A 288,358-nucleotide genomic window follows, 5' to 3' on the forward strand; every position below is an offset into this window, starting at 1 on the left:
TCCATGACAAAACCAAATTTATACAATATCTTTCTACAAATCCAGCACTACAAAGGATAACAAATGGTAAAGCCCAACATAAGGAGGCAAGCTATACCCTAGAAGAAGCAAGAAACTAATCGTCTTGGCAACAAAACAAAGAGAATGAAAGCACACAAACATAACCTCACTTCCAAATATAAATATAACGGTAAGCAATAATCACTATTCCTTAATATCTCTCAATATCAATGGCCTCAACTCCCCAATAAAAAGACGTAGATTAACAAACTGGATACACAACGAGGACCCTGCATTCTGCTGCCTACAGGAAACACACCTCAGAGACAAAGACAGACACTACCTCAGAGTGAAAGGCTGGAAAACAACTTTCCAAGCAAATGGTCAGAAGAAGCAAGCTGGAGTAGCCATTCTAATATCAAATAAAATCAATTTCCAACTAAAAGTCATCAAAAAAGATAAGGAAGGACACTTCATATTCATCAAAGGAAAAATCCACCAAGATGAACTCTCAATCCTAAATATCTATGCCCCAAATACAAGGGCACCTACATATGTAAAAGAAACCTTACTAAAGCTCAAAACACACATTGCACCTCACACAATAATAGTGGGAGATTTCAACACCCCACTCTCATCAATGGACAGATCATGGAAACAGAAATTAAACAGAGATGTAGACAGACTCAGAGAAGTCATGAGCCAAATGGACTTAACGGATATTTATAGAACATTCTATCCTAAAGCAAAAGGATATACCTTCTTCTCAGCTCCTCATGGTACTTTCTCCAAAATTGACCATATAATTGGTCAAAAAACGGGCCTCAACAGGTACAGAAAGAGAGAAATAATCCCATGCGTGCTATCAGACCACCACGGCCTAAAACTGGTCTTCAATAACAATAAGGGAAGAATGCCCACATATACGTGGAAATTGAACAATGCTCTACTCAATGATAACCTGGTCAAGGAAGAAATAAAGAAAGAAATTAAAAAACTTTTTAGAATTTAATGAAAATGAAGGTACAACATACCCAAACTTATGGGACACAATGAAAGCTGTGCTAAGAGGAAAACTCATAGCGCTGAGTGCCTGCAGAAAGAAACAGGAAAGAGTATATGTCAGCAGCTTGACAGCACACCTAAAAGCTCTAGAACAAAAAGAAGCAAATACACCCAGCAGGAGTAGAAGGCAGGAAATAATCAAACTCAGACCTGAAATCAACCAAGTAGAAACAAAAAGGACCATAGAAAGAATCAACAGAACCAAAAGTTGGTTCTTTGAGAAAATCAACAAGATAGATAAACCCTTAGCCAGACTAATGAGAGGACACAGAGAGTGCGTCCAAATTAACAAAATCAGAAATGAAAAGGGAGACATAACTACAGATTCAGAGGAAATTCAAAAAATCATCAGATCTTACTATAAAAACCTATATTCAACAAAACTTGAAAATCTTCAGGAAATGGACAATTTCCTAGACAGATACCAGGTATCGAAGTTAAATCAGGAACAGATAAACCAATTAAACAACCCCATAACTCCTAAGGAAATAGAACCAGTCATTAAAGGTCTCCCAACCAAAAAGAGCCCAGGTCCAGACGGGTTTAGTGCAGAATTCTATCAAACCTTCATAGAAGACCTCATACCAATATTATCCAAACTATTCCACAAAATTGAAACAGATGGAGCCCTACCGAATTCCTTCTACGAAGCCACAATTACTCTTATACCTAAACCACAAAAAGACACAACAAAGAAAGAGAACTTCAGACCAATTTCCCTTATGAATATCGACGCAAAAATACTCAATAAAATTCTGGCAAACCGAATTCAAGAGCACATCAAAACAATCATCCACCATGATCAAGTAGGCTTCATCCCAGGCATGCAGGGATGGTTTAATATACGGAAAACCAGCAACGTGATCCATCATATAAACAAACTGAAAGAACAGAACCACATGATCATTTCATTAGATGCTGAGAAAGCATTTGACAAAATTCAACACCCCTTCATGATAAAAGTCCTGGAAAGAATAGGAATTCAAGGCCCATACCTAAACATAGTAAAAGCCATATACAGCAAACCAGTTGCTAACATTAAACTAAATGGAGAGAAACTTGAAGCAATCCCACTAAAATCAGGGACTAGACAAGGCTGCCCACTCTCTCCCTACTTATTCAATATAGTTCTTGAAGTTCTAGCCAGAGCAATCAGACAACAAAAGGAGGTCATGGGGATACAGATCGGAAAAGAAGAAGTCAAAATATCACTATTTGCAGATGATATGATAGTATATTTAAGTGATCCCAAAAGTTCCACCAGAGAACTACTAAAGCTGATAAACAACTTCAGCAAAGTGGCTGGGTATAAAATTAACTCAAATAAATGAGTAGCCTTCCTCTACACAAAAGAGAAACAAGCCGAGAAAGAAATTAGGGAAACGACACCCTTCATAATAGACCCAAATAATATAAAGTACCTCGGTGTGACTTTAACCAAGCAAGTAAAAGATCTGTACAATAAGAACTACAAGACACTGAGGAAAGAAATTGAAGAAGACCTCAGAAGATGGAAAGATCTCCCATGCTCATGGATTGGCAGGATTAATATAGTAAAAATGGCCATTTTACCAAAAGCGATCTACAGATTCAATGCAATCCCCATCAAAATACCAATCCAATTCTTCAAATAGTTAGACAGAACAATTTGCAAATTCATCTGGAATAACAAAAAACCCAGGATAGCTAAAGCTATCCTCAACAATAAAAGGACTTCAGGGGGAATCACTATCCCTGAACTCAAGCAGTATTACAGAGCAATAGTGATAAAAACTGCATGGTATTGGTACAGAGACAGACAGATAGACCAATGGAATAGAATTGAAGACCCAGAAATGAACCCACACACCTATGGTCACTTGATTTTTGACAAAGGAGCCAAAACCATCCAATGGAAAAAAGATAGCATTTTCAGCAAATGGTGCTGGTTCAACTGGAGGGCAACATGTAGAAGAATGCAGATCGATCCATCCTTATCACCCTGTACAAAGCTTAAGTCCAAGTGGATCAAGGACCTCCACATCAAACCAGACACACTCAAACTAATAGAAGAAAAACTAGGGAAGCATCTGGAACACATGGGCACTGGAAAAAATTTCCTGAACAAAACACCAATGGCTTATGCTCTAAGATCAAGAATCGACAAATGGGATCTCATAAAACTGCAAAGCTTCTGTAAGGCAAAGGACACTGTGGTTAGGACAAAACGGCAACCAACAGATTGGGAAAAGATCTTTACCAATCCTACAACAGATAGAGGCCTTATTTCCAAAATATACAAAGAACTCAAGAAGTTAGACCGCAGGGAAACAAATAACCCTATTAAAAAATGGGGTTCAGAGCTAAACAAAGAATTCACAGCTGAGGAATGCCGAATGGCTGAGAAACACCTAAAGAAATGTTCAACATCTTTAGTCATGAGGGAAATGCAAATCCAAACAACCCTGAGATTTCACCTCACACCAGTGAGAATGGCTAAGATCAAAAACTCAGGTGACAGCAGATGCTGGCGAGGATGTGGAGAAAGAGGAACAGTCCTCCATTGTTGGTGGGATTGCAGACTGGTAAAACCATTCTGGAAATCAGTCTGGAGGTTCCTCAGAAAATTGGACATTGAAATGCCTGAGGATCCAGCTATACCTCTCTTGGGCATATACCCAAAAGATGCCTCAACATATAAAAGAGACACGTGCTCCACTATGTTCATCGCAGCCTTATTTATAATAGCCAGAAACTGGAAAGAACCCAGATGCCCTTCAACAGAGGAATGGATACAGAAAATGTGGTACATCTACACAATGGAATATTACTCAGCTATCAAAAACAACGAGTTTATGAAATTCGTAGGCAAATGGTTGGAACTGGAAAACATCATCCTGAGTGAGCTAACCCAATCACAGAAAGACATACATGGTATGCACTCATTGATAAGTGGCTATTAGCCCAAATGCTTGAATTACCCTAGATCCCTAGAACAAACGAAACTCAAGACGGATGATCAAAATGTGAATGCTTCACTCCTTCTTTAAATGAGGAAACAGAATACCCTTGGCAGGGAAGGGAGAGGCAAAGATTAAAACAGAGACTGAAGGAACACCCATTCAGACCCTGCCCCACATGTGGCCCATACATATACAGCCACCCTATTAGACAAGATGGATGAAGCAAAGAAGTGCAGACCGACAGGAGCCGGATGTAGATCGCTCCTGAGAGACACAGCCAGAATACAGCAAATACAGAGGCGAATACCAGCAGCAAACCACTGAACTGAGAATAGGTCCCCTGTTGAAGGAATCAGAGAAAGAACTGGAAGAGCTTGAAGGGGCTCGAGACCCCAAAAGTACAACAATGTCAGGCAACCAGAGCTTCCAGGGACTAAGCCACTACCTAAAGACTATACATGGACTGACCCTGGACTCTGACCCCATAGGTAGCAATGAATATCCTAGTAAGAGCACCAGTGGAAGGGGAAGCTCTGGGTCCTGCTAAGACTGAAGCCCCAGTGAACTAGACTATGGGGGGAGGGCGGCAATGGGGGGAGGGTTGGGAGGGGAACACCCATAAGGAAGGGGAGGTGGGAGGGGGATGTTTGTCCGGAAACCGGGAAAGGGAATAACACTTGAAATGTATATAAGAAATACTCAAGTTAATAAAAAAAAAAAGAAATAATTTCATTGATTTTTCTATTTTAACCAGTCATATTTGGCTCTATCTTAGGTCTCTGGACTATAGTCTCCAGCAGCCAGACAATGTTGAATGAACATGGACTCCCTCTCATGGGTGAGGGTCTCAAGTTAAACCAAACATTGATAGGTCACTCCCACAAGTTCTACCTCACCATTGACCTAGCACACCTTGCTAGGATTTGTGGCTGGGATGGTGTTCATGTTTCTTTTTCCATAGCCTGCAGAGAACGTTCCCTCACCAAAGAGACTAGAACATAGGGGTAAAGTTCCATACAGACACCTGTTTGACCACTCTGTATTCTATGAAGTGGGTAAATGTTGCCCTCAGCAATGTAGACTGTTGTAGTTAGCATCGACTTGGGTTGTTTGAGGGATCTCCAAGGGACTGCTTGGCCAACAACTCAACCAAATACAACCCTGCCTGGCCATTGGAAGCCTTGCTGGGTTACAAGAAATGGCCAGTTGAGACTCAGTTTCCCCATTACTTGGAGTCCTCACTAAGATCATCCTCATAGATTCTAAGAGGCTTCCACTGCACTACATTCCCACACAGCCCCACAAATGTCCACCAATTCCACAGTCTCTCCCCATACTTTCCATCTATCCCATCTCCACCACACCTGATACTTCCCCTTCTTGTTCCCATCTCCACCTACTCCAGAATCCACCCATAAAATCTATTCTAATTCCCCTTCCCCAGGATATGTCCCTCACAGCTATTTCTTTACCAAACCTCCATGAGTCAATAGTTTACAGTTTGGTTCTCATTTACTTAGCTGCTAATATACACTTATAAGTGAATACTTAACCATATTTATTTTTCTGGGTTACTTACTTGGGATTTTTTTTTCTAGTTCCATCCATTTCTTTTTAGGTTTTCCCAAATGGTAGAGCACAGGTGTTTAAAGTTTGTTGTTGTGATTACCTGAATTTCCTTGGTATCTGCTGTTATACTCCACTTTAAATCTTATTTATTAATTTGGATATTCTCTCTGTGTCTTTTGGCTAGTATAGATAAGTGTTTGTCTATCTTGTCGACTTTCTCACAGAACCAACTCTTCCTTTCATTGATTCTATTTTACTCTTCTTTCTCTTTGTTCTATTTTATTAATTTCAGTGCAAATTTTATTATTTCTCCCCATCTACTTCTCTTGGGTTTGTTTACTTCTTTTTGTTCTAGAGACTTTGCTGGGTTGTTAAGCCGCTATTATGAGATAGCTCCATTTTTTATGTATGCATTTAATGCTATGGATGCTCCTGTTTTCATTGTGTCCCATAAGTCTGAATATACTGTATATTCATCTTCATTTAATTCTACAAAGTCTTCCATTTCCTTCTTTATTTCTGCTTGACCCATTTTTCATTCAGTAGAGATTTGTTTGGTTTCTATGAATTTGTAAGATTTGACCCATTTTTCATTCAGTAGAGACTTATTTGTTTTTATCAGTTTGTAAGATTTCTGTTGTTGTTGATGTAATCTTATGTCATGCTGAGATTTATTTCAATTTTCTGTATCTTTTTATACTTGTTTTGTGTCCAAATATATAGTCAATTTTGGAGCAAGTTTCATGAGGTATAAAGAAGGTATATTCTTTGTGCTTGGGTAAAGTATTCTGTAACTATCTGTAAGATCCATTTGGTTTATAATGTTAGCTCCAGTATTTCTTTGTTTAGAAATACCCTGGTCATTGGTGAGAGTGGAATATTGAAGTATCCCACTATCAGTGTGCTTGAGTCAATATGTAATTTAATGAGTAGAAGTGTTTCTTTTAAAAATAAGTGAATGCCCTTGTGTTTGGGCATAGATATTGTGAATTGAAATGTGTCTTGGTGGATCTTTCCTTGAAGAAATATGAGTTTTCCTTCATCAAATCTTTTGATTAGGTTTGGCTTGAAATCTATTTTGTTAGATATTAAAATGGCTACACCAGCTTACTTCTTAGGTCTGTTTGCTTGGAATATCTTTTCCCAACATTTTATGCTAAGGTAATATCTATGCTTGATGTTGAGGTATATTTCTGTGTGTGTGTGTGTGTGTGTGTGTGTGTGTGTGTGTGTGTGTGTGTTTGTGAGAGAGAGAGGGAGGGGAGAGTGTGTGTGTTTTCCTTCTTTTGGCTTTACTGGTCTGAGATTATTTATTTCTTATGTTAGTTAGCCTCCTTGGGTTGTAGTTTTCCTTCTAGTTCCTTCTGTAGGTTGTAGACATATATTGTACAAATTTAACTTGTAATATCTTGTTTTCTACATCTATGATGATTGAAAATTTTGCTGGGTATAGTAATCTCAACTGGCATCTGTGGTGTCTTAGTCTGTGGCACATTTTTCCAGACCTTCTGACTTTTAAGAGTTTTCTTTAAGAAGTTAGGTGTGATTCTAATAGGTCTGCATTTATATGTTACTTAGTCTGTTTCCTTTGCAGCTTTTACTATTCTTAGTTCTGTAGATTTAGTGTTTTGGTTACTATATGGTGAGGGAACTTTTTTTCTGTTCGAATCTATTTGGTGTTCTATAAACTTCTTGTATCTTTACAGGCATCTCCTTCTTGAGGTTAGGAAATTTTTCTTCTATAATTTTGTTTAAAATATTTTCTGGGTCTTTGAAGTGGGATTCTTCTCCTTCCTCTATTCCTATTATTCTTTTCATAGTGCCCTGGATTTCTTGGGTTTTTGTGTCAGGAATTTTAAAGTCTTAATTTTTTTTAACCAATGTATCCATTTCCTCTATTCTACTTTCAGTGCTTAAAATCCTCTCTTCTCTTTCTTGTAGTCTGCTGGTAAAGCTTGCCTCTTTAGTTCCTGGTCAAATTCCTAATTTTTAAATTTCTGGAATTCCCCTAGTTTGTGTCTTTTTTATTGCTTCTATTTCAATCTGAGGTCTTGAACAGTTTTATTCATTTCCTTCAAGAATTCCTTTGTTTATTTTCTTCTTGGTTTTCTTAAAGGGATTTATTCATTTTTGTCCAAGTATCTGTCTGTTTTTTCATGATTTTCTTCAAAAGATTTGTTTCTTTTCTCCAGTTTGTGTGTGTGTGTGTGTGTGTGTGTGTGTGTGTGTGTGTGTGTGTGTGTGTACGCGCGCGCACCTCAGGATTTTTTAAATACTCGACCTCCTGTGATAGACTAATTGGGCACATGTTGCTCTGGTTATTATTTATTTGTGTTTTGACTTTAGCATCTAGGCATCTAAGTTTGGGATGATTAAAGGTCTAGATGCTGACTTATGGAAGATCATAGGGTATGGTCTCTGGGATCCACTAGAGGAGAGGAGGGGGAGAAAGGGAGTCTATAGCTGGGACAAACATGAGAAATTGGGTCTTCTCGGGAAACAATGAGATCAGAAAAGGTCTGTGGGCATCCTACTTGCCTAAGACTTCTTAAAGGACTATGAACATCCTAAGAATTAATTTTTTAATTTACCAAAAAGTCTACACCTGAACTGAGAACAAACTGAGGATGTGTTAGATACGATTTTTCCCCTTAGCAAAGTTATTGCCCAATACTACATTTCTATTTTCCATCCTTTGGTTCTGTCTTCTTTCCCCTGCCTTCCCTAACAGTCAAGTTGAAAGGTATAGTACCACAGTTCCAATATGTGAGAGCTCAGATATCTCAGAGCCTGCTAAATATCTCTGCTAAATTAGATTCGGCTGGGCATAATTTAATATTGTGCTGGTAAATTTAGGAGGAAAATCACTTATTCCTCAAATTTATAGGATATTTGGGACCAATCAATACACTCTATTGGTTGATTGTTCAACTAAGACTTTTAAAACAATAATTCTTTATCAACTGTCCCACAATCTTTCAGGAATCAGGGCAATATATTCTATTAGCTGCAATGATAATGAAGAATAACACAGGTGTTTAAGACAAATCCTTAAAGAGATGGTTGCTCACCACTTTACTTCGTCTTCAAAGCATCCTAGCAGACATAAAGGAGCTAAGATCATCTAGACAGAAAATATGCATATTAAGAAGAAAGAGTGTGGGCTGGAGAGATGGCTCAGCGGTTAAGAGCACCCGACTGCTCTTCCAGAGGTTATGAGTTCAATTCCCAGCAACCACATGGTGGCTCACAACCATCTGTAAAGAGTTCCAATGCCCTCTTCTGGTGTATCTGAAGACAGCTACAGTGTACTTATATATAATAAATAAATAAATCTTTAAAAAAAAAGAAGAAGAAGAAAGAGTGTGTTTCAGAGATGTTCAGAGTGAGTAAAGCAAGGAGAAAGAAACAGGAAAGAGGCAATATGGCAATAATATAAATCAGGCTATATTGTATACAAATCCCCATTTGTACTAATGTCATCATTTGGGAGGTTTTACCCTTTCTTGACTGAGGTTATTATGAGAATGAAATGAGATAATGAATGAATGATGTAAACCTTAAATCCTGACATGCAACAAATAATACTTAGAATTGAAGGAAACATCAACATGGAATACTCTGTCCCCATAACAACTCTCATCCATCTTGTCTACCTACGGCCATCACCGTGGCCCCACTAGTAATGTCTATTGCTCTTGGATGCTGCAGATTTCTTACCTTGATAAACTGTTTTCCAAAGTCTCTTTTTCTCCTGAAATTACTTTCAAGGATGCATAAGATTACTTGTGAAAAGAGTCTATTTGTGCTCAAATTTAAATGGGAATTCATTAAGTTAGTATTGCTTCTATTTTCGAAGCATGTTTCTTAGTGTAGTGAAGTCTTAGATAAAGAATTTACTGTAATGGCAAGGGTTTCAAACACAATGGCAGCCTTATAATGAAGTTGACATGCATTCATCTTCAGACCCCTCTAATGAACTCTAAGTAGGTGGCTTACTCTTCCAATAAGAGGAGTCATCCCTACAGCCAACACTAGAGCAGAGATCCAGTTTTGCATTCCATGCATTTTTGATCAGTGTGGGTGGAAAATTTATGCCATCATCCAATTTATTCCTGGCATATGTGGGTCATGTGTTATTCAGCATTTTGAGATGTCTACATAAATAATAAGGTTAACTTCGTGTTTAAGGTCATGGAGCTAACCAAGCTGTAGATGTTGTTCAAAGACAGAGTCAATGAAGTTATGAGTTCTTACAAGACACAAGCAATAAAGTCGAGCAATTTTTATAAGGAAGTTAAGAGGAATCCAACTGGTTTCTTCCAACATGGGAAACTCCAACCGTCACAATGCCTGAAGGCCTTGAAGGGCCCCACAGTTGCCAACTCATTCTTCCGTAAGAGATGTGACTATCCTTGTTGCCCACAGTGCATTCTTCAACAGCAACATTTCCAAAAACCTATGAGTTTTCTAGGATCAGATAAAGGAAGTTACAAGAGTCTATAAATAAGAACATCTTAATATGGTTATGTGTCTTGCCCACTTGTAATGTGAAAAGGATGCTGTGTAGTGGTCCTTGCCCTGGGTCATCAATTTGTCAGAGCTCACCTATACAATGTTTGAACTGTGGAGCCTTTTACTCCACAGTTTCTGAGAGAAATAAAAAATTACCTGGGGAGCTATAGAACTTGGTTGATTAATACAGTGATAGGTGTGGCTGGCTGCTGTTTCTAGGTGCTTTGATTTTCTTTTTTAAAAAAGTGCTCACGCTAAAGACACTATCCATTATACGCAGGACAGGGTGTGGTACTCCGGTGTTTCCATGTTTAGCAATTACAGGCAGAAACTATTAAGTCCTTTGAAACCAAGTCAAAAAGCAAGCCTAAAATAAGAAGGGCCACACCCCTCTCTGTGGACTTCCTTCCCCTCCCATCTTGATTTATAGCAAAATGTTTTCAATCTTCCTTACCGGAGATTTGTTAAAATCTCAGCCCTGAAACCCTGAATGAAAATAAATGCTAACTTGATAACATCTTCTTCAAACAAAATAAAAGTAGCATTAAAGTAAAATAAGTAAATTGTCAACATAAGTAGAATTAAATCTGCCCAGAAACCTTTATTTTAAAGGTTGGTATTCAAATTTTGATTCTTCATGTTGAAACAGATGGGCAAAACAGGAATAATTCTTACAGTATATCACTTACAAACTCATTATTCATACAAAAGATTTATGCCTATAAAGTATCAGCAAAATGACTTTGCTCCTCATTTTCCAAATATATATGAACATAAAACTCCACCTGAGGATCCAGCTATCATCCCGAGGTAAATAACCTCTGTTTTCCTCTCCCTCTGACTAGAGCTGACAACAATCTTCTGATTCTGCCCTCTGAATCTCACATTTATCTCAGGCTGGAACTGGGGGAAATGACTCATTCCTTCATCCTATGCTTCCGCAGAACTTTTGGACTTTTGGTTCACACTAAAATCTCTATGTCTGGACTCAGACTCCAAATCCTAAAGGTACTCTTCTCTTTCTTGTCCTGTTTCTCTACAGCAGACATTCTTAACCCCTACCCTACCTTGACACACACAGCCTAAAAGTCGTTTGTCCTGAGTTATAGCGCTACAGTTGCTCTGGGTACTCTATAGTGCTTGGCAGCATCGCCAGCCTTATCCTACTGGTTGCCTGAAGCAGTAGCCACTCCCCAAGTTGAAACAAAGATACCTGTAGACCTCAGTTAATTCCTATGAATAAAATCTCTCGGCACTGCCAGAAAAAATCGGCTGCCAATTGCATCCTACCTGTTATTCTTTTACAGCTCCCTAAAACTGTCCCTTGCTAATGTTCTTCCTCTTTCATTACTGTGCAACCAACCCCAGACAGTCAGAGAACACAGAGTATACTTTATCTTTCTTGAATACATTTTTGAGATTCGATATGTTAAGATATGTCAAACTCAACCACCCACACCCAATACAGAGGAAGAGAAATTTTTAAAAAGAAATCTAAAAAATAGTTCTGGTGCCTCAAAGTCCTAAGTGGCTTAGGTAAAATGTTTGTAATCTGGGAACTTTAATATTGACTTTATCTCTAGGAGCTCAACACTGTGAGTTTAGAATAGAAATAATCACATTATCATTTAGCCGTTAGATAATCTCGAAGTGTGGTGTTAGGAAGGATATTGTGTTACACTAAGGAATGACCAGTTGAATGAGCACAAATGTATGATCTTACATACACTCAGACGAAATCTCACCTTAGCTAGTGTGAAATTGGGAAATAATTATGTCTAATGAATGAATATTTCTATATTCTAACTTTTTCCAAAGTGACATTTGAAAGATTCAAGTGGCGAAATGCACAGCAATAACCAGTGCTTGGTAAATGTGCTCATAAGAACATGAATGTTTCTTAGCAATGACATGAAGCTCCCTGCTCTCAGAGGCCAAGCCAGTACCTTGAACCCTATGTAAGACCATGCCTATAACACCCCAACACTCCTTGGAGCCTGCCCAGCTTCCTGCAAAAAGCACCCTCTCCTCATCTCCACATCCTAACCCAGGACTACTGCAAAAGCCCCCCTGCTCTACCAGAGGCCACACTGGAACCTGTAACCCTCAGGTCATGTTCCCAGAACCACAAAGGCAATGCTTGTACCCAGGATCCCAAAGGTCATACAGACCACCAAAACAGCAGTGGAGGGACCCTACTAGACCAGAGGACTCAATGTCACTACAAGAACAGGCTACTCAGACCAGAAGACCAGAGAGGAAATAGAAACCAAAGAACAATGCACTCATCAAACAAAGACCAACTCAGAAATCAGCACCTAAACCTACCCCAAACCCAGATGCTTAGAGGACAGTGTAAAAACTCAATCAACAGCATCCAGTACAATATGGTGCAGCCAGATCCCAGCTATCCTTCCGCAACAGCACCTGAATATTCCAATACACATTTAGTACAAGAAAACAACCTTCAAATCAACTTTATGAAGATAATAAAGGTCCATAAAGAAGAAATGAATAAATTCCATAGAGAAATCCAGGAGAAGACATTCAATGAGAGGGAATGAATAAATCCCTTAAAGAAAGCCAAGTAAAATAAACAGATGAGAAAAAAAAGTTCAAGATCTGAAAGTGGAAATAGGAACAATAAAGAAAACACAAACTGAGGTAATCCTGGAGATGGGAAATCTAGGTAAGTGAACCGGAACTACAGAGGCAAGCATCGCCAACAGAATACAAGAGTTGGAAAAAAAGAATCTCAGGTGTAGAAGATACAACATAAGAAATTGATACATCCATAAAATAAAAGGCTAAATCTAAAAAATTCCTGACACAAAAATCTAGAAAATATGGAGCAGCATAAAAGACAATACCTAAGAACAATAGGAATAGAAGGAGAAGAATCCCAGTTCAAAGGCCCAGAAAATATTTTTAATAAAATCATAGAAGAAAATGTTCCTAACCTGAAGAAGAGCCTGCCTATAAAGGTAAAAGAAGCTTACAGAACACCAAATAGATTGAACCAGAAAAGAAAGTCCTCCTGCCACATAATAAAATGCTAAACATACAGAACAAAGAAAGAATATTAAAAGTTGCAAGGGGAAAAGGCCAAGTAACATATAAAGGCAAACTTATTAGAATTACACCTGACGGGTTGGGGATTTAGCTCAGCGGTAGAGCGCTTGCCTAGCGAGCGCAAGGCCCTGGGTTCGGTCCCCAGTTCCGGAAAAAAAAAAGAAAAAAAAAAAGGAATTACACCTGACTTCTCAATGGAGACTCTAAATGTCAGAAGGGCCAAGGTGTCTGAGATCACAGATGCCAGCCAAGAAAAAGTTATACCCTGCAGAATTTTCAGTCACCATAGATGGAGAAAACATGACCAAGTCAAATTTAAGCAATATCTATCCACAAATCTAGTCCTAGAGAAGATACTAGAAAGAAAACTCCAAAACCCAAGGAGGCTAACTATACCATGAAAACAAGGGAAATATATAATCTCCTAGCAGCAAAACATTTTTATAGGAAAAATGTGGACCAAGAACAGTCTTGAAGAGAAGCAGCGAACTTCCATAGGTCCAAACACCATATAAAAATAGAATGGCTTTAAAGTTACATATTCAAAAGTTTACTGGTGTCCTATTAATATTCACAGATACATGTTTTAAGCTTCTGCTATTAAAGTAATTTAAATCATTTCAGCATTCACCTGAGTCACCTTTCTATGAGCAATAAGGATCAAAGAAGAAATGGTGAGAGTGGCAAAAAACAACCCCTCACCTCCCAAGAAAGTGACATTATAGAATCTAAGAAAAGTTTGTCACATAGGGTCAATAGGCAAAATGTGAGATACCTAGCTGAACTGAGAACCATAGGACCCATTGGTAAGAGGAAGTCAGTTGTTGGAATAATTTCAGATGATACAAGATGGAAAGGAATGTGGTGGAAGAAAGCTCTTGCAAAGGTGAGATTGAATGCCAAGAAGATCTAAGATGTTAGGCTGAGAAAGTTGACCCATCTACCAGTGAAAGGGAAGGGAAATGACGAAAAGATGGGTAGCCAGGTAATGACTCATTCCTGAGACATCGAAGGTGTTCTTGTTTAAGAAGTTAGTATATCATGGACTATTCTACCTCTTTCGAAAACTGCCACTTTTTAAAACCCATTTTTTTCATGTAGAGAAATAGACAAAAATTGATATGCTTTGTAAAGCATGGTATGGTACGGTGGGGGTGGGGGTGGTGCCTCAGTGGGCCCATGCTGAGGCATCCACCGCCATGAGATACCGGCAATATGACAGGTCTAGTACAGAATGAAGTTTATTTGGGGGCATGGGAAGGAGGGGTTGAGAGGGAGTAGATGCAGAGAAAGAGAGGAGACAAGAGGACAATGAGCCAAGGCAAGAGCGAGAGCAAGAGAGATAGATAGATAGAGAGAGGGATAGAGAGGGAGAGAGAAGAAAGACAGGAAAGAGGTAGGGAAGAAGAGAGGGGAAGAAAGGGGTTAGAGAGAGAGAAAAAAGTCAGAGAGAGCTAAGAGAGGCCAAACAGTCCTTTTATAGCAAGCCAGGCCTACCTGGCTCTTGCTAGGTAGGTGTTGGGCAGGGCCTAGGAGGGATGTTAACATAGTTAACAAAAATGATTAAAGAACTGTGATTCTTTGTATTCCTCCGTATTGTTTTGCTAATGCATGATTCTTTTTATGCTCTATGAACCCACAGACACTGTGAGAGCATGCATACACACATAAGAACACCCGGAAGGAGATTTTCTAATGTTCTCTGGTTCTCTGCTCTCTGGTTCCTTAGCATTTTCTTGTGCTGATAACATTTATATTTGTAGTAAAAATCAATACAGAATGCATTCAACGAATACAAGACTTTAGTGAGAAAACTTTGAAGTAATTGTGTCATTTACAGAATTAGGGATTTTTCCTTTTTAGCATGATACTATCTGAGAATCTCCTGCTCAAACGGTGGTGTCTCTCTGTCTCTCTCTCTCTGTCTCTCTCTCTCTCTGTCTCTCTCTCTGTGTCTGTCTCTGTGTCTGTCTCTGTGTCTGTCTCTGTGTCTGTCTCTGTCTCTCTCTCTCTCTCTCTCTCTCTCTCTCTCTCTCTCTCTCTCTCTCTCTCTCTCTCTCTCTCTCTCTCTCTCTCCTGTGCGTGTACCTGTGCCCCAAATGGTAAAAGTAGTTGATACTGCACCTGGGTGAGACTGCCTAGCCACCTGCTAGGTTACACAGCCCAGTTGTTTCCCAGGCCTATGGCAGACTTCAGAGGTGGAGAGACCAAGCCTGACAGACCAGTTGCAAAGTGCAGAACATGCCTCAGGGCCTCCATTCACCATACAATTTGCCTTTAGTCCTGTGCCCAGCCTAAGCACTGTGAGACTGACCTTTCCATAAGGTGAGTTCAGCAACAATCATTTGGCCCAAGCCATTGATTCTGCCTGGTGCCAAATTCTACAGTCACTTGGTTGACAGCCACTTGGCATGAGTTTTTAGGATCTCTGAATAAGTGTGTGTGGGGGGGGGGTCTGTGTTTCCCCATGCTCTCCTTAGTCGCTATGCAAAGCTTACTAGAATGGAGAATAATTTACAAGTGTGCCCCTTTTCTCTCCTCTTAGCCATTGATATAACACCCCAGCTGCACTGGAACTTCAGCAGTGGCCTCTAAAGATGGGGAAAGGGAGAAAGAAAAACAAAGACTGTATAAACTAGAGGAAAATGAGGGCAAAAATAGATAGAGTATTCTGAGTTAAGATATGAAATGAGGTCAATATGCCGCACAGTTGATGTCATTTCTTTTCTTCTGCCTCCATTTTTTCTTTTCTACTTCAAATGACAGAGGCACCAAAGTGAAGAAAAAGAAAACCTTCTTTTTATTATAATTTTCAGACATCCCTAATTTTGGGGTTTTTTTAGATTAATTTCTTCATATCAGTTAGAGTAGCAAAAGTTCATTGTAGAACTCTTTGAAGTATTTTATTTCAGACTTACACTATACAGAGATAAGATTTGAGCTAATATTGCCAGATAGACAGCTAAATGAATGCCTTTACCGTGTGACCAAGGGTCCATTTCCCACTGCTTTGAGAAGAAAACAGAGATTAAAATTATAATCAAGTTATTATAAACATGCTTATCTATCCTTATAAACATGTTCTTTCCTTGTCTTCCTAACTTCCAAGTCTAACGTCCTTCTGCAGTGAGTAATATACGCAAACTATTTCATCAGAATAATTTTATTTGTGAAAAGAAGCATTCGTTTCTCTTTTTTATGTCACAGAACTACTCCTAGAGTTGGCTTTACAAGAAAGTGATTATAGCTACTGTGCTAACCCAATCTTGGAGCACCCCTTGCTCTAATGAAAGCCACCTAAACATATCCAAAACGATGTTTCAAGGACTATTTTTAGGCACACGCTATAAACTCTACAAATATTTGTTGTTTTCTCCAATAAAGAAAAAAATCAATCTGTACAGTTAGTTTCTTACCACTGCCATAAGTACTTAAGATTAGTTAATTTAAAAAAGAAAAAGTTCATGAGAACCCATTTAATATAATTTTTCACTTATAGTAGGTTGCCACTGGTGCTTTGATCTGGTGTTGACACCATGTATATCATGGTAAAAATTGAAAGAAAAAAACAAAAGAGATCCAGGACCTCACTAACCCTTGAAGTGGAAGATTCTGGATGTGTCATGTGATGCAGACTCACATGGTGAGTCATAAGACAGATCCACATGATGTTTGCTGAGGGAAGACACGTGGGAGGACAGGTGATGTTTGGAGAGAGTATAGAAAGGATTCAATGGGCAGTCATGGAGCATTTGCATAGCTAGCCTTACAATGTTTCGTTGGCCTGAGTCTTCGTCTTTGCTGATTTTCACTTCATTGAGAGAAGCACTGCAAAGAACTTCTCCCGCCATCCCAGCTGGACCTGGTCACTCCTGTTGACTTGTGCAGATTTGGTGGTAGCTTAGCTATTTCTGCTAGATTGTGCCATCACTGCTGACTCGTGTTATCTTGACACTACTGATCTGGACTACTGGTATCCTGATGAACAAAGATTGGAATCAGCCCCAAGGAACTACTAAACATGTCCAAATCACCTTACCATCTTTTCTGCCCTACCTTTGGACGTAAAGTGAGGTCGAAGCATTTAAAAACTCTTATTAAAAATAGTTTTTTTTTTAAAAATCTAAGCCTACAAACCTTTAAGGAAACATTCACAAAAACCTAATTTACATGCACTATGAACTTCCCACTAAAGTTTCTACCATATTCCAAGAGTGTCACAAGGTAGGAACCAAGCTTTTAAGACATGAGCCTTGGGGAGTAGGGGCACTTTCAATAGCAATATTAAATAAGACCTAAGTTTTATGCACATAAGAAAATAAACAATAGAAACAAAGTAAACATTGGTGAATCTTTGTAAATAGCCGGCAACTATAAAAACATTAATTAAATGAAGAATAAAAAACCCAACTTCCACAAACACAGTAAAACTGACATGACATAAGTAACCTGAGATGCTTAGGTACGACTCCTGAATTTGACAGCACAGATGGAGAACACCATGGGAGAGGAACCAGAAGGAGTGTAAGAGCAGAGGACCAGGAAGGATTATGTCTTCCAGATACAACAGGAAAACCACTTTTATAAAATATCAACAATATGGCTGCCTCAACAAAACTCCAACTGTGACAATGCCAGTTGACATGTCAAGGTGTTTAGGAGAAATCTCAGAGACCCTACTCCTAAATGAAGAGCAATTTGTAATTAATGATGGTGGAAAGTGGGACAATTCATCTTCCTCATGGATGAAACCCCAGTACCAAACAGTCAGTTCTGATAGCACACATGCATTGATATGAAACTAAGAATCAGTGGGTTTTATTTAAATATTTATTTGTATGTATGCATGTACATGTATATGAGTGTGTATAATAATTCTTAAGAATAAAAAATCATGAATTTGAGAGGGAGCAGGAAGGACAAAGGAGGTGTGAAAGCAGAAGGGGGATATAACTTATTTTAACTTTAAATTTTTAATATAAAAAAGAAAATCACAATGTGACAACAATCATGAAATCAGGGTTTAGAGTCTATTAGATGATTAAATGATAAGTCAGCTAAGCATTCTACTTCGATAAACACTTTCTTCTATTTGCACACACACATAAGCATGTTTGTTTTATTTATTAATGAACGAAGCTCCTATGGTACACAGGTACAATTCCATAACAAGTAAGCTATAACATGGTGTCAGAAGTATTTTTTGATGCTTTTTGTATCTGCATCTTTTGCAGCCATTTGTTTTATGTATTTTTCCAAGGTTAACTCAAGATAGCTTATTATCTTCTGGGTATGATGCCTTTTCCAAATAAATCATTGTGGGAGTATCAATATTCAATTTCAAAGGGGACACAACTTAAACTCAATATTTTATAATGTGTTTGCATATCTTTCTATCTTCCTTTCTTTGAATAGACTCTGCTTAGTAAAGTTTCTTGAGATAACTCTGGCTCTGACCTGAAACCCCTGTGTGCTGTTAACCTGTCTTGCTCTTCAAAATTCACAGACGATGCCTGCACTGGCTAGGTTTATGTCAACTTGACATACGTAATGAGAAAGGAGAGAGCCTCATTTGAGAAATGCCTCCATAAGTGCACACTGTAGGCAGGACCATGGGGCAGTTTCTCAATTAGTGATCAATAGGGAGATGGCCCAGCCCATTGTGGGTAGGGACAGCCCTGAGCTAGTACTATAAAAAAGCAAGCTGAGCAAGTCATAAGGAGCAAGCCAGCAAGCAGCACCCCTCCATGGCCTCTGCATCAACTCCTGCCTCTAGGTTCCTGCCCTGCCTGAGTTCCTGCCCTTACTTCTTTTGATGATGAACTGTTAATTGAAACTGTAAGTAAAATAAACTTTTTTCCTCTGCAAGTTGCATTTGCTCATGATGTTTTGTCACAGCAATAGTAACACTAAGTAAGACAAGGTTTTAAGAACTGACAAAGAGAAAGGTGATTCCGGTAATGTACTTTCCCTCATCTTTCCAATTGTCATGTTGCTAGGTTAGGTGGTCATGGTGGTTGTTTTTCCTTATCTTCCACAATATTTTAGTAGGTTTGTTTTTGTTGTCCTAGTTGTTATAATCTCATCACTTTATTCCTCACCAAATTTTAGCCATCTAGATCAAATTTTATGGTCATCAAGGTGTCTCCTCTACTCACTGGCATACCATAGAAATGTTCTTCTCATACTTAGCATATATCTCCATCCACTACCACACTATTCAACTTCTGACTTTGTTCTTCTCTCCTCATTCTATAGTTTCTCCAGAAATAACTTCTCAACATGGATTAAAGGATGAGGTTACCATATGCATTAAAAGAATAATTACAAACGATAACAAATACAAAAGTCACACCCTCTCAACAAATAGCTTCCTTGTTTTCTTGTAGAGAATACTTTTCAGTTAGCCATAACATTGTTTCGAATATTTCTTACATAAGCATGTGTGCATATAATTAAGAAACAATAAATAGTAACAATAATTAACAAGCGTAATACAATACTCAGAGTTTTCTATTGTTTTACTCTATATAATGTAAGATTTTCATGATATGGGAGATACAGATTTTCCCCTGAAATTTGTACCATTTTTCTAAGATAATGTGTCAAAAATGCAATTAGTCAATTGAAGACCTCTTTCCAAAGCATGCTTCAAAAGTCATATGATTGGATTTCTATTATGGCAATAGCTATTCTGCTATAATTCATGGTTATAATGACTTCATTTCTAATGTTTTTTACCTTAACTAGTATTTGAATTATGTCAATATTGTACCCTAATGATGGTTATTAATATGGTATAATTTCAAACTTTAACCATTCTAAATTCTCTACTCCACAAATTCCAGAATTTTTCATACACTAATAAAGTAATTTGAGCCAAAGAGAGAAAAATAAGAGCAAATAAAGTCCTGCGATTATACTACTGTTTTTAATTATAAAGATGAGCTACCTATTGTCTGCCTATCATCCTGTGGTCTTGTGATTCCTGTGTTCTTTCCCACCTGCCTACTATGGATTGTAAAGCTCCATTAGGTCACTATTTCACATTTAAATATCTGACTAATTAAAGCTTATCAAGGAGAGATGACCGATGTGGTATGTTTTGTATAAAGAAGCTATAAAATCCAATATCCTTCAGTCTGTCATAATGTTTTATTGCATGAAAAGTCTAGATGGATCTCTTAATTGTTCTGCAGGCATTTAAAGGTCATTAAACCTCCTAAGTATGATCTTTCAAATTGTGGCCATACATTAACCCAGTGGTTCTCAACGGTCCTAATGCTGCAGCCCTTTAATTCAGTTCCTCGTGTTGTAGTGACCCCTAACAGTAAAATTATTTTCATTGCTATTTCATAACTATAATTTTGCTACTGTTATAAATCTTAATGTGAATATCTGTGTTTTCTAATGGTCTTAGGAGACCTTCATGGAAGGGTCATTCCAATCCCAAAGGGAGTTACAAAGGGGTTGCAACCAACTAGCAGCACAGTCACTGTTAGGTGCTGTAATAGTGACTGTAATAGCATTCGCATTATATATTTAATCTCACAACAGTATCTGAATCAAGGTTCAAAAATTCATTTCTATATCTCCTTATATCCACCCTTTGAAATGAAGGAGACAGTGTGGCCTGGCGACTGAAAATACACATTGGGAAATTCCTTTGAAAAATGGCCGACATGTGGAGAGATTTTATCTTGAGTATTAACAAACTCAACTACTTCCTATGAATTGTGTCAAGGATATTTAAGGAAACAACTGGAAATCCTACTTTGCTCACAGGGTTGATAAACTTTTAGGAATGTGTTAATATGATTCATCTGAAGATATACATAATTGGTCAAATTATGAGCATCAGCTAGTCTGCCCTGGCACCAGAAAAAAAAAACAAAAAAACAAAAAACAAAACAAAAAAAAAAACTCAAAGGAGTGAGCTACCTCTTGTTTTTCCAAGAGACTAAAAACTATTACTCCTCAGACTTGAACAGATCTTTCTCTCCTTGTAGAGTTAAGTTTGGATTTGTTACATCTCCTTCATGACCAGCATCACATCTTAGACTTTAATTTTTTATCCTTTAGAACACTCTTATTGACACTTACCAGACAAATATAAAGTACTCACACATTTCTGACATTAAACACAGAAGACTTTCTCTGGACAGCTACAAATATATATACCTGATGCTACAAAATGTCTCTGCGTGTGTTTTAATATGTGCTGATTTCATCTTTTAACATCTGTCAACCATGTTTCAGGGACCACCAAGGAGACTGCCTCAGAGTAAGCAGTAAGCTACACATTAAATCACTAAGACACAACTTCTGCAGGACTCTGGAAGAGGACAACAAAATCTGCTTCTATACTTAGGACTGCATTGCCAGCACAAAGAGCATGCTGGGAAAAAATTTGTTCCTTCATCTTTGAGATAGAGGGAGTATATTCAGGATTCGTGTTTCTGTATTTATCACTGCCTATAGGTCATCAAAAGATATCTGATTTTTAAATACATGCAGCTGTAGTCTGCTTACAGATCACAATGTAAGAGCGCATGCACTACTTTACACAAAGGTCAAGCACAAGCTGATTTTTTTTTAAGTTTATAGGATTTTTTTTTATTCTTCTCTCAGATATTACATACCCTGTACAGTGTCCCCTCCCCCCAAACCTCTCCTCTCTACCTCCTTTATCCCACAAGTTACCTGCCTTGTCTTTCTTCAGAAAAGAGATCTCCCAGGGATATCAACTAAACATGGTCTAGCCATGTTTATATAAGCTACAGTAACACACGATATCTCTTATAACTATACACCATCATATCAAGGCTGGGCAAGGCAAGCCAGTAGCAAAAGTGTCCCTGAAGCAGGCAAAAGGGTCAGAGACGGCCCCAGCTCCCACGTTTAGGAATCCCCGAAGGACAGCAAACTACTCAGCCACAAGCTGATTTTTAACAAACAAACAAACAAGGACATCAGAATTGTTTGATACACACGTTTTTCATTTTTTGTGGATGGAAAATGATGGGGACCAGTTCTGCACAGCCCTTTTGTGCCAGCATTATGCTAACACTGGTTGATTGACTCATGAGACTAGCCCAATAATTTCAGGGTAGGATTCGTGTGTAGGATTCGTGTGAATAGATACCCTGTTTCAAGGAGCCTGTTTTAAAAACATCTTGTCTGGAACTAACTTTTAAAGTATTTTGTAACTAATTTCCAAAACTTGGATCCATTGGATCATAAGCAATTAAAATGTTATGAAGGGTAAAGATGTAACTTGGTGACGGAGGATTGTCTAAGATGTTTGAGACCCTAGCTCATTCTCAGTACTGGAGAAGAAAAAAATTTTTTTAAATATATGTGAGATTTTATGAAGAGATTTGAGTCTTTCAGTTTCTTGCAACAATAGATTTGAAAAACATAAGTTACTAAATAGTGACTAACTCTAGCCCATTTTATTTTTTCTCCATCTTTATTAAATTGGATATTTCTTATTTACATTTCTTTTTTTTCTTTTTTCTTTTTTTATCTTTATTAAGTTGAGTATTTCTTATTTACATTTCTATTATTATTCCCCTTCCCAGGAATACATCCCCCTAGCCCCTCCCCTTCTATATGGGTGTTTCCCTCCCCATCCTTCCCCCATTACCGCCCTCCCCCCAACAATCACGTTCACTGAGGTTCAGTCTTAGCAGGACCAAGGGCTTCCCCTTCCACTGGTGCTCTTACTAGGCTATTCATTGCTACCTATGAGGTTGGAGCCCAGGGTCAGTCCATGTATAGTCTTTGGATAGTTAGCCCATTTTAAAAATACAGAATCTTTGGATATTTTCAAGAATCCTGAAGTCTATGTAATTTTTTAAAAGGTCAATATAATTTCTCTTATGGAGCTACTAGAAAAGACTTTTAAAACAGAAAATGGGACTCTACAGTTTGGGATAAAAAGCCAAAGATGCTGAGAATCACTATAATTTAAGCACTGATTTGAGACAGTTTTTATAAGAGAAGCTACTCGTCATAGACTTCTCCTGTAGCATCCCCAACAATGTAGGACATGGGGACCCGTCATCATGTAAAACATCACATGACTACCATTTGCTACAGAACTTGGTAGACCGCATTGAAGATTTCCATTTGCTAGGTTTGCAATACAAAGTGTAGCATTTTCAAAGAGTTTCTGTTTTTAACACTGCTGACAGGACACTTGTTTCAACCCATCACACAAGTGAATGATGCATTAGTGAAGGGATAGCACCAGGAAGACTGCTCCTGTCTTTCACTAGACTGGGTTAGTAAGAAAGGTGCATCAAGTTGCTCTTCCCCACTGTCACAGATGAAAAATTAAGTTTTGTCCTTTTAGCCACTGCTTAAAGTTCCCTTAGTAAAACTTGTGCCCGTGGTTTAGCACACATTCTTCTTGTTTTACTTGAAAATCTCATGGCTCATCTCACAAGAATTTGTGTCTAGTGCAAATTGGCATCTTCCTTTCTCAGGACTTGAATTTAGATGATAGTCTAACACTTACCAAGAAAGGAGTATGTATAAGGATGTTTTATCTACATATATGTCTTGTACCACATACATCGCTGGTGCCTATAAGTACCAAAGAGATGATTTGATCCCCTGCACCCAGAATTGCACAGAGTTTTGAGGTGTCATGTGGTTGTGTTTCTTCTGGAAGAGCAGTCAACATTTATGTGCTGCTAATCTATCTTTCCAACCCTCATATATTTTTCATCAATTATTCTGCATCTTGGACTTCATCAAAACAGCAAATCTATGAATAATAAAGATAGACCAGAAATCAGTAGTTAGCTGCAGACCTATTGTTAAATCATGTCATGTAATACTCTAGTGGATCACGTCTACATTAGATCATGAAATAGCTGTTACAGTCATTACTTGTCCTTTTCCAGTGAGGTACTTTCCAAGTAAAGAGGCTGTTAGGTTTCTGGTATAGCAATTCCTCCAAAGGACATTTTAAATATTTCTTGTTTATTTTCTGTTTAGATTCTGAAAGTCAATATTGAAGATTCTCTGAAGATGTGAAGTTGTCACAAAAACAATATATCATACATATCTACCACTCATCTATGATAGTTTCCCCTAGGTATCTCAGAAACAAAGGCTCAAGGGTGCTTTCTGATCAATTAGTTTCCTTTCCTTTGAAAACATAATCTACTCTTAAACCATTCTTGGAATAGTTGTCTTTTACTCTCTGGAATTAAACACTGTGTGATCCTCTCATGTAAGTAATAAAATTGATTTTTGAAAGACCATCTTGGGCATATGAAATCTCTGACAAGTTTTAAAGTTTAGTAATTTTAGAAAAGCAATCTAAGTGAATCTACTGGCATTGCCATTTTGAAGCACCTACAAAATTTTAACATCTGAGTAACAGCTAAACTCCCATGAGATTCTTGTAGTTATTAGAAAGTGATAAGTATTTTAACTCATTAACCTTGATTTATTTACACATGTAACAATCTTCAGAGTGAACAGTATGTTGCTTAGAAAATTCATTCAAATATTGTTCCACTTCTTATGTAATATTGAGGCTTTTTTCTTTTTTCCTTTTGCAACTCACATTTTTATGGGATATGTTATGTATTTACATTTCAAATGTTATCCCTTTCTCCTTCCCCCATCCCTCCTCTCCCCTCCTCTGCATCTATGAAAATGCTCCCACTCCCTCCTCAATTCCCTGGCACCAGGGAAAGGAGCCTTCACAGGACCAAGGGCTTCTTCTCCTATTGATGCCAGACAAGGCCATCCTTGCTACATATATGGCTGGAACCATGAGTCCCTCCACGTGTACCCTTTGGTTGGTGGTTTAGTACCTGGGAGTTCTTGGGGCAGAGGGTCTAGTTGGTTGATATCATTGTTCTTCTTATGAGGTCCTTGGAGTGACGAATTCTTGGCAGTACATGAGGCCTACTTTATACCTGAATTTGTCACCTTGTTTGTCATGGCTACCCATGGTATTAGGAAAGTTGTGTGTGTGTGTGTGTGTGTGTGTGTGTGTGTGTGTTTGTGTGTGTGTGTTCACATGCCAAAAAACATGTAGCAATACTATTCTTTATTTAGCTGTCATCAACATTCAAGCTCTGCCATTGGCTGTGCAGCATTTAGTTTTGAAATGAGACAATAGATATGTGTCGAACCTTAGAAATAGAATCTCAGGCAAATACAGAAAAAAGCTCCATTGATATTATCAGACAATTTGTTTTACAGCAAAGCCATCACCCATAACCTTAAAATACTTAGCATATATTTTCACAAATGGACAAGTGGTGAAGTGAGGGGAATTCAAATCCCTTACACTGTTGTTCCTGTCACATTAGCCCATAACATTCCTTAGTGGTCAGAAAAGAACAATAGTCCATAATTCCTCCATGGAGAAGGATTTGGCTACAATGTGCATATTCACTATTCTCTCAAATCTTATCAGAAAGCCAAGAATATTCCCATTGTAAGGACTATAAATTGAAGCTCAAAGAGATAAACCTTCGTAGTCCAATAGAAAACCTTCCAAAGGGGCTTAAGGACCATATTTCTTATTTTGTCAGGCACGAGATCATTTCCCTTCCCATATGGTTGGCTTGGTTGCTATCCAAGTGAAGCAGGATCTCTTACCTAAAAACATCATTTTCCAATTAACCATATTTATAGTAAAGGAAAGAGAATCTTCAAGGAGTCAGGTCTGATCTCTCCTGGAGGCAAGCTACTGGGTTTGATGGAGCAGAGGCCAAATGGGTAGTGACAAATCCCAAGTTTTTATGCCTGGGTTCTTTGAGCGCCTAAAAGCATATGGAATGAGATTCTTTCCCAAGACATCAGAGTGATGACAGAGAGAACATGAGTTTCAGACTCCCAGGATTTGAAGGAATGAAATGTAAGGGATCTTTGGGGAGGAAACAGTAGAAAGAAAAAATAAGAACGCAAGGTCTGTCAAAAGATAACTTCAACTTCCATGTAAGCTGCCTTTTTCAGAGAAGCAAACTTGATTCACAGAAGATGAGTCATGGGAAACAGTAGCTTGAAGGTGGCACCAAAACAATAGATAAATTATAAACCTATAAAAGTAGAGGGAGACACTGAAAGGAATAGAAAAAACATAGTTTAAAAGAAAATTTAGTTTTCACTGTAGACAGACCTTTGTGGACAAGAGGTTTTTTAGGACAAGAGGTTTTGTCTGTATAGATTTTTGCACAAATTCTTCATCCTCATCTTAACTTCTTCCCTAGTTTGAAAGTTGGGCTATTTGGCAGATAATTGTGAAGTATATTAGTCAAGAACTTAGCATGCTACCTGCCATGCTACATATTGGCCAACAAATATTAATTTTTGTACAAAACAAGTCTAACCTAGAATGTCACCTAAAGAAGTATACCTCAAGTTATGCACATTTTCAACTACTGCGTGCCTGAGTATATATTGCATAATAAAACTACATTAAGATATTTAGTCTGCTAGGCATACAATAATCTGACTCCAAGTTTGACTTCTTAACCTTATAATTTCTGACACATAGTAGAATATAACTTTATATTTAATAAGAAAGCAGTTTGAGATGAAAACATCTGGACCCCTTTTAGCATATTTGCTTCATATACTCTCTGTCTACAAGAAGGGATCTACTTCATAGGCATTTTGCAAAATGTTATTTAGAATAGACATGTAAGCATAAATGAGTAAGACTGTTTTGTTTTAACCAGACCTCAACTCAACCTGCTCAAAGGAAGGAAATGGAGGTTAGTTGCTACTATACCATTCTATTTTTTCCCCAATAAAATAGAAACTTTTAGTACTATTATCTACTGGATTAAATATTACTTCAAAAACTTTCCATGGTAATAATGAGATCAGACACTCACTCATCTGTAACCTCTGGCTTGACATTATTTAAGGAACAATGGTATCCCTGATGTTGGGTAGACATTCAAGATTATGTATCATTATTGTAGACAGGCCGTGGAGTAGCAGTGGCCTTTGAAAATGAAAGGTCAATAAGTGAAAACTGTTGATTGCTCCCAAAAGCCTCAGTAATTCATTTTGCTTGTAACTCAGCATTCATTAATTATAAGAATTCTTAGCACGAAGATCTGCCTAGCAGTCTTTGGCTTGTCTTAATTAGCCACTGTTAAAACTGTCAAACTATGTGCTATCATTACTGCTTACCAAGAAATGCCTACTGTATTCATATGGTATTTAAGAAAGCAACCATAATTGCTATAAACATTAAGTATTGTTATTATTTGCACTTGTCTATGGTCACTCCAAAATGTCCCTAAGAATATCAATGAACATCTCCTTTATGTTCACAAATTCTTCTAAACAGTCTTCCATACTAGTTGCTTATATCTATTAATATTACAGCTCAAAATCAACTCCCAAAAATTTGAATCGACAAGTGAGCTGTTCATCAAGAGTCAACTGCTTGAATGCACAACTGGCTGGATTTTATGTCTTTCCAACAGTTGTTAGCATCGAATGGAGAAAAACCATTGCTTCCAAAATGATGAATGAATAGATTTTCCCCCAATTTTCTCATCACTACAAGTAACAGCCGTGAATATTATGTATAAAAATCAACACAGGTTGGGGCATGGTGACACACACCTTTAATCCCAGTATTCAGGAGGCAGAGGAAAATGAATCTGAATTAAAGGCCAGCCTAGACTACAGCGAGATTTCCAGGACAGCCAAACCTACACAAAGAAACCCTCTCTTGGAAAAAAAGGAAAGAAATAAAAAAGAAAATCAACACAAGGAGGTATTGAGAAGTAGAAAAATGAAGGCAGGTTGTCTAAGACTTTAGCATGGTGATGAGGTAGCAATACTTCCTTTGCACGTGATGTATTATAGAATGGAAGCTAAAGCAATAGCATAAATGGGAGCAGACAGCAGGGAAAAGCCCAAGAAAGTTTATTCTCTCAGGCAAAGGACCAGGAAGGAAAAGAGCATCCTAGAAAAACAGAAAGCTTTGACATTGTACCAACACCACAGAAAAACATGTGGTTATACCTGTATTTGTGCCACCAAAGGCCAAGCAAAGGAAGTGCCCTCAATGGAAAGGGTCAAGGGAGGACAAGTAGAAGGCTGCAGGGGATGCTTCTAAAGGAAACCATGGTGTGAGTGGAAACCATTTGGCTAAATCTCCTTCTCTAATCCCTTATAAGTATGCAAATCTTCAGGCATCTCAAAATATAAGAAGGAAAAGCTCTCTTCTTTTTAAAATTCCTTTCCTTACTAGCCAGAGAGTTTTTGGATGAAGCAGCTTGACACAGTTCTCTCATTATGCACGGGGAAGCTGGTGTTCACATCTCCTAGACAACAGCAGCCAAGAGGACTCACTGAAGTGTTCAGCAGACAGCAGTTGGAGAAAGACCACAGTAGGACATGAGAAAAAATATAGAGAGTCCTATGTTAACTGTGCTTTGCTGAGAGTATATAGGAGTATATGGACCAATCCTTTGGCAACTGTCCCCAAAAAGCTAGGGAACATTCTAGCCATACCCATTTTGAACTAATAAAAGTTTATTCAATCAATAAAAGCATTTGGGAGGATCGGCAGGACCCCTGCGCCTGAGACACCGCCGGACCCTGAAGGAAACAGACCGGATAAACAGGTCTCTGCACCCAAATCCCGTGGGAGGGAGAGCTAAACCTTCAGAGAGGCAGACAGGCCTGGGAAACCAGAAGAGACTGCTCCCTGCACACACATCTCGGACGCCAGAGGAAAAAGCCAAAGACCATCTGGAACCCTGGTGCACTGAAGCTCCCGGAAGGGGCGGCACAGGTCTTCCTGGTTGCTGCCGCTGCAGAGAGCCCCTGGGCAGCACCCCACGAGCGAACTTGAGCCTCGGGACCACAGGTAAGACCAAATTTTCTGCTGCAAGAAAGCTGCCTGGTGAGCTTGGGACACACGGAAGCAGAATTTCTCTAGAACCGGGCACGTTCTGTGTTTACCGGAAGTCCCACACCCGCGGATCCCGGCCCGCAGCAGCTCTCTGCTCCCAGACCCGGTGAGAGAGAGACCCAACCGCCTGGTCAGGTGGGCACTCCTGAGGCTGCAGAGCGGAAGAGACCACCAACACTGCTCACCCCTGCCCACATCCCTGGCCCAAGAGGAAACTGTATAAGGCCTCTGGGCTCCCGTGGGGGAGGGCCCAGGAGCGGCAGGACCCCTGCCAGAGACACCGCTGGACCCTGAAGGAAACAGACCAGATAAACAGTTCTCTGCACCCAAATCCCGTGGGAGGGAGAGCTAAACCTTCAGAGAGGCAGACAGGCCTGGGAAACCAGAAGAGACTGCTCCCTGCACACACATCTCGGACGCCAGAGGAAAAAGCCAAAGACCATCTGGAACCCTGGTGCACTGAAGCTCCCGGAAGGGGCGGCACAGGTCTTCCTGGTTGCTGCCGCTGCAGAGAGCCCCTGGACAGCACCCCACGAGCAAACCTGAACCTCGGGACCACAGGTAAGACCAAATTTTCTGCTGCAAGAAAGCTGCCTGGTGAACTCAAGACACAGGCCCACAGGAACAGCTGAAGACCTGTAGAGAGGAAAAACTACACGCCCGAAAGCAGAACACTCTGTCCCCATAACTGACTGAAAGAGAGGAAAAGAGGTCTACAGCACTCCTGACACACAGGCTTATAGGACAGTCTAGCCACTGTCAGAAATAGCAAAACAAAGTAACACTAGAGATAATCTGATGGCGAGAGGCAAGCGCAGGAACCCAAGCAACAGAAACCAAGACTACATGCCATCATCGGAGCCCAATTCTCCCACCAAAACAAACATGGAATATCCAAACACACCAGAAAAGCAAGATCTAGTTTCAAAATCATATTTGATCATGATGCTGGAGGACTTCAAGAAAGACTTGAACACACTTAGGGAAGCACAGGAAAACATTAATAAACAAGTAAAAGCCTACAGAGAGGAATCGCAAAAATCCCTGAAAGAATTCCAGGAAAACACAATAAAACAGTTGAAGGAATTAAAAATGGAAATAGAAGCAATCAAGAAAGAACACATGGAAACAACCCTGGATATAGAAAACCAAAAGAAGAGACAAGGAGCTGTAGATACAAGCTTCACCAACAGAATACAAGAGATGGAAGAGAGAATCTCAGGAGCAGAAGATTCCATAGAAATCATTGACTCAACTGTCAAAGATAATGTAAAGCGGAAAAAGCTACTGGTCCAAAACATACAGGAAATCCAGGACTCAATGAGAAGATCAAACCTAAGGATAATAGGTATAGAAGAGAGTGAAGACTCCCAGCTCAAAGGACCAGTAAATATCTTCAACAAAATCATAGAAGAAAACTTCCCTAACCTAAAAAAAGAGATACCCATAGACATACAAGAAGCCTACAGAACTCCAAATAGATTGGACCAGAAAAGAAACACCTCCCGTCACATAATTGTCAAAACACCAAACGCACAAAATAAAGAAAGAATATTAAAAGCAGTAAGGGAAAAAGGTCAAGTAACATATAAAGGGAGACCTATCAGAATCACACCAGACTTCTCGCCAGAAACTATGAAGGCCAGAAGATCCTGGACTGATGTTATACAGACCCTAAGAGAACATAAATGCCAGCCCAGATTACTGTATCCAGCAAAACTCTCAATTAACATTGATGGAGAAACCAAGATATTCCATGACAAAACCAAATTTACACAATATCTTTCTACAAATCCAGCACTACAAAGGATAATAAATGGTAAAGCCCAACATAAGGAGGCAAGCTATACCCTAGAAGAAGCAAGAAACTAATCGTCTTGGCAACAAAACAAAGAGAATGAAAGCACACAAACATAACCTCACATCCAAATATGAATATAACGGGAAGCAATAATCACTATTCCTTAATATCTCTCAATATCAATGGCCTCAACTCCCCAATAAAAAGACATAGATTAACAAACTGGATACGCAACGAGGACCCTGCATTCTGCTGCCTACAGGAAACACACCTCAGAGACAAAGACAGACACTACCTCAGAGTGAAAGGCTGGAAAACAACTTTCCAAGCAAATGGTCAGAAGAAGCAAGCTGGAGTAGCCATTCTAATATCAAATAAAATCAATTTCCAACTAAAAGTCATCAAAAAAGATAAGGAAGGACACTTCATATTCATCAAAGGAAAAATCAACCAAGATGAACTCTCAATCCTAAATATCTATGCCCCAAATACAAGGGCACCTACATACGTAAAAGAAACCTTACTAAAGCTCAAAACACACATTGCACCTCACACAATAATAGTGGGAGATTTCAACACCCCACTCTCATCAATGGACAGATCATGGAAACAGAAATTAAACAGTGATGTAGACAGACTAAGAGAAGTCATGAGCCAAATGGACTTAACGGATATTTATAGAACATTCTATCCTAAAGCAAAAGGATATACCTTCTTCTCAGCTCCTCATGGTACTTTCTCCAAAATTGACCATATAATTGGTCAAAAAACGGGCCTCAACAGGTACAGAAAGATAGAAATAATCCCATGCGTGCTATCGGACCACCACGGCCTAAAACTGGTCTTCAATAACAATAAGGGAAGAATGCCCACATATACGTGGAAATTGAACAATGCTCTACTCAATGATAACCTGGTCAAGGAAGAAATAAAGAAAGAAATTAAAAACTTTTAGAATTATTGAAAATGAAGGTACAACATACCCAAACTTATGGGACACAATGAAAGCTATGCTAAGAGGAAAACTCATAGCGCTGAGTGCCTGCAGAAAGAAACAGGAAAGAGCATATGTCAGCAGCTTGACAGCACACCTAAAAGCTCTAGAACAAAAAGAAGCAAATACACCCAGGAGGAGTAGAAGGCAGGAAATAATCAAACTCAGAGCTGAAATCAACCAAGTAGAAACAAAAAGGACCATAGAAAGAATCAACAGAACCAAAAGTTGGTTCTTTGAGAAAATCAACAAGATAGATAAACCCTTAGCCAGACTAACGAGAGGACACAGAGAGTGTGTCCAAATTAACAAAATCAGAAATGAAAAGGGAGACATAACTACAGATTCGGAGGAAATTCAAAAAATCATCAGATCTTACTATAAAAACCTATATTCAACAAAATTTGAAAATCTTCAGGAAATGGACAATTTCCTAGACAGATACCAGGTATCAAAGTTAAATCAGGAACAGATAAACCAGTTAAACAACCCCATAACTCCTAAGGAAATAGAAGCAGTCATTAAAGGTCTCCCAACCAAAAAGAGCCCAGGTCCAGACGGGTTTAGTGCAGAATTCTATCAAACCTTCATAGAAGACCTCATACCAATATTATCCAAACTATTCCACAAAATTGAAACAGATGGAGCCCTACCGAATTCCTTCTACGAAGCCACAATTACTCTTATACCTAAACCACACAAAGACACAACAAAGAAAGAGAACTTCAGACCAATTTCCCTTATGAATATCGACGCAAAAATACTCAATAAAATTCTGGCAAACCGAATTCAAGAGCACATCAAAACAATCATCCACCATGATCAAGTAGGCTTCATCCCAGGCATGCAGGGATGGTTTAATATACGGAAAACCATCAACGTGATCCATTATATAAACAAACTGAAAGAACAGAACCACATGATCATTTCATTAGATGCTGAGAAAGCATTTGACAAAATTCAACACCCCTTCATGATAAAAGTCCTGGAAAGAATAGGAATTCAAGGCCCATACCTAAACATAGTAAAAGCCATATACAGCAAACCAGTTGCTAACATTAAACTAAATGGAGAGAAACTTGAAGCAATCCCACTAAAATCAGGGACTAGACAAGGCTGCCCACTCTCTCCCTACTTATTCAATATAGTTCTTGAAGTTCTAGCCAGAGCAATCAGACAACAAAAGGAGATCAAAGGGATACAGATCGGAAAAGAAGAGGTCAAAATATCACTATTTGCAGATGACATGATAGTATATTTAAGTGATCCCAAAAGTTCCACCAGAGAACTACTAAAGCTGATAAACAACTTCAGCAAAGTGGCTGGGTATAAAATTAACTCAAATAAATCAGTTGCCTTCCTCTATACAAAAGAGAAACAAGCCGAGAAAGAAATTAGGGAAACGACACCCTTCATAATAGACCCAAATAATATAAAGTACCTCGGTGTGACTTTAACCAAGCAAGTAAAAGATCTGTACAATAAGAACTTCAAGACACTGAGGAAAGAAATTGAAGAAGACCTCAGAAGATGGAAAGATCTCCCATGCTCATGGATTAGCAGGATTAATATGGTAAAAATGGCCATTTTACCAAAAGCAATCTACAGATTCAATGCAATCCCCATCAAAATACCAATCCAATTCTTCAAAGAGTTAGACAGAACAATTTGCAAATTCATCTGGAATAACAAAAAACCCAGATTAGCTAAAGCTATCCTCAACAATAAAAGGACTTCAGGGGGAATCACTATCCCTGAACTCAAGCAGTATTACAGAGCAATAGTGATAAAAACTGCATGGTATTGGTACAGAGACAGACAGATAGACCAATGGAATAGAATTGAAGACCCAGAAATGAACACACACACCTATGGTCACTTGATTTTTGACAAAGGAGCCAAAACCATCCAATGGAAAAAAGATAGCATTTTCAGCAAATGGTGCTGGTTCAACTGGAGGTCAACATGTAGAAGAATGCAGATCGATCCATCCTTATCACCCTGTACAAAGCTTAAGTCCAAGTGGATCAAGGACCTCCACATCAAACCAGACACACTCAAACTAATAGAAGAAAAACTAGGGAAGCATCTGGAACACATGGGCACTGGAAAAAATTTCCTGAACAAAACACCAATGGCTTATGCTCTAAGATCAAGAATCGACAAATGGGATCTCATAAAACTGCAAAGCTTCTGTAAGGCAAAGGACACTGTGGTTAGGACAAAACGGCAACCAACAGATTGGGAAAAGATCTTTACCAATCCTACAACAGATAGAGGCCTTATTTCCAAAATATACAAAGAACTCAAGAAGTTAGACCGCAGGGAAACAAATAACCCTATTAAAAAATGGGGTTCAGAGCTAAACAAAGAATTCACAGCTGAGGAATGCCGAATGGCTGAGAAACACCTAAAGAAATGTTCAACATCTTTAGTCATAAGGGAAATGCAAATCAAAACAACCCTGAGATTTCACCTCACACCAGTGCGATTGGCTAAGATCAAAAACTCAGGTGACAGCAGATGCTGGCGAGGATGTGGAGAAAGAGGAACACTCCTCCATTGTTGGTGGGATTGCAGACTGGTAAAACCATTCTGGAAATCAGTCTGGAGGTTCCTCAGAAAATTGGACATTGAACTGCCTGAGGATCCAGCTATACCTCTCTTGGGCATATACCCAAAAGATGCCTCAACATATAAAAGAGACACGTGCTCCACTATGTTCATTCCAGCCTTATTTATAATAGCCAGAAAATGGAAAGAACCCAGATGCCCTTCAACAGAGGAATGGATACAGAAAATGTGGTACATCTACACAATGGAATATTACTCAGCTATCAAAAACAACGAGTTTATGAAATTCGTAGGCAAATGGTTGGAACTGGAAAATATCATCCTGAGTGAGCTAACCCAATCACAGAAAGACATACATGGTATGCACTCATTGATAAGTGGCTATTAGCCCAAATGCTTGAATTACCCTAGATCCCTAGAACAAACGAAACTCAAGACGGATGATCAAAATGTGAATGCTTCACTCCTTCTTTAAATGAGGAAAAAGAATACTCTTGGCAGGGAAGGGAGAGGCAAAGATTAAAACAGAGACTGAAGGAACACCCATTCAGAGCCTGCCCCACATGTGGCCCATACATATACAGCCACCCAATTAGACAAGATGGATGAAGCAAAGAAGTGCAGACCGACAGGAGCCGGATGTAGATCGCTCCTGAGAGACACAGCCAGAATACAGCAAATATAGAGGCGAATGCCAGCAGCAAACCACTGAACTGAGAATAGGTCCCCTATTGAAGGAATCAGAGAAAGAACCGGAAGAGCTTGAAGGGGCTCGAGACCCCAAAAGTACAACAATGCCAAGCAACCAGAGCTTCCAGGGACTAAGCCACTACCCAAAGACTATACATGGACTGACCCTGGACTCTGACCCCATAGGTAGCAATGAATATCCTAGTAAGAGCACCAGTGGAAGGGGAAGCCCTGGGTCCTGCTAAGACTGAACCCCCAGTGAACTAGTCTATGGGGGGAGGGCGGCAATGGGGGGAGGGTTGGGAGGGGAACACCCATAAGGAAGGGGAGGGGGGAGGGGGATGTTTGCCCGGAAACCGGGAAAGGGAATAACACTCGAAATGTATATAAGAAATACTCAAGTTAATAAAAAATTATAAGCCCGTGGGGAAAAAAAATAAAAGCATTTGGGATTTAATCTTAAAATTATGGACTAGTTAGAATGATGTTTTATACCTGTCCATTGCTTTTCATCTAGAACATACACACAACTTTTTGCATACACAAAATCATTCACAAAAAACATTTCAAGACAAATAGAGACTGAACTATCCACAATGATTGGGACCAGAGATGTATGAAAATATGGATATTATTTTTTGCAAATATAAAATAGGATGTTATAAGCTATGGCCCCATGTCTAAACTCAAAAGTCATTTGTCAGAAATAGTTCATTCACACTGAGAATTATCCGATATACTCTTGTTAACACACCTGCACTTTGATTGATAGCAGTGTGTCCCATGAAGTCAGGTGTGGCATTTTTCACATGCGGTGTCATGTTAGTGCCCAAAATGTTTCAGATTTCAAATTCGCGCATTTCTAGTCTTCAGATCAAGGATGTTTAACCTGTGTAGAAATAGACAATGGCCTAAACACTGAGTTGTGCCCTGACTTTTACCGATCTACATCAACACGCTCAGTGTTCCACCAAGTCTAGTCCTTATCTCTGCATGTTTACCTTGGGTCTCATGTCCTCCGTTGCTGCTCAAACCTTCTGACCCTCAATGAGGAGGCTCAAAGGGTATTCCCCAAAAGCTAATTATACTTCAACCTCTGTGTCCACATCTCCAGTCTTGGTGTGCAACCATGTTGTCAATAAACAGCATGGATTAGAGTAACGAGTTCAACAAGGCATACCCAGAACTGTCAAGGCTAAGGTGAGGCTTAGAAAGAAAGCACACATCCATGTGCATGAGCACCTGTGACACACATGGAAATACCAACACAAACAAGTATGTGTGCACTATATACATGGTCATACAAGTATAAAAGAGCAATTCTACCATACAAGGAACATCTAATTTATGGGCATTACTAGCAAACTGTAGTAGCACGTTTCTTTGAAATAACATGATGAAATGGGACTATCACGGTTATGGCAATCACCCAACGCTGCCTATTCTTCATGGAAGATACAAGAGCTAAATGTGCAAACTCCATTACCAATTTATTGGCATCGCCATTGATTCATCTGTAGTGTGAGCAAGGCCCACAGGTGTTTTAGTTCTCCTTTCCTTCACATGAAGAACAATTAGCATACAGATCTCTAAAAGTTCCTCCAACCGCAAACCTATCACTTAATAGCCTTATAAAAGCATCTAAAAGAATCCCAGCTCCTTGATTTTTAGCCCTGCAGATAAGGGCAAGGGACTCCCCTCTATTCCTCAGTTTTCCTCGTTTGGCCTAGTAACAATAAGGCATTCCATAAGTGCCCACAAAGATTCAAAGGATATTAAATATAAAGTGTCCTGAGAGTATGGTTACACAAGTGCCAGCAATGACTACTTTTTATTAATTAATTTTAGGGATACATAAGTATTCTCCTCATGTATTCTCTCTCCTTAAGGTCAATGCAGATGCACAGTACAACGCATTTATATAATCTTTCTGATAATTCTCTTTGTGTTCTCTTCATAAATTATAAAGCTACTTGCTGTAGTACGTGCTTTTAATAACGGCAATGAGGAGGCAAATATGTAAGATTATAAATTTGAGATCAGCCTGAGCTCTATAGTGAGTTCCAGGTCAACTTAATCTGTATTGCAAGACATAATAATAATGATGACGATGATGATAGTGATGGTGATGGTGATGATGATGTCAGACTGTCCCCAAAGCATACTCCTCAGAAGTAAGGAGTCCAAGAGAAATACATTATGACTCCCAAGATATTGCTACATTATATAATTCTCCCCTGACCATGAAAAATGTATAAGTATTTTCAAAGCTTTCTAACATGAAAATTACCTACACAATTTAGGAGCTGCCAAGAAGGCTGTTGGTCCTTGCTGTTCAAATATACTGGGAGATCATGAACACAGGCACTTGATTCATGATGTCTTTTGTGAGACCAAGTTTCTGCATTTCTAGAAGCCTTCGGGTGCTGCCTGTTTGTCCATGAGCAGTACTTTTAGGAACAGAACACTAGGCTGTGACAATGAAAAACAGACTTCTAAGTCACTAAGGTGATTGAATTCTTTGGACCAAACTCTTGTTAATTGACCAAATCTGGAAAATATCTTACTCAACACAGGATACAATGACAATCCTGTGTATAAAGTCCTTTAGAACTTAGGTGGAATTCTAAGACGAGTAAATCTAGGCACACAGAAGGCTCCATATTGACAGACGTGTTTCTTATGATTGAACAAATCATATATGGTATTCATGGTTTCATACGATTGAATAAATTATATAATAAAATTTGCACAACGACAGAGATGGACTGACATGGTCATCATAAATGAACATGTATAACTGGAAATACCTCCTGATTTTACCTTGGACAACTGCCAAAATACCTGTGTTCAAAGATGTTTCACTCTCGTTGGGTTAAAATTATGAGATTGCAATATTGGTGTGGGAGGGAAAAAAATGATGTGCCGTACATTTTCTAGGTTATAAGCTTTTAGTGGTGCCTGTGGTCTGCCATGATGTATGTGACTCTGCCCCAAAGAGCCGGTTCTACCATAATCTCACAACTTAACTGTACAATGTCTAAGGACTCAAGGCTGAGATTCTAAAAAGGCGGTTCAGGAAAGCCGTCAAATCTCAGAAGCTGGATGGAACACAATCCTAAGGGATCCCACTTTATGTGTGGACTTGTTATAGAAAATAAAACCTATCCCTTTTTTATCGAATATTCTATGTATTTACATTTCAAATGTTATCCCCTTTCCCCCTCTCCCCTCCCCCCTCGCCCTGCTTCTATGAAGATGCTCCCATAAAACTATGAAGAATAGCACTGTTTGCAGGGAAGCACCATAGTAGAGAACAAATGAGAAGTATAGAAAGGAAAGCAAATGATTCCAGGACTGAGTGTTTCATAAAGGACTCCAGAAAAAAAGAGCGTACAGCACCTCCCTGAAGATGCAGCCGACTTAAGAGCTCTCAGAGCAGCTGGGTGCCTGTGATGCCTGAGGAAACCTTCCTCCAGGCCTGGAAGATGTATGACTTCAGGATTTCAGAGCTTTCCAAAAATACTCAAAACACAGAAAACACTTCTCCGCTTTGCCAAAACACACCAGGCCTTTGTTTATGCTACATTTTCCCCCGTCTATATGTTAGAAATAATAAGGTCTTCTTACAGCATTGATAAGACTGAACATGGGGCGAGGGAAACGGGAGGCAGCTCAGTCGATGCTGTCTTGGAATCCTCCTTCACACCTCTTTCTGAAATGTAAGTATGGACGGGGTCCGGCTTTTCCAGTCCAAATGATTATGGCTGAGGGCGGTTGGTATGGAAGTCATTTCCCTTCTAGGTGCAGTAGCTGCTTTCCACAGACTCAACAAAGACATGAAATATCATTAACATCTGATTCTGAAAAGGTTGACAACCACTTCTTTGTTTGAGCCAGCAGTCTGGGGAAAGCTGCTACACATTACTTGATCATGAGCAAAATTATACCTATTAGGCCCTGATATGAGTATTGGAATATTTCTCTCATTTGTGCACAGTGTTGGAGCCTGAATATGCCTATTGTTTTCACAGTATCCATTACATATTTTAAATGGCATGGAAAGATCATATATGTAAACATGACTTCAGCTGAAGCTGAGTGGTACTTGGCACAGCAAGAGAGGCTGTCGGACCTCCTTGGGCTCTGGTTTCAAGGCAAAAGGTGCCAAGAGATTTGGGGGGATGGCTGATGGTTACAAAAAGAGTGAGTGGGATTGATCAATAGGTGCCCCTGCATTAAGAAGTCTGGATTCCTTCCTCTGACACAGGGTGCACACAAAGCTACAGGGCTCACAAGCTCCTCTACTTTGCAGCATGCAGAAAGGATGAAAAGACTTGCCTAAGGGTCTGAAACAGCAAGAGGGAAGGATCTGGAAAAAGGAGAGAAGGCAGGCTGGGTGCAGCTCCAGGATTTATGAATAAAAATAGAAGGGGGCAGGGAAATGCCTTCAAATTTTAAAAGTGTTTCTAAAATAGCCATTAATAATCACATTCGGGAAGATAAAAGCAAGAATTCGAGCCCCCCCCCCCTTGTTTCTCCGATGTTTTTCTTTCAGTCTTCAGACTAGGAAATGGAATTAGCCTAAGAACATGAAATCAACTGATTGGGAACTCTTGAAGCTTCCCGGGGTCAGGAGGCACACTTCATGCAGCACCTCCTCTCTGTGCTGTCACAGGCCTTGCAAGCTGAGACATTTCTGCACACAGGAGGGGGATGTTTCCAGCAACCTGTAATCTTAATCACTTGCAGAGCTAAGTACAAGCCTCCACCCCAAGATCTAAGTCCCTGGAGCCCCGGGTCGCATGTTGGAATGTTTATTGACATTTTTCTAAGAGCCACTCTCGAATTATCCCTGCATTTCACTCACCATTAGACCATATTTAGAGTGCATTTTCTGCCTTTTTAGATTAGACTTAGATTTCCCTGATAACCAGGAACATAAACATAAGGAATAAGTCGTTATTTGAAGAATCTGGGCCATAGAGAAAGACAAAAAAAAATTTCCTCTAGGCCAAAAGTACACTAAAATGTTTATTGTGTTAAATAATTCTGTTTTCTTAATAGATGGCTGACACTCATTTTATTCTGAAAACCTGGCCTTAGGCAACCTTAAAATAACAAACTAATGGCTGTTTATTGCTGGGGAAGGGAGCAAAGTTACTTCTTTAACTCTACTGAAGTTATTCAGTAACAAATCAAATCAAAAGACGTATTTTTGAAGCATCACCAAAGTCCCTGTGTTCAGACAAAGCAAGGCACATAAGAGAGGGATTCCCTTCCAGGAAAATTGTGATCTTCTTACAATGTAAAACTGCAGGAAAAATTTAAATGATGAAAAAAAGCACATATGGAAACACTATGAGAGGCATTGACACATGCGTTGCACTGGATATCAGAGCAGAAGAGAGCCTGCCTGACATCTCTAGCAAGGAACAGAGACCTGCCTTACCGCAAAATCATCATTATTTACTAGAATTCAAACTTGGACAATGGGTGGAGATCTTTCCAAATCAATATTGTAAATAGTTTTCTTTCAATCCATCTTCTTTGCTTATGAAGAAATTTTCTTCTGAAGTATGAATTCTGTTTGTCAATAGGAATCTCTTTTCGAGGACATTAGCAGACATTTTAAAAATCTATCAATCCCATGACATTGAAAAGAATACCATATGGTACTAGACATTTAGGGAAAACCAGCTGCCCTTACTCCAGCCTGTTATGTGCACAAGGTTTGCACTGTGTTCTGGATTCTAGGCCCCTGGAACATGACTGTTTTTCTTTATAGGACTGTGTATCTGCACACCTCTACCAACACAGATGTGAACACATACACACAAACACATGCATGCACATATACACGTGCAGCCATACACACACACGCACACACACACACACACAAACACACATCATAACTAACACACATCATAACTTTACAAAAAAAGTGTAAATAACTTTTTCCCGTTAGTAGTAGAAGACAGCTATTATTTTTCCTCCCTCTAACACAGAAATGACTTAGAATATGCAAGAGTCCAGTGGGTAAACACCATACTTTCCACTGGGGTTATGGTTTTATTAGATCCAAATAAAAGGTTATTGCACAGTAACTCTTCAATTAGCTCACACCACCACTGGACAATGGTGGCAGTGTTTTCTAAGGTTTGATGAGGATTCCAGGTGTTCAGAGCTCCTGTGATTATTCTTACAACCCCAGTCACTAGCCAAGCTGCTATTTTAAGTCCTAAGCACAAGGAATTTGTTTATAATATTTAAGGCAGAACAATATCTAAGCTATTTGAAAAAATACTTTCTTGTACAAAGAAAAGAGCTACCCTGTACAAGCATTCAACAAGTGCGAGACAAAAAAGTTCACAAGCACCTATCTGAGGCATTGCTCAACCCATCGTGCCAAGCACAGCGAGAACTGTGTAAAAACTGACTACAACTCAGAGGAAATAACCCAAGGAGTTTGTAAATCTTCACTAGTTCTTAAGCAATCTAGTTGTATTTAGTAGTTCATAACATCGGCTGATCTCTTTTCCATGAAATGAAACCCGACCTAAATTCCATTAACACCTCCTCCTTAAGTCACTGTTTCTGCAGCCACTTGGGTCTCCTCTCATTTGAGTTCTTTCTATAGCCTCAAGTAGAAGAATGACAACCTGGGGAGTAGCCATGTTCAAAATTCACTTTGGAACAAAGTCTTTGCCCAACTTCAGCTCTGCTGGTGATGCAGATTCATTCCTGTGTCACTAGATTGAGTGATCACTTCAATTCTTTGTAACCCAAATCTGTGCTTCTGTCCTTTTCTGAGAAGCATGCTTTCTCCTCTCACTGACTTCCTCTTCTTCTTGGGATCTCCAGACACCAGAATACAGCTGTCTTAGTAATCATCTTTTACACCTGGAAAGCCAACATGTTTTTTGCTTGACTGAAATAAAATGCCTGGATTCAGGACATCGAGCAGCGTCAGAACTATAAACTCACCCATCACTAGCATATACAATAAGTATATAAAAATAATTAAATATAAAAGGTAAGTTATGTTTTATACTGACTAAAGAGGGAAAGCATGCAAATTGTATGCATTCAAATTGTAACAAGGATTTGATTTATTACATTAGAATCAAGTAGAGTCTCATGTATTAAGCAGCCAGTGGTTATATATCAGAAAGGAAGTCAGAATCCAAAGCCATGTAACACAGGAGGGGGTACATACTTAGTTTATTTTCTCAGATTAAATATCCAACTTTCCAATTGATGCAATCATAATTGACATTTTAATAACAATCCAGACAGAGAACCCTTTGCACACTGGATAATATACAGTCATTTGACACCGTGGGTGATAAAATGGTATTTAAATACCATAGATGCCAAAGAAAAAGCAAGCTCCCACTTAAAAGTCAGTCTAAGCCAGAAAATAGAAGAAGAAGGAAACTAATTTCTCTCAACAAAGTTACTTGCATCTTAAACTTAATAGGATAAATGATAAAACTTTCATTTATGCACACTACTATTTTCTATTTGCCTTATATTAGTTAAGAATAAACATTTTTAAATTTCCTATATACAGTAGAAGAAAGCAGATGCAAGGAATATTATCTACCCTCACACCCAAAATTTATCTATTTTACCAGTTTCTAAAAAGCCAAACCAAAATGTTCCTCTTACATGCAGAGAAAAGGGAAAAGTCAGCCTCAACCTGGTATATTGAACACTTTCATGGAAAGTTACAGAATTCTGATCTCAATGCAGTGGCAAGTGTATTCATGGAAATTCCCATTTACATGTGTTGACTCTTTACCATGTGTTAACCAATCATCAAAATACTACAGATATGTCAGTGATATTTTATGGGTGCAGTATCTGACATTCTTAGGAAATACAGTCTCATAGCAAACTCCTGGATCCGCTGGCTCTGACAATCTTCCCCACACCTCTTCCACACGATCTTTGATTCTTAGGTGTGGGAGTCTGCTGTAGATGTATCCACTGGGACTGAGTTCCCTCACTCTTCATTTTGGCTGATCGCTGTTTTCTGTCATTACAGAATGGTCTCCATCTGTTTGAAAGAGAAGTGTCCTTGAAGAGGCATGAGAACTACATTTTTCTGTGGTCAGAAGGACAAATATTAAAAATGTAGTTAAAGACTGGGTTCAGTTAGCAAAGTGGAAGTTGTAGGTCCTCCTCCATGACTTCACTAGCACTGGGGTAGTTGTTTATGTTTCTAGTAGCGGGCATAATTTCCCTCTTGTTGAACAGGTCTTAGAGAGTTGTTGATTATTGCCGAAGTACAGATGTCACTACTGTACTCTTGTGGCTATTGTGGCAAACTAGTCATTATTATAGTTCATCAATGTCATTATTAGGTAGGACTGTTGATTGCTTCCCACCACTGAAAGCTGGCATGGCACCTTCTGGTTCCATGAAAGCTAAGCCTTAGACAGGGGCTTTCAGTCAGTTCCAGTTCAGGGGCCTCTGGACTGTGTCTGAAGTGAATGGAGTCTCTGGCAATAGGGACTTACCTTCCTCCTCTAGAGGTAAGCAAGGACAACAGCAATATCATGTAAAGTTTTGGTAGTCTCTTGGTCAACACTGACCAACAACTCAAAAGAGAGATGCCTCATGCCTGGTGTTGGGAGTTATTGTTAGATGGCCCTTGACTTTTGGAGAAAGCATATCAACCTAGATAGAAACTTTTTTATTGAAATGATATACACATATTTATATAATAACTCATGTATATTATAGGTATTTTAGGTAGACAGGTAATACTATGACACCCTATTACTTTCTCAGACTCCCTTACTGCTATTTTGCCCTCTTCCCTACTGTTCCCCATTCTACTGCTATCTCATCCCCCATCCTCATAGAATCTCACCGATATGACTGGCTAAACATGAGCTGAATAAGAACAACAGTAGGCATGCATATGTTGGGCATGGAGCACAGAAAGCATCAACATTATACCAAGACCTACAAGCAACTGAAGAATGCTGAGAACCTTAGAGATCATCTCCCTCAGGGAAGAGCACACTAATTGCTTATCTAATGCCAACTGGCCAATCCTGAAAACATACATACTAGTAGGATTATATAGACTGAGAAGGCTACACTTATGTACTTAGGAATATATATGTACACATACACGAATATATATATGCATATATATGTATGTATATATATAAACATAAATATGTATAGAACAACAATTAATGGAAAAAGGAGACCATGAATTTGAAAAAGAGTGAAGAGGGTGACTGGCAGGATAGGAAGGGAGCAAAAGGAAGGGAAAAATGATGTAATTACTGTATAATCTCAAAAAAAGACATAACTAAAACATGTGTGCGCACACACACACACATATACATGCACACACATGTACACTGTAGAGTTTTTGTCTCATATTAAAGAAGAATGAGAAGCCTAGTCATATCTTGGGATCCTTAACTAGACAACTACAAAGCTACACTGTCCTGTGCCCTTCTCACTTGTAATCCAGAGCACTTTCTACCACACATTGCAGTACCTGCTTCATAGATGTGAGCAGTGACTGTGGATTCCTAGCCCCTCCACTCCAGAAAAGAGAACAGCTCTTGGGCAGCCCTGATGGGTCAGTTAAATCATACTCCATCATTTGATTTCTCACATCTTTAGAGTGTGCCAGATCTGCTTTGCAGGAATGAGAGCTGAGATGAAACGGTGGCAGTTTGGGGATGGAAGATGTTATAGGACTTCTACTCTAGGCAAGTTCCTGTTCTCCTTGAAGGCCAGTTACGGACATCACTTGGCTCTTCCTTTGCACTGAGATCCCATGGACCTTATTAAGAGAAAGATGTCTACACTACATGTGGAATTTTGGCTCCTTTTGCCTCTCATTTCTTATATAAACTAGAAAAGATGGGCACTTAGAGAAATGAAAAGTAGCTTCAGGTAGTTAATCTTGTGCAAATAAACCTTTAAGGTGGGACTCACTCTGGACCCAAATCCCACCACCATCACCAAAATTATCAGTAAGTAAAGACGCTTCTCTTCCCAGCGATCTAGCTCTATCAAGTTTAAAACATCATTCATGAATGAGGCTCCCTTACTGTCTTCTCCATCTAACCCACTTTCAAGTTTTTCCACCACCCTTCAGGCAGATGTTGTGGTTGTTGTTGCTGTTGCTGCTGCTGTTGTTTTGTAAATTTCAGTTATTTCACTTTAATTCCTCCTCTATTTTTATATTAGAAAATAATACTGTGTATATTTTTCATAATCCCCACAGTCTACCTGGTGAATGAAAGACTTATTTAAACGGAAAAATAGAACTACTACTCCAGACAGATTTAAAAGTGGACACCCCAGGAATACTGAATCATCTCCCCAAATAAACCTAGAGAGGAATTATCCTGATAGGAAATGAAGTTGTTTATAATCAAGGTGACTCCCCCCCCTCTCTGGATGAGGATGATGGGAGCATATGACCAACAAACATTGAAGTATTTTTCTGTGCTGTCATCAAACCGTCATTTAATCACCCTGTCCCCATTAGATATGTAGAACTGGTATAAATTGCTCTTGTGATGGTTTTTTTTTAATGTAATAACCTACCCACGAATCTACCACAAAACTGTTATAAATTCTGTCAGTATTTGTATGTATATCTAGAACAGACTGGCTTGGAATTCTTGCAAAATCTTGGATACTTATCAGCATTAGATGGAATTCCACTGCCATCCCTTCCGCACAGATAAGTGCAATCCTTATGCCTCACTGAGGAAACTCTATAACAGATGGAGACCATTCTGTCTTAGATTTGATAGAATGATCTTCTCACCTGCTTTAAGTCTTTTTTAGAGTTTCCTCAGCCACATTCTTCTCTTACCTTCCTTTGAACATTCGCCATCCCATAATTTGAGTCATTTCCCAATAGTCCTAACGCTCTTTCCTGCCTCAATTCTTCTAGAGGAGCAGACCTGGCTTTAGGAAAAATTGTTAAACCTTACATGGCTTTGAAGGATTTGAGAATATCTTGGCATTATTTCAAACCCTGAACACTCTTTTCCATTTTTATCAGTTCTATCTTCTCTCTCAAAAATATCTAGAATAAGGACAGCATCTGTCATCCAAACCCATCACCATTTGTATACCACAAGCATGTATGGGTATTCCACTACACAAGTAAAGTGACACTTCCTCTAGGAAGCCTTTCTAGCCACACCAGAGACTAAACTGCTGTATTTTTTTCTACAAAGAAGTAAATGTTTCTAGAAAACTGTCTTTACATTTCATGTGGCATAATCAAAAATTTTAGCCCCCAAAAGTTTGTCTGAAATAATAGATTTTGAGCTATCTTGTTTGTGGAAGGATTGCCCTGTGAATTACAGAGGATGACTTCAGTTGACATTTGTTGAGTAAAATGAAAGGGTAAAAGGATGGAAATTAAAGGGTTTCAAAAAAGACGTTGATTCTCATCTTTTTGCTCATCTTCATGAACCTCTATCAACAACAAATCTTGAGATGATTTCTGAAAACTTTGTGTTCAAAGGTTCATCAGAGCCACATGGAAAAGTATGGCAAGCAAAGCTCCTGTGCTTTCCCTGAAAATGGATGATTCCTCTCACACACCTTTGCCACCACATCGCCCACAGGCAACCTCTATCAAAGCAAGAGGAAGCTCACTGAGGTAAGAAACACCTCAGTGAATAACAGCATAGACAAGTGAGTTGTGCGGAAAGGGTCAGACCTCTGTTTCTTAACATCTCATTGACAAAGACTCTTAATGATGCCCTATTCTAAGTAGGCAGGGAGGCAGGGAGGGGGGAAATGGAGTGTTTCTATTCAGAAACTTAATCTCCGAATTTGAAATGGCAGCAAGTTGAGTAAGCTGAAGTCACAGGCAAGAGAGCTAACAGGCATTTGCTCTGTTGCCATAACAAGACTAATTTCTCTGAGAGGATGCTAAGCAAGGCCCCCAATCCCGAAGGTAAAAAAGTGAAACCAAGATTGAAAGTAGTAGAAGATGGGTATCAGGTAACATCTTCATTTGTACTGAAACTTTAATTAGGAGGGTAAATGCTCATTGCAGGCTTCGTCCTTGTGTTTCTTTGGCTACAGGATTCCAGTGAGTGTTAAAATCATTACCGAATGGCCTCAATCTAAACAAGCACCCACCTTTTCCATTTTGCACTGAGATGAAATTACTTTGCTATATACAATTAAAAAGAGAGAGAGAGAAAAAGAAAGAAAGAAAGAGAAAGGCCTGTTGTCAGTTTCTCTTTTCCCAGGGGTCTTATAAAACCTCACACTCCCTACTCTCTGCTTTTCAAATTTGGATTGTAGACTTCTTGGAAGAGTTTTACATTAAGAACTTGGGCTCGAGCCTGACTTAAGTGACAGCAGCATGCCTGCCCAGTGCAAAGCTGATTTTCCATGTGAGCACACACAGGGCCATCCCATCTCAGCACAGCAGCTCTGACAAGCATCTGAGTGAGGGGAACTGAGACCCCAGGGCTGTTTATAACAAGAGTCATCAAGGAACTGAAGCTGGTTTAGCTGAGGGAACAAAGCTGTAAGAATTGACAAAGAAAATGATGCCCAGAATGTAAGGAAGAAGTATTTTCCTTGGGAGGAATGTCTCTCCTATATTTTCAATTTCTCGGGATGTCTGGGGCTCACTTCTAATTGACATACCAGGAAATGCAAAGTTTTTCCAGGCAGCTAGGATCATTAGTATGCAGGAACCCAAGGCTTTGTGCCTAGAGCAACTTTTTATTATGAAGAAGATAAAAATGATGTATTGTATATTATATTCCATAAGCCGAGATCATGAGTAGCATAATACATGAAATGCAGCCTCGTCCCACCAACACCATCTATCAACAGGTTTCTTGGTGTCATCTGAGGGCACCAACGTCTTTTCTTCTCACTTTCTTTCTTTTTCTTTTCTTTTCTTTTCTTTTCTTTTTTTCCATTCTGTTTTTCTTTCAGGAAGTGCACACAATGAAACCTGTTAAGCAAATAACTCTAAAGAATGGTGGGAAACAAATTAAAATGAATAGTGTTTAAATAATTAGCACCTGCCAAAGGAAAAAGAGGGACCTTACTGCTGAAATTAAATCAGACCCTCTAACATCCAAAACAGATGACAGTAAGCCATTTCAAGCAGTCAAGACAGGAAGCTGTATTTTAGTTCTTGGAAAGCTGAACAACTTTCTGAAAAGTTGACCAAAAACGAGTCCTGTTTTGATTTAGTTAATTCCACTACAGAAAGCTGGGTTGTCATTAAACCTTTGCTCCAGTTTACTAATACTGCAAATGAACGGCTTAGGACATAGTTCAAAATATATTCCTTTTTCGGTAACCTATCGATATATGCTCCACCTGGTTGCTGTGAGGCCTTCTAAGTAACAACTGAAGGTAGTGTCTTGTTACTGAAAAAAAAAATATTATCTTTGCCAAGATTCTAGTCAATAAATACAACTCCCAGAACTAATGCCAAATGGAGAAATAAGGACGCTTTTGCTTGCCCACCCAGGAGCTGTAGAAGGACTATTGTAACCTGGACAAAGATTGAAGTCTTCACACACAAAGCAAATAATCCATAATTCTGTAAACACACGAAGAAATCAGGGTCTAAAGGAACTAATAAAAGTTCTAGCAGCTTTCTGCATTCCTATCCCACCTGGAGTTTTATGCCCAGTACTTGAACCACCATTGAGTGGCAGTCCTCATGGCTGTGGCTTGCTTCCAGCTCACCCCCTGAACTGCACAAGAGCTGAGAATTCCAGCAGAGTCCTCAGCTCAAAGTACCCCCACCTTGTCACAGCTTGTCTGCACAAGGAAAGGCCGACTGTGGGGGGCTGTAGTTGAGGAATGCAGGCAACAGTGAGGATGTTCTCCCCTCCTTGTATTAATGGGACCATTTGTTTCAATCAGAGTTAATATCATAAGCTCATTCCTATAAAGAAGAAAAGTTCATTGACAACCAAGATACTTAACATTAAAACATGTTTAGCAATTAACCACTTTCACTGAAAACAGTCTATTTTAGGTTTCCCCGCCTTATTATTTAACAGGCTTTTTTTTCCTTCCTAAATGATACAGAGACATCGTTTCCAGCAAGGCCTAACTGCTTACCAAGAGTTCAGTTTTGTTAGAATCAAGACAATGGCGATGTTTATACCATGAGAAGCAACAAAATTCATTGTGGAAACATTTTCTGGAAGAAATTATCAACAGATCTAATAGTATGTTATTCAAAAATTGAGTTGGTGCTGGCTATCATAGATCAGAAATAATCTAGTCACTACAAGGATGACGTGACAGAAGATCTTCAATCTTCTTTCCTAAGAACAAAACTTTCCCATACATTGAATTTTAACCTTATTAGAGGGTGTGCTAATAGTGATCAAGGAAGTCAAAGGTATAATCCTTGGAGACAGGAGTTTAATAAGCTATTTTCTCAGGCCAAAGCAATCCATATATACCCTTCCCAAACAAAGTGGGTTTACAAATACAGTGCAGGTTTCTAGTTGTTGTGGTAAATATTAAAAACATCTGAACCTTTTCTCCCGCGCCAGCAACAGCACTGCAGGGCCACATGACACTGTAGGGTATCTTTATCTGAGCCGCCAGTCCCAAGTACTCTCTGAACCAGGTGATCTGAGAGACTTTCCAGCATGACACCCTGCCGTGCTGCTCCCCAAAGTTAGTTCCGGCACTGCAGGGTCATATGGAACCAACCTAAAATCATGGTTCTAGAAGTCCAGCAGAGTCTGGTCTATCACGACTCCCTGCCATGGATTCTGCTCACACTCCCCGAAACTGCCCCCTGGTAGTTAAAGTATAAACTTTCAACTACCCAGTAAAATCAAGACTCAATAAGCTGTAATTTAACAATCAGATTTATATGTTAAATTCTCAATTCACAATACAGCCACACAATAAACTCACAACCAAATGATAAAGATATAAACAACCCACATAGATAAGATAAATCGACCTATAGAAATCCATCCCTTAAAAAATACTCATAACAACCTGTATCTATGTAGAGATGCACGGCAAGGATCATTTACATCTGTCTCCATGTTGCCTCTATCGTTTCTGCTTCTCCCTCTCCTTTAAAACTTTGTTCTCTCGTACCCTTCCTTCTCGCCCAATGACAGGCCTTATTCTATCTTGTGTCTGCCTTCACCTACATAACGACATCAACCTACATCTAGTGCCATCTACTGCCAAAGATATAGCCCCAGCCTCATTACACTGGACTAGGCAGGAAGCACTAGGACCACAAAGAGCTCCTGAATCATGTCTTGAATGACAACTGCAGAAACCCAAGCCCATCTAATACCAAATAGGTATTTTTTTCTAATCCCACCTTTAGAAAAAGCTTTTAAAACTCTGATATAGATTCCCTGAGAACCCGCAGGCCACTCCTACCATGGAAGCAGGCAGGCCATCTGCAGATATTCACCTCTCAGTCAGTTCTTCCAAGTCCAACCCCCAGCTCTGCAGCAGACCACCTGCTGTGACTTTTCTTTTCTCCCCTCCATCTCCAATGGATCACACAGATCTTCCCCTCCTAAGTTGTTGTTATGCCCAGATAAAGAGGGCCCCACACACCACCAGGGACCACCAGGAATCCAACTTGTATGCAAAAGCAAAGAGTAGCAGGGTGAGGGACTTTCCAACTTCATAGCTACATGACTGGTTGACATTTACGTAGCACACTTCTATTGGCTAGTTATGATTTCGGTTTGATATGTCAATGGTTGTTAGCTTAATCAATCTACTTTCCTCTGAAGAACTGATTGATTGTTGCATGGCTATTTACCCAGGGGAATTGTGATTGTTACCAGAATGGCATGGCTCCTGGAACATGTTGGAGTTTTTCTAGTAGCTGAGTTCATTCAGAGGGCAAGTTAATTATAAAATGGAGTGTTACAGCAAAATGGAGTTTATAATGTTAAGCTGGGCCCTTCATTCTTTCCTCTTACTCATTGCTTTATCCCACTGCCAACTCCAGCAGTCATTTCTGTGAACCCACAGTTCATCCATGTCATAGAAGCAATTAGGTTAACTACAGATCTTCACCTATCCCCAGCTCTTCTGAAACCAATCAATCAGTCATGTCCTACTCTGTAGCAGATCATCTGCTGAGACCTCCTCACTCACTGACTCTACTCATACAGGACTAACAATATCCTGGTGGAATATCCTGCTTTCCTTCCTCCTTTGGATCCCCTCTGTACCTACTCCCCACCATAGTCCATCCACATCCCTAAGAGTCAGCTCCTAATAGCTAGGAACACATTTTACCTGTATACACACACACACACACACACACACACACACACACACACACACACACACACACACTTCTTCAGTCAGTCACTGAAAAAACAGTAGGAGAAATAAATGTCATGGTCAAAGAAATTGTTAAGTCTAAACACTTCCTGGCACAAAACATGCAGGAAATCTAGGATACTATGAAGCGAGAAAATCTAAGAATAATAGGAATAGAAAGAGGTGAAAAAAAACAGATCAAAGGCACAAAAAAATTTTCAACAAAATCATAAAAGAAAATTTTCCTAACCTAAAGTAGGAGATGCCTATCAAGGTACAAAAAGGCATACGGAACACCAAATAGACCAGAAAAGAAAAGAGAATCCATTTGGCATATAATCAAATCACCAATAAGATCATCATGTGGCTTTTGTCTTTCGGTTTGTTTATGTGGTGGATTATATATACTGATTTTCATATATTGAACCTTTACTACATTTCTGGGGTGAGGCCTACTCCATCACAGCCGCACAACTCATTGAACATGGAAAGGTCAAGCTGGTGCACCTACATAGAGCCATCATCCCATGTTATAGTAACTCTGGTATGGGAAAGTACTCTTCAGGCTACTGAAAGAGAAACGTTATAACAGTCCAACCACAAAACTTTTGATAGTGTCCTGCCTGCAAGAAATACTAGTGCAATGGTGGAACAAAATTTGTGGGAGAAAATAACCAACATCAGATTTGACTCAAGGCCCACTCCAGGAGATGAAAGCCATAACTGACACTGTTTGAGTGACCAAGACTTTGAGACTAGCTAGCCCAGGACCCTAAAGTAAAGCCAAATATTACTGTTCTTTTTTTTAAAAAAAGTAGCAATAACATGACTCCTAATTGCATTCTGCTATATTCATAGATCAGTGCTGAGCTCAGCTATCAGCAGAGAAGTGTCTTTCTGTGGGAAATGGGAACAAATACACAGATCAAGTGAGAAGCTTGGGAACGCTCATCCCTAAATGCAATGTCTTCATCGAAACCCTCTCCTCAAAGATCAGGGAACCTTATGGAAGAGCAGGAAGAGTGTAAGGGACAGAGAAATGGGCACCATCATGGAAATAGGGCCCTCTAAATCAACATGATCCGCATACATGTGAACTCACAGAGACTGAGGCAGCATGCACAGGGCCTGAACTGGTCTACACTAGGTCCTTTGAGTATATGTTATGGGCTTCCAGTTTAGTGTTTCTATGAGATTCCTGAAGATCTGAACAAGGTGGTCTCCATTCTTTGTTCCTTTTCTTTGGCTCTTTTCCTTCTGTCTGTTTGTTTCTTGTTTGTTTGTTTGTTTATTCCAATGTGTTAGTTTTGTTTTGTTTTAATATATTTTATTTTAATCCTCTAGAAGCCTGTTTGTTGTCTAGTGAGAGAGAGAGAGAGAGAGAGAGAGAGGGAATAGATCTGGATGGGAGGAGAGATGGAAAAGAACTAGGAGGAGCAGAGGATGAGGAAACTACTCAAAAGATTATATTATGAATGAAAAAATACCTATGTTCAATACAAGGAAAAATAAATAAATAAAACTCTGTTATATGGTGTCAGCGCCAGCACCGACACGGTACCGAGAATCGGGCGAAAGCCTGTGGGATGAAAGAAGCACACACACACAGGTTATTCGTGTCAAGTCAGAAGAGGAAGAGAGCTTCTGGTTTCTTTATTGACCAAACTATATATCCAAAGAACACCACTTAGCAGGTATCTGTCAAGCACAGTGGGGAACCCTGGCTGAGACTTCCGTAACAAAGGACCGACTATGTGGCCTGAATAAATTAGGGAAATAACCAGGAAGGCCAGCCTAATTCTGACTCAGGTGAGAAGTACCTGGCCAGACTGCTCCCAGTTGGGGACAAAAGGCTTCCACATGCAAGGGCAGGGCTCAGCAGGGGTCAAACCTTGTTGGAGACCCAGAAGGGTCTTGTTTAGGCTGACAACATTCTGTGAATGTAAACTTCTTGTGCCACACAGTGACAAAGCAACCAGGCCCAAATCCAATATGGCTCCCACAATATGGGGAATCAATTGTAGTAGTGAATCGGTTAGTCTGTTCTATGCTTCCAGCAGATCATGCTTCTAGCCATCCACCATTACCTCTGGATTCATGAGTGAAAGACATACATACACCAGCTAATTTTGATATGCCTTGACTAGCTCAATAGTTGGGCCTTTCTAATCCTCCCCACAGCTAACAAACATCTTCCTTTGCTATTCCTGAGTTAATATCTTTTAAAATCTGTATTTTATCTTTGCTTCCCTGGCTTCTTCTGGGGGGCCCTCTATCTTTCCTGCCCAGTGCTTCTTGGCAGCCCTTCCATGGGATGCTTACCTACATTTTGGCCATGATATTCTTTCCTGATGAGGTCTGCCTATCTGGCAGCCCTCTATTTTTTCCCTGCATTCATCCCCTGGGAACCTAGAAGTCCCACCTCTTTTATCCTGCCCAGCCACTGGCTGTTTATTGATCAATCAAAAACCACTTGGGGACAGGAACCTTCAGCATTTGGACATGCAGATTCCAGATTTGAGGGGCCGAATTAATAAAAGCATTGAAACCAATTCCTAACAATCAATTATTAGTCTTATATAAATTTAAAGTTCAGTGAAACCACATAGGTTAAAATGTCAGTATAGCCTTCCAAACAAGCCTATAGTCTCTTTCATCTTTAATGAATGTAATTCTGGTCATACTATGTGGTAAAGCAATTCCTAAGGCTTAGTCATAATTTGTTTTGGAACTTGAGGACAAGCCTTAAGGCACAGATACTCGATATGAGAAAATGTAGGTGTCTTTCCATCTGTAGCACAAATTCACAAGATGTGTATAAAGTCACCAATGAGTTAGTTTTTCATATGAGAAATATATATTCATGTAAACAAAAGCCACCAAAAGCATTTAAAGCTATAATCACATGCATGGAAATTAAAAAAATGAATAAACTTTAATTAAGACAGTGGAAAATGGAGAGAAAAAACAAAAGGGATGGGAAAGGGATGGAATGTAGGGAGGGAAAGTGAAGTAAGATAAGGGGGGAGAAGGGAGGGATGTGGGGAGGATGGAAAGAAGAAAGGAGAGGGGAGAGAGAAGGAATGAAAGATGGCTCTTGCAAAGCAGCTCATTGTATTGTACAGTGTATATAAACGATTAGAAAAGCTGGGGATTTCGAGTAGGCAAAACTAGCTAATGCTAGCTTGGGGGTCATGCTCATGCTGCTATAGTTTTCTGACATAGAACTCATGTCTGATCTTCCAAAGATGTGAGTGACCTGATCTGCCCCCACCCTCCCCATTACTTGTCTTTCATCACTAGCATAGGACCAGAGATGTCTTTTTACTCTTTTTCTTAGGCCCAGCTTTCATCTTCCATCGTCCTTCTTCATTCACTTCCAGATCAACTCTGAATGCATCACAGTGTTTCCCACCGCAAAGCTACTTAGACTGGACTTCAATGCTGGTGTTCTGACCTCTGAGCTATATAGCTTACAGAAGAGCTTCATGTCTTCATTTTGTATCTATCATTGACTAGAACTTTACTGTCTGCCTACTGTGACCTAATCATTACTCCAGTGGCATTCAAGAATAGAAATATGATTAACTTACTTTCCTTAAGAAGTTCATTCCTCATCTTGCAGCACACTCTTGGGGATATAACCCAAGACCTACTGTTCTCTAAGCAAGGTTTCTACCACCTAGCTACATTCTCAGCTGCAATGTTACTTTTAACGTCCAGAGCAGTTCCCACTAACTTTCTTGAGCTGGCCTTAAATTCTCTGTACCCAAGGGCAGTCTTGAACTATCCTACTTCTGACTCCAGTTTAACTAGGACTCAAGGCATATACAGCCAGGCATGCCTTAAACTCATGCTCTAGTATAGTCCAAATGAGCATTTTGAAAGGATAAAATATGCTTGATTTCCTTAGCTCAAAGCTGAACTTGACAAGTATCCAGTCAGCTGCAGTGTAAAAGGACATCACCAAAAACAGCTGCATAAAGAGGGAAGCTCTGGCTCTTCCCTCAGAAAAACAGGAGAAGTCACATAACTGTCATTTTTATAGAATACGCCTGTGTCAATCATAGTCCCAAAAGGGCAACCACAGACAGTCACCTCCACCACAAGTCCAGGCAGAGTTACCATAGAGTGGCATTGCAACTGAGTGCACAAGAGGCCACAGACTTTGACAATAAGTAGACCCAAATCTTTTTGGTAACTCTCCTCCAGGTGGATCTAATAAGAGGGAAAAGAGAGCAAGATCAGTGAAGTCAGTGTAGACTCCATGGTAAGTTCGTGACATCGCCCACGTTTTTCACTCTTCTGTTTATCGACACAGCTCTTACATTCCATTTCTTTCTTTTACACCTAAAATGCTTTCCCTCCTTTGCCTCAGATATCTGCCTTTGATTTCTTTGCTTTTCCTCACACCATTTAAATGTTGCTCATCCAAGAGAACATTTAAGATGGACTGCATAAAATAACAGAGCTTTACCTTCTAGCATATTCTACCTACATCATAACTTCCACTACTCTATCTTCAGGGCACATAATTCCACACCAGGATGTGGACTTCTTTTTTCTTTGCCAAGTGACACTGAATCCTAGAACAGTAGTAGCAATTTTGACTTTGTGATCACCAAAGGGACTCTGTTATCTACAAGATTTTTACCCAACATGCTACTCTGTGAGACTTAAAGCAAGCACTCGGTGGTAGAGTTTTTATGTAGCACACAGAAGGTCTTGGGTTGGATCCCCATCACCCCAGAAGTAAACAACAAAGACATTCTGTCGATATCACATAAAAAGTCATAAAACCCATTAAAATCCCCTCTAAGATCACTAGGACTGTAGAGTCATTGAAGCCTGCTCCTGGCAGTCTTAGCAGTTAAAGGAGTCCCTTGGCCTACTAGTTCTGAATCTCTATTAAATTCTGTATTTATTTACATTCCAAACATAAGATAACATGCTTGTCATAAATTGTGCTTGAATTCTTTCTTTTTAGTGGAGACCTTTTTGGATAAGCTTACTAGCTTCCTTTAATTTATCCTCTGAAGAAGTGGTTCCCAAAAGTCAACTTGTGTCAAAAATATCTAGTAGTCCCTGAAACCCTGATTATTGGACCCCACCTTAGTGCTCCTGGTTCAATAAGCCTAGGGTAAGGCCCCCAAATCCTAATTTCTAACATGTTCTCAATGCTGCTGGTGGTTACATTTTGAGAATTCCATTTCATTTTAGTGAAGCAAAACACTCATGGCTATACACTTCTCACCTTCATTCTGATGCTGGCTTGGATGACTCTATAATGTATGAGAGAACAAAAGAAGAGAGAAAGGGAGGTAATTGTAGCATTTACTACTTAGTTTAACAAACTTGAAAGTTATGTTCTGGGAGTGTGGGTGAATATTGCGTTTTAGTTCCATAATGAAATCTGGGCTTCAGCATCATTAACCAATCTGCTTCATAATGAAAATTAATTATTATGGTCATTAGACTAAATGGTTTCTGTCATCTGCAAAGACATAATTGGTACAGAAAATTGTTTCACAAGTGTGAAATAATCAATCAGCAAAGCCTGGCTATACTCAGGATTTTCTTTTCCACTACTTACCAATAAAGCCACCCCAAAGTCACTTTGGAGCTGAATGAAAGGTGGGGAAAATGTGATTATTCTAACAGAGATCTATCCATTTTAATTCATAAAGCATTATGTTTTTTAAATATTTATTTTAAGTGTGTGTGTGTGTGTGTGTGTGTGTGTGTGTGTGTGTGTGTGTGTATACAGGTACTTGAGAAGGCCAGTTGGGAGTTACAGATCCCCTGGAGTGGGAGATACAGATGCTTTAAACTGTAGAATGTGGGTTCTAGGTGACAATATTCCTCTACAAGACCATCTTCACTCATAATCACTGAACTATCATTTCAGTCCTATAAAACATTGTCTTTAAACTATTGTGGTAGTTCAAACAAGAATGGCTCCATAGTCTCATATATTTGAACCACTTGTATCCCATCTAGAAGAAATGTTGAAAGGATTAAGAGTTGTGGCCTTGCTAGAGAAGGTATGTCACTGGGGATGGACTTTAAGATTTCAGCAATTTCATTCCCATTGTCTGTCTCTGCCTCCAATTCACAGACAAGATGCAATCTCTCAACTCTACCTGCCACCATGACTTTGCTTTGCCATGATGGACTCTAACCCTCTGGAACCATACGCTCTAAGTCAAAAATGCTTTTTTTTCTAAGTTGCTCTTGGTCACAGTATTTTATCACAGAAAAAGAAAAGAGTAAGGTAACTATACTGTTCTCAGTTCCGAGGGAAAGACAACCCCAGAGAAATTCTGAGATGGATTTACCAAAGCATATCCTGTAAATGGGGCACCCTTTAACAAGCTGAAAGGAATAATAATGTGACAGATGGAAAGAGAGTGGGGAATCAGTGAAGGAAGAAAGGGCAGCTGTTCAAAGTTGAAGTACAAGAAGACGGCCACCCTTGGGGCAATACCTATTCTATGGACTCACCAGTGTAAGGTGTCCCTTCCTTGTCCATACAACTAAGCTTTCTCCTTCTTCTGCCTGACTGAAATCTTCATTGATCCCTTGAGATGGTCAGGAGCCCTTGATTGACATTTGGCATTCTTCAAAGACTCCAACTGCATCTTTCATTTTATACCACAATCTTTAGGAATTTAACTCTTATTTTAAGGCTACTTCCAAACATACAAATCTGCCAACTCCTTCAATAGTTACTTATTAAAAACCTACCTCAACAGAGTATAAAGCTTAAAAACAGTTATTAATTAATGGGATATGTGAAGAAAAAAGCTTACAAAAACCCCCCTTTCTCCTTCACCCCTTAATTGTTTAAAATCTGATCAAAACGACTAAAATAAACAAGAATAATTCTATCAGAACAATGCAAGCTCATGCATCACACAGTGAGACTATAAAAGCAAGTTAATTAGTGAGGAAACTATTCCTTATAGATGAGCGTGAAGCGATATCAAATGCAGACAAGATGCATCTGTGAGTAGAGATGAATACCCCCATGAATAAAGCACTGATTTTGACCCCAATACACTCACGAAACAATTGGATGTTGAAATGCTCAGAGACAACTGGAATTATTGAAGTTGATAAATAAATTACTAAATCAAGCTGTCTCAATCAAGCATTATTTGTAAGGGTACCATACTACCAAAGTTTATCATGTTTCCTTTGAAGAAAAGTTCTCCATGAAGAAATGTGGCTAATTGTACATTGTTCTAAGTAGTATCAGATGGAGAAGGTAGCAATTTTGGGACGATTGCTCCAAGGATAACAATACTGAACAAACATACACTAATAATGGCTTAGTATGGATCCAAAAACGGGGTCAGCTGTTCCGTAAGTGCTTCTGTCCCTCCTGTGGGAGACTAAGAGGAGAGATACCAAACCCAAAGCCTGAGCTTTGCTCACTCTCCTTTTGGAGCATACTTGATGCCCTGCCTGCAAAGCAATCATTTGACTTTCTGAGAGTTCCTTCATCACTACCAATGACAAAAGGACTTGAACAGAGAAAAAACATACATAGTAAATGTGCAAAGTCTAATTGTCTTCATTAAACGGAAAAAAGTGACACACACATCCATCTCTTTGGGAATTAGCTGCTTGCATATATTTGAGGGATGTGGCTGAGTACAGCTTTTAATTTTTCCAATTCCCATTGTCTGTAACGAGTCTTTTATCATCTGGAAGTCTGAATTCACATTTCTGCCTGTACCAGTTTAGTTGTTTCTTTCCACTTGGCAAACTCTTAAGATTTTCCTGTTGTTCTCCCTGTGAGGCATGAATTAGCATAGTTGTGCAATGTTTATTGTTTATTATTCCTTTATATTTTGATGTCATCCCTGAGGATGTCAAGTCATCTTCCTAATGTCATACGGGAAGAGCCAAAGGTTTCCATCAAGGGGGAGTGAAAGAAGATGTAATATCTGATAGGTGCCAGAGGCTTTATTTGTAAAGTTGTTTTGTTTCAAATATATTTATAAAGTTGACCTCTGAAGGACTGTTTCAATAGCAACCCTGAACACACACACACACACACACACACACACACACACACACACACCCCTCATTATTTCAGCTGTAGACTCAGCAAAGCAGCTGCAAAGAACAGAACTCCACATAAGGAGACTTCATAAACTCTGTGGTCACAAGGTCCACCTTTGGAGGGCATTATATTTTGGATTCAAATCCTAGCAAGGATCTTCTAGGAACATGACCTTGAACCTCTTATTTGGCCTCGGCAAGCCAGAGTGACAGTCTCCATGAAATCAAGAATAAGGGGTGTTCCACCCAGGATCATTGTGGGATACAAATAAGACAGTGTATATATAAGATGATTTGCAGGGTCCATGCAGAGCACATTACTAAAATACCCAAATATCAGAAAGGAAAAGGAAGCTTTTTAATGATTAGAAAAGCTTGGGAAATTGAATCAATTATGATGATCAAGAGGTAGACTATTCTTGTCAGTTACTCAGTCTCCAGTAGAATGAACCTTTATTCTTCCAACTGTTCACATCTCTATTCATTCAAATCATTTTGTTCATCATTCTAACAATCTTCCCTCAAGGCTGTCAAAAGACAGGAAGTAAAAATCATTTTAGGACTATTTCAGAGGTATAATACAGGTGGATTGGGGAGATAGTTGAATAAAAAAATGGGACATAAGCTATTAAAGATTCAATTATCTCTATTCTTACTTCTCCCACTTGAGGAAAGTCATGAGTGAGGTAAAAAATGACAATGCATTAAAGTGCCTCAGGGAATTCTTAGGGGAGAGTAAACATGCAATCTTAAAGCAAGGTACCATTATATTATTATCACACTGCCTTCGTTTTAATAAGAGATTAAAGGGTTCCCATTCATAACAACCAGAGTTGCTTCAAAGTTTCCCACGATTTCTTTGAAATTATTTAAAGTAGGCTTCCATTTAGAACAGTTGGGAGTTTACACTGAAAATCGGAAGTACCTTTCATACAATCATAAAATTAATTATGCACTTGTTTTCTCAGTTTTGTTTCTTCCCAAGCCAAGGCAACCTTAGCTTGTCCTATTAAGCTCTTAACAAGGAGACTCTAACCATGGCCCCTTACTCCATTGTGTTCTAGGATATACTCCCCAAACTCCTTTCTTCAAAGACCCCAATGTTAATCATTATAACAAAATACCTGAGAGTTTTCAGATTTGAGTTTATAAGATACAAGACTTACTTTGGCTCACTGTTCTAAAGGTCTCAATCTGTTCTGCATGGTCTCATATCTTTGACCTTTGCCAACGTGAAACACTTTGGGAGGAGGGCCTAGCAAAACTCTGCACCCTAACAACCAAGAAATATCCCATAAGTCTGCACCACCCAGTATCTCTTGTATCTCCCAAACCACCACTAACATCTTAATACAGAGATGTTTGGAGGTGACTGAGAGCATTGTAGAAACAGAGAGGACACAGTACAATCCCAGGAACACTGGGGGAGATTGCTAAAGAGATCTCCATCCTTCTGTTCGTGTACAGATTGAGTTTTGCACAAGGAGACAGTAGTGTGTGGAAATACAGAATGGCCTCAGTCATCACAATTGGAAAGGGGAGACATACATATCCATTACCTTTTTCCTTACTAATACCAAAAATCCAACAGGGAGAACTTAAGAGAGGAGGTTTTACTCTGCCAAATAGAGAGATTACATTGTGGAGAAAGCACAGCGGCTGTCAAACCTTCCAAACAACAGTGCTGTGTGGTGGCTCCTTGCTCACATCCCAGTAGAACAGGGAGCAGAGGGAACAAGAATGCTAGCATTCAGATTAATCCTACTCTTCTCCCCCTTATTGAGTCTAGAACCCCTGCCCATGATATGGAGACACCAACATTCAGCATACATCTCTTTCCCTTCAGTTGGTCTTATCTGGAAATTCTTTCATAGAAACACCCAAAAATGTGTAACACTAATCCCTTGGGTATTTCTTAATCCATTCAAGTGGACAATAAAAATTAACCATTACAGAAGGGAGGGAAATGATGAGTGATGTCAGAAAACCCACGACACTCCAGACATCTAGCAGAGCGGTGTCAGCACATTGCTTTATGCCATCAGTCTTTCCCATCTGACTCAGTGACCAGTTACAGGCATAGTGGGCTCTCTGCTCAGGAACCGAAGCTGGTCTGCCTTAGTACACATGTGTGACGACAGAGGTAAGGCCTTCCTTTCATAATACTGAGGTACCTCATCTCCACTCTCTTCCAGAACAATATCATCTCCCTGGAGAAAAATCCACAAATATATGGTGAATGTCCTTATCAGGACAGAGAAGTGAGTCCTTGATAATTAAGTAAGACAAAGCATAACTACAGAGAAGTGAGGTTCAGAAGTGAAGAGCAATCATTCTCTCTCTCTCTCTCTCTCTCTCTCTCTCTCTCTCTCTCTCTCCTAATGTCACTTCTTTTTCATAAATCCTTATATCCACCAGAGCAGGTGCCAGCTTCTTCTTAATCATCCAAGGCAGAAGTTGAAGAACCACATCTGATTTCCTCCTCCACATTCTGACTTTCACTCAATCATTTGCAAGTCCTACATAATCTGTCCCCCTAATAGTTTCCCTAGCCATGTCTTATATCACCATCTGCTCATACACTTTAAGGTTGACTCTCATTACTTCTGATAATAATTACATCTGTTTGTCCTTTAAAACTCAGAAAGTGCTAACTCCTTCCAAGATGCCTTTGAGAATTCCCAGCCACAAAGTTCTCTAGAACAACTCTAACCATCTTTATACAATGGCTGAGTTGATTGGTCATTTTCTGCACTAAAATTTAGGTTGGTAGAAACAAGGTCAAACCTTATGTAAGTCTGTATACCAAGATCTAACCATCTCACACCCAAAAAGACGCAGAACGTGTGTGCACAAGACTCATCTATTACCTACATATGTATGTGAAGTGTTGACCTGGGCTATGGAGCCAGGAAGAAGGCTCTCCCTTCTCGAAGCTTAGGTGCAATCTTGAAAATGTAGAGGATGGAGATGCCGCAACAAAGGAAAGAGAAGAATCAAAAACAGATCTCAGGAAGCTAAGAAGAAAATTAAATTAATGACAAAAGTGACCTACAACAGTGAGATATACGTGAATTTAGAAAGAGGAGACAATATAGAGGGAATAGGGATGTAGATGGCATGTTTCCTAACCAACAGTGGTAGTGACAAATTCATTTAGAAGAAAGCCAGAAAAAGATGTGGCCTGACCTAACAGGAGTTAATGTGGCCAGGGAAAAGAGTCAACAGGTGAATAAACATTTCGATTATCTAGTGTAAATCAAAAATTAAATATCTAGGAAGGCATGAATAAATTTCTTTTCAAATGCTGACTTCTCAACTTACAACAGTCTCTCCAAAATACGGCAAGAGATAGGCAAGATGATAAAAACATACTTCTGGCTTCCTGGTTGCTGCCGCTGCAGAGAGCCCGTGGGCAGCACCCCACGAGCGAACTTGAGCCTCGGGACCACAGGTAAGACCAACTTTTCTGCTGCAAGAAAGCTGCCTGGTGAGCTTGGGACACACGGAAGCAGAATTCCTCTAGGACCGGGCACGTTCTGTGTTTACCGGAAGTCCCACACCCTCGGATCCCGGCCCGCAGCAGCTCTCTGCTCCCAGACCCTGTGAGAGAGAGACCCAACCGCCTGGTCAGGTGGGCACTCCTGAGGCTGCAGAGCGGAAGAGACCACCAACACTGTTCACCCCTGCCCACATCCCTGGCCCAAGAGGAAACTGTATAAGGCCTCTGGACTCCCGTGGGGGAGGGCCCAGGAGCGGCAGGACCCCTGCCAGAGACACCGCCAGACCCTGAAGGAAACAGACTGGATAAACAGTTCTCTGCACACAAATCCCGTGGGAGGGAGAGCTAAACCTTCAGAGAGGCAGACAAGCCTGGGAAACCAGAAGAGACTGATCTCTGTACATACATCTCGGACGCCAGAGGAAAACACCAAAGGCCATCTGGAACCCTGGTGCACTGAAGCTCCCGGAAGAGGCGGCACAGGTATTCCTGGTTGCTGCCGCTGCAGAGAGCCCGTGGGCAGCACCCCACGAGCGAACTTGAGCCTCGGGACCACAAGTAAGACCAACTTTTCTGCTGCAAGAAAGCTGCCTGGTGAACTCAAGACACAGGCCCACAGGAACAGCTGAAGACCTGTAGAGAGGAAAAACTACATGCCCGAAAGCAGAACACTCTGCTCCCATAACTGGCTGAAAGAAAACAGGAAAACAGGTCTACAGCACTCCTGACACACAGGCTTATAGGACAGTCTAGCCACTGTCAGAAATAGCAGAACAAAGTAACACTAGAGATAATCTGATGGCGAGAGGCAAGCGCAGGAACCCAAGCAACAGAAACCAAGACTACTTGGCATCATCGGAGCCCAATTCTCCCACCAAAACAAACATGGAATATCCAAACACACCAGAAAAGCAAGATCTAGTTTCAAAATCATATTTGATCATGATGCTGGAGGACCAGTTAAACAACCCCATAACTCCTAAGGAAATAGAAGCAGTCATTAAAGGTCTCCCAACCAAAAAGAGCCCAGGTCCAGACGGGTTTAGTGCAGAATTCTACCAAACCTTCATAGAAGACCTCATACCAATATTATCCAAACTATTCCACAAAATTGAAACAGATGGATCACTACCGAATACCTTCTACGAAGCCACAATTACTCTTATACCTAAACCACACAAAGACACAACAAAGAAAGAGAACTTCAGACCAATTTCCCTTATGAATATCGATGCAAAAATACTCAACAAAATTCTGGCAAACCGAATCCAAGAGCACATCAAAACAATCATCCACCATGACCAAGTAGGCTTCATTCCAGGCATGCAGGGATGGTTTAATATACGGAAAACCATCAACGTGATCCATTATATAAACAAACTGAAAGAACAAAACCACATGATCATTTCATTAGACGCTGAGAAAGCATTTGACAAAATTCAACACCCCTTCATGAAAAAAGTCCTGGAGAGAATAGGAATTCAAGGCCCATACCTGAACATAGTAAAAGCCATATACAGCAAACCAGTTGCTAACATTAAACTAAATGGAGAGAAACTCGAAGCAATCCCACTAAAATCAGGGACTAGACAAGGCTGCCCACTCTCTCCCTACTTATTCAATATAGTTCTTGAAGTTCTAGCCAGAGCAATCAGACAACAAAAGGAGGTCAAGGGGATACAGATCAGAAAAGAAGAAGTCAAAATATCACTGTTTGCAGATGATATGATAGTGTATTTAAGTGATCCCAAAAGTTCCACCAGAGAACTACTAAAGCTGATAAACAACTTCAGCAAAGTGGCTGGGTATAAAATTAACTCAAATAAATCAGTAGCCCTCCTCTACACAAAAGAGAAACAAGCCGAGAAAGAAATTAGGGAAACGACACCCTTCATAATAGACCCAAATAATATAAAGTACCTCGGTGTGACTTTAACCAAGCAAGTAAAAGATCTGTACAATAAGAACTACAAGACCCTGAAGAAGGAAATTGAAGAAGACCTCAGAAGATGGAAAGATCTCCCATGCTCATGGATTGGCAGGATTAATATAGTAAAAATGGCCATTTTACCAAAAGCAATCTACAGAGTCAATGCAATCCCCATCAAAATACCAATCCAATTCTTCAAAGAGTTAGACAGAACAATTTGCAAATTCATCTGGAATAACAAAAAACCCAGATTAGCTAAAGCTATCCTCAACAATAAAAGGACTTCAGGGGGAATCACTATCCCTGAACTCAAGCAGTATTACAGAGCAATAGTGATAAAAACTGCATGGTATTGGTACAGAGACAGACAGATAGACCAATGGAATAGAATTGAAGACCCAGAAATGAACCCACACACCTATGGTCACTTGATTTTTGACAAAGGAGCCAAAACCATCCAATGGAAAAAAGATAGCATTTTCAGCAAATGGTGCTGGTTCAACTGGAGGTCAACATGTAGAAGAATGCAGATCAATCCATGCTTATCACCCTGTACAAAGCTTAAGTCCAAGTGGATCAAGGACCTCCACATCAAACCAGACACACTCAAACTAATAGAAGAAAAACTAGGGAAGCATCTGGAACACATGGGCACTGGAAAAAATTTCCTAAACAAAACACCAATGGCTTACGCTCTAAGATCAAGAATCGACAAATGGGATCTCATAAAACTACAAAGCTTCTGTAAGGCAAAGGACACGGTGGTTAGGACAAAACGGCAACCAACAGATTGGGAAAAGATCTTTACCAATCCTACAACAGATAGAGGCCTTATATCCAAAATATACAAAGAACTCAAGAAGTTAGACCGCAGGGAAACAAATAACCCTATTAAGAAATGGGGTTCAGAGCTAAACAAAGAATTCACAGCTGAGGAATGCCGAATGGCTGACAAACACCTAAAGAAATGTTCAACATCTTTAGTCATAAGGGAAATGCAAATCAAAACAACCCTGAGATTTCACCTCACACCAGTGAGAATGGCTAAGATCAAAAACTCAGGGGACAACAGATGCTGGCGAGGATGTGGAGGAAGAGGAACACTCCTCCATTGTTGATGGGATTGCAAACTGGTACAACCATTCTGGAAATCAGTCTGGAGAATCCTCAGAAAATTGGACATTGAACTGCCTGAGGATCCAGCTATACCTCTCTTGGGCATATACCCAAAAGATGCCCCAACATATAAAAAAGACACGTGCTCCACTATGTTCATTGCAGCCTTATTTATAATAGCCAGAAGCTGGAAAGAACCCAGATGCCCTTCAACAGAGGAATGGATACAGAAAATGTGGTACATCTACACAATGGAATATTACTCAGCTATCAAAACCAACGACTTTATGAAATTCGTAGGCAAATGGTTGGAACTGGAAAACATCATCCTGAGTGAGCTAACCCAATCACAGAAAGACATACATGGTATGCACTCATTGATAAGTGGCTATTAGCCCAAATGCTTGAATTACCCTAGATGCCTCGAGCAAATGAAACTCAAGACGGATGATCAAAATGTGAATGCTTCAGTCCTTCTTTAAAAGGGGAACAAGAATACCCTTGGCAGGGAAGAGAGAGGCAAAGATTAAAACAGAGACTGAAGGAACACCCATTCAGAGTCTGCCCCACATGTGGCCCATACATATATAGCCACCCAATTAGACAAGATGGATGAAGCAAAGAAGTGCAGACCGACAGGAGCCGGATGTAGATCGCTCCTAAGAGACACAGCCAGAATACAGCAAATACAGAGGCGAATGCCAGCAGCAAACCACTGAACTGAGAATAGGACCCCCGTTGAAGGAATCAGAGAAAGAACTGGAAGAGCTTGAAGGGGCTCGAGACTCCATATGTACAACAATGCCAAGCAACCAGAGCTTCCAGGGACTAAGCCACTACCCAAAGACTATACGTGGACTGACCCTGGACTCTGACCTCATAGGTAGCAATGCATATCCTAGTAAGAGCACCAGTGGAAGGGGAAGCCCTGGGTCCTGCTAAGACTGAACCCCCAGTGAACTAGACTGGTGGGGGGAGGGCGGCAATGGGGGGAGGGTTGGGAGGGGAACACCCATAAGGAAGGGGAGGGGGGAGGGGGATGTTTGCCCGGATACCGGGAAAGGGAATAACACTTGAAATGTATATAAGAAATACTCAAGTTAATAAAAAAAATATAGAAATAAACAAAAAAAAAACATACTTCTGTTTGGCACAGTACATACATACAAACACACACCAGTAAAAACATATTCGCAATTTATTATTTCATTAGAAAACATCACAAGTGTAATAGAAAACTTCATTGAACAGAAAAAAAAAACAGCAGAAGGCCTCTGTCCTTAAGAACTGACAATCATATGTTTAGTAAATTGAAGATAATATAACTGCTGAGAAAGAATATGAAATAGGCTTCAATTCCTTGCAGATACTCTAAACACACAACATAGGGAACTGTAGCACAAAACACCAGCTTGTGGCAATCCAGATCTTGTTCATCAGCCTAGCACCAAGCCGGAAAAAAGCAAGGTGGCAAATCAAGAAATCAAGAAGGAAAGTCTCTAAAGTGATACAGCATGCAAATGTGCCAAGGAGGGATGATGCTTTCTTCTTAGAAGACTAACGCATAGATTATCCTAACCACAGCTTGAAAGAAATAGACATATAAACACAGAGTTATTGAAATAAGAACTTCCTTTCATAGTACTGCATTTCTTCTTCAAATTCATAGGTTTTCTCTATTTCCCCTTGTGTATTTTGTCATTATAGATTTCTAACTGGTAGACACTGCTCAGTTCTAGGGCATAGGCCTCTGATCTTTAATTCTTCTTCACCAACTATACATCACGTTCAAAGGAATCCTAAGATTTGGAGATTTGCTTCTGTGTAGCTTTTTCATAGAGATAAGATTTGGACACTCCAAATTTGAAAGTCACATCTCATGATACCTTTAAAGATAGCTTTCCCTTTTGGTTTACACAGCCTGAGTCTAATCCACACAATCTCCTCTTCATAACAGCTGTCCACATCTGTGTCATCCCAGGCACTGCTGCTAAAACATTCCCTCTAAAATTCTCCTGGGTTATCCCTGCTAAAATGCTTTCATGGGTCACTCCAAGAATCAAAATAAACTCCAAACTGCTGACATGCCTTAAAGACCATCCCGTTACTAGCTACTCCTGACATAGTCCCCACGCCAACAAACTCATCAAAGTTCTATTCGTCTGATGTCTCTAAAACTACACAAGCAGTACGTACACCACTCTGACTGCTCATTTGTGCACTTTATGAAGACATTGTTACATACAAGACTGGAGACATAACTCAGCTATTAAAAACTTTGCTTAGCATGCTTGAAGCCATGGGCTCTATTCCCTAGCACTACACAAATGGAACATGCTAGTTCATTTAATCAAAACACTGTGTAGGTAGTAGGAGGAGAATCCTGAGGTCAAAGTTTCTCTGTGAGTTGCAGGTCAAACTGGCTACAGTAAACCCTGTTCTTAAAGGGGAGAGGTACCATGATTTATCACATTCTATAAATGAAGAAATGTGTGATTCAATCTCATGTCTTGCTTAATTCCAAACCAACCTCTTAACCATTAGTGTTTCAGCTTTTCATGGAAAAGCTGGTATTTGTAACCATCTTATCCTGTCTTTCTTATTAACTTGACTGTGTATGTATGCATTCCGTTTCCTACCAATTCCCACCCCCCAAAAAGAATCAATCAAGCTCTACTGTAGCTAATAACTGTGTTAACCAAGACTTATAACCAGCATTCCAAAACAAGCACATGCACACATGTGTGCTTGCGCCCTCACCCGCGCGCGCACACGCACACACGCACGCACACAGACACACACACACACACACACACACACACACATTACTTATTTATTTAGGTCTTGATGTTTTTAATTGGTATAGAATTACATCACTTTCCATTTTCCTTTCCTCCCTCCAGCCTCTCCCACTCTCCCAGGTACCTTTCTTTTTACTCCTCCAATGTCTTTGCAATCTACACACACACACACACACACACACACACACACACACACACACACACACACATATATATATATATATATATAAAACAATAATAATCAAAACAGGTTATCAACAAGTATACTTTTAAAGACAAATATAAGCTAAAACTGAAAGGAAATGTATTTGACAAATTCCCCTATAAAACTGTTTGAATTAAAGCTCCCTGTGAAATCAGGACAATTTTCCATGAGCTAAAGAAGACTTTTAAGTAAGTCTTAGGAGAGAAAAGTTGAATAAACAGAAATCCGGCCTTTCTTCTTTGGTAAGCGAGTAAATGATGTTAGGTCTCTTTCATGCAAATGCATGTCTTTGTGAATTTGGTTCAGTTTCATTAACTCCTCATAATAAACCAAAGCATATGAGCAGCAGTTTCTCCTTCCATACCGCCAGAGTCCCTAGAGCCAGCATCTCTCCAAGAGAAGGCAATCTGTCAGAGACTGCGCAGTGGTGCACTGGGACCTCAGTGTGCCCTCCATGTGCGAACCATCAGCACTTGCAATACTCTGGCTTTAACTAAATTGATCTTAAACTTTAAAAACAACACAAAACTTCACATAAAATCTGTATTTCCATATTTTCTTGGAAAAAGTAGAGATCAGAAAAGACTGGGACAAATTCCTACATAGTAACAGTCCCCTAGGATTGTGAGGACCTCCTAGTCTCTCTCCAGTTCCCCCTAGAAGGGAGTAAGCTGTCTACCTCCCCGCAGGCTTATGGGACACTGTCCCCCCATACATGATGCTCCCCTAGATTTCTGTAGGTGTCCATTGTACCTCCTCTGGTTTCCAAGGTGATCAATTTAAAATTGCATTTGAAAAGGGAAGAACACAATAAAGAACAGAATGTAAGACTCTCCATGTCTTTCCAATTTTTTTTTTGCTTTGTTTGATTTTGTGTGATTTTGAAATCATTCTCTGAAATAATGTTCTATGAAAGGAACAGACCAGCCAAGCATCTGGGACAACTTTTCCTTCTCCCTTTCATCAACTCTTTACAAAAGGAAAGGCCATTAGAGGTAAGAGAACCATCTCAGGACCCTTCTCCCACAGCCTTCATGCCTGCTGTTATCCCCTTCCTCCAACCGAAGAGCAAATAGAGTTATGGACCGATCAAACCATAAAGTCATAGAAGAGACTCACACGTTAGCCATCAGTTACAGAACAAATTCTAGGAAAATTGCAAATTGAGATGAGGAAGAACCAGATTTCAGGCAATGCAAGCAACCCCGGAGATGGAAGAGACAAAGCTTTTTGTCATAATAAGAAGGTAAAACAAACCGAACGTGGGCAAATGAGGCAAAGGATATTCTTTAAAACAGAGCCAAGCGCTGTGAATCGGGTCTTTGGTTTCAAAGACATCTTAGTAAGGGCCTGCTCTTTGAGATGTGTGTTTTAAAATAAGCAGTTTGGAAACTTCCTAAGGGGTGTGATGCCACGCTGCTAAACAAAAGGAGCCTGTGACTAAGTGGCCATCCAAGATTTCGCCAATGATAAAATTCACTGAACCTTTCAAAAGAGCATTCCTCGTGGCTTCCCAGCTCTGAGAAAGCACTTCAATTTATATACTGTAATTAATCAAACACAGCTAGAGAGAATTCATCAAAGAAGAAAATGGAAATTTATTTTTATGTAATTAGCTGTTCTGGTGACCAATCAGTTAGTTTCTTTTTTTTTTTCCTAGTTCACAGTGCTGGCTATATATTTTATCTTATATAAGAATATCCCAAGGCAGAATTGCAAATAATTTCTTACACCCTGTTTGTCAGTGGGAAGAATTAAAAGACAGGGGGGGAGTCTTTGAAAAATTGGCTCCTATAACCTTGTCTATGAACACCCTTTGAAATTCGCAGATTTGGTTCAACATTCCCAGGGAAGTGGCTTTGCCTGCAAAAGTAAGACTAAATGAACAGATGCATCAACAAAGCAAGGACTTATGGGATAATCAGGACATTAGGGAGGACAGTGGACTCTCTGGCTTGAGGTTAAGACAATCCATTCAAAATCTTCTGAGAACAAAGAGGGAATCTAACTAATTTGAAAATTATTGCCATTCTGTGTTTTCCTCCTGAACTACCATCAATTCATTAGTGCCTTTTGAGAAACCCTTACATTTTTCATTTGGCAAACAGATTTTCTCCATTGCTTCATACTGATGGGGGGTAAGAGGGAGTGATCGCTTCTTATGTATAAAGTAAACCATATGAATGTGTAAATTTAGACAAATGGGAAAATAAATGGATGGTTATTATGCAAATAGCAAAAGCCAAATGGATATGTAAAATTTTTAGACCACAGTGGCGCCTTCTCAAAGAAATGTTCTCGTTGCTCTTGTTTCTGAGCCACACAGCCTTAGGAATCAAAATTGAGAGATTTAGATCTCGGCCCTTGACTTACATATATCAGGAGCCTCCTTCTTCTTGAGCTAAATTGTATTGTATGGACATGGATAGGGACCATAAAAGAATTAAGGAAGAAAACTGCTACAAGGGTAAACTAAGATTATGTTTTTCTCTCTAGTACACCAAACAAATACAAACATTAAAAATTCCCTATGTCCTCTGGAGCCCCATGTATTCATCAAAATATATAACAGCATTGCACCTCAAACTGTCAAAATGTTCACAGCCAGTTCAATGCTGGCAGTGGAGTTAGTTAATGTCTGACATTACTGCTTGGAGTCGTGGTAAAAGCAAAGACTGGGGTGTGTATTATTCAAGGGATAAGAAGATGAACAAGGGTTATTTTACCCAAAATTTTGCCTCTCTATGCTTCTTTTCAAATTATCTTATCTTGCCCTTCAGCCTCTCTCCAGCTCATACTTGCAAAAGTCACCTTGGATGGAAGGTCCCTCAACATCACAGACACATATCTTCCAGTGACCTTCCCAACAAGTCCCTCTCTCCCAAATTCCAGCGATTCCTCCTCTCAGATTCCTCTCTCTGGCAGTTACAGACCTCCAGCTGATATCACTAGATTTCGAATGTGGTCTTACAGCTAACTTGTCCCTGACCCACATTCTAATTAATTGCCAAATCAGTTAATGCTCAGAATTGCAGCTCTGTGAGACTTTTTAACTTTGGTGTGCTTTTTATTTCTACTTGGAACTCCAAATGATGTGAGTAAAGAAGCATAGATGATGCTAGGACAGTATGCAAATTCTACATCTTACCCTAGACTTTCAAAGTTGGAAGGAAGCCTTGGAAGTCACACCTAAGAATACCATTTAAGTTGGCCTTTATTCAATATTTTGAGGTTACAAATCTAAAGCATGGGGTTGAAAAACAATGGCCTTGACACAAAAGAGTAACCTGAACTCGGTTTGGGGATAGCCCAGAAGCTAATAATGTTTTTCACACTGGTAAACAAAATAAAATCTAGAAAATTTATGACATAAAATTCTGTTTGTTTAGACAGGAACAATTCTGTGTTAATATTTTTGAGATATGTGGGTGGCCCCATCCCTCAAGTAGGGATCATGCCTAACCTCTGGATCTGGTTTCTCCAGGTTCTACCTCCCCTTTGTTGGGTATTTCAACTAATGTCATCCCCATTGTGTCCTGGGAGCCTCTTGCTTTCTTGGCATCTGGGACTTTCTAGTAACTACCCCCAGATTCCCCCACTGTCCACTGCTACACACCTCCATTCAACAGAATTGTTGCTGTCTAAAGGAAATACAGGCACAAAGTTTGGAGCAGAGACTGAAGGAAAAGCCATCCAAAGACTGCCCCACCTAGGGATCCATCCCATCTGCAGACACCAAACCCAGACACTTGCTAATGCCATGAAGCTCTTGCTGACAGGTGTGGCTGTCTATCAAGAGGATCTACCAGAGCCTGAACAATACAGATGTGGATGATGTTTGCAGCCAACCATCAGACTGCATGGGGACCACAATTGAAGAGTAAGGGGAAAGACTGAAGAAGCTGAAGAAGTTTACAACCCCATAGGAAGAACAATACTATCAACCAACCAACCCCCCCTCCCGAGAGCTCTCAGCAACTAAACCACCAAACAAAGAGCCATGAAGGGACCCAAGGCTCCAGGTGCTTATGTAGCAGAGGATGGCCTTACCTAGCATCAATGGGAGGGGAAACCCTTGGTCCTATGGGGACTTGATGAGTCAGCATAGGGGACTGCTAGGGCGGTGAGGCCTAGGGCGGTGAGGTCGAAGTGGGTTGGCATGTGGGGGAGCTCCCTTATAGAAGCATGAGGGAGGGGGGATGGGATAGGGAATTTGTGGAGGGGAAACCAGGAAGGGAAATAACAATTGAAATGTAAATAATTAAAATAACCAATACAAAATTCTGTTCGTAAACAGTGTTTTTCACTGTTTTGGTTTTTTGTTTTGGTTTCATTTTTAAAACACTATAAACTACCTGATCTTCCACTTCCCGTATTCTGGGATCACAAACATGCTAGTTATTTACAGAGCTGGGAATCAAGCCCAAGGCTGTAGGCAGGCAAAACAAGCATTCTACCAATGGACGTACATCCTTAACCCCAGGGATAGTTTCATCGAAATTCATCTATGGGTGCCTTGCATTAAGATGGCAGAATTAATGATGTGCAGGCTGCAGAACCTAAAACAATTAACCATCCAGTGCTTACAGATAATGTTTGCACGAGCTGAGACAGTATTTCAATACTAGAGTATTTGCCAGAGTGTATGGGGCCTAGGCTTTAATCCCTAGTACTGACAAAGGAAGGAAGAGGAGCAGGAACAGGGGGACGAGGAGGATGGGGGAAGGAGAAGTAGTAAGAGAAGGGGGAGGAGGGGGAAGAGGAGGGGAAAGAGGAGGAAAAGAAAGGAAAAAAGGAAAGAAGGAAGGAAGGAGAGAGAGACAGAGAGAGAATATGTTTACTAATCCTTGGTCTTAGAAAAATATAGTACTGGACTCAATTCCTTTCTACATATTCATACTCAAACCAAGGTTACTCCCCACAATATATAGACCACTTGTGGCCATGTGTGTTTTGAGTATTTCCATGATTTGGGGGATTTGCTATAGTCATATGGGCATTTGCATGACGAAGGGTCAAGTGTTTCCAGTATTTGAACAGTCAACCGATGCTCCAATTTCATGCTTCAACAACCTGACTTAGAAGCCTATTCTGCTATGTACTTGTGTGCCATTGAAAGTTTAGCTCTGCCCCTAATTTGTCATGAGGAACAATACAGAAATCTTTATGAAGAGTACACTATATTCAAAGAAGAGTCACTGGCTATTAATTTCTTCCTTTATTCCATCTTGCTCCTACCTTTGCTCTTATATGCACTAAAAAGCCAACAAGAGGTAGGGATAAATCCTTCAGTGGGTACTGTCTTCATTGAGTTAAGAGTTTCCAAGCTATTCAGGAAGGCAACACAAGCTGTGGAAATTCACTACAGAGCACTGAGCACTGCAGAGGTTTTTATCTTGTCTAACACAATAGCACGCACCCCGTGGGCACTCAATAAACACTAACTGGATTGGATTTTATTATGCTCTTAGACCACATCCAATTCTTTTGCTCCCTCCATCATCAGAACAGCGGGCTCAAAGTGTACGGAGATAAACTATTTACTCATCAAGCTGGGCTTTAAAACAAAAACTTGCATGTAACCATTGGGAAACGATGCTTTGATAGATCCCACCCCCGGGGCCTGTTTTAAAACTATAGCTTCAATTTCTCTTTTATCAGGAAACAAAAGTTTTCCAAAAGACACAAAGACTTTTAGGACTTGCCACATAGCATACTTCGTGTTTCAGGATCCCTACAGCACTAACAGTTGCACTGATTACAATTGGCTTGGAGGCAGATGAAAACTTCCTACAACCTGAGAATGGGAGATTGGAAATGAGATTAACCTATCACTGGATTCTACCTCTTCAGTGCATATTTCTTAAAACATTAGCATCTCCCTGGGGAGCTGCAGTGTTCTGACAGATCTTGCAGATGTTCTTATGTGGTACTCCTTACTTGCCCTTACCGGGAGCCTAAGAGGGAGAGTCAAACTTCATGCATTTCTTCCATTTCTAATGCTTCTCGGACCGCATGAACTTTGTTTTGCCTTGTTTTGTATTTGAGAGTTTTACTTAAGATTTTGTTTGAAATAGGAGTTTTTACCAATTTTAAAAAGTCAAAAGCTAGTAACTCATCACCCTTGTGTTATAAATAAAAGAAAAGACACTTCTGCAAGGAGCCAGATGTGAAATGTATTTAAATTTATGTAATTTTTGTTTTACTTTGAATAGACAGATAAAATTATAGCTCGTTATAGTTTACAACATATTTTGAGATTATATATATAGTGAAGTGGCTAAATCAAGCTCATTAACATATACCCTGCCTCACAACATCGTCAGTTTTTCCAGATAGAATATTTAAAACGTACTTAAAGGTTAACCATTTTAGACTGAGCCTGTCAGAGTTACTTACCTTCACCATCATAGAAAAAAGCAGCCACAAGCTATGGGCAAAGGCATAAGCATGGCTCTAGCCAATAAAACTTTATTCGTATAAACATAGTGCCCAGCTATGACCTGTGGGTTATAGTTGGTAGATGATTAGAAACAAGTTCTGGATTTGCTACAATGACTAAGCTAGATCACTAGTCAAATAGTCAATAAGCTATGGGAATAGATATGATTCTTTCTAACACAGTGCCAATTTATCAGACAGGAAAAACAAAATGTCTTTGAAGGATAATACTGGGAAAGATTGTACTCTAAATGTTTCATGAATACATAGTCTGTAGTTAGTACTACGGCTGACCACAATCAAAATCTGGCTATAGGCTTGATCTTTGACTCAGTAACACAGCATCTGCCTAGCGTGTATGAAGCCCTGGGTTTGAAATAAATTCATTCAAGTGCGTTTGTTATAATATTTTGTCTGATGTTGCACTGATGACCCAAAGTGAAAAGGAAGTCTCAACTATTCTTATATAATCTGAATCATCCGATTTTGCCAACATTGTTCAAATAAAAGGATATGTAACTTCTTGGGCTGTTCATTTAAGCAACACACTGATGGGGAAAAATGGCATCCATTGTGTGATAAGTAAAAACACACTTGGTCTCTACAAACTGTTGAGTTGTGTCTTTATGTGAACTTTAAACTAGAAGAATTCTCTAATTGGAAATATTTTTGCTCCTCCTTTCCAGTTTGGACAACCAGTCTGTGATGTCAAAGAACAGACCATAATCACTTGTATTGGATTAATTTTCTTAAACAACAGGAGTCTTGCCACACAATCATCAAAGCACCATTTACTCCAGCTCACCAGTAAAACTGAACAGCTATCTTTGGAAATGTGCTCTTCATACCAGCCGCTACAAACATTGTCTAAACAAATGGAAAGGAAGTCTCCAAGAGCAAAGACAGTAGATGTGACACTGGCATTCATTCCTCTTGATAGTTTATTCACTCCTGAGTGCAGTCCGATTTGACCTACCCTGGAGCATTGAGTTTCTTTCAGACCCTTTCACTTTACACTATAACAAAAAGGAAAAAAAGAGCAATTGGAAAAAGCCATCAATCAAGTCAGAGCACAGGAGACATTCCACATACTCCTGGAAGTCAAAGAACAGACGAGTCAATGAGCAGGAGCAACTGAAATTATGATTATGTACAGCTACTCATAGGACACTGGTAATGAAGAGGAAAGCGACTTTGGCATAGCATTCCAGCTACAGTCTCATGATGGTTGTACTGTGCTTTCCCCTGGTCAATCTGATTTGCTCACCAACCATAAAGATCTGAAATTTTGTCAGAAAATAATTACAATAATTTACAATGCAAAGAACCATGAAATATCCACCTGAGTTTTAAAGCAATTTAAGAGAATTTTCATATTCATGCTACCCCTACAACACAGAAAAGGGAGATACTTACCCCTAACTCTCTGCCCTCAAACTTTGCCTTTATTTGCAAAGAAATAGTCAGTTATTTACTCCCTATATACATTAGAATAATGGGATCATAAAGCTAATGCTGATCATAAAAATCTCCCAGTGAGATACTTTGACATCATTTGTGAGGAAATGGAGGTAGTTAGTTCCCTAAAATTGATTTGATTAGCTGCAATCCTGGTCCAGTCTTGGGCTTTGCCAGTCTCTACTTCAAAGTGTTATCTGTTAAAACAAGAGTCCTCTTCCACACCAACCATATATGCCATAATTACAGTCTTCCAAGGAATGCCTTTTGGTTTTTTAGCTTCTTTGACTCATTCACTCCAACATCTTCTAATAGATGATGACTGAGAGGCCAAAAGTCTGTCAGGTTGAATATTCTTCACGATTGCTCAAATGGTTTAAGGTAAAAACAGAACAGAATCCTTTGACTTTTATTTGGCTTTGCTTTTCATTTTCAATGCATAATTCTGGGCGGATTCTAATCAACCCACCCAGAATTATGACTCTTCTGAATGAAGTAACTTTTGATTTCTGTGAATTCCCTTATATTTATGTCATAGCTACAGAAAGTTTAATTAGCTTTTGATTTCTGTGAATTCCCTTATATTTAGGTCATAACTAAAGTAAATGTATTCAGCCCAGCTTTTCCTCACTGGCCTTTACAATCACCTCAGATTGGCATTGTGGCCCATGCACAGGAAACCCACCCTTAACACAGCCTCTTCCTATTATGTCTTTTTGACAATTCTGCTTCTAGGAAAACCTACTTAAAAGGTTTTCGTTATCACATTTCCACGTTTTCCTCTCCTTGCTGTAGCCCATGGTTAGTACCTGGTTAGTCCCTCAATACTTATCTCTCCTACCATACACCCTTGCTCACTATATATATACTAGAAAATAAAAAAGGGAGGGAGGGAGGGAGGGAGGGAAGGAGGGAGGGAGGGAGGGAGGAAAAATTACTGCTGCTCACAGTAAACACTGACGAGTCCAATCAACCAGAGAAATTGGTCAGAGAAAGACAGGCTACAGAGCAATGAAGGGGGTAAGCAGACTTCCACTCAACTGAACTAACAGAGATCTTTTTCACTCCTTAGAAATGGAAGAAACCAAGTTTTGCATCTTCACCTTGCCTCTCCTACACACACACACACACACACACACACACACACACACACACACACACACACACACACACACGCACGACTGTTTTGAGTTTGGCTTTTAATGAAGCCAACAGGCAGGTAGGATGTGTGCACACATGCATGCCAGCTCATACACTGACCTCCACAGGGAAGCCAAGTAACTGTTTGCAGGAGAGATAGTTGAGAGCTTCAGTATAGCAAGAGCAATATACTTACTATAAGCAACAGAGATAAAGCCACCATACATACACAGCTGGTGCTTACCGTCTGAACAGCACCCTCCTCATCTCAAGTACTTATAAGGACACAGAATAATTAAATTTCCATACTTGTGGAAGAGAAAATGGCAAAGCCATTCTGAAATATATGTTAGCACTTCCACATACAGTTAAACATGTCATTTATTGTGTATGTGTACAAAGGGTGAATTTACTATATTTATAGTCTAGCTTCAAAACAAAATCTACTTTGACACTAACAATAATGTCACCTTTGCCCTCAACTGTTGAAAAAATTATGGAAAGGAGATGCAATTTTTTTCTTACACAGAAAATCAAAGTAATTTTGCAAACTATATTAATTCCCAAGTAGATGAAAGATATAGTACATTCTCAAATCGTGGCGACCAAATTCTGACATTATCTAGGGCTCATGGTGGAAGCTGTATTTTCTTTTTCTTTTTTAATTTCAGTAGTTTTGTATGTTTGTTTGTATATTTACATATTTATTCCTCTCAAATCTGAGGTCACTTTTTAAATTTTCTTTTTTATTCACTTTACATCCAAATCAGTGCCCCTGCAAGCTATCCCCCCCCAGTCTCTCCTCCCTCCCCCTTCCCTTCTCCTCTGAAAGGGTAGAAGCCACCCAGGTATCCCCAAACCCTAGCACATCAAGGATCTTCAGGGTTAGGAGAATCCTCTTCCACAGAGGCCAGACAAGGCAGTCCAGCTAGAAGAACGTATTCCACAGACAGGTAATAGCTTTAGGGATAGGGACAGTTGTTCAGGACCCACACGAAGACCAAGTTGCACATCTGCTACATATGTGCAAGAGGCCTAGGTCCAGCCCATGTATGCTCATTGGTTGGTGGTTCAGTCTCTGAGAGCCCCCAAGGGTCCAGCTTAGTTAACTCTGTTGGTGAGAGGCTATATTTTCAATATAAGTCAATGCAGATTACCGGATTACCATATGTGGTCATAACTGTACCTTTCATTCATGTAGAGTAGTTTATACTAATGTAGACATAAGAAGTATGGTTAATATTGAATAAGCCTCTGAATTTTCCAACTACTCCTTACGAACTTTATATAGGTAATATTGTTCTCTCAATAATGTTTTGAAGCCAGGTAGAATTCCCCATTGCAGATGAGGAAACAAAAGAATCTCCCTGGAAGCAATAAAGACTGGAGTCACTAGGGTTGGACTGCCTAAAAGAGAAGGATATTCACTGGATCTTGAATACCATAAACATCAGGAACAAGGAAGGTGCCTGGTGTGGGAAGATGTGACTGGGTACAGAGGCATAAGACATAGCAGGAACCACGAGTAAAGGAGTGCAGTCAGAAATGGAGGTCTTCTTTAGGAAGGTGTAGGCCAAAGTGGAGGATCCCAAGGATGGCCCAATAATCTTAGGATTATTTTCTTAATACAACTAGGCTAGAGAAAGTTGATTTAAGAGAAACGGTAATTAAGGAGAGTCCAGGTCAACATAGATGTTTCTAGTCAGGCTCCCACCATTTCATCCCATTCTATCTGACCCTCATTCTTCCCCTTTAAGTAATAAAAAGTCGAGGCCAATTCTTTTAAAAGTGTTTAAAAGATTACCTAGGTGGTGGTATTAGGGCTTCTACCCAGTCCACTGTGGCTACTTGCCATAAACTCTGTGTCCATCTCCCTTCCCAGAGAAGACTCCTCTAATTCTTTTTATCATTGATATCACTGAGACTAGGAGAAAATAAATGGTGGGCATTAATATCCCATGACTGAGAAGGTGGAGATTAAAGACCAAAGTCCAAGAACACGTGGCTCTTCTTTGGGAGCACATAGTGTAAAGTTCTTAGCAATGATGTGGCCTACCTTCGGTGCTTTGGAAATTCTTCTGAAAGGAAGGAAGCATCATCATAGAAAATGTAACACAAGCATTGGGAGTACTCAATAACAACACAGGTAAGAAAGCAAAGACTCCAATGTGTTCAAATAGCCTAGGACAAAATTCTGGATCTCACTGACAGAAACGTGTACTCTTCAGAAGCATGCTATTCAAATGAACTTGGACATGACCCAAAGATCATGAACAAATTATTTAAACATTGAATTTTGATTGATGTTTACATTTTAAAATCCTGATGAATTTTATATATGCAATGTTGTCCCCTCAGTCATGCTATAGAGCAGGCACTACTCAACACTGCAGATAAGAAAACAGAGGCCAGAGAACAAGGGATAGTCATTATTAGGGGTAGACCTCGTTGGGGATAGACCTTTTCTAGCTATCTGCATCTTTCTCCCATGGACATTTTCACCAGTAATTCTCTGTGTACATTTGGTGTCTGCTTCTCTGAGAAATCAAGGAGTCTGCCCAAGCAGTAAGCATTGTCAATCTTTCCTTCTACTCTGTACTAGCCCTTGGTAATACCACCAGAAGGTATAGCCTTCAAGCCTTCAATTCCTCCCTCAGCTGTGAATCAAGCCTTCATCTCCTTCTAATACCATCTCAAAGCTTATGAACTCCCTAAACAAGAAGGCAAGAAAGGGTAAATATTTGAAAAATAAGCCAACCTATCAATAGACTGCAAAGCACAGGAGGTGCAAAGACCAAGTCTTCAGGTTCGAAGTTCCTATGCCAGGAAGGAGAAGTAGCTTTAATGAATTCTTATGAGTCCTGAGCTGCTCCCAACTCTAAGAACTTAAAAGTGACTATCATTTAATTAAAAAAAAACAAACAACAACAAAACAAAAGCAGAAACAGCCTTGTAAATCATAAAACAGAAAAAAAAACCTGAAATTGAGAAATGAAAGATTCCCAGTTCTTCCTTGCATTACGGCCACATCTGTTAATGGTGATAACAAGCATCTAGTTTTATAATCAGTGTCCTGCATTTAGCATTTAGTTGTTGTTTACTTCTTAGTCTCAAAGATAAAGAAGATAAATGTTGATCATAGCATACACATGGTGACCATAAACATCCACTGCTTTACATATCTTCTTATGGAGACTATAATTTATTAAAAACCATGCTCTTAAATTCACTGCCACATTCATAGTAAAACCATATTTCCCACAAGCTTGTCTCAGACAGTAACTAAGCCCAGCGATTGTGTTAAAGGAGACCCTAGTCGGTGAGGTGTGACACTTTATTCCAGAATATTTAAGCTCAGAATTCCCTCCTGGCCTGGCTACAAATCCTAGAAAGGAACTCCAGTCTGTGATTTTTCTTTCTATACCATTTGCCTGACCTCTCTCCCCTCCAAAGGTCAACCCTGTAATATGTTCCGAAGACTCTGCTCACCTTCTCTGCTCCTTTCTCCCATAGACAATATTCCCAGTAACTCTTTGTATATCTTGAAATCTGCATCGCAGAGAACTCAAGCAGTTTTCCCAAGTAATAAGCCCTGTTAAATTAGTCTTTACTGTAAACTAGCCCCTTGCAAATACCTCTAGAAGGTACAGCCCTCAAGGTTTCTATCCACTCCTTAAGACAACTCACTGTTGGTGTTTTCTTAACAAATAGTGTTGACTTCAAGACTGTATATATTGACTTTAGAAATAAGCAACAAGAACTCTTTTTTAGTCCATGGGTTCTTTTTTGAGTTCCTTGGGTTCTGGTCCAAAGCAGATCTGATAAGTGCTAAAGGGAAGAAGGTAGCCATAAGCTGAGACCTTCACTCTCTAATCCTGGATATTCCTAGTAGTAATCGGACAAGCCAATTAACCCCTCTGAACCTGTTTCCTCTATAATATGGAGATAATAATACCCTCCTTGCTCACTTCAAAGACTGCTCCAAGGATCAAATGGTTTAATTATGTGAAAGTGCTTACAAACTAGAGCACTACACAAAAGTAAGTTATTATAATTATTGTCTTCTAGACGGTAAACATAATTGACCAACTTTATTCACATTTCCTGGGGAACCAGCCCACAGATACAACAAAGCCATTAAATATAAAAGTGTAGACCACCCCCTCAGAAGCAAGGTAGAGGCCACCAGAAAAATATGAAGATATTACACAGCAAGTTACATGAGCAAGTCTCAGGTGACTACAAGAGAGCCAATCTTAGTAGCCTTCCAAACCATAAGCCAAATCTCTGTTCAAGTCCCATTACCACATGCAGATCACAGTGAATATAAGGCACAAGTATAAGTGGAAATCTCAAACCACAGTGATTTTAACAAACCTTAGGACCAAATATAAACCCTCCAATCAGCTTGATTTAGGGTAAAATAATACATCTTACCACACTGGTAACTCAAGGTTTTCTTTGGTTTGGCTACACGTGAGTTTTCCCAAGAAGAAAAGAAGAAAAACATTCTCCAGGACCTAAGTATTTATGTGAGTATAAGTTCAACCCTCACTCCCAATATTATGGCTGAATGCAGGTATTTCTGCATGACATTAAAGTTGGCATAGAAAAAGAAATGGCTTATATGTACAGATGTCTAGGCCATAACCAACTTTATAGAACTGAAACCTATGAAAAGTTTCTTTACAATGCCTTTAATTCTAAAAACAGTAGTTCCATTTCAATTACAAGCTCTCAATCAAAGAGCTTCATTTAAAAATTTCCCTTTTTCTTGATTAATTGCCAAATAAATATCTTCCAGGAGGAGGCTGCCTCCTTTGCTAACACTGCCTTCAACTGAAAGCAATGTTTGCATGGTGCTTAGACTGTGGTAAATGATCCATCCCCTTTCCCTGAGTTTTGCCTTGGAGCTCTATTTCATTACCTATGCAAGTCTCTCCACATGCAAGTTGAATTCTCACACCTATCCATTAAATATGGTCACCATGCAAAGAAGTCAGACAGCAGAAGCAAAATCTCCTTCTCCATCTTCTCCAAATCAGCCCCGTCTTTTTTCCTCTCTTCTTCCATGCATTCTTTTATTGATGCTTCCCCAACAGAGGGAATACTTGTAACCTAACATACTAACAGCAGACAGCCTCACTGCTCTGAATCAAGCTTGAATGAGAGCAAAGCAAACAACGTGCTCCATCCACAGGATTTAAGACATCATTTAAGAAAATCTGAAACACAAGAGACTTAGTTCTTTGAGATGTCAAGTTCCAGTCCAGGACTGGTAATCTCTAAAACCCACCTGAAGGGACATGGCACCTCTGCAACTGTTAGTGACAGTGACATTGGGGGCGGTATGGGCAAATTTGCCTCAAGCACACTCTTTCTAAATACCAGGAAACCCATCTCAAGCACCAAAGGCATATAAAAATCCAGACCAAAGCACTGGGAGGCCTATGAGTTTCTACTCATCGAATGTTCTGGAACAAGAACAAAAAGAGGTCTGAGGTGATTAAAGGTCACATTTCTTCATCCCAAATGCCTTGCGGGGAGAAACAGCTTTCATCTGCTTTTCCAGGCTGCCATGTGCCAGATCACTCCCCATGAGCCCATTTAAACAGGGCATCTAAATAAATACAGACAAATGCAGTCTTAGTGGGGTTGCACTTCCAAATTAGACACTGTGAACTTGCTTATGTGCATGCAAATAAAATGTCATGCTCATCAGGGGAGCATATTTTGGCATCAAGAAGTATATGGTAAATGGCACATAATCTGATTGAGAGGAAACATCTCTATGCCTCAGGAGTTTCAATTTGGCTGAATCTGTTTGTGATAGAATCAACTGAGTTGTGGACACCACAGCAGAGACAAACTTACCCTTTAGCCTGCAACAACATGTAGTCTTTTCCCAACACCTCTTGCCTCTTTTTCCATCCATTTACTCAAGCATCAAATGAGTGATTCTACATTCCAAATATGTTCAGGACACCATTCTAAAACAAGGATACAAGACTATCAAAAGCCAATAAAACAATGTCCCTGACCTCTCCTTGATTCAAACATAGCATGCACACTTCTCAATCTAATAAGAAAAAAAAACAAACAAAAGCAATAATGCACACAGATGACTATAATAAAAGCTTGCCAAGTAATCAGTATTTAATAAGTGTTAACTGGGCATAGTGTATTAATACAGTTAATTCTTATTTATCCACAGGAGCACATGCAGAGTGCTAGAACTGATTATCAGCAAGTGGAAGAAAAGTTACCCAACACAGAAAGTGGTTTCCCAGTGAAGGAGACATTTAAGCTGGATGAGCGAGATGTTAGGGAAAACTGCTTGAAGAGAAAAAGACATCTACCAGTTTAACTATGTTATAAGTCACAGGAGCTAGGGCAGTAACTGCAGAAAACTTTGCCTGTGTTTACATCAGGCTGCTTGATTTATAAAACTCTGCAACTCTCTGAAACATAACCAGATAACAAGGTTCAATGAAGCCAAAGAGAACCAAGACTGCACGCTGAGGAAAGACCATCACTCATCCTACAACCCCCTCTTTAGCACTGAAAAACAATGCACATTAAATGGGATGAGGTTCATGAATTTTCCAAAAGGAAGCCTGATAACTCACCAAGGATGGAATTAAACGGTAAACAAAAGACAAGAGCAAAAAGAAGTCGCTTCCTTGAGTAGTTCTAACAGCCGAATAGAAACACCAGCCAAATAGACACGTGTTATACCAAAATATGTAACCAGATAAGATCACGTTGCTGCATTTCAAATAATTCAAGTCAAGAATAGTATCCCTTCAAGGAGCACCAAATGAGGAAAGTTGCTCTAGTGAAAACAAATGCCCAGGAAAAGCAACATTCACCTTGGCCTTGCAGCAAAGTTGTAGAAACAATTATTTCTTAGGATTCTGTGAAATGAAGGCTGTAAAGGGATATACAATATATAGTCAAAGAAAGACTCCAAGAGTATATGACCATGATTCTTACTACAATTGCTGCCATTTTGTTTTATTCTGTTTTCAGTCCTAGGGGTAAGTGCAGGTTTGAGGAATCCTAGGCTCTACCACTGAGCTAAATGCAGCCCCCTGTGAAACATTTATCTCCAAACGTATAACGACTCCAAATACACAAATGCAATCTACCTTAACAAAATTTGCTTTGCAAATATTCTTCAAGTAGTTATGAATTATGCCAAAAAATGGCACTTGTCTGTTTCTCTTCCAGGTAGGGTAACAATTCTTAACAGTCTTCACAGCTGAGAAGTCAGAGTTTGACCTGCGAAGCTCCTCGGGCATATGATTACCACCGTGTGACGTGTTATCTTCATAACCATCCAAATCTGATAGATATACAGATAAATAAGATCTGATTAAATACAGAAACAATGAGGCCCCTGCCTTGACTCAAAAGAGGCAGTGCTCACTTAAACATGTTTCCCTAATATGTCTGTTTAACATTCAGTTTGAACCGAACGTTGGTCTTTTTAGCATCAATTTATCCATATAAATGGCCATTTATTTCCCTAGGGGCCATCCCCTGTCTTGACCACTACATTTCACTAGAGCAAATGCTGGAGCAAATGAAGAAACATAACAGTACTCAAATTCAGCTACCTTTTCCCCTCAAAAATAGAAAGTTTCTTGATTTCTATAATAAGAAAAATGTAAATTACAAGAAAACAATGCCTGTCCTTATTTATTTCTTCACAGTGAAATGAATTTTTCCGCCATTGTGTCTTTTAGCCTTCATTAAAAAAATCCCCTGCCTATGAAGGCAGTTTTAGAAAAACATAATGACAGTGTTCAAGGATTTCTGTTCCTGGAAGATGCAGGAGATATGAACAGTCAAAACCCTGGAAGACACACATACAGTAAATACAAGAAGTCTGTTAAAGACAGAGAATGAAGCAAACATCAGGGACCTTGGAGCACAGGCACAGTGCAGAGCTCCCGGGCCTTTGTCTGGCTTCCTACATACAGACTTGGAGCTGAATGAAGCCAGCTACCAACTTGGGAACAGAACGAGCCTGGTGAAAGTAAAAATGTTTTCTCTATCATCTAAGGGGCATGTTAGGAAGACAAAACGGTCAGACAGTAACTGCTCTATTCCAATAAAAGACTGCAAACATATAACAGGTAGATAAACAGTAGATCCATCACTGAGCACTGCAGCAAAGACCTAGCAGAGAGTCTAGATAAACCTGACCCCACCCTCACACATAGCTAAGATGGAGAAGTTCAGTCCTCCCATAAACCTAGAGGAGCCATTAACACTGCTATACAGAGCATACATTCGGGAACACTAGAGAGAAATCACAATAGCATTGTATAAATGTGTAAGTAAGCTACACAGATGCAGGAAAAAGAAACAAAAAAAAGGTTTTTGAGAAAATAAAAGAAAATGTGAAAAAGCGAGCTTGAGTCGACAGAAAAGAAAATGTATTAAACAGAATGGTTTAATTATGCCATAAAGTAAATTAAATTATTAGTCAAATATATGCTCAACTCAAAGATCACAAAAGGATAGCAAGGATAGAATAATCTCTACATGGGGGAAAAAAGCTAATCGATAAAGAAGACTTCAGATACTACCAAAGAATATACCAAAAAATTGAGAAGAACATTATAAGCTCACAAAAGATGTTGTTGTCATGAAAGTATGGCAGTCTTAAATGATTATTATAGAAGAGAGAGAAAGAGACAGAAAGACAGAGAAACACAAAGACACAGAGGGGTGGGAAGATGAAACTGACCAGCAAAACCCAAAATTAGACCCAAATCCCTCTCTCAGGAACATCACCGAGGAGCTGAGACACTCGGCATCTGTAACCAGGGACCAAATCAACACATATTGATTAATTTTTCTAACAACCAACAGGATGCAGATCATTTCCAGTATCTATGAATACTATATGAGACAGACTCTCCTAAGGTATAGAACACATCTGCACAAACATGAAGGAACTGAACTCAGGCAGGGCCTCCTCCAGACACAACAGAGTCTAACTACAAATCAATAATCGTCAGATAAGATGATAACAACCTCCAAACACATGAAGAGTAAGTAGCACACTTAAAACTAGGCAGGAGGTCGAAAGTAGTTTCAAGAGAAACTGTTTAAAACGCATCGAACTGAATGGAAATATAAATAGAATCTGTTAAAAATTTGAGCGGCGGCTAAAAGTAGTGCTGAGAGGAATTCCTTAAGACCAGGTGTAAAGTTTAGGAAAGAAAGAAGAGTAGAGTGAACCATCTAAATCAATAAACAGCTCCCACCCTAAAGAATCTGTTGAAAGAACAAACTAAAGCAAATGACAGTTGAGTACGGAGACAGGAGTGGGCAGGAATCGATGAAGCTGAACGCAAGAAGGCAAGAGTTACATAAACAAAGAGATGCTTCTTTTAGGAGATCAATAAAATTCTTAAATCCCCAGCAACGCAGACGAAGAAAAGAGAAGAACTCCAATTAGCAATTTTAGGAATAAAAGGGTAGATCTCACTACAAACACTACAGGCATCAGAAAGCTAATGGGGCAATAGTCCAAGCCATTCTGAACACATTGAGCTGGCAACTCTGAAGAAATAAAACAAGGCTCAGTAAAACACAAACCAGGAAAGCTCATCTAACATGCACTAGATCGTTTGAATGGCCCTGTACATAAGGGAGTTGAAAGTATTATCCAAAATGCAAAAATGGGGCTGGAGAGATGGCTCAGCGGTTAAGAGCACTGACTGCTCCTTCAACTGGTCCTGAGTTCAAATCCCAGCAACCACATGGTGGCTCACAGCCATCTGTAAGGGGATCTGATGTCCTCTTCTGGTGTGTCTGAAGACAGCTACAGTGTATTCATATAAATAAGATAAACAAATCTTTACAAAAACAAAAATGGAAGTAAATCGTCAAACTCAGGTAGCTTTTCTGTTATGGTCTACGAAATGTTTAAAGATGACTGAAAAGAAAATTAGAAGAGACAGGAAGGAAGGCATCCCAACTCATTTTATTAGGCCACTATTATTCTGATACCCAAACCCGTCACTGACAGTACAATGTACCTAGAAATTGGAAAATTAAAAATTCTTAACAAAATATTAAGTTGAAATTGTAGGAAAAGCACCATATACCATGACCAAGTGCAATTGACCTGGAAAAATGCAACTCACTTTATTAGTAAACAGAGAAGGAAAACTGATTATATCAATCTTCAAAAAATCTGACAATATTCTGCATTCATACGATTAAAAACTGGTCATGGGAGAAAGGCAGAAATGAGGCAGGCTCCGCTGTCAAAGAGCTGTCAGCCCAGATGCTATGGAGACTGTGGTAGGCACATGACAACCCGGAGGGAGCCCTACTGGGCGACAGACTTCCATCAAGAAGAGAATGTGGATCTTGGTGGTATTCTTTCTCAAAATAAAAAGTAGAAACTGGGCTAGGAACACAGTTCAACGGTAAAGAACTTGTCTAGCCTTTGTAGAGCCCTAAATTCAATCACTAGTACTAGGAGAAGAGGAAAGATACAGGGTGACTTCAATCTGATGAAAGGCATTCACAAAACCCCTGCAGCGCTAACATCATTCACAATGATGAACTACTAAACTAAAAGCTTTTCTTCTATGATAAAAAATGGGCAAAGTCGTTTACTTCTATTCAGCAGTACACTTGAGTTCCAGTCAGTGCAATGCTAGTTTAAATATACATATACATATACATATACATATACATATACATATACATATACATATACATATACATATACATATACATATACATATACATACATACATGCATACATACATACATATATATATGTATGTTCTCATATAATGTACTCTAATCATGCTTTCCCCACCGCCATCTCCCAACTCCTCCCAGATCCTCCCACTTCCGTATCCAACTCCATGCCCTTTCTTTCTCTCTTTATTTTCTTGACTATCCTAAATTGTTTATTGGATACGAATTTTACAAATATTACATGTATTATCGGTAACAGTGGAACTAGAGAGTACCGCACGAGTACCGCACCTTCTCTAGGCTACACCGCCAATAGTGTTGTTGAACTTGTGGCCCTTTCCAAGACCACGGCTCTTGCGATCAGCAGATGTCAGTCCACCATCCATCTGTGTTTGAGGACTGGTCCGGTGATCCACTGTGTGTCAGGATTTCTTCTGATAGATTTATGGAATAGATCTATGAGAACAACCTCAAAACATTTACATGTAGAATCTTTACCAACCCAATAGGAATTCCGGACTCTCAAAGCCCCACAAAGGCGCCCACCTCACTCCTCAACAACAGACTAAAGGCCTCGGGCAAATTTTAGCTGGTTAACACCATAGTGGACAGGCTGTAAATTGCACCCTTAGGAAGCAGGCATTTGCGACCAGCACAGAGGACACGAACCTTGTAAATGACATAACCTTACTTAGTCTTGTATCCTAGCCTTTGAGCTTCATCAGGCTGGGTGGACTAGGGAGCCCTGTACAGCGCAGAGAGCTGGCGGTATTGCCAGCAGTGGACCCTCAGAAGAAAGTTCACCACATCTGACAGCTTCTTCCTGCATCGCTCCTAGATGTATTTGTGTGCACCCACCTTGACTCACCTGATGGCTGCTGCCACAGGAAAGGAAAAAGCCCTTCCCCTACAATCACTTTTGTCACTCCTCCCCCACGCACCTCGGACGACCCTCCTTCCGGTGGGGGCTCTTTCTGTCTTATAAAAACAAACAAAACACAAGGAGGGAAAGGCAATTCAATTTTTAAAGGTAATTAAATCCATGTAGACTAGTAAGAAAAAAAATCACTGATTTTATTTGCAGGTGACATAATCTACACATAAAACTCTACAGAATGTGTAGCCAAGAGATAGTATTATTTCAACAATGTGGTAGAATATTAAGCACATATTCAAAGATTCATTTTATTTCTATATGTTAGCGATGAGCACACAGAAACCAAGTTTTAAAATATAGTAAAATATTTGAGTGCTTAAAATGAAATACAGAACTGTATGTTTATGAAGGCCTATGTAGGGTTTGAATATTCAAAAGTATAAAGTATCATTCAAATAAAACAAGGGGTATCAAAATACAAGAGAACACAAGCGTGTTCATGCAGTGCAAGCTGCGGCACAAGGTACAGCTGCCACAAAGACACAATCGTGATCCATCAGTGTCACAGGAAGAGAGAAAGAATATATAAGCAAAGGATTATGCTACTGGATTTGCATGATACTTTGAAGAATTTTGAATTCTTTAAAAGTTTTTGAAAAAAATAAATGGAGATGAATCTGCCTATTTAATTTCAAGAACTGTTGTGTGAGTTGGAGGGACAGTGGCTAAGAGTGCTTTCTGCTTTTGAAGAATTTGGTTCCTAGCACCAACATCAGAGAGCTCACGACCACCTTTAATTCTTCCCCTGAGGGATGAAACAGCTTCTCCTGACCTCCACAAACATCCTCTCACACATGGCATATGGTCACACAAACACACACAGATAAACAAATGAACCTTACAGATCTATTACGTAGCTAGAGTAATCGGGACTGGTATTAGTAGAAGGATAACCACATTGGTGGATGAGGAAAAATTCAGAATTCAGACACACACAAACATGACCAACCGATTGCTGTCAAGGATTCAAAAGCAATTCTGTGCAGGGAATGGTCTTTTCAATAGATGGAACCAAGACAAAGGAACTCATGGGAGAACAGTAAAATGGTGAGACTCATCTTTTCCCTGTGTAACATCTCTAGCTGTCAGCTTTCAGGTTACTATGGGGACAGTGAGTAAAATCTATATTATTTATCTATATTAATATAACATTTGTATATACAATGATCTTAAACATTTTTGCTTATTGGTTTTAAAACTATTTTCATACAATGTATTTTGATTATATCCTTTTTCTTTCCCCTAACTCTCCCAGTTCCTCCCTACCTCCCCATCCCACGCAGCTTCAAACTCTTTCTGTCTCTCTTTAAAAAAATATAATCATGACAAAAAATACAAATCAAAATAAAAAACACAAAAAGTACACAGAGAGAGAGAGAGAGAGAGAGAGACAGAGAGAGAGAGAGACAGAGATAGACAGAGACAGACAGAGACAGACAGAGAAGAAACACAGCATGGAGTCCATTTCATGTTGATCAGCTACTTCAGATCGTTATATGGGTAAATCCTGGCCTAGATTAAAATTAAAATTTTATTAAACAAATCTCTTGAATGTCTTAATTGGAGAAAGTTTTTAAGGGTATGAAAATATTTATAATAAACTGTATGTAAATAGTCAATCAAAAAGGGGGTAAAATTTCTTTAGAAAAATGGTATGATTATCAAGGGAATTTCCAAAGGCCTTCCTTCCAACAAGCTGGGTTTGGACTGACTCTTGAAAGACAGAAGGCGTTTGTAGCTTTCTACACATCTTAACAGTGGCTCTTTGGAGGAAAAGCCAGTAGAGTAGATCTGAGTCCATGAGCCAAGGTTGCATAGTTTTCTACTGTAATATCAGCCTTGTTATAATGTTAAATCACTTAGGCTTCATCATAGATGTGAAATGTTAGGGAGGCCATAAATTACGACAAAATACTGTTTTTAGAGGGGAGTGCTTACTTAGGCATTTAGTAATCATTCGTTATTTTCTGATACCAGTTACAGTAAATAGAAAATAAAAATCATAAAACACACAAAGAGGCACATTCAGAACCAGATATGTCTTCTAGACACTGATTTCTAGATTAGTTTCCATATAAGAAACTCTCACATGGGATATCTCTTCATAATGCAATGATTTGGGGGATTTGCAAAGATTTTAAGACCCTGTGGGGGAAGCCAAAGCACCTGTACACATTTATAGAATTTCTCCCTAGAAACTTAAAAGTCTTTTCATAGTGGGATTGCAACCAGCCTCCCTAAAAATGAAATATGATGAAGGTCACTTCACACTCTTCATGATTATTTTATTAGGCTAGAAAAGGGTTTCTCAGCCTTGGTGCCAGTGCCACTGTGGGTCAATATACTGTGCTCGGTGACTAAGGGCACTTGGTGCTCTTGCAGATGGCCTGATTTCAGCGTACTGTGCAATATACGCCATTTAGCAACACTTCTTCCCACTAAGTAAGGATGCACTCCCCACACCAAGCTGGGTCAATAAAAAAATAACTCTAAGATTACCAGACACGGCCTGGGGGAGTGCAAAATTATCCCTGGATTAGAACACCTGGTTTAGTAATGTTATTGTCATTCTGAAAATAAGAACTGAAATAGGAAATGTTGAGTAGATAGCCAGAAGTCAGGCTCTGCCAACTGATAAAGCCAAGTACAAAAGATAGGTAGCCATGATTTCAAAATGCTTCCACTACAAATACTTCTTTATTAAAGAGTTCCTGTCCCAGAGAGAAAGAGAATTACAACTTGGAGTTGCAAAATAATTTGAAAAAAAAAAACTTTTCTGTTTACTTAAGGATTGATCAAAACACTGTGGATTAAACTGAGATCTGTCCAAGGTAGACAAGGAGAGTAAGTGGCTTCAATTTTTCTTCCTTAGAACAAATTGCCAGGAGTGTACTAGCTAAAAACAAACCCCACAGATTTAATAACTCACATACATCTCAGATAAGGTTGGGATGATAGTGTGGACCTTAAGACCTTGTCTCCAGAGGCTGTGGTTTTCCTTACAACTCCGAAGCCTTCTGAACACACAGATTGGTGAAAACACTCATTTTCTTAGGATATGACCGAACTCTGCATTTTCTTACTGGTTCCTATGCATGAGCAGGGATCATGTCTGAGCTATTACGACCACGATGACATACTCGTCACATAGCCTACTCATCTAAAGATGTGGTAACTGAATTTTCAAGATCAACCCAGGAGATAGTTCTTCTCTGGTCTCTACAAAGGACCCACCTAGCTGGGTCTGACCTACACAAGGTATCCTCCCAGTGATCAATAGATACATTTTCCTGAATTATTTCTGCAAAAATAATTTTTACCACATAACATAAAATTACTATGGGAAAGAATTGATATCATAATTATAGGTATCACCCACACTTATGAGGAAAGACTTCTGCAAAGGTATGGGACAATGGTACCCATATCAGGACCTTATCTATAAGAGTTAAAACATAGTACATAATCCTTCCTCCTCACAAATCCTTGGAAAGCACCTGCTGTACCTGACTTGGCACATGTTCTGGTCATCACATGCCTGGTTTCCCCAGAGATCATCTCTTGATTCACTTTAACTTCCTACTGCTTCCTAATGTGTTAGCTCCTGGGTCTTGAGAAAACCTTACTCATACTATTTTTATGTGCACTGTCACACTCTGATTCTAGGGGAAAATTTTAACCATACTTAGTTCTTCTTGTAAATACCTGGTGTTCAAAATGGGGGGAGTTGGTTTATTGAGTAAAATCATTTGCTTCAAAAGCATGAGAACCTGAGTTCAAATCCCCAGAAACTGAGTAACAAATCAAGATAGAAGGAATATTTTCAATAGCAACACTTCTAAGTAAACCTATGAGGTGAAAATGGCAGAGTCCCTGGAAACTCAGAGATCAGCAAGCCTAGCTTACACCATGACAGAAGACAAGAGCCAACATACAAACTTATCCTCTTATCCTCATGTATACATGCCTGCATTCACACATGTGAATGTGTATGGACACAAACACACACACACACACACACACACACACACACACACACACTTCCTAGTTATTAAACCCTGATGTTTAATAAATTTTCTTAATATCAGGCTACTTTTGTGGGTCATGTTAACTTACATGTCTTAATATCGTGATATTCTGTTAAAATCCAACTTATCGCTGCCTTTTGATCAAGAAATTTAGTGTGAATATGATTCTGCAGTTTTCCTGACGCCCTCAGCTTTGTTCACTGAAGCGACTTAGCCACGCCCACACTAGCAATAGTGCTGCTGCTTCCATTTGATGGAAAATGGCTAACAGAAGGTGAGAAATTCATAATTCTTAGCTTTGTCATCTCCTCAAAACTCCTCGCCTAGCTTGTCCCAACTATCTACAGAAAGTCCATCTAAAGTGATCATTTTTCTGTTTATATTTGGGGGTGGGGTTCAGGGTTAAGACAGCGTATTGTAGCACACACACACACTCACCTAGAACTACTTGCATAACCCAGGCTGACCAACTAACTATCTTGCCTTCCAAGTGCTGAGATCTAGGATACCTCACATAGCTCATTTTACTGCCTAAATGATATGTCTATTCCTATCCCGTTTTCCAAACTTCCCAAGATCTCTTAGGACGAGAAACATCTTCTGTATTCCCACTGGTGCCTATGCAGCCTGATAAAAATGACAATTAAAAGTTACTGGTACATATGACAAATGAAATCCCTTGTCACACAACTGAATGCCACATGTCATATCTGTCAACCTGGGAAGGGAAAGGATGTGTGCATAAATCCTCCTTACGTTGCCCACATCCCCAGCACCTTTCTTCCACTTGCTAAGTCTCTATAAGGAGCTGTAAATCAGTTCTGCTCCACTTTCACTACCTGCAGACTCAACAGGGAACTCCATGCTCCAGAAGCCTGGCTTTCCAGAGACATTTTCATAAAGGAGCCTTCCCTATGTCCAACAAAGACTCATATATCCAGACAAATCTAAATCAAGGATTGATGTTTATAGGATAAAAGAATAGAGGGATGGGAGCTGTAAAATAATATATTTATTAACAAATACTTTCTAAACTCGAAAAATGTGCCACTCTGTAAGGTACTGGAGCATTTCCCTGATAGAAGGCGTTCAATCTATGCCAAAAGCAGCAGAACTTGGAATGCAGCACAAGCAAACCTATGCAGGGAGTGAATTACAGTGCAGAGAAGAACCCCTAACTACATTTAACCCGGAACTCAGGGCACTAGTCGAGGAAGGCACTCCAGGGATAACTGTATCTCTCCTAAGCCCTGCAAGAGGAATGAGGTTTTGTGTCAAGCAGACTAAAGAATATTTCCACACACAATGAATAGACTAGATTAAGGATGCAAAGCAAAGTGTACTAATATAGTAGGCTAGTCAGAGTCTAGAGTCTTAGAGACCAAGATAAGAAGATTTAAGCTCTTTTTTTCCAAAGAGGCAGCACGAAAGCCTCAGAACACAAGAGGCAGCACAAAGATGGTGTGAAAGATAACATCGACCACGTAAAAGAAAATGACTACAGTAAGTGTAGGGACGATACAAAGTAAGTAGGAGACCATCGTGGATATCCACAAGATAAAGTGAAACTTGGAGCTATTCTAGATTAATTAGTTTTGGTATCAATGACAACAAGGCATTGACTTGGTCATCTGAGTAGATGTTGGTGACACATTAAATGTGGAGCACTTTTTGAGCTGATTCAAACTTAACACTGGCATGCAAACTGGGGTGTCCTAATAGAAACAATTCAGGAGACCTGCCTTTCCCCTGTCATGTGTCCCAGGACGGGTGTTGTGACCACCATCTACACCACTACCATAATCTATTTCTCAGTTGTTATATGGACGTACCCACCACATCGAAGGTGCTTCACACTCACCATAGAGGACAGCTTCATGACCTTGGAAATTAATGTAAAATGAATGAGCTTCTGGAAACTGCAGAGTTAGATTGAGTATGACTTGAAATATGGGAATGCATTATATTCATCATGGGGCAAACCCAGGGCAAGTTGTTGAATTTGAGGCCTTTTAGTAAAAGAAATAAGAGACCGCAACCAAAATTTTTAGAAGACAAGGTAAACTATCTACAGAGAGGAAGCCATGTACATTCACATTCAGGTCGACAAAAATGTTCACCCAGACCATAACATTTTACTAGATTTCCCCACATTTAGCAATGCCAGTCTCACCTTTCACACTACCCAGTTTCCTGCTGCAGTAATGGCTAAAATACATACTCAGAAGCTGAAGTGCCCTGGATCAAACTAAGGTTGCCATCCATGGGAGAAGATCATAATCTACTTTTGTAGTGACGTAGTAAGTCTTCGTTGAGACAAAAGGTAACTGTTATCACTTATTCAAAACAGTACAGCCGATCACTTATAATTTTGAATTTTGCTTTCTTTTTTCCACCGTGGTTTTGGGGAAATAATAGATTGAAATAGCAAGTAATTAATCCTATCCAGTCATAAAAATAGCCTGTGGTCTACACAGAAGTTACTTTCAATTGAATAACTATTTTGTGAGAACTATTTATACAATTTCCATATGTGAAATTATTTTGTAAATATTTGCCCCTTCTAACCCAAGAATGATGTCAGGCTCTTTATAACTCTCCAATAAAACAGTACTCTCTAGGTAGACAGGTGCCATTCCTGGGGTTTATTTGCACCTTAATCCTGACAAGACTTTTCTAGTACTTAGATATTCCCTTGATTTTCTAGATAAATAAGTGAAGTCCACAGAAACTTGAACTCAGGTCACACAGGTAGCAAGAAGAAAAACCAAGAAGCAAACTCAAGTTTGTCTCCCTCCAAAGTCCTGCTTCCCATCCACATTGTTGGCCACACTGAGTTTGTGACGTCCTGGGATAGGTGTACAGATTCTTGGATTAACAAATCTATTTATTTTATACCTATATATGTGTACCTAATTAAAACTAACATAAGGCTATGAACATAGTTCAGTGGCAAAACACATGGTACCCACGCACAAGGTCTTGTATTCAATCCCTAGCACAAAAAAAGAGGAAGAAATATTAATACTAATATAGGAATCACATGGCTGTGAACAAGTTTCTACAGAAAACGTTCTTGCCAAACATGTGTGATCAGATGCCCAGTGATTATTTAAATGCCATGATAAGCCACCTATAATTCCAGCATTCACAATGTGAGACATAGGACCGCCCCCCTCCCAGAGCAAGCTGACAAGGTACATTATCTATAGCAACAATCTATATTCAATCAAGAGACCCTACATTTATGACTAATGTGGACACCCATCAAGGAAGACTCCCAGCATGAGACTCTGGTTGCCACAAACTTGCATATACACAAAGAATTAAAACACATGCCAAGCATGGTGGCACATGCTATAATTTTAGTATTCAGTGGACAGAGGCAGGACAATCAGAAAGACATGCCTACACAGTGAGTTTGAGACCAATGTGAGCTACAGGAGACCATGTCTACAGAATAAGACAAAATAGAACATTCAGGATAAAAAAATTCCAAACTGTTATATTCACTTGTATATTTTCTATTTTAATAAGCAATACTATGTGACCATGATATTTTCCACTGGATTTGTTTTTTAAAGTGTAGGAGTGCTACATTTAGAGGTTTAGCTGGCTCCCTCTACACACAATAGTCTTCAAAGTCACTTCAAACACGTGCGACAGTTAAATATAAAACAAAGTGCTAGACTTACAATGATGGCTTTAACCTCTTAGTCCTGAAACAGTGACTTTTAAAGGAAGCAGCCGATACATGGGAAAACACAATGACAGCTGAGTGTCTAACTCTGCAAAGGGTAATGCTAAGCCTCTACCTACGTTATCAGTTTCAGATGTCCTGGGTCCCAGTGATAAAGTCATCATTCTCTACTCTCTCGAGATCAAAGAAAAGTTCTGTAGGTACATAAAGTCGCTCATCCAATTACAAATAGCTGTAGACTTCCTTGCTAGAAATTCTGATTCACTCTGCCTACAGGGCTTGCGCCCATGAAATTCAGTGTCGCAGCAAGCTCTTCAGGACGTTTTATGAAGCTCGGAAATTTCCCGAAGATGCTATTGAAAACCCCAGGAAGTAGCACGTCCATTTTATGCCTGCCATGTGCAGGCAGCAGAATCACAGTTAAGTTCGTTGGCATCTGTAGTATAAGAACTAATGGATTTAGTATTCTCTGAAAATTATGGGGTTTTTTCCAAATGTCACCTTATGTTCCACACATATTTTCAACAAGGAATGGTAAGGTTTTAAAGAAGGACTAAACAAAATTGAAAATGTAATTTTATCCAGGTAAGAAAAAAAAAGAAAGGAAGAAAAGGCATAATGCACACGATCTCTTGCCTTATGACTTCTTCCACCGGTTGAGCTGTGATGACAATTTACTATTCTAGAACACAGTTATTCTCCCCATGTTGACATAACTGCCATGTTATTTCACTCGCATAGTCTTCTGTCTGTCCTGGTAGCCAGAAGCCGTTTTTCATTCCATCCATTTGCATCCTAAATTACAGGCTTTGATACCACCACCACAGCCTATGTTTTAACTTTGAAATATATTATAGCTAACTCTCTAGGATGGCTGGTCTAGTTCATGACTCAGTCTGACTGCAGTTGTGGTTTTCAACAGAGCCTCCACCTACAAAATGCTGCTCTGCGCTTATACAGAGAGACTCTCAGAGTCAAGTCTCCGGCTCATGCTGCAAGGGCCTCTGCAAAGCTGCCTTGAAGCACTGTCTGTTCTGCTCACAAAGGTATTCTATGACCTTGACATCTCTGAGCTTTATTTCCATGCCTAATTTTTTTAAAAAACTAACTGTAAATTGGAAAGGTAATTTAAAAAAATCTCCTGTAAGTAAATTGAAAAATAGATGTCTAAATAGACCGGACACCATTTGCTCGTGGCTCACGGTCACTTTTGTAGAACCAGCCAGGAAATCTATCTCCCTAGATGCCAGTGCTGTCAGGTACATCTCAGCTCCTACCCAAAATGTACTTGTGCCCAACTGGTCTGCACCTAATTACAGGTATATAGCCCCAATTTCCACAAAATACTGTCTTTCTTTCATTTTCCTTTCTGTCTTTCAGCTACCCAAGTACGTGAATCAATCTTTCTGAGGACTTAGATAAGAGCAGGTACCACCACTCTTCTAACCATCACTCTTAGAAGAAACTCAGGGCTATCTCTCATGCTCTCAGAGCAGAACTCATTCACCCCTCAGATTAAAGAAACTGCCTCAAAACCTTCAATCCACCTACAAGTTGTGCCCTACCCTTGTGCAGAGATAAGGACAGAGCAGAGATTGAGGGAATGGCTAGCCAATGACTGACCGAAATCGAGACCCATGCCATGAGAGAACCCACCCCTGACACTTTTAATGATATTCTGCTATACTTGCAGACAAGAGCCTAGCAGAACTGTCCTCTGAGAGGCGTCACCCAGGCAACTGATGGAAACTAATGCAGAGACCCACATACAAGCATTAAGCAGAGCTCTGGGAGTCTTGTGGAAGAGGGGGAGAAAGGATTGAAGGAGCCAGAGAGGTCAAGGACACCACAAGAAAAATATACAGAACCAACTAACCTGGGCCCATAGGGCCTTACAGAGACTGAACCACGAACCAGGGAGCATGAATGGGACAGACCTAGGTCCTTTCCACATATGTAACAGATGTGCAGCTTGGTCTTCATGTGGGACTCCTAACAGTAGGAGCAGGGGCTGTTTCTCACACTGCTGCCTGCCTTTGGGTCCCTTTCCCTAATCTATCTAATTGGAGAAGATGCATCTAGTCCTACTGCAATTGATATGACAAGGCTGGTTGATATCCATAAGAGGTAGCAGGAGAAAGGGAGCCGGCATGGAGTTAGGGACAGGGAGAGTAGAGGACTGGGAAGAGAGGAGGGAGAGGAAGCCGTGTTCGGAATGTTAATTAATTGATTAGTTAATTAATTAATTAATGGGAAAATATCTCAGATCTTGTTTGTGAGGCCAGAACAGGAAGTTAAAATTGCATCTCCATCCACACACAGGAAGCAGAAAAAGTGAATAGGAAGTGAGGAGAAGCTGTAAACTCAGGTCTTCAACCTGTGAATAGAACAACCTTTTTACAGGGGCCACCTAAAACCATCTGTATATCAGATATTTGCATTATGATTCATAACGGTAGTAAAATTACAGTTATGAAAAGTTTTAAGCCATCTCATGAGGAACTGTATTAGAGGATCGCTGTGTTAGGAAAATTGAGGAACACCATTGTAGGCCCTCAAAGCCCAATCACAGTGATGTACAACCTCCAGCAAGACTGCACACCCCATCATCTTCCCAAAAAGCACCACCAACTGGGAATAAAGAGCTCAAATACACTAGCCTATGGGGGGGAGGCATTTTTTCATTAAAACCTCAGCAGGTAAATTAGGAAGCTGCTCTGGTAAGCCCCTCTCTGTATCAGATATTCCAGCTCAAAGTCAGTAGACTCTCCCCACCCTCAATTTTCTCAAATGTTTCCGTTTAGATGACTTACTAAAATCACTTTATAGGTAAGTGTGATAATAAGAAGAATGCGAAATGGAGAGATAAAGGAGAGAATGCTCTTCAGTTTGTGTCATGATTACTTTTGTCAACTGGTCACAATCTAGAATTATCACCTGTGAAGTTAAAGTCAAAGAAGAAGAATATGTTTAAATTAGGTTGGCTTGAGGGCACACCTGTAAAATGTTTTCTAAATTCTTTTAATTGAGGTGGAAACCCCCTGAATGTGAGTAGTATGACTCCTGTACTTGGGTCCAGGGTTGGAATTCTGGACTTTAGAACAATGGAAAAGATGATCTAACTAGTAGGCATGTGTATACTTATTGTCTCTCTGCTCCAGACTGTAGCTGTGACTGGCTGCTTCACATGCCTGCTTTGGCTTCTCCATAGTGATGGGCTGTAACCTTATTTGGATTGCAAGCCAAATAAACCCTTTCTCAATGAAAGCTGCTTTTGCGAGGGTATTTTATCAGAGCAACAGGAAACAAGACTAGAACACTGTGTTCCAGAGAGATCAGATCCATTCACCCTCCGGAAGCCTATTTTGTTACCTTTGAGAATAAAATTTAAAACAACAACAACAAAAATGTCCTGTAGATGGATTGAGGAATAGATCTCTAAACTGGCTGGACCAATCTGTTACATCATTTGCTCAAGGCTTCTAGTCACTAGCTAGTTTTCAGTAGAGCCAAGCAGGAAATCTTATCTCCCTAGATACCTGCGCTGTACAGGGCTCTACTGTCATGTACCATCTGACTTCCTGCCCAAGATGTACTTGTGCCTAACTGGACCCCACCTAACTACAGACATTTCATGAGTCTAACTCACTAGTATTACCACCTATATCCTGACTATCTCTGAACACTCTTCCCCTACTCTGACATAAAACATACATGTAGAAAGATAAAAAAGTTAAGTGTCAAGTAGTTAGAGGCTAAATCATTGTAGCTCATACAAGGCTTGGCTTCTAGCAAGCTGACGAACTGACCGGAAGTAGAGCACAGTTGATTGGAGACTGATGGGAGTACACAGGATCATGGTGAGTGGCACGGACACAGAAAATTAACCACTTCTTTGTATTTTGAACTTCTATCTGGAAAATGAGAAGTGAAGACAATCTGGCCACTGAAATATGGTCAACATAAGAAAAGTTGCTGATGTACATAGCAAGCACATGGAAAGCAGATTCCTCTGAATTGAAATATTCCCTCCAGGAGGGAGGCGAGAGTCTCACCAGACACAGAAGTAAACACACTGCATGTGTCTGAGAAAGCTGAGATATGCACTATTCCCCAAGCGTCTCCACACCAAGATCCACAGAAGCATCAGCAACTCCTGGAGAAGGAAACTGACAGACCAAGCTGCAGAGAGTGAGCTGCCTGAAAGGTGTGCAGACCTCCAGGGGTGCACTCATCTTGGGTGGGGTTTCCAAGGATACACCTGCTTTTGAGCCATTCTTCCTCTTGCAAATTGTATCTCCCTCATACTTGTTAAAAACCCCAACATAGACTCTCTGGTTCACCAAGTCAGATTTCCATGCATTCTTTGGTATGGATGGATTCTCTTTTGGGGGTGCATAGGTACATATTATGTCTCCCCAGGAAAACCCTCTCACAGTACTTCACAGTACTACAGCACAGTAGTTAGTTCACAATATTTCCTGTACAGATTTCTTCTCAGTTTCTTACCTTATGGGGCTGACATCCATCATGGGGGCTTGGTGCCTCCTTGACGTTTTACATAAAAATAAACACAGTGTTATGAGATACTTTTAGTCAGGAAATGCCTAGGAAGTCTTGCAACTGTCCCAGTCTTCTGAGAACAAAACGGCAGACTAGGCACTCACATATCAGTGTGGCCTTGGTTTCTAACTCCATTGCCCAGTTCAAGAACGCACTTTCTGTGCATCCGGAGAAGGAAAGGGAAGCATAGCAGAGAAGACAAGCCTAAGAGATAAAGTTTTATGCAAAGAAGGTGTATCCTTTTAACACATTTTGTCCCTATTATTAATAGTTCTCTGTCTTTTAAAGGGAGGAAAGCAAGAATCTATTGTCACTTGTGTTATGTCTGTGACACGTAAATTATCAATGCATTCCCTTGGAATGCACATGGAAACACGCTGAGAGACATCTCCTGGATTCATTACTGTCTGAAATTCTTAGGATACATGATTGGCTTAGATTTGAGAAAATCGCACCCAGAAACTATACTATCCTTACCTTTCCTGTTTTCATTCTTTTCTTATTGTATACAGCAAAGATAACTAGCCAGACTGCATATTGAGTTGATCTGGATGACCCTGTTTAAGTTCTAGGTTCTGCATGTCGCCCCAGAGTTTGGATTAGAAGGGGTTGGACTTTGGCATGGAGTGTCAGTGTTTTGCAAAGAATGTCCCACCGCCCATGAAATTTCAATTTACAGCCAGCACTGGAAGCTTGGCAAGATGGCTTCAACAATGCCCAAAATGCATGTAATCAATTCTTTCAGTTTAAAGTCACACTCAAAATTTTATTATTTGGAATGGCACATGTGTGTCCGGGACCCAGAGATAAACCTGGACAGAATGCTACTTTTAAACATAAAGGGACAGCTGCCACCTTTAAGTCTACTGGGATTTTTTTTTATAAGTACTTATATGAAGTGTAAAAAAATCTATATCTATTCCTCCCCCAAGTCCTAATACATAAACACATGCATTACCAAGTGCAAGGATATGCACTGTAGCCACAGCTTACATGCCTCTAAGTAATACTGTATTGATTTATAGTTTGCACAAATTGCAATAAATGGCATTCTCTGTTATGTGGTGGGTAATAGATTGTTCTGGAGTGAATACAAGTCCATAATTCATTCAAGGGCTATGCTGATGCTATAAACTAAAGCTCAAACCTAAGCAGTTAATCTATGGCAGTTGAAGGCTGAGAATGAATTTCAGGATGGTGTTCAATTTGGTTACTATTATTTTAGTTGAAGCTTAATTAACTTGACATGGGTAAGAAGTAAAAGAAGTGTTTTCAGGGACATTTGCCCTTTCTTCTACCTTTCTAATATCTTTTTTTTTTCTCTACCTGGCTCTCTAGAACAGTCATTTTCTACTTCAATAGCAGGCTGGGAACAAAGAAAGGCTGTTTCAGAGACTGCTGGCTCTGTGTCATTTCTACTGTCGAGTCTGGGCACGACTGTATTTCCCACACCCCACCAAACCATGCATCTTTCAGAAGTGCAATGGCATACACTGCCCAAACGTAAGATTCCTGAAGAAAGGGTAAAACATTTTGAAAGATTCCATATCCCTCATTGTTACAAGTATCCCCTTGCCTCTGCCCATCTTCCTTGGTTTCCTGGGTCAAAGATAGATTGCCAGTCTCCTGGAAAATGTGCTGATCTTCCCAAAAGCAAAGATGAGTAAGTTGAAACAATAAAGGACTACTAAGGGAGCAATATTTTTATCTACTCAGCATTCACAATCCAAAGTCAAGCCCTTCATAGTAGGTGGTTTTTGGAGTGGAAGAGACGAAGCAGAATCTCATGCAATGTAGGAATTGTCTGGCTTGATTGGCTTCCAGTGACCACCTCTAACTTTTTCTCCTGAAGACATGACCAGCAAGTGGGTGGTGTCTGCCAATTAGCATGAAGCCATGAGCAAGTGGGTGGTGTCAGCCAATTAGCATGAAGCTATGAGCAATCGGGTGGTGCCGGCCAGTAAGCACGAAGAATCAAGAACTTTATGAGTTAGCTTTGTAAAAAGAACAAAATGTAATCAAGACTAAGTATAGAATAAAGAATCCGTGATGTACTAGTCTTGCTTTTTAATTCCTTATATGGATGAAAAAAATTAAGCTACGTCCTTGAAGAGATGATGAGAGAGTCAACTCGCCAAAAAGAGTTAATGGTTATAAACATGGATTTATAAACCTTACAGAGCTCTGAGAGACAAAAAGCAGAAAGTGGCAAAAATAAACTGAGAAATGGTGACCCACAACTTTACCTGGGGAGCATAATAATTCTTCTCCTTCAGGAGACAAAGGACCATTAAGGAAGTGGGGCCAAACGACCCTAACTGTGGGCAGAATGACACCGAATTGAATCAATTCTTTTTTTCAAATTGCATGGACTATTCATCCAGACCAATAATACCCTTGGCTACAAAACAAACTCATGCCCTTATCAATTACACAAAAATACATCTTTCAGCATAATTCAATTGAATTATAAATTAATTACAGAAATCTAGCAGGACATTTAAATGTCTGAAATGTTTAAAAGCTGAACAAAAATGAAACTACAACATATAAAAGTTTGCCTGATATCCCTGGAGTGGTGCTTAAGGAACTTTTACAGCATGGGATGAGAAGCTAGGGATAAAGATGGTGAATAAGCAGTGCCAGCTTGCGCTATAAGACTGAGAGAAGCAAAGTTAATCCTGAAAACAAAACCCATCAACATACTAAGAAATAGAAAACTGGGGGTTGGGGATTTAGCTCAGTGGTAGAGCGCTTGCCTAGGAAGCGCAAGGCCCTGGGTTTGGTCCCCAGCTCCGAAAAAAAAGAACCAAAAAAAAAAAAAAAAAGAAATAGAAAACTGGTAAGGAAAATGATGGAGTCTAAGGTTATTAGAAAGATCAGTAAGTCTTATAAATCCACACCAAGATGAACAGGTTATAAAAAGAGCGGGAGAAAGTGTGAAGGTTCAGCACCATCAGATAAAGACATCACTAGAGATGCAGTGGCCATTGTGGTGGGACATCATGATAATGTATATACATCATGCTATGTATATACATGTCTTAACTTATGTGAAAGGGACCAGTTTCTCAATTCCACAAATTACCAGAGCTCCAAGTCAATAAATAACATAGATCATCCATAGGAGAAATACAGTATTTTTTTTAAGTCATCAAGAATGACATCTGCAGGTCCAGATGGTTTTACTGGTGAAGTGCCCTGAGATCAGTCTCATACTGCTTAAAACAGAGAAGGTAGAATGTGCCATTTCATAGAAGGAATGGTTTCTAATACATTTTGTGGGACAAGCATCACTCTGACAGTAAAACCAAAGGAAAGGGTACAAAAGAAATCTATGGCCTAAATTTAGCATCCATTCACGAACAAAAGGAAAAACCTCAGCATATACAAACGTAAAAATTTTCATCAGACTCATAAAGCATCTTTGGCAATTCTATAGCTAATGCCATGTTTAATAAACTGAGAAAGAAAGCTTTCCTACCTAGATTGGAAACAAAAGTTTTGATTCTCAACACTTCTATTGATCATCTTATGGAAGACCTTGTCCAGAATGTGATTGATAAAAGAACAAAAAGAATTTCTATATTGGAAGGAAGAATTAAAATTGCTCCTACCCAATGATGAAACAGAGACTAAACTCTTTCTATTCAATTTTTTAAAAAATATATAAATATAAAAATCTCAATTAACATTATTTAAATATCCTGAATCAAATAAGTGAGTTTGTCAATATTACAGAGGACAGAACAGCACTCCATTATTGTATTTCTTTAGACTGTCAATATAAAATAAGAAAGTAAATTGTCCAAAATAGCATTTGTAATAAATAATTTAAAAAATGAAATACGAATTAATCTTATTAAATACTAAAGGGAATTTAGGAATAGATTTTGTGAAGCACTACAGGCTCCCTCTTCTTGAAACTTAAAGTCAGAAAAAAATAAATGAATAGAGATAGTCATACTCAGGGGTTGGGAGATTGGGCATAGTAAAGAATAGGGCAAGCTGTATCATAGAATGAACTAAATTCCAATTAAATCCTGACCGAATTTTGTTTTTACTTATCAATTTGCCATCTTCAAGGTTTTTTCTGCATGAAAAGTAAAAAGTTTTGAATGATATAAGGGACAAGATGACTTAGAGAAGGAAGGCATTTGTCAAGCCTGAAAAGAAGGGTTCAAGTCCCCAGGATCCACATAGCAGAAACAGAAATCTGATTCCCAAAACCATCTTCTGACCTCCACATGTGTGCAATGCCACACATGCTTGCACACAAAACAAACAAATAAATGTAAAAGTTTACTTTAAATGTTTAATTAAAATATAATTATGTCTCCCTTGTCTTCTCCCCTCCCTTTAATTTTTCTATGTACCCTTCCTTACTTCCCCTAAACTTGATGGATTCATTTTAATTCATTTCACTATGCATATATTTGCATAAATACATAAACAACAATAAATATTTATAAACTGTAAATACAACCTGCTAAGTCCATTTAATATGACTTGTATTATTTCACGACTAGTCCCTTTGTACAAGATAACCAAATCATCAATGAGAGATTATTTCCCCTCTCTCAGCAGCCATTAGTCACCTGTAGTTCTTTGTCTAGTGGTGGAACCCAGTGAGACCCCCACCGTCTGAGTTAGTGACTCCATTGATATTATCATCATTTTGGGTCATATCTAGGCAACCATATTAACCCTTCCCAGAATTCTCAGAACTATCTCCCATTCCCTATCAGCCTAACTTAGTATCCTAACCCTAAACCCAACCCTAACACTAACCCTAACCCTAACCCCGAATCTATGCTTCTGCATTAAGAATTTGAGCTGCCAAAAAATTTTTGATTGTATGCCACTGTCTCCTGGAGCATGGTTCTCTTAGAAAATCTGACCCTCCCTCTCCGATAACAATATTTTCTTGGTTAGAGGTGATACTTCATCCTCAATTTCTCTCTCCACTCTGGAATTTTCTTTGGTGTGGAACTGCACAGGCTTTGTGCGTTTTCTCAGGACCTCTGTGAGTTCATATGTGTAGCTGCCCTGCTGTTTCCACAAGAGAAGTTTCCTTGTAGTCATTGACCACCTCTAGTTCCTACATTCTTTCTGCCCCTTCTTCTGCAATGATCCTGGGCCTTAGAGCAAGAAGACATAGTATGTGTGTTCCATTAAGGTTGAACACTCTGTGGTCTCTTATTCTCTGTATCTTGACTGGTTGTGGATCTCTGTGTCAATCACCATCCACTGCAAGTAGACACTTCCCCAATGAGGACTGAGCATGCATTAATCTATGGGCATGCCAATAAGTGATTAGGAGTCTGTTTAATAGTATGTGCATTTAGAAAAATAATAGTCAATAGATCTCTTCCAGGGATGATGCTGAGGCTATCTATCCATAATGCCAGGTACGGGTTTCATCCTGTGAAGTGAAACTTAAATCCCTCAGAAAGTGACTGGTTACTCCCATTGAGTTAGCCTAAAAATCCTCCTTTATGATTTCACAGCTCTAAAAAGTGGCAATCCCCAAACTTCTTACAATGAGTCACATCTAAGACTGAGTCAATTTATGAAGTATTTCCCTTTGGGCAATTGAAGAAATAAGAGAAGAATGGGAAATAACAGAGAAGAACAACTTTGATGTGCATGACTCAGTTTCAGTAGAATAGACTCTGAGAAGACTCCTATAGCCAAAATAATTGGAACAGGTAGATAACCAACAGAAGGAAGGGGAGTTACTAAACTCTTGAATCTGACATTCAAATGTTCAGTAATTTGAAAAAGTACTTAGCAACATTAGTCACCACCAAGAAAATGCAAGACAAAATCACAAAGTGATACCACTATACAATCACAGAATTTCTGTCCAAGTCAGAGTTCAAAATGTGGACACACATGCAAAGAGTCAGAATTCTTAACCTTCCCATGAGAAGGCATCTAAGAGTTCCCACACTAGAAACTTATTTGGCATCAGGTGATGACCTGCAGTTGAAATACTCACACCCTGTGACTCAGCCATTTCCCTCTGAGAATATGGCTGTTTGATACCAAAATACATGTACTAGAATTTTTCCATATGGCATTTCCCATAAACACCCTGTATCAGTTTCCCGTTGATGGTATAACTTGATCTTCCTGGCTTAAAGCAACATAGATATATTTTCATATAGTTTTTAGTTCTTCACTTTAAACTGCATCTGCTAAGTAAAAATCATGAATCAAAGGAACTCTGTCCCTCTAGAGAAGCTAAGGGTAGATGTGTTTCCTTGCCATGTCTGACACTGGGTGCTATCGGACATGCATGCATTGAAACCTTTCTCCACCTTGAAAGCACATCACATTAGCCTCTTGTTTCCATCTCATCTCTGGTCAGAGCTTGCCTCCCTCACCTTCTTCTCATGGAGATTTATGGGGCTGGGAAATGCAGTAAATGACCCACTTAAAGACCCTCAACTTCAATCTTGGTACAAATCTCTTTTGCCTGCTTAGGCTTATTCCACATACAGTGATTGGAATGAGGACAGCTTTGCAGAGTTCTTGTTCTATCACAAACATCAGGGAATGTCTAGCTCTTTCAAGAAAAAGGGAATGAATGAGAAAGTATCAACTACAAGCATCAGTGAGTGAATTTCATTCATTCCTAGGATAGCTGAGAGTAGTAACAACAAACAATCTTAATTCTTCACAATATCTTAATGAATTCTACACCCTAGAATACTATATAGCAATAAGCAATCTCTAATTACATGCAAATTCTGAACTAATACTATAAGCAAAAGACTGAGTGCAAGAAACAAGGCTGAATACATGAAGAAGCCAAAGTAATCTAATGATAAAAGTAAGATACTTTTATTCCCGAGTAAGAGGACATGCCTAGGTAGGAACATGAGGGCACTTTTAAGGAAGAGGTCAATGGTACTTTATGTCTTGATCTGTGAGCTGATTCGCAAATACTGAGGGAGATTTTCCCTCTAAGGCACACTGACGTGTTGTGTAGTTCATATCAGTGAAACTCATAACACCTTTGTTTTAAATAAAAGTTCTAAAGAACGAGGGTGCCAGGAGAAAAATGTACCTTAAATCAGAGTAAGTTAAACCTATTGTTAGAGTTATCTAATCTGTTATGTTGTCTGTTATATGTTGTTTAACCTTTTAGTCCTCAGTCAGTCTCATCCTCTGAAGGATGTGGGATAATAATACTGCCTGGCTCTACCCCACTGCACTGTTGTGTGTAACCTGGGTAAAGACTCCTGGAACACAAAGGGTGCAGAGATGCTCCTTCTCTGCTTCATGTTTAAATCTGGGCTTCAGCAGAGCAAATGCAACTGAGCAGAAGAGAAACAATGAGCTCAGAAGTTGTACTCCTTCTTCCTTCCCAGTGCCATGTTTAAAAACATTTGCCAAGCATTATAAAGTTGCTCCACACCCTGTAATACTGGTGAAGAAGTGGTTCTTTGTTCCTTTATAAACAGTGCTTGTTTCTTCATAAAACTGCCAATTTCATTGAGAAAATCCTTTTTACAAAGGTGAGCAGCTTCAGATTGTGAGAGCTATCGTCCCCAAGGAAAAAGACAAGAGCAGGGTGAGAGCTAGGCTGCCCACAAAGCAAACACAGCCTGCAGCATATTGTCTGCCTACAACCACAAGGTACGTCTCAAGGTCAAGGTCAAACCAAGCCAGATTTCCATTCAGCCTCCATTATCCTCAGTAAGGCATATACATATACCAGTGCAGAACATATACCTGGGTATTCAATACAGGACCTTGGCAACACATGAGCAGAACTGAATCTTGGAGCTGCAAAGCCCATTTAAAGCATAGTGAACTCATGAGTCTATAGTGCTCATGTGAAGGTCACTGAGCTCCACACACAGACTATTTACAGTCATTTCCCAAGACTTTATAAGTCCTGGCTACAATTGCCCATTTTCAACCAGAACCTTTCATGTGTGATATTTGACCCTTAATTTGATTATTTCTTATACTCATTTTTTATGGCCACTGGTAATATTTCAATGTCAAACAAGTGAGTGCATGTATGTGTGTGTGTGTGTAATTCTGTGTGTGTGTGTGTGTGTGTGTGTAATTCTGTGTGTGTGTGTGTGTGTGTGTGTTCACATACACCTTTATGTCAATGTCTGTGGAAGTCAGAGGTCAATCTCAGATGGTATTCTTCAGATGTCGACCACCTCATTTTTGAGCCAGGTCCTGGAGCTTGCCAAGGTTAGGCTGGCTATTTAGCAAGCCCTGAGATCCACCTATTCTACTTCCCAAATTGTGGGATGGCAAACATGTGGGTTCTGGGGATCAAGCTTGGTTTACTAAATGAGCCAACATTATTTACCTGTTGATCAAGAATTAGGCTATTCATATTACATCCTCCTTTCCCCTGGCTCATCTCCCAGTGACTTCTTAACTTGCCACGTTGTGTACTGGATCTCTTTATGAGGGACAGGGCTTCCTTCTCAATGCCTAGTTTAGAAGGGAGTTCCCCTGATGTTTGTTTGAGAAATAAGCATCTGCCTGCTGGCCACCAATCACAGGTAATAATTGACACCTTCCCACATTTAATAATTGAATTGTTAATCTCTCATCACAAATGGTATCAGATTCCATTTTTAACCTAATGATGTCTTTCTGTTACCTACATAACTACCGCCCAGAGCATTTATTTGCCTCTGACTTGTTCTTCCCTTCCAGTGAACAGAACAACTTCCTTACCTTGCAACAGTGGATCTCTATAACACATCAAGATTTCTATTATGTACTCAATCGGTTGTTTTTAAACCAAATATAGGAAAGAAATGCTGGAAGATCTCCAAGTAACTGAGAAATTAATTATTGCTTTATCTTATTTGAAGCTTAACAGAACTTGCTTCCCCAAAGGCCCAAGTGGTCATCCCATCTTGTGGGGTACAAGATAGTAACTGAAAAGCTGTGAGTGGTAACCAGCCCACAATACAAGGATATGTCTGGCACGTTGCTGTGGTGGTTGCTCTGTTTTCTACACCTCCTGTTAGAATTATTCAAAAATAAATTCTACATTTTCAAAACGCAAGCCATTCTCCTTACAATGTCCAAACTCAACAGAATTGTATTTGAAAGATAAATCACGATGTCAGGCATGCACTTAAATCTAAAAATAAAACAGAGGTGGCATCTCTCCAAGCAGAGACACTATACTCTGTAAGAAGGATGGAAATCTGTGTGTGAGGAGACAGTGTGTTACCAATCACTGTGTCTGTGGGCATAGCAGATTACTGACAGAATCAGTCTTGCCAGAATTGGGTTTGAACCTAGGCAGTTTGGATCCAAGCTCCAGCTGCTTCTCAGGCAAATGACAACAGCCCAGATGATCTTTGAAAACTGCCTGGAGGAACTGGACACAGGCTGCTCTTTCCAGAGATTTAGCAATCACAGGAAGAGAGAGATAGGGACGTTGCACAAAAGAATACACAGGCCAAGAAAAAGTATTTTTAGGGAAGGAGAGTTTTTTTTTTTTGAAGGAGAGTTTTAAAAGCAATTTTAGCATTATGGGAAAAAGCTAAGAGAAGAGGATAGATTAAAGATATGAGGAATGGGGGTGTCAGGGGGTGGAAAGTCCCCCTGCCTCTGCCAGACAATTGTAACGCATACAGTCCCAAAGATGGGGAGACAGACTCAACTTTAAAAGGCGATAAGATTCTGAAACAAGGACAAGGAACAAGCAGAACACGGGTGAAGATTAAAAATAAATTTGGAATCAGAGCAATGGGAGGTTGGAAGTTCACTGTATATGGCTTCAAGGATTGCTGTGAAATAGGAGGTAATCTCATCTGCTGAGAGGAGGGAAGCAGAGGGCTTGGCTGAACCATGTAAAAACGCCTTAGAACACCTGTTCTCAGGGCCAAGATAGGAAAGTAGAAGAAGTAAATTCGAGGCTGGCTGAAATATACATGAGGCTGTAATTTAGGGCCAATCTCACTAGGCTTCCCTGAGCAGGGCCCTGAGAAAAGGGGGGCTTGGGATTTGACACTGTATTCTCCTCCATAATTACTGCTTGATACAGGGAGTGTATTAAAGCTCTCTTGCTTCATTTCCCCTATAAAACGAGTTAATAATCCTTGCCCCCTTCCTATCCCATAGGACTTTAACGAGCATTAATTAATATCTTCAAAGTGTCCCCAGTGCCTTGGGAAAGCAATCTGTAAGGGCTTTCTTTCATCACATTTATTATTCCTGCAATTGCATTTCTCCACCCTCTGTGGAGTGGAGAGAGGAGCTAAAACAATCTTGCCAGCTTCCTTCTTTTATTCCAAAGTGAACTTGCTAAGCCTACCTGAACAAGCCATCGGATAACCGTAAGACACATCAGATGCATAAAGAAGGTTCTTCAGGGGTTGTTGTCACACCAGAAAGAAAAATCATGGAAAGTTTAGCCACAAGCACAAGTTGTGTTTTGTTTTTTGTTTTTTGTTGTTGTTGTTGTTGTTGTTGTTGTTGTTGCTGCTGCTGCTGCTGGTGGTGGTGGTGGTGGTTAGTTGGTTTTTTCAGAACTTGTTGTACCAATGTAAAAAAATATGAAGGAAAGCTTTTCCAAATGACCTTTTATCCTAAACTGCCAAAGACCAGGTAGGAAATTCCAGGGTTCGTAGGAAAGAAATCACAATCAGTGACCACTTACAACTTAATATAACAGTTACTGGACTACAAGACTTCTGCATTTTTTGAACTCATCCTAAATCCCTAATTTCTTTCTTTCTTGTTGCTATTCAACAAATCTGTTTGTTGTAAGCACTGTAGCTCAAGACAGTGTACTTAACTTCTGCCTAGATCTGCATACACTCTTTTCATTATCTAAGAGGCTGTGGTCCCCTTATTTATATTTTCTTACGAGTGGACAAATATGGTTAAACACTTCCCATATGAACAGTATTTATTTGCATTAGGATAAAAAGACTAAGCAGAATCATTTGGTACTGAGCACTTTCTGACCCTGAAGGGAATGGCTCCTTTCAGAATCTAATTAGCCCACGGGTATCATAGGCCATGATGAAATGCTTGTGCGAAGCCATCAGAATCCCACCAAGGGATAGAGACTACTTTTCTACAAATTCATTTCTGATAAGGAAGCAGCTGCTTGTTACAAGATACCCTTGCTCCAATTATATGGGGATGAAAGCTTACTTTCTGTACTTTTTATTGCCAAAGTTGTCTTCTGTCAATTTGGCATAGAGACATGACATGAAATAGTTGATGTTTGTGATACAGAGTGGAAATCCAAAGTTGGCAGTTTCTGCAGGCTATGCACGCCAGGCTGCTTGCTAGTTCATTGTTTGATGTTACCCCAGGACCCCATTGCACAGCAAAGCTATAGTTAGCTGGCTGGGGGAAGTCAGATAGGCAGAGTAACGTCCTAGTACAGCAAACAAAAGGGATGTCTTGAGGCTGAAGTCACAGAACTCCTAATTCCCAAGTCCCAGGCCACATATTTAACAGGACAATGATTTAGTTTTCATGGAGTAAAGCTGGTCACGAAGCCCCAAAACAATGTGGAGAAACCTCAAAAATCTTTGTGGCCACTCCACATCTAGAAAATTCTGGAAGGTTGCATATGTGGCTCTGTGGCATGTTCAAAATTACTCTTACAACTCCTCAAATTTGTATTACCTAAAACTATCAAAACCCCAATGTTCTTTGTGTTTTTTTGCTTGAGTTCTTATGTTATTTGCCTGAGACTAGGTCCACAGACACTTCCACCCTGATGGAAACCACATTCAATACTTTCCCCCAAAAGACTTTACAAAATAATACTGTCATCTGTGTCCAAGAACTTAGTCCCAAGATAAGGATAAGACAGCAGAAGTGAGACTGACATCTGAGAGTTCAGAGAGATGGGACAGGAAAACACAATGCAAGCAATCCAAGAAGCAGAGTGCAGACAGCTCCCAGGCAAAGAGCACAGGGTGACCCAACCCCCAACTATAGAAACTTGTTTCATTAGGACAATGACATCTTCTATCTCACAGGGGACACTAAAGTTTTGTCAATTTCTCGGAAAGAGAAATTTCCACGTCTCCTGCCTTTAAATTCAGTCAGGTCTTTGTGACTGAACGGCTGGTCAAACACTTCAGATGTGACATTACATGGCTTCTGAGACTAGGCCACCAAAAGTCTCCCACATTGACTGTGTTCTTAGAGTATGGTCTCAGACACTGAGAGAGTCTGAGAACCAGGTTTCCTGTCGTATGTAACTCTTCCCCCATGTGTCACACATATTCAATTCTCTCATTTTGTTCTCCAGTGACCTATCTGTCTTCCCATTTTTAATAATCTATGCATTGAGAAATGTTGAATACCTATGACAGGAAAATATCTTCATCAACTTACCTTCAACGTTTTATTGTACAAATTAGTCAAACATATTAAAATTAAGAATATAAATTTTCCATTTGACAAGAGGTCAGTTCAAGAGAGCCATCTTAGTTACAATCTGGTGACTGTACAGTAACAATGAATTCTACACACTAAGAACAAAGAGAATAGATAATAAATATTCTCACCATAAGAGATTACTTGCATATGATATATATCTACATAAACATCGTGCTATACAGCATAAATGTATTTTATCAGTTAAAATTTATTTACATTTAAATCACTAAAATTTAAAGTCACATGCACGTGTAAATGTAAAGTGCCCAAATTCCTAAGGATGTTATAACAAAGTTGTATCTTTTAAGACATAGTTTAATCCAACATACACAACATACACACTAGCACACACATTTTTTTAGGATTTCACTACATGACAAGTGCTAAGAATTTCAACAATTTTTAATATAGAACAAATGAAATTTTTATCTTCTACTAATAAAGCTATTCTTCTTTTCTTATCATTGAGATATATGCATTGACATGATTGAGTTTTCCTACATATCACAACATGGACCTCATTTTCCTGTAATGATCGATTTTTTCTGTCTACCTGCCCAGATGCTCTATCCCTTTACTTCTCACATAAAATATTCCATGTTATAAAATATAATGCATTCCCCATTATGTGAGAGTAAATAAGGATTACTCTCATTTTTCAAAATTGTATTGGCTATTTTCACCTGTGTAATGTTCCGGATAATTTTAGAGACATTTTCCTTCAAAGATTGGAATTGCGTTAGATTGCATTAAGCTAGTACACCAATCTAGGGATTACATAGGGAAGATACAAAAATCTTGCTTAAGCTCAAAATACTACCCAGGCAGGCAGGCAGAGCTGGGGAGATGGGCCTGGGCTTTTCTTTGCCTTTAGACAAAGAAACTTGATTCTCAATCTCTCTCAGACACTTCTTATACAATTGACAGATGGCATCACAGCTCCTAGTTAGAGTTCACCCTGGCTCCAAGCAGCCTAGAGGACTAAGTTTTTTATCCCCTGCATTACAGTCTCAGTATCCTGTGGACTTCAGACTGTCTCCCTGTTGTGAACTCTGTCCCAGTATACCAGCCATTATTGTCTTAATCGGAGCAGCTGTGATTACCCAGCAAAGACCCTCAGTAAGCTGGGGCCTGCTGAAGAGCTCTCGTAGAAAGGAGAGGTAGAATGGATCCTTAGGCTCTCAACAGACTTTCCAGCTATTCCCTTATGCTTGTGCTCCCTTCTGGCTGTATGTAATTCTGGCTGACTGCTCAAAAGTCTTGGGATGTTTTAGAGAATGCAGACATTGGAAGATTAACATTAACTGGAGGGAAACTCCTTTGATGGAATGGTGGGTGTTAACACCATCATTCACTCTGGGGTCAAATTGTTTTGATGATATGGCTGTACAGGGTTCACTCCTATGAGTGACTCTTTACCGGTGATTCCTTAAGCAAACCCAATTAATTCATTGGTTCACCAGGTTAAACTTGAGTGGAAATGTTCTTTTGGTCCAAAGTCACTTCACTGAATGTGTAAGTGACATTTGTTCAAGTCTCCATTAGTCTGCAGGACAGTCTCTCACCCCAAGTTTATCAATATCTTTCTTTAAAAGGACCTAGTTTCCTGATCATCTTGCCATACTTACTCTTGTCCTTGAGGATGCAGGACAGCCTGTGGTCTTCATGCAGATCACCCTCAAGGATGTCATTCAGCTAAGCTTTGAGAACAAGGTCCAGGAAAATGCAGAAATGCAATAAGGTGCACAAATACAAAGGTCCCAGGAGGCTTAACACAGCCACATTGACTCTGTCATTGTCTCCTAATGTCATGACAAAGGAATGTTGAGTCTGACCTACAAGGACTTGTCAGATCTCCATTCCTACAACTGTTGAGAAAAAAAATATTCTTCATTGTATTTTCTTGCTTTATTATTTCTCTGCTAGTTATAAACATATTCATTACATGTTTGAGTTAATTTGAGCAATGGTTTCACTACACATATGCATGTAATATACATGTATTGCATATATGCACATGTAAGTGATCCTACTCTAAACTCTTACTACCAAATAAATATAAATTGTGAAAGAAAGAGGTGTTTGAATAGTATATCTGCATCTCCTCACTCTCAAAATTTAGCTTGTTTATCCTAGAAAAGCATTAGTTGGGCCTCATGATTTGCTTATTTGCTTTATGAGACTCTGCTACAGCTACCCTGAGCCGGGAATGGATGTATGTTTCCAGCAGCCTGGCTACTTTGCAACAACTAACCAGGACTCCCAAGCCTCCAGCATACAGCGCAGACGAGACAAGTGATCATTCCAGACAAGATCTTTTTCTTTTTCCATCTCTTTCCTCTGCCGCCAACTTCCCCTTTGTTCTTTTGCTTTAGTGTTCTGGGATGCTTCATGAACAATACACTTCCCGGCAGCTATAAAGCACAAAAAATTCAGTTAGGATTATAATCACCATTTCAATTATTTACACATGTTAGAAAATATTGCCATTGGGTGCCCCAAGTTATTTACTCTGGTGTTTTCTGCTATTTCGAAGTGCTAAAATATTATCCCTATTCATTACAAACCAATTGTTTTTAACATGGCTCTTCTCCTCCCCTCACCCTGTCTGAAACCCAATTTACAGTCTGCTAAAGGCCTCATAAGTTTTTTATGGATTATTTCCTGGGGTCACATTAATCTGGCTCCTTGTTACTTTACACTAATTTCACTTTGCCACAGTAAAGTAACAAGATTCGATCTCTTGGGAATTAATCTATAGAGACCTCTTAATGAGGCAAAGCCAGAATGGAATGCAACTACTGTATTTAATTTCCTCAAGCGCATCAGAGAAGAAGAAGCTTCCTGCCCATCCTGAGCAGCATTCCCAGGGATGGGTCTAGGAAAGAGAAGTGGACCAGTGACAGGCAAAGAGAACGGGGAGAGCGGCACAGCTGGGCATAACAAGCTGTGGCTTCCCAGAACCCCACCTCAACCCCATGTTTGTTGTGACAGGAGCTAGAATCACTATCTATGCAAAATCAGGTACAGAAGGTGCTAAGCTGTAATGAATGTGATACAATGACAGAACCAGCTCTTGCAGGATGTTCTCTGACCTCTACTAGTATATTCATATATATTCATGTATGTGCATACATGCACACACACAAACAAAACTGGTAAAATTAAATCACTTGCAATTGTTATAATTATTACAGAGAATAGTCTGGAACATGGGGAAAGCACATAAAGAGAATTATATTTATGTTTAGAGAATATGAAAATAACATGTGTTTAGCCATTACCTGGTGACAGGACATAAACATTCACATAGGAGAGTTGTTCTGAGTAATCTGTTCCCATTTTTTATCTAAGCAGATTTTTGACATTTAGCAATGACTACTAGAAACACATTAAAGGATCATTAGACTTTCTCTAATAGACTTTTCTATGTATTAGTTTACTGAATGTTCTCATTAGTTGTAGATGTCTGGTAGTGTTGTCTCTACTTCACAAGAAGAGAAACTAGGACTAGAGAGGTTACATCACTGCGGATTGGCTTTGAAACTCGGATAATGAACACCAATCTCACTGCTTCCCCCAAGAAGAACAGATAATACGTAGGTGAATTGATTGTGGTACTTCACAGACTAACTCTTAAAATCTGCGTGTACACCATTTTTAGTGGAAACAGCCTCCATTGCGGGCATCACCATATGCATCACTTCTTTTTTTTTTTTTTTGGTTCTTTTTTTTTTTTTCGGAGCTGGGGACCGAACCCAGGGCCTTGCGCTTCCTAGGCAAGCGCTCTACCACTGAGCTAAATCCCCAACCCCATATGCATCACTTCTACTCTTTATTCCTCATGTTGTAGGGAGAATAGAAAACCCACTAATGGAATTGAAGAGAAGAAGCTGAACATTTTTTATTCTGATCATTTCTACTTCCTTTTTTGCTAATGTCAAGGGATCTGATATAAAGAAGATATGCACTTTCCCACACTGGGTTGAGGACAGACAGCGAAGTGGACATAACATCTACCTGAGCAGGGCTGAGGTGCTAACAAATTCCCCTTGGCCAATAAATGAATGCCATCTATTCCACTTTAATAGCCAGACAATTGACAGAGTCTATCAATCTCTGACTATTCTACTTGATCTAAGACTCCAACTGGAAAAGCAAGAAATGACATATATTGATATCTTGATCTCCCCACCCATAACAACCCACCAGCAAGTGAGTTATATATAAAAATAAAATGAAACTCTGCTCATTTAAGTCAGAGAAAACTGAAGATCACTAAGTCTTGACATTAATATGAAACCAGAAAAGAACCTGGAAAAATGGTATTCCCTCAATTGTCATATCAGAACATAGTTTCATTAGGCATCACAAAGACATTAAAAGGAAAAAACATGGTCCTCCAGAATGTAATGCAAAGATAGTTGCATTGTGTGCTCTAGAGATGACCAGAGTCCTCAGGTAAGATCAGGTCAGCTCAGGATGATATAGCCATAGATGGGATTGGAATCGTTCATGTATCCAAGACATCATAGAATGAAAATAAAGTGAGTAAACAATTTGAATAAGACCATAAGTATAAGCAACTTTAATAAGACCCTAAGTATCAGTCACTTGGAAGGCAATAGTGTTTGTGAGTAGCACACACTCTTGAGCAATGGTGTGCAGCTATAAATCCAATAAGCCTTCAGGTATGATTTAAGCCTGCCCTTGAATCGTGAAGCTACAGCTGGTCAAGCTCCCAGTTGTCACCAGTTCAGCAAGCAGTCCTAACCAAAGGCTCTGACACCCTTCATTTATCACTCTTTTTCATTTGTTGGATTCATTACTTGAAATATTTTCCTCTCCCTTTCATTTATACTTGAATGCCAATATACTTTCAGTACAAAAATTAATTAAAGGAAATTGAGTTCGGTGATTAGGCATTGCTCCCGACACTTGTTCTTGAGTAGTAAAATGATGTGGGAAAAAAATCAATAAGAGATATCTCTTCTCTTCTCCTCTCTCTCTCTCTCTCTCTCTCTCTCTCTCTCTCTCTCTCTCTCTCCTCCCTCCCTCCTATCATTAATTATTTAGAACTGAAGTAAAGAAGAAAAAGAGAACTCTTAAAGACTTCAAGGGATAAAAGGTTTTCAGGTAAAAGATTTGCATTTGCTAGATAAAGCACACACTAGGACTCTGACATGACCAGTTGTCCTGTAACTCTATCAAAATGACAGGAGACTCTAAGCCTTGAAAACTGAGCCTCTGAGGCAGTAGAACATTGCAAGTAAATTGGGTTTGCTCGTGAAAGAAGAACTGTAAACAGGACATGGTGCAGGGAAAATTCAGCTTTACCAATAGTGAAAAACAAAACGAAACGAAACAAAAAACAAAAGTCAAAATGGGGTTGCATTAAATACTATAGATTTCTTTAAATTTATAGTAACCTTGTTTCCATGCACAGAAAAGAAAAAAGCAGCGCTGAGGCCGAGGAATGTAAGGTCCTTAAACAAGCTGCTAATCCATCAGCTGAGATATTAGGAATTAAAAAATCCAGAAGATGAGTAGAGTCAGAATCCAGGTCTTAAAAAATATCAAATTCGGCAGCAGCTCTCTGCCCCCAGACCCTGTGAGAGAGAGACCCAACCGCCTGGTCAGGTGGGCACTCTGGAGGCTGCAGAGTGGAAGAGACCACCAACACTGCTCACCCCTGCCCACATCCCTGGCCCAAGAGGAAACTGTATAAGGCCTCTGGGCTCCCGTGGGGGAGGGCCCAGGAGCGGCAGGACCCCTGTGCCTGAGACACCACCAGAACCAGAAGGAAACAGACCGGATAAACAGTTCTCTGCACCCAAATCCCGTGGGAGGGAGAGCTGAACCTTCAGAGAGGCAGACAAGCCTAGGAAACCAGAAGAGACTGCTCCCTGCACACACATCTCGGACGCCAGTGGAAAAAGCCAAAGACCATCTGGAACCCTGGTGCACTGAAGCTCCCGGAAGGGGCGGCACAGGTCTTCCTGGTTGCTGCCGCTGCAGAGAGCCCGTGGGTAGCACCCCACGAGCGAACTTGAGCCTCGGGAACACAGGTAAGACCAACTTTTCTGCTGCAAGAAAGCTGCCTGGTGAACTCAAGACACAGGCCCACAGGAACAGCTGAAGACCTGTAGAGAGGAAAAACCACACGCCAGAAAGCAGAACACTCTGTCCCCATAACTGACTGAAAGAGAGGAAAACAGGTCTACAGCACTCCTGACACACAGGCTTATTGGACAGTCTAGCCACTGTCAGAAATAGCAGAACAAAGTAACACTAGAGATAATCTGATGGCGAGAGGCAAGCGCAGGAACCCAAGCAACAGAAACCAAGACTACATGGCACCATCGGAGCCCAATTCTCCCATCAAAACAAACATGGAATATCCAAACACACCAGAAAAGCAAGATCTAGTTCCAAAATCATTTTTGATCATGATGCTGGAGGACTTCAAGAAAGACGTGAAGAACTCCCTTAGAGAACAAGTAGAAGCCTACAGAGAGGAATCGCAAAAATCCCTGAAAGAATTCCAGGAAAACACAATCAAACAGTTGAAGGAATTAAAAATGGAAATAGAAGCAATCAAGAAAGAACACAAGGAAACAACCCTGGATATAGAAAACCAAAAGAAGAGACAAGGAGCTGTAGATACAAGCTTCACCAACAGAATACAAGAGATGGAAGAGAGAATCTCAGGAGCAGAAGATTCCATAGAAATCATTGACTCAACTGTCAAAGATAATGTAAAGCAGAAAAAGCTACTGGTCCAAAACATACAGGAAATCCAGGACTCAATGAGAAGATCAAACCTAAGGATAATAGGTATAGAAGAGAGTGAAGACTCCCAGCTCAAAGGACCAGTAAATATCTTCAACAAAATCATAGAAGAAAACTTCCCTAATCTAAAAAAAGAGATACCCATAGGCATACAAGAAGCCTACAGAACTCCAAATAGATTGGACCAGAAAAGAAATACCTCCCGTCACATAATAGTCAAAACACCAAACGCACAAAATAAAGAAAGAATATTAAAAGCAGTAAGGGAAAAAGGTCAAGTAACATATAAAGGCAGACCTATCAGAATCACACCAGACTTCTCGCCAGAAACTATGAAGGCCAGAAGATCCTGGACTAATGTCATACAGACCCTAAGAGAACACAAATGCCAGCCCAGGTTATTGTATCCTGCAAAACTCTCAATTAACATAGATGGAGAAACCAAGATATTCCATGACAAAACCAAATTTACACAATATCTTTCTACAAATCCAGCACTACAAAGGATAATAAATGGTAAAGCCCAACATAAGGAGGCAAGCTATACCCTAGAAGAAGCAAGAAACTAATCGTCTTGGCAACAAAACAAAGAGAATGAAAGCACACAAACATAACCTCACATCCAAATATGAATATAACGGGAAGCAATAATCACTATGTCTTAATATCTCTCAACATCAACGGCCTCAACTCCCCAATAAAAAGACATAGATTAACAAACTGGATACGCAACGAGGACCCTGCATTCTGCTGCCTACAGGAAACACACCTCAGAGACAAAGACAGACATTACCTCAGAGTGAAAGGCTGGAAAACAATTTTCCAAGCAAATGGTCGGAAGAAGCAAGCTGGAGTAGCCATTCTAATATCAAATAAAATCAATTTTCAATTAAAAGTCATCAAAAAAGATAAGGAAGGAACTTCATATTCATCAAAGGAAAAATCCACCAAGATGAACTCTCAATCCTAAATATCTATGCCCCAAATACAAGGGCACCTACATATGTAAAAGAAACCTTACTAAAGCTCAAAACACACATTGCACCTCACACAATAATAGTGGGAGATTTCAACACCCCACTCTCATCAATGGACAGATCATGGAAACAGAAATTAAACAGAGACGTAGACAGACTAAGAGAAGTCATGAGCCAAATGGACTTAACGGATATTTATAGAACATTCTATCCTAAAGCAAAAGGATATACCTTCTTCTCAGCTCCTCATGGTACTTTCTCCAAAATTGACCATATAATTGGTCAAAAAACGGGCCTCAACAGGTACAGAAAGATAGAAATAATCCCATGCGTGCTATCGGACCACCACGGCCTAAAACTGGTCTTCAATAACAATAAGGGAAGAATGCCCACATATACGTGGAAATTGAACAATGCTCTACTCAATGATAACCTGGTCAAGGAAGAAATAAAGAAAGAAATTAAAAACTTTTTAGAATTTAATGAAAATGAAGATACAACATACCCAAACTTATGGGACACAATGAAAGCTGTGCTAAGAGGAAAATTCATAGCGCTGTGTGCCTGCAGAAAGAAACAGGAAAGAGCATATGTCAGCAGCTTGACAGCACACCTAAAAGCTCTAGAACAAAAAGAAGCTAATACACCCAGGAGGAGTAGAAGGCAGGAAATAATCAAACTCAGAGCTGAAATCAACCAAGTAGAAACAAAAAGGACCATAGAAAGAATCAACAGAACCAAAAGTTGGTTCTTTGAGAAAATCAACAAGATAGATAAACCCTTAGCCAGACTAACGAGAGGACACAGAGAGTGCGTCCAAATTAACAAAATCAGAAATGAAATGGGAGACATAACTACAGATTCAGAGGAAATTCAAAAAATCATCAGATCTTACAATAAAAACCTATATTCAACAAAACTTGAAAATCTTCAGGAAATGGACAATTTCCTAGACAGATACCAGGTATCAAAGTTAAATCAGGAACAGATAAACCAGTTAAACAACCCCATAATTCCTAAGGAAATAGAAGCAGTCATTAAAGGTCTCCCAACCAAAAAGAGCCCAAGTCCAGACGGGTTTAGTGCAGAATTCTATCAAACCTTCATAGAAGACCTCATACCAATATTATCCAAACTATTCCACAAAATTGAAACAGATGGAGCACTACCGAATTCCTTCTATGAAGCCACAATTACTCTTATACCTAAACCGCACAAAGACCCAACAAAGAAAGAGAACTTCAGACCAATTGCCCTTATGAATATCGACGCAAAAATATTCAATAAAATTCTGGCAAACCGAATCCAAGAGCACATCAAAACAATCATCCACCATGATCAAGTAGGCTTCATCCCAGGCATGCAGGGATGGTTTAATATATGGAAAACCATCAACGTGATCCATTATATAAACAAACTGAAAGAACAGAACCACATGATCATTTCATTAGATGCTGAGAAAGCATTTGACAAAATTCAACACCCCTTCATGATAAAAGTCCTGGAAAGAATAGGAATTCAAGGCCCATACCTAAACATAGTAAAAGCCATATACAGCAAACCAGTTGCTAACATTAAACTAAATGGAGAGAAACTTGAAGCAATCCCACTAAAATCAGGGACTAGACAAGGCTGCCCACTCTCTCCCTACTTATTCAATATAGTTCTTGAAGTTCTAGCCAGAGCAATCAGACAACAAAAGGAGGTCAAGGGGATACAGATCGGAAAAGAAGAAGTCAAAATATCACTATTTGCAGATGATATGATAGTATATTTAAGTGATCCCAAAAGTTCCACCAGAGAACTACTAAAGCTGATAAACAACTTCAGCAAAGTGGCTGGGTATAAAATTAACTCAAATAAATCAGTAGCCTTCCTCTACACAAAAGAGAAACAAGCCGAGAAAGAAATTAGGGAAACGACACCCTTCATAATAGACCCAAATAATATAAAGTACCTCGGTGTGACTTTAACCAAGCAAGTAAAAGATCTGTACAATAAGAACTTCAAGACACTGAGGAAAGAAATTGAAGAAGACCTCAGAAGATGGAAAGATCTCCCATGCTCATGGATTGGCAGGATTAATTTAGTAAAAATGGCCATTTTACCAAAAGCAATCTACAGATTCAATACAATCCCCATCAAAATACCAATCCAATTCTTCAAAGAGTTAGACAGAACAATTTGCAAATTCATCTGGAATAACAAAAAACCCAGGATAGCTAAAGCTATCCTCAACAATAAAAGGACTTCAGGGGGAATCACTATCCCTGAACTCAAGCAGTATTACAGAGCAATAGTGATAAAAACTGCATGGTATTGGTACAGAGACAGACAGATAGACCAATGGAATAGAATTGAAGACCCAGAAATGAACCCACACACCTATGGTCACTTGATTTTTGACAAAGGAGCCCAAACCATCCAATGGAAAAAAGATAGCATTTTCAGCAAATGGTGCTGGTTCAACTGGAGGTCAACATGTAGAAGAATGCAGATCGATCCATGCTTATCACCCTGTACAAAGCTAAGTCCAAGTGGATCAAGGACCTCCACATCAAACCAGACACACTCAAACTAATAGAAGAAAAACTAGGGAAGCATCTGGAACACATGGGCACTGGAAAATATTTCCTGAACAAAACACCAATGGCTTATGCTCTAAGATCAAGAATTGACAAATGGGATCTCATAAAACTGCAAAGCTTCGGTAAGACAAAGGACACTGTGGTTAGGACAAAACGGCAACCAACAGATTGGGAAAAGATCTTTACCAATCCTACAACAGATAGAGGCCTTATATCCAAAATATACAAAGAACTCAAGAAGTTAGACCGCAGGGAAACAAATAACCCTATTAAAAAATGGGGTTCAGAGCTAAACAAAGAATTCACAGCTGAGGAATGCCGAATGGCTGAGAAACACCTAAAGAAATGTTCAACATCTTTAGTCATAAGGGAAATGCAAATCAAAACAACCCTGAGATTTCACCTCACACCAGTGAGAATGGCTAAGATCAAAAACTCAGGTGACAGCAGATGCTGGTGAGGATGTGGAGAAAGAGGAACACTCCTCCATTGTTGGTGGGATTGCAGACTGGTAAAACCATTCTGGAAATCAGTCTGGAGGTTCCTCAGAAAATTGGACATTGAACTGCCTGAGGATCCAGCTATACCTCTCTTGGGCATATACCCAAAAGATGCCTCAACATATAAAAGAGACACGTGCTCCACTATGTTCATCGCAGCCTTATTTATAATAGCCAGAAAATGGAAAGAACCCAGATGCCCTTCAACAGAGGAATGGATACAGAAAATGTGGTATATCTACACAATGGAATATTACTCAGCTATCAAAAACAACGAGTTTATGAAATTTGTAGGCAAATGGTTGGAACTGGAATACATCATCCTGAGTGAGCTAACCCAATCACAGAAAGACATACATGGTATGCACTCATTGATAAGTGGCTATTAGCCCAAATGCTTGAATTACCCTAGATCCCTAGAACAAACGAAACTCAAGACGGATGATCAAAATGTGAATGCTTCACTCCTTCTTTAAATGAGGAAAAAGAATACCCTTGGCAGGGAAGGGAGAGGCAAAGATTAAAACAGAGACTGAAGGAACACCCACTCAGAGCCTGCCCCACAGGTGGCCCATACATATACAGCCACCCAATTAGACAAGATGGATGAAGCAAAGAAGTGCAGACCGACAGGAGCCGGATGTAGATCGCTCCTGCGAGACACAGCCAGAATACAGCAAATACAGAGGCGAATGCCAGCAGCAAACCACTGAATTGAGAATAGGTCCCCCGTTGAAGGAATCAGAGAAAGAACTGGAAGAGCTTGAAGGGGCTCGAGACCCCAAAAGTACAACAATGTCAAGCAACCAGAGCTTCCAGGGACTAAGCCACTACCTAAATACTATACATGGACTGACCCTGGACTCTGACCCCATAGGTAGCAATGAATATCCTAGTAAGAGCACCAGTGGAAGGGGAAGCCCTGGGTCCTGCTAAGACTGAACCCCCAGTGAACTAGACTATGGGGGGAGGGCGGCAATGGGGGGAGGGTTGGGAGGGGGACACCCATAAGGAAGGGTAGGGGGGAGGGGGATGTTTGCCCGGAAACCCGGAAAGGGAATAACACTTGAAATGTATATAAGAAATACTCAAGTTAATAAAAAAAAATATCAAATTCAAATAAACAGAGAGAATGGGAAGGGAGCGGGCTCCAGAAGGGACAGAGGTTCCATTAGAGACAGAGCTCCAAACCAGAGATGTGAGAGAAGGCGGGCTTAGAATGAACAGCTCTCAGAAGATGTGCTCCATGGCAAAGGGGAGTGTACCAGGGACCAGATTTAATTCCTCATCTCAAACAATTGAAGAACTGGGCAAAACATCATGAAAGAACAGTCATCAGCAATTGGACAACTGGCATAGTAGAATAATCCATTTGGAGAGAAGAGAAATAAACAAGTGACCCAAATGAGTAAGTCAAAAGTGTTTCTAGACCACAGAACAGAAAAGAGGGGACCCAAGAAAACTGTGCTGTCCCCATGAATTAAAGAAAGGGCTGAGGCTCTGCTTTCAGAGCTCAAGGGGGACCCAACAAGAGCACAGAAAACTGAACGGAAAAGTATCTTTTGCTTCCAGAACGTTTCCCCAGAGTTCTTCGCTAATGATGGGGTATTATATGCAATTGGGGACATTATATATAAACCAGAGAGAGAGACAGGAGAAAAGAACCCAAAGAAGAACCATCAGTGAGATTTGGCTGCTGCTCCCTCAGCAAGCATACACAGAACCCAGAGGAGATCCTCAGAAGAACGTGCATCAGGAGACAACCTCTAAGGACAAACCCATCAACAGAAAGAAGTGTCCAAAGTGAGAAATATGTACAAAAATCACTTAAAAGGAGCATTATAAATTAGCTAGAGAAGACAACCCAGTCCATAGAGTACATGATGTGCAAATGTGTTTGGATTCTTCCCACCCATATAAAGAGTAGGACATAGACATGCACCCCTGTAATCCCTGCCTGGTCAAATCTATGATTCCCCAGCTTCAGTGAGAGATCCTGTCTCAGAAACTAAGATGCACAGCAACTGAAGAAACCACTAGACATCAGCTTCTAGTCTGACTTCCATTGTCACACACACAAGGACTTGGTTTTTTAATCACAAAAGTAAAAAGAATGAAATTCATAGTATCTGTATCAAATCAAGACTGTAGGCATACAAAGAAAGAAGAAAACGTGATCACCGAGGGGAACTGGTAGTTATTAAGAGACCCAGAAATGACACATATGATAGAATGACAGGCAAAGATGCTGGACAGCTATGATAAACATTCAGTTTATGTTTAAGAAATTAGTGAAAATGTAAACATGAATAACATGAAAACAGAAGTCAAATATAATTTAAAAAACACAGTGTTGTAGGTGAAAACACTCATTGTTAATAACAGCAAGACTCTACATACAGTAGAAATAGTAGACAGGAGGCAGGCGTGGTGATGGCACTACAGTAAACAGGAGAGAGAAGAAAGGGGACGAAGAGAGAAACAGACTTAGTGAGGTGTGGGGCAATGCTAGGTGGGCCAGTGTTCATATGACTGGAGTTACAGTGAAAGGGGAACTGCAGAAAGATTTGAGGAGGAAATACTGGGTAGAGATTTTCAAAATTTAAGAAAAATGTAAATTCATATATCCAACAAAAGGAAATAAATCACACCAAACAAATATTAATAAAAATGTGTGGTCACAAGTGACTAACAGAAAAATCATAAAAGCATCAAATTATGTAAAGGAAGCAAAGACTAATCACAAACAAGGCAATCCAGAAGACTAGGAAATTATATCTTCAAAGTACTGAAAGGAACATTGTCAACTTAGGTCTATAATCAATAAAACTACCTGTCAAAGTGAGAATAAAATAAAGTCTTCAGAAAAATAGAAGATGAACAGCCCTAGCATAGAAATGTGTGCCTATAATCCCAGAACCTGGGCCATAAACAGATAAAGAAAGAGATGCTCTTTAGGGAAGGTTCCCATCTGAGGAGAAGACACCTGAATTGTCCTAAAGGAGGTAATCCTGGGGTCAGCTGCGTGAAAACAATCTCAGGACAGAGGAAAGCAAGCCCAGAGGAGCTCAGGCAGGTATGTGGTTAGGATATTCAGAGAATAATCAGGGACCCAGGGTGGTTATATGAAAATGAAGGAGAGAAGAATTAAGGGAGGGAAGTAGAAGGAACAAGATTCCCCAGAACTAAGTCTTGTAAGTAGCAGCTCCAATCCAATTCCTCATGGAAGAGATGATGGGCTTAGAACAGGCCAGTAAGTACAACAAAGTGATAACTCCTGGGGATAGCCACATCTTCACTTGGACCTTTGAACATGTCACTTTAGTTTGCAAAATAACTTCTCAAGTGCGGTCCAGTTAAGAGTGTAGAAGCACAGAGATGATAACTGGCTGGCTCCAGCCTAATCTCATGGGTCTCTAAGGACAGAGTTGCTATTCCCAGCTGTGGCCATAGGGAGGCACAACTGAGGAGAAGGGTCAAGATGATGTAGTGAAGCCTTGTTGCCTTCACAGAGGCAGAAAGTACAAGGAGCCAGAAGGTTGCGTCAGATTCTAGAGAAGCAAAAACCCCCAAAGCATCCAGAACTAGATGATCAGCCAACACTACCTGTGGCAGTGGGTGATGGCAGAGGAGCAACGGAGATTTGCACTGCAGCCTGGGCCACAGCAATGTCCTGTCGGCTGTAGGGAAAGAGTAGATGGCGAAAAGAGGGTTCTGAGCACAGGGAGCGGATCAGCTTCTGTGTAGAGGGGTCAGTTCCTGGATTTGAACTGTATTTAAATCAGAAACTTCAAGGAACCAGGAGAAGTAGGGGCAGCGATCAGGATGCAAAGTGAATAAATAAATGAATGAATGAATGAATAAATAAATAAATAAATAAATAAATAGTAAATGGGGAAATTTTAAAAGAATAAACAATGCCAACCAAAACGCAAAATGGAGGGCTGAAGCAGAAGGGTAGCATTCCAGCTCAATGAGTACGTTCAGACTGACCCACAGAAGCACTGGGTATAATCAACAAGGATTCGGTCACCTTGAAATCCAGTACAGATGGGAATAAGCTCACTGGAGACAATCTCTACAGATGCAAAAGTTGACAATTGCCTCCAGCGAGTGTTTTCAGGGTTTAAGCTGAGTACACTTCTGCAGGGGCATGCAACAAAGCATGTGAAGTGGGGATCCATCACAAGAGTTAGTCTGTCATCTACAGAAACTCTTCTTCCCAACTGGGAGGATTGTCAAGACCACCCTTGAGTCCCAGCCTCCTACACCAATGTTTCCAGAACCCTGAAGTCACTCTTAATCATCTCAGTGAGATCAGTCGATATTCTGCATGCCCACATGGATGAAAGGCATGGCATAACAATGGTAGAGACTGTGTCTCCACACATCCCCAGCATCTGGCCTACATCTGGGCCCCCTCTGAAGGGTGTCACTGATCGCCAGAATTCTTTTCTTCTTCTTGGAACTGCATTCTCTCTAGAGCCCATAAGCCTCCAGTGACTCTGATTAGTGCTGCTCTTTTTTAGTGAAAATGGGTTTCTTTTGCTGGTAGTAAGATAGCAAGGAGATCCAAGAGAAATCACACTCTCTTTCAAATGGGATCTATAGAATGTGGCCAACATAGCAGAGACTGTGACATTATGCCATGGAGAATCTACCAATGCCTCCCCTTAGAGAAACTGGCCAAGGACAGCAGTAACTACTGAGAGTACTATGAGCAATGCAGCCTGACAACAGTACTTCCAAGGAAGTCTTATTATCTCCATTTTTTACAGGTGAAAGAATTAAGGCTTCAATAGCTAAGATAACTTGACATAGTTCTCACAGCTGAAATGTAGTAGAGTCAAGATTCAACCCCGGGACTATCTGACCCCTCTCCTTAGAAGTACTTCGGATCCTAATCTACCTTCTCTCTCAATGTTCCCCCTTCCTTCCCCACCCCCACATTTTAGGCACTTAATCTTAAATGTTAGCTTGAATCATGTACATCCTGTAATGGAAATTGGGTATATTATAGAGGTCAATCAAAGAAAGCATTTGACATCAACCTCTGACTTCCACCTGTATACATATGTATCCTCATGCATGAGAAAACACATGAACACAGACACACACACACACACACACACACACACACACACACATAAACATATCAGTATGTGCACATATTTAAAAAAAACCAATATGGTGTAATTTTCAATCACTGTGGCCTTTGTCCATTTTTTCCAGAAAACAACCTAACATGTATTTGCTACCTAGAGCTATGAGGTACAAGAAGAATAAAGCACTCATACTTAAAGTAAGGCTCATTTTTACTCATGTTTGCAAACACATTTGGATTTTTGTAAACCTGTATGCTTCCTTGCTTTTCCGCACCCAATATGCACCTAACCCTTTGTCTAGTCATCCTTCTCTTGTGACTTCTGCTGACGAACATCATTACCTCACTTTCAGTAATCCAGTCACTCATCCAATGGGCAGTAAAGTGAAGTAGTAACAAATAAGTGATTTAACTGAGTGGTAGTGGTACAGACCTTTAATCCCAGCACTCAGGAGGCAGAGGCAGGTGAATCTCTGAGTTCGAGGCCAGCCTGGTCTACAGACTGAATTCTAGGATAGCCAGTAATATACAAAGAAACCCTTTCAAAGAAGAGGAGGAGGAAGAGGAGGAGGAAGAGGAGGAAGAGGAGGAGCACGAGGAGAAGGACGGAAGTTGGTGCTAGAGGATAGCCTTGAGTAGCTATGCATAAGCACCAGACCCATTGCTAAGCCTTAGCTCTCTACAATCCCTTGTCCCTATTCATAAAGGAAAACTAATAGTATTTCCCGGGGTCCTAAAATTGACAATGAAGTAATATGTACAAATCTTTTTAGCACAGTGGCACACAGCATTCAACAAATCTTAGCTATAAATGCTAGTATTACAACATATTTCAGGACAGGAGCGGCAATTCAAACCAGGGGCCAAAGCACAGAATAAAGTGAAAAAGAAAAAGAAAAAACAAAACAAAACAAAACCTTCGATTTCTGAGTTCCCAGAGAGATCACAGTAACACCTGGGCCTCTGGACAGAACCCATGTCACCCAACTTGGAAGGGACAGTTTGTCATTAGCTTATCTTGGGTGAACAGCTGTATTGTGCAGGTGTAGACTCCAGCCAGCTGCCTGGGGCTTCTTCCCTGCCCGTGCTTCCTTCCTCAGTCTCATCAGTTCCTCCAAGGAGAGCCAAAAAAATCCATGAGGGTTTGTTGGGATTAGAATTTTCATCTATTTGTTTTATTCTTTTAATATATCTACTATAACATATTAAGTGATTTTTCTCATTGCTATAAAAAAATATATTACAAAATCCAATTACTTGAGGAAGGACTTTTTTAGCTCACGGTTTCATGTCAAAGATGGCAGTGTAGCAGTATGCAAAGGTAGCTTCTCCCACACTGCCATCTCTGCCCATGACAGTTCTAGCATGAAGTGACTTGCTCACATATTAGTCACTGACCAGAAATCAGAGACCTTGGACTCAAACCAAATTGGAGCCAACCTGTAACCCAGAAGCCCTGCCTCTACAGCCCTATATCAGCCACCTCTACACCACATCCAAAAGATTTCATAACCTTCCAAAACAGGGCCACCAGCTGGGTACCAAGTGTTCAAACATATGAGCCTCTCGAATACAATTCCATTTTAAACCTTCACATGCATTAAAACAGAACACTTGACTAGTAGGAGAAAATGTGAGCACTTGGGTTCTGTCTCATTTCCAAAAGAACACAAGGTTAGGAGTTCATGTGTCTTGTGGGGCCGTGTGGTAGATGAATGCAGGGAACAAGGAAAGAGGAGAGAATGAAGTAGAGTCAGACCTGCCTCCAGATGCTCAGAATCAAAAACAGCCTGAGCATCGATGCTCTTGCTGCCGTTGTTGTCATTTTGCGGTTTTGTTGTTATATAAATTCTTGATGAGACAGTCAATGCGAAAGACATGGTTCTACACACAGTGGACAGGTAGATCTGTTCCTCAGCGACACTGTTAACTGACTCTATCACTGCACTCCACTAATACTTCACCTTCGTCAGTCAGATAAGGACATTAGCAGAGGTGATGGGGCCAGCGTGAGTGGGTCTGTAGGCCGGGAATACCTGGCTTCAAATTCGGGCTCTACCCTTGCCCTGTGTAGCATGTCATGAGGTCATTTAACCCAGCAATTCTGTTCCCTCCTATCTGTATGAAATAACAGGGCATGTTTTAAAAGGGAGGTCTAACAAAATGAGAGTAAGTTTAAAAAATACAATTGCCAGCAAGTTGGTGTCTCTGTCAGGTCAAGGAGAAGAAAAACACATGAGCACAGAGAGAGCATCTAATCACACACCTCCTTCGTTCAACCCTGATAGACATGAACTTGCCTTTCAGATACAACTCAGGACCGTCTGAATTATCTTACACAGAGAATTATGGTTCTGCAAGGATGGTAAAGATAAACAAATTATCCCAACCCTCTAAATTATAAGCAACTCATTTATATTTTATCTCTAACTGAGAGTTTACGGCTGACAATCAGACTCATAGAATTAATCTAAAAGCTACCAAATCACTTTAACTTACAAAAAAGTAACTGTATCATCTGTTCCTTATTCTGCTTTCCAACAGTCACTTAAGCACTCGAATTTTTTGGCCAAAACCCTTGAGGTTATCCGTGATACCATTTGACTCTCTCGACCCCTATATCAGGTGCCTTTTACATGCGAAATTCCTTTCCATGAAATCCACTGCTTTCTCCTTCATTGTTGAGTATCTAGAAGATACCGCCCAAAACAAAGTTTCAGCCTGAGCCATCGTACTTCCCGCACCACTCAGCCTGTCCCTTCCCTTCTCCGTCTTCCTCCCAGATAGGCTGACTTCACTTGCTCACTCTCCTCATAGGTTCTATTCCAGAAGCATCTTCTCACTGCTATAGACCTCCTTAAGTCATACCCATCCTTTGTGTCGCTGCTTAAGCATCATTTCCTCAGGGAAACCTTCAATTATCCCTCACGCTGGTCCATGTATATTTCTTTTAAACAATTAAGAGGCATCTTAGAAAGCTTGTCATAAATAAAAGTCTATCACTTGTTTGACACCATGTATATTACTGTGTTTCCCCAGTAAACTATGATATATGCAACCATTGGGAAGTGCCAGACCCTAGACATTTTTGCAGAGAGTCCAGAACATAGAAGGCCCTCAACAAATAGCATATTAATGACAAAAAAAAGTACCAGTAAGTAATAATGAAGAAATAATGAGTGTCAAATGCACTTTTGCATATCACTTCATCTGCAGGCCTGATTTTAACCCTGTAATTTAAAGGTAGAGAAGTGGGAAAGGAAGAAAACATGAGTGGGAACAGATGTTCACCACTCAGACTTGCTTTGGTTCCAGAGGGGAAAAGAGTTTTAAGGACAATAAGGGATCAGAAAAGAGACTTATGCACATGCAAGAGCTCAGAAATCCATGCTTCCTCCGTAAATAGAACAAGCATGCACTATCTGCCAGGCCCACCACCCAGCTGCCCAGCTGCCCAGCTCCATAGACAGAACAGCCGTGCTTGTGTCCTGAGAGAGGAGAAATCTGTGTATTTACTCTCAGCTATGCACAGCTCACAAAAATCTTTCCGGAGACGATTTCGACAGCAGATTCAGAGATTCCAAGAAGTGGTCTGGGGTGTGATTTTTCAAGTTCACCTTCGTTCCTCTCTAGGCAGAAACAATTATGCTTTTCAAAGGAAAAAAAACTATTTATTTTTAATTAATGGGGGAGGGCATTGCTGGCTTCACGACTTCTTCCTCCCCACCACCCCTCTCCTCAAGTGTTCTCATTTGAATGTTGTCAACTTATCACGTGTTGACTAATCAAAACAAAGGGAATATGTGAGATGACTAAAAGTTTCATGCCAAGTATGAAAACCGCCTGGAGGATGTGGTGGCACCAGCCATTCAAAAGACTCAGCTTCTTTTGGGGAGAAAAGACGGGAGTTGCTTGCAATAGTTGCTTCAGAGACTAAACACGTCTTATTTTAAGATTTCGAGGCGTTACAGGGTAAGGACTTTACTCAAGCAAGGTGGACTGACAAGCACAGTACTTCCTAAAGCCAGGCAGTAGCTGAAATAAATTGGAATCAGCTTCTTTATTCCCACAGGAGACAAAGCTAAGAAGAAAGGATCAGGGAGGGAATTATTTGCTCTTGCTTCCCGCCGCTGCCCCCCAGCCCTTGGCTGCAGTGTGGTTTAATCTAATTTGCATATGAGACTGGGAGTTCCTGGAAGCTCATTCCCCTGTGGCTTCTTGACTCCCACCCTTCTTTCCACCACTGACAGCATGGCAACTGGACACTGAGCATAGGAAAGGCAGCAAGATTCATTTAATCACCTAGAAAACTGGGCAATTATACTGCTCTAAAATAGTGACATCTCCTTCCAGAACCTTCGGTAGTTGCTGAAAAACACATGGGATACTGTATCTGAGAGTGATGCCAGAAAAGGAAAGAGTTAGTGTTTCCTACTAATACATTTTCTCCTTTCAAACTTCAGAAGACTTCACCCCGCCACACCCAGCTACTTATGACTGCTTCCAAGTAGTGACAGCAACTGTTGAAAGATGACATTTTTGCAACCCGTGCGCTGAAACACTTATGGTAAGGTGGCCCTCCCCCAGTAGATCATACACTTCATCATCTCTGTCTGCCTGTCTGTCCAGAGAGGGACGAGGTCCAAGGGGGAGATAACCTGTAGAGACAGCGCTGGATCAAACCTAAGGAGCTGAACCCTGGTGAGCAATCGGTAAGGACTGGCGCCCACCCACTCACCCCCACCCTCGGAAGCTGAGTCATAGACCTGGCCAGTTTGTTTAATCACTTGGAAACTGGTTCGAGTGAACAGGACATGGAGTGATTAGCAATTCAGTCTGGTCTCAGAGCTTCATGTTTTTCAGTGTAATACGCCAACTGCCGACTTTCCCTTGGAGTCAACAGGAAGCAAGAAGAGCAGGCCAAATTTGACACCCCTTGACGTAACCCGTAACCCGGGATGGACTTCAGCCCTCATTGCTCCACCCAGTAACAGAGTTTTTCTTTTTGGTTTTTTTTTTTTTTTTTTTTTTTTTTTAGTTTTTTTTTTTTTTTAAGTAAGCCTTTCTGGCCAAACACTCAAGTACCAAGGATAGAATAAAAAACTTAAGATGGAAAGAAAGTCTGTTTCCTCCTTCCAAGAAGGAGAAAAAGGAGGAAGAAGGGAAGATGTCTCAATTTAGGGTCTGAACACAGTAAGAATCAAAAAGTAAAGGCCAATCCACAAGCTATTAGGCCAACTAGAAATAGACTGGGACTGAGGCAAGTGCAAAATCTATGTTCCTGATTTTTTTTATTCTGCTGTTTTTGTGAAATATCCCCCATTGAGCACAGTAAGACATGGCTATGTAATCAGACCTTATACAAAGGTGCCACTTAGGAAATGATTCCTCTTTCTGATTAACATCACTATGTGCTGATTCACAGTCAACCATTTGCAATTCCAGTTTTGATAGCTAGCAGTGAGATGCAGGATGGGATCATCTCATTCACATGAAGGGCTTAATAACAGGTAAAACATATGTGTCTTTCCACTCACCTCTAATTTCCACCAATTTCTGTATTTCTTCTCCAAACCTTCCCACACGGAGGCCTCGGATTATTTTCCAAAATACCACTGCCTTACGTGTATTTGGCTGCCATCAGGTCATCCATTCTACAGCAAGGCAAGGCTAAGGTTAATAAGCCACTGCTGTAAAGAGGCGGGTTATCGTTATTTTGCCAGCACAGCAAGAAGACATCTGAATTGAAGAATTTCTCACATAACCCTAGGTGGGATGATCTTTAAAACAAAATGAATTCTCATTGTGAGACGGCCCCTAAAGTTCGGACAGAAAACCAAATAGCCCTTGTTTTAGTTGCTTTTCTATTGTCATGACAAGACACCATGGCCAAAGGAATTTGTAAAAGAAAGCATTGTGATTGTGGCTCAGAATTCCAGAAGGTTAGTGTTCATTCAAGGCCATCATGGTGGGGAGCCTGGCAGCAGCCATGTCATTAAGACACGCCACTAAGACATCCTCATCCACAAGGAGGCAGAGAGAGCTAACTGGAAATGGTGTGATCTTTAGACACTGCAAAGTCCACTCCCCTACCAGTGACATCACCTCCAGTAGGGCCACACCTTCTAATCTTTCACAGTTCCACTCACTGAGGACCAAGCATTCAAATATATGAGCCTATGGGGTTGGGAGAGGACACTCTCATTCAAACCACCACAGCCCTGCAATGGAAACGCTCACGTTTCCTCCATATTCCCTATAAGACCTCGGTGTTTCTCTTTCTTGTCCTCTTGTCATCCAACCTCACATCTCCACTTCATCAGAAGAAGACATCAAAGAAAACACCTCCTCCTCTTACTAAATCAACAAATACAATGCAAAGAACACCTTCCCCTTTGCTATGTGTCGGGGTGTCCTGAGAATGAGATATCAAATGTAGATGGATTTAGGAAAGGGGTTTCCCTCAAGCTAAAGAAGGAGTAGGATCTCAGGGAATCCATGTAGAGAACCCACAGAAGGTACAAGTCTGGAGACCCAGATTCTAATGTTGAAGCGTTGCATTAGAGCAACCCAAGACAAAGAGAGCCTGCCCCTTGCCTGCCATCTCTATGACTCTTCTTTCTGATTACACAGGCTTCAATTACAATCTAACCCCTATTTCTCAGATGTGCCATCTGACATCTTTGTGTTATTGTGTCAAAATGCTTTCTTGGTATTTGAGAAAATGCTGCTTTGAAAGAAAGTATTCAGATGTAGCCACTTAATCTCAGCGGCATCTACTTTTCATCACACAGAAAGCTGGCCTAGCATTGTGAGAATTTTAATGTCATCTCTCTAGTGCTCCAACATCCTACTTGGAAGTGGGGGCCATTCTTGGAATCCTGTGGTATCAAGCATGTCCTACATCAATTGTTTTAGAATTGGTCACACATGCCTGACTTCTGAAAATTAATATAGTCTCCAGATTCGTTCAATGCTTTTTATCAGTTTCTTTATCTATAAAAAATAATGCATGCCCTGAAGGATAGAAGTAGAATAATTAAATGAGTTAGTATAACCTTATATGCTTGGACCTTTTCCATTAAAAATGAGATTAAAATATCTTGGGCACAGCTGTACAGATAGTTTCTGTCTCAGCTGTTTCGCCTCCATAACAGTTGAGCAAAATCAACCACAGGTGAGAGAGGGTGGCCGTGTTCCAATAAAACTTTATTTATAAAACCAGACAGTGAGTTGGGTTCAGCCTCCTGCAATAGTGTAAAGACCCCTGACTCAAGCAATGAGAGTTTAATAGATTTATTCTAGTTCTTATCGTAATCAGCACTGACGGGTCAGGTTCACCTTTCGCTTATGTTTCCTAATAGCATTAGTAAATAAACTCTAAGTACCTCACCGTGTCCATTCATCACTGGCCACTGAGGAAGAAAGAGAACATGGCAGGCTCTTTACCTTGCTTATACATGCATATCATCTAGTGGTAGAGAGGTGCAATTGCAAGGTTTTTTCCCCATAGTGTCCTTGGTCTTGTTCAAGCACAACCCTCACCAGAAGAAAGCTCCCTCAGGCCATCTCTATAGAACAGCTGTGCCTACACCCCAGACACTGGTCAGAGCCACATGGTTTCAGACATTCTTCCAACAGGCCCTCATACTGTGTTCAGAAAACATGGTTTTTGTATAGATGATGCAAAGTGTTCAGTGAGGAGGGAAAATGAACCTGATTATGAAAATTTTTGTCAGTCAAGTAATTGTATCATGTGTGTTCAACAATATGAAATTAGGGGAAAATATAATTAACTTTTTTTGTCTTGAAGTTAGCCCTCAGCAAAGCAGAAAGCTATTTCTTAGCATGAAGTATGGAGTTCTCATCCAAGATCTTAACTTTCTCTGTACAGTCTTGGTCTGTGCAGGCTGCTAATTATCTTCTGCACCTGGTTCTGATCTGTGCTCCACGATGACATATGTCACCATTACCACGGCCTTATATTAAGAACAATCGTAGAAATGGTTGAGAACTGGCCTCTCTGATATTGTTCAGATGTGAATAGTGAAGTAAATCAAATCTTCGTAAACACGCATTCTTGACCTGGTTTTTTGTTTCTCTTATTGTGTGCAGAGAGTCTGTCATTCTTTGTTCTTTTGAGAAAATTTTCTCCACCTTGTCCCTGAGAATCATGGATTTCTTGGCTTTCTCAGCTTAACCTTATAGAGCGACCATTACCACCCAACCCCTTGCCTCCCACAGCTGCTGGATGGCCTGAGACCCACACCTCATTTTCTGGATGCCTCAATTCCTGGGCATTTGGACCCCTTTCCCCTCCTTTCCTCTGCTCTGACTTACAAGGACTCCCCAGTGCTGCCTTTGAGGAAATTTTCCATCCTATGGCTTGAAACAAAGTCCCTGTTTTATATTTCCCAACTGTTGAAGTTGATGGGAAAATCTGGACACAACTGGCCACAATACTCTTTGGGTTAGCTTTGTGATTCTTGGCCACTTGCCCTTCCCAGCAGTTTATGTGCCTCGTCAGGTTTTCCACAGCCATCAAATAGATAGCACACTTCCTCCTTACACCTACCTCTGCACTCACCCAGCTAAGTTTTAGGATCTTCTTGGGATCATGTGTGAAGACAATGCTGGGCGCTAAAACAGTGGACGCAGCTCTTGCAAGCTCAGAATTCTCTCCTTGACTGTGACAGGAGGTAGTGGAACAAGGGGATCAACACTAAGATTCACCTCAGTCAACACGGTCTGTCCAGACCTCAGACTGTTCTTAAAAGAGGTCACCTGGGCTTCGATTATAGTCCAGCCTTACTTAATAAGACTATGTTCTGGGAAATGAATCATTAGGAGACTTTGGAAGTTGATTGGTTGGCTTGTTTGCTTGCTTGCTTGCTTGCTTGCTTGCTTGCTTGCTTGCTTGCTTGCTTGCTTGCTTGCTTGCTTGCTCATTGAGAGAAAATTTCCTGCATTCCAGGAGAGCCTATGATTCGATTTATAGCTGAGGATCAACTTAAACCTCAGGTCTTCCTGTGTCCGTGTGCCCTGTGCTAAGATTATAAGTCAAGTTTAAGAGACACAGGAGGCTGAATTCAGGACTCCGTGCATGTTAGTCAAGTGCTCTCCAAAGATAAGCCTTCCTTCCTGCCGGGAGTTTCATTTTGTGGTACCATCACAGAGTACTCTTGCACAAGCGTAGCTTGCCAGCCCATCAGTAGATGGTATGACTGCTTGAGACGATTACCACACTGGTGGCAGTACGACCTATTCATGCTGCTTTCAGGAAAAGATGTTAAAATGATTTACCCAACATCCTGCGAGCTTCAAACCTTCGTTAACAGAAAGCAGAGGCTTTGAGTTTCCGTTTCTGTCATTGGAACTAGGGGCAAACACACCTCTCCTTTCTTTTTGACATCAATATCTCTTCTAGGTACATCACTTCAGGTATTGCAGGAGTGGAACCTGCTTGGACTCCTGCTACCATTAGCTCCCTTTCTAGTACACCCTCCTTGGGCCTTTACCTCAGTGGTGCCTGAATTTAGCACTGTGGTGCTGTCCATATGAGGAAGGGCCTGGAATCCTTTAGAATGCTCCAAAGGTTTCCTCCCTTTTCAGAATTTCTGCTTCCAAGTTCTAGAAGAAAGAGATATTTTTGAATTTTTATTTGTGGCATATATCCTGCTTATGCCAGCAGATGCGTCAAAGATACCACAACTAAAATAAGATTTTTATAGGAAAACAGAATGTGGGGCCTGAATTAATTGCTGACATCATATGTACTCCCTCAGACTAGCTATTCCAAATCAGCTCTGCCCCCTTCCCACATATTTTACCCCCTACCCCTTGGTTATTATTAAGGACATATGTATAGAAATAGGATCTTGCCTTAGTGAACTCTTTCCATGCCAACCACTCATTCCTCCAACTGAGTTTACAATCGTCCCTTTCCATATCACAGGCAGTCATTGTACAAATGAGAATGTCCTCCAAGAACAGATTGTGACTTTAGGTGGAGAAAGAGCAGCCATCAGAAGCAGATGAACTCTCAGTGAGCCAAGATTGGGACTGTGCCACAAATGTCCTCAAGAAGACACAGGGGAAGAAATACAAATGAAAAAGCAAAGTAATAGAATAAATGAGAGGTGAGATTATGCTAAAGAATATTAGGAGCCAGGTTTTTAAAAGATGTCATTTATTTCATAGACTATATAGGACCACACGTTTTCATTCTTAAAAATGTGTAGCTTCGGCTCCAATTCTGAATGTCCCTACTTACCTTAGCACTAAGACCTAGGCTCCAAAGTAACTGTTCCACTATTTGTTGTCACTGCTCTTAAGTGGTTCTGTATTATTTCTCTTTTTAAAGTAATTTTTATATTTTGGGATTATAATTACATCATTTCCAGTTTTCCCTTTCCTTCTTCCATCCCCTCTCATATGTGCTCCACCCTCTTTTTCTCTTTCTCTCTTACATTAAAATCAGCACTTGGTGCCTTCCATCTGCCCTAAGGTATTTTAGGTCTCCAACATCTTCCTCCATTTTAGCCTCTTCACGGTATTTATGAATTTGAGAAAGAATTGATGAACGCACCAAGCCTGGTTGTGTTTTGTTTTAGTTTGGATTTGAGTTGGGTTGGGTTTTCGAAAGCTTTAACTTTGTTTGATTTGAAAGTAAAGTCATGATAGAGAGGGCCTATGGATATAAAGACTTGAGAAGCCTATCAGAGAGCTTTGTAGAACTGTGTTGTGATTAGTTTTACTGCTTCCTAAAATACATCATGTGTTATGTTCAAAAACACACTCTCCTTCTATTCACCATATGGTGGACTTCTGAGTCTGGACCCGAGAAGGACAAGGGTAGAGTGAATCACACACAAATACCAATAAAATTTAATGAAAACTCAACTGAAAGAACTATGTCTTACTGAAAGTTTCTGCACTTGACAGTGGTGGTGTTCTTCGTTTGCGTGTGTGTGTCTGTCTGTCTGTGTGTGTCTGTGTGTGTCTGTGTGTGTGCCACAAGATACATGTGGAAGTCAGAAGACAACTTGCAAGAATCAGTTCTCTTGTTCTACTATGTGGGATCAGAGATTGAACTCAGGTCATCAGGCTTGGTGGCAGATGTCTTCACCCATTGAACCACCTCACCAGCCTAGTCTGCTATGAATTTTAACCTGATAGCTAGTACATTTACCTGTGGAAGGGGTGTCTTAGAAGGGAAGTTTAAAATCTTTCCACTCAAGAAACTGGAGTTGACTAGCTCACCCAAATTCCAATCTGGTATATGCAACCAAAGGTCAAGCCAACTTAAGAACATCTTTGCTCAGTTTCTCCTCCAAGGTTTCTCCATCATTTTCCAAACAGAATGCCCTACCCATTCCAGACCCAGATTCCTCTCAATCGCAGCAATCCAAGGGCAGCTCCAACCTCACACTTTTGAAACACAGTCTTTGGGCAAAAAATGGCGTACAGCACTGCTTCATCAGATAGAGCATCTAAGCTATGGGCAACTTCCTGGTCCCTTGTGCTTGCTGTATGGCCTTCCACAGGTTGTACAGTTAGTTCTCCCCTCTGAAAACTGCACCCATATTTTGAGTTCCTGAAAACATCTCTGGAGAAATACTCCTTTTTCAGTCCCTCCTCTGTCAGCCTGCCTTATCTGGTCAGGCACAAATCTGAAACATTTTCTCTCTATCTCTTCCACACTTTTGGTTGACAGTACTTTAATTCCTGGCTCAAATAACATGTCCCCTCTTAGTCCACAGAGTATTCAGGATGATCTATCCCTGATCATCGATAGCTAATGGCAGGCACAGATTAGCTGAATTAATAGAAAGATGGCAGCTTTACATTACTGCTCAGAGATTTGGGGATGAGAGAACTGATGATATGAAGATCCCATGTTGAAAAAAATTTTAACAACTTGCAATCTCTGTCAAACAACTATAATTTTTAATATGCCTCTTAAAACATGAGATGAATTAAAATCTTCTTGCTCTGCTGTTTGGGAAACAGCATCCTTACCAATCTAATGAGAGATGCAATTAGAAATTAAGTGTCGAGAAGTAGTTGAATAAGTCTTTATTGAATTAAATCCATGTCTCTGAACTGAATTAAACTAAAAGGCAGCTGCGGCTTCTCCTACTGAAAACCATCGAGCCCCATGGATGGAGGATGGAAAAGGCTATCTGTGGCCCCAGCTCTGGGTTAGAACCTCTCAGCAGCGGCTACACATTACAGCCACCTGGAGGACTCTAAAGGATGTTGGATGCGTGCTTCCCATCCTTAGGATATTTAATTTAATTGGACTGAAGTAGAGCCTTGGCATCCATATTTTTAAAAGCTCCTTAGGTGTTTTTAATATTCAACCATCCATGAGACAACCTGTCTGGAAAACAAGGTTGTTCTTTTGTAGTTACAGCTCTGTGGCTCGGGGGCCACAACTAAAATCCTGGTCTTTGGTAGTGGGTTTGTTGCATCTACCATCATAGGTCATGGGCCAAGATTTGGTGTCATTGCACAATCAGCATAGCAGGAAAGTTTGCCTGTAGACAGACCCTCCAGAACACATGTGTACCGAAGTGTGGGAGATACTTGTGTGTATAAGCAAAACAGTCATACCACATCCTGCAAAAAGGGGCCAAGAAAGGACTCAACATTCTGACTGGGATTTTGTTCCCACCAAACAACTTCCTTCCATTGTAGACCATTGGCACCAGGTAAAGAGATCCAAAAAAAAAAAAAAAAAAAAAAAAAAAAAAAAAAAAACCACTCGGAGAGTACTGTGATAATGCTCCAGCCGGGCCTCTCTGGAGTACAATGGAGGAGTCTACATGAGGCTTCCTTCTCTTGAAGTTCTCACAGCATTTTCTTTCCTGATTCGGAAACCAATAGCACTAATGTTCAGTGACACAAGCTTTCCTCTTCCCACTTGCCCAGAGCTGAGCTGCAGCAGCACCTTGTTGTCTATGATTAGCAACTGGACAATCCCCAAGAGGAAGCTTGTCCCCCCAGAGATTCTGCTGTTGCTTTGCAAAACGATTCAAACTCCACATGACATCTGTCATGCTTCAGTCTTGTTTCTCTGCCACGTTTCCAAAAGGCTCTTGCAGATTTCATGTTTCTGTTTTCCTGTCTTTCTCTGGCTCCATGTTCCCCTACGTAAATTAAGGACGCTCTTCCAATGGGAAGTGCACCCAAGAGCCTTTGCTGGCTTCATACACGTTGGGCCTCACTGAAAGCAACTTTGCATACAGCAGCATTCTGTGCTGCATAAAGGAAATCCAGAGCAATTTAAGAAAAAGCCCTTTTAAAAATCAATTCCAGTAAAGGAGAAAGCTAATGAAAGGAAGCCATGCATGCTCAATTGGGAAATAAATATTGCAGTCATATTGCTGAATATTATTAAATTGTATTTTGCTCCATCTTTTGTTATTCATTTATTTAATATGCAACATTTCCTCTATGAAATTTTTCTAATATTAGCCCAACATACTAGGCGATGTTGCCTGCTTTCATGATTATTTTATTTGTTTGTGTGTGTGTGTGTGTGTGTGTGTGTGTGTCTGCTATCTTTCATTGTACTAGACCCTATACTACCTTCTTCCGTCTATGACTCTAATATTTACACATAGATACACAAATGCCACAAATAAAAGACAGGAAAGGCACAGTTGACACTCCTCCTTGATGGTATTATCTACGAAACAAGTACTAAAAAGAAAGAAGTGGGCCAACTTTTTTACTTAAATTGTTGAAATTTGATTCATCATGAAAAGTTTACAATAATTTTGAGCCTTTAGAATATTCCTCAAAATCTTAATCTTCATTGCTGAGGGATCTGTTACTCCTTAAAATTTTATGCCTAATGCCAAGTTTGGTGGGATTTTTGTTTATTTGTTCGGGTTTTTGTTGTTGCTATTGTTTCCTATCAATTAAGCTTATTGTTTGATGATTTTTATACATGTATACTATGCATTCTGATTATTCTCTCCCCACATCCCTTCTTGTTACTTTCTCATTCCATCAACCCCACACTCCACCCTATTCTAAGTCCTGATCTCTGCAAATAAAGAGTCAATAACATACACTAGTATGGCCAAGTTCAGGTGTAGATGAACTAGGACTTTCTTCACACCAGAGTGTTAAGAACTCTGTAATCTAAACTTCTCTGCTCATTGTTGTAGAGATATTACAACATTAATTAATGTAGTTAATGTCTCAGAGGTGCTGGAATATTTTGAAGGCTGTGGCTAGAAGAATAGTGATATGACTTAGGGGGCACCCCTAATAAAATCAGCACTCCAATTCATAATATTTACACACCTGTCCATCAATTCAACTCAAGGGTGAATTCCCTTGATCTCTCCCATTAATCCAACAATGCACCTGACACCAATACCAGACTTCTGTAGAGTTCACAACCTAATTAAAATTCAAAATGGTTTAAAAACTCAAAAACAGTGACATGGATGCTACTGAGTGAAAGTAGCACAGGAAGGGCCACTTCGAAGGCAAGGACTTCCGGTCTAAGGACAAGAGCTTCCAGTCTAAGGACAAGGGCTTCTGGTCTAATGCCAACCTCTGCAAGATGTTGTCCCAGGGAGAATTGGGACATTTAGGACTCTCTCTACTTGGGCACATTGCATATTGGGATTCAAAGAGTCTAAAAGTATGTGTGTGGCTTGGACCTCCTGCAAAGCACAACTTGAAAACATACCTCGGAGCATATGCAATGGGCATGGGCTGCCTGCTGCGCCCACACCCCTGTCAGCAGGACATGTGCTTCCAGTTGTTTTCACAGTAGTAATTATGGCTCACATTCAGCTATCTACACCCTCTAGTCTGGTTCCACTGGTGACCAAGAATACACATTTGTTCAGCAGCTGGACAAAGGCAAGGGCGCCAAGCCTTGGAATAGGACAATTTACCTCTCTTCAAAGCTAATGCACATTAGAAACTGAGCCCTCGTCCTTCAAGCTATCGCTACACCTACCCCTTCATTACATGATAGTGAAGACATTGACAATAGTTTGTGAGGGATTGATAGTTGGAGTCATACATTGAAAGAGGAAAGAACAGTTGAGGGGGAATCTTACCTGTGTGCCTAATAGTATGTTTCCAGGTCTCTGTGGTCCAAGGAGAAAAAAATGAGTTTGTTGAATGCGAACTAGTTTAATCCGAAAGTAAAGTAAAAGGGCTAATTCTAGGCCTGTTATACATAAATTTCTCTATAAAGCAATATTTAATGGGATATCCATATCAAGCCCTGCCCCTACTCCAAAGTTCAGGGAACATTGGAGACAACGGAACAAGAAGACTGTAAGAGTTAAGGTGGGTTACTGTGAAATGCTGTCTTCTGGATATAACATAATCACCACAATTAGGAGGTCACAGCAGTAGTGGTTACCTATACAAGACCTTCATGGGACTTGGCCTGTCCACAATCTATCATGGAAGTTGAAGGGACTCATGAGACCCTGCCTCTCGTTGATGACCTACTGGCAGTTAATAGAAGAATCATTTTCTTTTTACTTGGGCTCATAATGGCCACCCTAGTTAAACTAAATGGGTCTCTCTCTCTCTCTCTCTCTCTCTCTCTTTCTCTCTCGCTCTCTCTCTCTCTCTCTCTCACACACACACACACACACACACAGAGAGAGAGAGAGAGAGAGAGAGAGATACACACTAATAGATATAATTTTTAAAGCAACATCTTTTTTTTGAAGTCTACAGTTAACACGTGCTAGAATGGACAGTTCACTCTGGAGACACTTAAGGGGATCCCAGTCAGATAAAAGGCTGTCCCCCTTGCTCTTAGGGTTCTGTTGAAACAGCATTGACACTAGCCTGACTTTATGCTTGGTTTTATCAGTTATAAAAGTATTATGTCTGGTTTCATTTCCTTGTGGCTTGGAGCTATGTCTCAACAAAAACTAGCATTGATCCCAATTTGCAGATAAGAACCATTTTCAAATTCCTCATGAGTCATAGAATTAGTAGTAATGTAATCGGAATTTAAGGTCAGGTTGTTGAGTCCAGAAATGATTGACTTGAGTTTTGATGGTGGATTCTTATGACATCCATAAAGAGCAGAGCATGATAGTTAATTCAAAGTGTTAGAAACCAAAATTACCAACCCTATTACCGTAGGTACAGGGGTGCCAGAATTTCAGAGTCAGAATAGATCCTCAGAAATGCTCCCAGCTTGAATAAGACTCCAGAATCTTTAACATCTTAACACAAAGCACTGTTTCAGCTATTAATGCTGAAAATATAGAAGAAAATATAGAAGCTCTGCTGGACAGATTGACTAAGAAAATATGCTTCATCCGAAGTTTGCAGTTTTAAGATTCCCTTGTGTTTTAGTGGCACCAGCACACAAGGGGAATTAAGCCATTTTGATCTCCAATACTGAGAAACATGGCTGACGCTCAGACCTGAAAGTATTTAACACGAGTTAATTCTTGACACAAATCTGGAATGAAATGAGGGAGAAAAAAAAAAATCTCACGATGGTAGATATCAACTAATGGGTTGCATTTCTTTCTTCTCAATTAGAAATGGCAGAGGGTTTTTAATTATTTTTCCTCAGCAGGCACATCAAAACATATCTACACAAAAACACAGCAAATATGGTATAAATGTATTTAAGCCAAAGAGCTCATCAACGCTGTTTGCAATTATGAAATCATTTGGGGATATGGTATTTTCTTTTCCTTTTTTTCTTCTTCTTTTTTTTTTTTTGAAGGAATTGTTTTTCTCTTAGATGCAAACCACATCACAGACCATCAGACATCTTTTATTGTATCTTCAAGAGCAAAAATGTGAATTGTGCAACAAAGGCACCACTGATAAAATGCAACAGCCCCCCAGAATCCCAGAGATGATCTCTTTGTTTAGGAAATATAGCAGGGGATGCCGTGGCTTCAGAAATGTGTGTTTGAGCTGGTAGGGGTAGGGGAGGCAGAACAGTTGAAATTAAGTGCTACCCAAAGAGTTCCTAGAAGGAATTATTGGAAACTCCAGACCCTCCATCACTTCCATTAGTTATGTTGTGCCTTAGAAAATGCCATAATTTCCAAATGTTTCTTTGTCACTCTGTGGGTCATAGACTGCTCTGTAGCAATGGGATGTAGCACAGAAGACACTTAAAACGTACGTAAGAACACAGAATTAATCTCTTACCATTAACACTGTAAATCTACCTTCTTTGTGGCTCGGCTTCTTTAAGAATGGGCGTATGTATGATTTTAGGAGGCTGTTGTTCAGCCATGTGAATAGCAACATGGTGACATCACTTAAAAAATCATTGGGTTGTAAAGTGGATGAATAAATAAATAAGTTTAATAAAATAAATAAATATTAAGATTAAAGTAGCATGTATTAATTTTAATTATACGTGTGTGTGTGTGTGTGTGTGTGTGTGTGTGTGCATGTATTTGAGCATACATGGCACAGCATAGATGTGAGATTAGAGAACAGCTTGTGAAAGTCAGTACTCTCTTTTGTCCACAAAGGTTCCAGGGATAGAACTCTGGTCATCAGGCTTGATAGCAGGGATCTTTATCAGATAGGCTACTACACTGGCTCTGGAATATTAATACACTGATATAATGTTAATTTTAAATAAGAACTAAAAATAAGAACAGAAGTGACTTCATGTTTGCTTTAAGGATAAAAATGACCTAAATATATACATACGTACATACATACATACATACACATATGTATGTATACCTATGTGTGTACATATATATTATATATATATATATATATATATATATATATGAGAGAGAGAGATGTGCTTTATACATTTTAAAGCAGAAGAATTTGGTACTACATCAGGTCACAGACTCCAAGTCACAAGGGAGTCAGAAATGGAAGGTTACACACAGAGGAAAATTGGAGTGACAAAGAGAAATTCAGAGTGGCTTAATTAAATCATTTTTATTTAGTTCAACCTTATTACACCAGAGATGCAATAAAGAGCCATTCTTTATTGCAAGCTATCCCTTGCCTGATTCTGAATCCAAAAATCTCAGTCCTCAGTGAGTACAAATTAACCAGCCATTCTTCAACAAGTCTCCAGTTCCTGGGAGATGAGCAAAGAGAGTGTTTACAAGACAAAAGCTGACATTGGGGTAAATGTACTCACAGGAAGAAGTTAAGCCCAAAGGACTGAACCTAAGCAGGAGGCAGTGCAGACACCACAAGTTTACTTCCAAGAAAAGCCACTGAGCTGATGGTAAAGGAGATTTCCATGCCTACCTGTTTCTGAAAGTGACCCTTTCACATGAGACAGACAGCCTGACTGACTGACTGACTGACTGACTGACTGACTGACTGACTGAAGATTGAAGTCATAGTCCTCGTACACTGGAGAAGAGTTCTCTCACTGAATGACCTTTAAATGTCATTTCTGATGCTCCCTGTGTATGAGAATACTTAAGAGTAAGATTTAGAAATCTGAAACTTGTTTCTCTGGAGAATCTGATACACAGCAAAATTGGTTAACATGAGAAGAGGGGAGGTACAGCCTAGTGTACAAGGTCTCCACTGTGGCAAGAGAAAAATGTGGAAAGCTAGGACAGTGGTGTGGTATGTTCTTGGCTCCATGTTCTTCCAATGCAACATTTATGACAGCTGACTTTTTCAAAGATTTACCACTAGACAATGACTACTTGAAGTGGTGGGAACTAGAAATAAACTGGTTGAAATAGCTCTGAATCCTTCACTGTAGAACAAATATCTTAGGTCCATGGTATCTTAGAATCAATTGAGTGATTCCACCTTTGAAAACCTCCTCCGTGGGGTTGGGGATTTAGCTCAGTGGTAGAGCGCTTGCCTAGGAAGCGCAAGGCCCTGGGTTCGGTCCCCAGCTCCGAAAAAAAAAAGAACCAAAAAAAAAAAAAAAAAAAAAAAGCATGAAAACCTCCTCCTCCCCCAAATCCACAGCTATCTGATGGCATGTGGAAACAATCAAATGTGTAGAGAATGAAATACCTGCATGGGGCATGTTATAGCACATGTAGTCACATACAAATATAGGACGTACACAGGGGACACTATGAATTATCTTGAATGACAATCTGAAAAGTTTTCAGGAGAAACAAAATAGTGAAACAAACTAAAATATATTAAGTATCTGTATGCTAAATTAGGTATGGTAGTGAGGCAGAACTCAATTTTACCCCTGTATCTATGGGCTTTTACTGTTGGGAACCAAGGCAGATATCCCTGATAATATTCACCTTTAAAATATGACCCAAGGGTAGACAAATTGCTTCTACTCCAATGGGTCATGAGCACAGTTGATTAGAATGTTCTATTCTCAGACCCACTTGGAAAATCATAACAGAGAATGAGGTCCAACTCTTATCCATACTTTGACCCAATGGTACCAATATGTTCTGTGGTGATTTGAATGAAAATGGCTTCCATAGGCCAGTAAGGAGTGGCACTATTAAAAGGTGTGGCTGTGTTGGAGTAGGTGTGATCTTGTAGCATGTCACCGTGGAGGTGGACTTTGAGATGTCGGAAGCTCCAGGAAGCCCACTGGCTCACTTTCTCTTTCTGCTGCTTGTGGATCCTGCTGCTCTTTGTTTCTTTGCCAACACAATGTCTGCCTGCCCACTGCCATGCTTCTTGTCATGGGGATAATGAGCTAAACCTCTGACCCTGTAATTAATGCTTTCCTTTTTAAGAGTTGTGTGGTCATGTGTTTCTTCACGTTAATAGAAACCCTTACGAAGACGGGTTTTCTTTCTTATTTTAATGAGAACCTGAGGCTGAGCAAAGGCCGACAATATTTCATTTTTCAAAATGATGAACCTAGGTCACTACCCCATCAAAGCTTGTGCTAAAGAAGAAGATATATCTAGAACTTCAAATAATAATGTTATGATAACTTGTAGAAAGAATGTGTTATCTAATAATTGTAGCTATGCCAAAGGAGGTACTCCAAGGTGAGTGAATGTTCTGCGTGCACACTGAATAATATCTCCTTGATATATTTCCATTCTGGGAAGGAAAAGGCTGGACAAGTTGACTTCAGCAATGTTCCAACCTAAGATATTAAAATGAATTGGAAAGCATCTGGAAAACATATTTAGTTCCCTCTCCTTTTGTTGTTTAATCTTGACAAAAGCAACAAGAAAAAGAAATTTTCTTGCAAAAATTTCCACTGACTATATAGTTTTCTTGTAGAAGCAAAAAGAAAGCTGAGCAGAGGGTTTTCCGCTCAGGATTTCCAGATTTGATGGATGGTGGAGTAGGGTAGTGGGGATATGCACAGTAGTTAAAAGTGCTGTGGTTTAATCTCATGGCTTTGGCTCTTCTAAGCTCCATTACTTTGGGCAAGTTGTTTAGACCTTCTCAAATATATTTCTTTGTCTGAAACAAACCACTTCACATGGCCATTGTTTTAATAAAATAAGGCATGTAAGACACTTGACAGAATGCACATACTAAACAGCCAGTCAACAGCAGCCATGGACTGCATAGAGGAAGGCTGCCTGGGGAAACATCATGTATATTTAATTTTTGTGTTATGTGTGTGCTTGGCCAGAGATGGTTACTGAATAGTTCTGGATGGTGATGGTTAGGCTATTAATGAAAAATAGACTAACGTTACAAAGGAAAACTTTTTTAACTTGTTTTTATACAAATAGAACCTGGGCTTTGGCTTATAACAGATGTAATTTTTCTTCTCTGTCCAATATCTGTTAATATCTTAAGTAAGTGTGTTATCCCACCTGTATTTCCATGACCTAACCTGCAAAGTAGGAACACATCAGTTGGGATCCTTTTAGCTGCAAATTAGCATAGTGTCTGGATACAGTTTACTTCAGCAACTTGGGTTTATTTTTCTTATCTATCATATATTCTAGAAGTTGTTAGCTACAGAGAAGATCCTGCAGCTCAGGCATTCAGAAACATATTGTCTTGACTCTTCCCCATTATCATTAGAAGTGTATAACAGCTCCAAAAAGCATATTCTCATGTCAGAATGCCGAAAATTTCAAGAAGGTGGCAAAAGACACTTTTATAGTTTTCTTTTAAAGAGAGGAAAGTCTTACCCAGAAGCCCCTAGAAGGGATCTCCTTGGGAACAATTGACGAGATTGGAGTCACACACCCATCCTTACACTAATCCCTGGTTAAATGTCAGGATACCATGACTAAATCTTTGTTCATTATCTGGAAAATACTCCACAACAGCACACATCTGAACAAATCGAGAGTAATATTAATAAAAAAAATGTACAATGTAGTAAGAAAATGGTAGCAACTAACTCAAATATTTGCCAAAGTGTTGAAAAGCTTCAATGAAATATTATTTAGTACATAAGTACTACATGCATATTGTTTGTTCTTTTAGTAGTTGAAACATTTTAAACCCATTATCGTCCCAGCTAAACTACTCTACAAAGAGAAGTATTGCTTTCCAAAGACACATTAGAAATTTCCCTCTAGGTCAAAAAGAAAACTATTTAATATAGATAATGACTTTTCTTAAAATTTTAAAATCATATTATATATAAATTTTGAGTCTCTAATTCATTTATACTGTAATTCAACATTACTATCGTTCAACATTCATATCGATTTCTGGCAGATCTCTGCTATGTGCTACACATCCATATCAACATACTATAGTAATCCTTAGGATCATTCTTTGGGGGATTTATGGAACTTCTAATAATAGAAATTGTGTTTGGGGAAGTTATTGAATTGTCATATATTGGACTAGATGGCAGGTGACTTGATTTATAGAAGAGATATCAATGTCAGACTAGACACTATCAGAGATTTGAAGTTTGCCTTGATCAAATACTTATTCCATAGTGACTTTTTCATAGAGTGTGGTGGTTTTGTGTCTTCTTTTTTTCTTTTTTTAAGCAGGATCTAGTTACATAGTCCAGACTGCTAATGAACTCGAGATCCTCCTGCATCATCTTCCCAGCTGTTAAGACGAAACTAACACCATGTCAAGCTAATCTACTCTTAGAATATTATATCATATACCTTTGACCACTGTATTACATAGGGAATCTTTGTACTAGAGCAATGACTGAATCTTTATTGACTGAGTGGTGTCTACATTTTGTATACCTACTATTTGCCATGTCTGTGAAACAAGCTTCTGGGACAGTTTCCTAATGAATCTTTCTACAAATCTGTGAATAAAGACTGAACTTCAGAGAAGCTGACTGCCTAAAGTCAAGCAGCTAACAGAGGGGAGAACATCAGTTCGAAGCTACATTTCCCAGTGTACATGACAAGGCCCTGGAAGCTAAAGCGTTTTTAACGTTAACCAAAAATTACCATTCACACATCTTCTTTAACTACTTTCATTTCTCCCTTTTGTTCCTTTCTTCCTCCTTTACAAAACACTACAGTCATTTATTAACAAGTAAAACACCCCAACAAATTATTGTCGTTTCCATCACTGTGATGAGAGGCTTAAGTGAAAGTGTGATTAGTCTATAAATAAGCCCATCACAATCTGCTTTTAGTACTGAAGAAAACTTGGTTGCCTACGGGTGGGTTTTTTTACACTGATCATCAAATCTCACTCCCCAAGTGAGGAGTACATATATAAGCCAACTAGAAGAAAATAAAAATATATACTTATTTCTACTCATGTGCTACATTTGACATTGAAGCTTGATATTACACCTAGATCTCCTTTAGGACCAGAGTACCCACTCCTGGCAGATGGGACTATGTAATGCTTAACATGCTATAGATGTGTCTATTGCCTGAAGAATCTCCTCGGCTGCAGGGCCAGTTTACTTTGACATTCACCATCCATCCCTCAGCATCCTCCACATGTCCTCATTCCATTGTCTCAAACACAAGTCCTTGTGAAGGTTCCTCCAGCAGACACCTTCCTCTGTGTCTCAAATGCCTTTAACCTGAAGATACAGCTTCATTCGCAATTTCCTCTCCACCCCAGTGTGAATTTTCTGGTTTTCCCTTGTTTGCGGGGGTGGGGGTGGGGGTGGGGTTTGTTTTGGTTTTGTTTTCATTTGTTTGTTTTGTTTTGAGACAGAGTCTGTCTGTGCAGCCCTGGCTGTCCTAGAACTCACCATGTAGATCAGGCAGGCCTTGAACTCACAGAAACCTGTCTGTCTGCCTTTGACTCACAAGTCTGGGAATCAAAGATGTGTGCCAATACACCCAGCCGGTGTTGATTTTCTTGATGGACTCTCTCAACAATCGCACATACTCAGTCCTTGCCTTGTGCTCGTTTTAGGGAATCCAATTAAGACGCTTGGCTCTGAAGTGATACTATAAGATTTCCAAAGCTGGGTATAGTGGCCCATGCCTTTAATCCCAGAACTTGGGAAAGAGAAGCAAGCCTATCTCTTTGAGGCCACACAGATCTACAGAGTGGATTCCAGACCAACCATGGTTATAGGATAAGACCCAGTCTCACACACACACACACACACACACACACACACACGGAAAACATCTCACACACTCTAAAGCTAGCTTTACCACCTCTACCCCAACCACAGGAATGTTGAGGCACCAGCAATAATATACTAATTCCTGTGAGAAAAGGAGGAGAGAGAGAGAGACTTCTAAAATGGTTCTCTCCTCTTAAGTCCTTTCTTCTAGCCACTGGGTTACAGGGCAGAAAGCCACATCTTAGATAATGGGTACAGCATTACGGCTACACCAGTATGAGTGTAGCCAGTGAAGAGCATCAGACTCAAGTTCAGTTGCTCACAGCCATCTTCACGCTTGCTCTGGACGCAACCAACCTGGACAGGTGCAATGAAGATCACACCTACTTCTGAGAACTCAAGACTGATGGGCAAGCTTCCCCTCAACCGTCCATACTGAAGGCAGCAAAAGCAACAGACAGACAAGCAGATCTCAAACTTACACAGTCAAATCCCAGTGTGGTGTCATATTATCAGAAGGTGAACTAAGACGAGCTACCTTACCTTTATCTTTATTACTTCATCTTCAATGAAGAAGTAATTTTTAAAAGTTCCTTTCTCATGCGATTATGGTTTTTATAAAAACAAACTAAATAAATTGGTTGGTATAGGTGCCTGGAGTCACCCCTAGCATAGTAACCCTCCACCAAACAGGAGACACCATGGCCCATCATGAGTACATATTGGAGCAGTACTGCACTCAATTTAGCAGACCATACCAGTGAAAATACCACCCTCTGGAGAAGCAGATGAAAGCATCCAGTGAAAAAGGAGAGTGTCTAGAGAAATGGCTCTGTCTTGAGGAGCCACTGTAAGTACTATCTAATCAGAAAATGACAATTCCCCAAACTCAGTGTAGGAAATCCAGTTACAAGATGAAGCAAAGCACCTAAGGCGTGTGCTCCAAAAGCATAACTGGAACCTAATAATTAAGAAGGTGTCTGTCATCTGAACTATGATATGACATGCTCAGCAAGTGGCATACCTAACAATAAAAACTGTCTGGTGTACTTAGTATCGGTACTAAGAGTTTGGAGAGTTTATTCCTCACTCTCTAAGGTGGGAAGAGTCACGTTTGATAACAGGAGTACTCTAATTCTAAAGACATCTACTTGCCAACAGAGAACAAACAGTTCACGAGATTGTGTGCTTTCAAACTCACAGGAGCGCTTAAATACACAAGTCATTCAAGTGCAAATCTCCTGGTCCTGTTCCTACCCTGAAAGATGAGACACTTCAGAAGCTGGTTTTCCATACAGTTTTTTATAAGCTGATGAGGTGGTTCCAGTCCATGCTATAGTTGGAAATATATAGACTGTCCACGAATCTGTGCTGACTCACCACACAGAAGCAACTTTGGAAAGCTGAATTTTATATGATGCTGCCCAACACCAGAGATGGTTAACATAGCTGTGTACCAGATTAATCTTCCTAATCATGTACAATTGGCCCTCTACTACAACATAATTTCTTGAAACTTTTATTAGTAAGAGATAAATTCCAAGGGCTTGACAACCCTAAATGAATGGACAAACTCTTCTCAGCCTAACTTTCTCAGTAACATCTGTCTTCATTGAGCCTCTCAGACATAAAAGCATGATTACATCATCAGACATAGAAAAAAATTCTGCTCACCACCCAAACATACAGCTTTGATAAGAATTTGACATAGAAAAACACAATTAACTGAAATCTCTTGATTTCTTTCTAAATTCCCTCAATACTTAAACTACATTTAAAGTGGACATAATGACTTTCCAAAAAGAATGATATACGGATACAGTTCTTATATTATAAAGGGTTAATAGTGCATGGTGTGTGTGTGTGTGTGTGTGTGTGTGTGTGTGTGTGTGTTAGACAGAAAGAGAGAGAGACAGAGACAGAGACAGAGAGACAGGGAGACAGAGAAAAAGAGAGAGAAAGGATGGCTGTCTCTGTATGTGTAAAGAGGGATGGATGTGTGTTTGTGTTTGTGTTTGTGTATGTGTATGTGTGTCTATGTATATGGAAAGGGGTTTGTGTTTGTGGGTATGTATGTCTGTGGAAAGAGGCATGTGTGTGTGTGTGTGTGTGTGTGTGCGTGTGTGTACGTATATGTGTGTATGTGTATGGAGAGAGGGGGTACCTCTTTGTGTATGTCTGTGTATATGTATATGTATGTGTATATGTGTGTATAGAAAAGGTGTATCTGTGTGTATGTATATGTGTGTGTGTATGTGTGTAGGAAGAGGTGGTGTCTGTGTGTGTGTGTTTCCTACTCTTAGTGTATATGTGTGGAGAAGACAGTGTGTCTGTGTGTGTACTTATGTGCATGTGTATATGTGTGTGTGTGTATAGGAAGAGGGATTATCTTCGGGTGTGTGTGTGTGTGTGTGTGTGTGTGTGTGTGTGTGTGTCCAGCCACTATTCTAGAATAACAACATTCTTTCCTAATACATGACATCAAGATCCTCACAGGTGATAGATGAATAATTAATTCTTCATAGCATCCTGGTATGTTTGACTAAGAACAACGGTGGTGGAGGACGTGAGGACGTGAGGACGTGAGGAAAGCACTGAGTTCTCAGAAGTGCTGCTATCACTTTGCTTTACTTTCCTTTGAACTGTGTTTTAATCAAAGCAGGTTGATTTCCACTTGGTGAAAATGTTTCATTTCAAACCACTTGGGGTTTTATAGGTTTTCTACCACACTTTATTGGATCCTTGTAAATCTTATGAAATTCTGGAATGTCTAGACCATAAAAACCTGTCATTTGAACGTGTTTTCTATGGAGATGTTTCTTCCCTATGCAGACTCACATGTTTGCTTGTACAGGATTGTAGTGGTGGAAAAAAAAAAAAACTTTTAAGATGTTGCCACTGTGCCTGAGTTAAAAGATCACTTTTTTAGCTGACTGAAATTTTACTTGGATTTACTTTATTGAACTATCAAAAAGGCTGGAGCCTCTAAAAATAATAATAAATCTTACTTCTGGTCACATGGTCCTTGTGTCTCTCATTTCCCATTCTTTTACCTGCACACACAGTAAGTATATCTGTGAGAATGTTTACGTCAGTGATGTACTATTATTAGAATAGATGCTCATCTTCATTGAGAAAGATGTTTGCTAATGGCTGACAACAAGAGACATGCCCCACCACGCAAACTCAAACAAATACAGGAAGACAAAAGTTGTATACATCTTTAATGAAGTAGGACTGAGCTCCTGAGTGCTGTGGGTGAACCTACTCTTTTTTTCTCAAAGAGGTTATTAACTGGCCTCATGGTGAGCAGGAACAAATTGCCATAGAATTTTCCATTTATTTGTCTAAAGCATTGACTGCCAGTCATGCATGAGAGTTCCCGTGTTGTCATTTCTAAACTTGTTTGCTCCACACCACTGTTAGCAATGTAAACCGTGTCTGTGCATGGGCGCGCATGGACGGTGCGATCCAATCCATGCTTTTCATGCTAATCTTATGAATTTTATGCAAAGCCACTTTCCTACCCTAAAACGAAGAAAAACGTTGATTACACTGGTCCTCTCTTCAGATGGTTGATATCTGGGTCCAGGGAAGGCTATGACATCAAGACATCTTTCCCTTTCCGGAAAGAGTGATAGTCTGTCAGTAAGCACCAAGGAGGTGCCCTAGCTTGGAAAGAAAACTGCATTCATTTCTCTTTCAGGTTGGAGCCACGGGTCCACTTTGGGAGGATAGGCGAACCCCTGAAAGAAGAAAGATAGTCGTATTTCTCTGAACTCTGCAATTGGAGCCGTGTGACTTTCACACCCAAGCTCTCCCCACTAACGTTACTGCCATCAATTAGGATCTGCAAACCTAGGTTCCTAAATAGTTTCAATGACACTTACCTTGCTCTGTGACTTCATTGACCATTTCTCTGTGCTTTGTTCTTGGTTTGAACTAAAATGTAGTTGACACTTTTAAATCACTTAGTCACCTAACTGAATAGCTCACTAAAAGGTCTCTCTGATCCCCGGAAGCCAAAGATCAAAAGCAACACTCAGTGACATTTCAACACACAATGACACAATAAAGTGACCTCAGATTAATACAGACTTGTTAAACTCGTAACCCTTATAAGTTATCCCATAAATAAATATTAATAATATGATCATAATATTAACTGTTCCTTCTTTAGCAGATGATATTGATTTTTATGTTTTCTCCCAGATCTTCAGAGTCACCCATCCCTGTTACTGTACAGTCAGAAAAGTTGTAAGATCACAGGAAGTCATAAGATATAATTCCCTTCATTGTTTAACCTTTCAAAACCAAAGGGAGAGAAGAAATTATGACTGGTTTATCTTAAAATTACAGGGAAGGCGTGATAATTTTTAAAGAAAATAACTGCATGTGCCCCAGTACCGAACAAATTGTGTGATCCCAAAATGCATGTAGGGTTTTAAGGATGAGAAATCTCTGTAAAATTGGTGGTCTTGGTTTCACAATCCTCCAACGAACTCCATTACTTTCACCTAGATGTAAACACAGGCTGACTCTCAGAAATAGCACCATGATGCATTGAGAAAAAACATATTATAGAGTTAGGAAGATGAGACTTGACAGAACAGCCCGCCACTCGCTAGTTCACTAGTTCTCTGTTCACATCGTTTTCCAGCCTGCCCAATGAATACAGCAGCACTGTAGATAAGGCTGTGTGAAAACTATACTTTCTATAGGAATGCATGTTACTGTTTTTAATTATAAAGTCATTAGACAGACTATATGATAATGTAATTTCTTTCCACACACATTTACCTACCATCAAATTACATAGAAAATAAATTACATTAGACACAAATGAAGGAAAATGGTATGAACTTTAAACGGTCTGAATTATAAAGAACATTTAAAAATACCTTATCCTGTTAAAAAAAATACTACTTCAGGCCCAGACACTAAAAAGAAATCACTATCACTTGAACTTTGTAAAATTGATTTTAATGGCATTTACTCTACTAAACTATTTATGTCTGACCCCAGAATACACCAAGTCACTGTAAACTGAAAATCTGGAGAGAGAGGAGAAAACATCATTACTGTGTCCCAGTAGCTTAAGAAACAAACTGCTAGCAACTTTCCTCATCACGTGGCAGGTGTTTGGGAACCACATGAATGGCAGCTATGGACCCAGAGCAAGGTGTGCACCAAGGCAGATGTCAGAAAACAGCAGAGAACCAGTGAGCATACAAGACAGAGGGGAGCTGTAGCCCAACAACAGGAAAGGGGGCAAAGCAGAACAGCAGAGAATTGGGAAACAAACAACACAAAACAAAACTGAACTCACTCATATATATTGCAATGCACTCAAATTCCTACTTCACAGTAAGCCAGCAGGACTATACTTTTTAAATTTCAACTTCACAGTAAGCCAGCAGGAGCATAGTTTTTAGCACAGGCTAAAGAAGTTGGAACTCTGTACGGGGATGCAGTTATAGTTCTTTGATCTTTCTCCACAGTGCAGAAAGAAGAAAATCACTTGGTAAGTTTTCCAAACTTGTTGAATAAAATGCTGAAATATACAATGACTTAGAATCACTGCAGAGACCATGTTTCATATAGTCATAAAGCAAAATCATTTTTGATAGCTATGCACGATTTTTGAGCCACTGACTCTGTCCTAGGCAAAAATAACCTCCAAGTTTATTTCATTTTATCCACTGAACCTATGAGGACATTATCAATGCCCAACAAAACTAAGCACGGTGGCCGGTATGTGGTTGAAATTCCACCACTCAGGAGGTAGAGGAAAGGGGATCAGGAGTTTAAGGTCATCCTCAACTACAGACAATTAGAGGTCTTAGTTACATAAGACCTCAGAAGGAAAGTTAAATAAACACCAAAACAATAACATTTCATAGATGAAAGAACCAAGACAAAAGAGGGCTGAAGGAGTCTGATGAGCTATTAAATGGTAAATGAAGTTCCAAGCCAGATAATGGGCTTGCTTTTCTCTTCATTATATTCCCATACCACACTTAAGTTTATTACCTAGATGGAACAAACAATTTTTTTTAGTTTTATATAGAATGAGTCTAGGTCATAAATTGGAACATTCTCCTGTAAGGTTTCTATTACTGTCACTTCCTTCTCTAAATACAAGACCTACCTTGGCCTCAGTGGCCCAAGAGCTAATCTTAATTTTACAATATGATATCCAGGCTCCTGGTCTGCTACCAAAATTCGGTAGGAAATTCCTCACCTAAATGTCCTCTCTCATTGTGCAGAGACCAAGGACTTTATTGAATAAAATACTGATTGACTAATACATACATGTTTGCTTCAGCATGACTGTACATGAAGAACAAATGCAATACAATGACTACGGTACTCAAATCTTGTCTGGTATAATCAGGAGATAGTGTCCCCTGGTGGAAAAGTATTATCCATGAATTTGGTTCACAGATGAACCTGAACTTCATTCCTATATCCACTAGTCAAGTGATCTTGAACTTCTCAGCACCCCACTACTCTCTTGTCTAAAACAATGCCAAGTCCCTTTGGTATCAGTGACCAAGTTAAAAAAAAAATTCTTCTGTTCGGTATCATTAATATGACTATATGCTGTACTTGTTTTATAGGAACTTTTTTATATCTTGACCCAAAGTAATTTATTGAAAAGAGATTACATATAGATGTAATTCAGTTAGTAGCATGATTGCCTAGCATCCAAGAAGCCCTAAGTTCAATCTCCAGAACCTGGTAAACCAGAAACTGAAGTGCCTGGAATCCTTAAGGTGGTGATAGGAGGACCGGAATTTCACAATCAAATGCCAGCAAGCTGTGTCCTCTAGTGTTATAGTGGCATGACTGTTGTGGAAGTGACCAATTACTTCTGAACTGGATTTGAACTCCATATGCCTCATCAAGAATGCTGGACTGGAGAGCCTTTAGACTTAGTGAGGGACCTACAACTGTTGTCCTGCTGAAGGGTCATATAATCAGCCTGCTTTCTAAATAATGTTGTTTATACCCATGTATACGTACCTCACCAGAGAAGCTTCTTACTGTGGCATAACTAGTCAAAGTACTGAGGATGAATCACACTGGAGTACACAGGCCTAAATAAGGCCTCTAGAGTACTTCTTCCAAAGCTTAGGCGTCCTCATGGAAGAATGGTGGAAAGAATATAAGGGCCATAGATTAGGAAGATAGGCAACAGAAAGATACCTTCTGGACATGACATGCGTGTTGCATTCCTGAACTCACCAAAGCTGTGGATATCTACACAAGACCTGAACAAGAGTCAGCACATCACTGTTTCATCATCTATGAGGGAGGGACCCACGAGGCCTAGGCCTCCCTGAGGTATGAGTACTGACAGTTAATAGTTTTCAAGAGAAATAATGTCTACCTACACTGAGCATGAAAGTCTAATTAAACTCAGTGGGTTATTCACAGAAAGAAGCCTGAAATTAGTAGGGAGGATCACTGGAAAGACTACTTTCTAGCAGAGAGGGAGGGAGATAAGAAAGGGAATGGGAAATGAAAACAACTAAAATTAGAGGACATACTACTTTTGCAGAGGACCTGAGTTCAGTTCTCAGCACTCACGCCAGGCAGCTAACAAGCACCTATTAACTCCAGCTCAGGGGACCTGATACCTCTGGACTCTAGGGGCACCTACATTCACTTTATATACTCACACACATATAAATACATACAAATAAATATTTTTAAAATAAACTATAAATATATGAAACTGTAAAACGATGAAATTAAAGAAGAATTGGGCAAGTTTTAAGTTCAAGGTCAGTTATTCAGTGAGCTTTGGGACCAGCATGGGCTATGTGACACTCTGTATCAAAGGGGAGAAAAGGGGAGGAATCTTAATGAAAATCACTTCAGAAATATCTTTATCAATGTGTGTGGATTTTTTTCAGAGTGTATGAGAACAGACCAAAAAAAAAATGCTGACAAAAAGATCTATTCTTTTGCTTCACAGAAACTGATCTTTCAAATTGCTCTCCCACCTCTCACTTTCCATAAAGTAAATCTCCTCTGGCAGAAGTGAGCACTCCTGTGCCAAACCTCAATGATGCCAAACTTGATGTAGTTTAGGCATTCATTCAATGGCATCACAGATTTCTCACCCCCTGAGACATATGGTATACTGCATTCCATAAAATAAGATAGGAAAATCCTGCCTCCTGACAAGCTGGCATGGTGTGTACCTACTGCCAGTGCACACAGTGGCTTTTAAAATCAGCATCATGTTAAACAGAACTCCCTGGACGTGACTTTACCAAGATGTCACCCGTTTGCCTCTTAATGTCAAGACCAGGTTTTCTCCACACAACAGTGTCTAGAGGTGCATCAGCAAATGTTCAGGCCATTAACAGTCTACTCTACCAGTTGAAGCCAAATGATGTCCTCCAAAGTATAGTTCAAAAAGTATAGGCAAACCTTTCCAAAGTCAACGCCAAGAAAGAAAAGAAAGAAAGAAAAAAGAAGGAAAGAGGGAAGGAGGAAAGGAAGGAAGGAGAAGAAGGAAGGAAGAAAGGAAGGAAAGAAAGAATGGGTGGATGAAAGGAAGACAGAAAGGAACAAAGAAAGAAAGAGAGAGAGAGAGAGAGAGAGAGAGAGAGAGAGAGAGAGAGAGAGAGAGTGAAAAGAAAAGAAGCAAAAAGGAGATGAAAGCTTGGCTGTTTGGGCAATGCCAGTGCCGGAAGAATTGAAGTTGCAGGAGAAGTATTCACACATTTAGAGAATGTTTCATGGGTATCTTGGGCTCTGGGAATACAGAGGAATAGAGTTGCTATGTCCTACCGGTCCAAAGCAATCCTGTCCACAGGGACTTTTAGACTATCACGATGTCTTGTGGATTTGGTAGAACCAGGAGGTAAGTGACAGCAGGAGTAACTGACAGATTTTGACATCACAACCCTGGCACCTATATTCTGCGACCTTGGCCCAGTTGCTCAACTTCTCTGAGCTTCCGCCTTCCCACTTGTAAGATGTGAGTGTTACCTGCAGCACTGCTCTGAGGCAGAATGTTGAAAGTGCCAAGATCATCACCCATGCTCCTCAACTAGGTGCCATTTCTTCAGGGCCGCCATCCACAAGAGCATATCCTCAAGGTATAACCGAAGTTACAATCCACAAGCTATAAGCCAAGGAAGCCTAGTTTGTCTCTGCCATCAAGAAGAGCCATGGTAGGCACTCAAGCTTGAGAATCCTGGGTGCACGTGAGGAGAACGTGAAAGTACATGGCACACCCGTCTCCTTGTTCCTGTACCCCCTGTGTCAGTCTTGACATGCGTCAAGCACTTATTGCCTTAAGAAGCAGAAAATAGCTGGGCAGGGAGATGTACTCAAGAGGCAGAGACAGGCAGATCTCTAAGTTCGAGGCCAGGCTGATCTACAGAGCATGTTCTAGGATGACCAAGGGCTACATGAGAAACTCTGTGTCTTGAAAAATAAAAAACAAACAAATCAAAAACAAAAACAAAAAAGAAAGAAAGAAAAGAAATGGCAACTTTCAGATATCTGAATCTGAAAATCTCCTCTCTCTCTCTCTCTCTCTCTCTCTCTCTCTCTCTCTCTCTCCCTCTCCCTCTCCCTCTCCCTCTCTCTGCCCTCCCTCCCTCCTCATTCACATACACTAATAAAAGCCGTGATCTTGTACTCTAGACTCACATAAAACCTAGGCACCAATTGCTTCTTGCAGCCCTTCGCTAGGTTGGAAAATAAATTTCAAATGCTCTGCCACTGTTAAACTCAGCAAAGGTAGCAGTTTAGACATAAAAGTACAAACACTAGAAAGGAAAAATAATAACAGCTGTGGCCAGCTGCCAGCTCTTGGCCAATCAGTGGTGTGTTTAGTTGCTTCGGAGGCTGGGGCTGGGAGCTGGCTGAACCCCTACAGCTGCCCAGTGCAAGTGGAGACCACCCATGCTGAAGTGGACAGGCATCTGGAGCAGTGTGCAACAATGGAGAATTCCAGAGCCCTCCAGTTCCAAGCCTTCACCTTTTTCCTGGACTCTGAGAAAGTCAAGATGGGGTTTGCAGGGGAGACAGAGAAAGTCAGAGAGACATAGACAAAGAAACAGAGACACAGACAGTGACAAAGAGGAGACAGAAAAAGAGAAAAGCCTAGAATAAGTCAGTAGGCTCTGCTATTAAATCACTGTCTTGGGCCAGCAACAGAATCCTGGAATGGAAAATTATGTTTCCAGTGGAAAATCACCCTCTCAGGCTTCACAGATCTCATTTGAATGGGGCACTCTCTCTCACCCAACATCGTTAACATCTTACCTGTGGGCGGCTGCTAGAACTACTTTGCACCTCTCTCTCTCCCCGTTCTAACACCTAATACTTCCTGAATGCCTTACACAGACACGTAGGAACTGATGGTTTTGAAGACAGGCTTCTTTAGCAATAGCTTTTCTGTGAGCCCCTCTGTGCTGCCCTTAATGAATGCAGTTTGTTTCATTTTAAGGTCAGAGGACAGGCCTACTTCTGTGTCCAACGTATGACACAGTTGTGCCAACTCGCTGTAATCACAATGATACAGAATAGAAGAAGAAATAGACTAAATGGTCAAAATAAAGGGCTGGACCTGGGGTTTGATCCCCAACATGACAGAAACTAGGCATGGAGATACATGCCTACAATCCCAGCGCTCAGGGGGTGGAGAGTAGAAGATCAAGGTTCACATTCCATTCACCCACAGCTACATCATGAGTTCAAGGCCAGCTTGAAGTACTTGTTTTAAAAAACGGACAAGAATAAATAAATAAATGATAAAGATTTGAGTGAAACTTTTATTCAGAATCATTCACGTTAACGATGTTGGGTGAGAGCAAGTGCCCCATTCAAATGAGATCTGTGAAGCCTGAGATGGTTTCATTCTTTAAAACAAAGAGTTAGACCTAGCACAGAGCCATGTAGGAAGCCTTTAGATTTGAGTGAAACTTTTATTCAGAATCATTCACATAGTGGATGTTTCTACCAAGCATACCTATCTCCCCAGCTCCCAACATTAATACCCACAAGGGAACTTGAACCTGAACATGAAACCTTTCCTTGCTGACTGTAGACTAAGTCTGGGGGCAACCCTGTCAGATTTTGGCTCATTTATTTATTTTCTCAGTGACACTAATCTGCAGGCAGATTAATGTCTGATTATCTGAGACCCTCACAGGAGATCTCTTGCATCATAACTACCCTTCTATCCTTCTTCCAGGGCCAGATCGCTAACTAGCATCACTCCACAACATAGCCTCGCTGAGTAAAGTAACCGTATCATGGAGCCCAGTATCAGAAGAATCTGCTTTTGCCAAATGATACGGTCCAGAAGCTGACTAGAAACCTCTAGACATTCTGTCACCAGTTCTTAGAGAAGAGCTCCAGACAGTAAAAACTGGGATCATTGCATTTTCTCTGTCGTTAGAGAGATGCCCAGTAACACTGTTGACCACAGGCTTCCAAACTGAGACACAACCCTGAGAAATCTTCAAGCAAACCCCCCTCATAAAATGTTTGCTGCCATCATTTAAAGCTGAATCTCAGCTTAGAATGTTAGTGCACATAAGAAACTTATCATGCAGGCTCCTGTGCCTCGCAGGAACTAAAGAGAAGCCCAGAAAGTCCCCATTTGATTCAGCCATAACTGCCTAGGAACTATTCTAGCATGTATGGCAAACCAGAGCCAAGCAGCACAAAGGCATAACCAGGATCCCTGGATGAGACTCCTCTGACCACCAGTCAAGGGCTGGAGAAAAGGGGATCCTTGCATAAGACTGAGAAAATAGCTTCTTCAATAAAACACTTGTCTTGAAATCAGAATATCCTGAATTTGATCACGAGAACTTATGTTTAAGAGAAGAAGCCATATATGTCACTGTCTCTAGGAGTTCATATCGGTATCAGTCCCATTGTGTCTGGAAACCATTTCCTTGGAGTCATCCTCTACCTCTGTGACAGTACTTCTGCCTGCTCTTCCACACAGATCCCTGAACCTTGAGGAGAGGGGTTTACTTGAAGATTTCTCAGTCAGAGCTGAGCACTGCAGAGTCTCTCACTCTTTACACGTTGTCCAGACCTGCACGGGTTTGAACAAAACGAAATCCCAGCACTGAGAAAAGAAGTGGAGACAAAGCCTCCCCCTCCCCAAGCAAGAATCTATTTGCAGTGGATTTTGATGGACACTCACCCATCTCTAGCTAAGAGCTTTTGGCTAATGTACACAAAAGTGAATTCCATCTTGATGAAACCCAGAAACCTAAATGATAAGGAAAGTGACCAGAGATCCATGCCACAGAATACAGCCGGGCCTCCAGCACTGCAGAATGGCTGTGTCTAACACCAGATCCTCAAAGAAACATGGCCAGCAGACTTAGCCAGGAACCTTCTGCATACATAGCCCCTGTGAAACATCAGTAATGTTTCAATCCAGAATTAAATGTATGCTAAGCAGTTCAACCCAGAGTACGTGCATGCTATAGCTGGAGAATTCAATCCAAGATAGAAGGCTTTGTCTCTCCTTGATCCACTATATACCCAAAGATCTTGAATTTCCTTAATACGCAGTGGTTTCCAGGAGCTGTACCAGCCTGTTTTCTTTCTTCTGAAATGTCCAGGGTTCAAAGTCCCAAAGGTGCTGACCACTGTCAACCGATCACAGTATTGTGTAGGATAGGCTCTTGCATTTGATGTCAAAATTACACAAGCAGGATTAGAGATGTTTCCCTCACCTTTTATTTCTTCCTTTCCCCCAGATTTTATTTTCTTTATTCATGCATCCTGAACCAATTGATACCTTTAGCCCCAATTTCTCTGCTCCTGTTGTCATTTAAATTCCTGCCAGTCACTTTCTGGCCCATTACCAATGGGGCCTTCATGCAAGGACTGTTCAGAAAGTACATTTACAAGGTGCTTTAATGTAACTGGTTTTAAGAGATGGCAAGTAATCCCTCTAAGTATTTAAACAGCAGTGGATTGCTCCTTTCCTCCACATGCTGACACATTCACACATTTGTTACACCACAGGGCCAGCTTTCTTGTGGTAGCTGAGGAAAAATTGCAAGGTAGGGCCTTTGTAATTAAATCACTGTCCTATCATAACAATGAACGCAAACGTTATAGAATCTCATGCTTGTTAGAAAGCGTGCCTCTGGGAGACAGAATGGATAGGGGTGAGACTGAAGTAACCACCTCCCCACTGCTGCCCCTATTCAGAATTTGTTCATTTAGTGGCTTGCCCAAAGAACATTCTAAATGTTTGGACCCTGACACTTTGCATCTTTCTGCTGTTCCACTTTCTCTCCAGAACCCAGGCATGCTATCCTGAAATGCTCTCAATTAAAAGTGGTAAGATCCATCAGTATGGCTGCCTAAACAATGCCTGAAGAGGGTCACCACCAATAGACATGCTAACATAGAAGGCAGAAATTGCATGGGGATCCAACCCTAGGAAAAAGAACTACAAGCTACTAAGGAATGCTCAGAAAGGGAGAAATCACCTTCCTCTGGATAATCCTCCTAATTATTTATCCAGTATAAATTGGTCTGCCCTGATATCACATACATAAGTGTAACACTTAAACACTCTGAGAAAGTTATATTTATGTATTTATGTATGTGAAGGTGTGTGTGACTTTAAGGCTGAAAGCCATTGTGTCTATCCACACATGCATTCACACACATATACATATACATTCATATACACATTCTCATTCGCATGCATATATGCATAAATAATAAAGAAATAATAAAGAAAAAAAGACACCATAAATTGAAAAGGAGCAGAAGACATGAGACAAAGGGACATGAAAAGGATTGGACAGAGGAAAAGAATCTGGGGGGAAGAAACAATATAATTATATTTTCATTTCAAAAACTTTTAATTAAGAAATTTATGTATGGGAATACATATAGACATATATTTGCATGACGTACATGTATGTGAATGTGAATGTGTATGTGAATGTATATGTATATGTGTGTGAGTGCATGTGTATCCATAGACACAATGGCTCTCAGCCTTAAAGAAGATCCTTCGTGCTTTGGGTAACAGCCAATGGAGAGCTGAGGCAGTGGTTAGAAAGTGCTCAGCCTTAAATGGACCTCTTTATCAATGTCTACCACCAAGGCTCAGGGCGTGTCAGAGAAGAAGCAAAGAAAAGAACACTGGACAGACATGCAGAGTGTTCTGCAATGCTGCGCTCTGTACATGACACGGTTAGGGCAATCATGAGCTAACCAGCAGCTGTACCTACCTACACAAGAAAAAAACCTGGCAAAAGTCTGATATAGATGGGCCAGACAATCTCCAGACCCCACTCAAGAGCTACTAGAAGTTGACAGTGGCTGCAGGAAGGTGGCTCACTCTTCTTGAAGGGTGTGGCCATTGGTAGCAGTATACCACGCTCCAGTGGATGGCTCACAGCCTTGCATGATTATATGCACACCACTAGCTGAGTTATCTTAAAAAATAAATAAATAAATAAATAAATAAATAAATAAATAAGAAAGAAAGCTGAAAGTGGACAGTTTGAAGGAAATATGGGAGTGAATATGATCATATTTCATTGGGTATATGTTTTTAAAATTCTCAAGAATAAGGGAAAATTTTAAATTTATATTCTATAAATTTGAACATATTAACCATGACAGTGTGAAGAAGAAAACCCTTTTTTCTTATTAAAAACAAAGAAAAGGAAAAACATGCTATAAAAATTAATAATATGAAAAAACATTCAAGATCAAGTGGTAGAGGAAACAGCGGATATCTAATGCAGAAACACAGGATGGACCCCTATCTGAAAACAAGAGTGCATGCTGTACCTGCCTAGCTTAGAATACATGTGCGGGAGCCCAAACATGCTTGTTCATGAAGTTCCAGGACGTAGGATCGGGGACCCTTTCTGGTCAGTACTTTTCTGGAGACAATTTCTGTAGTGAAGCTAAACCTTTACTAGAGACAAAACATAAGAGACTTCTTAAATAGCACAGAAGACGGATGTGCAAAATAATTGATCCCTTTCACAGTTCATCTCAGAACTGAAAGAGGAGAGGGTGCATTTGTGCTGATTCCAAAGTATGCCAGACAGAGTGACTTCCGCTCTCTGCCGATGGCTCTGCTGGCTGCAGGCACAGTTGGAGCTTAGTAATTAATATGGACAGAGTAAAGAACACAGGGATGTGGAAGGACAGGAGACTTCCGGTGAGTGGGAAACGTGGGGGTAAGTCACATAAACTCAAGCCTGTCACCCAAGCTCTCAGAGGTCTGTATGAGAAGAACAGCCATGCCAAGGTTAGCCTAGTCTACACAGCAAGAACCTGACTCAAAAAAGCCAAAGCCCCTTCGAAAAGAAAGGGCAATTGAGAATAAAGAGGTGTGGGGGTGGTTGAATGAGTTACATTTTAATTTACTGGAACCCAAAATAAGTGAAGCCAGAGTATAAATTCAAATTAAATCGAGCCCTACACCTCAAGGCAAAAGAAAAACTGCACCATTAACGATTCCCCCACCAACTTCAAAAGCAGGGTTGGGCCACAAGGTAAAGAAGCAGAGGTTGTAGAAGATGCTGGGAGCTTTGCGTTGGCTGTGCTTAACAGAGCAAAATAAATCCTGGACTGACAGGTTCCTGGCCACAGCCGCTGAGGCTCTGGGCCACAAGCCTCTGGATGCTCCTTTATCTGGAGTCCTGGGTGCAGGTGCTGCTTCTAAACACGGTGCCTGGCTGCCTAGAAGGAAACAAAGTTGGCTCAGAGCTCATCTCCCTCCCTCTTGGTTGAGGAACGGATTTCAAAATGCCACTTTATTGACATCTAAACAAAAACACCTCTCCGATGTGGCTGAAGGAGCCTAGAATAAACACAGCATCCCCGCCTATTGTTCTGCCCCGGCTGAATCCTCCTTTGATGGATTGTAAAAGGCAGTCATGGAGGACACTGTTGGCCACCTCTGAATTCAGAACAAACAGCGAGCCATCCCAACAAACAGGGCTGATGGATTAAAACTCGCTCAGGAAAGACATCTCACACCGTGCCCGAGTAGGCCAGGCCAGAATGAGAGGAAATTCGTCCCGCAATTTCCAATCAAGAGAAAGCTGGCAGAGCGACAGAATCTGAGGCTTCCACAGATTTACACTTTATCTGCTAATTAGCATTAACATGCGTGGTAGAGGTGCCTCACCAGCTTGTGGCACAATTTAAAAAAAAAAAAAAGAAAGAAGAAGAAAGAATGTGTTACCATCACAGAATGTGTAATTACTTTAAGCACTGGCTGAAAATTGCAGGGTTCTTCATTGCAGAATTTGTATATATTTATTGTTAGAGATAAACTTGTTGAAGTATATCTAATCTAATTTTATGTTGTAATTCCTGTTTAAGATAATTTTTAGTATCAGCAAGCCAAGAACTGAAGTAGACAGTGCAGTAAATTGTAATGCATTAAAATACCAGAGCAATGCATCCATTCAGCCGCCGCGACTCGACGCGTGCACTGGGTAAGGGTGCAAGAAAAGAGAGAAGTCTAGGAGGACCTCAAACTCATATGTATCTTGTTTGTTCTCCTCTCCAGTGTCAGGTCATCCAGCCCAGGGCGTCGCCCTCCTTCAGGTCCTTTGGAAATGGGAGTTGCTTTAAAACAAATTGTAGATTTCCATTTCCCTTAGGTAGAATTTATTATTTTTGTACAAATCTCTTCAAATTGGTGTTCCTTCTTGTGGGAACAAGGCAAATGGGTTAGGACAGATTATTTGGCTTTAAGTCATAACTAGACGATTATTTGTTTTAACTTTGAGTTAAGACCCAGTTTAAATTTCTCCTTAAGTTGTTAAGCAAGACAATTTAGAGCTACGACAAGGAAGGTGTAATGTGATACAGCAGCGGGGGCTACCAAATCATGCAAAAGCAACTTCTTATGGGTGGGGGCAGGGAGTTGTTACAGGGATAGCCCTGGCTACATATAGATAGGCTGCTGGGATGTTCGGTTTGAGGCAGAGATGAAGTTGAGCACTGCCTCTGGGAAGAGAATGCAGGGTCTATGGCTATTTCTGTCCTGTAGAACGCAACCTGTCTGCTTTTGGTACCCTCAGGTCTCCGGATGGGGTGTGGGGGTGGGGTTTGGAAGTACATACATGGCAGAGTCCTATAGTTCACACAGTTAATACTTGATTCACACAGTGTGTGTTTCTAAGATGGGAAAAACATTAGCAGCCGGATCTTGAGAAAGGCATTGAAGTCAAGTCCTATCCTTTAGAGTTCAGATAGGGCTAATATGAGCCCATTCATCTCCCTGTTATATGACAAATGGGGGAGAAGACTTAGTGACTTAGGCCAGCTCTAAGCAGGGAGCCAGGAGTTGTCCACCAGCCTCCAATGCATTGCCGTAATTAATTCCAATAGGATAATGGTTCTGATACATTGGCATTGTTTTTGCCTGGGGAAGCAGCCTTGCTCAGCACATTCAATTTTTATGTATTTTATTTTTGTGGCTCCTTTTAAACTTGGGAACATTATATTTTCTATTCAGTGATTCTAATAATTCAAGCCAAGTGCATATAAGACAGGATCAGAATGCCTCCATAACCCGGATCCTCTGAGATGAGAGAGGAGTGAGCATAACCAAGTCTCTCCCCAGAGCCCAGGGATGCCAGGCAGTAGCAATAGCAGCAGTAGTACATGCTGCTCGTTCTGGAGGCTAAAGCATTGAAGAGGTGTAAACCCAGTGGCTGGGGATAAGGACTAGGCGAGTGTGTACAGCACACTGCTTCTGATGCACTCTGTGGCTCCGGAAGGACTGAGGAAAGGAGGTATTTGGTACCAGCCTCATTCCTTGCAGGATGAACCAGGGTATGGTGAGCATTTGAATTAACTATCCTTATTTCACTGTGGAAAGTATCACGGAGCCAGTAATTCCCCGCCTGTAATAGCCAACCATTGTCTCACTGAACCGGGGAGTGTTGTGTTTAATCGTACTGAATAAAGGTTGCATATAGGTACTGAATAAAGGTTGCATATAGGCTGTTGGGCTGTTCATGTTGAAGCAGCATTCTGCCAAGTTAAAGAAGACTGCTTTGTCCCCTTCATGGTCTCCCGTTGGCTTCATTAAGGACTTCTAGCCTATGAATGGTAGAAATCAGAAGTTAAGACTTCAGGTGAGAGAAACTCCAGTTAGGGCCTGGGGGAAGAAGAAACACCAAGTTCCATTGACAGTGGAAAGCACACCATTGTGCATATGTGTGAAAATCAATCGGCAGCTTTGCGTACATTGAGCGGACAGACACACAGATGCTAGTGACTTGTCTACAGCTGTCTCCGCCCATCGCAATAACAGAATCCTGTAGCCCAGGGTGGTTTATGAATAGTGAACTTTTCACAGTCCTGGGACCTGGACAGTAGAAGCTTAAAACACCAGCACTCTGAAGGCCTGATAGGACTTACTGCCTGGCTCATTGTGTCCTGTGTTCTGTCACATGCAGGGAAGGTGAGAGAGCATGCATAAGGACACTAGCCTCTAGGGACTCACCTCCAATGTCTTCCCCTCCTAGTTCCATGAGTTAAGACCTAGTTTAAACTTCCCCTTAACTGTTAAGCTTAATATTTAAGTTTAAATTTAGTAATTTAAGTTCGGAGATGGGATTTCTGTGGGTAAGAGCTACAGAGGAAATTATTTCGGAAGCAACACATTCTATCTACGAGAATCTGCAAAAGTGTTCGTATGAAGCAATGGGAACCGCAGGCCCTGTCTGGAGTTTCCCACCCCTCAAATCTTAACTTCTGCTTTCTACCATGATTAGACTGGAAACCTGACACTAACACAGTCCTTAACCGAGCCAAGAGTAGTCCATGAATGGAACAAAGCAGACTGGACTGCTATCATCCTGCAGGCTATACTGTGACTGTCGACCATGCAGGCTTCCTGTGTTCACACTTCACACAGAGTTTCCTTCCTCACGTTCAAGGCAATTCCTAGATATGCCTTTGGATACTATTAATTATGATGTATTTATTTCTCTAATTGGCTCAACTTTAAAACGGTATTTTTTGGGTAGCTATAAGAAGTAGGCTGACCTGCTCTACAAGGTCAAAATTGAAGCTCAGTGTTTTATCAGTGAAGGAACCTGTACAGCATTGAGGAGAGTCTTACAAAAGAGCGAGATACAAACCTGCAGAAGGAATGGATACAAGCCTACTGGAATCACCAGCAGCCTGTATCCCCCTCCCACTCTAAGGGTGGCTGTCTGAACTCAACCAGAAAGCTCCCTCTGCCAGGAACTGTGCCATTCTGTAGAGAAAGACAACCAGGAACAAGCCACGGCACCTCAGAAAGGGGGCCAAGGAAGAAAATACACTGGCTGTGCCCTCTTCTCTTGTCCTGCCTCCAGTGACCATACTTAGCCAAAGGGCAAAGGGCAAAGGATTTTACTGCTGCCTCTCAGAAAATGGGGCAGGCTGAAAAGCAGGGAGAGTCAACTGGAGGGGTTTTCCAGCACAAGCCTTAACTTCTCCAAAGAGGTGCCTTATGGAAACCAGGCATCCCGTGGGCTCCCATACAACTATAAATCCCTCCAGTAAAACAAATTCGTTACCACTTTTCACTTCTTATGGATTTTCACAGGAGTCCTTGGAGACCAACAATTACCATTAACTGTGGTTGTCACCAATGTCTTAGAAACACACATTCCTGGAGCACACATGTCTGAACATGCTAAGTGGTCTTTTAACTATCTTTTACCCAGAACTACATTTACAGGCTCTTAATTATGTCCAAATTGTTGATGTTTTCCTTCACAGTGGGGCCTTGTTAACCACACAATAAAAAGGAGTTCCTTATCTTTATGATTTCAGAGTTCATTATACTATCCCTGTAGATGTGTTCGTGGGACTTGGCTATTAATTTTACCTTTTTTTGTATGTAAGCATTTGGAGGGGAGTTGTGCATGTATCTGTGTGCGTATGTGTGTGTGGAGAGCAAAATTCAACACTGAGCCTTTGCTCGATCACTCTATGACTAATCTCTTGAGGCTGGCTCTCTTGAGGCACCTGGGGCTCCTGGACTCAGCTAGACTGACAGACAGACAAGCCCCAGTGGTCCTCATAGCTCCATCCCGTCAGTGCTAGAATAACAGGTGTTATCTAGTTCAACGACTTTGACTTTTTACACGTATGCTGGGGACGGAACTTAGGGCCCCATGCTTACATGCGTGGTAAGCAGTTTGCTAACTGAGTCACCTCCATGCCATCTTTAGAATATTCTTATCTCAGTATCTTTCTCTTGCTCTGGTTTTAAGATAACAGTTTGTTACAGTGAGGCTTGATGCGTCCTTAACTCTCACACAGGCTTCCTTCCCTTCATAACTGAGTTTAACCTAGCGTAGATTATTGTTTCCATTCCAAGTTTAGTGGCTTTAATGGGAAGATGCCTCCATGGCGGTGCCTTGTTTAATGTGTCTGTAGGAACACGATACTGAATCTACCTATAATTTTGCCCTGCTGTGGCTACTGTTGTTTGTATGAGGTACCCTCCTGTGATGGTTTGCATATGCTTGGCCCAGGGAGTGGCACAATTAGAAGGTGTGGCCTTCTTGGAGGAAGTGTGTCACTGAGGGGGTGGGCTTGGAGACCCTCCTCCTAGCTGCCTGGGGATGCTCAGTCTGTTCCTGGCTTCCTTCGCCTGAAGATGTAGAACTCGGCTCCTCCAGCGCCATGCCTGCCTGGATGCTGCTATGCTCCTGCCTTGATAATAATGGACTGAACCTCTGAACCTATAAGCCAGCCCCAATTAAATGTTGTCCTTTATAAAACTTACATTGGTCATAGTGTCTGTTCACAGCAATGAGACCCTAACTAAGACACATCCTTTAGACCCACCTAGGTCTGCCCTTTGGCTTACATTTCAGGATCTAATGAGTTAATATTCTTATGAACAATAAGGAACTCTAATTCCCTCATCAGTAATCCTTTTTTTTTTTCAGTAAACGAGATTAACTTACAAAAAAAGTGCATTTTCTTCTACGGTGTCTGATAGGTTTCTTTCATTTATGGATTTAAATAGATGTGTCTGAAAAATACCTTTGCTTTCTCCGAGAACAGATTTGGTGCCTAGAACTGCTAGTGTTGTGACACAGGTGTGATGAGCAAGTGTGAAAGTGTCAGCTTTAGACCACCTCAGCCCTGAGCAACACACCTCACTCCTCTGCTAGAACTCATTATCTTTAGCAAACTCTTTTAACCCCTCCACCTGTTTTTCCTAAAGTCTGAATAGTATAAGAATTCCTGCTTGGCATTAGCTCTGTGTGTTTGTTACATGGGACTCAGTAGGGAAAATACCTAGGGTGTCACTTAACAAAGGACATCGCCCATCTCCTCACTCAAAACTCTGCCTCCCAGTCACCTCCTAGTCACCTCTCCTCCTGGCCCAGGAATAAGCACTTTGCAGTTATTGCTTCTTTTCTCTTTGTTCCTGGAGCCGTTTCATCCCCACTACCACATGCTTATGAGAGTTAACAAAGCCAAAGATGTTTTAATGTGCATGTTTAAATCTAACTGGAATAAGATAACAGGGCATGATAAGGATTGTAGGAAACTAGACAATGTTTATCTACAAACACCCCAAGTACAATGCACACATATAATTTATTTGCCAAGAAAAATAGAGCAGTCAGTTGAACTTGGATATGGGTAGCCATTTTTTGCAAGGTCGTCTTCCAACAGATCCACAGGAGTCATGGTTCCCAAGTCTTAGATATTACTGTGCTCTGACGCTTGGATCTGAGTTGTAATTCTCAGCAATTTGCTATAAAATCTTTCCTGAAAACATCTACCCATGGTGTGTAAGAAACATCTTTTGCAGATGCATGCATGCAACGATCAAGATTTATGTGTTTACTTTTCTCTACCAAAGAGGCTGTAGACATAACCAAAGATTGTCCCAGATAAACATAGCTATATTTTAGCGAGTTGATAAAGCAAGGTGAGAGTGTTCCCAGAAACTGGTAGTTGCCAGGAAGCTCCACGGTATCTCGGGAAGGTAGTGCTATGGGCCATCAACACTCCTGCAGTCTCATGTTCATGTGAGGTGCAGAAATAAATTGCAACTGAATGGTGTATGTGAACTTCCTTGCCTGTCATACGATCTAGTTAAGGCACTTGAAGTTCTTCATTAATAATGTCTGCATACTAAAAATGAAGACAGGTGTTTTTAGCAAGGCAGGAATGCTCATGTCTATAATCCTAGCATTCAAAAAGCTAAGGCAAAATGATTACCTTGAGGTGCTACACACTGAATTCCAGGTTATCCTGGGCTACGTGTGAGACCTTGACTCCAAAAGATACATAGACAGAGATTAGATGGTAGGTAGGTAGATAGATATAGAGATAGATGATAGATAGATAAACAGATAGATGATAGATGATAAATTAGAAATATAGATTAAATATAGTTATAAATATGAAAATTCTAATGAGTTTATCACTTTATCAGCTTTCATTTCTCCTCTTCGAGCTACACCTCCTCCTCCTTCTCTTCCTCCTCCTCTTTTTCCTTCTCCTCCTCCTCCCCCCCCCCCTCTTCCTGCTTCTCCTTCTTCTGCAGTGTATCATGCAACCTAGGCTGACCCTGAACTTCTGAATTTCTTGCCTCTGCTTCCTGAGAGCTAGGAATATACTCGTACATCAGTTCTCCTACCTTGTTCATTAATGGCCCCATGATTGAGTCAGGGAGGAACAACCTTATCAGACCTCATATAGGACAAAGGCGGCATATCTGTCAGCAAAGCAAATACGTGTGCTGTCTTAAGTCATGAGTGCCCGTCATCTTGAATGTGACCTTTAAATAGATAAGTGGTAACAATAACATAGGGGCAGAATTCTGCTTCCTCAAAACTTAGTGTTGAAGCACTTTAGAATGTGGCCATATTTAAAGGCAGAGTGCTTAATAAATTAAAATAGTGTCATTAAGGTACTATTTATTTTAAGCACAAGTTATTTTTCCATTATTGGGGATTGGAGTGGTTAGTATTAATTGTCCAATTGACAGAATCTGACTCTCCTGGGAGACAGGCCTTTGATGTGCCTGTGGGGATTATCCTGATTTCGTTCACTAAGGTGTGGAGATATACCTGCTGTGGGCAGCTCCATTGCCTGGCTGGGATCCTGGACTGTGTGACTAGAGGAAGAGAAGTGAGCAGAGGGAGCAGCAGTAGGAATCCATCCCTCATATTTCTTGGTATGACTGTGATGTGACCAACTGCTTCAAGCACTTACCACCTTCGAGTTCCCTATACTGTGACTTTTCCCTTGAATGTTGTTCTTGTCAGTATTTTATCACAGCAACGGGCAAAGGATTGAACCTAGGTCCTGAGGCAAGTTAGGTCAAGGACCCTGTTACAGAGTTGTACTGGCAGGACTTTAGTCTAATATGGCTGATGCCCTTATACAATGAGAGGATTTTAACACTGACCCACAGAGGGAAGACCCAAAAAGACAGTGACCTAGAGGCCCAGGAAAAGATTCTCCGAATCAATCAGCTCTGCTGCCATCACGATCTCAGATTTCAGCCTCAAGAACTGAAAAAAAAAAATGCATTTCTACTGTTTCGCTTTAGGACTGTGGTAATTTGAAAAGGAATCCCTACTCAAGTAATAAAATACCAGTATCCACAACTCATTAAGCATTGGCTATGTTCTAGCACTGAAGTAACCCCACACGCTTTTGACACTGGATACTTTTTCATCCACTTTCTTCCACATAACTACCAGAAGGAAACAAGACAAAAACAAACAAGAAGAACAATCTTTTTCACTAATAGTCATAGAGACCTATGAGGTAATAATGCAGCCAATATGATTGTCGTGTGGGTTTCACACTCAAAGAATGACCAGGATGGACTTCACTTGCTCCTTCTCTTCTCTCCAAGAAGGATGCTTTAAAACTATCCACCAGGAAATAGACAGACAAAGGCAAAGACTGAAAGCCAGGATGAAAGCAGAGCCCTTGGGGATGAATTCCTGAAGCTAAAGAAAAGCCAAGAACCCAGAGGAAAGGAAAAAAGGAGGCAAAAGATCCTGGAGATTGGGTGCTGGAGAGATGGCTCAGTGGTTAAGAGCACTGACTGCTCTTCCAAAGGTCCTGAGTTCAGTCCCCATCAACCACATGGTGGCCCACAACCATCTGAAATGGGATTTGGTGCCCTCTTCTGGTGTGTCTCAAGACAGCTAAAGTGTACTCATACACGTAAATAAATAATTCATAAAAAAAAAGAGGAGGTTGAGTGCTGAGTCCAGAAGATGGACATTAGAAAGCATAAGGCTGAAAAAAGAGAGCCAGTACCACTGTAAGAAGCCAAAGGTGTGTGTCCAAGAAAGCAGGGCAGTGAGGCCACTCCTGAAAGTCTACCTCCTATGTGGAATACATGAATTTAAGACAGATACCAAAGGACCAAACACAATCTATGAACGTAAGCTTTCCTCTTATAAGTCTATGCTTGCAGGTGCTTACATTCTCTGTATGTGTGCTTAGCATCTGCAGAGACCAGAAGGGGGCATTGGATCCCCTAGAACTAGTTATAGACTGTAGCTGTGAGCCACCATGTGGGTGCTGGGAATAGAACCCTGGTTCTCTGCCGGGGCATCAAGTTATCTTAGCCATTTCTCCAGCCCTTATTGCAAACTTTTACGTGTTCTCAGTGGTCAAACAGTAATCTAATTTGAGCATGAATTCTGTGACTGCTTTCTTTGAGTGGCAAAATTTTAATGCTGGGATTTCACGGAAAAGAGTCATTCAGCACTGCAAACTACTCTACAAAGCAGGCAATGCCAGCTTCGCCATGTTGTTTCGATTTGGAACTGAAACCCAATCACGGTACCTGATCAAAACATTTTTTTACTGAGCAGGTGCTTCGCATGGTATCTGGCAATGGCAATTATTTGATAATTATTTCTGAATATAGCCAAAGAATCATTACAGAAATGCTCCAAGTTCAGCGTCAACAAGGTCTGGGGCAAATGAATTTGGAATGTGGTTACTGAAAATGGGGTGGGTTCTTACCCAAGGATTCAGTGCACCCTGCAGTGTAGTGAATTGATGTCAGGCTCTAACATAGAATCTATCACCGCAAAGCCAGAGCCAGGCTCTTCTGTCTGTGCCATGTGGAACCGAACGTGGATCTTACACCTGTGGTGTTTGCTTTTTTTTTTTTCAGACAAATATGCAAACTGATAACAAGACCATCTGTTTCTTCCTCCTCAGATATAAAAGATGACTGTACATGCAGAGAACGAATCATTCTGCTCTTTCTAACTGCTTGTCTGATTGCATAAACATCTCTGTATAGTTCCATTTTAATAAGTTGCTTTAGAATTTTCTACTCCTAGGGCTTTGTTTATATACTCTTAACTTCCCAAGAATGAGAAAGTATCAAGCAAATTTCTTCAATTGCTACATCAACAACAACAAAACTGCTCTCTTAGAATTGGAATCAAAATTTCTACCCTGCGCTGCTTCATGGAATTCAAGGGTAGGAGATTCTAATGCAGCTAGAAAGAAAAGGGGCAGGAGAATTTTCTGACAAAACAGTGAGAAAGTCTTGTTGCCTCTTTTGGTTTCGCTGTGACTCTGGGTGCCATTATTGGGGACGGTTCCTCTCTCCCCAAAATTTTTGATGACCAAAAAAATGAATGCTGTTTTTTCTGGTTTCTCTGACCGTCTCTCATTTCCTAACCAGTGATAGCACAAGAAACTCTCGTTCTTACTCATCTTCAACACTGTTCCATCAGAAAGAAAGATAACTTAAGAAACCAAGAATAAACAAAACTAGGAGGAGAGCCTGGCCCCCCAGACACCCCCAGAATACACAACGGACAGACTTGAAATAAATCTATCCAAGATGAATGTGCAGCCATCTGCATTTGCTCCCAACATTTACCCTCTTTGCCAAGGAAACCCAGAAAGGGAACCGAGTTCCGGAGTCCTGTTTCCAGCCCAGCCAAGACAGTGTGGCCATGCTTCAGAGAACAGGGTTAGCAAATGACAGCCCTTGGAGTCTTTATTCTTGGTTTACAAACTGACCATTATTTATGAAAAATAAGTAAAAGCGCCCTTCCTTTGATGATGTAGAGGCCCATGCACTAAGAGCAGCAGGTTCCCTTGAGAGTGGTGGTCTCCATAGCAGCTCCACTCACGCCAGAAAACTGTACAGGAAGAAAACCTTAGAACTCAAGTTTCTCTAATCTTATCCTCTTAGCTAACATCTGACTTTTACCTAGGTTTTACAATGCAAATATAAAATCTGCTGGTATATATTTTTTCATATGTGTAGGTACCCAATCAAAAATATTTTATTTAGGTGTATCCAGTGAAAAGATGCTGGGGACCACTACCCAAAAGTTTCTGTGGAAACGTAGGATCCAGTGGAGGAAAATACAGGTGAGATGGCCCCAGAACTCCTGATGCCACAATCACCTCCTCCGTGCTGTTTGCTCAGTTACCACACATTTTACCTTCTTGTAGATCATTGTGTTGAGTCCACAGGCTTTGCGTCCAGACTATGTTTCCACAGCTCTTAGTCAAAATTTAATAATGTTCTCAACTTTTCAATCCTCAATTCGTTTCTGTAAAATGGGATATTATCTGGGTGTGATGATCATAACACTTTTAAGATAAAGGTGGAAGGATCAGAACTTCAAAGCCACCTCTGACTACATAGTGAGTTCAAGGCCAGCCTGGGCTACATAAGATGCTATCTCAAAGAGTGGAAGGTATCTATTAAAATGGGATTAGTAACACCCATGCCAAGACTCAGTGAGAGCACACAAAAAATGACTCTACCTGTCACTTTACGGCATGTTACTTAACACAGCGCCTGTCCTGTACTGAGTTCTTAATAAACTATGATTATTATAAATTCTACTTAGTCTTTTTCTTCAAATACTACAAACCCAGTGATCTAAGCAAAGGATATCCCAAAATCTCAGTTGTTTGGGGCAGATGTTCCTTACTTCCTGTAGGAGCTTGTCAAGGACTATCCTGTTTCCACATGTATCAACTGTTTAATATCTGCTCATCACTTCCACTTCATTTATCACAAAACTAAAGTACAAAGATCTTGAGACTTGAATCACACAAGCTTATAAATACTCTAGGATATATATATATATATATATATATATATATATATATATATATATATTATATCATTGATTATATATATAATCAATGGTGAAGCTGGGATTTGAACCCAGGAGATCTGGCTCCAATCCTTGTGTTTACCTGCTACCCGAGCATTTCGAGGTCTTCACACTACTGACATTATGAGCCTGACTAGTCTTTGCTGTGGTGATACCCAGGACATAGAGCTGAATCCGTGCCCTGTGCTCACTATGTATCAGTCATACCTCCTCCTCAATGGGCCCATCAAAACTATCTCATTCTCGGGGCTAGACGGATGGGTTCAGTGGTTAAGAGCACTGACTGTTCTTCCAGAGGTTCTGAGTTCAACTCCCAGCAACCACATGGTGGCTCACAAATATCTGTAATGGGACCTGATGCCCTCTTCTGGAGTGTCTGAAGACAGCTATAGTATACTCATATATAAAAAAAAATTGTAAAAAAATCACAAAACTATTATTTAAGAGATGCTAGATGGCCATGAAAATGAATGAAAATCTGCAACTGATGAGGAAGAAGAGGTGGAGGCATCTCCAGGAGAAGACAGAGACCTGGGACAAGGGAGATGCCCCAGAATCAATGGGGGTATCTGTGACTCACAATGTTGGGCATATGGAACCTGAAGAGGCCACCTCCGGTAGCCAGGCAGGAAACCCAGTGGATTGATAGAGACACTGACCCACCCACAAAACTTTCAAACCAAAATGTATCCTGTCCACAAGAAATGCAGGCATGGGTGAGAGAACAAAGACTGAGGGAATGGCCAACCAATAACCAACCCAATTTGAGACCCATCCCATGGAGAAGTACCAATCTTTGACACCATTAATAATACTCTGTTATGGGGTTGGGGATTTAGCTCAGTGGTAGAGCGCTTGCCTAGGAAGCGCAAGGCCCTGGGTTCGGTCCCCAGCTCCGAAAAAAAAAAAAAAGAACCAAATAATACTCTGTTATGCTTGCAGACAGGAGCATGTTGTCCTCTGAGAGGTTCGACAGAGTGACTGACTTGGACAGATACAGACACCCACAACCAAACAGTGGATGGAGATTGGGTACTCTTTTGGAATAAGAGGATGAAGGATTTTGGGTCCTGAAGGGGATAGGAACCCCACAGGAAGACCAAAAAAAATCAACTAACATGAACCCTTGGGTGTCTCAGAGTCAGAACCACCAACCAAAACACATACATAGACTGGACCTAGGCCTCTCTGCACATATGTAGCAGATACGCAGCTTGTTCCCAGACAACTGGAACAGGGTCTATCCCAAAAGCTGTTGCCTGTATCTGTGTTATGTTCTTCTAGCTGGGCTACATTGCCTGGCCTCAGTGGAAGAGGAAGTTCCTGGTCATGCAGAGACTTGACATGCCAGGGTAGGGATATCCAGGGAATCCCCCCATCCGCTGGGAGGATAAGGATTGAGTGGGGGAAGGATCGTGCAAAGGGGTGTCTTGGAGGGTGCAGTGAGTACGATGTAAAGTGAAAAAATAAAAAACATTAAATTAAATTTGAAAAAAGATAAAAGATTAGAAAGTTAAAAAAAGACCCAAATCCCGTGGGAGGGAGAGCTAAACCTTCAGAGAGGCAGACAAGCCTGGGAAACCAGAAGAGACTGCTCCCTGCACACACATCTCGGACGCCAGAGGAAAAAGCCAAAGACCATCTGGAACCCTGGTGCACTGAAGCTCCCGGAAGGGGCGGCACAGGTCTCCCTGGTTGCTGCCGCTGCAGAGAGCCCCTGGGCAGCACCCCACGAGCGAACCTGAGCCTCCGAACCTGAGCCTCGGGACCACAGGTAAGACCAAACTTTCTGCTGCAAGAAAGCTGCCTGGTGAGCTTGGGACACGGAAGCAGAATTTCTCTAGGAGGCACAGTCTGTGTTTACCGGAAGTCCCACACCCGCGGATCCCGGCCCGCAGCAGCTCTCTGCTCCCAGACCCGGTGAGAGAGAGACCCAACTGCCTGGTCAGGTGGGCACTCCTGAGGCTGCAGAGCGGAAGAGACCACCAACACTGCTCACCCCTGCCCACATCCCTGGCCCAAGAGGAAACTGTATAAGGCCTCTGGGCTCCCGTGGGGGAGGGCCCAGGAGCGGCAGGACTTCTGCGCCTGAGACACCACCGGAACCTGAAAGAAACAGACCGGATAAACAGTTCTCTGCACCCAAATCCCGTGGGAGGGAGAGCTAAACCTTCAGAGAGGCAGACAAGCCTGGGAAACCAGAAGAGACTGCTCCCTGCACACACATCTCGGACGCCAGAGGAAAAAGCCAAAGACCATCTGGAACCCTGGTGCACTGAAGCTCCCGGAAGGGGCGGCACAGGTCTTCCTGGTTGCTGCCGCTGCAGAGAGCCCCTGGGCAGCACCCCACGAGCGAACCTGAGCCTCGGGACCACAGGTAAGACCAAATTTTCTGCTGCAAGAAAGCTGCCTGGTGAACTCAAGACACAGGCCCACAAGAACAGCTGAAGACCTGTAGAGAGGAAAAACTACACGCCGGAAAGCAGAACACACTGTCCCCATAACTGACTGAAAGAGAGGAAAACAGGTCTACAGCACTCCTGACACACAGGCTTATAGGTCAGTCTAGCCACTGTCAGAAATAGCAGAACAAAGTAACACTAGAGATAATCTGATGGCGAGAGGCAAGCGCAGGAACCCAAGCAACAGAAACCAAGACTGCATGCCATCATCGGAGCCCAATTCTCCCGCCAAAACAAACATGGAATATCCAAACACACCAGAAAAGCAAGATCTAGTTTCAAAATCATATTTGATCATGATGCTGGAGGACTTCAAGAAAGACATGAACACACTTAGGGAAACACAGGAAATCATTAATAAACAAGTAGAGGCCTACAGAGAGGAATGGCAAAAATCCCTGAAAGAATTCCAGGAAAACACAATCAAACAGATGAAGGAATTAAAAATGGAAATAGAAGCAATCAAGAAAGAACACATGGAAACAACCCTGGATATAGAAAACCAAAAGAAGAGACAAGGAGCTGTAGATACAAGCTTCACCAACAGAATACAAGAGATGGAAGAGAGAATCTCAGGAGCGGAAGATTCCATAGAAATCATTGACTCAACTGTCAAAGATAATGTAAAGCGGAAAAAGCTACTGGTCCAAAACATACAGGAAATCCAGGACTCAATGAGAAGATCAAACCTAAGGATAATAGGTATAGAAGAGAGTGAAGACTCCCAGCTCAAAGGACCAGTAAATATCTTCAACAAAATCATAGAAGAAAACTTCCCTAACCTAAAAAAAGAGATACCCATAGGCATACAAGAAGCCTACAGAACTCCAAATAGATTGGACCAGAAAAGAAACACCTCCCGTCACATAATTGTCAAAACACCAAACGCACAAAATAAAGAAAGAATATTAAAAGCAGTAAGGGAAAAAGGTCAAGTAACATATAAAGGGAGACCTATCAGAATCACACCAGACTTCTCGCCAGAAACTATGAAGGCCAGAAGATCCTGGACTGATGTCATACAGACCCTAAGAGAACACAAATGCCAGCCCAGGTTACTGTATCCAGCAAAACTCTCAATTAACATTGATGGAGAAACCAAGATATTCCATGACAAAACCAAATTTACACAATATCTTTCTACAAATCCAGCACTACAAAGGATAATAAATGGTAAAGCCCAACATAAGGAGGCAAGCTATACCCTAGAAGAAGCAAGAAACTAATCGTCTTGGCAACAAAACAAAGAGAATGAAAGCACACAAACATAACCTCACATCCAAATATGAATATAAAGGGAAACAATAATCACTATTCCTTAATATCTCTCAATATCAATGGCCTCAACTCCCCAATAAAAAGACATAGATTAACAAACTGGATACGCAACGAGGACCCTACATTCTGCTGCCTACAGGAAACACACCTCAGAGACAAAGACAGACACTACCTCAGAGTGAAAGGCTGGAAAACAACTTTCCAAGCAAATGGTCAGAAGAAGCAAGCTGGAGTAGCCATTCTAATATCAAATAAAATCAATTTCCAACTAAAAGTCATCAAAAAAGATAAGGAAGGACACTTCATATTCATCAAAGGAAAAATCCACCAAGATGAACTCTCAATCCTAAATATCTATGCCCCAAATACAAGGGCACCTACATACGTAAAAGAAACCTTACTAAAGCTCAAAACACACATTGCACCTCACACAATAATAGTGGGAGATTTCAACACCCCACTCTCATCAATGGACAGATCATGGAAACAGAAATTAAACAGTGATGTCGACAGACTAAGAGAAGTCATGAGCCAAATGGACTTAACGGATATTTATAGAACATTCTATCCTAAAGCAAAAGGATATACCTTCTTCTCAGCTCCTCATGGTACTTTCTCCAAAATTGACCATATAATTGGTCAAAAAACGGGCCTCAACAGGTACAGAAAGATAGAAATAATCCCATGCGTGCTATCGGACCACCACGGCCTAAAACTGGTCTTCAATAACAATAAGGGAAGAATGCCCACATATACGTGGAAATTGAACAATGCTCTACTCAATGATAACCTGGTCAAGGAAGAAATAAAGAAAGAAATTCAAGACTTTTTACAATTTAATGAAAATGAAGATACAACATACCCAAACTTATGGGACACAATGAAAGCTGTGCTAAGAGGAAAACTCATAGCGCTGAGTGCCTGCAGAAAGAAACAGGAAAGAGCACATGTCACCTGCTTGACAACACACCTAAAAGCTCTAGAACAAAAAGAAGCAAATACACCCAGGAGGAGTAGAAGGCAGGAAATAATCAAACTCAGAACTGAAATCAACCAAGTAGAAACAAAAAGGACCATAGAAAGAATCAACAGAACCAAAAGTTGGTTCTTTGAGAAAATCAACAAGATAGATAAACCCTTAGCCAGACTAACGAGAGGACACAGAGAGTGTGTCCAAATTAACAAAATCAGAAATGAAAAGGGAGACATAACTACAGATTCAGAGGAAATTCAAAAAATCATCAGATCTTACCATAAAAGCCTATATTCAACAAAACTTGAAAATCTTCAGGAAATGGACAATTTCCTAGACAGATACCAGGTACCAAAGTTAAATCAGGAACAGATAAACCAGTTAAACAACCCCATAACTCCTAAGGAAATAGAAGCAGTCATTAAAGGTCTCCCAACCAAAAAGAGCCCAGGTCCAGACAGGTTTAGTGCAGAATTCTATCAGACCTTCATAGAAGACCTCATACCAATATTATCCAAACTATTCCACAAAATTGAAACAGATGGAGCACTACCGAATTCCTTCTATGAAGCCACAATTACTCTTATACCTAAACCACACAAAGACACAACAAAGAAAGAGAACTTCAGACCAATTTCCCTTATGAATATCGACGCAAAAATACTCAATAAAATTCTGGCAAACCGAATTCAAGAGCACATCAAAACAATCATCCACCATGATCAAGTAGGCTTCATCCCAGGCATGCAGGGATGGTTTAATATACGGAAAACCATCAACGTGATCCATTATATAAACAAACTGAAAGAACAGAACCACATGATCATTTCATTAGATGCTGAGAAAGCATTTGACAAAATTCAACACCCCTTCATGATAAAAGTCCTGGAAAGAATAGGAATTCAAGGCCCATACCTAAACATAGTAAAAGCCATATACAGCAAACCAGTTGCTAACATTAAACTAAATGGAGAGAAACTTGAAGCAATCCCACTAAAATCAGGGACTAGACAAGGCTGCCCACTCTCTCCCTACTTATTCAATATAGTTCTTGAAGTTCTAGCCAGAGCAATCAGACAACAAAAGGAGATCAAAGGGATACAGATCGGAAAAGAAGAGGTCAAAATATCACTATTTGCAGATGATATGATAGTATATTTAAGTGATCCCAAAAGTTCCACCAGAGAACTACTAAAGCTGATAAACAACTTCAGCAAAGTGGCTGGGTATAAAATTAACTCAAATAAATCAGTTGCCTTCCTCTATACAAAAGAGAAACAAGCCGAGAAAGAAATTAGGGAAACGACACCCTTCATAATAGACCCAAATAATATAAAGTACCTCGGTGTGACTTTAACCAAGCAAGTAAAAGATCTGTACAATAAGAACTTCAAGTCACTGAAGAAAGAAATTGAAGAAGACCTCAGAAGATGGAAAGATCTCCCATGCTCATGGATTGGCAGGATTAATATAGTAAAAATGGCCATTTTACCAAAAGCAATCTACAGATTCAATGCAATCCCCATCAAAATACCAATCCAATTCTTCAAAGAGTTAGACAGAACAATTTGCAAATTCATCTGGAATAACAAAAAACCCAGGATAGCTAAAGCTATCCTCAACAATAAAAGGACTTCAGGGGGAATCACTATCCCTGAACTCAAGCAGTATTACAGAGCAATAGTGATAAAAACTGCATGGTATTGGTACAGAGACAGACAGATAGACCAATGGAATAGAATTGAAGACCCAGAAATGAACCCACACACCTATGGTCACTTGATTTTTGACAAAGGAGCCAAAACCATCCAATGGAAAAAAGATAGCATTTTCAGCAAATGGTGCTGGTTCAACTGGAGGGCAACATGTAGAAGAATGCAGATCGATCCATGCTTATCACCCTGTACAAAGCTTAAGTCCAAGTGGATCAAGGACCTCCACATCAAACCAGACACACTCAAACTAATAGAAGAAAAACTAGGGAAGCATCTGGAACACATGGGCACTGGAAAAAATTTCCTGAACAAAACACCAATGGCTTATGCTCTAAGATCAAGAATTGACAAATGGGATCTCATAAAACTGCAAAGCTTCTGTAAGGCAAAGAACACTGTGGTTAGGACAAAACGGCAACCAACAGATTGGGAAAAGATCTTTACCAACCCTACAACAGATAGAGGCCTTATATCCAAAATATACAAAGAACTCAAGAAGTTAGACCGCAGGGAAACAAATAACCCTATTAAAAAATGGGGTTCAGAGCTAAACAAAGAATTCACAGCTGAGGAATGCCGAATGGCTGAGAAACACCTAAAGAAATGTTCAACATCTTTAGTCATAAGGGAAATGCAAATCAAAACAACCCTGAGATTTCACCTCACACCAGTGCGATTGGCTAAGATCAAAAACTCAGGTGACAGCAGATGCTGGCGAGGTTGTGGAGAAAGAGGAACACTCCTCCATTGTTGGTGGGATTGCAGACTGGTAAAACCATTCTGGAAATCAGTCTGGAGGTTCCTCAGAAAATTGGACATTGAACTGCCTGAGGATCCAGCTATACCTCTCTTGGGCATATACCCAAAAGATGCCTCAACATATAAAAGAGACACGTGCTCCACTATGTTCATCGCAGCCTTATTTATAATAGCCAGAAAATGGAAAGAACCCAGATGCCCTTCAACAGAGGAATGGATACAGAAAATGTGGTACATCTACAGAATGGAATACTACTCAGCTATCAAAAACAACGAGTTTATGAAATTCGTAGGCAAATGGTTGGAGCTGGAAAATATCATCCTGAGTGAACTAACCCAATCACAGAAAGACATACATGGTATGCACTCATTGATAAGTGGCTATTAGCCCAAATGCTTGAATTACCCAAGATCCCTAGAACAAACGAAACTCAAGACGGATGATCAAAATGTGAATGCTTCACTCCTTCTTTAAATGAGGAAAAAGAATACCCTTGGCAGGGAAGGGAGAGGCAAAGATTAAAACAGAGACTGAAGGAACACCCATTCAGAGCCTGTCCCACATTTGGCCCATACATATACAGCCACCCAATTGGACTAGATGGATGAAGCAAAGAAGTGCAGACCGACAGGAGCCGGATGTAGATCGCTCCTGAGAGACACAGCCAGAATACAGCAAATACAGAGGCGAATGCCAGCAGCAAACCACTGAACTGAGAATAGGTCCCCTATTGAAGGAATCAGAGAAAGAACTGGAAGAGCTTGAAGGGGCTCGAGACCCCAAAAGTACAACAATGCCAAGCAACCAGAGCTTCCAGGGACTAAGCCACTACCTAAAGACTATACATGGACTGACCCTGGACTCTGACCCCATAGGTAGCAATGAATATCCTAGTAAGAGCACCAGTGGAAGGGGAAGCCCTGGGTCCTGCTAAGACTGAACCCCCAGTGAACTAGTCTATGGGGGGAGGGCGGCAATGGTGGGAGGGTTGGGAGGGGAACACCCATAAGGAAGGGGAGGGGGAGGGGGATGTTTGCCCGGAAACCGGGAAAGGGAATAACACTCGAAATGTATATAAGAAATACTCAAGTTAATAAAAAAAAAAAAAAAAAAAAAAAAAAAAAAAAAAAAGAAAGTTAAAAAAATTAAATTAAAAAATATCTCCGTACTCTGTCAAATATTCCCTAGGAGCAAAGTCACCTGTACTTGAGAACTACAGCTGAACATCAACCTTTATTATTTTATTATTTTAAATCTTGATTTAATTGATGTCATTTTTCTCATTTTATGTATGACAAAACTAAGGCTCACAGTTAAATCTTACTCATAACCATAGCTTTAATGTTAAAGGTTTTTTAAAACCCTATGACCAGACTCTACCCAGGTCACATGGATGAAGATCTTTGAACCAAATGGAGGATGGACAGGCCTTTTGGAAGTTCCCCAGGAAATACCTGGACATGGCCAATGGTAAGAACCAGCACTCCAATTTTTCCTTTGGGAGACGAATTGTAGATCCATTCACTCACTGTAAAAAAAATTAGTCTAATCCCCTAATTATAGCACAGCATTTACTGTTCCCGCTGTGTCCCCTTTATTTGAATCTCCACCTCCATGAGTTCCCATTCATACCCCCTCTTCTGTCATATGCCTTAAACCTTTCCTTTCTCCCATGCCCTCCTGAGTATGTGCTTCTTCGTCTTCTTGGTTACATCCTTCTGAAATGTTCTTTCCTAGTTTTCCTGCTCATACAACCATTATTACTTTTCATTTGTCACTGGGTAAAGCCAGCTGACCTATCAACCTTCATAAAAAGCAGCCTCGATTCACGTCTCATCTTCTATACCACCCAGAAGAGTGCTGGCATCCTCCCTGTCCATTGTTATCTTTGATGGCCACAGTGTATTGCCATCTCTGACACCGTCTCGGTCGTCCTCATTTCTACCACTAACAGTAACAGGTGAATCTCCCACAAGACTCTGTTTGTGAACCTTACCTCCGAAGTCCCAGCATTTGCCTGAGCCTGCTACCTCAGGAAGACTGTAATGGATGCTTACAGCATGACTGCATGGACAACTTGTTCCCTTTCCTTATCTTTTCCCACCCTCCCATTGGTCTTTGTGGTGATCCTCTTGCTTCATCGCCTCTCCTTGCACATTTCGTCAGTGCCAGGCCTCCTTCCTCACCCTGAGCCATCTGCCCACTGGACTGAGCAGTAGCTGAACTGTTTCCATCCCCAGGAACTCAGGAACAAAGCCAGACAGCTGTGGCTAACTTTGAATTCTCAATGGAGCTATCATCAGCAAGCTTCAAGTAGTGGTGAGCTGCTTCAGGCTCAGATCCCCTTCTGTCTACACAGCTTGGACATTATAACCTCATAGTCACATTGGAATGACCAAGTTCTCTGTGGGTGATATAATGGAAGGCAAGCTGAGTTGTTTGCCATAATGAAGCTGCACCATTCTCTATTGGACACCATTATCCAAAACGCATCAAAGAGAAGAAGTGATTGCTTGGTGGGTAAAGTACTTGCTCTGGAAATGCAAAGAGCTGAATTCAAATCCCTGAAACCCTGATAAAAGATGAGGTATGTGCCTGCATACCAGGGATGGCTGGGTGGAGACAAGTAGATCCTATCTAGCTAAAACCCAAGCTCCAAGTTCACTGAGAGACACTGCTTCAGAAAATGGAGGTGTAGACTTTTATAAAGAAAGACTCTGAACATCAACCACTGGTCTCCACATGCACATCTGGTTCTACACACACACACACACACACACACACACACACACACACGGGGACAATTTGTCACAAGCTTGAAAATTTGGAGAATACTCAACCTGATCTTTTTCTCTCATCATTTTCTGAAGAAAAAAATGTAGTGTGCAGAGTATCTAGACAAGGAAAACTCACCCATGTGTAAAGTAACAGTTCCTCACAAACTCAGACAGCAGCACCGAGGCTGGATGCAGGGGAACAATAACTTCACAGTGATGGATAGGCCATTGTCCGGTTCCTTCTCCTGCTGGTCTAGTCATATCACTGCACAAGTCACTGTAAGTCTTGGAAATGACTGGCTGACACTGAAGTTACTCTGGAACTTTCCAACCCTTCATTCTGTCTGTAAGCGCCCACATCTAGAATAGTCCCCCTTCATATCAACCTTTCACAAACCTATATGTATATATGTTAATATACATAAATGCATACCTTTTAATCCTTAAAAACAGTGGAAAAATAACTTCCTTCAGAGTTACTGAAGCAGTGTACCATTTGCAACTTGTATTACTTAAGAGCTGTGTTATAAAGACGTCAAAACAAAACCACCACTTATCACCAAAAGTGGAGTCACACTAGTTAAGGTTTTGGCATGGCAGACAATTCCTGTCATGCTTGTTTTATTAAGATCCCCTGGAATACAGAAAGGGTTTTTGTCAGAACTGCTGAAGGTGACTCATGGTGAGTTTTAAATAGGGAAGCACTCACAAGAAAGGAAGAGAGAGAAAGATTAAACGAAGAGCAAAATCCTCCAAGATTATTTTTCCTGTTCAAATGGAAACCATTCTATGGAGATCAGGTAAATAGACGCTTCAGTAAAATCAACAAAGAAATGAGCACTAGAGCAAATGGAAGCTTCTCCACTTTGTAGAGAAGTCACAAGCGATGCTCCATCAGATAACGTCAACCTCCTCCACAACTTTGTGGATGTTAATAAACCAAAGCCTGCTGGGCATTCCCAACTGTAAACAATGGAAGTCAGGCCACCATTTCCATCACCACTACATTTATTCTTAGGGCTCTTTTCTATCTGAGCCACGATTGCATTGGCCATCCTGTGCACACCCAGTGTCTTGTAACCTCTCAACTTGCACCTTTTGTACAGATTTGTTCAAGAATAAACACTAGCTGGCACAGAAACTCTGCTCTCGTAGTATATTAAGCATGCTACCACTTGCCAGGATGAAGTTCGGTTGTTACACGTACATTTATAGATACATATGTGTCTCTATATTCAGACGAATAGACTTCTACACAGAGAGACTCTGCATATGAAAATGAGACCTTTATTTGCTTGTGTAATGTGTCAAAATATTAAAATTAGAAAATTCAGCCAAGCACTTCAGAGTTTGCCAGAAAAATATCTTTTAAACTCCATGCAAAGTTGATTCACTTTCTTAAGAATGTCAAAAGTACCATGAGCCAAAGTCAGCTTACAAACAATCTATTTAGTGCTTAGGACTGAGCATAAAATATAAGAAAACGTACCCGCAGGAGAAGAAAAAGCAGAAGTTAATCAGTCTAACTTGAAAGGAAAACATGGCATAGCAAGCTCTGCTCAAAGACTCAGTCAGTAAAGAGCCAGATATTATACATGTGTTCCCAGGACCTGGGAGGGAGAGGCAGGAGGATTGTGAGTTCGAGGTCATCCTGGGCTACATAGCAAGACTTTATAAAAACTATATAAATACATATAACACTGAGCTAGATTTTCCTCAGTTTTCTAAAATTGGCTCGCCATCTTCATAACATAACCTTAATTGAAGGAACTAATGTCAAGCCATTACCCTGACACAAGACAATAGGAACAGCTGTCTAAGTCCCAGCACACTAATACATCTTCCATATCACCCCCATATTCTCCGTGAAAACCTCGCTTGTCCCAGCTGTCCACCTTTACTCCCAGCTGTCATCGCACACCTTCCCCTGGCCTCTGTTATTTTCCCCTCAAAGCAAGAATGAGCTGCTCATGGGTGTGTCACCCTAACAAGACTATAAATCTTAGGAGATAAAATCTGAATCATCAGTTTTATTAAAAAAAAAAATCCTACCAGTCTCACTGTGCGAGCTAAATAAACAGCTAGTGCGTTAAACTAACAATGCAAAGGAGTGTACGAGTATTGACGCATTTACATTTTCAGACAGTGTGACACATGGCTGTCACTGCAGCTAGTAGCTGCAGTACTGTGTGACTCTGAAAGGTGAGCTGAGAATTTGGACAGCATTTAAGTTCTTAATGTAGTAGTGGAGGGAGCTGGAGAGGTGACTCAGTGGTTAAGAGAATGCACTGTTCTTGCAGAGAAGCAGAATTTGGTCTAGCACCACTTTGGCCATCTTCCTGTAACTCCCAGTCCAGGGTATCCAATAACCTCTTCTGGTATCTTCCAATACCACCTTAGGCACTGCACTCACATCTACAGACAGATAGACACACATACATGCACATGCACAGGCACACGCGCACGCACACACACACACACACACACATACACACAGGCACATACACACACGCGCGCACACACACCAATACATAATTAAAGATAGAGTAATTGAAACTGCCCTGCTAGTTAATGGAAATTCCTCCGATATTGCCATAAGTTATATCCCTATCCCTCTAAATGAATGATACATATCAAAGACTCTGGTTTTAGATCCTTCTCTACCATAAAAACCTTTTGTGGCTTTGTGAGGATGAGCGTGTATGTGATTCCTGGTTTTTTGTTTCTTTGTTTGTTTCTCTGTTTGGTTTGGGTTTGGGTTCTTTTTAAAGAAATAGAAAAAAACCATAAAGTTAGGTGGATAGGGAAATGCAGAGGATCTGAGATGAATTGGAGGAAGAGAAAAACATGATCAAAATACATTGTATAAAAAGAATTATTTTCAATATAGAAAAAAAAATCTATGGGCTCAAAGAGACATCCCTACCTGCATTCATCAATTCATCTACAAAGCTATTCATTCCATAGGTTAATCTTGAGTCTCTTTTTTGTTTGTTTTTTCATTTACATACAGGATTAGGTTGGTACTAATCTTCAGTTAATCACCTCTTGTCTTTGATTCCTGTGTGGCTCCATTGTACCCTAGTCCATTTTAGTTTATCAGTGGCTTGTTCTAATACGGTAGTGAAACACGTTTATCTCACTAACCAGCTTGCTGTGGATCAGATATCTGGCAATGGTGTATCTGTATTTTCCTTTCCCTTCCTCTCTCCTGTGTGAGGAAAATATGATCTAAAATGAGCCGTCCTCCCACCTTTGCTTCAGTTTTGCCCTGTATGTATGTAGATCTAAGCAGCACCCTTGTTCATAAGCTCTTCAAAACGCAGTTATTTTCATGTCTTACTGTCAGGAAACAGGCACCAGGCATATATTTTGTCTTAAAATGTGCCGTCAAATTTGATCGAAGTACATATGGCCCTGGTAAAAGTGGCAAGCCTAAAGAAAAGAGAAGAGAAAGTGGGGAAGAACCTTGAACACACAGGCACAGGGGAAATTTTCCACAATAGACCACCAATGGTTTATGCTCTAAGATCAAGAATCAATAAATGGGACTTCGTAAAATTGCAAAGCTTCTGAAAGGTAAAGGACGTTGTCACTGGGACAAACAGCAACCAGACCCGCGGATCCCAGTCCGCAGCAGCTCTCTGCTCCCAGACCCCGTGGGAGAGAGACCTCACCGCCTGGTCAGGTGGGCACTCCTGAGGCTGCAGAGCGGAAGAGACCACCAACACTGCCCACCCCTGCCCACATCCCTGGCCCAAGAGGAAACTGTGTAAGGCCTCTGGGTTCCTGTGGGGGAGGGCCCCGGAGAGGCAGGACCCCCGCGCCTGAGACACCGCCGGAACCTGAAGGAACAGACCGGATAAGCAGTTCTCTGCACCCAAATCCCGTGGGAGGGAGAGCTAAACCTTCAGAGAGGCAGACACGCCTGGGAAACCAGAAAAGACTGCACTCTGCACACATCTCCGACGCCAGAGGAAAACACCAAACACCATCGGGAACCCTGGTGCACTGAAGCTCCTGGAAACGGCAGCGCAGATCTTCCTGGTTGCTTCCGCCACAGAGAGCTCGTGGGCAGCACCCCGCGAGCGAACTTGAGCCTTGGGACCACAGGTAAGACCAACTTTTCTGCCGCAAGTGACCTGCCTGGTGAACTCAAGACACAGGCCCACAGGAACAGCTGAAGACCTGTAGAGAGGAAAAACTACACGCCCGAAAGCAGAACACTCTGTCCCCATAACTGGCTGAAAGAAAACAGGAAAACAGGTCTATAGCACTCCTGACACACAAGCTTATAGGACAGTCTAGCCAATGTCAGAAATAGCAGAACAAAGTAACACTAGAGATAATCTGATGGCGAGAGGCAAGCGCAGGAACCCAAGCAACAGAAACCAAGACTACATGGCACCATTGGAGCCCAATTCTCCCATCAAAACAAACATGGAATATCCAAACACACCAGAAAAGCAAGATCTAGTTTCAAAATCATATGTGATCATGATGCTGGAGGACTTCAAGAAAGACCTAAAGAACTCCCTTAGAGAACAGGTAGAAGCCTACAGAGAGGAATCACAAAAATGCCTGAAAGAATTCCAGGAAAACATAAATAAACAAGTAGAAGCCCATAGAGAGGAGTCACAAAAATCCCTGAAAGAATTCCAGGAAAACACAATCAAACAGTTGAAGGAATTATAAATGGAAATAGAAGAAATCAAGAAAGAACACATGGAAACAACCCTGGATATAGAAAACCAAAAGAAGAGACAAGGAGCTGTAGATACAAGCTTCACCAACAGAATACAAGAGATGGAAGAGAGAATCTCAGGATCAGAAGACTCCATAGAAATCATTGACTCAACTGTCAAAGATAATGTAAAGCGGAAAAAGCTACTAGTCCAAAACATACAGGAAATCCAGGACTCAATGAGAAGATCAAACCTAAGGATAATAGGTATAGAAGAGAATGAAGACTCCCAGCTCAAAGGAACAGTAAATATCTTCAACAAAATCATAGAAGAAAACTTCCCTAACCTAAAAAAAGAGATACCCATAGGCATACAAGAAGCCTACAGAACTCCAAATAGATTGGACCAGAAAAGAAACACCTCCCATCCATAATAGTCAAAACACCAAACGCACAAAATAAAGACAGAATATTAAAAGCAGTAAGGGAAAAAGGTCAAGTAACATATAAAGGCAGACCTATCAGAATCACACCAGACTTCTCGCCAGAAACTATGAAGGCCAGAAGATCCTGGACTGATGTCATACAGACCCTAAGAGAACACAAATGCCAGCCCAGGTTACTGTATCCAGCAAAACTCTCAATTAACATAGATGGAGAAACCAAGATATTCCATGACAAAAAGAAATTTACACAATATCTTTCTACAAATCCAGCACTACAAAGGATAATAAATGGTAAAGCCCAACATAAGGAGGCAAGCTATACCCTAGAAGAAGCAAGAAACTAATCGTCTTGGCAACAAAACAAAGAGAAGAAAAGCACACAAACATAACCTCACATCCAAATATGAATATAACAGGAAGCAATAATCACTATTCCTTAATATCTCTCAACATCAATGGCCTCAACTCCCCAATAAAAAGACATAGATTAACAAACTGGATACGCAACGAGGACCCTACATTCTGCTGCCTACAGGAAACACACCTCAGAGACAAAGACACTACCTCAGAGTGAAAGGCTGGAAAATAACTTTCCAAGCAAATGGTCGGAAGAAGCAAGCTGGAGTAGCCATTCTAATATCAAATAAAATCAATTTTCAACTAAAAGTCATCAAAAAAGATAAGGAAGGACACTTCATATTCGTCAAAGGAAAAATCCACCAAGATGAACTCTCAATCCTAAATATCTATGCCTCAAATACAAGGGCACCTACATACGTAAAAGAAACCTTACTAAAGCTCAAAACACACACTGCACCTCACACAATAATAGTAGGAGATTTCAACACCCCACTCTCATCAATGGACAGATCATGGAAACAGAAATTAAACAGAGACGTAGACAGACTAAGAGAAGTCATGAGCCAAATGGACTTAGCAGATATTTATAGAACATTCTATCCTAAAACAAAAGGATATACCTTCTTCTCAGCTCCTCATGGTACTTTCTCCAAAATTGACCATATAATTGGTCAAAAAACGGGCCTCAACAGGTACAGAAAGATAGAAATAATCCCATGCGTGCTATCAGACCACCACGGCCTAAAACTGGTCTTCAATAACAGTAAGGGAAGAATGCCCACATATACGTGGAAATTGAACAATGCTCTACTCAATGATAACCTGGTCAAGGAAGAAATAAAGAAAGAAATTAAAAACTTTTTAGAATTTAATGAAAATGAAGGTACAACATACCCAAACTTATGGGACACAATGAAAGCTGTGCTAAGAGGAAAACTCATAGCGCTGTTTGCCTGCAGAAAGAAACAGGAAAGAGCATATGTCAGCAGCTTGACAGCACACCTAAAAGCTCTAGAACAAAAAGAAGCAAATACACCCAGGAGGAGTAGAAGGCAGGAAATAATCAAACTCAGAGCTGAAATCAACCAAGTAGAAACAAAAAGGACCATAGAAAGAATCAACAGAACCAAAAGTTGGTTCTTTGAGAAAATCAACAGGATAGATAAACCCTTAGCCAGACTAACGAGAGGACACAGAGAGTGTGTCCAAATTAACAAAATCAGAAATGAAAAGGGAGACATAACTACAGATTCAGAGGAAATTTAAAAAATCATCAGATCTTACTATAAAAGCCTATATTCAACAAAACTTGAAAATCTGCAGGAAATGGACAATTTCCTAGACAGATACCAGGTACCGAAGTTAAATCAGGAACAGATAAAGCAGTTAAACAACCCCATAACTCCTAAGGAAATAGAAGCAGTCATTAAAGGTCTCCCAACCAAAAAGAGCCCAGGTCCAGACAGGTTTAGTGCAGAATTCTATCAGACCTTCATAGAAGACCTCATACCAATATTATCCAAACTATTCCACAAAATTGAAACAGATGGAGCACTACCGAATTCCTTCTATGAAGCCACAATTACTCTTATACCTAAACCACACAAAGACCCAACAAAGAAAGAGAACTTCAGACCAATTTCCCTTATGAATATCGACGCAAAAATACTCAATAAAATTCTGGCAAACCGAATCCAAGAGCACATCAAAACAATCATCCACCATGATCAAGTAGGCTTCATCCCAGGCATGCAGGGATGGTTTAATATACAGAAAACCATCAACGTGATCCATTATATAAACAAACTGAAAGAACAGAACCACATGATCATTTCATTAGATGCTGAGAAAGCATTTGACAAAATTCAACACCCCTTCATGATAAAAGTCCTGGAAAGAATAGGAATTCAAGGCCCATACCTAAACATAGTAAAAGCCATATACAGCAAACCAGTGGCTAACATTAAACTAAATGGAGAGAAACTTGAAGCAATCCCACTAAAATCAGGGACTAGACAAGGCTGCCCACTCTCTCCCTACTTATTCAATATAGTTCTTGAAGTTCTAGCCAGAGCAATCAGACAACAAAAGGAGGTCAAAGGGATACAGATCGGAAAAGAAGAAGTCAAAATATCACTATTTGCAGATGATATGATAGTATATTTAAGTGATCCCAAAAGTTCCACCAGAGAACTACTAAAGCTGATAAACAACTTCAGCAAAGTGGCTGGGTATAAAATTAACTCAAATAAATCAGTAGCCTTCCTCTACACAAAACAGAAACAAGCCGAGAAAGAAATTAGGTAAATGACACCCTTCATAATAGACCCAAATAATATAAAGTACCTCGGTGTGACTTTAACCAAGCAAGTAAAAGATTTGTACAATAAGAACTTCAAGACACTGAAGAAAGAAATTGAAGAAGACCTCAGAAGATGGAAAGATCTCCCATGCTCATGGATTGGCAGGATTAATATAGTAAAAATGGCCATTTTACCAAAAGCGATCTACAGATTCAATGCAATCCCCATCAAAATACCAATCCAATTCTTCAAAGAGTTAGACAGAACAATTTGCAAATTCATCTGGAATAACAAAAAACCCAGGATAGCTAAAACTATCCTCAACAATAAAAGGACTTCAGGGGGAATCACTATCCCTGAACTCAAGCAGTATTACAGAGCAATAGTGATAAAAACTGCATGGTATTGGTACAGAGACAGACAGATAGACCAATGGAATAGAATTGAAGACCCAGAAATGAACCCACACACCTATGGTCACTTGATTTTTGACAAAGGAGCCAAAACCATCCACTGGAAAAAAGATAGCATTTTCAGCAAATGGTGCTGGTTCAACTGGAGGTCAACATGTAGAAGAATGCAGATCGATCCATGCTTATCACCCTGTACAAAGCTTAAGTCCAAGTGGATCAAGGACCTCCACATCAAACCAGACACACTCAAACTAATAGAAGAAAAACTAGGGAAGCATCTGGAACACATGGGCACTGGAAAATATTTCCTGAACAAAACACCAATGGCTTATGCTCTAAGATCAAGAATCGACAAATGGGATCTCATAAAACTGCAAAGCTTCTGTAAGGCAAAGGACACTGTTGTTAAGACAAAACGGCAACCAACAGATTGGGAAACGATCTTTACCAATCCTACAACAGATAGAGGCCTTATATCCAAAATATACAAAGAACTCAAGAAGTTAGACCACAGGGAGACAAATAACCCTATTAAAAAATGGGGTTCAGAGCTAAACAAAGAATTCACAGCTGAGGAATGCCAAATGGCTGAGAAACAGCTAAAGAAATGTTCAACATCTTTAGTCATGAGGGAAATGCAAATCAAAACAACCCTGAGATTTCACCTCACACCATTGAGGATGGCTAAGATCAAAAACTCAGGTGACAAAATTACCTGGGAAGAGAGTCTCCCCACACCTTCCTTACCCCCTCCCTGCCCCCAGTGTTCTGGAACTCACTCTATAGACCAGGCTGGCCTCCAATTCAAGAGATCTACTTACCACGGCCTCCCAAATGCTGGAAGTAAGGCACGTGCCACCATTACCTGGCTGGGAAAGAGAATTTTAATTAGAGTTGTCAAGATCAAGTTAACCTATGGACATGTCTGTCAGGAACTGTCTTGATTGTGTTTACTGATGTGGGAAGACTCAGCCTACTATAGACAGCACCATTCCCTTGCTTTCTGGTTTCTGGGTGCTGAAGTATATAAATGTAGAAAATTAGATAAGCACTAGAAGCATGAATGCATTTGTTTTTGTTTGTTCTTGACTGGATGTGATGTGACTCAAGTTTCTGCAGACATGAATTTTTGTAGTCATGATCTGTACTATGGAACTGTGAGCTAGAACAAACTCTTTCTCTATTGTCAGGACGTTTAATCACAGAGACAGAAATGACGCTAGGACAGTGTATACTTAAGTTGTTCAATCAGACTCAAGTTTAGGACTTTTGTTTGGTAATTAGGCAGAAGCCTTTCTCCTCTTATTGAATTTCAACCACAAAAAGTAAAAGAGTGCCAATGCAATGGAGAAATAAAGGAAATAGATGGATCACAAAAAAAAAAAAAAAAAACCTCAGGTGACAGCAAATGCTGGCAAGGATGCGGAGAAAGAGGAACACTCCTCCATTGTTGGTGGGGTTGCAGACTGGTACAACCATTCTGGAAATCAGACTGGAGGTTCCTCAGAAAATTGGACACTGAACTACCTGAGGATCCAGCTATACCTCTCTTGGGCATATACCCACAAGATGCCCCAACATATAAAAAAGACACGTGCTCCACTATGTTCATCGCAGCCTTATTTATAATAGCCAGAAACTGGAAAGAACCCAGATGCCCTTCAACAGAGGAATGGATACAGAAAATGTGGTACATCTACACAATGGAATATTACTCAGCTATCAAAAACAATGACTTTATGAAATTCGTAGGCAAATGGTTGGAACTGGAAAATATCATCCTGAGTGAGCTAACCCAATCACAGAAAGACATACATGGTATGCACTCATTGATAAGTGGCTATTAGCCCAAATGCTTGAATTACCCTAGATGCCTAGAACAAATGAAACTCAAGACGGATGATCAAAACGTGAATGCTTCACTCCTTCTTTAAAAGGGGAACAAGAATACCCTTGGCAGGGAAGAGAGAGGCAAAGATTAAAACAGAGACTGAAGGAACACCCATTCAGAGCCTGCCCCACATGTGGCCCATACATATACAGCCACCCAATTAGACAAGATGGATGAAGCAAAGAAGTGCAGACTGACAGGAGCCGGATGTAGATCGCTCCTGAGAGACACAGCCAGAATACAGCAAATACAGAGGCGAATGCCAGCAGCAAACCACTGAATTGAGAATAGGTCCCCCGTTGAAGGAATCAGAGAAAGAACTGGAAGAGCTTGAAGGGGCTCGAGACCCCAAAAGTACAACAATGCCAAGCAACCAGAGCTTCCAGGGACTAAGCCACTACCTAAAGACTATACATGGACTCACCCTGGACTCTGACCTCATAGGTAGCAATGAATATCCTAGTAAGAGCACCAGTGGAAGGGGAAGCCCTGGGTCCTGCTAAGACTGAACCCCCAGTGAACTAGACTGTTGAGGGGAGGGTGGCAATGGGGGGAAGGTGGGGAGGGGAACACCCATAAGGAAGGGGAGGGGGGAGGGGGATGTTTGCCAGGAAACCGAGAAAGGGAATAACACTCGAAATGTATATAAGAAATACTCAAGTTAATTAAAAAAAAAAAAAGAAAGAAAACAAAAAAACCAAAAACAAAAAAACAAAAAACAAAAAAAAACAGCAACCAACAGATTGGGAAAACATTTTTTACCAATCCTATATCAGATAGAGAACTGATATCCAATATTCACAAAACTCAAGAAGTTAGACTCCAGAGAACCAAATAAACCTATTAAAATGGGGTACGGAGCTAAACAGAAAATTCTTAATTGAGGAATCTCAAATGGTTGAGAAGCACTTAAGAAAATGTTCAACATCCTTAGTCATCAGGGAAATGTAAATCAAAACAATCCTGAGATTTCACCTCACACCAGTCAGAATGACTAAGATCAAACACTCATGTGACAGCAGATACTGGTGAGGATGTGGAGAAAGAGGAGAGCTCCTTCATTTTTGGTGGGATTGCAAGCTAGTACAACCACTCTGGAAATCAGTTTGGGGGTTCCTCAGAAAATTGGACATAGTACTACCTGAGGACCCAGCTATACCACTCCTGGGCATATATCCCAAAGATGCTCCAACATATAACAAGGACACATGTTCTACTATGTTCATATCAGCCTTATTTATAATAGTCAGATGCTAGAAAGAATCCAGATGTCTTTCAACAGAGGAATGGATACAGAAAATATGGTACATTTACACAATGTGGTACTACTTATCTATTAAAAACAATGACTACAGGAAATTCTTAGGCAAATGGATGGAACTAGAAAATATCATCCTAAGTGAGGTAACCCAATCACAAAAGAACACACATGGTACATACTCACTGATGAGTAAATACTATCCCAAAAGCTCAGAATACCCAAGAAACAATTCACAGACCATGTGAAGCTCAAGAAGAAGGAAGACCAAAATGTGGATGTTTCGGTCCTTAGAAGGGAGAACAAAATACTCACAGGAAGAAATACAGGGACAAAGAGTGGAGCAGAGATGGAAGAAAAGGTCATCCAGAGTCTGTCGCACCTGGGGATCCATCCCATATGTAGCTTCCAAATATAGTCACTATTGCTGATGCCAAGAAGTGCTTGCTGACAGGAGACCGATATGGATGTCTCCTGAGAGGCTTTGCCAGAACCTTACTGATACAGATGAGGATGCTTGCATCTAACCCTTGAAGTGAGCATGGGGACCCAATGGAGGAGCTAGAGAAAGGACTGAAGGAGCTGAAGAGGTTTGCAACCCCATAAGAACCACAACATCAACAACCAAATCCCCCAGAGCTTCCAGCGACTAAAGCACCAACCAATGAGTACACATGGAGGGACCCATGGCTCCAGCAGCATATATAGCAGAGGTCTGACATCAACAGGAGGAGAAGCTCTTGGTCCTATGAAGGCTGGTTTCCCCAGTGTAGGGGAATGCCAGGGCAATGAGGTGGGAGTGGGTGAGTGGGAGTGGGAGCATCTTCATAGAAGCAGGGGGAGGGAGGATGGAAGAGGTGGGAAATGGGGATAACATTTGACATGTAGATACATAAAATATCCAATAAAAATGTTTTATAAAAAAGAACTACTCTATACATTGTCTAATCTTCTTGTTTCTATGTCACAATCCAGAAGCATGAAAAAAGCCAGAATTTTCTCCTGTAGCCCATTTTTCCAAAACTTACTTAGTGGACAACAAATTGTTACTGGGGGCTAACATTCCTGCAACAATTGCTATTTGAATGGAAGTTGAATGCTTTCAATTACTTTGCATATGGTCCATAGTGTTGCATCGTTTAATCAATACCATTCTGAACCTTGTTTCCCTTTTTTTAGACTGTTGCCCTAGCAAGATGTTTCCATGCATGCAAACTTTGGTCATCCAGTGTAAAAGACTACAACTCTTCACTGGTCCATTCTCTATTCTTAGGAAAAAAATATGTCAGGTAGGGTGTGTGTGAAAGGAGTTTTTTGTTTGTTTGTTTGTTTGTTTGTTTGTTTGTTTGCATACGCAAGAGCATAGCATCAGCATCTGCTCAGGTCTGACAAGCTCACATGCATACACCACATATACCACAGCATGTGGATGGCATGGTGGTAAGAGCATGCACAAGAGGGAGAGATCACACAAGATGGTGGGAGGTAAGGAGATTTGGGAGTTAAGTTTGCTTTTTCTGTAACAAAAACCTCTTGAAGAGCTAATAGTCTGTGAGATCTGCATTAGCCTCTTCTCAGTATGATATCCCATGATTTAATCACCAGACAGAAGGACCTATATCTTAACTCTCCAACAATGTCAGCATCACTATCTGGGGACAGGTATGTGGTATACTAACATTTAAGGGACAAACCACCTCCAAGTCAAGGAGAAAGACATTCATTACATACCAATACAGAAGGTTTTCAGATGATGCAAACAAACGCTCTGAGTACTAGTGAACTGTGAACCTGTAGGTGGCATTAGACTACTTCTGTAGCCTGTTTTCTTCTTGGAGGTTCAGTCCCAACCAGGCTCCCGGGCCTTTCCTGGTAACTTCAAAGGCTCATCCTCCAGCGCTCTTCCCCACCGGTGATTTTTACTTGGTTAAAGATACCTGTGAGTTTTAGTAAAAGACAAGGGGCGTCTTGGGTGCTCTTGTTGCAGGATGTTGTCCACCATGTTTGGCCCCGCACTCTGCTAGCCTCAGTGTTTTTCCTAGATGGTGGTTTTTGTCTTTTTCTATTTCAGGGAAGGCTTTTGATGTGTGTTATAACACGTATGATGATGGAAGAGGCAAAACTAAAACTCAGAGGCTCAAGAGACTCGACAAAGGATGGCACGGTGAGAAGTGTAAGCAGAAGACAGTCCTTCTCCCATCTTCTCCAGGCCCACAACCCCAAAAAGGAGTCTTCGTTTGCACCCTCTTCCTGTGGAAATGGAAACTACACAGTGTTCCAGTGCACCTCCACCCTGCATGATCTGCTATTCTCACAGCATTCACAAGGTGGAAGCCAGGAGGCAGAGATCTCTGAAAACTCACCTTGGCTCACTGCATTTTGATGCTCAGGCTCTGTCTTGAACCACATTAATACAGAACATCACTGACATGTCGCTCACTGTATTGACACTTTCAGGACTGCGTAAGTGTTCCTCTTCCAGGAAACACTTCTGCCACTGTCCCCAATGTCCTTTGAAAGCTCTTCCTCAAAGTGTTGCCGACAACAGTCCAGAAAGACAACAGTTAAAAGCCATCTACTCCTTAGAGGCCAAGCAAATGTCACTGAGTATACAGAGTCCCCACTCAGCTTGCAATGAGAAGGGCTCCTGAAGATGTCTTAAACACAAGTAAAACCACTGTCTCAGCTTCTCCTCCACCCCAGCCACTTTCCCCACCACTGCTGGGTTTTCTTTCATAGCATCTGCCAAGTGCCACCCTCCTTCATCATGCTCCATAAATTATAACGAATCATAGCATTCTACAAAGATGCCTTTGAAATGCAAGCCATTATGAGCCTCTATATTTCATACCTTGAACATCTTCAACATCTGACTGATTGCACTTGGCTTTCCATTTTCAATTCTTAGCAATGTCCACACTCTGAGATATTAAAAAACCCTCTGTTAACTGTAGCACTAACCTCCACTCACTGAAGAATAGTTTTACACAACCCACTCATTGCTACCTCAATCCATGTGCTCCCAACATCCAGATTTACATTCCCTGGCCTCTGAAGGTTGTGAACACCCTTACCAAGCACCTGCAGTCCCCAGGCATCTATGAAACTGCCCTGGAATCCCTGGGGCTCTACATACTGATGTGGGCTTCAGTAAAAGGGATGGCTGGGTGTGCCAAGCAGACGGTTTTTATTCTGGCATTTGCCAGAAGGGAAATTGCTAAAATGTTTTAGGGCCCCCTCAGGAAAATAAAAATGTCACAGTGCCTTTAGCTTTTATCCCTCACTAAAATCAATGTTTTCTAAAAAGAGAGAAGCTTTTAGTACTCTGGTAAGAGTTTTGCTTCAGATCCAGCTCACGTTAATTAGGCACATACTTTTGGCCAGAGTTTTTAATAACTTCATTCCCATCACGATCAGCTATGAATCATCTTCACATCACAGTTGTAGAAGTAAGATGGAGATCGCAACAACCTACACAGGCCACTCTGTGCTAGGGCAGAAGCAGAAGGATCCGAATCTGGCTCCTGGAACCCTGGTTTGGGTGCCCATATCATTCTGGGTCGCTGCACCTCCACACACCACACATGCATGGCAAGGGAGGCTAAGTGGAAATGCATTATGGCTGAGTCCTACACGGAGCTGGCTTGCTCACGCAGTCTTTTGACCACTCTTTCCTGAGAAGCATCGATGTTCCAGATACTCTTTCAAGAAAAAGAATAAATGAAAATGGACAGAACTCCCTGGTTCACCTCTACTGTGGGTCATGGCTAACAATCAAGGTACAATATCCAATATATAGTATTTTAGCACTCTGTCAGAAACTAAGTCCTTAGCAGTAAATACTAAGAGGAAAACAGCGACTACTGAGAGAGTGAAGTTTTTTTTTTCTTTTTTCTTTTTCTTTTTTTCGGAGCTGGGGACCGAACCCCAGGCCTTGCACTTGCTAGGCAATCGCTCTACCGCTGAGCTAAATCCCCAACCCCAGAGAGTGAAGTTTTAAGAGCATATCAAGCATATCTTCTTGAGCAGGAAACAATTTCTGGAGCTTTGGCTGCATTGGGTCATTCACTGTTGGTGTTTGTTGTCTGGGGATGGTAGAAGCATCATTTCACTTCAAGAAACTACGGTGCAAGAATCAATTTGACATTGTTAATCAACTGCCCCCAGCTTACCAATCATCTCTATTTTGGCTGGTATATACGATCGAATCTAAGGACCAAATGTACTGATATGTTCTGGACAGTGTTTGGTTATTTCAAAGCAACATTCAGAACTGGCATTCCAAGGGCTGATATCCCTGGTTTTCAACATGTTACCCAACTGTGTTTGAAAGTTGCTAACTTTCTATAACTCTTTCTATAATCTGTTAACAGTCACTGACGGACAAATACATTGTCTTGCCTCACACTTTGAGAGGCCCAGTCTGTGACTGTGTGGAAGTGTTATTTTAAGGTCTCTCCAGGTGTATGAGACTAGAAAGAGTGCTGGGTCCCATTATTATTTCAAGAACATACAGTGCTATAAGGACTTCTTAGGATCCCTCCTCTTAAATGCTCTATCACTTCTTAATAGTGGAAAGACCCTGGGGACCAGGCCTTTCGCACAAAGGCCCTTAGAGAACAGTCAGTGTCCAAACAGAATCACTGAATCTTCTGTACATGACAGAAGGTCTTTTGAGTTCAGACACTTGGTACTTTCCAACATAAGTTGCCTATAATAACAAGATGATTGTGAATTCCCCATACCTGATGCAAGCTTGAGCTCAGAAGTGGGTCTGTCATAGAGTTTGCACATGTAATGCACAGGTGCAAATACCAGTGAAAGAGAAGATCTCCCTCCCTTCCCCCTCGCAAACACGCACACACACACCGAAGAAGTAAAAACACGAATGAAATCTTGTTTCTTTAAAGGAACACTGATGTCGACTTAGATCTGGTGTGGCAAACAGCCCGTGCTAAGAAAACGATTTTAATTTAAGGTACGACTATAAACTAAAAAGTCATGGTTTCTTAGAAAAAAAAGTTTCAAAGGCAGCAGTTCCTTAAACAGCTTAGAAAATAGCAAAATTGACTTCGGCTCTGGATAAAGCTCTGGGACATAGATATAATTGTGGAGATGATTAATTTTTATTGTGTGCAACTAGGGAATCTGCCTGGGAAAGGGACAACACATGGCCATTATTTATATATTCCTGTTATCTCTGAGAGACAGTGACAACATAGGAAACACCGAAGTTTACCATGGTGTATAGTCATGATTGTCTCCTCCTGCCTTCCTCCCTCAAACCTTTCTTCCCTCCCTCCCTCCTTCCTTTCTCTTTTTTCTTTCTCTCCATCCCTCCATCCTTCCTCTACTTCTTTCTTTCTTGCACTGTTCTTGAGATGAGGCCTTGCCTCTGAACTCTCCATCCTCCTGCCTCAGTGTCCCACTTCACTGATTAGTTTTCAAATCTTGGGCTGTGCAAAGACATCTCTCAAAGCACAGAGACATCAAGGACTGAATTGTCACTTCACTCTCCTATGACTTCAAGCCCACTGGCTTTATATATTGCTTCATATGCAAAAAAGATGTACCTTTTAAATCTTTTTACATTTAAATTTTTACATTTTTACATGTTTCAATGCTAACATGTTTTCAGTACACTAACCAGACTGAAAGCACTCATTCTGTGGCTTCTTGGTAAGTAAATTCATCATTCTAGAAAGTACACATACATAAGTTATTATGGAATGACTTATGTACAAATCCAACCAGCACAAGCAGTTATAAGTTTTAATGTTAATTGAAAATAGTCAAGATAGGTGAGGTTTAGAATAGAAAAATGTTTGTGTTTTAAACTGTTGGTTATGCTTAAAATTTTAAGGAAAGAGAAGTGACATAACAATGGATGGATAGTTACAGAAAGGAAGAATAGATATGGATCCTTAAGTCTAGCAAGTCGGGGCTGAAATTACATAGGTTTTATGTGATATTGAACAACTGGCTTAAACTCACCCAGCCTTAGCCCAATTGAGTTTAACAGTACATGGTGTATTCAGTTTTGGGCAGATTAAATGGAAGACTCTGGTATAGAGTTCTTAGGCCAGTGTACCACACAAATGTGTTTAGCAAACATTACCTGCACATAAATAGCTATGTATGTATGCATGTATGTATGAATGCATGCATGTATGATTCCTCACATTTTAAACCTGTGTGAGACATAAAAATTATACAATCTGTTGGTTTTAATTGGTTCTTATTAGCATCAAGATCCCTTATTAGGTGTATGACAAAACTCTCTTAAAGTTTTCTACCGAATTAAGAGGTCAGGTTGGCAAGTTCATATCTTCACCACACACATGCGCCTATTATTTCTGGTCAATACAACACACTGTTTTATTAATCTTACCATCACTTATCAAGATACCAATGCCCTTGTTAAGATTTAAACATTCAGAAAATGTGACTTTCCCAAGTGGTCAGCAGCCTAAAGAGATCCAGAATAATAGATGTCTATGTCTGATGTTTATGGAATCACTATGTAAGACTCATGACAGCTTTAGTACTAGTGATATTCTCGGTACCACACTGAGTACTACTGTTTGGGTATTAACCACCTATTTGATACCACACTGAGTAATACTATTTCAGTACTAACTATATATTTGGTACAACAGTTCCCTACTCTTGCAATAACCATATTAAATCATTATTTTATTGGGAGGGGTGAGAATTGGTCAAAGTCCTATGAGTGTCAGCAAGTGCTTAAATTTTAATTTTAACCTGTTTCAGATAAATCCCAAGCCTCAACCTTTGAACTGACACCTTAGGCATCCTGCTGCTTACTTTAGTAAGCCTAAGTCTTGTCTTCACATTACCCCAGAAACATTACCTGTCCGTCTTCTTATTTGAGAATGTGAAAGTCCATCTCTGATTTACAAGCCTGAAGTCACATTTAATAGATCTGATGGCCCAACTAGGAAACGCAGGCAATGTCTAGTCAGTAACACAACATACTTGGCTCATGACGATTCAGCAATGTGTATAAAACATTTTTATGACCAAGGCAACATGATAGTTGTAGCTGTAAGACTTGAGAAAAGCCCACCAATCCTTGTCCACAATGTCCCACTCACAGAGACACAGATACAGAGATTGATGTAATAAACAAGAGGTTTTTACTAGTCCAGTGTACTAGGGCTATTCTGCAATAGGGGCAGAGGCGTCCCCCAGGAACAAAGGCACACACTTTTTATACTGTTTTAGGAGTACAAATTACATCAGCAAGGTTACAGTTTAAACTTATTGGCTAAGCATATTGACCTTTAAATCTATTGGCTAGTAAGTATGACATACATTCAAGCTCTGGCAGGGAGATATCTTTGGCCCTGAAGATGGGGTAGTAGGGGATCCTGCCCCTCTTGTGGTTGTCATACTCCTAGAATGGGGTGCTTACTCAGCAAATTCTTGTGGAACTCCCCGGCAGGAAGTTCCTGACACCTAATGTTTTCTAAGATAGCTTTTGTCTGCTTGGTCCCCACATTCCACATAGCTACTCTGTCAAGTCCAGATCGTTACTAAGAATCTTTCTATTCAAAGGACTCCACTCCTAATAAATTATCAAGTCCAAATGGTCACTATAGAATCAGTGCTGGAAAACATGGGTATAGATAAGAAAGTCCAGAGCAAGAAAATAATTAACCAATCATTAACTATTTAAATTATGTACACGTACAAATGGAAGAAACAATTGGAGTGCAGAAAATGGTGCAAAATGGAAAACTTCAAAGTCTAAAAGCCACAACACAAGCTAATTTCCTTTAACTGATTATATAAGTTAGGTAACATTTGTCTTTTTTTTCCTTTTCTGAGTCCTCTTCAGCCATGACAGGGACAGTATGACATGATTCCCATCCCTGGAACAAAGCCAGCAGGGCAAGGGTCTTCACAAGTGTTGATGGTTGCTGTGGGTATAAATCTTTTTTGTTTTAAATATATACATATTTTGCTTTATGGTCCCCCTTTGGAGAGTGTCCTCTCTGCCAAGACTAATGACAGCAAGAGCCTAGGAGGCAAGGATGCAATTAATGTCTCAGCAAAATGGTAGGCTATGGGAAAGAATTCTGAAAACATGAGTTCAAAAATATATAATTTCTTAACTGAAAAACTTAAGGATGCAATATGAATTATATGAGGGACTTTGCAAACCTAGAAAAACAGAGGCACCTGCACTATGAGCCAGCTTGTCAGAAAGATACAAAGTCAGACAGATTCCTAAGTTCAAGGACAGCCTGGGACAGAGGAAGGTCTAGGCCCAGGCATGGTAAGAGTGGTAATTTCAGGGTGGGGCTCAACCCAGCTAGTTTATCATCTATGCTTAACAAAGACAGGCAGATCTCTGAAAATGTGCTTGCTGTCTCTTTCTAAGAATCAAGGGACTAGGGTCATGGGATGCTGATTCATGGGATAATCAGAAAGGACCCTGAGATAATGGCTGAATTGATGTATAAATAAAAGATAAGGCTTTTGATCAGCAATCAATGAGCTATCTAGAGAGTTATTAGAATAGAAAGAAAAAGCAGAACATATGCTTTCAGCTTATAACCCACAAATTCAAATTGTTTGTTTTACTGCTCCCCTTTCTCAGAACCCCTCTCCAAGCTGAGACTAGTCCTTGGTATTGTTTTATTATTTTGTTGTTGGTTTTTGCTTTTGTTTTGTTTTCACTGTCACTTTTAGCTGATAATAAAAATATCGGCCTTATAGGAATCTGATGGCAATTAAATGACATAGAAATTGAATGGCAATCAAGAAGATGTATAAATTGCTCCTACTGTGTTGAGTGAAATATATAAAAAGGCATCATCCAACACTAACACTGGCTACTTTCTGCCCTGGCAGGTCTTACTAACCCCATGCCTAGCCCCACGCAGGGACTGCCCATCTCATGCTGCAGATTCTGCTAACATTCCCAGCGATCCGCCCCCTGTGGTTAGCTGTCACAAATCCCCATAACCAGGTAAAATCAAAATGCTAGAGGCTTCTAATTTATCAGTCAGATTTATATTAGTAAATTCTCAACCCACAAAACACCTGCAAAACTCAATTGATATAAATACAAGTTGCACACCTAGATGGGGCAAATGCACCCTACTTATTAATTAATCGTCTAAGAAATCTCCAATACTTATGACTCCCAGGACTGTGTGGTTCTGGCTCCTCTTCCTCTCTTATAGGTTCCATCTTGTCCCCTCCCCTCCATCTCTTCCTCTGACTTTGTCTCTAAAAACTCTCAGTCTGCTTTCCTTTTCCACTGCCCAATCATAGGCTCTCGCCTTATCTTGTGCCTGTCTTCACCTGCATTATAGACAGCAATCCACACTACTACCCCTGAGATAGTTGCCCTGAGAAAAGGTTTTACTCTCCCATTATTTTCCTAAGGTGCAGGCCTTAGTAATATGAACTGACACAGTTGGGCTAGTCTTATTATAATGTTGATATTTCAACTATCTCAATGAAATAACAAGTTACAGAATGGTTCCCCCTAAACTTGTGCAAATGGTGGCATCCCAAGACAGACCCAGAGTAGAAACCAGCCTCCTGCTCAGCCACTAGTATACTTTGGCTCCAAAGTAGACTTGGAATCTTTTCCCCTTCAGGCCTAAATCATAATATTCCTCTTACCCATCATTTTATTTTTAATCGATTCTCAGTATGTAGTCTTAGCTAGTTTGAAGCTCACTGTGTTGACCAGGCTGGCCTTATATTTGTGCCAATCTTCCTACCATCGCCCCCAAGTGCTGCAATTGCAGCTAGGTCCACCAGGTCTGAAGCTTAGCCTCTTTGATTTTAAAAGTGGGGTAACAGAGTGACAATGTTAAAGGGCACAGGGCAAGCCTAACCACTCCTCAGGCAAGCAGTTTCTCCCACCCTTCCTCACCTAACTCTTCCATTTTCCAGCAGGCCATGATTCCCAAGGTACTCTGAACCAGGAATCCAACTTCCTTCCATCAGAGAATCAAAAGGGTGACACTCAAGCCAACCATGGCAAACCACAGATCCAGATCCGTGGTCCAGATCCTGGCCAGTCTCAGCCCACAGGGTGGGATGCAAGCAATTAGGTCTTGGTGTTGAGAAAGAGGCCCCTCCCCGATAGAGAAAAAGCATGTTGAGTGTGTCAGACTGCACTAGGCCGAACAGGCCAGCAGTAAATTATTTTTCTTAGGAACCTTAAAATAGTTCCACTTTCCCAAAGAAGGCAAGCTGGGGTGTCTGTGCCTTATTTATGAAAAGCTTCTGAAGCAGTCCGCCTAGGAAAAGCAAACACATTACTTCACTGTCTGCTACAGCAACCCACTACTGTTTATCCAAAGAAAATGAAATCAGTATGCTGGGGAGATGCTCACTTTTGCACAATGATCAATATAATTCACTAGAGCCAACTGATGTGTCTTTCACAGATAAACTAAAGAAAACGCAGTGTGTATAAACACCTGGAAATATTATTCAGCCATAAAAAGAGTGAAATCCTGTCATTTACAGCAACATGGGTGCACCTAGGAGAGACTATGTTAATAGAAATAAATTAACAAAAGGAGACCAAGAAACTCCATGATTTTACTCATTTGCAGTATTTGAAGATGGTTATTATAAAAGTAGATAATAAGGTAGCAGTTACCTAGAGATAGGAATATCAGGATAGAAGATGAAATAGGTAGAAATGGACCAATAATACAAGATTACTACTAAGAGAAAATTCCATATTGTATTGCATAATAGAGTAATGACGCTGTGCATTTCAAAAGAACAAGAAGTCAAGACCTTTAATGTTCTCCTCACAAAGAGCCAATAAATGCTTGAGGTGGTAAATATGTTGTATACCCTGTTATCATTATGCAAACGGTGCATATCTTGAAATGTTACATTGCAATCTATAAATGCATGCACAGTCAGTATATGTCAATTAGAAGTAAATGTTGAGCAAAGATGGCACTGGCTTTGCCAAAACAGTGGATAGATCCTCAGTGCTGTCAGCTGACCACCTGCATCAGAACCTTACTGGACCATGATCCTGCCTCAGATCACGAGCCATCTGGGTGAGCCCTGTCCTTTCCATCATATCCAAAGCATAACTTTTTCTCTTTTTCTAAGGTGTTAGTCCTATATACACACAAGCACACACACACACTCACACACACACGCGCGCGCGCGCGCACACACACACACACACACACACACACACACGGAGTGAGGAGGAAGCAACAATCAAATCCTATAGGATGGAACCATGAGCACACTGGACCACGTGGCAGCCTTACCCTTCCACATATTTCCCTGAGAATAAAACTCTATACACCTGAAATATTCCTTAGCAGTGCTTTGTGGGTGAAATAAAATGAGACTTCATTTTTAAACTCCATTGTTTGGTACCTGGTACATCGAAGTGACTTAACAAATTATAGTTATAGGGTGGGGTGGTAGACACTCATGATCCCAGCATTGGGGAGACAGAGACTAGTGAGGATCTCTGAAGTTTGCTTGCCAGTCAGCCAGTTTATGTGCAAGCTCTAGACCAATAAAAGACTATGTCTCCAAAAAAAAGTGGACAGTACCAAGGGAACAATATCCAAGGTGTCCTCTGGCCTTCACAACCACCTATATATAGTGTGTGTGTTGGCACACACAGAAACAGGCGTACATGTATTCATACCTTTAAATAAATAAATTAAATGTGGCTAGTTGCCATTATGATAGTTATCATACAAAATATGCATATATGTATATATATCTTATAAAATACATATTCAGTTATGTAATAGTAAAGTAATTTGGTGATGCAGTATCTATTAGAAGTCTCTAGAACAGTGGTTCTCAACCGGTACGGTCAAATAACCCTTTCACAGGAGTCCCATATCAGATATCCTGCATATCAGATATTGACCTTATGGCACATAACAGTAGCAAAATTATAGTTATGAAGTAGCAAAAAGAATGGTTTTCTGGTCAGGTCAGGGTCCATAACATGAGGAATTGCTTAAAGCATCAGAAAGGCTATAGAGAAACAGGACACATAAAATGAATGTCTATTGAAAAGGCCTGTATTACTGTCTTAGATTGGCTTGTATGAAATAGCTTGGGTAGTCCAACACTGACTGTCTTCACACTGGAGAGACCAATTGTCTCTCAATTTACCAGTCTAGTTGCCTCTTCACTCCCAATCTGGTACTGAAGACCTGGAGGACTCCTGGAGGGCCACTGCTTTTCAGTAGCTGTTGAAAGAACAAAGTAGCTGTATACTAATATTGTCGTCCGTCAAAGATTGGAAGAAGAAGCTGCAGACACAGCAGGGTAGGTGAACTTACCAGCAGAAGACAGGAAGGAAAGAAGCAAAGTGTTTTCCCTCTTATTCTTCCTTTTCATCTGGGCTGCCACCAGAAGGTACTGCCCACATTTATTTAGGGTTGTCTCACTTCAAAAGTCCTGCTCAAGAAAAGCTCTCACAGATGTTCTGCCTCATATCACTTAGCTGATTCCAGATTCCGTCAAGTTGACATGACACCCAGATGGGATCTTGTTATCACTGACCACTCTTTCAGAGCTGCAGGCTCATTCTGGACCATGAGAAGTTGTGAACGGTCATGCAGTTTCACATGGTGAGGAATGCCATACTGAAAAACATGCTGGTGGGCTGGACAATGGCTGCTGTCATAGAGAAGGGACAGCTACTGAAATTGTGTTCCAAGCAGATTTCCCACAGGAAACTGCATTGGTGACCAAAGCTAAATAGCAACAAGTCAGGCAAAGAAAGAATTGGAGGGTAGAAGCCTCCAGGCCTAGAAATTGGCAAGTTCTTAAAAAATCCTGATGTGAGGATGCCTCTGAGATTGAAAGAAAAGAAAAAACAAAAGCAAGTTTGCTTTTGGTGATAAAGCAGAAGAACTCTAAAACGGCGTCAGAGACCAGGCAGGGCCAAATCCAGTGAGTACCAGCGTTATGCCAAGGGTCTGGGATTTCATCTCAAGTGCAACGGAAAGCCATGGGAGTTTTAAGCAGGGAGGTAATAGGGTTTGGCTCTAATTTTTAAAATGTCTCTTTTTGATAAAAACTGCATGGTATTGGTACAGAGACAGACAGATAGGCCAATGGAACAGAATTGAAGACCCAGAAATGAACCCACACACCTATGGTCACTTGATTTTTGACAAAGGAGCCAAAACCATCCAATGGAAAAAAGATAGCATTTTCAGCAAATGGTGCTGGTTCAACTGGAGGTCAACATGTAGAAGAATGCAAATCGATCCATGCTTATCACTCTGTACAAAGCTAAGTCCAAGTGGATCAAGGACCTCCACATCAAACCAGATACACTCAAACTAATAGAAGAAAAACTAAGGCAGCATCTCAAACACATGGGCACTGGAAAAAATTTCCTGAACAAAACACCAATGGCTTATGCTCTAAGATCAAGAATTGACAAATGGGATCTCATAAAACTGCAAAGCTTCTGTAAGGCAAAGGACACTGTGGTTAGGACAAAACGGCAACCAACAGATTGGGAAAAGATCTTTACCAATCCTACAACAGATAGAGGCCTTATATCCAAAATATACAAAGAACTCAAGAAGTTAGACCGCAGGGAGACAAATAACACTATTAAAAAATGGGGTTCAGAGCTAAACAAAGAATTCACAACTGAGGAATGCCGAATGGCTGAAAAACACCTAAAGAAATGTTCAACATCTTTAGTCATAAGGGAAATGCAAATCAAAACAACCCTGAGATTTCACCTCACACCAGTGAGAATGGCTAAGATCAAAAACTCAGGTGACAGCAGATGCTGGCGAGGATGCGGAGAAAGAGGAACACTCCTCCATTGTTGGTGGGATTGCAGACTGGTACAACTATTCTGGAAATCAGTCTGGAGGTTCCTCAGAAAATTGGACATTGAACTGCCTGAGGATCCAGCTATACCTCTCTTGGGCATATACCCAAAAGATGCCCCAACATATAAAAAAGACACGTGCTCCACTATGGTCATCACAGCCTTATTCATAATAGCCAGAAGCTGGAAAGAACCCAGATGCCCTTCAACAGAGTAATGGATACAGAAAATGTGGTACATCTACACAATGGAATATTACTCAGCTATCAAAAACAACGGCTTTATGAAATTCGTAGGCAAATGGTTGGAACTGGAAAGTATCATCCTGAGTGAGGTAACCCAATCACAGAAAAACACACATGGTATGCACTCATTGATAAGTGGCTATTAGCCCAAATGCTTGAATTACCCTAGATGCCTAGAAAACATGAAACTCAAGACAGATGATCAAAATGTGAATGCTTCACTCCTTCTTTAAAAGGTGGAACAAGAATATCCTTGGCAGGGAATAGAGAGGCAAAGATTAAAACAGAAACAGAAGGAACACCCATTCAGAGCCTGTATATGTGACCCATACATATACAGCCACCCAATTAAACAAGATGGATGAAGCAAAGAAGTGCAGACCAACAGGAGCCGGATGTAGATCTCTCCTGAGAGACACAGCCAGAATACAGCAAATACAGAGGCGAATGCCAGCAGTAAACCACTGAACTGAGAATAGGACCCCCGTTGAAGGAATCAGAGAAAGAACTGGAAGAGCTTGAAGAGGCTCGAGACCCCTTATGAACAACAATGCCAAGCAACCAGAGCTTCCAGGGACTAAGCCACTACCTAAATACTATACATGGACTGACCCTGGACTCTGACCTCATAGGTAGCAATGAATATCCTAGTAAGAGCACCAGTGGAAGGGGAAGCCCTTGGTCCTGCTAAGACTGAACCCCCAGTGAACGTGATTGTTGGGGGGAGGGCGGCAATGGGGGGAGGGTGGGGAAGGGAACACCCATAAAGAAGGGGGGGATTAGGGGGATGTTTGCCCGGAAACCGGGAAAGGGAATAACATTCGAAATGTAAATAATACTCAAGTTAATAAAAAAAAAAGTCTCTTTTTTTAATTGGTTATTTTATTTATTTACATTTCAAATGTTCTCACCCTTCCAGGTTTCCCCTCTGCAAACCCCCTACCCCATCCTCCCTCCCCACTGCTTCTATGAAGGTGCCCCCCCATCTACCCACCCCCTCCCACCTTACCCCCCTAGCATTCCCCTATAGTGGGACATTGAGCCTTCATAGGACCAAGGGCCTCTTCTCCCATTGATTCCAGATAAGGCAATCCTCTGCTACATATGCAGCTGAAGCCATGGGTCCCTCCATGTGTTCTCTTTGGTTGGTGGTTTAATCCCTGAGAGCTCTGGGGTGTCTGGTTGGTTGATATTGTTGTTCTTCCAATGGGGTTGCAAAGTCTTTCACCTTTTTCAGTCCTTCCCCTAACTCCCCCATGCTCATGTGTGTGCCGTAGCACAGGAAGGTCAGGAGGCAACCTGCAGAAGTCCATTCTCTCTTTGCATCATGTGGTCACAGGGCTTGTACTTGGAAGGTCCGGCCTGGCAGCAGATACCTTTACCACTGTGCCATCTGCTAACCAAAAAATAACAATAATATAATAATAATAATAATAATAATAATAATAATAGTTTCAGAGTTGCCATGAAACGGCCCAATTCAGTGCAAGGAGAACAATTACAAAGGAAGCACGTGACCCAGTAACCCCAGGAGAACCGACAGCAACAAGCGATTCATGCTTTCCGATCCCGTTCGTTACAATGAAGAACAGAACTTACAAAAATGCAATGAGGGCAGTTTCTGGCATCAAGTAAATTCTCAAATTATTTTAATTCTCTTCTTCTAACTCTGTACACAGCCGAGATCTCTATTTCCACCAAAGACTGTAAAAAAGGCAGACACAACGCATGTGACTGTGGGTGCCAGAAACCTGAATTCTCATGAGCGGAATGTTGATCCAGCAACATTATAATAAAAGTCCAAGCAAACGCCAGTTTGAGGCTGGTGCATATTGTCTTGTATTACCATTCTGTTAACTCTCCAAAAAACTATTATGCTCGAACATTGTAAATTCATTTTATAAAAGTAGCACGGGGAACATAATGTGTTTGGAATTCAAAATCTAGGATCATGGCTCTCCTGTAGTCCAAAGAGAAGATTTTAAAACTCCCCATTTAAGCCTACACCATATTGGTCCTACAATTAATGCTGGAGGCGCAATCTAGCTGAATTAAAAACTGCATGCTTTGCTGCTATCATCTAATGGATACTAGAAATGGATTGCTGCAAACTACATGCATGGAATACAACATTGAGTGTGATTCAGAGAATAAGAAGTGTTATGGACGTGCTGGCGAGACTCGGGGACTAGAGTTCCTGCACGATCTCAGGAAACAGAAGGGAGCAGTGTGCAATGAGTGTGAATCTAGACTCTGGAGAGATGAGACGTCTGGAAGCTTTTTAACCCTTTCCTCCGTTATTTTCCTGTGTGCGACCTTGAAAGAAGGCCACACACAGGAGACCTTTAAGGTCCCCAAAGGCAATTCCCTCGTAGGTGGATTGCCAAAGTAAAAATTCCCTTCCTGATCAGATCATGGTAAAGACTATACATGATCATCCGTGTAAAGTGTTTAGCAGGGCGCTGGCATGAAGTTGAAAGAAATGTTCCTCGTCTTTATTGCCCTCCAGTACCCAGAGGCTCAGTCGAAGAAACTGGTATTATTTATTCTGGAATTGAGATGACTGAGTGCGTAATTTAGATTTTCATGATGAAAAGGGAATACCACAATGTATTGAGTCCTCAGGGTCTAGATGCTGTGCCAAGGATTTATGTTTTTTAAAAGAATGAGGAAAAAAAATCAACCCCCAGCTTCTGAAGCTGGCCTGGCATTTATAGTAGGAATTTTTGCTGTATTCTACAAGACAGAAACCACCTCACAGCACACCAACCTCAGGCCAGGTGGCTGAAACCAGGATAGATTGAGACAAAGCAAAGTTGCTTTGTAACTTCCTCCAAGCAAAGACAAAAGCAAGATTACCCACGGTGCCACTCTAAACCTATAGAGCATCCTTCTGCTACCTACGATGAATAAAAGCTGCCTGGTTATCCATTTGAACTTTCCACCCACCTCAGTGTCCATTTACTAAGTTTCTGCACATATGGTTGTCCTTGCTTTCTGAAAGAGTCTACTATAGAGTTGTCCCTTCCACAAGTCACACACTCAAGTCCCAAATCCTACACTGGGTTCTACATAGCACTTTCTTATTCAGATACACACAGTTGCCTGGATGGGTCATTCCTTGATGTTCCTGTTTACTCGGGGGGTCTCTGGACGTTTATCCCTCTGCCACCCAGTGTCATAGTATCCCTAGTGAGCAGCAGAAGGAACCAAGTTGATTATGCAACTTGCCCAAGATCCCCGCATGGCAAATGTCAGACCACAAAAACTCAGGTTCAAATTGGGTATGGTGCTGCACCCTAGTACCGGGGAAAGTGCAGCACAACTGTCAATCAGGAAGCAGATTGTCACAATGTTGAGGCCCACCATTTCATTCTAGAAATCAAGAATGATGCAAATGAAGGCTGAACAAGAAAATCATGCAGGAACAAATGATCTGTATTAGCTAGGGGAGGGAACCTCTCAATTAGGAGGGGGTAATAGGGCCCCAAAGACAAATTGTCCTGCCAGTAAAGTCTGTTTTTATTAAAATAATATAAGGAAGGTAAGAAAATAAACATTCATAACTTTGAAAAATGCTAGGCACTTTGGGGGAAGTCAAAGAAGAGAAGGGGGAGGTAGATAGGCAGGCATGCATGAAGACAGACAGACAGACATCCCATGCTTATAACTCCATATTGCCATGAGATTGATTCAGGTATAGTAGTCAAAGACTGGATGGTACTGCCATTGACCATGAAGTCATCAAAGTCACTGTGGCCAATATCATCGTTTAAATGATCAGAGGTTCTTGTTCCCGTTAACAAAGAAGAATGGATTTTTTTAAACATATTTTAAATGTATCATAGTAATTGAATAATATATGATTGGGGTTGTATTATTTTTCAGGCCAGAAAGAGGATAACAGGCAAGTGAACATTTAATAGGGAAAATATATAGCTTGCACAATTTAAAAATAAAACCTAACAGTTTGCATATTTAGCACCTCTCATGCAAGAATCTTGGAGTGTTTTATAAAAATGAATTATGTCTCCTTCCCTTCCCCCACCACTCATGAAGAAGTTCAGTTCACAACTGCAAGAAAAGACTCATGAAAGTATGAGAGCCTGCCAGCTCACATTGACCTGGGGTCCATCCTGAGCTGAAAAGGAGGTCTTGGAGCAAGTTTTTAAACAGGTGTTTGCAAAGGCAATGCACTTTCCTTCCATAGACGTGAACATCTTCCTTCAGACCTGCTCCCTCTCAGCTAGCTCTGCTCCTCTTGGCTGTTTTAATTCCATTTTCTCCCTCCTCTACCCTTCCTGTCTTGTCCCCTTTAACTCAGGAACACAAATCATTTAGTTTATGTGGATGCCTTTGCACAGTCTCCAGGGTAAGTAATGGAAAGAAGATATCCAAAGAAAGAGGTCTTTCCAAACCTTGTCCTTGAAGGAGACTTTACCGAAATGATGAGTCCTTCATGGAGCCCCAGTTAGCTTCATCTTACCTAAGTTTCTGTGGAATTTATGTTTTTATTTTTTTAAAAAAAATTGAACATTAAATTTTCTATGGATATTCTAACGATATAGCCACAAATACAGACAAATCCATGCTTTCAAGAGGTACACATCTGAGAAAGAGAAAACTGAAAAACAAAATAATTGAGACAAATCTATTAGGCTAGAATGACCAAAGTGCTACAGAAAGAAAGAAAAACAAAGATAGATGGAAATCCCAGAGGGTAGATTTCTAAATGAGATGGTACTGAAATAACTTACAAGCCAAGCATGGTAGCTCAGACTCTTAATCCTAGCAACGGGAAGGGTGGGTTAGGAGCATTACAGTGAGTTCCAGCCCAGTGTGAGCTACAGAGTGAAACGCTGTCTCAATAAAAAGAAGAATCCTCACTAACATAATATTTTAAGCAAAGATGTGAAGGACTTGAGGGAACGAGTCATAAAGTATCTGAAAAATCAATGGTCCGGCTAGATAGAATAGCAAGGACGAAGGAGGTCTTGAGCAGGAGAATAGCTATAGTTCCTAGAGTAAGGAAGCAGAAAAAGTGAGAGGCAAAAAGGCAGAGGAGCTTGTGTGTGATGGGCTTTTTTTTTTTTTATCAAATGCATAGATTTAGCACATAACGAATTTCTTTCCCTTCTCGGAATTGAGCTCACTCTCTCCGAATGTTCTCCTGCAATATTGAGTGTCATCCTAAATCTGTCATTTAACTTCCAAGTTCATGAAGATCTACAGAACGGACATCTTACTGTGCATCCATAGTAGGCACCTGACACACTGAAGCCTATACAAATATTTGTGTTATTGTATTGATTTAATTTCAATTGTCACTCTTTCAAAGCATCAAAGTTGTGTCTAATAAGAAGTCGTGGGAAGTGGTTTGACCTTCTGAATTTATTCACATAAATTTAAATCAAACAAATAAGAATATTTTATTAGCTGTTGTTATCAGTATTCATAATAGGGCTGTGGCGGAGAAGCAAATGGTAGTTAGAGTCCCCCAAAATGTTATCCAACATGCAACTCTTAGAATTATATATTGAAAAAATCTGGTATGTAATTACCAGGAGAGCTATTTAAAGCAGAAATATGAGATTAACAGTGCCAAAGGTGTAAACAACTTTAATCTGTTAATTTATTGCACATGTCTCTTAGAGCCAAGTTTCAGTTTTAAGATTAGATCTTGGATATTTTCGTGTTTCTACAAATGAAACAAAAATTTCAAACTCAAGCTCTAAGCATTTTTCATCCTTTAGCTGCCCCCACTATCTCTTCCGAAGCCAGAGTGTCTTCTACAACATAAGCCTGTTCATCTACACACATCTAGCTTCTCCTTGGAAGGCACTCTGAAGTTTGTAAGACACTGTGGCTCTACCTCATCTGTGTCTGCCTTCCATCAACAAATCACTTTAGGGAACAGACTTGCTATAGAAATTATATAAATGAGAGTTACTTTTTAATTGTCAGAACAGCAAAGATGTTTTCCATTAATAAAGATGATTCGTGGCCACCAGACAAGAAAAACCATCCATTCATTCCCGCAGGGAGGTGTGAAAGTGTGTAATAAACCTCTTATTACACACCTGACCCAATTACCTTCAGCTTTCCTTTTCTTGCAGCTCCGATTCCACCTTTGTTTGGAGACCTATCTCATTCTGGCCACTCACTCAATCCCTAGCTGTACGAGGGAACAGCCACAATAAAAGCTGAGGCACACTCAAGTATGTAAAAGATGAGTCACTACCCGAGGTAAGTGCCTTTTGAGTAGGTCTATGTTCTCAAACTTTCCAAAAAGGCCCTGCCACCTCTTCTCTTAAGAAACACTGTTCTCCAGTTACACCACTGTGAAACGTGACCTTTCTCTCCAGCTGGCACTGGGCTTTAGCCATAATCATTAAAAAGGTACAGGTGTTCTGCCAATTCAAGGTAGCAGGAGAGTGGCATGATGTGAGATGGGGGGATGGAAAGGGGAAAGTTACAGGAAGGCTTGCACAAAATTGAATCCTTAATATAATCTTAATAATGTGAGCTCTTTCAGCCAAATATTTGACCTCCCCTCTTCCCTTCAGAATATCATGATTGACTGAGAGCTTATGTAAAACCATATTTCAGGGATATTGGAGGATTTTAATGTACACATTCAAGAATTTTCTACATGTGTAACTAGCCCAAGTTTGAGTCTACCTTGTCGACTGCAATTTCCATGTCTACAGAACAAGGAGACATTCAGGAGGTGACTCTCAATTGGAGGAGAAGACTCAAACTGTCAGCTGATGGGGCAGAAGTGAGGGCCATGGTGAGGAATAAAGCAATGAGTAGTCAGTCTTTCATGAAGACATATCAGGAGGCTAGCCCTAGGTGACATAAAGGACATCCTTAAAGACTATCATTTCATTCCGGATCCAGATCTGGTGGGGATGAGAGATTCCCTGGTGTAAGGACCTTCAGAAACTGCTGGTGCTGCCCTGTATGGACCACACTTTAGATCGGAGAATCAAGGCAGACTCACAGCTGAATCCATCAACCTACTCGAGTTCATCACACATTCAAGTTACTAAAGATGTGAAGTGAGTGTTTATGTGTATGTGCTTTCCTAGATAAACATGCTTAATGTCCACGAGAGTTTCCAAAGCATCTGTGCAACAGAACAGAGAGGCCAAGGCCACTGCTGTTATACCGTTCTCCACTCTCTTGCCACTTGCTCCTACACACTCATCCAGCAAGCTTACCCCAGAATACCTTTCTACATTAGGGGGCTTTTAGATGGCTAGATGGATGATTAGGAAACAGTAATTAAAACACTGTGATAGTGGACAAAAGGAAAATGATTTGTGAAAGCAGGACCTGAATTTGAATGCTAGCTCACCCACAGGCTGGAGAGGTTCTCTGGGTTTCAGCTTCTCTCCGTAATAAGACCTGTGTGTAAGACAATAAAACAATAAGGAGTAATTCCTGGTATAGAAGGCTTATAGAATCAATTAGTTAGCTGTTCCTTTCCTGCTCGTTACATAGGAGAAGGATAAAGCAATATGTAAATCATGAGTAAATAACTAAGGGCTAACAAATTAAGGTCATAGTTAAAGAAGCATATTTCTAGACTGGAATACAGCATAATAAAAATATATCTAGTTTTTAAAGTCATGTAGGTAGTTTTCTGTAGGATCTTAGAATAGAACTGAAAGCATTGGAAGATTTTAAAAGGGGAAATAAGAATTCTTACACCACATTTCAACCTTTCTTGCTTTGAAGAAATTGTGTTAGAAAATGCTTGCTATCCAAGAACTCACAGCAAATATGTATCTAATTTTAATACAACGCTATAAAACTGTCTGGAAAGTTTAAACTAGTTATTAACAGACTCTGAGTGGGAGAAATATTCTCCAGAGGTAAAATGATTTCCCTTGAGAAGAAGTGGGCTCAGGGACTCTTGATCAGATGCCTTTCAGATGTGCGACCATAAAAATGCTGTTGGGTTCCTTATGGAACTATGTGGTCCTCAGTAGTACATTTTCAATGAACCTCAACACAACTAATAATTGTTGAACTAAAGCAAAATGTTCCCGATCGTTTCGTGCTCCCTGTGACATAACACCACCATTTGTTTGTCACAGAAAGTTAAGCATTTAAGAGGTGCCATGGCCCAAACACACAGGTTCTAAAGGTCATTCTATTCTGTCACATGCTATTAAAAAAAAAAACTACTGGAAGAGTTTAGAAGAAAAGCAATCTCTTTGGACCATTTGTCGTATAATGAGAGTTCAAAGCTCTCTCATTATGTCTTCTTTTAAAACACTGTTACCCCTCAAGGATGAATTTTTCCATTTCTGATAAGGTTCTTGTCCAACCCAAATTACAAGGAAAGGAAGTCTTGGGGGTAAAATGTGTTTACTGATTTTTTTAAACATCTTCAAAGACATTTAAAGGAAGGAAGAATTGATCCTAAGGATATCCTCCAGAATAATTTTTAAAAAAAATACTATGACATTTTGCTCCTCGAACAAGGTTTATCTCAGAGGAAGCTGAAGCAACACTGAAGATTCTACCTCCCAAAGCAAACATTCGTCCCAAAGAGTTGTCCTTATTTGTCCAACATAAAGATCATCTGTGGAGTCATTTTTATGCCCCCAAGATTCGCATTAAAGCCAGTTTAAAAATAATTTGCCATTTACATATGTTTTCACTAGATTGAAAGTCAAACGTTCTTTCACCCTTACCATCCCGGCAGCAAAGACAGAATCATGTTATCCCAGGGGTTTTATTCAACAAGACCCAGTGCTGGGCCTCAGAAAGAGATATGTTCCTCGTGGTGAAGGGTTAAAAGAGGACACAAAGCTACCCTCTGGAAGTCATTAAGTTACAAAGCCCCAAGAAGATAAAAGTTTCCATTTTCTAAAATGTAAATCAAAAACATATTCATTAGTATTGCAAAACAAACATGCAAATCTTCCCCACTTGAAAAGCTCGGCTAAATATGTACAAGGGCTAAACCCAAAAATACATCTGGTCCTCAGTTACAGAGCTTGCTTTTTTGGTTTTATCTAAAGAGTTTGTCTGTCCTCCATGGTTGGCTTCTTGGATTATTGCAATTCATAATAAGCCTTTTAGCTAAGGATGAAATAAACAAAGATAAAGTCTTTGTCCTAGTTTTAAATGGTCCAGATGGGATGACTTTTCCATATGCTTAGCACACCCACTGTTTATTAATCATTGCTAGCACAGTTTAAAGGATTACAGGGTTTATTGCATGAGCAAGGGTTGAAATTTACAGTTCATGTAATCTCCACACACCTTTTAAAATATTCTATCTTTTCTTGGTCGTTCTTTTTGCTTAACTCAGGTTGGGTATATGTCCAAATCTGGATGCGTGGGTCTCTCTGCTTCTGTGTCTGCGTATGACATATCAGGGGGCAGAGACTCTCAGCCAACTGATCAAGGGGAGGCTTTTGTGCCCAAATTTGGAGACAATATCAGTCTTAAGGAATGTGTTACATCATAACAATGACAATGTGGGTAAAACTGGCAATACTTGACTCACCGCCCTTTACAATGATTTACTTAGCGTCTGGCAATCTGTTCTTCATATGATGTTTGGTTCGCATAAACAGTTTCAACATGGGAGAGGACGGTGTCAAGATAACAGTCATATCATTCGTCATTGCAGAACATCTATGTGGCTCGCCAAGAAAATACAGTCCTTTTATCTTGAGAGTCTTACAAGTCCTTGCTTTCTCTTCGGCGCGCTGTACTGTCCTTTGAAACCTGATCGCTGCCGCTCCATTCTGAAGCCACGTCAGCTCATCAGGAGTGAGATGAAGCCCGAGAAGGGCCAGCATGAGGAACAGCAGAGAGAAAAGAGAGGACGAAATCTTGAGGCACAAAGGAATCACGGAGAGGGGAGACCCCGAAAATAAGTCACAGAGGCCACAAAGGAGCCCTCACTTTTAAGCTGCCATTTCTGATATGGAATCCACCTTAGATGAGAGGGACTGACGGGTTCCACTCTCACAAGCAGAGCACGATGATCTTCTCTGCAGTTTAGTAGTAAAATGGTTAAACCAACAATGTGGGAGGTAGAAGGAAGAAATCTCTGTCTTTTTATGTGACAATCACAGTCTCCCGTGGATTCAAGGGGAATCTGACAGAAGGCTTCCATATTTGGAACACCCCCTAAAACTTGGAAGGAGAAAAAAGGGGGAGATATTCTTTAAGTTTTCTTTTAATAGAATTGGTTAAGACAGTTAATGTTGAAAATGTTCTATTAATCATGGATGCTTTTTATAGTGTTTCTACATGCATTCTGAGATGTGGTTTTATATCTTCAGCAAGTGGAGAGTGGAAGGCCACAAAAAAAAATTAAGAATTGGCAGCTGTGGGCACAAAAACCTGAACATTCAACCCTTCAAAAAGGCTTTGAAATCTCTCTGCTGGAGTCTTGTGTATAATAACTAAGCTCTAAACAGGACTCTGGTTTGATATTCTACTCTATACTATGGGCCTACAGCACACTTGCCATATGAAAGAAAATTGAGAATTCATAATCAGAAACCAATGTCTTACAATAGTGCTACCTAAAAGGAGTAGAACTGTGTCCACAGATGGAAACAGTTTGAATTGGACTTGGAATGTCAGTTCTATTGAACTAATTACAGCAAGATGGCCTGTGACTTCCATACAAGGAATCTCCTGATATCTCACCTTAGTTTGTGTAGTAAGAAAAGTCACTAATTTAAAGCATTGTTCTTAGGCAAATCAGTACCCAGGAGAAAGATGTGGCCCTCTTTCCTAGGCAAAGGCTAAGATATGATTAATCAAGAAAGAAACACCTTGATTCTTTAGAGAATCTAGTACATACATAGCATATGTCAAAAAAAAAAAAAAAAACAGGTAGTCCTGTTAGTTATAAAGTTTAGCCATTTTACAGTGGAAGAAAAGGAAGATTCCAGAGGATCTAGTGGCCCTCAAAAGGTCCATGATGCACACAGGAAACTGCTAGGTTCAGTGATTGGCAGGAAGACACAAAGAGGACCTGGCTTCTTTATGTGTGTGGCTGCCCCACCAAAGCTGTCGCTAGGCAAAGGAATGTTTTGCCACCACTGAGGAGCAAATATCCCAGCGGCTTAACCAGTATGCATGAGGGCTCTGTTTATAGTTTCCATCCCCGAAGTAATTATCTAGGTAGATGGCTCGCTCAGAAAATGACTCAGCTGTTTTTCTTGCTGAGTAAATGGCTAAACTCAGCAACTGCTCAGAGCAAAAGGCAATTATTTTGGAAGAGTGATTAGACGGTGCCTAAGTCACTAAGCCACAAAGCTGGGTCGAGAATGCCACACTCCTAGATGAACCCCGGGGTCTTTCTTTTCCAGTCCAAATCTCCCTTCCCTGATATGCAAAATGTCCCCCCATTGCCTTGCTCTAAGCTTCTTCACATGTGAAAGGGCTACTCACGGGCTGTGTGCTCTCCCTTCAGAGGCCGCTCTCCTACCTGCCTCCTTGCTTCTGATTCCAGCTGCGTCCTTCACATTCTGCTGCCTGCCATCTTCCTGGGCTATTGCAGCAGCTAGAGAAGGCCTCAGGTACATTTCTTCCTAGTCTGTCTCCAGCACATCCATGCTGTAGCATGCTGTAGACCGCTAGCCAAACCAATGTCTCCCTCCCCTCGCCCCAGTTTCTCTTTATCACAATCCAGCTAAAAAAGTAGACAGATGTTTTCCCACTGAACACAAGAAAAGCCAGACTTAAGTGGGTGGCATTCAAACTCCAGCTACTGCCATTTCACCCAATTCCCTTTACTGTGAACATCAATTTCTAACCACATGTGCTCACTCCCTGTCTCTTTACACACATCCTCCCCAACCTCTGTTCTAGTTCAGGTCCATCCTGCTTCACCAGGTCTTGCCCACTTCCTCAGTCTTCTTGATGTCTGCCTTGTCTGGACCAGTAAAATTCAGTCTGACTCACTATAAAACAAAGTCCTAGCTGCGTGCTGCCGTATCGAGATGAACAGCTCTATGTCTGTTTTTCTTTTCAGAGTATGTGCTCAGAGGTGGCAGGATGATTTCTAAATGTTCAGGGTGACACTGACCATCTGTTATGTGGCAGACAAAAGACTAGGCGCCTTCACTGAGCTCTCCATCTCGAGAATATAAACTCCACCGGATACATGTCTGCTTTGCACATACAGTCCCCAGAAAGGAACAGGTAACACGTTTCTCTGGCTTATAGTGTCTAGATCGACCTTCGCTGCTCTGTTTTTGAAAACGAATGTATTCACAACACTGAAAGTCCTAATATACAGACACTTGAAGATGCATCCAAATCAATGGTCAAAATGTTCTGCTAAAATGAAAATCTTCATATATCATCTCAGAATTCAGCCTCTGCTTTCATTGGACTGTTTTGTTACAAAAATGAGCTTTTCTGACATCTTATTTTACTGTGATTTTCCGTGGTCACACCCATGAGTTACAGAGACTTGTGAGGACTTCCCAAGAGAACTGACCAAAACTCAAAGTTTCTGAGTGATCTTTTTTTTTTCATACAACATTCCTGACTAGGTTGTACCTATTAATAGGAGTTATTTTCAACTCTCCAGGCCTTCCATAAATAAGGTCACCCCAAACCACTTCCACCTCTTCACTCCTCAATTTAGATTTGGTCATTTGCCCTCAGGAGAACCCCTAAGGAATAATACCAACATGAAAGTGCTGGAAACACCCTGGCTGCTTGGAGACAGGCAGAATGTAAAAGCCACTGACTTGCAAAAATCTTACAAATACACATGAATGATCAGCAGTCTGGATGGTTCAAATAAAATATCTATACAGCCCAAATTATCCAGGTAAAGCTCACCCCGCCCTTTACTTACATGTTTCAGAATAGTGAAAGCAATACATGCCAACTGAAATGAGAGGTTTATGAAGCCAAAGTTGGCCCAGTAGAGAAATATATTTTATCCTACCACATTTTTACATTTGCATACATGGCACCCTTCAAAGCCAGGAGTTTATATTTTCCCACCAAGGCTCAGCATGTGTGAAAAATGCTTTCCAAGAACTGAAGACTGGCTAAGATGCAAATGCAAATATGGATTTGTGGGCAAACATACACAGTTTAACCTGATCTGAGATCCTTCTTCCATGGCATAGATGAGCTTAGTAATGAACCCAAGTCTCCTTCAGACAAGAACTTTGACGCGTTAGGCCAGCCTTAATTCAATTTAACAACCTCAAAGTCCGAAACACAATGACACAAGAGAGAGTCGCTCTAAAAGCCAAATTGTTTCTCAATAACTAGAATGCATAAATGGGGAAAAGGGGATTCGGTAAGAGATAATATGCTTAGGGCTGGGAGTCATTTGTTAGTTCATTCTCCCTATGAAAAGGATTATCTCTGTGGCCACAAATAAATTCCAAGGGTTCTGATTCCATGACAGCTTTTCCCCTCACTTGGAAAGGGAACAATATGAGAATTCTCTATTGATTCCTAACTCCAAAAGGATCCTCCAAGTAAATATATAGTCACAAAGCCTGGTACTATAAGGAACAGTTATACATACCCATTGTTTCCTCTACCTATCACAGTAAACAAAACAAAACAAAAATAGAAGTTCCTGTTGTCCAATATATGCAGGAGTTTAGAATAGAGCTTATAAAATTATATACTCTATCGGAACCAAAAGAAAGTATCTCAGACGGTCAGGGAGGCAAGGAGGAACTTGGGGGAAGTGCTGCTTTAAAGTCTATGGATACAGGATGCTGAGGTCTGATGAATGTTATCTCATCCCTGGACTTGACGCTCAGTGGCATGTGCTATCTCTTTTTCTGTCCTTGAAAACAGAAGAAAAAAGATGTCCAAGAGAGATTACATGGAGATTTGAATTTTGTTTAATGCATGGTTATTTGCTTACATATGGCCTAGGCCTGTTTCATGCAAACTGCCAAGAATCTTCGATGGTTCCCAGGAAAATTCAAGCTTCGACTTCATAACCCTAGCTTTTCTGAATCATTTTAATTATTCCAATGAGATGCTGCCTAGTGAACAGCCAAGTACCAATAGCACAGCAATTTTGCCAATCTGGATGGGAAAACCAAACAAAATGAGAGAGAGAAAGAGAGAAGAGAGATTCACTACTCAAAACAAAATTTGTTTCTGGTGGTCATTTGGTTTTGAACTTCTTTGAAAATAACATTGTATTTGGAACAGGTTCAATTGCCCAACATGAAAAACAACAAAAGCCCACACTGGTGGTGTCTTGCCCCCCCAGCCCAGGGTCCTAGGAAGTAAACAAATTCTTCTGTGCTGTGGTACAGAGCCAATTCAGGAAGAAGCAGCCAAAATCCTGAATGAAGGCTGAGCTCATAAAAGTGTTCTTTTCCTTATCAAGATGAGATTTTCGGGCTCTTGGATTTCAAGGGTTTGTTTTGGTTCTTATTTTTCTTAGATCAGCACAAGCAATTCTCACATGTTTTGCCTTGGGCGCTAACTTATGTGAGTGGCTAACACTCTTCAGTAGGATAAAGCACATAGGAACTGTTCATTAAGCACTTACCATGTGCGAGGTACTGAGTTAGATGTTCAAAGGTTAGGCCTCAGTCTGGACATGGATGAGACTTTTATAAAATACAAAGTATATATCAAAATAGGGCCAGCAAATGAGGGCTATAGGTGGTTGGGGAAGGGCCTAGGTCAGTTAACCAAAGTTAATGAAAACAAGTGAGCTTGAATTGAATCTGAGATAAAAAAAAAAAAAAAAAGTCATGCTAGTGGCAAAGAAAGATATGCCCTCATAGCACAAGCAAAAGCAAAATGGCACAGTTATAGCGTCAATGTTTTCCTTACGGTTTTCTCTATCTCTAAAAATTGTTTGTTTGTTTGTTTGTTTATTTTATGTGAGTACACTGTCACTGTCTTCAGACACACCAGAAGAGGGTATCAGATCCCATTACAAATGGTTGTGAGCCACCATGTGGGTGCTGGGAATTGAACTCAGGACTTCTAGAAGAGCAGCCAATGCTCTTAACCTCTGAAACATCTCTCCGGCCCCTGTTTTCTCTATCTCTAAATGAAAACTATTTAAATGTCAGTGCTAACATCTGTGACCCATGTTACCACCGAAGGCTATGCAACTGTCTACTGTCTGTGCTGCAGCCATGTTGATGTCTCTGGGTTGTGCTGCCATCAGAGAAAATGCTGAGATGTGTGACATGTACTGAGGCTGAGCCCAAGGCTGAGGCAGAAGACTATGTGCTCTTCCATAGAAGTGCATAAGTATGTATAAGTCCATAATCTGTGCTCCTGCTAACTGAAAAGGGCAAGGAAGCTACTTTAGCCATGATACTGGTGACTGGTGACTCATAGGTTAGAGGGACATCGAAGATTTTTGTGATAATACCTACCCTACCCTACCCCACCCAAGAAAGAAACAGCCCAGGCATAGAGCCATTGAAAGGAACTCTTAAAAATTGTGAAGTATAGATCTCCACAATTTGTGGCTTCTGGCTGGGGTACAGGTAGGGAAGATCTCAGTTTTCTTTAAGGAGCTGGACACCAGAAGTTTGACCATGCCCCAGGGAATATATGGGCAACACAAATTGGACATTTTTTTTGGAGGGCCAGGGATGCCACACAGATGAGGAAAGCAGACCTGAGAGGACTGGAAAGTAAGTTTGTTTGGGGTTCATGATGTGAATTCCTAAATAATCAACAAAATTATACATACATATATATGGTCTAAATCACTGGTCACACGTCAAGCTGATCAAAACGAATATTTCTTTTGTATTAATTGGTGTAGAACTGTGTTTTACTTACCCTATCAGGGCCATCTCTGAACACAAAGAAGACTTAAAATTAGCAGGATTTTCCTTCTCCTACAGAGATCCTAATGAGATCCCTACATTCTTTTGTAAGAAGAGCAAAATCTACATGTTATGGTCAATGAGAAGATCTCTCTCTCTCTCCTCCCCTTCTCCCCCCGACCCCTGCATGATGACATTCATCTAGTAAAGAAGAAGAAAATAATTTTAAAACCTTAGGTCGTGAATTATTGGTGTGTTGACAGGGTGGCATTACCTTAGAGGGGCTAGGCAGGCAAATGAGTTCCAGTCTGTCTCTCAAAGCAATAACAATTCACAATAGAATTATACAATGTTCTAAGGAGTAATTGAGCTAGTCTGAAATTAAAAGAACTATGCGTACACAACATAATGAGCAGATTTATTAGGGGAAATACACAGATGATGAGGGAATTATTGAGCCAGCAATGAAACTATGGAAAAGATTGCCCAACCCAATTCCACGGCTTCACAATGACTCTCAGGCTGCCTTCTGGGTCTCCCAAGACATAGCTTTTCACAGACCTAGCTTGGCTGTTGGGATCTGTCCTTTCATAGAATTTCCAAATCCCAAGCATCCACTTGCAACCAATTGAAATGAGAAAGAAGCAAAATTTAAGCAGAAATGATTGACGTTGTCGAAGGTGATGTCAGTAGGCCTCCACTCTCGTGATAACTCTGAGTTTCCAGCTGGGTCTTTAATGAACACATTCGTGATTTATGACCTCTATTTTGTACTTTCCTGGCATACATAGAAACCTGGCATTATTCAATTTCCAGTTGCCCCAAATCTTTATTGAGCAACAACCACGTGCAGTTGTGAAGGGCTAGGGTTTAGGGCCCATGGATGTACCCATACATAAAGTCCCTCATTGTCCTCCAGGTGGCCATTATGATAAAACCAGTCAGCTCAGAGGTAATCCCTGTGGCTGTGGACTCGACACAGGTGGAAGATGTTAGCTTAGACAAACACACTCAAAAGCAGACTCAATTTGCCAATAGTATGAAATAATATTAAGGGAAGGTGGAGACTTTGAGACCAATAAATGAGTAGTATTATCTTTCTAGATAATTGGGTACAGAGAGGGCAGAAAATGCTTGAGGTGTTGAGACAGACCTGATTCCCTTCCTGTCCTGTCTAGTCAGCAGTGACTTTCCCACAGGTGTTCTGCTGCTGCCCGGGAAGAAAGCAGGCAGCTGGGAAGCAGCCAGCAGGATGTTCATCTTTGTCTTCACTGCCACATCCAAACCCACAACGAGAGAACTCCCAGGCAGACATGCCAAGCTCCGACACAAAGGATAATGCAGCAGATACAGAAATGGGACTCCGAAAAGAAAAAGAGCCGGTCAGACAAACAGCCTGGGCAGTCTTTAACGAGGCCTGCTAATGCCTAGTTCAGAGCTTCAGGGAGTGGCTGTCATCAAAGATTAAACCATCTTGCAAGATAGAAGGAGAAAGGCTTAGGCAACTGATAACTTTCAGAGATCACATTGACCCTCATTCAAACTAGAAAAAGGACACATAGCCTTGTCAAGTCTTTGCTTAAATCATCAAATATGCATTTTCAAAATGCATATTTGATCCTACAGTAGACATAGAACTCAGCCACATAAATAAGGTGTCGAAACTCTCCCAATGTCACCCTGATTGTTGCTAGGCAGAAGAGCGTCTGCCCTTAGGAAATGAACTTATAATTTTCCATCAAATGCTCATGGCCAGGCATAGTAGGAGGATAAAGAGTTCAAGATCATCATTGGGTAAAGTCCAGTCTAGACTACTAAGACCATCTTGATAAAGTCCATGGCTAGAAAAAAAAAGTCTTGAGTCTTCCAATCCCTCAGGTTATTTCTCTCATTCAGCACCTAGTGACAAGATTTCTGAAACTAGTGTTTGTTTTCAAAACAGTTTGCATGCAAAACATGGTTACCCACAAAAAAGTCAGCCTCCTGCAAGTCCAGTAAGTTGTTCCTCTCCCAGTTTTTTTCCTGCAGTAAAGAATGACAGTGACCTGACTAAAACCTTTGATATCACCTACCTTCTATCCCACAATCCCCCACCCTCCTAATCTCCTAAAGTCCTTTTCTTACTGCTATAACCTTTTTTTATTCATTTTTTTTAACTGGGAAAGGGAGATTATTTCTGCTTAATATGTTACCGCTATTTCTATTCTCCATGATTGTGTTAATATAAATCACCAATCTAGATGTTTAAACTCATAGCATGGACCATCTGCAGCTCCTTGCTTTCAAGGTGTGAACAATTCAGGAATATGTGATAGTTCCATAACAAGCAATATTTTTGAGTTGCCTTATGATTGGGTAAGTAGTTTCTTGTTTATTATCTTGCTTCATTCTTAGGAAACCACTGTGAGATGTTTATCGTCCCACCAAATCAGCTCTAACCTGAAGCTGGTGCAGCCAATGATTCCAGAAAGATGTGTCCTCTGTAAGCCTGAAGCAACCCACCTTGAAACCAGGGATCTCCGCTCTGAACCCTTTGCTCTTCTTTGCCAATCAAAGTGATCTGAGAGAAGTACAAAGAAGATGCTATTAGAATTCAGAGAAGGAAGCATCATAGGGGAAAAAAAGACAACAGGATGTTTTCAAAACCACATCACAGACGTGTTCTCCCGCCGGGCATCTGGCTGCAGAGACTCCAAAGACTGGTTTATCAAACAGATGCTACAAGTTCAGCCAACAGGGTCCTTCCCTAGAGTTACTGCTCACCACACAGAAAAGGGCATTGTGGTCCAAACCCTGAAAAAAACACATTTGTCTTTATAATAGCAATAGTCTGTAAGGTTGCCAAGAGATTTCTGTATTGAAATGAAATAGAATGTTCTGGGGAATTACCAAATTTCTAGTAAGAGACATAGAGGTAAAGGAGGAGAGGGGAGGCTAGAAGACGTGAGGTACTTACCAGGAAGCTGCAACATCAAAATTGAAATTTTCACTCACCACGTTATTTATCATGTCCCTAGTTCATGTGAGGTAAGCACCAAGTTCTAGAGCTCTTCCCAGGAACTGGTAAACTGTGTAAGGCACATCCATCAGACATAGGGGCCCAGTTCTGAATTGTGCTTCTCACATCTGGGGCGCATTACTTTTATTGATAAGTCGTTCTGATTCGGTATCATCCTACCTATAACAAACTCCTGGAAACCTGAGTTTTACTGTCCAGTCAGTGGCATCCTGCAACCTATTTCTGCAAACAAAACATTGTTTTCAAGAATGTCCTGACCATGCACTTTGGGAATTCCTGCTTTGATGATTTTCCAAGCCCTTTGGGCCTCCTTGGGAGGTAATGACAGTTATATCAAATCTGCCCCCATCCTCCTCCACGGGCCCCCAAGCAGTTTTCTCTCTGACCTTCCCAGAAAGATGTTAATCACTCCTTTTAAAACCAAACCCACTGTAGCCTCCCCACTGCTGATAGCAAAACTCAGAGGCCATTTTTCTAGCACTTCTTCTCTCTGCCAGGAAAGAAGAGCACACAGACCTCCCACTGTGCTGAAGAGGAGCAGCGCTGTTTTCAACCTTGATTTTCCACCATGGGTGAAATCTTGCCTGATATACAAGTCCTGACAGTCAGGCTGTGGAAAAAGTAGGTTCCATGTCTGAGACTTCTGGCATTTCTGTGATCTTGCTCTTCCTTTCTGACATTTCCTTTCCAATTCTGCATTATGTAGGTATCAAAATGTTCATAGAAAGAGGATCCCAGGCACTTGGGCCTCTGGGCCATTCCTACTATAACACAACAAAAGGTGATGCATTTCCCTGGAAGATGCTCTGTGGGACATCAGAGAGGTTGAAGACCACAAACTAACACTGACCTTCAGAGAAGTCAAACCATAGCAACAATAAAATAATTATTTGATTATGGTTAAATTATTTGACAAACTTGGGTCTGTAATTCTTCAATTTCCAAAGAGTATTTGAATAAGATCTAAAACTACAGTGTTAAGTGATAACCCTGATGATACAGCTTATTCCAATAAAGGTAAAAATCAAATATGACAAGAAGTGTCCATGAGAATCTGATTCTCCTGTCAGGAACATGTAGTGAGAATTTTGGTTTCTTTGAAAAACACAAAAATATTATGGGAATGTGTTTTCATTTTAATCCCAGGTGTGGGATATAGGGCTGCTTCAGATTGTCCAAAGACTGCTCATGCTCTAGCAGGGGCATGATTCTGTGAGCCGCAGATAGTTTCTATGATTGTATGGCATTGGGAATTTTGAGGACTTTTCAGAGAGTATATAAATGCTAGGGCACCTAGAGGCGGAACGGGTTGCTGGTTGTTGATCGTGGTTTTTTAAGTAGTCTATGACCAAAGAAAAAACAAAAATAAGCAGAAATTAGATACCCTGACAGCAAAGAAACTTGCCCCCAGGAACTCAGTGCCCTTAATCAACAGGAAGTAGTCTAATAACATCGCCCTCTTTCCTCTCTATCCTTTTCTCTTTCCTGTCTAGTGTGGGGGTTGAAAGGGTGGGGGGAGGGTATAAAAGGGTAGATGAAAGAAGAACCCAAAAGTAGCAAAAGACAGCTACAGGAACATTTCACCCAGAGAAGCCAAAGAGACATTCAGATCGCAAATGGCTGAACTCTGGGAGAATATCAAAAGATTGTTTCCAAAGATAAGCTTCTCAGAACAAGAATCCCCCTGAACGCGCTGCCAAAAACTATCCCATGGTCTCAAAGCTTGGAAAACTCAGCAGAGAATCATTGCTCTTGGAAATTCTCAAAGCATCAGGAGCAAAGATCTGGAAAGGTCTGTCTTAACCTGGTTAGCTTTGTTGAACCCTTTTCAAAACTAATTTGGCAACCCACTTTGGATGGTACAGTATGGTTAAAGCTTGAGTCGGCATTTCATAAAAGGGAAACAGTACAGGGTAGGGGAGGAAATAAATACACGTGGGTAGGATGGAGTCCTAAAATTGAATTAAGGTCCTCAGCATGTGACTGGCTTAAGGGGACAGCAACCTTGTTGTTACGTGCCCATCTGTCCTGCCAGACTAAAGCGATAGCTAATCCATGTTTCTTCTCTAATTGGCATTCTAAGTTTGCCCCTTGGTCTTTTATCAGAGTCATAAAACCCCACCTCAGTCCAAGCAAGTGGCCTTACTGTAGCCAAACCTCCAATTTACAAACACCCAGCCCCTGAAACTTTCTTTAATATCCTTTTGTGCCCTGAGCCGTTGACCACTTCTCCAACCATACTTTATGAAAGTTAGTATTTTTGTAGAACACATGTTCCCTCCTCAGGTGGGGCAGCAGACAATAAAAATGTAACTCCCAGAAATTCGAGAGCAAGTTAAAAATACCATTATTTGAAAGACAGTGGATGGGATGCTTAGCTAGGGTGTACCTGGAAGTTGCTCTGAAATACAGATGTCCTGTATCTGTCCTGAAACCTAAAATCCTCCTCAGGCTGGTAGAGTGGGTAAGGACCTGAGGCACTACACTAGAAGAATAACTTGCCTAGGTTCCCCAAGCAATTCATTTTTTTTCCTTTTCTTTTATTGGATATTTTTTATTTACATTTCAAATGTCGTTTCCTTTCCCAGTGTCCTGTCTATAAACTCCCTATCCCATCCCCCTCCCCCCACCCCGCTTCTATGAGAATCTTTCCCACCCACTCACCCACCCTTTCCTGCCTCCCCACCCTGACATTCCCCTACACTGAGGGTCCAACCTTGGCAAGACCAAAGGCTTGTCCTCCCATTGGTGCCCAACAAGGCCATCCTCTGCTACATGTGCAGCTGGAGTCATGGTCTATCCATGTGTACTCTTTGGATAGTGGTTTAGTCCCCAGGAGCTCTGGTTAGTTTGTATTGTTGTTCTTATGGGGTTGCAAACCCCTTCAGCATCTTCAATCCTTCCTCTAACTCCTCCAGAGGGGATCCTATTCTCAGTTTGATGGTTCCCCAAGCAATTCATATATCAATATGTTGACCCCTGGCCCACCAGGAGGGAGATGGCATGCTTGATACTATTTCCCAGCACTTCCTTTGTGGTTTTGGGCTAGATAATTTCTCATCCAAGGGTAAGAGAACATGGGCTGATAGTTAAGACTTCCTGTAGCTTGGCTTTTGTTTGTTCAATTAAGAGAGGCTTCCTGGGGTTGGGGATTTAGCTCAGTGGTAGAGCGCTTGTCTAGCAAGCACAAGGCCCTGGGTTCAGTCCCCAGCTCCGAAAAAAAGGAAAAAAAAAAAAAGAGAGACTTCCTAAGCACTCAGTGGTGCCTGGTACTATAGTAGGTGTGGAATTAACATGTCTTATATTCTACAAGGAAAACAGGAGCATGAGGAGGTAAAACATCCAATAGATGCATAAATAGAGGCTAGAGATGTCCTTCAGTTGGTAACGTGCTTGTCCAGCATGAGGGACACCACGGGTTTGATCTCCAGTACCACATAAGCCAGACATTTGTAAGCAAACACCTGTAAACCTAGAATTTAGGAAGTGGAGGCACAAAGACCAGAGGTTCGAGGTCATCTTCAGCTATGTAGTGACTGAATCCAGGCTGGGCTACATAAGACTCTTTCTCAAAATTAGGTAATAATTTTAACTTAATAAAACAATCGTGACCTTTATGATGGAATAAAAGACTGCAGTTCAATGATGCTCCCAATACTGACAGACAAAATCCAGAACAGGACCAAACAACTGGCAGAGAGATTCAGCAAGGCCCCTTCAGCTACACAGCATGCTCGACTCCTGTGTCTTCGGCTGTCACTGTTCCCAGGGAGATAATGCTCTGCTTGCAGCCCAGCAAGGAGGAAGTCCAGAGTCTTTGAAGCTCTGCAGCTGTAAGCAAGGAGATTTAGAAGAGAAGAACAAGAATGGGGGGAAAGGAAAGGGAAAGAAAGGGAAGAGAATTGCTAACTAAAAACAACCACAAATAACCCTGCCCTGTGTACAGCCCCCACCTGCCCTGACAGTCAGCTCAAAAATCTAGGGCAGAAGGCAGGGGACCTCCCACCAAGAGCTATGGCTGATTATTCCATTCTGTGTCTTTAAGAAAGAAAAAAGAAGGGGGGGGCCTTCTCGGAAGTGCAAATGAGGACCGCTCTGCAGTAGAGCTCAGCACACACCCGTCTTAGAAGCAGCAGGGATTTTGTTCTCGGTATGGAGATGCGGTCTGACAAGTAAGGTTCACTATAGTTCACACTGCAGTGAGCAGCAGAGGCCTAGGAGGCTCCCATATGGGACCTGGGGCAAGCTAGCTTTGTCACCGTTACAGCTGCCAGTAATTATCAGTAATAATAATAGATAATATTTACATAGCCTGCCCCAACTAGAGCTCCCAAGACAGATGACAATGCTTTTCCCAAGTTAGGTATGCAGAACCACCCCTGACAACCTGACTAGGGATGACTCTCCTTCTGTGCCAGGCAGATGACATGTGACAAATTATCACCAGGCACTCTAGAGTGCTGCAGCTCGGATCAGAGGGTAAAGGGGTGACATTTAAATATTCATTTAGGCTTTTAAGCGATAACGAACCTGGAGTTTATCCTTACAGAGAAACAAAGCAGATTGTAGTGACTCTGCCATTCAGCCTTTGTATCCACAGTTCATTATCCCCCAAGAAGAAACTCTTAATAGCTGTGGACAGTGGGTGATAAAGAGACCTCCATGTAGGTTTTTCTACTGCCCAATGTTGAACATGAGAGGGATGGTACTTCTGTGGAAGCAGCTGGAACACAGTTTTGCCACGAATCTAAGACTGCTTGAAACATAAAGGGCAATTGAAAAGAAACAAAAAGAGGTATCAAGTTCTCTTCATGACAGTCTAAGGTACATTTGGTATAAGTCAAATGCATTCTGCTTACTTCAGACCCCTGTCCTGGGGACTGGAGAAATGGCTCAGCAGTTAACAGTGCTTACTGTGCATACAAAGAGGTTCCCAACACCTACATGAAAGCTTGTAACCATCTGCAACTCCTATATGAGCAAATCTGGTGCCTTCTTCAGAGGGCACTAGACATGTATGTGGTACAGATACATACATGAAGGCAAAACGTTAATAAATATAAAATAAAAGAAATGAATGAAAAGAATGTAAGCCTGTCCTGGGGGTTTCTGGATTCTGTGAGAAATTAGTCATCAGGGTCAAGTGTACGTGAAGCAACTGAGGTTGGGGAGTCCTAGAAACAGTCATCAGAGCACAGGAAAAGGAAAGGGGAAGGGTGAAGGGAGGGGAGGGGAGAGGAAGGGAGAAGAGAGGAGGGGAGGGAAGTGTGGAGGGGAGGGGAGAGGTCAGGAGGGGAGGGGAGGGAAGGGTGGAGGGGAGGGGAGAGGTCAGGAGGGGAGGGGAGAGGTCAGGAGGGGAGGGGAGAGGGCAGGAGGGGAGGGGAGGGGAGGGGAGAGGAGGGGAGAAGCACCAAAGGTGCTGTGTAAAGTCAGCTTCATCACTCTGGGAACTCATCGAGAAACTGAGGATCCTACCTCAGAACTCACCTAGAGAGGAAGCTGTGGTACTATCCACACTTTCCAACTTTCCATCACAGGATATCAACTTCTAAAACCATGTAGCTTGTCTCCTGATTAAGAGCATCTCTGTAGAACTCCTATAAAGGCCCTAGGTGTTCCCAGGAATCAGCGTCAGCCTACCAGTGAATACCAGTGTTTGAGAGCAGGGTGAGTCACAAGTCATTTATTCTACCTGCTTCTACAAAAGAAGTGCACAGGGCAGAGGGAACAAGAACACCAGAAACAGGGAACAGAGTATATGTCCTTGTCCACCCTGGTTGAAAAAGAAAAAGAAACCTCTAAAATTCTTGACATGGATGGATTCCTGCCTCCCCAGTTACATGTTATCCCATCTATCTGAGAAAGGTAGATTCTTAGCCTCAGTGACCACCAGAGGCCACTGGTAAATAATCTGTCTCACGTTGTGTGTGCAGCAGAGCTTGGCAACCCTGCACAGAGAATGCCTCACCGTGGAAATATGTGGGTGTGTTTAAAGCATTTCAGATTTCTAGAAGATACGGGCATTGTCACGGTGCTGCATAACAAGCAGGCTCTCACCATGTCGCCTTGAAACAACCGTTCCCTTCAAGGAGGTAAGCAGTAATGGAAAACACGTTGTCGTGAGCTGTGAAGTTTTAAAACTCTGCAGTGACCACAATAATGCTGAGGCTTTCCTTCATTAATATTCTAGCTAAATCCACACCACTGACAAGCTGCCCCGCCTCATGATGTCCTGGGACAACTTTTGAAAAACTCTCGCATTGTCTATTCTACGAATGGAAAGAAAGAAACACAGAGAAGGTTTTTGTTACCAAAGAACACAAGATCCTGAAAGACCCTATTAAAATTGTATGTTTATCATCAAGCAATAAGGTACCGAGGTTCTCCCTATGAAAGAGCAACTTGATAAAAGATAAAAGACAAGCTTTGGAGTTGCCTGTGAAGGGTAAATGTGAACCTGTCCACCTGCCCTAGGAGCAAACTCTCCTATCCCCAAATCTCCCATTCTCTTCCCCCACCCCAATCCCAAAGCCACCAGGTTGATGCATGAATAAAAAATGTTAACAGGCCAAGGAGACATGAAAACCAAATGCTGTGTGGGAGACGGTGGCCAATGTTGAGTAGCCTAGAGGAAGAGAGCCTTGGCCATGAACATGGAATCTGAGTCTTCTTTATGCAATTAGACATATCTGGGTTTCTGAACTGTAGTTTGTTCAGATGCAGAACCCCTCTGTGGAGAAACGCATCACAGCGTGTTCCGCCGCTCTCTGTATTCTTTTCTCCAATTTGATGAAATCATTTCCAGTTTCAGTTAAAAAGAAAGCAGCTTCTGGATCCATTTAGAGATTTAAATGTGTACACTGTATTTAAGGATTGCCTTTGGGTTTGGGTTTGGGGTTTCTCTCCTGCACAAGAGAAGGACTCAACAGGAAATATATAACCTTCTGAGGCCCCACTCTTCAAACCTGGAATTCAAAGGTGACAGTGAGCATTCTATCAATGGCATGTTTGTTTCTGAGACAGACAGAGTGTCTCAGCTTATCCTTCTCGGCAGTATTAACGAAGGAGAGTGGCCCACACCATGGGTAAAGCCTTCTCTCGAGCCAACAGCTGCTCCACGTCAGAACGAGTAAACATGACAGTAAATGTCTTAAGCTGTCCATGTGCTCCTGTGACAAAGGTTTACTGGGCACCCACTACAGGCTGGCTTTAGTTTACAGACTTGTAGGTGAGGGACTCATGTCCCTCAGGAACAGCCACAGTGCTGGTCCTCATATCCGTTAGTTCCCTCTGTTGAAGAAAACAGCCATCCTCAGTGTTCAAGCCCCCAGTTACCTTGAGGACATGCTATGCTGGCCCTGGCCTGCCTCTTTAGGTCATTTTGGTTCCGCATTACAGATCTTTACTGTTTGGTTCCATTGAGACCCAACATTGGTTAGGGTTGGTCCAGAGGAATATCTGCCCCCCAAGGGACATTTTCTGTAAAACATAAATGTTACCCTTTCCACAGACCCACACCCTATAAGGTTTAAGGGAACAGACTTGGACTTACATGCGAACTCAGTAAATTTCTGTCTACAAATCTTAAGAGTAATTTAACTTCACTAAGTGAGCCTTCTGCAAAATAAATAATAGTAATGCCTTTGGGAGATTTTTTTTTTTTTGAGAATTAGAGAGAAAGAAATCAGTTGCATACATTAAATTTAGCTCCTAAGGTCACTTAGAATTCTCTTGGGAAACCAGTGTTAACATGCCAAATAGACAGAGATCAATTCATGTGTTCACTTGGTCCCTTATTCTTTGACCAATAGATGGCCAGCTTTCCCCCACGGGCACGGTGATGTATACTCTTGGCTGTTGGATTGACCTTTTCTGATATCAACTAAGGAGTAAGTCACTGGCACTCCAGTGAGGGACTGTTTTGATTAGTGTCTTAGAAAGGATTTCTATAGCAGCAATGAAACTCCATGGCCAAAAAGCAAGTTGGGGGGAAAGAGTTTATTGAGCTTTTACTTCCACATCACTGTTCATCACTAAAGGAAGACAGGGCAGAAACTCAAACAGGACAGGAACCTGGAGGCAAGAATTGATGCAGAAGCCATGAAGGGGTGCTGCTTACTGGCTTGCTTGGCTTGCTTTTTTATAGAACCCAGGACTACCAGCACAGGGAAGGCACCACTCACCATTGGCTGGATCCTCCTCCCTCATTGATTACTAACTGAAAAAATATTTTACACCTGGAACTCATGGAGACATTTCCTCAACTGAGGCTCCATCCTCTCTGGTGACTCTAGTTAGTGTCAAGTTGATAAGCAAAATCAGCCAGTACAATCAGGTTGTCTGAAGTGTGAAATCTCACCCTAAATGTCAGGACCACTCTCCTGTGGCAGCCCAGATAACAGGAAGTAGAAAAGGGAAATTCATTAACAGGAAGCCTATTTGCTCCAGCATTCTTTCAATAATACTAGAATCAAGTTCTTTCAAGCTTCCAATGTGGACTGAAGAGCAGTGGCTCCCCAAACATTCAGTGTCAGATTGGTACTGCTAAGACTCCCAGTCTCATGGACTGAGTAACCACTTGGTTCTCAGTGTTCTCTAGCATGAGACAATCACAGTTAGACTACCCAGCCTGCATTGTATAAGCCAATCTTATAATCCCTCTCTAACATATATGCCTTCTATCAGCTGTGATCCTCTGGAGAACCCTGACTAATATAGTCATTGAGGATATCTAGCAAATATGCACTGCTGAATACAACTGACTGAGGCTAGGACTCATAACATGTTGAAATATAAAACATGTATTCCCTGCCAAATATGCCGAAAGCCCATACAATAAATGCAATGAGTCTTTCTCCAAATTCTTGTTCAAATGCTACCCCATCCCCAACACACACACACACACACACACACACACACACACACACACACACACACTGCCCAGTGATTTAGGAGATTGGATCTATGGGCGGTGTACTAGCTTTCCATTCTTGTGACAGAGTAGCTTAGAATAGCGACCTTAAACGTTTTCCTTGTGACGTTAGATGTTTCAGTACTTGTAAGGCTGAATCCTTTGCCTTTAGGCTTATGGCCAGGTGGAAATATCATAGTGTATGTAATGGAAGAGGATGCTCACTCCATTACAATGGGGAAACGAGAGGAGCAGGAACAGAGGAAGAGGCTGAGGAAAAGCACCCTACAGAAGCAAGCTCTTCACAGCCCTGTTCCTACAGGAAGGCCCACCTTCCAGTTTGCACCATCTTTCAGTCATCCATCCAGTCACAAGAGCCCATCAATAGATTGTGTCAGCATCCACACAATCTGGCCACTTCCCAGAAGTCCACCTCTGAAAAATGCACTGGGGGCTGAACCTATTTCCTAGTTTCTTGACCTGCACAATCTCAACCCCAGCAAATGGATATTGAGAAGAATCCCAGTTGCAGTCTTCGTCTTTCAGCCATGTTATGCAGAAAACTGAACTGAATTAGAAGAAACGAATCCTGCTTCAACCAGGAGAAAGTGTTGTTGAAAATGGAATGTTAATTTTCATATTATCGGGAAGGAACTCAGTCGTGAGGATGTGGTCACCATGGATGGAATTAATGACCTTATGCTCTCTTGCTGTCTCAGGGGAGGACACTGGGAGAAGCTGGCCTCCTGTAGCCCAGCCAAGGTCCCTTCCAGAACCCAACCTTGCTGGCACCCTCATCTGGAACTTTTATTCTCCAGAAATGTTATTCCATGCCATAAAACCTGTGATGATGTGTTATTCCAACCAGACCCATTGAAGACATATCATCTCAGTTAAATCATGATTGACTCTGTTCTGAAAATGAGTAAGCTAAGACCTAGAAAGATTGGAAAATCTGTCCACTGCCAGGCCCCTGCCATGCCACTGGCCAAAGCTGGAGCTCAGAGCTACCTGCCTGCTCAGAAAACTACCAAATTCAATATGGCAGAATCCAAGACCTGTTCTTTACTGTTTTGACCTCAGCAATCTCAACCCAAGGAAATGGATGACAAGAAGAATCCCAGTTGGAGCCTTTGCCCATCAGTCGTGGTCTGCAGAAAATTGAACTGAGTTAGAAGAAATGGGCTTCAACTAGGAGAAAACTTTATTTAAAATGGAAAGGTAATAGATTTCTCCAGACCACATGTCTCTGGGACCTGTATTTACAATTTAGGTAAGAATGGAAAGAGGTAGCCAATAGGAATCTACCAATTAAAATGGTAGCTAGCTGCCCTTAGATGAACTGCCGCCTACGTTACAGTATTTTGCAGCAGCTCTTGGCAGAAGACAAAGTTTTCCTCTTTGTAGGCTATGTATTAGTTTGGACTCAAAGTGACTTAGGCTCAAAGCTGTTCATTGGACATTGAATAGGACAATGGGAACCACAAAGTCTCTCCATATAATCACAGACCATGTCTGTTTTCCATTATAAAGCAAGCCAGGCTACTAACAAAGGTGAAGCTTTCTCCAGCAGCCACACTTTGCCAAGACTACAGAAATCCCGCTTCTGCCCTGGTTCTCTCAAAGTCTGACCCTCACTCAGCCTGAGTCCTATGCCAGTCTCTTTGTTTAGAACTCAGGCCCAGTCTCCACCAGCCTAAGTACCTATGATCTCTTTCTGTTTGAGCCTGCTTCTACGGCAGCTTAGTGGCACCGGCTCCTTCCTAATGAATGGGCTTGGCTTTTGCATTTTATCTTGTCATTCACTTGTCTTTGTGTGACTCTTGCATGGCTGCCTTCCCTGGGTTTTAAGACTCTATCTCTGACATCACTCCTAGCCCCGCCCTGAATCATCTTCTCATCTGAAGTTCAATATGAGGATTCTTTAAAGACATAGAATATTGTACCTGGGAAGACAAGCACTAAGAAGCACATAGCCCATTTTTCACATGATCTCTGTAAAGAAGAAATTCTATATTCATTCAATGGCTTCAAATGAGAAGTTAGAGTGAATAAGAAGGCAGCCTACACTCACTGTAAGGAATTTTCCAATTATTATAACAGTCCAATGAACAAATTCCCTGTCACCAACAGTAATGTTTTCTTACAGTTTCCGTGGTATTGGAAAGAGGCTCATAGAGGAAATGGGGGCTGACCTAAGAAGCCAAGATCCTGGCGGGCTATGCAATGGTGAGAAGAGAGGCACAGAAATTATCTCTCAATCCTCAGGAGAAACTGCCACTGCCCATCAGTCCTTCCTTGGGGCAACATCTCCTGAATATCTCCGGGATGTTTTAACTGTTTTGTAAAGGTGGTAGAGAATAAGAAGCCAGGATATTATGCACACGATCTCACAGGACTCTCCCAGCAACATCTTTTTGAGTTGGTTTCAGTAAGAAGCAGGAAGTTCCTTCAGGGACCATGGTAGAATTTTGGTAGAAAGTTCCTGAGTATCAAAACCTGAATCCTGGACTACAGGAGAGGCTAGTTTGGTTATGGGCTGTTTCCCACGTCCCTCGTCTGGTGGGAAATAGTTTGGGTTTCAAGTTACAATCATCTAAAAGGTCAAAGCTATCTTTGTAGCAGCATATACCCCCAGGCTGTGTTTAGAAAGAATGGACAGGAAACACAAGCACTGCCAGTGGCTTGGGGAGCCTCTCTTGGAGCTCCTGGAACTAAAAACACAAGGACAAAAAAATATGCCTCTACCCAGGCTTGGGCAAGCACCTACTAATGGTTTCTATGTCAAAGGCTCAGTCTTGCCAATATGGGGAAGTGATGGAATTTTTTGATGCACAAGGAGGTGGACTACTACAGGGGAGCCTCCACCCTCTCAGAGGAGAAGAGTACAGAGTATGGGGGAAAGAATGGGGGGACCAGGAAGAGGGGGAGAGTAGCTATCAGGATGTAAAGGGATTAAATAAATAAATAAATAAATAAATAAATAAATAAATGGGAAAACTGAAAGTATGGTGGGTGGGGAGAGAGATTGAAATGAAATAAGGTTACTGAAACATTGCCTTCAAAGGGACTCTATGGAACCCATCCTCTCCTCTTTCTTCCTCTTGGTTGTTTCATAGGTACCATGATGTAAGCAGATTTATCCTTCACACATTCCCTGAATTGACTTGCCAGCAGCCGGAAAGTAACAACTGAAACTTCCAAAACCATCAGCCAAAATAAACCTTTCCTCTATTTAAGTTCATTATCTTAGGTATTTTGTTACAGTAATGGAAAGTTGCTGGACATGGCATTCCCACACCAGTAACTTCAATAAAGGATTATTCTTGAAGCCATTTGTTACTGTATTGGTGGCTAGGGATTTTATCTCTTTGAGATCTTTTCTTGAGGAACTACTCCAATTCTAGCCATGAGCAACAACAAGGCACATATGCAATCCTGGCTACTGGGAGACTAAGGCAAGAAGTTTACAAGTTCATGGCTTGCCGGGACAATTCTGTGAGATTCTGTCAAGATTTGGAAAAAAAAAAAAAAAGTACAAGGCTCTGTGGGAAACTGGTTGTCTGGTTAGCATATTTAAGGTTCATCTTTATTTCTGAAAAAAATTATTTGACAAAACCATATAGCCATTAAAGAATATATAAAGGACATACAGAAACAATACTAAGTGGCCAAATAGCATCTAGAACTTTCTCTGGACAAGCAACTTTTTTGTATTGCTCTGCAGTTCTGGAAGGTAGCTCATGTGGCCATAACAAAATATCACACCAGACTGCTAAGCTTAACACAGATTTATTTCTTGTACTTCTGGACTCCAGGAAGTCCAGGTGCCCACAGACTCAGTTCCTGGTAAGGATACTTCTTGCCTTGAATGTAAAGTCCATTTTCTCACTACTTCCTCACATAACCTTTCTCCTGTATATGCAAAGATAGAACAAAGGTTTCTCTCTCCTGTAAGGTCATCAGTCCTGTCGAGTTAACAGCAAGTCTCATGATTTCATTCTATCACCAGAATCTTTCACCAAACACCATCACAGTGAGGGTCAAGCCTACAGGCTGGTGAGTTCAAAGGAGAGTATAATTCATTTACAAGAAATATCCTAATAACTAAGCCCCAGTCGTCCAAAACCACTTCAATTATCCACACAGAAAGTCTTTAATGGTTCAATATAGCCACCCCCAAATAAAGAAATATTGACTTTATAAAATTCAAGTACATTTCACATAAGCTAGAAGTAAACAAATTGCTGTTGAAAAATAAGAGTACAGTTCCATCAGGCATGGACACCACAAATAGTGTCTCTAAAGAAGACACGTGTACATCTCTAAAGAATTCAAAATTAAATCCTTGTAGGTGATGGGTAGTGATCAATCTTCTAAAGGGCATGCTGTAGAATATTGCCACTCTATAGATCAGCAGACAGCAAGGGGCATAAAAGAATTCATACAGCTGTTTGATAAAAGAGTATTTCAGAGAAATATTTCAGAAAAAAATAAAGCTTGCCCTTGGGCTACTTGATGAAACACACGGAGATGCATGGTTAGGGATAACCATAAGCAAGGGAGATGGGATTTATGCACAGGGCTAGCCTAGCAGAATTCCTAGGCCTTTGAGGAATTTGGGCTTTTCATCAGAGTAAAAAGGGATGCCATTGAAGGTGGAGGGGACACGATCCAACTTAGCAAATGGTCACTGCAGACTCTGTGCTTGAACAGGCTCCATTGGAACAAAAGTGGGAGCAGAGAGAACAGCAGCTAAGGAGCATTAGAAAAGACCCGGAGACAGTGACGGCGGCTCAGACATCAAGATAATAATAGATATTTGAAAAGTTGTTAGATTCTGTGCATGTAACTGGTCCTCTGTATCCATAGGCTCTACATCCACGGATCCATAGAGCCTTGAATGAAAAGAATTTTTTAAACCCACAAAAATCACAAATCTCCTGAGTGTGATTATCTTTGTCTTATTATTTTTCTCTAAAATTGCATCTTTACAACTATTCAGATACAGTTGAATTGTGTTGGGTGTTATAAAAATCCAGAGATGATCTACTCGTTACGGGTCTATCTGGACATCTGGGCAATCACTGTGCAGTTTTCTATCTGCACAGTGGACTTGGTGTCTGCACACAGGCCTTGTGCCAGCAGGCGGGGTCCTGGAAACAGATACTAAGGGACTGTATTCTGGAGCTTATTACAATTCAAAGACAGACCACTTCTCCTCCAGGACTTAAAGAGATGTCATATGCACTTTCCTAAGCGCCTAGTCAGGGACAGCATCTTCCACAGCCTTCTGGGAGTCAGAATCTGGCTGTCACATACACACTCTGCAGTAAGGAAAATAAGGGGTTTGGAAAAATAAGACTTGAAGAGTTGCAAACTTGGACTTGAAAAATACCATGTGCCAAGTGGTAAGTTGCATATTCAAAACCTGACTCCATCTCTTGAATTTTATTTAAACCCACAGCAGTTCTGAAGGTGAAGTCTGCTGTAGGGTGTACCCGGCCTAATCTCTTCCTAGCCTTCCTTTCCACCCTTGCTTAATAGTCAAGCTTTGCCAAGAGGAAGGAGAATTGTGCAACTAAACACAATGTACTCTTTGAAGACTTCATCCCTCCCTGTGTGCCTCTAAAAGCCACACTGCACACACCTGCCTAACTGAGTCTGTTCATGGGTTGTGTTCTAGCAATAAAAATTCTGCTATTGGTTCTATTCCTATCTAGTTTGGGACCTCTTAGTTCCTTCTTTATTTAAGGAGCACTCTGTCTAGCTCAGAACGAGACTCCTTTCCTCTAGCCCTAAGCCAGGACCTCAATAGTTTCAACCAAAGTTACAGTCTGAGGAAAAAAAATAATAATAAACACACCCTCATGTTGTATCTCTTCCATTTGCAAGCATGTGCTAAAATGGATCAAGCAGCCAACAAGTTTAGTATTTCAGAGAGAAAAAGTTAAACACAAAGAACCATTCTAGATAATGGGGAGGAGAAGAGACTTACTATAGATGGTTGGCAGGCTGCCATGCTGAGCAGTTTTACATTTTAAACAGTACTTACCCAATGCTCTCCTTAATCCCATTAAATGAAAACTTTTTCTAATTTTAAAATTAAATTTCCTGTATTTCCTGATAGGCTTCCAAGTTAGCCTCCGTCCCTCCTCCTCTCTCGGTCCCTTGATACTTCTGTTAGAAGAGGGGCATTAGCATTCTGGACAGATGCCAGTTGGCACAGTTGCCCTCGGCGTCCCTCGATGCCCCTGAGGTTTTCCACTGAGTTCAGATTGTTGCCTTACTTCCTGTTCTTAGGTATTGTCCTAAAACTTGTGGCTAGTGGCTGTGGCCTTTCCCCCCACCACATGGGGGCACACTTCAGTCATTTACCTTTAAGAGCCTAACCTTGTGCTCCAAACCTTTTTAATTACTCCACCCCTTCTCTTCTGTGGAACTGAGGAATTTAACTCAGGGCTCCATGCAAGGTAGGCAAGTTCCCTCCCACTCAGCCCTCAGGCCCTTCCAACTCCCATCCTCAACACACTGTGCACTGATTTGCTCACACCTCCATAATATAGGTCCAAGAAGAGACATTAAAGTGAATGCTATCATTATATTGTATGTTAACACCAAAACAAAATAATTCACTCTGCTGTAAAAATTACCTTAGTTGGTGCACACAAAATGGTGACTATCTGGCATTAGTTTGAGAAAAAATTTTCAATGATGCCATGATTCAACATTTGCCTATTCAGTTTATTTGCATTCAGAATTCAAGGTTATCCTTATAGACATGTAAGGTCCAGTCAAGGAAACACAGTAGTATCTGAACTTATATTGTCCTATTTGTTATACATTAATTATGGTTAAAATTTCACTGATACCATCTACCCTTTGCCACTCATTTCTGTTGCATACTAGTTGAGAAATAACATACCTTAAATCTTTTCATTGGGCTTCGAAGGTTAGAAAATTCTATCTCCATGTGTTTTTAAGGTGTTAAAAAATTTTAGGAATGAGAGGCAAGGTATGGCGGGCTACATGAGGATGGCTTCCACAGATCGCATATTTGAATCTTTGGTTCCCAGTTCGCAGACTGTTTGGGAAGGACTGATTAGCAGGTGAACTTAATGGAGGAGGCGTCACTACATCTCTGCTCCTGCTCCATCTCTGCCTGCAGCTTTCAGAGCAGATGTGTGCCCTCCACTGCTGCTCCAGCGCCACACCATGCCTAACTGTCACCACGCTCTCTGCCATAATGGTCGTGGACGAACCATCTGAAACTGTAAGCAAACCCACAGTGAAATGTTTTATGTTACAAATTGCCTTGGTCACGGTGTCTCCTCACAGCACTAGAAGAGTGAGGAAGACATACAGATTCGTTTTTGGAGATAGAAGTACATAAAGTACCACCTGCTTCATAAATCTAAACCTGTAAGACTCTCTCCAGCCAGGTGTTGTTGCCAGCACTTGAGAGGTGAAGGCACAAAGATCAGGAGCTCAGGTCTAGCCTTGGTTACATAGTGATTTCAAGGCCCAGCAAAAATTAACTTTGAAATAGCATTGTTTATTTTCAATATCTCATATTTTAATAGTGAACTGTTCCTATGGCATAAGTCATGAACCAGAGCATGAGCTCTCATATAAAATCGTGTAAAATTTAATCTCCACTCTAGTACCATTAAAGGGTGCGGGCTCTAGAGGAAAATTGTAATAAAGGTTGTCCTTTCATTACACCCTACAAAACACCCTTCAGAACTGGCCTCTTCCTTTCCCTTCTGCCTTCTGTCACATGAAGTCAAATAGAGGTAGGGCCTCCAGATGTCAACCGTGCTGCTACCTGTACTTGAGTTCCAGCTTAAAGAACTGCGAGTAGAACATTTCTGGTCACTATAAATCTCCTGGCTAGTGTTCTGTTAAAGCAGAGCCAACAGACTAAAACAGGTGAAATACATGTCTTTTAAGTAGAGAAGAAGGGCACTTCATAACACTTTGGAGTGAGTACTTAGAAGTACATAAAAGTTTAAATAGGCAACCTACTTTTGTTTGATAGCATAAGAAATGGATAATACTATAATTGAAAATCTATACAGTACAAAATGTAGACAGTCATTACCTCAATAAAAAATATTAAACTCCTATTTTATTGTCCAGAGAAGTAAAACTAGAGAGAGACAGGGACAGACACAGAGACTAAAGAGACTTCTGTTTTGTATATACTGTGTGTGCTAGTAAGTCTAAAACTCATAGAGCAAATGGGCTTCAACAAAACCAATTTGTTACAGTCAGTGGAATAAATCCCAGAAGGGAGAAAGAGGAAAATCTGTGCCAATCACTCTATCAGTCCTTGCCTTTGCAATCCTCAACTGATTTGATGAAAACTGTCCATCTAGCCATAGGATAAAATGTGTTTTACTCATTAAGTTTTATCATGTAAGTATTAATCACATCTAAAACACAGGCTAGACAAGGTGTGATATACCTATAGACCCAGCATTTGGAAGACAGAGGCAGGACTACTACATGCAAGGCCAGCCTGAACTATGTTCGGAGACCCTTTCTCAAAACACAGACAACAAAGGTCCACAGGAGGGACAATCTCCAGTCAGAGAAAGCAAGACCAACTAACACCAGAGATAACCAGATGGTGAAAGGCAAGTGCAAGAACCTAAACAACAGAAACAACGACTACTTGGAATCATCAGAACCCAGTTCTCTCACAAGAGCAAGTACTGGATACCCCACATGGAAAAATCGAGATTTGGACTTAAAATCACATCTCATGATGATGATAGAGGACTTTAAGAAGGACATAAATAACTTCCTTAAAGAAATACAAGAGAACACAGGTAAACAAGTAGAAGCCCTTAAAAAGAAAACACAAAAATCCCTTAAAGAGTTATAGGGGGGGCTGGGGATTTAGCTCAGTGGTAGAGCACTTACCTAGGAAGCACAAGGCCCTGGGTTCCGTCCCCAGCTCCGAAAAAAGAACCAAAAAAAAAAAAAAGAGTTATAGGAAAACACAACCCAGAAGGTGAAGAAATTGAACAAAACCATCCAGGAACTAAAAATGGAAATAGAAACAATAAAGAAATCATGAAGGAGGACAACCCTGGAAATAGAAAACCTAGGAAAGAGATCAGGAGTCATAGATGCAAGCATCACCAGCAAAATACAATAGAGAAGAGAGAATCTCAGGGGCAGAATATACCACAGAAAGATATTGACACAATGTTCAAAGAAAACGCAAAATTCAAAAAGCTCCTAACCCAAAACATCCAGAAATTCCAGGAAACAATGAAAAGAACAAACCTAAGAACAATAACTATAGAAGAGAACAAAGATTGCCAACTTAAAGGGACCATAAATATCTTCAACAAAATTATAGAAGAAAACTTCCCTAACCTAAAGAAAGAAATGCCCAAGAACAAACAAGAAGCCTACAGAACTCCAAACAGATTGGACCAGAAAAGACATTCCTCCCGTCACATAATAGTCAAAACACCAAATGCACAAAATAAAGAAAGAACATTAAAAGCAGTAAAAGAGAAAGGTCAAGTAACATATAAAGGCAGATCTATCAGATGCCAAACTTCTCACCAGAGACTATGGAAGCCAGAAGATCCTGGGCAGATGTCATACAGACCCTAAGAGAAAAACAAATGCCAGCCAAGGCTACTATATGCAGAAAAACTCTCAATTAACATAGATGGAGAAACCAAGATATTCCATGACAAAAACAAATTACGCAATATCTTTCCACAAATCCAGCCCTACAAAAGATAATAAATGGAAAACTCTAACACAAGGAGGAAAACTACACCCTAGAAAAAGCAAGAAAGTAATCTTCTTGCAACAAACTCAAAAGAAGAGAGCTACACAAACAAAATTCCATGTCTAACAACAAAAATAACAGGAAACAACAGTCACTATTCCTTAATATCTCAATATCAATGGACTCAATACCCCAATAAAAAGACAAAGACTAACAGACTGGATACGTAAACAGGACCTAGCATTTTGCTGCATACAGGACACGCACCTCAGTGACAAAGACAGACACTACCTCAGAATAAAAAATTGGAAAAAATTTTTCCAAGCAAATGGTTCCAAGAAACAAGCTGGAGTAGCCATTCTAATATCAAATAAAAATGACTTACAACCAAAAGCTATAAAAAAGATATGGAATGACATTCATATGCATCAAAGGAAAAATCTACCAAGATGAACTCTCAATTTGGGACATCTATGCTCCAAATGCAAGGGCACCCACATTCATAAAAGAAACTCTACTAAAGCTCAAAGCATACATTGTACCACACACAATAATAGTGGGAGACTTCAACACCCCACTCTCATCAATGGACAGATCATGGAAACAGAAACTAAGCAGAGCCACAGTGAAACTAACAGATGTTATGAACCAAATGGACTTAACAGACATCTATAGAACATTTCATCCAAAAACAAAAGAACATACCTTCTTTTCAGCACCTCATGGTACCTTCTCCAAAATTGACCATATAATTAGTCACAAAAAAGGCCTCAACAGATACAAGAACATTGAAATAATCTCATGCATCCTATCAGAATACCATGGACTTAGGCTGGTCTTCAATAACAACAAAAACAACAGAAAGCCCACATATACGTGGAATCTGAACAATGCTCTACTCAATGATAACTTGCTCAAGGAAGAAATAAAGAAATTAGAGATATTTTAGAATTTAGTGAAAATGAAGTCACAACATACCCAAACTTAGAGAACACAATGAAAGTAGTGCTAAAAAGAAAACTCATAGTTCTGAGTGCCTCTAAAAAGAAACTGGAGAGAGCATATACTAACAGCTACAAGGCACACCTGAAAGCTCTAAAAGAAAAAGAAGCAAATACACCCAAGAGAAAAAGACAGCAGGAAACAATCAAACTCAGAGCTGAAATCAATCAAGTAGAAAAAAAACAAAAAACAAAAAACAACTGTACAAAGAACCAACAAAACCAGGAGCTGGCTCTCTGAGAAAATCAACAAGATAGATAAAGCCTTAGCCAGACTAACCAGAGGTCACAGAGAGAGTATCCAAATTAACAAAGTCAGAAATGAGAAAAGAGGCATAACAACAGAAACTAAAGAAATTTTAAAAATTATCAGATCCTGCTACAAAAGCCTATATTAAACAAAACTGGAAAACCTGGATGAAATGGACAATTTTCTAGACAGATACCAGATACCAAAGTTAAAAAAGAGTATCAGATAAACCATCTAAACAGTCCCAGAAACCTTAAGAAATAGAAGTAGTCATCAAAAGTCTCCCAACCAAAAAAAGCCCAGGACCTGATGAGTTTAGTGCAGAATTCTATCAGACCTTCAAAGAAGACCTAATACCAATACTCTTCAAACTATTCCACAAAAGAGAAACAGAAGGAACACTACACAATTAATTCTTTGAAGACACAGTACATTTATACTTAAACCATACAAGGACCCTGCAAAGAAAGAGAACTTCAGATCAATTTCCCTCATGAATATTGATGCAAAAATACTCAAGATTCTCACAAACTGAATACAAGAACACACCAAAATGATCATTTATCATGATCAAGTAGGCTTCATCTCAGGGATACAGGGATGGTTCAATATAAGGAAATTCATCAGCGTAATCCACTATATAAAGAAACTCAAAGAAAAAACCTCACATGATCTTCCCATTAGATGCTGAGAAAGCATTTGACAAAATTAAACACCCCTTCATGATAAAAGTCTTGAAAAGATCAGGAATTCAATGCCCATACCTAAACAGACTAAAAGCAATATACAGCAAACAAATAGCCAATATCAAATTAAATGGAGAGAAACTTGAAGCAATCCCACTAAAATCAGGAGTTAGAGAAGGCTGCCTACTTTTTCCCTACGTATTCAATGTAGTACTGGAAGTCCTAACCAGAGCAATTAGACAACAAAAGGAGGTGAAAGGGATACAAATTGGAAAGGAAGAAATCAAAATATCACTATTTGCAGAAGATATGTTAGAATACCTAAGTGACCCCAAGAGTTCCACCAGAGAACTACTAAACCTGATAAACAACTTCAGCAAAGTGGCTGGATATAAAATTAACTCAAACAAATCAGTAGCCTTCCTCTGTTCAAAGGATAAACAGGCTGAGAAAGAAATTAGGGAAACGACACCCTTCACAATAGTCACAAATAATATAAAATACCTCGGTGTAACTCTAATCAAGCAAGTGAAAGCTCTGTATGACAAAAACTTCAAGTGTCTGAAGAAAGAAATTGAAGATCTCAGAAGATGGAAAAATCTCCCATGTTCATGGATTGGCAGGATTAATATTGTAAAAATGGCCATCGTGCCCAAAGCAATCTACAGATTCAATGCAATCCCCATCAAAATTTTAACTCAATTCTCCATAGAGTTAGAAAGATCAATTTGAAAATTCATTTAGAATAACAAAAAAACAGGATATCAAAATTATCTTCAACAATAAAAGAACTTCTGGGGGAATCACCATCTCTGATCTCAAGCTGTATTACAGAGCAAACTGTATGTTATTCAATGAAATAGAATTGAAGACCCAGAAATGAACACACCCTCCTATGTGTATTGCTTGATCTTTGACATCAAAGACCTCCACATAAAACCAGATACACTGAAAGTAATACAAGAGAAAGTGTTGAAGAGTCTTGAACACATGGGCACTAGGGAAAATTTCCTGAACAGAATACCATGGCTTATGCTCTAAGATCAACAATCGACAAATGGGACCTCATAAAATTGCAAAGCTTCTGTAAGGCAAAGGACACTGTCATTAGGACAAAACAGCAACCAACAAATTGGGATAAGATCTACATCTGATAGAGGGCTAATATCCAATATATACAAAAAACTCAAGAAGTTAGACTCCAGAGAGACAAATAACCTTATTTTAAAAAAATGGGGTACAGAACTAAACGAAGAATTCTCAACTGAGGAATATTGAATGGCCGAGAAGCACCTAAAGAAATGTTCAACAACCGTAATCATCAGGGAAATGTAAATCAAAACAACCCTGAGATTCTACCTCACACCAGTCAGAATGACTAAGATCAAACACAGGTGACAGCAGATGCTGGCGAGGATGTGGAAAAAGAGGAAAACTCCTCCATTGTTGGTGGGATTGCAGACTGATACAACCGCTCTGGAAATCAGTCTGGAGGTTCCTCAGAAAACTGGACAAAATTGTACTACCTGAAGACCCAGCTATACCACTCCTGGGCATATACCCAAAAGATGCTCCAACATATAAAAATGACACATGCTCCACTATGTTCATAGCAGCCTTGTTTATAATAGCCAGAAGCTGGAAAGAACCCAGATGCCCTTCAACAGAGAAATTGATACAGAAAATGTAGTACATCTCCACAACGGAGTACTACTCAGCTATTTAAAAAAAAAATGACTACATGAAATTCATAAGCAAATGGATGGAAATAGAAAGTGTCATCCTGAGTGAGGTAACTCAGTCACAAAAACACACATGGTATGCAGTCAAAGATAAGTGGATATTAGCCCAAAACCTTGGACTGCCCAAGATACAATCCACAGACCACATGAAGCTCAACAAGAAGGACGACCAAAGTGTGGATACTTAGGTACTTCTTAGAAAAGGGAACAAAAATATTCATAGGAGGAGATATGGAGACAAGGTTTGGAGAGAAGAGACTGAAGGAATGGCCATTCAGAGCCTGACCCACCTGGGGATCCAACACATATACATACAGCCACCAAACCCAGACAATATTGCTGATGCCACGAAGGGCATGCTGACAGGACCCTGATATAGCTGTCTCCTGAGAGGCTCTGCCAGAGCCTGACAAATACAGAGGCGAATGCTCACAGGCAACCATTGAACTGAGAACAGGATCCCCATTGGAGGAGTTAAAGGATTGAAGGAGCTGAAGGGGTTTACAACCCCACAAGAACAACAATACCAACCAACCAGAGCTTCCAGGGACTAAGCCACTACCTAAAGACTATACATGGACTGACCCTGGGCTCCAACCTCATAGGTAGCAATGAATGGCCCAGTAAGAGCACCAGTGGAAGGGGAAGCCCTGGGTCCTGCCAAGACTGAACCCTGAGTGAACGTAATTGTTGGGAGGGGAGGGCGGTAATGGGGGGAGGATGGGGAGGGGAACACCCATACAGAGGGGAAGGGGAAGGGGTTAGGGGGATGTTTGCCTGGAAACCAGGAAAGGGAATAACATTCGAAATGTAAATAAGAAATACTCAAGTTAATAAAAAAGAAAAAAGTTAAAAAAAAAAAAAGAAGAAGAAAGGACGAGAGGTTAAGAAAGCAGCCATGTGCGGTGACAAGATATCTCAGAAAGAAACGGTCCTTACTGTAACAAGCCTGATTACTACAACCAACTCCTGTGAGTTATTGTGGTGGTTTAAATAAAATTGTCTCCACCAAAAAAAAAAAAAAAAAAAAAAAGAGTACACATGGACAGACCCAGCTGCATATGTAGCAGAGGATGGCCTTGTTGGGCACCAATGGGAGGAGAAGCCCTTGGTCCTGCCAAGGTTGGACCCCCTCAGTGTAGGGGAATATCAGGGTGGGAAGGCATGAAGGGGTGGGTGGGTGGGTGGAAGAATGCCCTCATAGAAGAATGGGGGGGTATATGACATATAGTTAGTTTCTATCTCGCTGGCCTATAACTCACCTAGTAAGCTAGAGCGGCTGACTATTGAGCTTGCAACAATTGGACTGTCTCTAACCCCAATGCTGGAATACAAGCATATGTCACCGTGTCCAGCCCATGAGTTCTGAGGATCAAGGAAACTCTCATATGTTCAGGGCAAGTACTTTACTATTTTCCCAGTTTCATTAAATTAGATTTTTACAAAAATAACCTTTCACTGAAGGGTTCGTTTGTCCCATGATATGCAAGCATTTGAGCTTTTTTTGTCATTGTTTACAGAATAATATAAAACTGTATAAGTAAAGATCATCAGCCAGCCTTTACTTTTACAAGCAATGACCCCAGGCAGCTAGAAAGTGAACAATTTGTCACCAAAAGCCATTTCCACCACACTCCAACAACACTTACTGGAACATGTCTGATTAGTCAGTTAAAGTATTTGAGGCATTTTTCTATGTCTCATTCTGTTTGAGTCCCAAGGTAAGCAAGCAAAAGTCTGACTGAAGTTGATGAGGTGAGTCTATCAGTAAAAGCACCTGTCCTGTGCCAAACCTCACAATCAAAGTTCAATCCCTGATCCCTACATGATGGAAGGAGATGAACAATCCCAAAATTGTCCTTTGATGTCCAGTCATGCTCCAGGAAATAAGCACGAATGTGTACACAGACAGGGTGGGGATGGGGGTGTTGTGTTCCCTGTCATACAAAACAAACAAATGTAATAACTTTTTAAAGAGACTCTATTTGCATATAGGAAAGCTATGTTGGGGAAAATTGAATTATCTGACATTATGGAGTCGAACAGCTCACTGTGGCTCGTCTGGGATTCCCTGACTCCTTGTGGTGTCTCTGGCTAATTCGTACAAACATCTATCGCAGCAGCACTTCCCCTGAGTGTGAGCCTTGCCTTCTACATCACCTAATTCTGTTCCTTAGTGCCCTTCCCTCACAGACCCAATAACAAATCCTTTCTAATACACACGGATACCATTGATCTTCTAGATGCTTCCTTTTAGAGAATATAGAAAGAATTTAAGAAAAGTTGTCTAGAGACATGGCTTAACTTCATGCATGCTGCAAAAGCTCTGTTACTTTTTAATCATAATGGTGCACTGCTGGCCCTGATACATCCTCGAAACATCAAGGAAAATGCCACTACAGATAATGTTCCATATGCTTCAAACCCTAATCCAGAGGAAGTCATCGTTTATTGAGCGCCCACCACTTACAAGGCAATGGCTCACATGAAGTTGAAAGGCAAATAGCTGAAGAGAAAAATCTTTGATCAGCAATAGCCAGGGAGATTTTTAAACATATATATATATTATATATATATGTATGTATATACATATATATGTATATGTATATATATACACATATATATATTTATACACACACATATATATACATATGTATGTTTACATGTATGTGTACATGTGGGTATATATATTATGATAGAAATTAACTTTCTAACAGGAAAATGACATCCTGTTTCACATAAACATGTTCTATTGAAATAAGTTTTTCTCCCAAAGTTCCTGGTTGGGGAAAATATGAAAAGTCAGGGATAGTATGGTGGGAGCACAAAGAGAAACGATAAACAGGAAACCTCAAAGGAGAGGCCGCTCTGAAGAAATAGCATTGTTGAGTGAAGGAAATGAAGGAGTTTCTTTTGATAGAAGTGATGTGATGATTCTCCTATCTTTGAAGGCCCACTTCAGCCATGGCAGGCTAAAGGCTTATGAGAAAGTAAGAGTAAAGGCAACCATGTCTTTAGAAAGTTAACCTGGTCCCTATAACTTTAAATATACAGCTAAGATCTATAGAGCGGTACTCCTAAAGAAAAGAACCCCAAATCTGTAACAGGCTAGATGTCGCTCTTACAAGAATGTCTATTGGCTAAGTAGTTCCACCTGACTGTGAAAGAAGGGATCAGAAGCTTTTGTCCATCAGTGTCTGATGATGTTCACTATATAATTAACTGAATATGTTTTCTACAAATGGAAATGGGTTGTATTAAATAAGTTATCTGAATGAAGACATCCTCTGAAAGATAGCCATACATATTGGACTAGGTGGATAGAGTATGCCTGGCTATTGCATCTCGGAATCTAATACTCAAAAAGGCACAAGATATTCACAAAGAAAGTCAAAATAACCCCCAAACACATGAAAGATACTGAGCTTCATTCGTCATCCCGGAGGAAGTTGATTCAGACCACAGTAATCACAATGAAATACCATGACATGTTCAGCACAGTGTGTAGGATGTAAAACCCTGACCACAGCAAGAGTCAGCATGGAGGCAAAGAAACCAGAAATCCTGTTTTGTGATGAGAGTCTGAGTCAGAAAAACCACTTCGGAAAGTGTTTTATAACACTTTCCAAACACTAAAACTAGATTGTTCAAGAGACCTGACCCAATCCCTGGTACCCTAGAGCCATTCATGTTCATCAAAAGACGTACAGCACAAACACATCCATAGCCAATTCACTGTAAGAACTAAAACTTAGAAATAACTCAATCGTCCATTAAACAGTAAAAAATACAAATATACACTATTATAGTCATATTCAGCAACAAAACAAATGGTACATTGATCAATAGGGGGATAGAATCTGATAAATTGCTGAGTGAAAAAATTAAAAATATAAAATGTATAATATATAGTTCTGCTATGTGAAGTTCAAAACATGTGAATCCAGGACTGGAGAGACAGTTCAGTGGTTAAGAGCACTTGATGCTCTCCCAGAGCAACCAAGTTTGACTCACAACCACCTGTAATTCCAATTGTAGGGAATCCAACTCTCTCTTCTAGTTTCTTGAGGCACCAGGCATGAACATGGTACACAGACACTCATGGAAGCAAAATCATCTATATCCATGAAATAAAAATAAACAAATCCTTTTTTTAATGGGTGAAAGCAACCTTGAAATTTTGATATTGGCTATCCAGATGGGAGCTAGTGGGCTTCTTACTACAAAGGGTTCAAGGGAGATTTTTGGAATCTTCTAGTGTTTTATGTATCTTGATTTGAGTGTTGAAAACATGGATGGGTGGGTACATGAATGAGTGGGTACATGTATGTATATATAGGTAAAATTTAATCAACTGTACATTTTATATTTGTGCAAGTTTCGGTATGAAAGTCCCACTTCATCTCTTTATCCTTCCCCTCTTTCACATTCTCTCAATATATATGACTAATGGGGGATGGGGCAAAATAACATTTGTGAGCCTTAAGTGCTCCCTTGACTGGGTTTCCTTGGCCTAGAAAGCTTCATGTCCTGGTCCCCAAGATGTTAAAGTAAGCACGAATAGGGAGGGCAATAATTCCTGGCTGTCTTGTGATATATAAATGAATAGAACCATAAAGTATTTATGAGATAGATTTGGAGGAGAGATGGTGTCGTAGCTGTCTCTGGCTCAAATAATGAGTAGAGTTTAAGGTGCAAATGGTAAATGTGACATTCAAAACAGGGAACCCAGCATGAGCAATGGTGTAGAGGTAACAGTAGAAATTGTTTTTTCCGAAGGGAAAACTGACTGAGAAATGCCAAGGACTCTGGTTCTCTAGGGCAATCAGAAGTGTAAGGAAAGGAGACGGCGTGTGTTAGGTAGCCCGCACAGTGGGCCTCAAACACCTGTGGTAGGGTAGGTGGAATGTAGAGGATGCAGCTGGCAGGTGGTTTATGAAAAGAATATGAACTGAGACAGGGAATTCATATAAACAAGACTAGCAAAGGAAGTCCCTGGTTTAGCTCCAAGCAAGCTAAGTCAAACAGTAAAACAGTTGTCTGCTTTCAAATGTGAATCATCTTCCTGACACCCCATCCCTCAGGGGGAGGATATTTGTGCATCCCCATGCCAGTTCTCTGAAAGCATCAGCTGAGGCTCCAAAAGTGATACTTCAACTGCATCATATACCCATGGTTCTGAACCCAAGGACATGATCCATCAAATGCAAAATTAGCTACATGGGGTTAACAGTGGACCAGGTGGTATAGAGCCCCAGTTCCAGCGCGCTCATTAATGATGTCTCTGTAAAGGAAAATAAATTAAGATGCTTTTTGTGATTCAGCCAAAATGTTGCTCGGAAGCCAGGGGTTGTTTACATGGAGAAGAGCTTGTGACTACATTGCATTTGAGCAATTTCTCTCATTCAAAGTATGCTTTATTCTGAGTCGCAGCCCATGCCAATTAGCATGCTCTTTAATACACAGTTTATTTTTAAAAATTCAAAGATAGTAATTTTCTAGCATTGACCAATTTACTTGAGGGGAAGACTATTGGTTTCCAACTTTAATCAAGCTCTGAAAATTATTTATTGATATTTTCAGTAGCAAAGTTACAAAAGTGATTTTTTTTTTATCTTCCAGTATCTTTTACATCAACAGAGTTTAAAAACCTATAATTTTATGGTGGCTTAAGTGATGTTTGCTGTAACTTCAATGTCAAATGTCCTCCCAAAAGCCTGTGGGTTTGAACACTCAGTCCTGAGCTGGTGATACTCCTTAGGAGACTTTAGAAGGTGAAGAAAACAGATTCTGGGGAGGAGAGGCAAGCCCTACACTATAGAATGTGTCGTGGTTCCAGCCCCAGTTCTCTGCTCCCTCCGTGGTACCATGGGAGCCATCTGCAAGTTCCTGCTACCATAGACAGAGTCACCCTAACTCCTTTTATATACAAATGCCCTTAAACACTGAGCCAAAATAGACCTCTCCTCCAATAAGTCGATTGTATGAAGTATGTTCTATGAACCACAAACATTTGCATGTAAACTGTCTTGTTGAAATCTGACAGTTGAAGTGACAGACTAAAGCTAGTGGAGCTATCAGTAAAAGAGGCTGGATTGTAACCCCAGTGTCCCTGGGGCTGGCCCAGCATGCATTTTATTCTTGCTCCATCCAGGTAGCAAACAGTTGTGGTGATGAGGAAAGGCTACTACAGTTGATACCTGTGACAAGATTAGAAGCTTTGGAGATCACCTTTCATATCTGTCCTTCTTTGGGCTTCCTTGTTCCTTGCTTGCAGATAGCTGTCACTTTGGTTCTTCCCTGGAACTGTATAGTCACAGATAGATCCTGTCACAGTGTTTGCACTCAGGCCTGAATCAAATATCTCTCCTGTACAATGAGAATGAAATGGAGCCAAAGACACAGTACTGAGACTACATAAAAGGTCACCCTCTCATCTTGCAACATGCCTCAAGTACCTTCCCTCTTCAACAAATAATATTTCATTCTCTTGAGCTTTCATACTATCCTAAGTCTAGCTTCATTTTAGTGAATTTGGCCTATCACTGTTTACTTGACCATCTTCCCTAACTGACCTTCCAAAGCAGTAAGAAGCTAACACTCTTACTGAATTTCTCCTTTCCTGTATCTGCTTTCTTTTCAGTCAATACACTTCAGTCACATTCCATGTAAAAATATGCTTCTTCCAGCTGTGGCCCCACTGTGGGCGCCATCTATGGTATACCTGTTGGGGACCAGCTGTGATTCTGCACCCTCTATTCCCTCCCTTGGGATATCCAGGTGCCCCTGTACACCAGGCTGGAAGGATGAAGCGAAGTCTGAAATGGGTGGAGTCTGAAGGATCCCAGTCTGGCTGGAAGTGAGTGTGTTGGTGAGGGCCAGGGGCAGGGAGTGTCTCCAAGGAAGGTTTTCTCTGAGAATTTTGTGTTACAGCTCTCTTAGACAATACTCAATAAAACCGCTCTCTTAAGCAATCTTCAGTGAAACAACTGGTACCCATACACTTTGTTTGGACCATATGAGCCTTGGGGGATGGAAAGGAGTTTTCAGGGTAAGTGTCAAATCATTGGAGTTTAAAGGACTGTGAATACCTCATTTGCCAAGAGAGGCAATCCAGGAATCCCAGCTACATGCTGGTTGATGGGTTCTTATTGGGAAAGAGAAAGATGAGCTTGTAGGTTTGCCCAGGACCATGTGACATTCCTGAGGTACAAGATTGGGGGTCAGGCTTTCCAGGTCAGGCACAGAAGAGGAAGCACCACTAAGAAAAGAGAGTCCTTCATTTTGAACCAAGCTCAGAGAAGCTTTCCAGACAGGGTAGACTGTAGCCTTAAGCAATGAGGTACAATGCCCGGAAATCCTAGTTTATTCCCTTTAGAAAGCATATGATACAAAGATTGCACAATGTATTGACCCGGAACCTCCAAGTCATCAATGTGAAGAAAGAAAGAAAGAAAGAAAGAAAGAAAGAAAGAAAGAAAGAAAGAAAGAAAGAAAGAGAGAGAGAGAGAGAGAGAGAGAGAGAGAGAGAGAGAGAGGAAGGAAGGAAGGAAGGAAGGAAGGAAGGAAGGAAGGAAGGAAGGAAGAGGGCTCTAAACATGGGTGAGAAAACAGAGACTACAAACGAGAAAGGAGGCAAAGGAAGGGAGAAAATCAGTTCTGCCTAAGCTGATCGCAACTAGCTTGCATTCATTCAGCTTCTTTCTATCTGGACAAGTAACCCACTCACTCCAAGGGCATTAGCAAAAAGAAAAAATGGCCATGTTATTACAATATTCCTGGGAAGAACAGAGTGGGAGGTGATATTTAGTAGAAGAATTACCTTCTCCCAGGCTCCCAAGTCCACAGTCTCGTGGATTTTAACATGCTACCTCTCCCAGGTCTCTGATTAGACCACACTACACATGCTACCCACCCTAGTCTTAAATATCTTTTCAGCCTTGTAGAGTTAACTATATGGCAGGATCTAAGTATTTGCACCCATGTGAAGCAAAGTAGGCACTCTCCATTAACATCTACATCTCCTAGAGGCCATAAAAGATCATAAACAACACTTTTTCCTGTAACAGACAGGCCAACAGACCATACCTAAGGAATCAGGAGGGGGAATTTTTATGAAATTATTATCCACCAAGAAAATGTTGGCGTTTAGCATGCATCTTGCATGGTGGTAGCTCTTAAGATTCCATACATTTAATGAAGTGGACAGAGTGAAGAAAGATATTATATTCGTGTTCCTATTCATCCACTGAAGTTCCCATCTCTCCCTCTCTGTGAGATGTGAACTATGCCTTCCAGGAGAAAGCAAGTAGCATGAATTTAAAGAAGGGTGTTGACATGACAAAGACTGGGAATGCATCGTGAAGTTCAGCCAATGGAAGCAGCCTCCAGAGCCTTCCAGATAATTCAGGACAGGCTTGCAAATAGATGTACAAAGTTAAGCAACAGAAGAAAAAAATACGGATGGGGAGCCAGACAGGCCCGAAGGTGGAATATTGCTATCTATTATTGTCCTACATTAGACAAGGTTTCTGTGTTGTCATGAAGTAAAAAGTAACTCGTTTAAAGACTTATGTAATTACACCTCCCCCTGGTGACACTTGGCACAGTCCAGGAAACTCTAAGTAGGAATCATTGCGGTGTTGGAAATTAGGAGGAGGCATTTTAAAGAGCTTATTGTGTACCAACAACAGGGACAGGGAGCTGGGAGACTTCACAGCCACAGAAGGAATGACCTAATTTACAAAAGGCTTTGGTGGACAGAAATAAGGCTGCTTCTCTGTGATCCGGGAGAGCAAGCTCAGCCTGGGGAAAGAAAGGTTATTTTATCAGGAAATAAATCAGAAGCCTGGACCATGACTGCTTTTTTCCAGACCCATCTCGGTGATGAGGAGGGTGTGTGTTCAGACCACAGGAATCTCCAAACTTGCCTGCCACCCTATCAGCCCCGAGTGAGACACAAAGCCCACGACTGACGAGAGGCCCGGGCAACAACATGCTGCTTCAGTTTGCGCTTTGTGTCTCTCTGAGTGCGTGTGGTTTCTTTCATTTGTGTTTGTATTTGGCATTTTTTTATTTGTTTGTTTGTGTGGACGGTCTCATTTGGAGGCTGGTGGTTACCGGCCTTCCCTCTGTGTGAAGTGGCTGCCAAGAGGCCTGGTGTCTGTAGCGTTGTGCTTCAGCCTCTCTGGCTTGCAGCCAGGCCTGAGGTGGCAACTGGAGCTTCTACCAGCCTGGCTCAAAAAGTACGTTCCAGTGGGCACTGGGAAGGCCAGCAATACGGGAGCACGTAGGGGCAAGAAACAAGGCCGACGACAACCAACCTGCTAAACAGTCCCCAGAGAAAAAGGCAAGTGTCTGTCACAGAGATGTCACTGAGGAAGAAAAAAAAAAAAAAAAACCTCACTAGGGCTATAAACGTATATAGAAGTGGGGAAGAGCACGGTCTGCCTGGTAGTCAGCACCTCCTTTTTTACTGAAGTAAAAAAATGCATATTTTCCCAGTAAGGATGGGAAGCAGGGCCCAAGGTCCTAGTAGACATCTGGGAAACGACAAAAGAGAAGCCTAGCATTGCGAAGTCAGTTGGACATTTGTCCTTGTTGCAGAGGTGTGTCCCACCTCAAAACCTGAAATAAACTTGAACAGTCCACCTTTAGAAGAAGACGGGGCTATTTTTAAAAGAGGCTTCAGCTTTGAAGTTATTTTAACAGCCTAAGATATAATTTAGTGAGGAGGGTGTGAGGGGAGAAACTGACCTAGGAGAAAGGGAAAGAGCTTAAACACTTTATTTTAAAAAATAAAAATAAAAGTTCTAGAGTTAAATATTGTGACCTAAATATAGGCCTTGGGTCCGTCATCAATCACAGCTCTGTGTGGCTGCTTTGACGAAAAGATTTTTGAATTTTATTTTTGAATAGTATAATTTTCAGATTAAAATTTTCAAACAGAAGTTCAGGACCAAAGGATGATCTTTAAAAGTGGAAACTGCTCCACACATACATCAAAGGGTATGTATGCAGGAGTAAATAAATGTTTCTGCCAATTCTTCACCGTTCCAGGTTTCTGTGCCTTCTCTGTCCGTGCCCTAGAAGGTTCCCTGCTCCCACAGCAGGGCCTGTCTGCCAACTTCATAAATAACATCAGGCCACTGTTTCAATTATCAAATCCCTGTTTTCAGAGATTTAGCCCAGGTAAAAAATGTTTGGGGAACTCAAATTTGGCAGATAGCATCTCAAAGCAACCGTTAATTCTCTAACATGTTTCCAAAGGCAATCATCTTTTAATTGCTGGTTTTCTGATCCTAACATGAAAAAAAGACCTCACAGACAATCAGACAGTGAAATCATTCATTGTGGGTCACAGAGTAGGCAGGCCCATAGCAATTAGATCCTGAGAAGATGCTCTGTCAAACAATGGTACTTTTTCAACTGGACATTCTTTGCAGAAATCATTCAATAAGGAACAAGGGTGGTCAAGAAAAAAAGGGGATGTTGTTACTATGACAACAGACTATAATGGAAGTGGGCAATCCATCACTTCTTCATTTTTTTCCCTTCCCTGAAACCAAGAAAGGTGTTAGTGTCTTCATGCCTTGGGCTGTCTGGATTTTAAAAATAGACTTGATATCAATTGTAATCAAAAGCAATAAGTATTGTAAATCATTTACTCCTTTGTATTCAAGTATGTATTCTGGGGACAAAATCTGCTAGATAATATATGTCACTGGCTTCTTGGAGTCTGTTTGAGAACATGAAAGATGAAGAAATGAATAATAACCACTCAGTAAATAGATCGGCAGTGCCCTCGCACCAGAGAAGGTCTCACTGGCCAAGCTTGCTAAACATGAGTGATAACAGAGGTTTTGGAGTCAAACCACCTGAAATTTAAACTTGAACTCACCTTGGACAATTCACTTAACCTTTCTGTGTCTCTCTCTTTTCTTTATATCTGTAAAATAGGTTAAATATGATTTTGGCCTCAGCAGATTCCTAAAGAACAAGAGATTGACATAGAAGAGAATGAAAGAAAAGGACCAGAGGTATATGGTGACACTCCTGCAAAAGTCCTATATCGTCTCCTCTTGAATCCTCAGGTATTCTGGACTTCTTGATCACGAGTCATCAATAATCGCAGACAGAGCACTTGCATTATATCTGAAGGACACCAAAGGAAAGGATTCCTACAGAAAGGCTTGCTCTCCCGCCTCTGGTTTGCTTCTGCTGCCTGTGCCTTGAGTGGCTTAAATCTGTACCCACAAGTGACGTGGGATTCTAGTTTTGCTGTGACATTTCCAGCATTCCACACACTTGTCCACAGTCAAGCAATATTTGTTCATTGAACAGCTACCTCATATGCAGAAATGGAGGTTCTCTAGTGAAGCTATTTACTTCATATTCTGACTCCTAGAGGGAGAAACCCAGGAGGGCTTTTTAAATTGTGTGATAAGGATTACCCCACCCTAGACAGATAATTACAGTTTCTCAAGTCCAACACAGGAAGTACATAGCGATCAACCCACACTCCTGGTGGTAAACTTTCAGCTCTTTAGCTTTATCATAAAGCAAGTTAGATGATCCATTAAACCAGTGACATTGCTAATTGTCTCAGTAACTAAGCAAAACAGTTACCGCAATCCACACAGCCTGGGTCCTAGATCCCTGACTAGGGACAGCAAGGACTTGTGAAGAAATGACAGACACGGAAGAGCTGGGGACAGGCTGAGTGTGCGCTCTGACGGAATAGCACCTGCTACCACCTCAACTGAGAACCTCGGTGTGTTTACTAGGTAGAGCACAGGAGAAGGGTTAGGTAGTCTGGGTGGGGGGTGTCTGAAGGCTGGTAGTTTCATGCTGTAAACATCCAGAAAGAGGGGGAAGTGCAGTTATTAGTTTTTGTACACACTGATCAATCATCTGTAAACACTGTTCTTGGACCGAGGAGGGCTGTACCTTTCAAAGCCTGATGCATGTGCGTATTGGCTTTGCTAGTCTCCCATGGATCCAACACCTTGGAGTCCTTGGCATGCCTGAGCCTTGCCTGTGTCAACAATACACACTGACTCAAGCCTTCGCGCCCTCAGGACTTCCTTTGTCCCCACAGACAGTGAGCATGTATGTATTCTTTGAGTTACTATTCTCCCTTTCACTATTCTTTTTGTTTTTTCTTTCACTGACATTCACCATCCCTTGGGGGAAAGCAAGTAGTATTTCCCATTAAAACCGGAATTTGAAATCGCTTTGTTCAAGTATCTCTTATGCAAATCACTGGCTCCTTGTAGGCTATAGAATGTGTGGGACCTTTAAGAACCATGAATATTTTTACATTTGTATGTTTTCCTTTTAAGCATAATAATGAAATTAAAAAGTAAACATATTCTGAATAAATTAGGTAGTCATCTTGAAAGTAATACTTCTGCCAAGTTTATGTTGCTGCTGAGTTTTTTTTTTTTCATATGATTATCAAAAAGAGGCTAAACTTAAATTTTCATTCAAATATCACACAGGGAAGGATGGATAGATGGATGGATGGATGGATGGATGGATGGATGGATGGATGGATGGATGGTTGGATGGATGGGTGGATGGATGAATAAGTGGATGGATGGATGGATGGATGGTTGGATAAAGAAAAAGATTCCGGTAATAAGTAAAGATACAGACGTGAACATAGATGTAGATTTAGATGTGCAGATATGCCATTTCTTGAGTGTCTTTGCTCTTTCAAGTTTTCTGAGGGAGCTTTACCTACACATCAGCTCAGGTCATCTTCTCCTTAACACTGCTGGGTTTATCACCCCGCCCTACAGAGTTGAATTGACATGTCTAAAGTTTCAAAGCCAGGGAGTGTGAAGTCAGGACATCATAGCTGTCTAAAACCCTTCCTCTAACACTGACTGGGACTGGCTCTGTGCAGCTTCAGCAACCTTTTAGTTAGTCCTCTTTCCAAATGCTGTTCTCTCCATCTTCGAAGATCTAGTCTTGCCTGAGGGAAAAAAATTTACAGAAAAAAAGTTGTATATCCTGTGTTTTGTTTGTCTAAACGTATGGGGGATGGATGGATAGATATCCAAACACCCAGACCTGCCTATTGAATTTAAAATACTTAGAAAAATGGTGAAAATCCCAGAACATTTCTAAAAGGCTTTAGTAGGTTAGGAATCACTACCACTCTTACAACAGAAGAAAACAAATTCAACAGAAACTCAGACTTCCTAACGTATCTTTCAGTTTAGGAGCACAGCATCAAATAGATTCACAAGTGTTTTAATGCTTAATCCTTGCATTGACGTCTACAAAAGAGATATTTATTCATTGACACAATTATCTCTGTGGACATGATGTAGCTTAAATTTTATTCATCAAAATAAACTACCTGTCCTACTTTGGATAGCTGTTCAATGTAGGCAGGTTTGATCTGTCTGGTGACAGAGCTCATGTCCTTTCTAGCCTGACACCAATCCACCTTCCTCTCAGAACCATTTCTTTCTTCTCTGGAATTGCTGTGAACTTCCACCCTTTTATAAAGAAAAAAAGTAAATTTTTCTGTGCTCACGAGAGCATTTTATTAGCTAATCATCTGTTGCTGTGATAAGACACGATATCCAAGTCAACTTATAGAAGAAATGCTTTGCTTGGGCTACAGTTCTGGTCAAAGTCCATCATAGTGGAGAAGCAGCAGGAATAGCATTCTGATAGCTCACCTTTTGAACTGCAAGCTGGAAGCAAAACTTAGAAATTAGGAATAGATAGAGGCCTCTTGCTCTCAAACTCTGCCCCTCGTGACACACTTTCTTCAGGAAGGCCATAACTCCTGAGCCTCCCCAAACTGTGTCATCAACCAGGGACCAAGACTTCAAATGCTCCAGATGAATGGGGAATATCTCTCATCACTAAATAATGTATCAGAATGTGCTTCGAGAACAGACAACCTCGGTCCAGGAAAAAGTGAACAACTTGATTTTTAATTTCTTATAGTGAAATGTGGAGGTTAGGGAGTGAACTGTGTCCACGCACAGAAGTTAAATTTCTACTCTAAACGAAGCACAATTAAAAAAAATACTCCCACTCAGATTTCTTAATGAAGCCAACACATAGTTTTGCACAATGGCAATATCGTAGCCATGAGATTTATCCGAGATGCAATTATTGTTAATTGAGGCCAACACGTGAATCTCTATGTTTGGCTTTTCTCTCCCTCCTCACCTTCGTCATTTGATATTCTTCAATTCACATGCTGTGTCCCAGCAACCGTATTTACTTCCCCAAATACTGTGATGTTCTGTGATCCTGCGTCTTCCTTTGCTTTACTATCTGGAATGAGTTTTTCACAGACTGCACAACTGACAGTCCTTTGTCCAACTGGAAAATGCCAAGAATACAAGAAGAGTCTGTAAAACTCTCCAGAACCACCACCCCCACTCTTCTAAGCACCTCAGCCAAGCCTTCCTCTAAGCCTCAAAGATCTTTCATCAACCATGTCATAATGTCCACAACAGTGTCCTCTGCTAGACTGTGGCTTCTTTTTTTTTCTTTTCTTTTCTTTTTTTTCGGAGCTGGGGACCGAACCCAGGGTCTTGCGCTTGCTAGGCAAGCGCTCTACCACTGAGCTAAATCCCCAACCCCGACTGTGGCTTCTTTGAGGGAAAGTGCAAAGCTTTGTTTTACCTAGTGACCAGAAGGTACTGGTGACCAGAAGGTGTCCTCACCTTAATGTATGACATAGACAAAATCAACTGAAGTAAACAAAAACAACAGAGAAAGGGTTGGGAGGTTTTTAAGATTTAGGCTCTCGAAAGAGTCTTTCTTTTTCCTTTCTCTCTCCTTTATAACTATATTAAAATTATTTTCTGGCAATTTCATACAAGTACATTCTGATTACCATCATCCCCCCACACTCTCTGAAATTCCTCCAACTCCTTTTACCCCTCCTTCGCCCTAGGAGTCTCTTTTCTACACTCATGGGGTTTTTGTTTTGTTTTTTAGTTTAACCAGGGCCATCTGTGTGACTATGTGTTTGGAAGTAACTATTGGAGCCTGGTAGACTCATCAGTGGGTATGTAACTGAAGACAATGTCTTCCCTTCCCTAAGAATCTATCAGTAGCTAGCAGTTCAATGGTAAGGTATAGAGCACTGTGAGCTCCTCTTCAGTCTATGATTGACTGTTGACAGGCCCAGACCTGTACAGACTCACTGAAGGCAGTTGCAGTGGCTGCGAGGTCATGATTGTACTGATCATATTGTGCCCAGAAGATATCATTTCACCTTATGTTTCAGTGCTTTTATTCTTTCTTCTCCCTCTCCTGTGACATTCCCTGAGCCTTTGGGGAGTTAGTATAAATGTCTCTGATTAAGGCTAAAAGTAATATTTATACAGGGATATAAACATAATTATTAGGAAGCAGCTTGCCACCAGGACAATTAAGGTAAATAAGTTCAACTTAGAGTCTAAGACCTCCTTCTCCATGAGGTGATGAGGGTTACATTGCTTGTCATGGATTCCTTTCCTCTTGAGGAACAAGATTCATAACTAGTCAGAGAGTAGTTAGTTATTCCCATAACAGTGATACCATGTTAGTGCCAATGGTAAGTTTGCATTGTAGTTTATAGGGTTCATACCTGGATGATACCGCTGATGTCTCTTGGCTTCCAAAAGCCTGGCTATTACTTTCTAGTATGAAGAAAACTAATCATCAGGGATAAAACTTCCAGTTTAGTTCCAGAGTGATTTTTCCGTATCTTACAGTCAAGATATCAGCAATATTGTCTTATCAGCTTGCTCTGGTGGACAACCAAGAGGAATGACAAGAGTATATATTATTTGGGAGGACCCTGGGATCTACCTAGCTAATAGCTTAGAAGAAAATATCTCACCCCTGACACTGAGAAGAGCCTTACCATTTTCTGTGACAGTATCTGCCCACTTTTTTGTGATAGTATCAAGACTATCCATGATTAGAGAGTCTACCCACGGGGAAGATTTCCTTAGAAGTAATTCTTTGCTTTCAGGATCATTCTTTCATGAAACAGGTTTGACCAAGTCTTCTGCAGGTCAGGCACATCATTAGGAGCTTGGAGTGGAAACATGGATGAGCCAAAACTCACCCCTGCCTCACACAACTGACAATATAGCAAGGTTTCTAGATCAATGTTCAGAAAAGAAAAAAAATAGATGAACCAATAGAGAGAGGTCATACCATGCATTTAGTGCAACCAAGTACTTTGCATGGTAGAGAAGGAGAAGGCATCTATAGTAAAAGGCCAGAGGAAAGAATATTTGAAAGAAGGTTGAATGGAAGGTTCTGAAAGATCCTATATTCTCTAAATTCCTCTCAAAAATAAAAAGTCATTCCTTAGCTATTTTAATAAATAAAATTTTCCTTCTATATTACTCTACTTCATATTTTCATAGCAAAATGCCATAGGCTAGGTAATTTATAAACAATAGAAGTTTGCAAGTCTCATGATTCTTGCAGCTCAGAAGGTCAATGTCCAGGTTTTGGCCTCTGAGAGCTCCTGCCTGTCTTATAACGTGGCAGAGGTCATCACATACCACAACCATACAAGAGCATGCAAACACTGATCTTCCTCCTCCTCCTCATCATCATCCTTCTAAAGATCCTGACTTCTGTAGTCCCACCCTCATGACCTCCAAGGAAAGCACCTCCAAATACCAGCAGGCAATGGTATTAAAAATTAAGTTCAATGAAATCTTAGGGGACATATTCAATCCACAACACTTACTTTGAAATCATTTTAAGCAGTCTTTTGTCATGTTTTCTTTCCATTCCTACAGGTCCATTTTCACATCTTTTTTTCCATATTCAAATCTTACATGACATTTTCAACTTTTCTACTCCTCTGACAGAGTTTATCTTTGGTCTAAGAGAGTACAGACAATGCAAACATTAAAAATGACATCTTTTGTGTTTCTATTACTGATGATATTAATACAGTCCGAGCACATAACCAGGATGAGCTATTTGTAGACCCAATGTCCAAGAAAAGAAACAAGATTTTTTCATCACATTCATGGAAAAGCAAAAACAACTACAACAAAACAAGCAAACAAGCAAACAGAAGTTGTGACAATTTAAGCCTGCTACACAAGAAGGACAGTAATGGGATTGGAAAGATGAAACTCTGTGGCTATGGCTTTCCATGTTTTCCATTTTAAAATGCTCTAAATGAAAGGACAAAAGCAAAGAGATTCTTAGCAATTCTTTGATTCTTCTGGGTAATTCATGTCTCTGTGCTCCAGGTAATTCTATGAGGGGACCATGGGAACCCTGGTTCCCTCAACAGGAACAAAAACAAACAGGGTCAAGAACATACAATTGTTAGCTTTCATGGGTTACTGGCAGGGGGGGATGAGAATGGGTCCCCAACACACACAATTGGATCACTGCTGTGATTTTTCAAGAGTATAACTCAAGCCAAAGAAAACAATGTCACCTGCCACAACTTATACTCAGTGTCTGCTGTGTTTGAGCAGGAAAATGTAGTGAATGTGAATCTTCTAGGCAGTAACATAATAAGGATGGGGTCAGGCTGATGCGAGTGGCCCTATAAAATACCTTTGAAGCTATGATATGCTAAAATACTGACCTGCCTCCTGGATGTGATCAGGAAACTGGCAGTCCTCTACTTTAACAGGGGTACGATCAAATTCAACATCAGCTCAGAACCAGCCCCATTTGGGGAGAAGAATTAGGAGCAAGGAGAAAGTGAGAACGAAGAGAGGTGATTCTGATCTCTGAGATTGGGTGGCTCACCTCCTAAAGAGGATGGGGTGGAGAACAGCAAGCACAGAGGGAAGTTCAAAAACACTCTTTGTTGGAGCTTGCAAAATTGATGACGATTGTCGGGAAAATGCTAATAGAATTAACATGTTCCTTATTGTCCTGTCAGATGCCCCTAATGCAGCTTTCACCATTTCTCCTTCTCATAGAAGCTGGCTCCACACTCATTACGTTTCATTTCAAAACTCCAGAACTAAGCAAAGAGTCTGCTATTTATTTTTGCATGATGTGTAAAGATGCATGGGCTGGGCTACAGCAAGAATAATCTTGCTCCCTTCGGGAAATCAGGGCCATTTAGAAAGCTGTTCTCCCTCCCTCTCTGGTCCCGGAACGAGCAGAAACCATGTTCTGCTTAATAGCTTTAAGTGGGATTGAGATTTGTCCCACTTAATACCATGTCTGCTGTGCTTCTTTAATACTTGTACTTTTAAGTGAGCAGTGAGAGAAGTTGGTAGCATCTAGTCTTACCTGTGGGATTAGAATTAACAACTTCCACAAATCTTTCCAGTCCTGTGGTATGAGAGTTTTAAACCTTTCAGGTGGATGCAATGTGTATAGAACATGATGGACCAAAGAAAGTAGACATTATTATCACTAAGTAATACACAAGCAAAGGGTGGCACTTTCATTGAGATTTACTACAAGGAGTTAGGAGTTGTTAAAATGGGGCTAGAGATATGGCTCAGTGGGTAAAGGTGCAAATCACTCAATCTGACAACTTCAGCCTGATTCTCAGCATGCACATGGTAGAAAGAGAAAACAGACTCCCACAAGTTGTCTTCTGACCTTCGTGTGTGCACTCTGGCTGCATGTGCCCACACTGATCACACACACACGCACACGCACATGCACACACACACACACACACACACCCTCGTGCACACACAAATAAGTGGTTATTTATATGTGATTTTAAAAGGAGTGTTGTAAAACACGCCTATTCTATGGCAAAGCAACACCATCTCTAGAAATATATCCCAAAGAAATATTTGAAAATGTGTTTTTTTAAAAGTACTAAAATGGTGACAAGATCTTCTAAAACTATGTTTAGAAACCTAAGATTATTTTATTTAAATGCCCATTGATGAAGAGTAAGTTCAATAAATTGTGGTACACATGTGCAACAGTATCCTGTACAGTTGACAAAAATTAAGCAATAAGAATGCATTTACTCACGTAAAAATGCATTATGAAACGTGTTAACTGACACTACATTTGAAGTAGAGCCACCCACCCATGGGTTAAGAAAAGATCCTTGGTGCTAGACCATTGGCTCAGTGGTTAGAATGCTTGTTGCTGCTCTTCCAGCAAACCTGAGGTTGGTTCCCAACACCCATGTTATGGTGGCTTTGAACCACCTCCAGCTCCAATTCCAGGATATCTGAGACTCTTATCTGGCCTCTGCAGACACCAACATATATACACAGAGACATGTATATACACGGCAATAAGTAAGATTGAAGGAAGGGAAGGAGGGAGGGAGGGAGAGAGGAGGAAGGGAGGACATAGACCGAATCACATGAAGACATTCACTGTTGTGCACTGTAACCTTTACAATGGAATAAAACACATCTTCTCTTTTCATCTCCTTATGTCTCTTTTGTAAATGTCTTCTATGAGTAGATTTCTTCTATTTTACAAAAGTAGCTTAAAGGACCTAAATACATGTTCACACATGTGTTCATTATTGTGTTTTGTAATTCCTTATCAAATCTCCCTTGTTCACCAGGCTCTGCAATACAGGTAAAGTTCTCTCTAAAGATTCATATTAACTAACTGATTATCTTCCTAGTCACGCTAAGCAAAAGAAGCTCCGCCCAAGGATGAACCAACAAAAAGGAGAATCATATTTAAAATCATAAAATGAATTCAAAACCGTAGTTGGGATGTGTAACCTCAGCCTCTTGGAGCTGCACCCAAAGAAAAACAGAAGGTGTCCCCATGTTGGTTCCAGTTTCTGTTGACTGTCTATTGGGTTGAACCGTCCCTTGGTGTGGCAATTTGAGGAAAACGCTGGCCTCAATCTCTGGCAGCTGCTTCCACCAGGAACTACAGTTTGTTTTCTTGCTGTTGCACTTGGAGGGGGTAATAGAGAGTGATGGTGTCTCCTGAGAGCTAGACCCCAAGATGCTGCACAACCTCACTCATTGGAAATTTGACCACTTCCTGTATGGGCAGGGGCTACCTGCTAGCAAATGAGCAGGCTTGCAAATACAAGTTCTGTCATCCTACCATCAGACCCCACCCAGCCCACCAGCCCACCGCCTCAGGCTGTACCTGGAAAATCACCTAAAGAGAGTCCAGAGCCAACTGTGAACCCCCAGAAGCATGAGAGAAATAAATACTTTCTGTTGTAAGAGGTGGGTTCAGGGTGCTTTCTCTTGAGGCAGAAGCTAACAGATGTCCATTCCTGGGCCAGGCTAGGCCTCTGTATTATTCAACTGATATGGTTCAACTGAAGCCAGTGAGGTCACTGAAACCCCAGTCACAGTCCCCACAGGAAAGCCACCAAACTCGAAAACAAACCAACTTCTCCTGACCACCCACCAATGGTCTAGTCTTAAAATAGTTCAGAAAGAAAATGATAAATACAGTTCAGACAGAGAGAGAGAGAGAAGAGAGAGAGAGAGAGAGAGAGAGAGAGAGAGAGAGAGAGAGAGAGAGAATATGAATCTGAGATCTGAAGTTAAAGATCACCAGGAGCTCCATGGTTCCTGCCTGGCTGTAGAAGAAAGGGGAAAAAAAGCATTCTGCCCTCTTTGGTCCTGGCAATGCTCAGACTTGGGAAGCTCACAGGCCGCCTGGAAGTAAGGTCCTCAGAGACCTCAGAAGACCGGCCACTCTCTGTTCTCTTACTTTTGTTTCCCTTTCTCTTCCCTGTCAATTTCTACCTGTTTCCTTCTCCAGTTTCTCCTTCCCTCCCCACCCCCACCCTGTCTCCTGCTCCTTCCCTACCCACTTTTTATCTACCTGCTTCTCAGTGTGTCAACCAGAGACCCCGGCCTTCCTCCCTTCCCAGTGCCCAGCTCAGTCCCCGACTTCACCGACTTCACTGTCTCTCTCTGTCCCTCAGAGGGTCAGACTGACAGGACAGCTAATCAAAATCAAGACCTAAAGGAGTCTCAGGATTGCCCCAACAACGCCTCATAATGGACTGCACTTCAAAGTGCTCAGTCCCAAACATTAGGCAATTAATCCTCACAGCCACCCCGCGTGTTAATCAGGCCTCATTATTCATGAGTAACAGGCCAGGAAAACAATGCCAGAAGGAGAAGCAGCTGTACTCAAGGTTCTGAGGCAGAGGAGGGCCCAGGCCTCTTGGCACCGGAGCCACACGCTCCCCCTGGTGTCCACCCAGAGGCCCGCCCGAGCCAACGGGCGGCTCAAACTTTTCCTTTTTCCATCGACCACAGGTGTGTTTTACCGCAGCCTAAATAGCAGCTACTATTTATTCTCTGGGATTTTTCTAAAAATGTGCTTTTACAGAGCTTCGAGCCAAAGGCTTTTCCAGCAACATTCTTTATTAAATCAAGCCACAGAAATGTATTGAAAATCACGAGCGTTTTGAAACATACTGAGTCCTTTATGGCTGAAATAATCTAATAGACAAGCTGTTGTTAATTTACAACCTTAATTTTCAGACACACTTCTTGAGTCAAAAGTACTTCCTGGCCCGTAATTCCTGGAGGGACACAGGTGGCCTAGCACTAAGTACACATCTACTGTACATTAAAATGTATTTCTTACTTAACTTCAACATTTCTGAAATCTCAAGTTTATGTCTAGACTATTTTAATCAGCAAAATGTCATAATAAACCATATGTTGGTCTTGATCGGTTACATACACCAGCCGTACTCATAAAGTATCAAAAGGTGTTTTTAGAAAGAAGTCTGTATTTATTTTACCAAGAAAATGGTACTTTCAGTCTATCATATCAGACATGTTGGCAAGCAGAAAGGGGCCATACGTAACCGGTAGAAAAATAGGTTTTTCCCTCTCTCTCTTTGCACTTCACTAACCACTCCATCAGTATCAATTTTAAACTTCAGAGTTTTGAAACATCAAACTGAAATTGGCCTCACTAGGCACTTGACCACTCTCCACAAAGCATCCCCACCTTCGTAAGCCCTCCTGAAGGAGCAGCCGGGTTTATTCCTTCTATTCAAAGACTTCTGTTGATTCCCACCGACGTTAGCCTGCACCTATCAACCCCACAAAGAATCTCCAAGTCTCTTCAACATAAGGACGGGGAAAATAAAGGTACTGCTGACTGGACTGGAGAAAGAGCTCAGCAGTTAAGAGCACTGCCTGCTCCTCCAGAGGACCCAGGTTTGAGGCACCCATATGGTGGCTCACAATCATTTGCAACTCCAGTCCCAGGGGACTCAATCAATGCCTCTTCAGGCCTGGCCCATGTGTGGCGCGCGCGCGCACGCGCACGCTCACACATGTAGGCAAAACAACCACATCCGTAAAATGAAATAAAAAAATGTACTAAGTGGTGTTGACTGACTAAAGATATCTAAATATTTGTTGGACATCTGTCATTGTTACATTGTCATATTGGTACCTACAGCCACACTTAGCAAGAGACTCCTGATACATGATTTCATATTTTATTGGAAATTTTATTGGGAAAAGATATTATGCAAATGATCCCAGGAATAATCTCTCTGGGAGCTCTGATGTGAAAGCACTGGCTGCCATGGATGCTCACAGTCTTCAGCTGGGGGTACGGGGGACCAGAAATAATAGGATTTGGCTGTGCCCTTGAGACTGAGAAAGCTGAGTTGGTCAGATACAAGGTTGGTATGGAGCTGGGGAAACGTGAAATGGTTAGTAGAAAGATGGAGGAGGGGGGTTGTGGGAGAAGAGGAGGACCAGGGGAGAAATCCAAACATGATAAAGAATGAGAATGAGGACAGGAAAGGTAAGGGTAGAAAATAGAAGAAAGGGGATGAGAAGGAGAGATGGGAGAGACAAGATGGAGTGAAAGGAGGAGGGGCAGAGGGAGGAAGCAGACCGTCAAGTTCATATTTTTATGACAAGTGAGAAATTGTACAAAAGTCGATTTGTTTACCATCCTAAAGGAGGGTAATTGAAGGAGCACTTGTCAATCAAACTGTCAGATACAAGCTCTACTATCAATACAAAGGGCTCTTAACCCAAACATAAGAAAGAGAAGGAAAAAATACACAGAATGGTAGGTACTCCAAGGGAAATAAGCAAATGGGGTTTTAATGTTACCACTTGATAAAACTTTATGAACCGTGGAGTATGAATAGAATTCTTGCATATACACATTCTTTGAAAATGAAAATAGTCATAAAGCTTGTTTGTACCCAACCTGGACAGAAACAAAAAGAGGGCTTGCTCCTCAAGCTACCCAGTAGCCACAGGGCTCCCCTGGTTTGTCATACTCTAAGGAGTAAAGAGTAATTTGAGGGTCAGTATCTTAAAATAATGGTGTTTTTCTCTGGGCGTTTCTGATGCAAGCCTTCTCTTCTCAACAGAAAGCAGTCATCTTGTAGACCAAGATTGTGACCATTTCCCAGGTGTGTACCACGCCTGCAAACAGTGCCACTGTCCATTCAGCACCCACTGCTTCATGGGGATTGGATTACTTGTCTCCTTGCTGTGATGAAGGACTGGGACAGAAGGAATTGAAGAAAGGGAGGATTAATTTGGTTTCCAGTTCCAGACCAGTAGATCATAGCGTCAAAGTCATGATAGCAGGAGCTTTGGGTGATGTTGTATCCACAGCCAGAAAGCAGAAACAGATGAATGTGGATGCTCAGACAGCTTTCCCTTTTCCACATAGCTCAGAGTCCCACCCAGAGAATTGTGTCAGCCACTTTTATAATGTCTGTCAGTTAATCTAATGAAGATAATCCCACAGGCATAACCAGAGACTAATCTAGATAACCCCTTGCAGGTGTTTTCAAAAGCTTGTCTCCTAGGTGGCTCTAGATCCTGTCAAGTTGATCAAAAACACTAACCATGGCAAGGATCCATTTGTAGCCTGTCTAGGCAAAACCTTTTCTCCGCGACGGAGGACAAGATAGTAACTGACCACCTTTTGGAAATAAGGCTCACCACAATGACTTGCTTGATCCAATGAAATGTCAACAGAAGTGCTATGAGTCACTTCCAGGTGACAATCTGATACTGATTCGGGGTTGCCTTTCTTGATTCTTCCTATGGCAAAGGTTACACAGATCCATTTAAGCTAGAACTGTTATTCTGAGCCCGTGAGTGACTAGAGCGCACCCTCCTGGCTAAGCCTGGAACTGCAACGTAAGAAACTGGACCGTCACTGCGCTGTGACCTAAACCACAGATCTCTGAGAGCTGATGTTAGAATTTCCTTTTCATTTCACCATGCAACATTCTCTCACACCACCCTTGCGCTCAAAATTATTGGTGTACCTTCTATATAAACAGGCTTGGCAATCAAGGAAATGCAAAATAGGTGCTTACTGAGTCAAAAATTGCTGCTTTCAAAAATAGCTATTCGTATAGAATAGTGACTTCAGCAGTAACTGGCAAACTTTACGGTTTGGGCACCACCCAGGGGATCATGGAAGGTAGGGAAGAGCTTGCATCCCCCACCTTCAGAGAACAACAAATAAAAGCACACATTCCAGCATCAGTCAGTGTGGACTCACTGCCAGCTTCTGCCCTTCGTTATCTATAGCCTTGAACCTGTTATTTGGACTATAGCCGCTTCACTTTCCTTACCTATGAAAGGGAGGAATCAGATGAAACAAAACAGGACTTGGGTGTCCTGTCACTACGGAAATGTTAAAAATCCTGGATGGAGAGCCGGACTCCCCTCCCCTCCGCTTTTCTCTCCCCTTCTTCCGTCTTCCTCCTCCTCCCCCTCCATCCCTTCCTCTCCCTTTTCCCAAAAAAAAAAAAAAGAAAGAAAGAAAAAGAAAAAAAAAATCCTGGATGGAAGTTCAGACATAGTAACACATCCGTAATCCAGTATTTGGGAGGTGAAGGCAAAAGGATTACGGGGTCAAGGCCAACCTGAGCTAGAAACCAATTTTAAGAATATCCTAGGCTACATGGTGAGACTTTTCCAACAATTATAACAAAACCCCGAAGGTCCAATGTGGCATGCTGTAACTTCTCATGCCTGCCACCACACAGCTCGTTTCCTGACTCCTGTATATTTTTGTCTTTCCATGTCAGGCTAGGGCAGTGCTTCCTAACCTTCCTAATGGTGCAACCTTTAATACGGTTCTTCACGCTGTGGTGGCCTCCCTAACCATAAAATTGTTTTTGTTGTTACTTCATAACTGTAATTTCTGCTACTGTTATGAATCGTAATGTAAATGTTTTTGAAGACAGGGGTTTGCTGAAGGGGGTGTGACCCACAGGTTGAGAACACTGGTCTAGGGTGTCATGGTTCCTTCACTTCTTCAGGAACCCTAAAAACCAAGTCCCCTCCCAAGTCCTCACCAGGAGCCTTTTCCAGAATTTCCAGAATTATTTCACCCTCGTAAAAATATGTTTGACTCAACACACTTCTGCCTTCCTAAGATACTGTGTTCACACACTAGGCTAGAAGTACCCAGAGGTCCGCCCCAACAGGATTGTAGCAAAGGCTGGGACAGAAGGACCCAGAGAAGCAAAAGAGCGTAGGTCATTTGAGAAGTTGTATGCTCCCATCAGTAGGACTTTGAAATAACTCCGTGAGTAAGAAGCTTGGGCTGCGATACCCTTACTGATTAGCTGAGACTGAAATAGATTTTAATTGCCTGTCAGTGTCAGATATCCAAGTTGTATGTGTTCTGGGTGCACAGCGTGCTCAGCCAGCTCTGGAGGCAACCTCACTTTATGGCTCTAGGTGTGCCATGAGGGTTTCCACAACCCCTTCTCTCTCCAGGTTCCCTCCCTATTTGGTGTTTTTCTTTCACCTAAACACTCCATAAATTTTCTAAGGACTGTTTATTTCTCATATACCACCATGTATTGCTTAATGAGAAATGTTTCCTTATGTGATGTCATCATTGGGCAAACACCAGAGAGTATCCTCCCCACAAACTAAGACAGCTATGACATCACTGGGCAATATATTCTTTTAGCTCTACCATTGTATATGTGGTCCACCATCATCATCATGATGCAACATAAGACTTTTCCTTTGTGTATTAGTAAGCTCGGGTTATAACAGGAAGCCATAGATTGTGTGGCTTAAACAGCACAAACTTACTTTCTTTCAGTTTTTAAGGCTGGAAATCCAAAACCAAGATGCGGACCACTCTCCCTTTGTGTGTCAGTAAGCTCGGGTTGCTATAACAAAATGGCCTAGATTAGGTGGCTTATGTTCTCTCCCATCTAGATGCTGGAAATCCAAAACTCAAGATGCTAGCCACTGGGGCTCCTGTGAAGAGCTCATTCTAGTTGTAGACAGCCGTCTCCTCTCTGTGCTCACACATGAGGGAAAACAAGAGGCCTCCTGTGGGCTTCACTTTGACGGCCTAGAAACCTAAGCTATTTCTCAAAGGCCCCATTTCCATTCCCAATGAATGACAGCATCCACACGAGATCTGAAGGAAGACAAAACACTCATTCGTAATAATCCATAAGGAAAGAAAACCATGCTGTGGACCAATAGTGATGTCTTGGGAAATCAGTAACCTATTTTAATGTTTCTTCTTTAGGAAGGTATTTTTCAAGCACCCACTAGGCAAACACTGTTACACTGAGTACCAAAGGGGTACAAAGGGAACTAGACTTTTATCCTCATGCAGAACACCATGGAAAGTTAGACAAAACCGAAGGTTAAAAACCCTTAAAGGACTTTTACTTTTTTAAGTAAAAGGACATTTGTTTAAGCCACAAAGCAGAACAGTCAGAATGACATAGTGGGGTCCAGGAAACAGAAAGACCTGGTGACCAGGCAGTTGACTGCAGTACTCTGGCTTTGGTATCATGTACGGGTGGGTGGGCTTCCTGGCTCTGGCATTCGAATCTTTCCCATCTGATACAGAGAAAATTAATTAGCCATTCAAAACCTGTTCTTCTGCCTATAAAATGGGGCTAATGGCATTACCTACAAGCGGAGTGCTTGCGATAATGCCTATAAAGTGCTTAGCAGCCAGAGGGGCCTGAGTCATTGCTCAATAACCAGTCACCAAGGAGAGGTGTAGGCGGGGGAGCCCTCTGAAGGAGATTTGTGGGGTGGCGGGGTGGGACAGCTCTATCTGACTGTGGTATTCCAGGGTGAGAGGCAGTAGGGGTAGGTATTGTGAGGAATTTGGGGTAACAGTCTAGAAAGCACATGAGTTTGGGGACCTGAAAATCAATGTATCTGAGTGGAATGGCTCACAAAGTCAGGAAGGCATGAAAAAGTGACTCGCCAGAAAGTGGTCTGGCCAGAATCTTGAAGGCCTTATTGGTTTGGACTCTATCTTACTCAGAAGAATGGAGCACCTTGCCTTCACAGCTCAGGAAAAATGTTTTAGCTCAAAGTACATTTTCCTACTAACCGAGATATAATCATTTTTTTAATCTGTTTTTACATTGTCCATAAGCAAAACCCAGGTTGGTTTTACACCCAGGAGCTTGTTCTGTCCTATGTCAACAGCTCATAGCCAGACTCAGACGTACATCAAACTATTTCAAAGGAATTTTTAGTCTTAAACCTCGTCTTAACCCCTAAGGCTACAAAAGTAAGTCAAGTTTTAGAGATCTCTACCACTTTTTCCCTATAACAAAAACTTTCTTAAAAAAAGGAATTAACAAATACTAATTCAATCTAATTGGCAAGGTCACTTAAATTAATAAAAAGTCTAAAATTCCCAACGTATTTCATATTATCTTAATACTTTCTAGGACAATGTAAACCACATATTGACAAATGAGTCACTAATAGTACCTTTATTTTTTAAGATTTTTAATTTTTTAATTATATATATATGTGTGTAATTGTGTGTCTGTGCATGTGTGTATGTAAGTGCATGTGCTCAGGGAGACCAGAAAAAGACATCAGTCATCAGAAGCTGGAGAGACAGGAAACTGTGAACTCTGGACACGGGTGCTAGGAACTAAACTCGGGTCCTATGGAAGGGCAGTGAGTACACTTAAGCACTGAGCCATGCCTCCAGCCTCACCAGCAGATATCTTAATAAGTAGTTAATCGTACCTTTGATGAGGTCACTGTACAAACTTCCTGATATACTGGTTTGAAGAAAGAATGGCAGTCCTTAACCCTTTAAATGAAATCATGCATCCTACTACCATCTGATAAGAAGCTGAATGGGTTAGGTATCCTGCCTTCTGGGAGTTCATAACCCAATTTAAACAAATAGTAAAAATACCTTCAAAATGCTATGGCAAAACTGGAATTGTGATCTTAGCAGACAGAGCACTTAACAGATGGGCCCCTGGGCTTCTTTTAGTTTTCCTTTGCTTAATAAATCCCGTTTTTAAGAAGAGAAGAAGGTGAGCCAGGAAGATGATTCAGCAGAAAATGATGCTTGCCTTCCAAATTTGATCCTGAGAATCAACATACAAGTGTTAAGGACAGGAATAACACCACAGTTTACCTCTGAGCTCACCCAGACGCTGTGACATAGGTGTGCACACACACACACACACACATATGCACATGTGTGCACACACACACACACACACACCTACCAAACTAATAATAATAAATCATTTTTAATACAGGATGCAGGTGACACCATTCCATATATGATTTTATTCCACTGATATGAAATCATACATTCCAAATACATACCATCTTACTGCATAAACTGTACCATATCCACGGTCTTCTAGAACCGAACCAGCAAAAGCACTGTTTTGCTCCAAACACCATTCAGTACTGCTGGTCCCTGGTTGAATCTTTGAAAGCATTGAAGGAAACTGCATGTCGGTGAGTACAGATTTCTTGATGATAAGGACTTTTTATACTTTTTGTTTATTTCTGGCTTTTGGTTTATTTATTTTGACACATGGTTTTACTATGTAGTCCAGGCTGGCTTTGAACTAACAACCCTGTCTGCTTTCTGAGTATACAGTCATGCCTAGAGTGTTGATCTTCTTTGAATCCCTAGAAAAATACCTTGAAGAAACTAACAGGAAGGAAGACAGAAAGGAAATGTGACTGTGCACTGAGTCAATACTTTGGGGAAGCAAAAGGCTTTGTCCCAGGATAACCTTTATAATTTGAGGAAATTCCCATCATAACCATCATAACTATAACAGATACCAAATAAATACCAAGTACTGAGCACTTGCTTTGAGGTTTTCTTCTAAGCCCTTTATTTGTGATTGCCTAAGTCCATTTCACAGAGATTGCCTTCATTTTACAAATCAGGAAAATGGGCCAGAAAGGCTACAAATAATGGAGCGTTCGATCTGTATTTAAAAGGCCCCTAGATCCACACTGCACATTAGAACCCCAGCACTTACATGTGTGCACTATTTCTGTGGAGAAGTCATCCTTTTATACCTGTGATATCACCTCCTGACAGTTCAGATATTTTAAATATTGAATTTCAACCAAATAGTGTTCACATGAACTAGTCATGATACTAAATTGACTATAAATCTGGCAAAGGCTTAGTACAAAAACAAAAGTTTTAGTTTAAAAAAAAAATAAAAAAAGTTTTAGTTTTTAATTCTCTAATTTTCTCCAAATATAATAATAAAAGAAAAATCAAAAAGTCATTTTAAAAAGGTAGTTTGACCAGCGTTTCCCACTGTCCTATTAGACGTTTCCATACGAGGGAGAAAGGGTGAATAGCACAACCAGTGTGTGCTGAACATGTATTTGCCAAGCTCTACAACATCATCCCATGTCACCTTCACCTTAAGGTGGCACCCAGTGCCTTTGCCCACCACCCATCTCCCCAGCGCGCTCTCCTAGGCAGACTCTCCTCCAGCGTTCGTTCTTCCGGGTCATTTATTCCTTCCATCCAGTCTCAGTCCTTAGCTCCCTGCTACTCCCTTTTATTTATTTACCTTATGTTCGCGTTTGTCAAACCTCGTATGACATCAGTGTGAACTTCTAGCCTATGAACTAGTGCTCTTCAAAGGCTGTTCATGGCCTTTTTTCCCACGACTTACTTGGCAGCATGTGTTTGGCCATTTCCAATCAACACATCTCAAAGCCCACTCATCTGCAGCATGATCTTTCTTGTGACACTGACTCTTTTGTCATACTCCGCATTGTCATTGTCATTGAATCTGTGAGTAAACTCTAAGAACCTTGCTCTTTTTCTCTTAGTTCCCCAGGATCTGTCTTTCCAGATATCACGTGCCGCTCCCTCTCAGCTTGTCCTGGACTTGCTCAAAGCCAGAAGTGCCGATCAACCTCTAGTCAATCACATCTGAGCTGATGGATTGAAACTTATTTGTCCCTTTATTGTTCCCAGGGGCAAGCTTTGAGCCTTACTTCAAGTCTGGCCCCCCTCTACAAGAACTCTCCCAGGACTTGCAGTACTGTTTTTTCTACTGTGTGAATGAACGACTCACCTGATACTAGCGTCCCACTGAAACTCAGAAAATTGAAAAGGTTAACATACCCTTCCACAGATGTCTTTATTTTGTAGAAATAGAAAACTAAACTCGAAAAAACATTCAATGACTTGTCCAAGGTCATTACCCCTAATCTGTGACACGGACATCGGAACCGAAGATGTTTACCTGTAATCCAGGCTACAAGGCCAGGTCCTATCTCCGAAGAGGACAAAAGTATGTTTTTCACTTCTTTGCAACTTCCTATATATCCAGGGGAGTATTGGCGCATCGTAAACACTCGATAATTGGCATGCTGTGAAAGAGATAGGGCAGCAAGGGAAAGGGAGAGAGCCCAGAAGCACGGCTGACTTTGGAGCTCGAAATC

The 288,358-nt window shown here is 40.7% G+C and overlaps 1 long non-coding RNA gene and 1 pseudogene across 1 annotated transcript; both read right to left on the bottom strand.

Annotated features, from left to right (window-relative positions):
* Positions 1-89,117: 89,117 nt before the first annotated feature.
* On the bottom strand, positions 89,118-90,618 carry LOC108351582 (60S ribosomal protein L15 pseudogene; annotated as a pseudogene).
* A 23,865-nt stretch (positions 90,619-114,483) lies between these two features.
* On the bottom strand, positions 114,484-236,925 carry LOC134479728 (uncharacterized). The gene is made up of 3 exons (XR_010053395.1): positions 234,818-236,925; positions 200,085-200,132; positions 114,484-116,944 (listed from the first exon to the last, which is right to left on the bottom strand). It is a non-coding gene; the product is annotated as an uncharacterized LOC134479728 (long non-coding RNA).
* Between the last annotated feature and the right edge of the window lie 51,433 nt (positions 236,926-288,358).

Source organism: Rattus norvegicus, chromosome 7, assembly GCF_036323735.1.
Source record: "Rattus norvegicus strain BN/NHsdMcwi chromosome 7, GRCr8, whole genome shotgun sequence".
In the NCBI taxonomy this organism is placed as follows: domain Eukaryota; kingdom Metazoa; phylum Chordata; class Mammalia; order Rodentia; family Muridae; genus Rattus; species Rattus norvegicus.